This window comes from Electrophorus electricus, chromosome 18 (assembly GCF_041902795.1).
Source record: "Electrophorus electricus isolate QZ-2024a chromosome 18, ASM4190279v1, whole genome shotgun sequence".
NCBI classification, from domain to species: domain Eukaryota; kingdom Metazoa; phylum Chordata; class Actinopteri; order Gymnotiformes; family Gymnotidae; genus Electrophorus; species Electrophorus electricus.
In genome coordinates, this window is record NC_137514.1 from 3,541,818 (window position 1) to 3,747,269 (window position 205,452).

General features: G+C 38.9%; 8 protein-coding genes and 11 long non-coding RNA genes across 82 annotated transcripts; 7 read left to right on the forward strand and 12 right to left on the reverse strand.

The window, feature by feature from the left end:
* Positions 1–862: 862 nt before the first annotated feature.
* Positions 863–7,053, reverse strand: LOC145651930 (B-cell receptor CD22-like). 3 transcript variants are annotated; one of them, XM_081700741.1, is made up of 11 exons: positions 7,028–7,053; positions 5,853–5,922; positions 4,987–5,331; positions 4,374–4,616; positions 3,937–4,191; positions 3,578–3,826; positions 2,975–3,059; positions 2,783–2,876; positions 2,559–2,645; positions 2,278–2,340; positions 863–1,332 (listed from the first exon to the last, which is right to left on the reverse strand). In XM_081700741.1, the coding sequence occupies exons 2-11, from the start codon at positions 5,911–5,913 to the stop codon at positions 1,288–1,290; spliced, it is 1,527 nt and encodes a 508-aa protein (XP_081556867.1). In that variant the 5' UTR covers positions 5,914–5,922; positions 7,028–7,053; the 3' UTR covers positions 863–1,287. The 3 variants fall into 3 exon arrangements, with proteins under 3 accessions (XP_081556867.1, XP_081556866.1, XP_081556865.1); XM_081700740.1 differs by having other exon boundaries at positions 863–2,340; positions 2,975–3,056; XM_081700739.1 differs by having other exon boundaries at positions 863–2,340.
* Positions 7,054–10,027: 2,974 nt separating this feature from the next.
* Positions 10,028–22,659, reverse strand: LOC118242624 (uncharacterized). 36 transcript variants are annotated; one of them, XR_014118044.1, is made up of 9 exons: positions 18,025–19,715; positions 17,732–17,873; positions 17,434–17,537; positions 17,005–17,104; positions 16,845–16,893; positions 15,725–15,794; positions 15,281–15,420; positions 12,210–15,184; positions 10,028–11,830 (listed from the first exon to the last, which is right to left on the reverse strand). XR_014118044.1 is itself a non-coding variant. In XM_081700786.1 (6 exons), exons 1-6 carry the CDS (start codon positions 15,906–15,908, stop codon positions 11,363–11,365), a joined length of 588 nt encoding a protein of 195 aa, XP_081556912.1. In that variant the 5' UTR covers positions 15,909–16,833; the 3' UTR covers positions 10,028–11,362. The 36 variants fall into 36 exon arrangements, 5 of the variants coding, with proteins under 5 accessions (XP_081556912.1, XP_081556911.1, XP_081556909.1 ...); XR_014118045.1 differs by lacking the exon at positions 16,845–16,893 and having other exon boundaries at positions 12,210–12,611; positions 12,726–15,184; positions 18,025–19,714; XR_014118040.1 differs by lacking the exon at positions 16,845–16,893 and having other exon boundaries at positions 12,210–12,378; positions 12,486–15,184; positions 18,025–19,714.
* Positions 22,660–22,946: 287 nt separating this feature from the next.
* LOC145651940 (uncharacterized) lies at positions 22,947–34,732 on the forward strand. 3 transcript variants are annotated; one of them, XR_014118069.1, is made up of 6 exons: positions 22,947–23,246; positions 24,070–24,139; positions 25,081–33,839; positions 33,944–34,020; positions 34,231–34,385; positions 34,596–34,732. It is a non-coding gene; the product is annotated as an uncharacterized LOC145651940 (long non-coding RNA). The 3 variants fall into 3 exon arrangements; XR_014118068.1 differs by having other exon boundaries at positions 25,081–25,191; positions 25,454–34,020; XR_014118067.1 differs by having other exon boundaries at positions 25,081–34,020.
* Positions 32,398–52,019, reverse strand: LOC145651929 (B-cell receptor CD22-like). Of its 3 annotated transcripts, none has more exons than XM_081700737.1 (11): positions 51,747–52,019; positions 36,535–36,604; positions 35,762–36,106; positions 35,157–35,399; positions 34,453–34,707; positions 34,088–34,342; positions 33,717–33,977; positions 33,486–33,585; positions 33,239–33,281; positions 32,885–32,956; positions 32,398–32,536 (listed from the first exon to the last, which is right to left on the reverse strand). In XM_081700737.1, the coding sequence occupies exons 2-11, from the start codon at positions 36,593–36,595 to the stop codon at positions 32,516–32,518; spliced, it is 1,656 nt and encodes a 551-aa protein (XP_081556863.1). In that variant the 5' UTR covers positions 36,596–36,604; positions 51,747–52,019; the 3' UTR covers positions 32,398–32,515. The 3 variants fall into 3 exon arrangements, with proteins under 3 accessions (XP_081556863.1, XP_081556861.1, XP_081556862.1); XM_081700735.1 differs by having other exon boundaries at positions 33,486–33,588; XM_081700736.1 differs by lacking the exon at positions 51,747–52,019 and adding an exon at positions 39,296–39,364 and having other exon boundaries at positions 33,486–33,588.
* Positions 52,020–52,278: 259 nt separating this feature from the next.
* Positions 52,279–55,251, forward strand: LOC145651941 (uncharacterized). The gene is made up of 3 exons (XR_014118070.1): positions 52,279–52,542; positions 53,401–53,464; positions 54,721–55,251. It is a non-coding gene; the product is annotated as an uncharacterized LOC145651941 (long non-coding RNA).
* An 8,597-nt stretch (positions 55,252–63,848) lies between these two features.
* LOC118242618 (HEPACAM family member 2-like) lies at positions 63,849–67,620 on the forward strand. Its single transcript, XM_081701572.1, has 7 exons — positions 63,849–63,906; positions 64,476–64,814; positions 65,179–65,421; positions 65,904–66,164; positions 66,262–66,361; positions 66,579–66,621; positions 67,380–67,620. The coding sequence occupies exons 1-4, from the start codon at positions 63,849–63,851 to the stop codon at positions 66,098–66,100; spliced, it is 837 nt and encodes a 278-aa protein (XP_081557698.1). The 3' UTR covers positions 66,101–66,164; positions 66,262–66,361; positions 66,579–66,621; positions 67,380–67,620.
* Positions 67,621–83,762: 16,142 nt separating this feature from the next.
* LOC145652102 (B-cell receptor CD22-like) lies at positions 83,763–87,231 on the reverse strand. The gene is made up of 8 exons (XM_081701573.1): positions 87,190–87,231; positions 86,753–86,996; positions 86,394–86,642; positions 85,790–85,874; positions 85,553–85,691; positions 85,374–85,460; positions 85,093–85,155; positions 83,763–84,125 (listed from the first exon to the last, which is right to left on the reverse strand). Exons 1-8 carry the CDS (start codon positions 87,229–87,231, stop codon positions 84,081–84,083), a joined length of 954 nt encoding a protein of 317 aa, XP_081557699.1. The 3' UTR covers positions 83,763–84,080.
* A 5,818-nt stretch (positions 87,232–93,049) lies between these two features.
* Positions 93,050–105,717, reverse strand: LOC113568911 (uncharacterized). Of its 11 annotated transcripts, none has more exons than XR_014118087.1 (8): positions 105,446–105,717; positions 100,891–101,032; positions 100,591–100,696; positions 100,000–100,261; positions 98,866–98,933; positions 98,421–98,560; positions 98,240–98,324; positions 93,050–94,856 (listed from the first exon to the last, which is right to left on the reverse strand). It is a non-coding gene; the product is annotated as an uncharacterized LOC113568911 (long non-coding RNA). The 11 variants fall into 11 exon arrangements; XR_014118092.1 differs by lacking the exon at positions 105,446–105,717 and adding an exon at positions 101,383–102,009; XR_014118086.1 differs by lacking the exon at positions 105,446–105,717 and adding an exon at positions 101,184–101,371.
* Positions 105,718–105,972: 255 nt separating this feature from the next.
* On the forward strand, positions 105,973–124,779 carry LOC145651951 (uncharacterized). 2 transcript variants are annotated; one of them, XR_014118130.1, is made up of 3 exons: positions 105,973–106,238; positions 107,123–107,192; positions 124,249–124,779. It is a non-coding gene; the product is annotated as an uncharacterized LOC145651951 (long non-coding RNA). The 2 variants fall into 2 exon arrangements; XR_014118129.1 differs by lacking the exon at positions 124,249–124,779 and adding an exon at positions 107,768–107,901.
* LOC145651953 (uncharacterized) lies at positions 110,461–114,146 on the reverse strand. The gene is made up of 5 exons (XR_014118132.1): positions 114,019–114,146; positions 113,266–113,528; positions 112,654–112,885; positions 112,329–112,388; positions 110,461–110,848 (listed from the first exon to the last, which is right to left on the reverse strand). It is a non-coding gene; the product is annotated as an uncharacterized LOC145651953 (long non-coding RNA).
* Positions 117,025–120,235, reverse strand: LOC145652093 (B-cell receptor CD22-like). Its single transcript, XM_081701554.1, has 7 exons — positions 120,172–120,235; positions 119,259–119,603; positions 118,613–118,904; positions 118,100–118,329; positions 117,869–117,968; positions 117,621–117,663; positions 117,025–117,340 (listed from the first exon to the last, which is right to left on the reverse strand). The coding sequence occupies exons 1-7, from the start codon at positions 120,230–120,232 to the stop codon at positions 117,215–117,217; spliced, it is 1,197 nt and encodes a 398-aa protein (XP_081557680.1). The 5' UTR covers positions 120,233–120,235; the 3' UTR covers positions 117,025–117,214.
* Positions 124,780–134,171: 9,392 nt separating the features above from the next.
* LOC145651943 (uncharacterized) lies at positions 134,172–137,095 on the forward strand. Of its 2 annotated transcripts, none has more exons than XR_014118073.1 (6): positions 134,172–134,295; positions 134,660–134,902; positions 135,379–135,639; positions 135,734–135,836; positions 136,054–136,096; positions 136,855–137,095. It is a non-coding gene; the product is annotated as an uncharacterized LOC145651943 (long non-coding RNA). The 2 variants fall into 2 exon arrangements; XR_014118072.1 differs by having other exon boundaries at positions 135,737–135,836.
* Positions 137,096–153,251: 16,156 nt separating this feature from the next.
* Positions 153,252–158,222, reverse strand: LOC118242658 (B-cell receptor CD22). Its single transcript, XM_081701574.1, has 10 exons — positions 158,158–158,222; positions 157,292–157,636; positions 156,679–156,921; positions 156,242–156,496; positions 155,883–156,131; positions 155,279–155,363; positions 155,042–155,180; positions 154,863–154,949; positions 154,582–154,644; positions 153,252–153,614 (listed from the first exon to the last, which is right to left on the reverse strand). Exons 1-10 carry the CDS (start codon positions 158,216–158,218, stop codon positions 153,570–153,572), a joined length of 1,572 nt encoding a protein of 523 aa, XP_081557700.1. The 5' UTR covers positions 158,219–158,222; the 3' UTR covers positions 153,252–153,569.
* Positions 158,223–162,536: 4,314 nt separating this feature from the next.
* On the reverse strand, positions 162,537–171,498 carry LOC118242626 (uncharacterized). 10 transcript variants are annotated; one of them, XR_014118081.1, is made up of 9 exons: positions 171,144–171,498; positions 170,673–170,946; positions 170,380–170,521; positions 170,080–170,185; positions 169,489–169,750; positions 168,353–168,420; positions 167,908–168,047; positions 167,727–167,811; positions 162,537–164,343 (listed from the first exon to the last, which is right to left on the reverse strand). It is a non-coding gene; the product is annotated as an uncharacterized LOC118242626 (long non-coding RNA). The 10 variants fall into 10 exon arrangements; XR_014118079.1 differs by lacking the exon at positions 171,144–171,498 and having other exon boundaries at positions 169,489–169,537; positions 169,651–169,668; positions 170,673–171,135; XR_014118078.1 differs by lacking the exon at positions 171,144–171,498 and having other exon boundaries at positions 169,489–169,537; positions 169,651–169,750; positions 170,673–171,135.
* A 3,927-nt stretch (positions 171,499–175,425) lies between these two features.
* LOC145651950 (uncharacterized) lies at positions 175,426–194,507 on the forward strand. Of its 2 annotated transcripts, none has more exons than XR_014118128.1 (3): positions 175,426–175,691; positions 176,584–176,653; positions 193,718–194,507. It is a non-coding gene; the product is annotated as an uncharacterized LOC145651950 (long non-coding RNA). The 2 variants fall into 2 exon arrangements; XR_014118127.1 differs by lacking the exon at positions 193,718–194,507 and adding an exon at positions 177,229–177,362.
* Positions 180,012–183,637, reverse strand: LOC145651949 (uncharacterized). Its single transcript, XR_014118126.1, has 5 exons — positions 183,510–183,637; positions 182,757–183,019; positions 182,145–182,376; positions 181,820–181,879; positions 180,012–180,333 (listed from the first exon to the last, which is right to left on the reverse strand). It is a non-coding gene; the product is annotated as an uncharacterized LOC145651949 (long non-coding RNA).
* LOC145651956 (uncharacterized) lies at positions 183,752–187,460 on the reverse strand. Its single transcript, XR_014118135.1, has 4 exons — positions 187,360–187,460; positions 187,112–187,154; positions 186,760–186,831; positions 183,752–184,827 (listed from the first exon to the last, which is right to left on the reverse strand). It is a non-coding gene; the product is annotated as an uncharacterized LOC145651956 (long non-coding RNA).
* LOC113568559 (uncharacterized) lies at positions 188,090–202,808 on the reverse strand. The gene is made up of 4 exons (XM_081701555.1): positions 202,561–202,808; positions 189,659–189,728; positions 188,746–189,090; positions 188,090–188,391 (listed from the first exon to the last, which is right to left on the reverse strand). The coding sequence occupies exons 2-4, from the start codon at positions 189,717–189,719 to the stop codon at positions 188,090–188,092; spliced, it is 708 nt and encodes a 235-aa protein (XP_081557681.1). The 5' UTR covers positions 189,720–189,728; positions 202,561–202,808.
* A 510-nt stretch (positions 202,809–203,318) lies between these two features.
* On the forward strand, positions 203,319–204,949 carry LOC145651947 (uncharacterized). Its single transcript, XR_014118123.1, has 3 exons — positions 203,319–203,352; positions 204,229–204,298; positions 204,873–204,949. It is a non-coding gene; the product is annotated as an uncharacterized LOC145651947 (long non-coding RNA).
* The last annotated feature ends 503 nt before the right edge of the window (positions 204,950–205,452 follow it).

The window sequence follows — 205,452 nt, forward strand, 5'->3', positions numbered from 1 at the left end:
GAGCCTTTGGTGATGTCCTGGTGTCATCCAGGAAGAGGACAGATGAGTGACGAGGGGGTTAGCCAATAACATATTCAAGTCATAAAAAAAACATCATGATATATGAAGAATGTTATTATGTCTTCATTTAGTTTATAAATAATTGGCTTTGTGAAATACTGATCCCCAAATGAAGTCTCTAACCCTAGTGTGTTAAGAAGTTTTCTCTGTTATCTGTCCACAGTTTGAGGTGTCTGACTATGAGGGGGATCAATTTGGAAACCAGAACTCAGTGAGCCAGAATCAGACTCCAGAAGCTAACACTGAGCTAGACAATGAGAATATGCCCACTGGTACCACAGACTATGAGAATGTTCACACTGGTACCACAGACTATGAGAAACTTTTCACTGCTATGAGATTTTATGTACAAAATATATATACATTACAGTGATGACTGATTGACTGAAGCACAGCTTTATCTCAGGACCAGCTGTTATACATTATATATTATATCTGTTATACACATACACAAAAAAACCTTTAGCTGCAAATGAAGTAGCTGGCGTGCTCTTCATCATATCTTGGTGCGGATAGTTGTTTGTGTTGCACAGTTGTGTTTCTGCTGTGCACCAGATGGGCCTGATGTACGGCTGGACAATGTTGTGAGATCATTGTGGTGATTATAAGTGAAAGGACATCAGGTCGGGCCGCCGGAGAGATTCTACACCCAGAGATTCCACCTTCCTCTACAACTTCAGTCAACTTCAGTGAACACATGAGTGTGGTGAGACAATGAAACCCAAGTCAAAGTTCACTATAATACCAGGTTGCAAACCTGGTAAGACACATGCACACAAAAAAACACCCCCCCCCCCCCCAAAAAAAAAACAAAACAACAACAACAAAAAAAAAAAACAGATTACTTTCATAAAAGGTCAGGGCATCTTTCATTTATTCATGCAAATCTTAAAATAATCTTCAAATAATCATGTTTAATTACATCGGTATTAGGTAAGGAAATACATTTTTTTATTTCTACAACAGAAACAGCAATATGGCAAATCCTCAAAATTAGATATTTGTGTTATTAAAATTATATATTTGTGTTATTCAAAAGTCCTGACTGAAAAATGTGGAATTTTACATCTTGACCCAGATCCATGCAATAAAATATGGTAGTCATACCTTCAGCCATTTCACCCAACAATCTCTCTCTCTCTCACACACACACACACACACACACACACACACACACACACACACACACACATATATATATTTTTCATGTAGACTGTGTTTTATGGTTTATTGCTTTTTATTGCTATGGTCTCTGTATTGTTTTCTCAAAGTCTGCAAGAAGAATGAGAGTACAAATGAAAGTGTGCTAGAGCAGAATTTAAACACACACATACATACCAAACACTAATCCATACACAGACACACATGGACACACACACACACACACACACACACACACACACACACACACACACACACTGGCAGCCATGCATTTAAATAGTTCAATAATACTCCTCACTAATACACTTCATTCTAGCACCTAAGTAACTTAAGTAACTTCATACTGATATAGCACTTGTCAGTCATTCTGTTTGTCAGTTTTAATGGTATAATCATATAGTTACAGTTATGGTTTATAAACATATAGTTATAATAATGGAGAAACTCAGCAGGATCTAATTCTTAGTAATGTACACTGTCACTGCCAATGATTGTACCTGTCATGCACTATTTATCAGCCACGATCTAACTCAGCTCTTAACAGCTCAACCCTACACAGGATGGCTGCAGCACTGGGTATGGCCACTGGGGGGCAGCCTATTTTGATCACAGCGGTGATGCTCATATGGTAGTGGCATGTTCATATGCAAAACACAGCAGTATCAGTGTCACTGCTGGACTTTTAGTGGCCTGCCACCTAAAAGAATATCAAGTTCATTCATATAGTCAGTAAATGACCATAGATAGATGATGGTTAGACATTTGTGCTTGGCAACAGAAGAGCTGTTTTTGTATACCTATATTGTGTCTCTAATAAATAAGGTTTTTCGTAGAAGCATAAAGTGAGCTAATTCTTGACAGTGTTGTATGCAATGTGAGAAAGATCTGCATTATAGTAATCCCTCTCTTTAGTAACCAAACATGACATGTTCCAAATAAACCATCAATGTGTGGAATTAAATAGGTTCTGGGTGGTGTTATCCAGTTTACTCACTTCCTCAGTTTTCTCAAGTATAATAAAACCTTTTCAAGTGGAATGAAACAGCTTGAACTTACTGTGATGTTCTCATACACAGGACAGGTGGTTGTGTTCAAATCATCAGGACAGGGGTGAACAGTCTGTGTAAAGGTGGCAATAAAAAGCACATATGAAAGTAAAGCATTCACAGCAAACACTCTTGTCTAGAATTACATGTTTGTTGGAACCACACAACAAATGTTGCCTGGGAATCAAAACTACCACCTCAGTGTTTTTAACACCTCACACTACCTGTGCTACCAGGTGAGCTACAAGAGCCACAACAACCAAGACTAATTTTGTTTTTGAAGATACTTACAGCAAGTACATCATATAAATTATCAGAGGGTCTGACTTTCAACTCAAGAGCTGTGTATGCATCATCCGTAGAATCAGGGTCAGCATTCTGCAGAGAAGACGCAGGTAGGAAACAGGAAGCAGAAGCAGGCCTTGATGTAGGCATTACAGTGGCTTTATGAAGAGGCAGTGAAGATTTACAATGAAGATCTCCATTGGAGATCCCTCACTATGCAGAGTCAGAACCTTGGATAGCGCTCTCTCTCGACAACCTGGTGCTGTTCCACTCCCTCTCCTTTTAGAGGCACTGTGGTATTTCTTTCTCTTACTCCTATTCCTCCTGCTCATAGAACACAAACTATCAAATATTGCCAGCACAGACATAATTAATTGCTGAAACCTGTTCTACTCAAGGAAGTTGGTCACAAATTTCTTCACCTCATCCAGAATGCCAGCACAAGAAGAGCAGAGAGCCCACACACTGTTACTCCGACAGCTATATTAAGAATGATGGAAGAGCCTGCTGAGAGATCCAGACATGCACACACACACGTACACATGCACGTATGCATAACAGCAATAACAAAATATATTAACAAAAATCAAATCATTGAATCAAGTCTATGGAAATTTCATATCACAACTATCATATCATGTCTCTTGTATCATGACTATTGTGGCGAGGATAAGCAGGATGCGGGGACGAGGCACGATGAAACATGCTTTTTTTTAAAAACATGCAAAACATAAGACAAAGCTCTAAGGCTATGCACATCTCAAACACCAACACACATATTACGACACACGAGACATATATACATCGAAGACGATTACACATAGCACGGAACAGGTGAACAACATGAGAGGGCGTGGCAAGACAGAAGAACACACACACACCAAGAAACTTGGGGAGGGGGCGGGGCTATAATATGACAACTATCAGGTCTACCCTGTAAAGCAAATAAATATATATAAACTGTCCTACACACTTTCATTCATTAACTGCATTATTAGGACATTTCTGATTTCTCTGATTGCTACCTTTTATTAAGACAGACACAGTAGATGAATTCTGAGCTCCATGATGGTTCTGAGCTGCACAATAGTAGAATCCACTCTGTAGAACTCTGTAATTCTGTCCAGATCCTACAGGTGAGGTTCTTCCTTCTTTAAACCAGTTGAAGTTCTGCACAGATGGGTTGGCATCACTGTTGCAGATCAGAGTCACTGAACTACCCTCCACTATTTCACCAGAGGGACTGATGGACACTGATACATTCTTTGGAGGATCTAAAAACCAGGAAACAATGGCATGATTTAATCATCAGAGAATGTATTTTCTTTACTGTAACTTTACAAAACACAGAATTTCAAACTGTACAAAGTAAACATTAACTTACACATAACATTCAGTATTACAGATGAGTATTTTGATCCATGTTCATTACTGGACTTGCACTTGTATTCTCCACTGTCCTCAGAGCTGATATTAAGAATAATGTGTGTGCTTTCTTTTCCTAATAATGTTTTCTCTTTGAACCAGTTGTAGTTCTGCACAGGTGGGTTGGCATCACTGCTGCAGGTCAGAGTCACTGAACTGCCCTCCACTATTTCACCAGAGGGACTGATGGACACTGACACATTCTTTGGAGGATCTATTAGTAGACATTATTGCTTTAAATGTAATATTTATCTTTTATTATGCAGGTAATAAAATTATTTCACTGGCAGTGCAAGATCTTAGGATGTTTATTCAGTAATTCATTTGTTTCACATTTGATTTTATGTAAATATTGGAAGTATTGTATGAAAGCAAAATGAAACTATGTAAACTTACATCTGACCGTGAGAGTTTGAGCAGGAGAGGGGAGATGTACATATCCTCTTACAGCACACATATAACTGCCTGCATCCTCACTGCTGACTGGCTGCAGGTGGAGTGGGTTTGTACTGGAGGATAAACGACATCCATTTTTGTACCAGATGAATGTTGGACTGTCAGTCAAACTGCAGCTGGTTGTACACGTCAGAACTGCTGCTTCTCTCTCTATTACTTCAAGAAGAGTTTTAACAAGGAGCTCTAAGACAATGAGAGAATCATCAAACGAAACAACTGGAAGTCCATCACAATTTAAATCATACAGGGAAACTTCAAGCAATTAAGAAAATTATTCTGCTGTGATGAAACTGTCTTGGATTTTATTTAAAGAAAAGAGAGAAACAAAGTGTGTAGTACAAATTGAGTAGTACAGCTAATATATCAGAGTAACCCTTATTCAGTTTAACAACTCTCAATAATCAGCTTAATTAAACTCAAACGCCTTTGCATGAAGTGAGAATGTGCATCATAGTTAAAAATAGGCATTAATAAACTTCACTACTCATATTCCTCTGAGTAAAGGACACTATGCATCACAATTAGAAAATGGGGAATTCAATATGTAACCTACCTGTGACAGTGATCTTGACAAGATCTCCCAGCCATTTTTGTTTGGCTACATTTGTTTTGATTCTGAAGCGATAGTCATGTTCATCCTCCTTCGTTACATTAATCAGTTTGAGGGAGAAATGTTGCTGTTTATCTACATAACACTGCACTCTGCCTGAGTCCTTAGTGGGTCTGCAATATACAGGTGTGTCCTGTTCTCTATCGAATGGCTCTTTAACCCAAAATTCCTCTTTGACTTCCAGCCCTGCTGGGTATGTGTAACTGTCATTGATAAACACTGTGGACCCCTTTAAAGCACATATTTCAGTTTGTTTGTACTTCACACTCCATTCTGTTCCAAAAGCCACTGAAACATATAATGCATACAAGAGGTCAATAGAAGAGTCTGGGCCCCATAAGAGAGTGGGAGTTATCTTACAGCTTCACTTCTCTCCTCTCTAACTCCAGCAGCTACTGCAGAACTCTGAGCTGATTCTGAGCTAAACCACAAAGTGAGAAGAGCTTGTAGCAGGGTGGGGGAGGAGCTTGGGAGAAGTGGACACTAGTGACTCTGAACAACTTAACGCTCAGTCACATAATATATGAGGTTGAATAAAGAGAAAAACAAACAAAAATATATCTGCACTTTGTAGTTATAGTGGGGTTGTGAATTTTAATCTTACCACAGTGTGCTCTTAATCTAAGACTGCCCTAAACTTGAGAAAAACCACAAAGCACTCAGCAAGCTCTGTAGCAGTGGTGTGGGAGATGTGGGGGCTTTGGTAACCAATGTAAATTAACTAAATGGGAACACTGTGTCAGAAAATCTTTATATTTTAACTTATTAATCTTTATATAATAAACTTTTGATGAAGATTGCAGTCTTACCCAGAGACATGAACAAAGTGATGAGAGTGAGAGTTAGAAGAGGAGTTCTGAATGACATCATTAAACAAACCTGCACAGACACACAACAGCACACAACACAGCTGAGTGCATCACATTTCTGCTTCTATTTACACTGTTTCAAATATCAGTCAGACTGATCTGATGACAACTGTATTACTGAGGACATTTGGCTTTTGTCATCTTATTTCAATCGAGTTTTATTCCTTGAGGGCTATTTACTCTGGATTGAATCACAAAAGGATTTATAGGAATCCTTGTCCAGACTGTAAATGAAAAAGGTGAAAGCAATTGTGATAAGAATAAAAACACAAAATCATTCTACCAAGTTTAACAAAATAAAAACAACTTCAACTATTTTAACACCTCATCCCAGCATTACATACAAATGTATTTACACAGTAACAAATCAGATACATATTGTATTAATAACCGTTTTGTTATGTCCTAAGCAGTGTAGAAGACTGAAGTGGCCTATATGTAGGGAGAGCTTGTTGTTCAGGTCTGTTCTAGGAGCTCTATTCTCATATGGTGTCATGTTGGAGAGGAGACCTGCATCAGAAGAGCGGAGTGTATGGGTGGGGCTGTATGAGTGTAGGAGTTCAGCTAGGTAGGGAGGTGCAAGACCATGTAGAGCACTGAGTGTAAGTGGGTGGCATGATTGACAGCTGTCAATCAATCAAAAACAAGCTATAAATAATTTTGATGGACGGTGTATACAAAACCCCCTCCCCCCCACTATGTACTTTCATTGCATCAGAATGATAAATCACTTTATTAGCAAAGTAGGACTGGACACTAGAATTTATCTTGGTCTCAATGAATATTTTCACAACAGAATTAAGTAACAAGACCATGTGTTGTAACCACAAACTACTTTAGCCATCCTATTTGAAAATATTTTATAAAATGTAAAGAAACAATAGTCCATCACAGAATCATAGAACAACCATGCACGGTGCCAGATGATGGTAATGCCTGACATTAGAATAACAGAATTGTCAATGGTAATTTTCTACTGGTACTGCAAATTAGTTGATAATTAGACAATCATTTTCTAGGAAATTAAACCAAAATCTCTATTCTGTTAATCTACATTCTGTTAATCTTTATTGATGTTGCATTAATACTGTTGTGACCTAAAGAAAGAGTCTTACCGTTCTGTGACAAGACTGATCACCAGTCTTCAAATATCAAATGATAAGAACAGAGGCAGCACAAAGCTAAAAAGCTAGATGTGGTTAACACATTTATTTCCTTCCTCTTTTAGGGAGTGCTTGACCTTCCTGGCTAAAGCAGCTTTGTTGCATGCTCATGTGGTTTTTAAACAGGTGTTGAGAAAGAAGGCCATGGCAAACAGGCAGCAAAATATGTTCCAGTGAGTTTTTATTTATAGCTTGTGATAATGCAAAATAAGAAATATGCATATTTGTGAAAAGTGAATTTCAAAAATACTAAATGTAGTCACCTGCTGCCATCCTCCGTCAGCCTTGAGCTGTCATCAAAGTACAAATAAAGCTAAAGACAACCTCAGTCTATGACACTGCACCACCCCAGACCTCCAGAAAGAAGCACTGAGCCAAAGTGAGAATGTGAATAACACTTTAGACAAGCTCAAAGAAATAGCTCGTGTGTGTCACATTATATACAAGCAAAGGACTACATTTTACTTACAAAAAAAACAAAAAACAAAACTTCACTGTTATCCCTACTCTTCAATTCATGGGTCTGTTTTTCAGACCAAATGAGAGCAGGATGTAAATGGGCAGCCTGCATTATGAGGGAGATGATAATCAAACATTCTGCTCTAGAGGAATGCATCCTTGCACCCTCTGGTGGGAAAATAATTAATTGCTTAAACTTACTGGCAGAACAGTTTCACTGCTGTTTAAATGTGAGTACTGAGAGTTTAATTGAAATTTCTCATTATCTAACCCCCCGCCCCACCAATTTTCAGAAAATTAGGAGCAATTCAGAATATAAGGATCAGTAAGTCATGATCAGTCATGTTAGTTCCACTACTGTAATAAAATCAAATCAAATTACGCAACTGAAGCTTGCTGACACACTATGTTTCAAAATAGTTTTGAGCAGGCTGTCATTACAAGTGTCTCTAACAGTTGGATGGTTCTAATGGATGCATCCCAATTGCATACTTAGAAGCAGTCATTTCTGTGTATGGTTTGGATGGACAATATTGTCCCATAATGCAATGCAAAATGGAAAGGGAGGAGCTATTCAACTGAATCTAGTCACATCATTTGAAAAAAATGGTAGACACTGACAAGTTTAGTAGTGATGGTGGCTGATGAATGTTTAAATGTGACTTAGATTACTTTTACTTTACTAAAATTATGAATATATATAATAAATCCAATTACCTTTACAAACAAAGCAAATAACTTGATATTGATTGAAAATATAAAACTAAATACATGGTTGTTTTTGTAATCCAATTCATAATTGTAGCATCATAGTGGCTATAGTTTTGGCTTTTAAGCACAATTTAATGTGACTGCAAGTGTGTGTGTGTGTGTGTTTGTCTGTTTGTGTGTGTGAATCAGCTGCTTAGGGATGGAACCCACCCTGAATGGTTAACTGAAGGCCAGACACTCCTGATCCTGAAGAGCCCCCAGAAAGGGAACAATTCCATCCAAGTACCGACTGATAACATGCCAATAACATGAGTTACCATCAAGTGACTACTAAGGAGATGCCCTGTCTCTCATGCTGTTCTACATAGGACTCAGCCCCCTTAGCAAAATTATCAACAAGAGTCACCTCCTCTACATGGATGATATCAAGCTGTATGCCAGAAGTGAAAGAGACATTGACTCACTAATACATCTCAGGATATACAACAGCGACATCGGAATGTCATACAGATCTGATAAGTGTGGACGTATGAGTGAGGCCAGTCCTGAGAAGTCAGCTGAATAGGAGGAACAAGATCTGAGCTATGAACACCAATGATCTACCAGTCATCAGACACCCCGCTGGCATAATTAGCTGGCCTAATGAGGAGATAAAAGAAAAACCACGTATGTAAGTAATGTAGTGCAAGAAATAACAAGGGCAACAAAATGTTAACAACTTTCAGATTTATGTTCTATAAAGTCTTCGAACTGCCAAACCAGTTTTTGTCCAGCAGATGGCGAAATAAATCTGTGCTTATAAACCCCCTAAGGGTGAGTGTGTGTGTGTGTGTGTGTGTGTGTGTGTGTGTGTGTGTGTGTGTGTGTGTGTGTGTGTGTGTGTGTGTGTGTGTGTATGGGTGGGTTGATGGGTGTGGGTGTGGTTTTTATGATGTGTGGAGAGTTTGAAAACTGATAAGATGCTTCTCATCACATCTCATCATGTCTCATCATGTCTCACAATGGCTCTGCTTTCACACATTTCAGTCAGGAGCTGTAGCAGGTCTGCAGGAGGCTGTCAGAGCTCTGGGGACAAAGTTGTCAAATAAATATTATAGACAATGATGAAGATTATTCATCTTGGTATCTGTCTCTTTCTCTCAGGTAAGTTGTTCCTCCCCTTCAGAAGCTTACAGTGTTTGAAGCAAAGCAGTGACAAACACATTTAAGTGTATTCATAAGTGGGCTCAAGGTAATAGGAGGTCGTCGACTCAGATAAGCCATCCAATGGGAGATACAGCCTGATGGATGAAGGGACAGACTTCACTGTGACTATCACTCGACTGGAGAGGGCAGACTCTGGTAAATACTGGTGTGGGGTGGACATAATTTTTGTTAACACACAATGATGTCATCCTTAAAGTTTTAGATGGTAAGCTTTTAACATTATAGAGATCATTTAGTTTATAAAGATGAAACTACCATTTTAACAATGGCTGATGATACAAACCCTGATAAATAATTACAGAAGTGTCTTTTCATACTTCTCCTCTCTCTCTCTCTAGGACAGCACCACAAACCTTTGCTACTTCAACCTCTCAGTCTCCTTCTCCAACCACAATCAGTTTTGTGAGAAACATTTCAATATCTGTCACCACCAATGCTACAGGTACACACACACAAACATACACATGCTGTATTCTGTAAATAACCATTCAACTAGTAAATTTCTCTGGACTGACGTTTCATCTCTTAGTTTCTGTTCACATTAGTATATCAGGTATGTGATGACCAAAACTCTGGTAAGAATGTTCTACTATTTTATTTTCCCAGTTTAAGAACATTCAGAACCCCAGAACTCATATGCACAACCTCCCACACATGCACTTACAAACAGACACATAATGTAACGTAAAACAACAGGCCTCAGATGTGGTTTTTGTCACCATGGTTACAGAGTAAAAACAAAACAAAACAAACAAACAAAAAAAACATGTAGAATATGTCAGTCATTCTTTCAACTGCCTCAGAGGACAACCTGCCATGGTTTTGTTCAGGAAGCTGTGTGAAGAAAGAGGTAGCAGGCCAGTGTATTGTGTGCATGGAGGTTGCACTGCAAGACTCATTAACACATTCAGTTTCATTCTGTTGTGGAACAGAAAAAAAACACTGAAAACAGTGACTAAGGAAAAAAAGTAAAAGAAGACATATGTTTCTTTTGACAGTTTGGCAGCTTCATCTCATTGTCTCACTGTGTGTTGTTGATGACGTCTGTGGTTTGGATGCTTATGTTTTTGTCCTTACATTACAAGGGTAAGACTGTCAGTAAAATCACACACATTTGCTTGGACATCTAGGCTGCAGGCACATTTTTATAGATTTCTTATACCCTAAGTCTGTATGATCTTAATGACACATTCATTTATTACATTTTATTATGTAATGTGGTCTTCACATTTCTATACTTCATGTGTTTGTGTGAGCATTACTCTCTAGCCTTGACCCAAGAGACACAGTTTAGCTCTTCAGTTTGGTAATCCTGAGGTAACTTTCTTACACCCCATGTGTGGTCTAGACCTGTGTATTGTAAAGCTGATTTTAGACAATATATTTTGTTAAATTCACTGTATAAAATTAAAAAAAATGAATGAAAACAGAATATCTGAATCTTTTTCATTGGCCTGTTTTCTTTTATCCAATATGTACCCACCCCCTTTTAAAGCCTTTGGTGATGTCTTGGTGTCATCCAGGAAGAAGACAGGTGAGTGATGAGGGGATTAACAGATTCATGTCATAAAAAACATCATGATATATGAAGAATGTTATTATGTCTTCATTTAGTTTAGAAATAATTGGCTTTGAGAAATACTGATCCCCAAATGAAGTTTCTAACCCTAGTGTTTTAAAAAGTTCTCTGTTATCTGTCCACAGTTTGTTTGACTATAAGGGGGATCAATTTGGAAACCAGAACTCAGTGAGCCAGAATCAGACTCCAGAAGCTGACACTGAGCTAGATGATGAGAACATTCATACTGGTACCACAGGCTATGAGAAACAACTCTACAACTTCAGTCAACAGTGAACACATGAGAGTGGCGAGACAATGACACCCAAATCGAAGTTCAGTATAATCCCAGGTCATAAGCCTAAAAAAACTTACATAGACATACATGCACAAAAAAAAAAGAAAACAGATTACTTTCATAAAAGGTCAGGGCATCTTACATTTATTCATGCAAATCTAAAAATCTTCAAATAACCATGTTTAATTACATCGGTATGAGGTAAGGAAATACATTTTAAAATTTCTACAACCAAAACAGCAATATGGCAAATCCTCAAAATGAGATATTTGTGTTATTAAAATTAGATATTTGTGTTATTCCAAAGTCCTGACTGAAAAATGTGGAATTTTACATTTTGACCCAGATCCAGGCAATAAAATATGGTTGTCATACCTTCAGCCATTTCACCCAACAATCTCTCTCTCTCTCTCTCACACACACACACACAGGCACACAGACACATACATACGTTTCCTGTAGACATACGTTTCCTGTAGACTTTATTACTATGGCGATGGTCTCTGTATTGTTTTCTCAGTGTCTGCAAGAAGAATGAGAGTACAAAGGAAAGTGTGCTGCAGCAGAATTTGAACACACATACAAACCACATACTGATGCATACATAAACACATACAAATCACACAATGATGCATACATAGACACACATACAAACATGGACACGCATACACACACTAGCAGTCATGCATTTAAATAGATCAATAATCCTCCTCACTAATACACTACATTCTAGCACATTTTTTCCTAAGTAACTTCATACTAATATAGCAACTGCCAGTCATTCTGTTTGTCAGTTCTAATGGTATAACTATATATAGTTATGGTTTATAAACATATAGTTATAATAATGGAGAAACTAATGGATTCTTACTCATGTGTACTGTCACTGCCAGTGATTGTACCTGTCATGCATAATTTATCAGCCACCATCTAACTCGTCTCTTAACAGCTCATGACTCATCACAGGACGGCTGCAGCACTGGGTATGGCCACTGGGGGGAGCCTATTCTGAACACATCGGGGATGCTCATATGGTAGTGGCTTGATCATATGCAAATATTCCATATTGTCCTGTATGAATGTGACCAGTGTGTAAGTATATATAGATATGTATATGTGTATGAATGTGTGCATGTATGTCCAGTGACGGTTGTTGCTTTGTCTTGGTCTTAACCTACCCTACATAACGTGCAGTCGCACAGGTGGCTGCAGATTCTGATGAGAAAATGCTGTGTGCACATTGGCTGCTGCTTCTCATCTGTTTGCGAGTCATTGCAAAAGCTGGTATCTGTCTGTAAAGTGTCCTTGAGTTGGAGATAGGTGCTAGGTAAATAATAATAATAATAATAATAATAAATAATAATAATAATAATAATAAATTAACAGCATCATTAGCATATTTGACTTCTGTTCATTACCTTTTATTATGACAGACACAGTAGATTAATTCTCAGCTCCATGAGGATTCTGAGCTACACACTAGTAGAATCCATTCTGTAGAACTTTGTAATTCTGTCCAGATCCTACAGATAAAGTTCCTCCTTCTATAAACCAGGTGTGTAGTTCTGCACAGGTGGGTTGGCATCACTGCTGCAGGTCAGAGTCACTGAACTGTCCTCCACTATTTCATCAGTTACTTACACAAAACATTTAGTGTTACTGAATGAGGCCCATGTCTATGGTCATTACTGGATTGGCATGTGTATTCTCCACTGTCTTCAGCATAATACAGTCTGGCATAGCCAGTGACTCCTAGGAATAGGCTAGGTGACAACCAAGAATACGTTGGTGACTACTGGAAAGACAGTTGACGGCACGGAAAGATGGCACACAGGACAAGAAGGGTTAGCAACCCAGCCTGTATCTTTAGTGAGAAAGGACCCCACCAAGTTACGGAAAGCCCTGAAGAGAGATACCCCCAGGAGATCCTGAGATTGGGGGGGGAATGAGATCTCTAATCGAACTGATAAATGTTTAACAACTCATGCAAACGGACTGGCCACGAGTGTAACATGCATTTGCGGAAAGCTGTGCAAAGAACCAACATGGCCTCAGAATTCATCAGGCCAGAATGAAATGTTTGGTGCAGGAGACCAAGGTGCAACGCACAAGTCCTGAACCTGGTGAGACACAGGAAGAGCCCGGCCAGGAGTCACCCCACAGAGCCAAGTCCCTCCATGCTCCTGTGTCTCCTATTCCAAGCAGAGTAGTTCCACAGCAGCGGATAAAGATGCCCCCAGCCAGTAACCAGAGTGTGTGGCTGCAGTTTAACAAGGACGTGTCCAACATCATTCAAGCTATGGCCAAAGGAGATGCAGACAGTCGACTTCAAATAATGACTACCATACAACAAGCCCACCACCTATAGCATGAATCGCAGGGCCAGAAAACTACATCAACTGTGCCAGGAGCTTCGAACCCTCAAGAAACAGTACAAGAAATCTAATAAGAAGAAGCAGGCATTAGAAGAACTGCAAAATTTTCTGAGGAAGAAACTGATGACCATATGCAGAGCAGACTGGTATAGGAGGTGGGGAAGAGAGAGAGCCAGGAAGCAAGCCACTTTCATTGCCAATCCCTTTGAGAAGGTAAAAAATCTGCTTGGAGGCAAACACAGTGGCTACCTAGAGTATTCAAGAGAGGAAGTAAATTGTTTCCTCCTGAGCACCCTGAGAGATCTGTTGAGGGAGCAAGAGCTTGAGCCCAACAAAGCTCTCATCAGCCCTGCCCCCCAACAACAGAGTTCGAACTGAGGGAGCCGATTCTGAAGGAGGATCTTGAAGATGATAAGGCGAAGGGGGAGAGTCACTGACCAGTGGAGGTGTGCTGAGAGTTGGATCCCAAAAGAGGAGAACTCGAGAAACATCAACCCGTTTCATTCAATTTCATTATTTAGTGTGGAAGGGACGGCGTTTTTTAGTCTCACGAAGACTGACCAAGTTTCTCCTCAAGAACAACTTTATTGATACCTCAGTACACAAAGGTGGGATTCCTGGATGTTTGGAGCACACAGGGGTAGTTACACAGCTCATCAGAGAGGCTCAAGAGAGCAAAGGTGGCCTAGTTGTGTTGTGGTTGGACCTGACCAATGTTTATGGGTCCATACCACAAGCTGGTCGAGCTAGCACTTCACCGCCACCATGTTCCCAGTAAGATCAAGGATCTGATCCGAGATTACTACAATAATTTCAGGATGTGGGTCACTTCTGGGTCAGTAACATCAGACTGGCATCGTATTGGGAAAGGAATAATAATCTCTTTGCCCTTGCCATGAACATAAACTTTAGGTATAGTCCTAAAGGTAATTTGATTTAGCTTTTAATAAATAAATGACTTGCATCTGACCGTGAGAGTTTGAGCAGGAGAGGGGAGATGTTCATATCCTGTTACAGCAAACCTATAACTGCCTGCATCCTCACTGCTGACTGGCTGCAGGTGGAGTGGGTTTGTACTGGAGGATAAAGGATGTCCATTTTTGTACCAGATGAATGTTGGACTGTCAGACTGCAGGTGGTTGTACATATCAGAACAGTGGTGTGTCCCTCTATTACTGCTTGAGAGGTGTCTACATGGAGGTCTAAGTCAAAGAGATTATCAAATGTGTCAGAGTAGAGAAAACACCAGCAGTGCAGCTCTAGACCAGGACAGGAGCTGAAAACCCCTGATGTTGCAGTGGAATAAAACCTCTGATGGAGCTACATGAATGTCACTATAAATCACTATGATACCATGAAGATTAAAGTGACATGATAGCTTGTGTTGTTAGCAGGATAATGTGGTGATTAAATGTACCTGTAAATTTCAGCTGTATTCCAGGAATACCCACCCATTTCTCTGTGCGTGTTTGGATTCTGTAGCAGTACTGGTGTTCATCCTCCTTCAACACATTAGTCAATCAGAGGGAGAAGTGTTACTAGACCCTTCCTGAATACTCAGGAAGATCAAGCAGAGAAACTGGTTCTACATACTTAACTGGTTCTATATACCAAAAGGCTTCTGTCACTGTAAGATGGTCTGGGTGTGTATAAGAGCCATTCCTAAACACAGTGGAACCTTTTAAAGCACATATTGTCTCTTTGCTGTATTTCATAGTCCATTTGTTTCCAGAAGCCCCTGTAAAATATGATCCATATAAGAGATCACAGGTTAACTTAACTTACTGTTTATCTGTCCTTGCAGCCCTCTACTCCTAAAAGAACACTGACCTAAATGTGAGAAAAACCACGAACCACAAAGCACTCAGTGAGCACTGCAGTGGTGGAGAGGGGCATGTGGGGGGATTTGGCAACCAATGGAAATGGACTTCATTGAATGTGAACAATGCATTCAGTTATGAAAAGATGATGCATTAATGTAATCATGTTGAGGCATCATTGAGCAGTTTCTTTTTAAAAGGTGTGATTGGGTCCAGACTTACCGAGAGTGATGAACAGTGTGATGAGAGTAAGAGTTAGAGGAGGAGTTCTGTGTGACATCATTAAAAAACCCTGCGCAGACACACAATAGCACACAACACAGCTGAGTTCACCACATTTCTGCTTCTGTTTAACTGACTGGTGAACATTATTGTTACTAAAATATAAAACAATCTTGTCAGTCATGGATACAAAAATAGTATTTCATTTACCTGTTATCACATGTTTTAGCTCGGTGTAATTTTATTTTAGTTGTAGAGAAATATTTTTTAAACAATGTTGTTACAAATGTTTTTCAGAGATGCATGTACAAATACTAAATGAAAAAGATGCAGGTGTAAGGCCCGATTGTAAAAAAAATATATACATCATTTTTAAAAGTGATTCTTTAACATTTATAAAAACTTATAAATAGCTTTGATGACATTTATTTGATATATATATATATATATATCTCTAAATAAAATGATCAATATATTGGGTTGTATTACCATTTACTGTAAGTGTTATGCACGAGTTCTATCTGTGTCATATGTGTCTAATGTTAATAAACATCCTGCCCTGCGCCCTGTGGCACTCGGGCCAGCTACGTTACAGCATGTGTATGTATGCCACGCAGAGGAGGTTTTTTGGATTGTACTGTACATGGACATAACTGGACCCAATTCTTATTTTTGTCCTTATTTTTCATTTCTCTAGTAACACGTATACCAGCTTTGGATGTTTCTACAGTTCATGTATGAACTGTCTACAAGATTCCAAGAGCAAGCCTGTCACGTAATGAGTAAACCGGCAATATTACTGCAAAACTGAGTTGAGTCTGACTCGCGTCTCCTCCACATGCGTCACAGGCTTCTCGCTACCAGTTCCAAAACTTCCCGCTAATCAGGGTTGGAGTGTAACTTAAATAGGACTAACTCCAAAGCATTACACCACACACATCAGATCATGCTTCAAAGCCTGTAAAAGCATCAAAACATGCTTAAAGGATTGTAGCCATTATGATGTTACAATTATGAACTGGATTACAAAAACAACTTTGAGGTATATTGAATGTATATTTTCAGTAAATATCAAGTTATTTCCTTTGTCTGTAAAGGTAATTGGATTTATTGTGTGTACCTCACTGGTAGCGTGTTGTACTCAGGAGAGCTGGAATAAGAATCCAAAGCTGTGTACATGTCATCAGGAAGACAATTTTTAGGCAAGACAGACCATGTTAGTATCAGTACCTTGGGCAGCAGCCTCACTCCTGCCCCAAGCTTTTCTGCATCACACATACCATTTAATACACTGCCATCTAGAGGAAGATATTTGTAATTACAGGCAGACGATCAGGATCAACAGACTCTTTCCTGGTTTGTAAGATTCACATGGTTCATCTAAAAGAAACATATACAAATTATACAGCAAATTACAAAGTATTCTGGAAATTGGTAACAATGCAGGAATAGTGTCTTTCACGTAAATTATAATTAATGTAGCTCCTTCACTGGTATATTAGATTGAAGACAAGGTAGAAGTACATCAGTTATAAACGAAAGCAAACAATCAGCACTTACACAGGTAAAATTTTAAAGCAACATAAGGCAGCTCTTAATTTTAATTAAGACAAATGGTATAAATGATATGTGCATGTGCAACAACTACTGGAAAAAAAAATGTTTAAGAATGCCAGAATTCCCGCTGGGGTCACGATCTCCCTGCTTACCGATCTCATGTCTGTTTTTGTAGCTTCAGAGATGCTTCGAGTTTTATACAGACTGTGTTACTGACGATTCATGTTCAGTAATGTCCCTGTGGGGTGGAGAAGCGCTGTAAAAAGATTTGGAGAAGTAAAAGCTGAGATCATTGTATTCACTTCTTTCTACTGTGTCCATTTCTTTTTTCATTAAATATCAAGTTTATTAGGCGAACCCTGGTGAAGCTCAGTTGGTGACAGCGGTGTTTATTCACTTTCTTTGGGACAAATGAACGAAAGTGTGCGGGTTGAGAGTAGTTTAGCTTACTCGGTATAGTTAACTTGGCTCCAATGGGAAAGGAAACCAATGCGCCATCACATGTGGAAAAGAAGAGATCAGATTGTTCTCTGTAGTCCAACTTTAGTGGCAGGTACAGCGAGTGCGACCTCATGGACTCTGCTTTATATTTCTGGAAGGCGATAAAAACGCAGCATTTTATTATTCACCAAGTTTCATTATAGTAAAAACGTAATTCAGTGTGAGCGTGGTGATTAATAAATTTATGAACAAGATCAATGTGATTGTCACGGTTGGCCGGTCATACGCCAGAGAGAACTCACCTATTTTAGATAGGGGCCGTCCTACACCCCTACCTCGTTCTCATCAATTACACAAACTGTCTTCGCTATTAAATCTACAGCTCTACGGCTACCTGCTGACGTTGGGTACTGCAAGTAAAATACGGTTTGGCGGCTCTCTGCTCCGCTCTGGACTGCAGCCGACTACTCTGGTTGGCCACCAAGTCGAGACGCATGTTACCTCTAACAAGAATGTTGAATTGCGTGGAGTCCCAAGGAGGTTCGGACCGGCTCCAATAACTGAACTCATGTTACGCTTCCAACAGGAACAAGGCAAAAGGTAGAATGCAAAATGCAGGAGGCTGTTTATTTCATGAGGAAACACGAAAGGTAAAACAAACAGAGAAAAAGGGGTGCTAAGGGTAATCTAACACAGCTGAAGTACACAAAAAAAAAAGAAGGGAAAAAAAAAGCAATGACGACGACAGTAAAACAAGAATAAGGCAAACCTGACAGAAAGACGTCCCTTACCACAATTACCAACACTTAGAAGGCAAACCTAACAGAAAGACGTCCCTTACCACAATTACCAACACGTAGAAGGCAAACCTAACAGAAAGACGTCCCTTACCACAATTACCAACGCGTAGAAGACAAACCCACAGGGCTTAAATAACCAAGACAATCAGACACTAAACAGATAGAGGTGAACATGGGAACAGCGGAAACTAAAACAAGGAGTGGAATAGGGGAACAGACGGGGGCGGAGAAAACGAAACTAAGGCATGGAACCAGGCAGCGCAGGAAGACCGGGAAACGGTGACATCAGGGACGTGAGGAGGGTGGCCATTCGTGACAAACAAACGCTGCATAACCGCTGATGTATATTGTCACAGGACGTTTGAATCGTGATTATGATTTGTTCTTCCAAGCTCCCGAAAAACTGGATATTTGGATATAGTTCTTCATCTATACTTTCATGCTATACTTTCTCTTTCTCATCAGAAAACGTTTCAGTTTTATTTTATTTAAAAGCTTATTTCTGTGAGGGTAGCGACGTCACAGAGGAAGCGGGAGACAAGGTCGAGCTAAAGAGCTCTTTATTCTCCATGGTCACATGAAAACACTCACAAAATGGACAAAAACAAGTATACTTAATATAAGGACCTTGGAGAAGCGATGCACGGGATGAGTCTCCCGTCTAGTGCAGCGCCTTCTCCAAGAAAAATATGAAATGCGAATTAAAATTTCCAAGTGGTCCATTGTCGTCTCTGCTGTTGTATTATGGCTATTGTATTGTGTAACATTTAATTTTGCTTTTAGTGTTAATTCCGTCAAATATATTATATAAACCCATCTAAGTGTTATTGTTTTCCTCAGTGTTCAGAAATTGTGCAAGGCGAATCCAAATCGTCAAACGTGCTCTCATAGCACGTCTAGCCGACGTCGGCACGATGTGTACGGTTTGCTTCTGGGAAACGTAATACAGAGTTCGTTTGCTAATTGGGAAGACCTCTTATCAACGTCGTTTTTTTGGATCAAGTGACATGTCCAGCCAACCTTATACCAATACTCTTCCCACACTCTGAGCACTGATACGGCTTCTCTCTGTACGAATGCGATGGTGTCGCTGGAGATCATCCCGTCTACTAAAACTCTTTCCACACTCTTCTTTTCCGAGACTTTCTGCGATTGTCTGTGAGGTGTGTTGGTGTGGACAGTAACAGCGAACGTTTGTGGCGTATTGAAGATTTTTTTAGGAGCCAAATTCTCATGTTTAATTTCTCCTGATTTCAGCAATCTGACATAGTCCTCATGATGGCACGCACACACACACACACACACACACACACACACACACACACACACACACACAGACAGTGCAGTGATCAATAAACAGAAAGGTTTTCTCCATGAATGTGCAGCCATGGCACTTGCTGCATGTGAAGGTTGAGGCTCTCAGTGGCCTGAACTACAGGAATAACACTGTACTGTTTCATGACATGTCATGTGTGTGTGTGTGTGTGTGTGTGTGTGTGTGTGCACGCATTTGTGGAAAAAGGAGAGAACAGTGCAGTAAAACAGAATGCACTAAAATTAATACACTAAAAATAACATCATTAAATACACCAAAGACAGTTCCCAAGTTTAAAACCTCAAAGCTGTTTCTTCTGAGTTTATTTTTCTCTGTTAGATAAAGATAAAGAAACCAGGAACAAGAAAATAATGTGATGACAAAGAAAGACTTACAAAGGCCTAACAAGAAATTGGTGTGGAACATCACTGCTCCCTCTGTACAGAACACTCAACCAATGATGAACACCCTGTGTTAGCCACAGACTATGCTTTGAAACACCAGCCACTCTTACTCCAGCTACTATATATTTACACACACACACACACACACACACACACACACACACATATATAGATAGATAGATAGATAGATAGATAGATAGATAGATAGATAGATAGATAGATAGATAGATAGATAGATAGATAGATAAAGCGAGAGAGAGAGAGAGAGAGAGAGAGAGAGAGAGAGAGAGAGAGAGATAGAGAAAGTGAGAGAGAGAGGCCTCTGATAGAATATTTTCACTGATTCTAGCCTTGAGCTCTTCTGAAATGAGATTGATGGTTTTATTCCAGTTGGAGCCACACCTCCCAGCATTTGTGTCTCTGCCACAAGTGCCCCAGTCACCACTGGGACAACCTTTTTGATAACACACACAGATTTGAAGTTGTTCAGATTATATGTCTTGCATATGTTTCTATACATGGTCTCTGCCACTTGGTCAGGTCTCTTATTATTTGCTTTCCCTGCAGGCATCTTGTGTTAGTGTTACTCTCAGAGGCTCCTTTGTACAGTCTGCATCTTGTGTGGTGTAAGGCACCCCTGTTACAATTAACATAATGCTTAGTTCTTGTATTTTTACTACCATGATCAGTGACACAGTACTGTCTTTCAGTCCTACCTTTTCCAGACATTGGTAAGATTGTCTTGTCAGCCACTTCTGCTACCTGTCAGTGTTGAATTCCATGTAGGTAATCCTGCCATGACACCTCCACTATTTTCACGGTAACTATGTCCCCCTTCTGACTGGGACATGCCCTCATCAGCCCATCCTTGGGGTCCTGTGTTTGGATGTAGTCTTGGATATTTCGTGTCACATCCTGAACAGTGGTGTTGAGCCTTCTGTCTGGTGTACAGTCTTTGGTTGTTAGCTCTTGGGTGATGATGAAGAAGATTTTGGTGAGTGGTTTGGTAGACTATAGAGTCTACTCCCGCTTCACTTTCAAGTTCCTTGTCTAGTTAGATTGCCCTACAGTGATATGACCACTGGTGCTAAGAGGCCTGGGTCAAGTCAACTATTCCATTACAGTGCTATAACATTTCATGGAAAATAATCTGTAATAATTATATTACACTGAGTGTGGTTGGCCATTTACTATCAATGTGTTTCATCACCTTTAAGTTTTGAGATTTAGAATTTATATTAGAAATGAAGAGTTCTACTGGAATTCAACACATACTGCTTGTATGATACAACATTATTTTCCAAACCCTTTGTGAACTTTTGAGCAAAATAGTGAGGCATGAGTGAAAGGTAACTAATAGGCAAAACAGGAGTTAACTGAGGGGAACATGTTACATAAAGCAAAAAGATTTCAAAAGGGAAAAAGGATTAAGTAGTCCTTGTGGCTTGCTAGATTTTTAATTAGAATAGAGAATAGTCAGTGTGAAACATTGGAGATGGCTGTGGGCACACGCATTTTAAAGCTCATTTTTGAACGATTTGTACTTGTTCATTTTAACACTATGCATCTGAAATTGTACACATAGCACAATGATCATTCAGGATTCAAAGTGAAGTAGACAATTGGGAGAAGACATCCATTCACATGCAGGCGTATTTGTCCATCATTTACTTCCATTTGAGCTCATCTAATACAGAAGAACATGTCAAAAAAACATAACATGCCTTTGATTTTTTTGGGTGTATGATGTGTCTATTGATGCTGGAGATTCAGTTTCACTCATACTCTACATTTCCTGATTCACCAGGGTCTTGCATAATAAACTGAAGTTTTGAGCACATACATGAAATGACTAAACAGCTACATAATGTTTTACAGTAGGTGTCCTAGACTTCGCCTTAGTGTCCCAAAACCTCTCTAAATGCACACAAAGTCATCAATCACTATACATCAAGACTGCATGTTTCTTTTTGCTAAAACATCACAGTAAGTTACTTTAGTAAGTTCCACAACAATATGAGCTACATAGCTTCATTGTTGGCATCATTAGGGGAACATACTGTAGCTAATACTGTAAATGCTGGGGAAAATACTGTAAATGCTGTAATACTGTAAAGCAATAGTATACTTTCTCATTTATACTTACAATTTGTAGCAGGATTACGATTTTTCCAGCAGTGAATGGAAACATCCAGTGATTTGCTTTGCACACATCGAAGTTAGTCCATGCTAGCAGCACCCAAACAACTCCACATAAGCTTCAGCTAAAATAAGCATCTTCCTTTCGATGATGTCCAAAACTATTGGCGATCAAATTATTCTTATGGTTGTACGAGTTTCGCCAAACAGCTTCAAACCCATGCGCTATGCTATCTGCTAACAACACTGCAGCACCGACAGTACACAGTGCGCAGACCTTTAAACGTTAAACGGATGACTAAATAAGGCAAGAGAGGGGTCTTCGTTTTCGTCAAAGCGTCCTCTATTTGAGAAAACAACTGCCAATCACAACGCTTGCCCTGGAAACATTTGTGAAGTGCATGTTAGTCATGCCTTCTCTTTCCCCCTTCACACATAGGTGAGAATTGCTGTCACTCCAAGACAATGGCGCTGCAATGGGCCAATAGAAATCAATATAAAATAGAAAAGGGGGGGGGTTATTGATCTATTCAGGAACACTTTTACGTCAGTAACGTGCTTTTAGAGTTAAACAAAGGCTGAGTAGTTTGGGTTTGCTTACGAAGGAACTGAACGCGTGTTTTTACGAAAAGAAGTGAGCACGGAATTAAAGAACGTTACTAACACTCTGTATACCATTTAACCATTTAAACATCTCACGCAGTTGTTTTGATGGTAATTTAACTTTCTATGACAAAAGAGCTTATCTTAAAGCGGAAGAATGTTTTAAAAGGATAGGCACGTTGCTGTGGAAATTTACCCGAAAAACACGGTGTCTTCAGCGTGGGATTTGTGGCGATCTGATGCATGTAGACGGCTGAAAATCGGTAAGCAGGTACTTGTATTAGTCCTAATAAATGTTATGTTGATCAATGTACTGTACTTTAAGAATATTCGATGTTATCAATCATTTATTTGAGTATGCTAGTTTGGGCTTGCTAGGGAGCGTTAGCGCATAAGGGTTTTAAATAAAGAGAGTGAAACAATATATGTAATATGTGTGATGATCAGTAAGTGGGTGATTGGAAACGTGGAAGTGATTGGGTGGTACGATTGGTTGAAGGACAGGTGAGTGACGGACTGGAGGTGTCTGGGTGGGTGACAAAGAGTGTGCGCGCGTGTGTGTGCGCGTGTTTGGCTGGCTGAGTGTCAACATTCTTCATCTTTTAGGTGGGATCAGAATAGACCTCCTAGAACAGACAACAAGCTCTCACTACATACATATTAGCCACTTCAGTCTTCTACACTGCTTAGGACATAACAAAACTGTTATTAATACAATATTTATCTGATTTATGACTGTGTAAATATATTTGTATGTACTGCGGAGATGAGGTGTTAAAATAGTTGAATTTGTTTTTATTTTGTTAAAGTTGGTAGAATGGTTGTGTTTTTATTCTTATCACAATGGCTTTCAAATTGTACATTTACAGTCTGGACAAGGATTCCTATAAATCCTTTTTGTGAATCAATCTAGAGTAAATAGCCCTCAAGAAATAAAACTGAACTGAAATGAGATGACAAGAGCCAAACCTCCTCAGTAATACAGTTGTGTCATCAGATCAATCTGACTGATATTTGAAACAGTGTAAACAGAAGCAGAAATGTGATGAACTCAGCTGTGTTGTGTGCTGTTGTGTGTCTGTGCAGGTTTGTTTAATGATGTCACTCAGAACTCCTCTTCTAACTCTCACTCTCATCACTCTGTTCATGTCTCTGGGTAAGACTACAGTCTTCATCAAAACTGTATTTTTCTTTGTAAAATTTCCAAAACTGTTGAAACCTGCACAAATATTAGGAAAATTATGATATCTAGTATAAAGATTTTCTGACACACTGTTCCCATTTAATGAAGTTAATTTACATTGGTTACCAAAGCCCCCACATCCCCCACACCACTGCTACAGAGCTTGCTGAGTGCTTTGTGGTTTTTGTCAAGTTTAGGGCAGTCTTAGATTAAGAGCACACTGTGGTAAGATTAAAATTCACAACCCCACTATAACTACAAAGTGCAGATATATTTTTGTTTGTTTTTCTCTTGACTCAACCTCATATATTATGTGACTGAGCGTTAAGTTGTTCAGAGTCACTAGTCTCCACTTCTCCCCAAGCTCCTCCCCCACCCTGCTACAAGCTCTTGACTCAGGAAGGGTCCAGTGTTATATAGATAAACAGCAACACTTCTCCCTCAAACTGATTAATGTAATGAAGGAGGATGAACATGCCTATCACTTCAGAATCAAAACAAATGTAAGTGATCAAAAATGGCTGGGAGATCCTGTTAAGATCAGTGTCACAGGTGGGTTAAATCTTTATTTCCTCATTTTCTAACTATGATGCATAGTGTCCCTTTACTCAGAGGAATTTGAGTCTTGAAGTTCATTAATGCCTATTTTTATCTATGATTCACATTCTCACTTCATGTAAATGCATTTGAGTTTAAGATGATTACTGAGAGTTGTTAAATTGATTAAGGGTTACTCTGATATATTAGTTGTATTACACAATTTGTTTCTCTCTTATTTTTTAACAAATTCAAGACAGTTTCATGACAGCAGAATAATTTTCTTAATTGCTTGAAGTTTTTCTGGATGATTTAAAGGCTGCCTAATTGTGATGGACTTCCATTTGTTTCATTTGATGATTCTCTCATTGTCTTAGAGCTCCTTGTTGTAACCTGCAGCAGTGATGCCAACCCACCTTTCAAAGTTTTGATGGGAAGACCGTTTCCCATGTTTTGGGTAAAGGGCCAACCAGGCCCCATGGTAACTGGTAATTTACATACAATTATCTCTGATTATACTGCAGCACTCCTTGAAATTCTCACCAGATGGCAAAGTGCTAATCGAATGTTTGCTTCCTAGGAGATTTGTTGAGGCTCACTACACACAATCCACTACTGTTATTGTGATAATCCAAACAGCTGTACTAACTGATGCTCAGCCTCAGTTGATATATGCTAGTAGATTAAAGAGGCCCCCAGTTAGGGTGTACTATTGTCTCTATGTGTGTTTTGTTGTATGTCTGTATGCAGGTAATCCATGGTGAATCTTATTATGCTGATGTTCAGACTGAAGGGCCTCCTATGGTGCAAAGGGAACACTGTGTGTGCCTTGTCCCTGGAAATAGCTGTTAATGTGACACAGCACCAGTACTGTGTGGTGTGCCTCTCGCTGTCCAGCACATGAAAAAACACCCCAATCTACCTAACTGCTGTTAAATGGGTCATATCTGTATAGGGAGTCACCCTTCTGCTAGAACGCCATCCCCCATTCTGCTGTTCCTGGGAAAGTCACACTGTTACCCCACCATCAGTGTCATTTCACTTAACAACACGAGGACGTCATAGTTGTTCAATGTACAACTACGGGCATTTGGACTGACTCCTGTTTGGACTGGCTCCTGGCTCCTGTTAGATAGCTATGTACTCGATACCTCATGTTTGTAATTAACCCAGCTTGTTATTACTACTAATAGAAAATGATTGGGCGGTGGTTAAGGTACTTGACTTGTAATCGGAAGGTTTAAGCCCCACTGTTGGGGCCCCTGAGCAAGTTCTTAACATTCAATTGGTCAAGTTGTACTCAATCATAATTGTAAGTAGCTTTGGATAAAAGCGTCAGGTAAATGCTTTACGCAAAGGTGAGTTCATATTTTTGTAAATAATCTGCATATCACTTCCAGGAGAAATGAATATTTGCCACATGTAAAAGGTGTGGTCAGACCAAGAAATTTCTCCAGATAAACTGGCCTTGACTGGACTTTTTTGCCTTTTTATTCTCTGTTGTTATTCTGCTACAGTAAAAGACAGCAATGTAAGAATAATATGTATGTTTTCTCTCTATGCATGCTTGCAAGTATAAGAAATAATGCTGACCTAAGTTCACATATTCTGCTATCATGTAACTTCATTTGATGCCTGCTTTGCTTGCCAAAGTCCACATTTGCCTTTGTTATTGTTCTTCCTCTTTTTTCCCTATGCTTGCTCTTCTTGTCAAACACAGGCAGTCTATAAATTACACATGCTATCTAACTACAAACTGACTCTGTCTCACTGTTGCTCAGACGCTCTCTTCAGGTGCCTGAGGTTCACAATCTGGATGTAACCAGATTCCTCACTAAGAACTGACCCAACAAATACTTAACATCATATATACACTGTGCCAGTTAAAACACTCAGATGTAATTCCCCCTAAAAGGACGTGTTCTCAGAGATTCCCACTCTAGAACTAAATTAAATTTTGACAGTGTCATGTTACGTCAGGACTGACCAACCAATCTGATTGGACTTACACACATAAACAGGGATGTTAGAGTATGACAGAAAGAGGAGTGTGCAGAGCTACTCGTTTGCAGCTTTTTAATAAAATATTCAAAAACTGAGAAAATGCCCTTAGATTTCATTATGATGCTTTTGAGGAAACTGCATTAAAATAAATGGACTAAATGAATGAATGAATGAAGGGATGAGTGAATGAATGAATGAATATAGTATTAAAATAGTAGTAACTATTTTTTATTCGCATGAGGTTCATTTAATTATTTAGATTAGCAAAATAATAAGAAGGTTATTTTTCATCCTTGCAATAAAAATGCAAAGGATGCTTTTATTTTCTGAGTATTAATCATTAATGTAAATCACTGAAAAGCTTTTCTGCTGAAGGAAACTACATGTTAAATTTATTATTCCCCTCTCTATTTCTCACTCTTTTGACTGCACTGGTGTCACGTATGGGCCCCCTTCTGGCATCCCTGTTTACATGATTTCCCTGTCATGTCTTTGTTTTCCTTTACTTCCTGGTTGTTCCGTTCCTTAGTTTCGTTTTCTCCATGCCTGTCATTCCTTTTACCTGTTCCTCTTTCCCAGTGTTTGTTTTGGTTTAATCTGTTCCGCTCTCTGGTCTGTATCTCCACCTGTAATGATGTTCGCCTGTGTCTGGTTAGTTTATAAGTCTTGGTTATTTAAGCCCTGCCTTTGTTTTGTCTTCCAGTTTGTCGGTTATTTTGGCATGTTCGGTTAAGTTTCTAGTTGTTGTCACTGTCACTGACCTTGTCATTGTTTTGCTGTTTGCTTAGTTCGTGTGTTAATTTGTCTCAGTGTTTTCCCATGTCTCTGTTTGTTAGCCTCTCATGTTTTGTTTCCTTTGTTCATTAAAAGCCCCCTGCGTTGGCATTTTGCTTCTCGCCTAGTAAACGTTACTGCAGTAAACGTTACAATTGTGCCATAGCTGCAAGTTTGATATTTCTCAGGGATGATTATCTTAGTGGTGTTTCCTCAAAGCCTATAAAAGGACACACAGGAAAAAATATCAGAATACAAGGATATTTGGAATAACAATGGACACACACACACACATGCACGCTCATTCAAATGTCATAACAAAATGAAAATAAAATCACATTTTTGTGTTATCTAAAATTAATAATAATCTATTCCTGCAGATTCTATATAGTTATGACAATGTAAAGTAGCCTAGTACTAAGAAAGCTGTGTACTGTATATTTCCAGTATTCATTAACTTGTTTTTTGTACCTTTTTTCTAAATAAAATACAGCTCCTATTTAATGGTAAACACCCAAAATATGTAAAGAAAGGTTTGGAATACAAATGAATAACTTTTACTCACAATGTGTTGAATTCCAGTAGAATTTCCACCAGAAAAGTTAGACCTCATTTTGATCTGTAGCTTAAACCGCAAGGTTTTCTGAGAACTACAAATGTGGAACACAAAACTGATTGAAGAAACCTACATGGCCACACTGTTGGTTCAGCAGAAAGATGCTCGTGGGTTTTCTTTGTTTGAGTAGAAAATTGTGCTTATTACTTCAGTGATCCTATTGATAGATTACCTGCAGCATTATTTATAATAATCTAATAAACTCAAAAATTCACTTTTTACATTCTGTGAAGCAGAGAATTAACATACAAAACAGAAACAGTGTGTGTGTGAGAGAGAGAGAGAGAGAGAGAGAGAGAGAGTTTATGATAGTTGACCTGGTGTATGACCTTGCTTCCAGTTTTCACTTTACTCTTGTCTGCTCTAATAGTTAGTCTGCAGTTGTACATTCGTATATATTCAACTTTTTCCTTTTGTTGAGTGGTCACTGGTAAGTAGGGAGTGACTGCCATTTTGTTTTGGGATGTGGTTTGATCGGTTTTCCACTTAGGGAGTAAATGTAGTTTTGTGTGTATTTTCTTTTGTGTAGGTTTCGTGAGTGGCTTTTTTTTTTTTCTAGTGTGGATTTATTTGTTACTTTGGCCTGGGTCACTCCTGACGTTATAGTAGTGTCAGACTGTCTCCTGTACACTACACTGGCTGTCATTGAACTACTTTGGTCTCTTGCAGTCTGATTTCATTTCCACTACAGACATGTTTAGCCTTTTTTTTTATGGGTCACACTTCCTGTTATGGCCTGGAGCCTTGACGAGATCGTAACAAAGTGTAATTTAACATAATACATTTCACAGGAACTACAATCCCACAGAGGCCGACCATGAGGTTCATTTAATTATTTAGATTAGCAAAATAATAAGAAGGTTATTTTTCATCCTTGCAATAAAAATGCAAAGGACACATTTATTTTAACATTTTCTGAGTATTAATCATTAATGTAAAACACTGAAAAGCTTTTCTGCTGAAGGAAACTACATGTTAAATTTATTCTTCCCCTCTCTATTTCTCACTCTTTTGACTGCACTGGTGTCACGTATGGGCCCCCTTCTGGCATCCCTGTTTGCATGATTTCCCTGTCATGTCTTTGTTTTCCTTTACTTCCTGGTTGTTCCGTTCCTTAGTTTCGTTTTCTCCATGCCTGTCATTCCTTTTACCTGTTCCTCTTTTCCAGTCCTTGTTTTGGTTTCATTCTGTTCTGCTCACCTGTAATTATGCTATATAATATATATATATATATATATATATATATATATATATATATATATATATATATATATGGTGGTCTGCAAATCACAAATGCATAAGAATTTGAACAAGCCAAATCATTTGAAAAGTTATAATCAGTTACACAGCAAACGGTAAAAAAAAAAAAAAAAAAGGTAAAGCAGAGCAATAGAGGGCAGACAAATGCTGAGTAGACATTTATACTGAGTGTTAGAGATGTATGTCAGAATTACAGTCCAGAGACAAACAACTGAGTAGAACAGATCTGCAATACAATAACAAACACAACACAGAGATATAAGTGGTAAACACTGACCAGAGAATGCAGACCAAAATATTGTACAGGATGATTACAACAACCAGACAAGATATCATAGAGAAACTCAATGACCAGCGATGAAACATTGACAACACAGGCCTTAAATACACAGGCTAACAAGAGGATAATAAGAAACACCTGAAACTAATAAGGGGCGGAGAAAAACGAAACAAGAAACTAAACCTCGAAATAAAAACAAAGACATGAGGCAGGTTGCCAAGGGTATCGCTATGCTAGCATAGAGGAAGCATGACATGGGAGTATTACATTAGTGGAGCCTTCTAACTGGACAGAGAAATGCAGATTACATCAGATAAGATATAAGAGGAGGCATATCCTAGCAATTTCCCACACAACCTCCTGAAAGCATCAAAACTGGATTGTGAAGTTCAGGGGGTGCTGAGTGTCAAGCTGTATGCTGATCAGGTTCACAGCTTACATTTATGACAGACTACAATTCAAGCAATTGAGGATTAAGTGCCTTGCTCAGGGGCCTAACAGTGGCATCTTGGCGATGTTGGGGCTTGAACCAGCAAACCTTTTTTTCATTGTGGTATTAAGTAGATGCCAGTTATATTTGACGCAGCACTCTTGAACTCAAATAAGCTCCTGCACCCTAGAGCTGCTATTTTCAGAACCTTGGACAGTACTCCTACTTTATACATATGCAGTAAAATTACCCATGCTTATCTTACACTGCCATCTAGAGAAATGTTTTTGTAATTACCTGCTTTCTGTTTTACATTCTTTAACCCACATGGATGTAACCCATCTTTCATGCAAGTGACATCAACTTATATTTGCTGACTGAACTGAGGTCTGCATTTGATCTGATTCAGATGAGGTCTGTATGTTATGAGCTGTGTTTTGCCTCTGTCAAAGTGGGGATTAGCAATTACAGTGAATATATTTTCATTTTCTTTTTGTGTGGAAGGAAAGTATAATGTTCACAAATAATGACCAATGAAGTTGTAAATAATGAGAGGCTTATCCTTGAACAGATTACATATATGAATAAGAGCAAACCACTGTGTTCCTCTAGTATCCAAGCTGAATTCAGGAGAGATAGAGATTGATGCAGCATGAAGGCTGAAGAGCCCTGCAGAGAAGAGTGTTTAACAGTCAAACTACTAGTTCATGTCAAAATGTTTCACAGACGCTACACCTCTGAGCTGTCATGTTGCGTGGCTGATGTGTTCAACACCTTGGTGATCTGATGACTAGTATTTTCTCAGCAGCAGCAGCAGCAGCCACAGAGTGTGAGCACACAGGAAGACCTGGTGCCATAAGTTCCAATAGGATTCCCACAGGTCTGAAAACCCCATCAACCTAGTCCGAGTTAAGTGCAGGATAATTGTTTATTTCTGAATATAAAAGCAAAAAATGGGCTGTGTCTGCCTGCACAGGGATACTAAAGAAGGCAGAGCAAAGATCAACCGTGGTTTAGACTGTGTGTGTGTCTGAAATTATATTTTTTTATACTAGAGACATCCGTTACAATGGGTGATGTCTAATTTAGACATTATGTCGCAACCCAGAAGATTAAATTGTGAGTTGGGAATGATCTCAAATTGATGGTGAAAATGTATTCCACAGTCACTGACACATGTAACACACTGAGGGAAGGTTTTGTGGGAAGGAGATGTGCAGCCCATTAACTCCCACAGAACTAATGGATGCTGCAGACAAGACCCTCATATTTTGTCCCAGTGTTGAAAGACCTGAGCCAATGGAACCCTGTTTTTTTTGTTTGTTTGATTTTTTGCAAGGGTAAATATACAAGTCAGATTCTTTTCAGAGTGTCTTTCATTAAGAGTGTCTTTCATTAAGCCATCATATATTTTGGTGCCATGATGTTTAATAACAGCTATTAGCTAATAAGTCCATGATAAAGAGTTTAAAGTAATTGGTTTTTGTGTCAGTCTTACAGGTGCTGGTGGTGTGGATCTAGTCCCTACATTATGGAGTTTTTGTTGTTTTGTAACCTTATTTGTAAGGGTCGGTGCCAGGCCGAGGCCTCCTCTGACCACCAGAGGGAGGTCTCGAGTCAGGCACGCCACTAATTAGGCTTAACGCCCAAAAGCTGGGCTAGGTCTATATAAGCCCAGTGACCCAGTGCTGGGTTTTTGCCAAAGTTCTGAGCCAAGTTCTGGGTATTGAGGTCTGTGAGCCCTTGTGTGACACCTCACTTCTGTGCTCCAAGGGTGTCTGTGTTTTTACGTCTCCTCCCTTCTCCAGTTTTCCCCCTCAAATCTGTCTCTCTCCTAAGCCTCCCCTTAGCCATTACAGCTCCTGTTTTCTGGTTTTGTTTGGGAAGTTTTAGTTTGATTATCCCCAGGGCATCAGGGCTGCCATCCTTCCTGTGGTGTCCTTGGTTATCCCTTTTCCCACGCTCGGCGTGGTTGCTCACCCAGTAGGCTGTCGGTGTCATCACCTGGGTTCGAGCTCATCTTACATTATTTTGTTTTATTTTCATTGTAGTTCAGATTGCTAGAGTGAGAATCCCTGAGTACACATACTGAACAAGATATAAACATCATGATGCTTTTGAGGAAACTGCATTCAAGTATTTTAACTGGATTAAAATTAATGGATTAGATAAAAATTGAATTAACAAATATTAAATTACTTAGATTTATTAATGATTTATATTTTCAGAATAAGACCAAGGTTATTTTCCATCAGTACAAAAAAAAAAAAAAAAAAAAGAAAGGCTGCAACATTTTTTTGCAGTAATCACTAAAAAGCTTTTCTGTTGAAGGTAACTCTATTTGTGTACTCTACATGTGATCATGCATCTCTCTTCCCCTCTATATCTCGCACTCTTTTGACTGCATTGGGATACAGCTGCAAGTTTGATTTCTCAGTGATGATTCTCTTAGTGATGTTTCCTTAAGTCCTATAAAAGGAAACACAGGAAAGAATATCAGATCACAAGGACATTTGGAATAACAAAACACACACACACACACACACACACATCTTCATATGGCTTAACAAATTGAAAGAAAAGAAAGCAAAAAACCCTGCTTGTTTTGGCATATCTAAATTTAATAATTTATTCCTGTGGATTCTACATAGTTATGGTAATGTAAGAAAGTTGTGTATCGTAGTATTCATCCAGTATTCAGTAAAAATGACAAGAGCTTTACACATCCCATCTTAAAAAAGATTCTAGAGTGCTATCAAGATTCTAGAGTTGTAACCGAGTTCTATAACTGTGATGTAACTGATATGGTGAACTCACTGCAGTATTCTCATAAATAGGAGAGCTGGATGTGGAAGTGTCACAGGTATGACAGGGCTTGAGGCTGGCGTTCTGTGAAACACAGAGTTAATGATGTGCAGTTTAATGAGAAACACTGAATAGCTTTATGGTTAATGTTCCACTGGAGTTTTTCCACTAATGTTATTTTGTTGTTGACAGTCTGCATCTCAGATGGAGCTCTCACTCTGACATAAACAAATGCTAAAGATACAGAACTAAGACTGACACTGTCATTTAAAGGCTCTGATTTGTCATGACATGAATTCTATGAACTCTTTAGCAGGTTTAAGACTCCTTATTGACAAATATATCTGGATTTCTGTGATAGCTCACCCCATAATCAGATTCATCTGTATTTCTCTTTTGCCTCTTGCCTCTGAGCTCAAAAACCCCAAATGTCAGTGTTCATCCAAACAGAAAACAGAGAATAAACATTAATATTCATAATATTGCATTTATGATATTAGTCATATTTTCAAGATTTCCCATATTAATAAAGTGCTTTTGGAAAGGAACAGAAATAAGGTACTATAAAGTTATCATTTATACATGTAACTTATATTAACATCTTTCACTTTACCTTCTTAAACTTTCTCTCTTCATAAATAAAACTATTGAGAGAGGAAATACAATCCCACAGAGGCCGACTCCAAGAGCTACAGGCAAAATGTAGAAGTGACCTGCTGAGAGAAACAGACATATGCACACTATTGTTCCTACACACAATATAGGGCTTTCATAATGTGATTAGCAAATGAATACGTTAATGAACTTATGAATGAAAAATGAAACAACTGTCTGTCTGTCTCACCCTTTAAAGTGACATGTATTGAAGCTGATTTCAGCATCCCGTGTTCATTCTGAGCTACACAGTAGTACCAGGTGCTGCTATTGGAGCTGATGGTGATGTTGTAAGTCTCTCCAGATCCTACAGGTGAGGTTACTCCTTCTTTAAACCAGTTATAGTTCTGCACAGGTGGGTTGGCATCACTGCTGCAGCTCAGAGTCACAGAACTGTTCTCCACTATTTCACCCGAGGGACTGATGGACACTGATACATTCTTTGGAGGATCTAAAAACCAGGAAATAATGGAATGATTTAATCACCAGAGGAGGTATTTTCTTTATTGTACCTTTACAAAACACAGAATTTCAAATTGTACAAAGTAAACATTAACTTACACATAACATTCAGTATTACATATGAGTATTTTGATCCATGTTCATTACTGGACCTGCACTTGTATTCCCCACTGTCCTCAGAGCTGATTTTAGGAATAATGTGTGTGCTTTCTTTTCCTAATAATGTTTTCTCCTTAAACCAGGTGTAGTTCTGTACAGGTGGATTGGCATCACTGCTGCAGGTCAGAGTCATGGAACTGTCCTCCACTATTTCACCAGAGGGACTGATGGACACTGATACATTCTTTGGAGGATCTAAAAACCAGGAAATAATGGCATGATTTAATCACCAGAGGAGGTATTTTTTTTATTGTACCTCTACAAAACAAAACATTTCAAATTGGACGAAGTAAACATTAACTTACACATAACATTCAGTATTACAGATGAGTATATTGATCCATGTTCATTACTGGAACTGCACTTGTATTCCCCACTGTCCTCAGAGCTGATATTAGGAATAATGTATGTGCTTTCTTTTCCTAATAATGTTTTCTCCTTAAACCAGTTGTAGCTCTGCACAGGTGGGTTGGCATCACTGCTGCAGGTCAGAGTCACTGAACTGCCCTCCACTATTTCACCAGAGGGACTGATGGACACCAAGACATTCTTTGGAGGATCTAATACCCACAAAATGAGAGAATGTGAAGAAATGAATATGGCATCTTCTGTCTGAAAGGAGGAGCAAGGAGACTACAGGCATGATCTGCATCAACCAGTGGTGCAAAGACATGTAGAGTTACAACTGCGTAGTGTTTATATCCAGGTTCATTAATGTACTTGAATTCTCTACTGTTCTAAGAGCTGATTTTGGAGATGTTGTATAGTTGTCCCACCATTACTAATGTCTTCACCTTAAATCAGACAATAACACGATGAGGATAATGCATTTTATAGTAATGAAATGCCTCATGTACTCAAAGTAAAGAATATACATATATAATTCTAATAAGACTACTACCTCATTGTATTTTTTACATTTTAACTGAGAAATGAGTTGAAATTGGCAATGAAATGAACTTAGCAATAATCAGATAATCATATAATGAAACCAACATTGTAAACTCACATCTGACAGTGAGAGTTTGAGCAGGAGAGGGGAGATGTTCATATCCTCTTACAGCACACATATAACTGCCTGCATCCTCACTGCTGACTGGCCGCAGGTGGAGTGGGTTTGTATTGGAGGATAAACGACGTCCATTTTTGTACCAGATGAATGTTGGACTGTCAGTCAGACTGCAGGTGGTTGTACACGTCAGAACTGCTGCTTCTCTCTCTATTACTTCAAGAAGAGTGTTCACAAGCAGCTCTAAGACAATGAGAGAATCCTCAAACCAAACGAATGGAAGTCCTTCAGAATTAGACAGCCTTTAATTCATCCAGAAAACTTCAAACAATTAAGAAAATTATTCTGCTGTCATGAAACTGTCTTGAATTTGTTAAAAAATAAGAGAAACAATTTGTATAGTACGACTAATATATCAGAGTAACCCTTATTCAGTTTAACAACTCTCAATAATCAGCTTAATTAAACTCAAACGCCTTTGCATGAAGTGAGAATGTGCATCATAGTTAAAAATAGGCATTAATAAACTTCACTACTCATATTCCTCTGAGTAAAGGACACTATGCATCACAATTAGAAAATGGGGAATTCAATATGTAACCTACCTGTGACAGTGATCTTGACAAGATCTCCCAGCCATTTTTGTTTGGCTACATTTGTTTTGATTCTGAAGCGATAGTCATGTTCATCCTCCTTCGTTACATTAATCAGTTTGAGGGAGAAATGTTGCTGTTTATCTACATAACACTGCACTCTGCCTGAGTCCTTAGTGGGTCTGCAATATACAGGTGTGTCCTGTTCTCTATCGAATGGCTCTTTAACCCAAAATTCCTCTTTGACTTCCAGCCCTGCTGGGTATGTGTAACTGCCATTGATAAACACTGTGGACCCCTTTAAAGCACATATTTTAGTTGGGTTGTACTTCACACTCCATTCTGTTCCATCAACCCCTGAAACATATAATGCATGCAAGAGGTCATTAGAGGAGTCTGGGCCCCATAAGAGAGTGGGAGTTCTCTTACAGCTTCACTTCTCTCCTCTCTAACTCCAGCAGCTTCTGCAGAACTCTGAGCTGATTCTGAGCTAAACCACAAAGTGAGAAAAGCTTGTAGCAGGGTGGGGGAGGATCTTGGGAGAAGTGGACACTAGTGACTCTGAACAACTTAAAAACCACAAAACACTCAGCAAGCTCTGTAGCAGTGGTGTGGGGGATGTGGGGGCTTTGGTAACCATTGTAAATTAACTTCATTAAATGGGAACAGTGTGTCAGAAAATCTTTATACTAGATATCAGAATTTTCCTAATATTTGTGCAGGTTTCAACAGTTTTGGAAATTTTACAAAGAAAAATACAATTTTGATGAAAACTGTAGTCTTACCCAGAGACATGAACAGAGTGATGAGAGTGAGAGTTAGAAGAGGAGTTCTGAGTGACATCATTAAACAAACCTGCACAGACACACAAGAGCACACAACACAGCTGAGTGCATCACGTTTCTACTTCTGTTTACACTGTTTCAAATATCAGTCAGACTGATCTGATGACAACTGTATTACTGAGGAAGTTTGGCTCTTGTCATCTCATTTCAGTTCAGTTTTATTTCTTGAGGGCTATTTAGTCTAGATTGATTCACAAAAAGGATTTATAGGAATCCTTGTCCAGACTGTAAATGTACAATTTGAAAGCCATTGTGATAAGAATAAAAACACAACCATTCTACCAACTTTAACAAAATAAAAACAACTTCAACTATTTTAACACCTCATCTCAGCATTACATACAAATGTATTTAAACAGTCATAAATCAGATAGATATTGTATTAATAACAATTTTGTTATGTCCTAAGCAGTGTAGAAGACTGAAGTGGCCAATATGTATGTAGTGAGAGCTTGTTGTTCAGGTCTGTTCTAGGAGGTCTATTCTCATCCTACCCAAAAGATGAAGAATGTTGACACCCAGCCAGCCAAACACACACACACACACACACACACACACACACACACACACACACACACACACACACACACACACACACAATCACCCACTCATAACCACTCTTTGACACCCAGCCAATCAGACACCTCCAATCTGTCAATCACCTGTCCTTCAACCAACTGGACCACCAAATCACTTCCACGTTTCCAATCACTCACTGACTGGTCATCACACATATATGAACCTTGTTACATTCTCTTCATTTAAGGCATCACCAGTCAATGTTTCACACTGACCTCCTCTATTCCAATCCAATCACTCACTGACTGGTCATCACACATATATGAACCTTGTTTCATTCTCTTCATTTAAGGCATCTCCAGTCAATGTTTCACACTGACCTCCTCTATTCCAAATAAAAATCTAGCCAGCCACAACAAATACTTAATCCTTTTGCCCTTTTGAAATCTTTTAGATATTTGTTTCATGTTCCCCTCAGTTAACTCCTGCTTTGTCTATTAGTTACTTCATTAAATGTACATTTTGTTACCTTTCACTCATGCCTCACTACTTTCCTCAGAAGGTCACAAAGGGTTTGAAAAATAATGTTGGAACTTACAGGCACTATGTGTTGAATTCCAGTAGAAATCTTAATTCATAATATAGATTCTAAATCTCAAAACTTGAAGGTGATCAAACAAATTGATCGTAAATAGCTAAATCACACTCAGTGAAATAGAATTATTGCATATTTTTTCCCATGAAATGTTGCAGCACTTTAATGGAGGAGTTGACTTGACCCAGGAATCTTAGCACCAGAGGTCATATCACTGTAGAGCAATCTGACTAGACAAGGAACTTGAAAGAGTAGGGGGAGTAAACTCTATAGCCTACCAAACCATTCACCAAAATCTTCTTCATTATCACCCAAGATATATCAAACAAAGACTGCACACCAGACAGAAGGCTCAACACCACTGTTCAGGATGTGACATGAGATATCCATGACTACATCCAAACACGGGATCCCAAGGATGGGCTGATGAGGGCATGTCCCAGTCAGAAGGGGGACATAGTTACCGTGAAAACAGTGGAGGTGTCATGGCAGGATTACCTACATGGAATTTAACACTGACAGGTATCAGAAGTGGCTGACAAGACAATCTTACCAATGTCTGGAAAAGGCATGACTGAAGGACAGTACAGAGTCACTGATCATGGTAGTAAAAATACAAGAACTAAGCATTATGTTAATTGTAACAGGGGTGCATTACACCACACAAGATGCAGACTATACAAAGGAGCATCTGAGACTAACAGGAACACAAGACAGTTGCAGGGAAAGCAAATATTAAGAGACCTGACCAAGTGGCAGAGACCATGTATAGAAACATATGCAAGACAGATAATCTGAACAACTTCAAATCTGTGTGTGTTATCAAAAAGGTTTTCCCAGTGGTGACTGGGGCACTTGTGGCAGAGACACCAATGCTGGGAGTTGTAGCTCCAACAGGAATAAAAGCACCAATCTAATTTCAGAAGAGCTCAAGGCTAGAATCAGTAAAAATACTCTGTCACACTCCCAGGCCACTCTCTCTCTCTCTCTCTCTCTCTCTCTCTCTCTCTCTCTCTCTCTATATATATATATATATATATATATATATATATATATATATATATATATATATATAAATCATCATTGGTTGAGTGTTCTGTACAGAGGGAGCAGTGATATTCCACACCAATTTCTTGTTAGCCCTTTGTAAGTCTTTTTTTGTCACCACATTATTTTCTTGTTCCTGGTTTTTTTATCTTTGTTCCTAATGTAAATTTTTCATTTCTAATTCACAGATGGGTCTGACTGCTGGTTTCCTGAAAATGGACTATCATAATAACTCCTGGACTGTCCTAATTAAGACTCCTCTCTGTCACTCGCTCACATGCACTTCTCACATTCACACTCATTTTTTGCTTGCTTTTTTATTCCTTTGATTTACACAGTCTCTCCATCAGGAACACAAACACACCACATAAACATAACACCACTGAAATCCAAAACCAACTCCACGTCCTCTACAACTATATGTGGATGAGAGTTCATGAAGAGTGGTAATGTTCTCTTGACCTTTATGCTATTTACTAAAAGCACAGACTACGGGGAAATTTAACAAACAAATGTAAGTTAATAAAGAGCTCTTCTTACCTCACTGTGCAAAGTCTCATCAGCACTGTGGCAACAGAGGAAAATAAACTCAGAAGAAACAGCTTTGAGGTTTTAACCATGTGAACTGTCTGTGATGTATTTAATGATGTTATTTTTAGTATATTAAAATTCTCTTCCTCTTTTACTGCACTGTTCTCTCCTTTTTCAACAAATGCATGCGCACACCCACCCACACACACACACACACACACAACCACACACACACACAAACAAATGTATATACACCCACACAAACACACACAGACCATAGATTGCTCTGTGATTGTTATTTCCTTGGTACAGACTCAGACACACACACGCATGCACAAAGAAACACACACACATGCACAAAAGTTCAAGTTCGAGTTCAAGTTTGGTTTATTTGTCACATACATACACAGTATAACTCACAGTGAAATGGTTGAGGGTGCTCTGTCCAAACTGAGGAAAAAGAAAACGGGTGCATAGAGAAATATATATTCTATATATGTACAAAAATATATTAACAATGTATGTACAATATATGTATATTATGATTATATACGCAATGTACAATGTATATGGTTGTGTGTATATATATATGTACACAATGTACAGAATGTACAGATCCATTTTGTAAAATGGCATATTTACAGTTTTTATGTTACATGGTGGTAATATAATATATATATATATATATATATATATATATATATATATATATATATATATATATATATATATATATATATATATATATATATACAGTTATGATACATGGTGGTGGTGGTCCCCACAGTTTATCAGTTTCCCTGATTCAGGGCCCGAATGGCCTGTGGGAAGAAGCTCCTCTTCAGTCTCTCTGTCTTGGTCTTCAGGGAGCGAAAGCACCTCCCTGACCTCAACAGAGAGAACAGTCTATTGTTGGGATGGGTGGGGTCCTTCACAATCCTCCTGGCCTTGGTCTGGCACCGCTTGTAGTAGATGGTCTGCAGGTCAGGAAGTTCTGTGTGAGTGATGTGCTCTGCGGAACGCACTACCCTTTGGAGTGCTTGTCTGTCCTGCTTGGTGCTATTCTCAAACTAGACTGTGATGTTCCCCGTGAGGCTGCTCTCGATAGTGCAGGTGTACAAGTTCGCAGTACTTTGGAGGGCAGTCTGAAGTCTCTTAGGCGTCTGAGGTGGTAAAGACGCTGATGAGCCTTCTTTGCCAGGGAGTTGGTATGGCAGGACCAGGACAGGTCCTTTGAGATGTGAACACCAAGGTACCTGAAACTATCTACTCTCTCCACCATGGTTCCACTGATCCTCACAGGTTGGTAATGCCGCTCCTGCTTCTTGCTGCAATCCACGATCAGCTCCTTTGTCTTATTGACGTTTAGGAGGAGATTATTTTCCTGGCACCAATTTTCCAGGTGTTTAATCTCCTCCAGGTAGGCCCTCTCATCGTTGTCCGAGATCAGGCCCATGACAATGGTGTCATCAGCAAACTTGACAATGATGGTGGAGCTGGAAGTGGCTGTGCAGTCGTAAGTGTACAGTGAGTAGAGCAGGGGGCTTAGGACACAACCCTGAGGAGCTCCAGTGCTGAGTGTGAGGGTGGATGAGGCACAGTTGCCCACCCGTACCGATTGTGGTCTGTCTGTTAGGAAGTTGGACATCTAGTCGCACAGGGATGTATGCAGTCCTAGATCCTCCAACTTAGTAGTGAGTAGGGAGGGGATGATAGTGTTAAATGCTGAACTGTAGTCGACAAACAGCATTTTAACATAATTTCCTCTCCCTTCGTCCAGGTGGGTTAGTGTGGTGTGGAGCAGATGTGCAATTGCATCATCAGTGTAGCGGTTGTGGCGGTATGCAAACTGCAGTGGGTCCATGGAGGCTGGCAGTGAAGATGTGATGAATTCTCTGACTAGCTTTTCAAAGCACTTCATCACGACTGATGTGAGGGCAACAGGGCGGTAGTCATTGGGGTCGGAGGGTTGAGGTTTCTTCGGGACAGGGTCGATGTTGGATCGTCAGAGTATATTTGTCACATAGATAGTCATACACATTATAACTCGCAGTGAAATGGTTTGAGAGTGCTCTGTCTAAACTGAGGTGAAAAAAACACACACACACACACAGTACTCTGTGGGTGTCATTCCTGTGATTCAGGGCCTCAATCTTCACATGCAGCTACTGCCATGGCTGCACATTCATGGAGAAAACATTTCTGTTTATTGATTACTATCACTGCACTCTGTGTGTGTGTGTGTGTGTGTGTGTGTGTGTGTGTGTGTGTGTGTGTGTGTGTGTGTGTGTGTGTGTGTGTGTGTGTGTGTGTGTGTATGTATGTGATCAAACCAAACCAATAAACCGAGGATGAAAATAACAGTATGGCAAGAATTACAAACTTTTCTTTGCTCTTTTAGTTTTAAACTGTTTATCTACATAACACTGGTCCCTGTCTCAGTCATTAGTGCCTTTACATAGTTCAGGCTTCTCCACAATCTTAACTGTGTGATGTAGAATTCCTCTTTCAGTCAAAGACATGTTGGCTATGTGTACGTGCCGCTCATAAATTCCATGGATTCCTTTAAGGAACATGTTATCTGCTGGTTATAATTCACATTCAAATCACTCACAAAAGATTCTGAAACATATGATGCATGAAAGAGGTCATTAGCAGAGTTTGGGCCCCATAAGAGAGTGGGAGTTCTCTTACAGCTTCACTTCTCTCCTCTCTAACTCCAGCAGCTACTGCAGAACTCTGAGCTAATTCTGCGCTAAACCACAAAGTGAGAAGAGCTCTGTTAGACTTGTAGCAGTGTGGGGGAGGGGTTAGCAGAAATGAGTGACTGTGCACAGGAAACATGGGGCCTTTTCGTCAGAACGAAGTTCACATTTGTGCTAAAGTATATTACACCACCACTGATTAAATGAGTTTGTTCAAGAATACATATGAAGTTGTGTAGTTGCGGTGATGTAACTGTATGTGCTGGAATCATGTGCAGAAAGATCAGAGACAGAAAATTAATTATTAGTGACATCATTAGAGGAGCCTGTGTTTTTACAGAAGAACATAATAGTCATAATTTGCCTTTAGTTGGCAATATTTTTTGCAGTTCATATTATTTCAATGCACATAAAGATATTTATATTTGCTTTTCAATAAGGTGATGTCCACAACCATAAAATGAAGACTTTCATTATGAGAACAGTGTGGCAGACAACTGAATAGTGGAATAAAAGTAGATTTAGAGCTGTTTCTCTATACATCTTGTGTACATGTATCAGGTAACAGCAGTTGTAGACCAGTACTCACAATATGGGAAATCCACTGCATAAATGAAAAACAGACAAAAGTTAAAAACTAGTACAGAGCAAAAATTACTATACAGATGATTTCACAGAGAAAGCAGTTCAGGCAATGGTCAACACTGGAGAAGCAGACCAAAAGCAAATATACATCCAAGAGACAATATACAAAATACATACAGGGACGGTTACTCTAGAAAAAACTATCCAGATAGTTAATTTCATTTTTTCTTGCACCGGAAAGTGACATTTTCACATTAACTAACCTCACACTGGACATGGACATGTATATATGATATATACATGAATTAAGGATTCCCTGAACTGCATTGCTGGGTTGAACACATGTATCTGTTTTTAATTGCTTGAAGTGGATTGTTAAAGTACAGAGGTGGCAGGTAATGATAGTTTGAGTGAGGATTATCAGGGCTCTCTTGAAATGCAGTACACTTTGTTTAAGGAACAGTAAAGGTCAAATGAAGTACATGTTGATTAAGGAACAGTAAAGGTTCAGACCCAGGCTCACTGAGCTCTCACTGAATGTTTACTGCTCCTTCTGTAAAGTGTATTTGACTCTTCTTTGCCTTTTAGCGTCCACTTAGGAGACACAGAAGCAGCAGAACATCTGCAGCCTCAGTTCCTTTAACCCTCGTGTTGTCTTAATATTATGTATACACCTCGTGTCCTAAGGGTCAAAAATGACCCGCCTTTACTAAACCCCTAAAATAAAATAGCTGAACTGAGTTTTAAAGCCCCAATCTACTTTGCTTGAAGAAACAACCTTCATGCAAGTCTGTCTATGAATATTTGAGTTTTCTCTTTTCACATTGCAGAAAGACTGCATTTAATCAGTGGCCACCACTCGTTTTTATTACAGCACACCTGTTATATTATTTTTCGTACACTAAAGTAGAGATGTATTATCATCATTTTTGCTTAAGGTTCTGCATAGGTGTTAACATTAACATTTTATTAAGAGATGGCAATTCTATAGCTTCAGAAAGTAGCGGAAATGTGCAGAAAGTAGTTTTTAATGTCTTGTATTGAAAGGAAACAATTACAGTCATCAACATTTTTTGGCAACATAGTGATATTTTCTTATGCACCCTACAGTGAGAAATTCAACTACAACATATCAATCTCCCATTTTTCTCCTAGCATTCGTGAAACAGTGTGAAACACTTTCAGTGGCATTGTGGCACAAAAAATCACCCTTCTACTCTCTGCGTCCCAGAGACTAGATGTAGCCTCACCTCGTGAGCTAAAAACCACCTGCTAAAATTAGCAGCCCTATGTAAGCTCGCAGGTCAATAACATACATCATTTTCCAGATGTCCCCATATATAGAGAAACCTTCCAAATTTGTCATTTCCAGGCGGATTTTTTTCGATGACTGGTGTGATATACATGCAGAGAATGCTGAAGTGATGTCATGGCCATGAGCAACTGCATATCTTGTGGGCCCTGGGGTCATCCTTATGGCATTTTGAGTTGCCTCCCTGCCATGTATGTCATATGGTAACAGGGACCATGTTATTTTGCCATTTTTTAACAAAAATGTCTCTCTGTTAGCTTGGGGGATTTCTTCTTCATCTGAAGATGATTCATCGTGCTCCGGGTTGTATTCCTCCCCATCTCCTTCTTCAGATACCTCTTCTAAATCATTGATCTCTTGTTATTCCTGGACATCTGAAAAAATCAGATCTATGACCTGTTGGGCACTGAAGCGTGCACTCATGTCTTCAGCAAAGAGAGAACTGGGAGTACTGTTACCTGCCGCACCTTTTATAGCCTTTCACTGCATTCCCCTTTAGTAAACAATGCTTTCAAGAAATGTTTATTTTGTCTGAAATTTAGTTTATTTAATCTGAATTTGATTTTATTTAGTCTTTGAACTTGAGAGATTTGTGGGGTCATAGAGGGGACATGCACATGCATAAGAAAGTTGTAGTTTTTAGAGTTCTATCAGTAGCAGATAATTTCAATTTCTCATTGTGTGTGTGTGTGTGTGTGTGTGTGTGTGTGTGTGTGTGTGTGTGTGTGTGTGTGTGTGTGTGTGTGTGTGTGTGTGTGTGATTTTGTTGTTTTTGTGGAATATAAATGATTTTATAACTGGTGGGTCAAAAATGACCCTAAGACAATCTTTGTACCCTGGAGGTGTACAGCTTTCAAGGAAATTTAAATTTCATGTTGAAAAAAGATCATTAAGGGGGTTTTCTCTACAGTTAAATGTGGCGGTGGGTCATTTTTGACCCTTAAGACAACACAAGGGTTAAAGCAGAAACCACCTCTTTAAAGATTTTTACTGCTCAGCCACACAAGAGTAAAATATGAATGTAATAACATTTAAGAAAACATCCTTAAATATGTTTGTGTCTAATTAAATCTATCTTGTAACTCTGATTATGTTGCACAGTGACATGCAGACTTTGCAAAGTGTTTGGCAGCTGCTCACTGCTCACTGCTCACATGTGTGACATGAGCTGGTCTAATTTTAAAGTCATCATACTTATGTGCGAACAGAGGAAGTCATGTGATCAGTAATTAACCAGTTGTTTGGAAGCCTTTGCTTTGTAGTAGAATAAAGGTAGACAATGCATAGTAGACTGTGAATGATATTATTTGTAATTCTGTTGTAACATTCACAAATTATTTGTCCTTTATTATTTTCTGATCAGACCAAATCCAGCTATAAAGGTTTAACAGATTCATTTATTTGCTTTTACTCGTCCAGTGTCACTCATTCTGAGAAACATGCCCCAGGGCCATGAGGAAGGACAACCAGACCAGGCGAGGCAGACGGTGAGATCAGCAGGACAAGTTAAGGAAAATATGGATTTTTTCCTTACAATAGCACTGGAATACTGGAATTGACCTTGCTCTACATGCACTTTTACATAAAACAAGGATGAAGTAACAAGGTACAGCCATGTATTTTAACAAAAAAAAAAAAAAAACACTTTCACCATCCCATTTTAAAGATGAAAATGTTTAAATAAACAGCAGTTCACCATTGAGAAGTAAAGAACACCACTGTATGGGCCTAGATGAAGTTTATGCCTGAGACTAGAATACATAGAATTGTCAATGGTAATTTTATACTCCAAATTAGTTCATGATTAGACATAATCAAATTCTAAGAAATCACCTGTAAATCTCTATTCTTTTAATCTCTCTTCTGTTAATCTCTGTTCTGTTCATTTCTATTCTGTTAATCTCTAATCATGCTGCATTAAAACGTATCTGAACTAAAGAAAGAGTCTTACTGTTCTATAATGAGACTGATCACCATGTTCAAATATCAAATGAGAACAGAGGCAGCACAGAAGTGAAAAGCTAGATGTGGTTAACACATTTATCTGCAAGATCCCGCCGTTGTGAGGGTATGCATGCCCTTTCTGGCTAAAACTTACTTTAAACTAAAGACAAATATCTTTAGAAATATGTATTTACCACATCAGCAAGAAGGCGATGATAGAGAATTAACCTCTACAGACATAACTGTACACATAACTTAGCTCTGACCACTACAACATTTTTTTTTAATATATATTCGATTTTATTTCAACATTTTACACTGTGAAGACTGAACTTAGTTTTCAAGATTTAATGCATGATTTTAGGTTTTTGGAATCAACGCCCCCTTCTGTTCGTCTAGTTACACTGAGCATTGAGCCATACTGGTAGATAAGCAGTATAACACACTTGACAATCGCAAATAAATACAAATTATTTTTCACTTAAAAAATTAAAATAAATCTACCGTTATCCCTACTCTTCATCTGACTGGTCCGGTTTTAAGACTTAATATGAGCAGGGTGCAGTTGGGCAGCATGCGTAGTCAGGGCCATGGCAATGAAATATTCCCGTTCGAGAAAACACTCTATCACCCTCTAGCGGGATAATTAATGAATTGCTTAAGAAGAGATTCATTGCTGTTTAGACATGTCACGCGGATGCTAATTGTATTTTCTAAGACAAAATTTGAAATGATCTTATACCGGAAGCATGTTTTAAAAGGCCATTTAAAAAAGGACAAATGCTGTTGTGGAAATTTACCAACCCCCCCCCCCCCCACACACACACACACACACACACACACACACACAACACCGCGTACTCAGCGTGGGATTTCTGTTGAACGGTTGCACGTAGATGACTGAAAATCGGTAAGCATTTACCTGATGCTTTTATCCAAAACAACATACAATTATGACTTTACAACTGAGGGTCTTGCTCAGGGGCCTAACAGTACAAGATTGAACTGGCAAACGTCGGATTATTAGTCAAGTACATTAACCATTGAGCTACCACCATCCAGGCACACACACTCAGTATCATACTGGTTATCATTTCTTTCCTTTCTTGTCTCCTGTCCTTCCAGACACTGATGAGTGCAGTGTGAGGTTTACATTCCCCTCTCATTATCCCAGATACCCCTGTTTCTCTGGGGGTCAAAGATCAAACCAGACAAACAATTCCATCCGGTCTGAAGATTCAGAAGACCAGTATTCCTGATGCTGGCTTGGGAGAGTTTAAAAATGTCAAACTGTTCCAGTTGGAACATTCAAGTCATTCAGAAGCTCATTTGAAAAATATCATACATCAAAATCAATATATTTTACAGAAACAAAAATGAGCATTTTTATTGTTTGTTTTCAGTTCTTTGGTCCCATACAATACATATCATTTGTCAACAAAGCTCCTGTTTCTCAGCTTCCTTCAAGTGCCACAAGTGCTCTATTATATTTTTACAAACACATTTTATTAACTGTATTTCAGTACAGTTCTCTGGGGTAACAGACCTACAGTTTGCTTTAAATGTTGAGTCCTACTGTAGAACAGTATTCACACTGAACACAGTATGATTTCTTATATAGCCCCTTTAAATTTAATTTTGTTTTTGCAATCAGTGTAATAAGTACATAGATGCTAAGAGAGCGACTCACTCTAATTGGATGAGGTGGAGAATGCAGCACTGAATCTGCAGCTCATGGGTTGTTGGCCATATGTGATGAATAATGAATTTTATAGTCTATTATTTGATTAAAAAACTGCCAGTTATTCATCCTCTCTCTCTCTCTCCCTCTGTGTGTGTGTGTGTGTGTGTGTGTGTGTGTGTGTGTGTGCCTGTCTGTCTGTTTTTAGGTATATAAACTGTGCTCGTAATGATGAAGAGCAGAATTTGTTGGCCTTACAGTATCATGGGGGCATTCTCTACCATGGCTGTCTACCCATCAAAGCAGGACAGGAGCTCCTGATGTGGTACGGAGATGAGTACGCCAAAGATGTCGGCGTCATGTTTGGCTACATAAGGCTCAAAAAGTGCTCTGCACAAGGTTAAGTCCAAACACCTTTTTTAATTTCACTGAGTTAATCTTGAATCTTACTTGAGTTTTTAAACTAAAACGTACCAGGTCAGTGTTTGCCCTACAATGACACACCTGATTTAGCTCAACATTCCTCCTTGTTAAAATAACAAACGCTCGATGAAAGTTTGCGGTTTTTGATCCAGAAAAGCTGTGTAGTTCATGGGTCTCCCAGATTAGGTGCATTGAAAATATACTGAATTACAATATAAGTCAAATTTTGTTTAAGTATTTATTTTGTGATGATATTTTGCTTTAAGTATTAATATTGTTTTCATGATGTACAGTGTGATGGAAATTATTATTCGATCATGTATTATCATGTGATTCATATATAATCATGTTAATCCTTTCTCTATGTAATCCTATATGAATAGTTTAGTCTGCACATTCTGTCTTTGTATATTGTGTAAACAAAATGACTGCTGAATCAGTTGCTTCGTGATCTTGCATGTGTCGTGCGACTAATGCTGATAAAGAGGAACTAGCAAACTGTGTCTGTCCTGGTGGAACAGAGCATCCTGGTATGTGCAAAAGTGTTTAGCGCGATAAGGAGCAGGAAACGGGTAAACAGGATGACAGGACAGCCCTTCCGGGAATTGAAGTTTAGATTTAAGGAACAGAATCAGTCTACCCCTTTAGAGCTTTCGCTTTAGAGCATTTGCTCTCACACAGCTGTGTTTTTGTATGTCTTATTTTCTTTATTAAATTACTCTTTTAATCACGTCTGACTTGCTCTTTATTCAAAGTTCCACCACAACAGCCACCCGACAGTTGTTTACCATAATTATGTTGCATCTCACACCGAAATTATAATGCCTTTTTTCTCTCTAGGAATGAATGATATCCATTTGCAAGTCTTCTGCTGTGTGTGTCCACTTTCCCATACAGTTCAAATTTAACTCCACAAACACATCAGGAGATGCCATCATGAGGACTATGTCAGATTGCTGAAATCAGGAGAAATTAAATATGAGAATCTGGCACCTAAAAAAGCTTCAATACTCCACAAACGTCCGCTGTTACTGTCCACACCAACACACCTCACAGACAATCGCAGAAAGTCTCGGAAAAGAAGAGTGTGGAAAGAGTTTTAGTAGATGGGATGATTTCCAGATCTCCACTTGCTGCATGTGAAGATTGAGGCTCTCAGTGGCCTGAACTACAGGAATAACACTGTACTGTTTCATGACATGTCGTGTGTGTGTGTGTGTGCGCGTGCATTTGTTGAAAAAGGAGAGAACAGTGCAGTAAAACAGGAAGAGAATTTTAATACACTAAAATTAACATCATTAAAATACACCACAGACAGTTCACAAGTTTAAAACCTCAAAGCTGTTTCTTCTAAGTTTATTTTCCTCTGTTCCCACAGTGCTGATGAGACTTGGTACAGTGAGGTAAGAAGAGCTCTTTATTAACTGACATTTGTTTGTTAAATTTCCCTGTAGTCTGTGCTTTTAGTACATAGTGAAAAGTCAAGAAAACATTACCACTCTTCATGAACTCTCATCCACATGTAGTTGTAAAGGACTTAGAGTTGGTTCTGGATTTCACTGGTGTTATGTTTGTGTGGTGTGTTTGTGTTCCTGATGGAGAGAGTGTGTGAGTGAAAGGAATGAAAACACAAGCAAAAAATGTGTCAAGACTGTGTCAGGGAAAAATGAATGTGAGAAGAGTGTGTGAGTGAGTGACAGAGAGGAGTCTTAATTAGGACAGTCCAGGAGTTATTATGATAGACCAATTTCAGGGAACCAGCAGTCAGACCCATCTGTGAATTAGTAATGAAAAATTTACATTATGAACAAAGAAAAAGAAACCAGGAACAAGAAAATAATGTGATGACAAAGAAAAACTTACAAAGGGCTAACAACAAATTGGTGTGGAACATCATTGCTCCCTCTGTACAGAACACTCAACCAATGATGAACACCCTGCGTTAGCCACAGACTATGCTTTGAAACACCAGCCACTCTTACTCCAGCTACTACACACACACACAGATAGACAGATAGACAGATAGATAGATAGATAGAGAGGCCTCTGACAGAGTATTTTCACTGATTCTAGCCTTGAGCGCTTCTGAAATGAGATTGATGGTTTTATTCCAGTTGGAGCCACACCTTCCAGCATTGGTGTCTCTTCCACAAGAGCCCCAATCACCACTGGGACAACCTTTTTGTTAACACACACAGATTTGAAGTTGTTCAGATTATATGTCTTGCATATGTTTCTATACATGGTCTCTGCCACTTGGTCAGGTCTCTTAATACTTGCTTTCCCTGCAGGAATCTTGTATTAGTGTTACTTTCAGAGGCTCCTTTGTACAGTCTGCATCTTGTGTGGTGTAATGCACCCCTACTACAATTAACCTAGTGCTTAGTTCTTGTATTTTTACTACCATGATCAGTGACACAGTACTGTCCTTCAGTCCTACCTTTTCCAGACATTGGTAAGATTGTCTTGTCAGCCACTTCTGCTACCTGTGAGTCATAAATTCCATGTAGGTAATCCTGCCATGACAGCGCCACTGTTTTCACGGTAACTATGTCCCCCTTCTGACTGGAACATGCCCTCATCAGCCCATCAATCGGGGCCAGTGTTAGGATGTAATCATGGATATTTCATGTCACATCCTGAACAGTGGTGTTGAGCCTTCTGTCTGGTGTACAGTCTTTGTTTGTTAGCTCTTGGGTGATAATGAAGAAGATTTTGGTGAGTGGTTTGGTAGACTATAGAGTTTTCTCTTCCTTCTCTTTCAAGTTCCCTGTCTAGTCAGATTGTCCTACAGTGATATGACCTCTGGTGCTTAGAGTCCTGGGTCAAGCCAACTCCTCCATTATAGTGCTGCAACATTTCATGGAAAATAATGTGTGGTTTAGCTATTTACTATCAATGTGTTTCATCACCTTTAGGTTTTGAGATTTAGAATTTATATTAGGAATGAAGAGTTCTACTGGAATTCAACACAGTGCTTGTATGATCCAACATTATTTTCCAAACCCTTTGTGAACTTTTGAGCAAAATAGTGAGGCATGAGTGAAAGGTAACTAATAGACAAAACAGGAGTTAACTGAGGGGAACATGTTACATAAAGCAAAAAGATTTCAAAAGGGAAAAAGGATTAAGTAGTCCTTGTGACTTGCTAGATTTTTAATTAGAATAGAGAATAGTCAGTGTGAAACATTGGAGATGCCTGTGGGCACACGCATTTTAAAGCTCATTTTTGAACGATTTCTACTTGTTCATTTTAACACTATACATCTGAAATTGTACACATAGCACAATGATCATTCAGAATTCAAATTGAAGTAGACAATTGGGAGAAGACATCCATTCACATCTAAGCTTATTTGTCCATCATTTAGTTACATTTGAGCTCATCTAATACAGAAGAACACGTTAAAAAAAACATAAAACGCCATTTATTTTTTTGGTGTATAATGTGTCTATTGATGCTGGAGATTCAGTTTCACTCAAACTCTACATTTCCTGATTCACCAGGGTCTTGCGTAATAAACTGAAGTTTTGAGCACATACATGAAATGACTAAATAACTACATAATGTTTTACAGTAGGTGTCCTAGACTTCTCCTTAGTATCCCAAAACCTCTCTAAATGCACAAAAAGTCATCAATCACTATACATCAAGTCTGCATGTTTCTTTTTTGCTAAAACATCACAGTAAGTTACTTTAGTAAGTTCCACAGCAATATGAGCTACATAGCATAATTGTTGGCATCATTGCTAATGCTGTAAATGCTATAATACTGTAAAGCAATAGTATACTTTTTCATTTATACTTACAATTTGTAGCAGGATTACGATTTTTTCAAGCAGTGAATGGTAACATCCAGTGATTTGCTATGAAAACATCGAAGCTAGTTCATGCTAGCAGCAAGCAAACAACTCCACATAAACTTCAGCTAAAATAAGCATCTTCCTTTCCATGATGTCCAAACGTATTGGCGATCAAATCATTCTTATGGTTGTACGAGTTTCGCCAAACAGCCTCAAACCCATGCCCTATGCTATCTGCTAACAACACTGAAGCACTAACAGTACACAGTGCGCAGACCTTTAAACATTAAACGGATGACTAAATAAGGCAAGCGAGGGTCTACGTTTTCGTCTAAGCGTCCTCTATTTGATAAAACAACTGCCAATCACACCGCTTGCCCTGGAAACATTTGGTGAGAATTGCTGTCACTCCAAGACAATGGCGCTGCAATGGCCAATAGAAATCAATATAAAATGGAAAAAAAAAAGGGGGGGGGGTCTAATGCTCTATTCAGGAATACTTTTACGTCAGTAACGTGCAGTTAGAGTTAAACAAAGGCTGCGTAGTTTGGGTTTGCTTAAGAAGGAACTGAACGCGTGTTTTTACGCAAAGAAGTGAGCACGGAATTAAAGAACTTTACTAACACTATGTATACCATTTAACCATCTAAACATCTCACACAGTTGTTTTAATGGTAATTTAACTTTCTATGACAAAAGAACTTATCTTAAAGCGGAAGAATGTTTTAAAAGGCCACATTGTGGAAATTTACCCGAGCGCGGGATTTGTGGCGATCTGATGCATGTAGACGGCTGCAAATCGGTAAGCGGGTACTTGTATTAGTCCTAAGAAATGTTATGTTGATCAATGTACTGTACTTTAAGAATATTCGATGTTATCAATCATTTGAGTATGCCAGTTTGGGCTTGCTAGGGAGCGTTAGCGCATAAGGGGCTTAAATAAAGAGAGTAAAACAATATATGTAATATGTGTGATGATCAGTAAGTGGGTGATTGGAAACGTGATTGGGTGCTACGATTGGTTGAAGAACAGGTGAGTGACGGACTGGAGGTGTCTGATTGGCTGGGTGACAAAGAGTGTGTGTGTATGTGTGTGTGTGTGTGTGTGTGTGTGTGTGTGTGTGTGCGTGTGTGTGTGTTTGGCTGACTGGGTGTCAACATTCTTCATCTTTTGGGTGGGATGAGAATAGACCTCCTAGAACAGACCTGAACAACAAGCTCTCACTACATACAGTTTGGCCACTTCAGTCTTCTACACTGCTTAGGACATAACAAAACTGTTATTAATACAATGTGTACTTGATTTATAACTGTGTAAATACATTTGTATGTAATACTGAGATGAGGTGTTAAAATAGTTGAAGTTGTTTTTATTTTGTTAAAGTTGGTAGAATTATTTTGTGTTTTTATTCTTATCTCATCTGCTTTCACCTTTTTCATTTACAGTCTGGGCAAGGATTCCTCTAAATCCTTTTGTGATTCGATCCAGAATAAATAGCCCTCAAGGAATAAAACTGAATTGAAATGAGATGACGAGCCAAACCTCCTCAGTAATACAAATGTGTCATCAGATCAGTCTGACTGATATTTGAAACAGTGTAAACAGAAGAAGAAATGTAATGCACTCAGCTGTGTTGTGTGCTGTTGTGTGTCTGTGCAGGTTTGTTTAATGATGTCACTCAGAACTCCTCTTCCAACTCTCATCACTCTGTTCATGTCTCTGGGTAAGACTGCAGTCTTCATCAAAATTGTATTTTTCTTTGTAAAATTTCCAAAACTGTTGAAACCTGCACAAATTCTGATATCTAGTATAAAGATTTTCTGACACACTGTTCCCATTTAATGAAGTTAATTTACATTGGTTACCAAAGCCCCCACATCCCCCACACCACTGCTACAGAGCTTGCTGAGTGTTTTGTGGTTTTTCTCAAGTTTAGGGCAGTCTTAGATTAAGAGCACACTGTAGTAAGATTAAAATTCACAACCCCACTATAACTACAAAGTGCAGATATATTTTTGTTTGTTTTTCTCTTTACTCAACCTCATATATTATGTGACTGAGCGTTAAGTTGTTCAGAGTCACTAGTGTCCACTTCTCCCAAGCTCCTCCCCCACCCTGCTACAAGCTTTTCTCACTTTGTGGTTTAGCTCAGAATCAGCTCAGAGTTCTGCAGAAGCTGCTGGAGTTAGAGAGGAGAGAAGTGAAGCTGTAAGAGAACTCCCACTCTCTTATGGGGCCCAGACTCCTCTAATGACCTCTTTCATGCATCATATGTTTCAGGAGCTTTTGTGAGTGATTTAAATGTGAATTATAACCAGCACATAACTACCTTAAAGGAATCCATGGAATTTATGAGCGGCACGTACACATAGCCAACATGTCTTTGACTGAAAGAGGAATTCTGCATCACACAGTTAAGATTGTGGAGAAGCCTGAACAATGTAAAGGCACTAATGATTCAGGCAGGGACCAGTGTTATGTAGATAAACAGTTTAAAACTAAAGGAGCAAAGAAAAGTTTGTAATTCTTTCCATACTGTTATTTTCATCCTCCGTTTATTATATGTATATACACACACACACACACACACAAAATGAGAAATTGAAATCTGATACTGATAGAACTCTAAAAACTATAACTTTCTTGTGCATGTGTATATCCCCTCTATGACCTCACAAATTTATTGTGCATACACATTATTGTGCTGCTCACATGTGTGACATGAGCTGGTCTAATTTTAAAGTCATCATACTTATGTGTGAACAGAGGAAGTCATGTGATCAGAAATTAACCAGTTGTTTGGAAACCTTTGCTTTGTAATAGAATAAAAGTAAACAATGCATAGTAGACTGTGAATAATATTATTTGTATTTCTGTTGTAACATTGACAAATTATTTGTCCTTTATTATTTTCTGATCAGACCAAATCCAGCTATAAAGGTTTAACTAAGATTCATTTATTTGCTTTTACTCGTCCAGTGTCACTCATTCTGAGAAATGTGCCCCAGGGCCCTGAGCAACGACAACCAGACCAGGCGAGGCAGATGGTGAGATCAGCAGGACAAGTTAAGGAAAATATGGAATTTTTCCTTGCAGTAGCACAGGAATACTGGAATTGACCTTGGTCTATGTGCACTTTTACATAAAACAAGGATGAAGTAACAAGGTACAGCCATGTATTTTAACAAAAAAACAAACAAAAAAACACTTTCACCATCCTTTTTAAAGATGAAAATGTTTAAATAAACAGCAGTTCATCATTGCGAAGTAAAGAACACCACTGTATGGGCCTAGATGAAGTTTATGCCTGAGACTAGAATACACAGAATTGTCAATGGTAATTTTATACTGACACTCCAAATTAGTTCATGATTAGACATAATCAAATTCTAAGAAATCACCTGTAAATCTCTATTCTTTTAATCTCTCTTCTGTTAATCTCTGTTCTGTTCATTTCTATTCTGTTAATCTCTATTCATGCTGCATTAAAACTTATCTGAACTAAACAAAGAGTCTTACTGTTCTATAATGAGACTGATCACCATGTTCAAATATCAAATGATGAGAACAGAGGCAGCACAGAAGTAAAAAGCTAGATGTGGTTAACACATTTATCTGCAAGATCCCGCCGTTGAGAGGGTATGCATGCCCTTTCTGGCTAAAACTTACTTTAAACTAAAGACAAATATCTTTAAAAATATGTATTTACCACAGCAGCAAGAAGGCGATGATAGAGAATTAACTGTACACATAACTTAGCTCTGACCACTACATTTTTATTAATATTCAATTTTAGTTCAACATTTTACACTGTGAAGACTGAACTGCATGATTAAGATTCAATGCATGATTTTACGCTTTTGGAATCAGCGCCCCCTTCTGTTCGTCTAGTTACACCTGCACCACTACAGACCCCGAACTGAAAAAGCACTGAGCCATAATGGTAGATAAGCAGTATAACACACTTGACAATCGCAAATAAATACAAATTATTTTTCACTTACAAAAGAACAATAAATAACCCCACAAATCTCTCAAGTTCAAATAATGAATAAAATCAAATTCAGATGAAATAAACAAAATTTCAGAGCAAATAAACATTTCTTGAAAGCATTGTGTACTAAAGGGGAATGCAGTGAAAGACTATAAAAGGTGCAGCAGGTAACAGTACTCCCAGTTCTCTCTTTGCTGAAGACATGAGTGCACGCTTCAGTGCCCAACAGGTCATAGATCTGATTTTTTCAGACGTCCAGGAATAACAAGAGATCAATGATTTAGAAGAGGTATCTGAAGAAGAAGATGGGGAGGAATACGACCCGGAGCACGATGAATCATCTCCAGATGAAGAAGAAATCCCCCAAGCTAACAGAGAGACATTTTTGTTAAAAAATGGCAAAATAACATGTTCCCTGTTACCATATGACACACATGGCAGGGAGGCAACTCAAAATGTCATAAGGATGACCCCAGGGCCCACAAGATATGCAGTTGCTCATGGCCATGGCATCACTTCAGCATTCTCTGCATGTATATCACACCAGTCATCGAAGAAATCCTCCTGGAAAATGACAAATTTGGAAGGTTTCTCTATATATGGGGACATCTGGAAAATAATGTATGTTATTGACCTGCGAACTTACATAGGGCTGCTAATTTTAGCAGTTGGTTTATTGGTCACGAGGTGAGGCTACAGCTTGTCTCTGGGACGCAGAGAGTAGAAGGGCGATTTTTTGTGCCACAATGCCACTGAAAGTGTTTCACACTGTTTCACGAATGCTAGGAGAAAAATGGGAGATTGATATGTTGCAGTTGAATTTCTCACTGTAGGGTGCATAAGAAAATATCACTATGTTGCCAAAAAATGTTGATGACTGTAATTGTTTCCTTTCAATACAATATATTAAAAACTACTTTCTGCACATTTCTGCTACTTTCGGAAGCTATAGAATTGCCATCTCTTAATAAAATGTTAATGTTTACACCTATGCAGAACATTAAGCAAAAATGATGATAATACATCTCTACTTTAGTGTACGAAAAAGAATATAACTGGTGTGCTGTAATAAAAACGAGTGGTGGCCAATGATTAAATGTAGTCTTTCTGCAATGTGAAAAGAGAAAACTCAAATATTCATAGACAGACTTGCATGAAGGTTGTTTCTTCAATCAAAGTAGATTGGGGCTTTAAAACTCAATTCAGCTATTTTATTTTAGGGGTTTAGTGAAGGCAGATCATTTTTGACCCTTAGGACACGAGGTGTATACATAATATTAAGACAACATGAGGGTTAAAGGAACTGAGGCTGCAGATGTTCTGCTGCTTCTGTGTCTCCTAAGTGGACAGAGACTTGGTAGTGCTAAAAGCCACAGAAGAGTCAAATACACTTTACAGAAGGAGCAGTAAACATTCAGTGAGAGCTCAGTGACCCTGGGGCTGAACCTTTACTGTTCCTTAATCAACATGTACTTCATTTGACCTTTACTGTTCCTTAAACAAAGTGTACTGCATTTCAGCAGAGCCTTGATAATCGTCACTCAAACTATCATTACCTGCCACCTCTGTACTTTAACAATCCACTTCAGGCAGTTAAAAACAGACACATGTGTTCAACCCAGCAATGCAGTTCAGGGAATCCTTAATTCATGTATGTCTCATATATACATGTCCATGTCCAGTGTGAGGTGATTTAATGTGAAAATGTCACTTTCCGATGCAAGAAAAAATGAAATTAACTATCTGGATAGTTTTTCTAGAGTAACGATCCCAGTATGTATTTTGTATATTGTCTCTTGGATGTATATTTGCTTTTGGTCTGCTTCTCCAGTGTTGACCATTGCCTGAACTGCTTTCTCTGTGAAATCATCTGTATAGTAATTTTTGCTCTGTACTAGTTTTTAACTTTTGTCTGTTTTTCATTTATGCAGTGGATTTCCCATATTGTCAGTAAAACTATTTTTGTTAAACTCATCTGCACACATCTGATTAGTCATGTTGCCTTACATTGATCTTTATCCTAGTAATGGTTTCTACAATGTGATTTTAAACCATGGTGCTTTATATCTGGGCTGTTGAGTGCATTCTTTTAAAGTAAGACAAATGATCAACCTACTGGTCTACAACTGCTGTTACCTGATACATGTACACAAGATGTATAGAGAAACAGCTCTAAATCTACTTTTATTCCACTATTCAGTTGTCTGCCACACTGTTTTCATAATGAAAGTCTTCATTTTATGGTTGTGGACATCACCTTATTGAAAAGCAAATATAAATATCTTTATGTGCATTGAAATAATATGAACTGCAAAAAATATTGCCAACTAAAGGCAAATTATGACTATTATGTTCTTCTGTAAAAACACAGGCTCCTCTAATGATGTCACTAATAATTAATTTTCTGTCTCTGATCTTTCTGCACATGATTCCAGCACATACAGTTACATCACTGCAACTAAACAACTTCATATGTATTCTTGAACAAACTAATTTAATCAGTGGTGGTGTAATATACTTTAGCACAAATGTGAACTTTGTTCTGATGAAAAGGCCCCATGTTTCCTGTGCACAGTCACTCATTTCTGCTAACCCCTCCGCCACACTGCTACAAGTCTAACAGAGCTCTTCTCACTTTGTGGTTTAGCGCAGAATCAACTCAGTGTTCTGCAGTAGCTGCTGGAGTTAGAGAGGAGAGAAGTGAAGCTGTAAGATAACTCCCACTCTCTTATGGGGCCCAGACTCCTCTAATGACCTCTTTCATGCATCATTTGTTTCAGAATCTTTTGTGAGTGATTTAAATGTGAATTATAACCAGCAGATAGCTTGTTCCTTAAAGGAATCCATGGAATTTATGAGCGGCACGTACACATAGCCAACATGTCTTTGACTGAAAGAGGAATTCTATATCACACAGTTAAGATTGTGGAGAAGCCTGAACTATGTAAAGGCACTAATGACTCAGGCAGGGACCAGTGTTATGTAGATAAACAGTTTAAAACTAAAAGAGCAAAGAAAAGTTTGTAATCCTTGCCATACTGTTATTTTCATCCTCGGTTTATTGGTTTGGTTTGATCACATACATACATGCACACACACACACGCACACACACACACACACACACACACACACACACACACACACAGTGCAGTGATAATAATCAATAAACAGAAATGTTTTCTCCATGAATGTGCAGCCATGGCAATTGCTGCATGTGAAGATTGAGGCCCTGAATCACAGGAATAACACCCACAGAGTACTGTGTGTGTGTGTGTGTTTTTTTCACCTCAGTTTGGACAGAGCACTCTCAAACCATTTCACTGCGAGTTATAATGTGTATGACTATGTATGTGACAAATATACTCTGACGATCCACCATCGTCCCCGTCCCGAAGAAACCTCGACCCTCCGACCCCAATGACTACCGCCCTGTTGCCCTCACATCAGTCGTGATGAAGTACTTTGAAAAGCTAGTCAGAGACTTTATCACATCTTCACTGCCAGCCTCCATGGACCCACTGCAGTTTGCATACCGCCACAACCGCTCCACTGATGATGCAATTGCACATCTGCTCCACACCACACTGACCCACCTGGACGAAGGGAGAGAAAATTATGTTAAAATGCTGTTTGTCGACTACAGTTTAGCATTTAACACTATCATCCCCTCCCTACTCACTACTAAGTTGGAGGATCTAGGACTGCATACATCCCTGTACGGCTGGATCTCCAACTTCCTAACAGACAGACCACAATCGGTACGGGTGGGCAACTGTGCCTCATCCACCCTCACACTCAGCACTGGAGCTCCTCAGGGTTGTGTCCTAAGCCCCCTGCTCTACTCACTGTACACTTATGACTGCACAGCCACTTCCAGCTCCACCATCATTGTCAAGTTTGCTGATGACACCGTTGTCATGGGCCTGATCTCGGACAACGATGAGAGGGCCTACCTGGAGGAGATTAAACACCTGGAAAATTGGTGCCAGGAAAATAATCTCCTCCTAAACGTCAGTAAGACAAAGGAGCTGATCGTGGATTGCAGCAAGAAGCAGGAGCAGCACTACCAACCTGTGAGGATCAGTGGAACCACGGTGGAGAGAGTAGATAGTTTCAGGTACCTTGGTGTTCACATCTCACAGGACCTGTCCTGGTCCTGCCATACCAACTCCCTGGCAAAGAAGGCTCGTCAGCGTCTTTACCACCTCAGACGCCTAAGAGACTTCAGACTACCCTCCAAGGTACTGCGAACTTCTACACCTGCACTATCGAGAGAATCCTCATGGGGAACATCACGGTCTGGTTTGAGAATAGCACCAAGCAGGACAGACAAGCACTCCAAAGGGTAGTGCGTTCCGCAGAGCGCATCACTCACACGGAACTTCCTGACCTGCAGACCATCTACTACAAGCGGTGCCAGACCAAGGCCAGGAGGATTGTGAAGGACCCCACCCATCCCAATAATAGGCTCTTCTCTCTGTTGAGGTAAGGGAGCCACTTTTGCTCCCTGAAGACCAAGACAGAGAGACTGAAGAGGAGCTTCTTCCCACAGGCCATTCGGGCCCTGAATCAGGGAAACTGATAAACTGTGGGGACCACCACCACCATGTAGCATAACTGTATATATATATATATATATATATATATATATATATATATATATATATATATATATATATATATATATATATATATATATATATATACACATAGATATTCTATTACCACCATGTAACATAAAAACTGTAAATATGCCATTTTTCAAAATGGATCTGTACATTCTGTACATTGTGTACATATATATATATATATATACACACAACCATATACATTGTACATTGCGTATATAATCATAATATACATATATTGTACATACATTGTTAATATATTTTTGTACATATATAGAATATATATTTCTCTATGCGCCCGTTTTCTTTTTCCTCAGTTTGGACAGAGCACCCTCAACCATTTCACTGCGAGTTATACTGTGTATATATGTGACAAATAAACCAAACTTGAACTCGAACTTGAACTTGTGTGCATGTGTGTGTGTTTCTTTGTGCATGCGTGTGTGTGTCTGAGTCTGTACCAAGGAAATAACAATCACAGAGCAATCTATGGTCTGTGTGTGTTTGTGTGGGTGTATATACATTTGTTTGTGTGTGTGTGTGGTTGTGTGTGTGTGTGTGTGTGGGTGTGTGCGCGCATGCATTTGCTGAAAAAGGAGAGAACAGTGCAGTAAAAGAGGAAGAGAATTTAAATACACAAAAAATAACATAATTAAATACATCACAGACAGTTCACATGGTTAAAACCTCAAAGCTGTTTCTTCTGAGTTTATTTTCCTCTGTTCCCACAGTGCTGATGAGACTTTGCACAGTGAGGTAAGAAGAGCTCTTTATTAACTTACATTTGTTTGTTAAATTTCCCCGTAGTCTGTGCTTTTAGTAAATAGCATAAAGGTCAAGAGAACATTACCACTCTTCATGAACTCTCATCCACATATAGTTGTAGAGGACGTGGAGTTGGTTTTGGATTTCAGTGGTGTTATGTTTATGTGGTGTGTTTGTGTTCCTGATGGAGAGACTGTGTAAATCAAAGGAATAAAAAAGCAAGCAAAAAATGAGTGTGAATGTGAGAAGTGCATGTGAGCGAGTGACAGAGAGGACTCTTAATTAGGACAGTCCAGGAGTTATTATGATAGTCCATTTTCAGGAAACCAGCAGTCAGACCCATCTGTGAATTAGAAATGAAAAATTTACATTAGGAACAAAGATAAAAAAAACAGGAACAAGAAAATAATGTGATGACAAAGAAAGACTTACAAAGGGCTAACAAGAAATTGGTGTGGAACATCACTGCTCCCTCTGTACAGAACACTCAACCAATGATGATTTATATATATATATATATATATATATATATATATATATATATATAATATATATATATATATATATATATATATATATATATATATACAGAGAGAGAGAGAGAGAGAGAGAGAGAGAGAGAGAGAGAGAGAGAGAGAGAGAGAGAGAGTGGCCTGGGAGTGTGACAGAGTATTTTTACTGATTCTAGCCTTGAGCTCTTCTGAAATTAGATTGGTGCTTTTATTCCTGTTGGAGCTACAACTCCCAGCATTGGTGTCTCTGCCACAAGTGCCCCAGTCACCACTGGGAAAACCTTTTTGATAACACACACAGATTTGAAGTTGTTCAGATTATCTGTCTTGCATATGTTTCTATACATGGTCTCTGCCACTTGGTCAGGTCTCTTAATATTTGCTTTCCCTGCAACTGTCTTGTGTTCCTGTTAGTCTCAGATGCTCCTTTGTATAGTCTGCATCTTGTGTGGTGTAATGCACCCCTGTTACAATTAACATAATGCTTAGTTCTTGTATTTTTACTACCATGATCAGTGACTCTGTACTGTCCTTCAGTCATGCCTTTTCCAGACATTGGTAAGATTGTCTTGTCAGCCACTTCTGCTAACTGTCAGTGTTAAATTCCATGTAGGTAATCCTGCCATGACACCTCCACTGTTTTCACGGTAACTATGTCCCCCTTCTGACTGGGACATGCCCTCATCAGCCCATCCTTGGGATCCCGTGTTTGGATGTAGTCATGGATATCTCATGTCACATCCTGAACAGTGGTGTTGAGCCTTCTGTCTGGTGTGCAGTCTTTGTTTGTTATATCTTGGGTGATAATGAAGAAGATTTTGGTGAATGGTTTGGTAGGCTATAGAGTTTACTCCCCCTACTCTTTCAAGTTCCTTGTCTAGTCAGATTGCCCTGCAGTGATATGACCTCTGGTGCTAAGATTCCTGGGTCAAGTCAACTCCTCCATTAAAGTGCTGCAACATTTCATGGGAAAAAAATTGCAATAATTCTATTACACTGAGTGTGATTTAGCTATTTATGATCAATTTGTTTAATCACTTTCAAGTTTTGAGATTTAGAATCTATATTATGAATTAAGAGTTCTACTGGAATTCAACACATAGTGCCTGTAAGTTCCAACATTATTTTTCAAACCCTTTGTGACCTTCTGAGGAAAGTAGTGAGGCATGAGTGAAAGGTAACAAAATGTACATTTAATGAAGTAACTAATAGACAAAGCAGGAGTTAACTGAAGGGAACATGAAACAAAAATCAAAAATATTTCAAAAGGGCAAAAGGATTAAGTATTTGTTGTGGCTGGCTAGATTTTTATTTGGAATAGAGGAGGTCAGTGTGAAACATTGACTGGAGATGCCTTAAATGAAGAGAATGAAACAAGGTTCATATATGTGTGATGACCAGTCAGTGAGTGATTGGATTGGAATAGAGGAGGTCAGTGTGAAACATTGACTGGTGATGCCTTAAATGAAGAGAATGTAACAAGGTTCATATATGTGTGATGACCAGTCAGTGAGTGATTGGAAACGTGGAAGTGATTTGGTGGTCCAGTTGGTTGAAGGACAGGTGATTGACAGATTGGAGGTGTCTGATTGGCTGGGTGTCAAAGAGTGGTTATGAGTGGGTGATTGTGTGTGTGTGTGTGTGTGTGTGTGTGTGTGTGTGTGTGTGTGTGTGTGTGTGTGTGTGTGTGTGTGTGTGTGTTTGGCTGGCTGGGTGTCAACATTCTTCATCTTTTGGGTAGGATGAGAATAGACCTCCTAGAACAGACCTGAACAACAAGCTCTCACTACATACATATTGGCCACTTCAGTCTTCTACACTGCTTAGGACATAACAAAATTGTTATTAATACAATATCTATCTGATTTATGACTGTTTAAATACATTTGTATGTAATGCTGAGATGAGGTGTTAAAATAGTTGAAGTTGTTTTTATTTTGTTAAAGTTGGTAGAATGGTTGTGTTTTTATTCTTATCACAATGGCTTTCAAATTGTACATTTACAGTCTGGACAAGGATTCCTATAAATCCTTTTTGTGAATCAAAACTGAACTGAAATGAGATGACAAGAGCCAAACCTCCTCAGTAATACAGTTGTGTCATCAGATCAGTCTGACTGATATTTGAAACAGTGTAAACAGAAGCAGAAATGTGATGCACTCAGCTGTGTTGTGTGCTGTTGTGTGTCTGTGCAGGTTTGTTTAATGATGTCACTCAGAACTCCTCTTCTAACTCTCACTCTCATTACTCTGTTCATGTCTCTGGGTAAGACTGCAGTCTTCATCAAAATTGTATTTTTCTTTGTAAAATTTCCAAAACTGTTGAAACCTGCAAAAATATTAGGAAAATTCTGATATCTAGTATAAAGATTTTCTGACACACTGTTCCCATTTAATGAAGTTAATTTACATTGGTTACCAAAGCCCCCACATCCCCCACACCACTGCTACAGAGCTTGCTGAGTGCTTTGTGGTTTTTCTCAAGTTTAGGGCAGTCTTAGATTAAGAGCACACTGTGTTAAGATTAAAATTCACAACCCCACTATAACTACAAAGTGCAGATATATTTTTGTTTGTTTTTCTCTTGACTCAACCTCAAATATTATGTGACTGAGCGTTAAGTTGTTCAGAGTCACTAGTGTCCACTTCTCCCCAAGCTCCTCCCCCACCCTGCTACAAGCTCTTCTCACATTGTGGTTTAGCTCAGAATCAGCTCAGAGTTCTGCAGTACCTGCTGGAGTTAGAGAGGAGAGAAGTGAAGCTGTAAGAGAACTCCCACTCTCTTATGCGGCCCAGACTCTTCTAATGACCTCTTGCATGCATTATATGTTTTAGGGGTTTTTGGAACAGAATGGAGTGTGAAGTACAACCCAACTAAAATATGTGTTTTAAAGGGGTCCACAGTGTTTATCAATGGCAGTTACACATACCCAGCAGGGCTGGAAGTCAAAGAGGAATTTTGGGTTAAAGAGCCATTCGATAGAGAACAGGACACACCTGTATATTGCAAACCCACTAAGGACTCAGGCACAGTCCAGTGTTGTGTCGATAAACAGCAAAAGTTCTCCCTCAAACTGATTAATGTAACGAAGGAGGATGACTATTACTTCAGAATTAAAACAAATGTAATCGAACAAAAATGGCTGGGAGATCCTGTTAAGATCAGTGTCACAGGTGGTTTAAATCTTTAATTTCCTATTTTCTAACTGTGATGCATAATGTCCTTTACTCAGAGGAATTTGAGTCTTGAAGTTCATTAATGCCTATTTTTAACTATGATGCACATTCTCACTTCATGTAAAGGCGTTTGAGTTTAATAAAGCTGATTATTGAGACTTGTTAAACTGATTAAGGGTTACTCTGATATATTAGTTGTACTATGCAATTTGTTTCTCTCTTATTTTTTAACAAATTCAAGACAGTTTCATGACAGCAGAATTATTTTCTTAATTGCTTGAAGTTTTCTGGATGATTTAAAGGCTGTCTAATTGTGATGGACTTCCATTTGTTTGGTTTGAGGATTATCTAATTGTCTTAGAGCTCCTTGTGAACACTCTTCTTGAAGTAATAGAGAGAGAAGCAGCAGTTCTGACGTGTACGACCACCTGCAGTCTGACTGACAGTCCAACATTCATCTGGTACAAAAATGGACGTCGCTTATCCTCCAATACAAACCCACTCCACCTGCGGCCAGTCAGCAGTGAGGATGCAGGCAGTTATATGTGTGCTGTAAGAGGATATGAACATCTCCCCTCTCCTGCTCAAACTCTCACGGTCAGATGTGAGTTTACAATGTTGGTTTCATTTTATGATTATCTGATTATTGCTAAGTTCATTTCATTGCCAAGTTCAGTTCATTTCTCAGTTAAAATGCAAAAAATACAATGAATTAGTAAAGTCTTATTAGAATTATATATATATATATATATATATATATATATATATATATATATATATATATATATATATATATATATATATATATATATTCTTTACTTTGAGTACATGAGACATTTCATTACTATAAAATGCATTCTCCACATGGTGTTATTGCCTGATTTAAGGTGAAGACATTAGTAATGGTGGGACAACTATACAACATCTCCAGAATCAGCTCTTAGAACAGTAGAGGATACAAGTCCATTAATGAACCTGGATATATGCCTGGTTGATGCAGATCATGCCTGTAGTCTCCTTGCTCCTCCTTTCAGACAGAAGACGTCATATTCATTTCTTCACATTCTCTCATTTTGTGGGTGTTAGATCCTCCAAAGAATGTCTTGGTGTCCATCAGGCCCTCTAGTGAAATAGTGGGGGACAGTTCAGTGACTCTGACCTGCAGCAGTGATGCCAACCCACCTGTGCAGAACTACGCCTGGTTTAAAGAAGGAGGAACCTCATCTGTAGGATCTGGACAGACATACAACATCACCATCAGCTCTAATAGCAGTGGCTGGTAATACTGTGTAGCTCAGAATGAACAAGGGATGCTGAAATCAGCTTCCATAGATGCCACTTTAAAGGGTGAGACAGACAGACAGTTATGCATTTGCTATTCACATTATGAAAGCCCTATATTATGTGTATGAACAATAGTGTGCATGTCTGTTTCTCTCAGCAGGTCACTTCTACATTTTGCCTATAGCTGTTGGAGTCAGCCTCTTTGGGATTGTATTTCCTCTCTCAATAGTTTTATTTATGAAGAGAGAAAGTTTAAGAAGGTAAAGTGAAAGATGTTAATATAAGTTACATGTATAAATGATAACTTTATAGTACCTCATTTCTGTTCCTTTCCAAAAGCACTTTATTAATATGGGAAATCTTGAAAATATGATAAATGCTAATAATAATATCATAAATGCAATATTATGAATACTAATGTCTATTCTCTGTTTTCTGTTTGGACGAACACTGACATTTGGGGTTTTTTGAGCTCAGAGGCAAGAGGCAAAAGAGAAATACAGATGAATCTGATTATGGGGTGAGCTATCACAGAAATCCAGATATATTTGTCAATAAGGAGTCTTAACCCTGCTAAAGAGTTCATAAAATTCATGTAATGACAAATCAGAGCCTTTTAATGACAGCGTCAGTCTTAGTTCTGTATCTTTAGCATTTGTTTATGTCAGAGTGAGAGCTCCATCTGAGATGCAGACTGTCAACAACAAAATAACATTAGTGGAAAAACTCCAATGGAACCTTAACCATAAAGCTATTCAGTGTTTATCATTAAACTGCACATCATTAACTCTGTGCTTCACAGAACGCTGGCCTCAACCCCTGTCATACCTGTGACACTTCCACATCCAGCTCTCCTGTGTATGAGAATACTGCAGTGAGTTCATCATATCAGTTACATCACAGTTATAGAACTCTAGTTATAGAACTCAGTTAGAACTCTAGAATCTTGATAGCACTCTAGAATCTTTTTTGAGATGGGATGTGTAAAGCTTTTGTCATTTTTACTGAATACTGGAGGAATACTACGATACACAGCTTTCTTACATTACCATAATTATATAGAATCCACAGGAATAGATTATTAAATTTAGATATGCCAAAACATGCATTGTTTTGTTGTGTTTTTTCAATTTGTTAAGCAATATGAAGATGTTTGTGTGTGTGTGTGCTTGTGTGTTTGTGTATGTGTGTGTGTGTGTGTGTGTGTGTGTCTGTGTGTATTTTGTTATTCCAAATGTCCTTGTGATCTGATATTCTTTCCTGTGTTTCCTTTTATAGGACTTAAGGAAACATTACTAAGAGAATCATCACTGAGAAATTAAACTTGCAGCTGTATCCCAATGCAGTCAAAAGAGTGAGAGATAGAGGGGAAGATAGATGGATGATTACATGTAGACAAGAGTGTTCAGTTAATCAACAATAAAAAATGTAATCAACTGCAAAAAATGTTGCAGTCTTTCATTTTTTAATTTTTTTTTGTACTGATGGAAAATAACCTTGTTCTTATTCTGAAAATCGAATTAATTAATAAATCTAAATTAAAATCTAAATGTTTTGTTATTTGTTAATTCAATTTTTATCTAGTCCATTAATTTTAATCCAGTTAAAATATTTGAATGTGGTTTCCTCAAAAGCATCATGATGTTTATATCTTGTTCAGTACATGTACTCAGGGATTCTCACTCTAGCAATCTGAACTACAATGAAAATAGAACAAAATAATGTAAAGTGAGCTCGAACCCACGTCAGCTAGATGATGACACCGACAGCCTACTGGGTGAGCATCCACACTTTAATGGTGGGCCCTTGTGCAGAACAGTTAGATCGTGGAACAAGTAAACAAGAAAAGTAAATAACCAAAAGGTGAGGAGTGAACCTCAGCCATTTTGTTACGATGTGAACGAGCTCCTGCTAGACAGTTGTGGCCATAAAACAATCTGCGCGTATATTGCTCTTCAAAGGAATGGAGGACAACAACACTAGAGGGAAAGAAAAACTAAACACCATGCCGAGTGTGGGAAAAGGGAGAACCAAGGATGGCAGCCCCGATGCCCTGGGGAAAATCAAACTAAAACTTCCCAAACAAAACCAGAAAACAGGAACTGTAATGGCTAAGGGGAGGCTTAGGAGAGAGACAGATTTGAGGGGGAAAACTGCAGAAGGCAGGAGACATGTAAAAACACAGACACCCTCGCAGCACAGAAGTGAGGTGTCACACAAGGGCTCACAGACCTCAATACCCAGAACTTGGCTCAGAACTTTGGCAAAGACCCAGCACTGAGTGACTGGCTCACTGGGCTTATATAGACTTAGCCCAGCTCTTGGCCGTTAAGCCTGATTAGTGTTGTGCCTGACTCGAGACCTCCCACTGGTGGTTGGAAGGAGCCTCGGCCTGGCACCGACCCTTACAAATAAGGTTACAAAACAACAAAAGCTCCATCATGTAGGGATTAGATCCACACTACCAGCACCTATAAGACTGACAAAAAATAATTCCTTTAAACTCTTTATCATGGACTTATTAGCTAATAGCTGTTGTTAAACATCATGGCACCAAAATATATGACAGCTTAATGAAAGCTTTACATTGTTTGATTATATAATATAAACTATTACTAAATGAATTTCACAGTTAAAATGTAAAACACGCAATGAAACACGAAAGAGTCACTAAATCTTCAACATGTATAGATGTTAGACCCTCGCTGGTACACAGGCAGCCCTTACAAACTACATCCACCAATCACTGCACACATTCACTTCCCCAATCCAAATCACCTGTTTACTTGAATAATCACCTAGACCTAGACCTCATTTATCTCCAGCCTATTTAGACCCCACAAGTTAAAGGCTCTGCTTAGTAAGTTACTTTGAAAATGTATTTTCTGTCTTTGGTTGCATTTGGGAATTAAACAATTATGCTCCTCACTTGCACCTTGCTCTTGTTTCATGATGTCACAATAGAATATCTTTAATTTGAGACATTTTATTATCAAATTCGTTCTTTACATGGTGTTATTTATGCCTGATTTAAGGTGAAAACAGTAATGGTAGCACAACCATACATCATCTCCATCTCCAAAATCGGTTCTTAGAACAGTGGATAATGCAAGTTCAAATACAAGTCAGTTAATTAACGTTTATATAGACACTACACAGCTGTAACTACATGGTTTTGTATCATTGGTTGATGTTTACCATAACTATAGTCTCCCTGTTCCTCCTTTCAGGCAGAATATGCTATATTCATTTCTTCACATTCTCTCCTTTTGTGGGTATTAGATCCTCCAAATAATGTCTTTTTATACATCTGTGAAATAGTGAAGTGACTCTGACTTGCAACAATGCCACCCCACCTGTGCAGAACTACACCAGATATAAAGAAGGAGGAACCTCACCTGTAGGATCTGGACAGAGTTACATCATCAACAGCTCCAGGATCTGGTTCTGCTGTGTGGTTCAGTATGAACATAGGATACTGAAATCAGCTTCAGCACATGCCACTTTAAAGGGTGACACACACAGGCAGTTATGTTTTAATTGTTGACATTCATTCATCAGTCGACATTCATTTACTCACATTCATTCATATTTACAAACTATAATTGCTATACTGTATATGTGTCTGTGTTTCTCACCAGGCCACTTCAACATATTGCCTATAGTTGTTGGAGTCGGCCTCTGTGGGATTGTAGTTCCTCTTAATAGTTTTATTGAAGAAGCGGGAAAGTTTAAGAAGGTAAAATTAAGTGAAATGTATTATGTTAAATTACACTTTGTTACGATCTCGTCGAGGCTCCAGGCCATAATGGGAAGTGTGACCCAAATAAAAAAAAAAGTCTAAACAAGTCTGTAGTGGAAATGAAATCAGATTGCAACAGACCAAAGTAGTTCAATGACAGCCAATGTAGTGTACAGGAGACGGTCTGACACTAATATAACATCAGGAGTGACCCAGGCCAAAGTAACAAATAAATCCACACTAGAAAAAAAAAGCCACTCACTAAACCTACACAAAAGAAAATACACACAAAACTACATTTACTCCCTAAGTGGAAAACCGATCAAACCAAATCCCAAAACAAAATGGCAGTCACTCCCTACTTACCAGTGACCACTCAACAAAAGGAAAAAGTTGAATATATACAAATGTACAACTGCAGACTAACTATTAGAGAAGACAAGAGTAAAGTGAAAACTGGAAGCAAGGTCATACACCAGGTCAACTATCATGAACTCTCTCTCTCACACACACACACACACACACACACACACACACACACACACACACACACACACACACACACACACTGTTTCTGTTTTGTATGTTAATTCTCTGCTTCACAGAATGTAAAAAGTGAATTTTTGAATTTATTAGATTATTATAAATAATGCTGCACCTAATCTATCAATAGGATCACTGAAGTAATAAGTACACTTTTCTACTCAAACAAAGTCTACCCACGAGCATCTTTCTGCTGAACCATCAGTGTGGACATGTGGGTTTCTTCAATCAGTTTTGTGTTCCACATTTGTAGTTCTCAGAAAACCTTGCGGTTTAATGAATACTGGAAATATACAGTACACAGCTTTCTTAGTATTAGGCTACTTTACATTGTCATAACTATACAGAATCTGCAGGAATAGATTATTATTAATTTTAGATAACACAAAAATGTGATTTTATTTTCATTTTGTTATGACATTTGAATAAGCGTGCATGTGTGTGTGTGTCCATTGTTATTCCAAATATCCTTGTATTCTGATATTTTTTCCTGTGTGTCCTTTTATAGGCCTTGAGGAAACACCACTAAGAGAATCATCCCTGAGAAATATCAAACTTGCAGCTATGGCCCAATTGTAACGTTTACTGCAGTAACGTTTACTAGGCGAGAAGCAAAATGCCAACGCAGGAGGCTTTTAATGAAAAAAGGAAACAAAACATGAGAGGCTAACAAACAGAGACACGGGAAAACACTGAGACAAATTAACACACGAACTAAGCAAACAGCAAAACAATGACAAGGTCAGTGACAGTGACAACAATTAGAAACTTAACAGAACATGCCAAAATAACCGACAAACTGGAAGACAAAACAAAGCCAGGGCTTAAATAACCAAGACTTATAAACTAATCAGGTCACAGGCGAACATCATTACAGGTGGAGATACAGACCAGAGAGCGGAACAGATTAAAACAAGCACTGGGAAAGAGGAACAGGTAAAAGGAATGACAGGCATGGAGAAAACGAAACTAAGGAACGGAACAACCAGGAAGTAAAGGAAAACAAAGACACGACAGGGAAATCATGTAAACAGGGATGCCAGAAGGGGGCCCATACGTGACACCAGTGCAGTCAAAAGAGTGAGAAATAGAGAGGGAAAGAATAAATTTAACATGTAGTTTCCTTCAGAAGAAAAGCTTTTCAGTGTTTTACATTAATGATTGATACTCAGAAAATGTTAAAATAAAAGCGTCCTTTGCATTTTTATTGCAAGGATGAAAAATAACCTTCTTATAATTTTGCTAATCTATATAATTAAATGAACCTCATGCGAATAAAAAATAGTCACAACTATTTTAATACTATATTCATTCATTCATTCATTCATTCATTCACTCATCCCTTCATTCATTCATTCATTTAGTCCATTTATTTTAATGCAGTTTCCTCCAAAGCATCGTAATGAAATCTAAGGGCATTTTCTCAGTTTTTGAATATTTTATTAAAAAGCTGCAAACGAGTAGCTCTGCACACTCCTCTTTCTGTCATACTCTAACATCCCTGTTTATGTGTGTAAGTCCATTCAGATTGGTTGGTCAGTCCTGACGTAACATGACGCTGTCAAAATTTAATTTAGTTCTAGAGTGGGAATCTCTGAGAACACGTCCTTTTGGGGGGAACTACATCTGAGTGTTTTAACTGGCACAGTGTATATACGATGTTAAGTATTTGGTTGGTCAGTTCTTAGTGAGGAATCTGGTTGCATCCAGATTGTGAACCTCAGGCACCTGAAGAGAGCGTCTGAGCAGCAGTGAGACACAGAGTCAGTTTGTAGTTAGATAGCATGTGTAATTTATAGACTACCTGTGTTTGACAAGAAGAGCAAGCACAGGGAAAAAAGAGGAAGAACAATAACAAAGGCAAATGTGGTCTTTGGCAAGCAAAGCAGGCATCAAATGAAGAAGTTACATGGTAGCAGAATACGTGGACTTAGGTCAGCATTATTTCTTATACTTGCAAACATGCATAGAGAGAAAACAGAAACATTTTATTCTTACTTTGCTTTATTCTTACTCTTTTATTCTTATTCTTAATATTCTTTTATTCTTTATTCTTTATTTTTATTCTTACTTTGCTTTACATTTTACTTTTACTTTTAGAAAGAAAACAGATACATTTTATTCTTACTTTGCTGCCTTTTACTGTAGCAGAATAACAACAGTGAATAAAAAGGCAAAAAATTCCAGTCAAGGCCAGTTTATCTGGAGAAATTTCCTGGTCTGACCACACCTTTTACATGTGGCAAATATTCATTTCTCCTGGAAGTGATATGCAGATTATTTACAAAAATATGAAATCACCTTTGCCATTGGTTAAATCAGTTACATTTAGCTGACACTTTTATACAAAGTGACTTACAATTATGACTGAGTACAACTTGAGGGTTAAGAGATTTACTCAGGAGCCCCAGCCGTGGCAACTTGGCAGCGGTGGTAAACCAGCAACCTTCTGTTTACAAATGAAGTACCTGAACCACTGAGCTACCACTGCCCAATCATCCTTTGTTAGTAGTAATAACAAGCCAAGTTAATTAGAAACATGAGGTATTGAGTACACAGCTATCTAACAGGAGCCAGGATCCAGTCCAAACAGGAGCCAGTCCAAATGCCCGTAGTTTACATCGAACAACTCTGACATCCTCGTGTTGTTAAGTGAAATGACACTGATGGTGTGGTGACAGTGTGACTTTCCCAGGAACAGCAGAATGGGGGATGGAGTTCTAGCAGAAGGGTGACTCCATATGCGGATATGACCCATTTAACAACAGTTAGGTAGATTGGGGTGTTTTTCCATCTGCTGGACAGGGAGAGGCACACCACACAGTACTGGTGCTCTGTCACATTTACAGCTATTTCCAGGGACAAGGCACACACGATGTTCCCTTTGCACCATAGGAGGCCCTTCAGTCTGAACATCAGCATAATAAGATTCACCATGGATTACTTGCATACAGACATACAACAAAACACACATAGAGACAATAGTACACCCTAACTGGGGGCCTCTTTAATCTACTAGCATATATCAACTGAGGCTGAGCATCAGTTAGTACAGCTGTTTGGATTATCACAATAACAGTAGCGGATTGTGTGTAGCGAGCCTCAACAAATCTCCTAGGAAGCAAACATTCGATTAGCACTTTGCCATCTGGTGAGAATTTCAAGGAGTGCTACAGTACAATCAGAGATAATTGTGTGTAAATTACCAGCTAGCATAGGGCCTGGTTGGCCCTTTACCCACAACATGGGAAATGGTCTTCCCATCAAAACTTTGAAAGGAGACATTTTCATGACAGAGGGCAGTAGAGGATGTGAAACCTCCAGTCGATCATAGATATATACGCACAGATATTTGCAGAGCTGCTGAGTGACTCTTGATGTGAATGCTGGGCCTTTATCACTGTTGTTAGAATGCAGTATTCCATACATAGTTATTATATCTCTTGCCACAACTCTTACTATTGTTCTCACATTTTCCTTTGCACTCAGGAATACCTCAGGCCATTTAGAAAATTGATCAATCATCATAATAATATTTTTCTGCTGAATCAGCTAGTAACACTCTGCTTCATTGCTTATGGTTGGGGTGTCATATCCTGTTACTTTGATAACTGCTAAATGACTGGGAAGCTTGCAGTCAGGCTGCAATGAGAGTGGAATGTGATATGATCTTTCCCTCTACTGCCCTAAACCGGTTCTGTGGCCAAATCCATCAGAAATCATGGGAGACACCACATGCATGTCGACAGTGTGTGTACATAGTGAGGGGCTTATCCTTGAACAGATGAATAACATGCATGAATAAGAGCAAACCACTGTGTTCCTCCAGTGTCCAAGCTGAATTCAGGAGAGAAAGCGTTTGATGCAGCATGAAGGCTGAAGAGCCCTGCAGAGAAGAGTGTTTAACAGTCAAACTACGAGTTCATGTCAAAATGTTTCATAGCCACTACACCTCTTAGCTGTCATGTTGTGTGGCTGCTGTGTTTAACACCTTGGTGACCTGATGACTAGTATTTTCTCAGCAGCAGCAGCAGCAACCACAGAGTGTGAGCACACAGGAAGACCTGGTGCCATAAGTTCCAATAGGAATCCTCCAGGTCTGTAAGCCCCATCAACCTAGTCTGAGTCCATGCTAGTGCAAGACAATTTTTTTATTTCTAAATGTAAGTGCAAAAATGGGCTGTGTCTACATGCACAGGGATGCTAGTGAAAGCAGAACAAACATCAACCATGGTGGTGTATGTGTGTGTGTGTGTGTGTGTGTGTGTGTGTGTGTGTGTGTAATTATATTTATTATACAAGAGATGTCCAGTACAAGCGAGGAATGACAAGATCATTGACCTTTCTCAAATCTTGTGTGAAATGCCACCTCCTCCAATCTGGTTTGCAAACTGGATTGATTAGAGTGTTATAAGGGGGCACAATAGGTGTCAGAACTCCTCTGACAGCAGAAAGTCCATGATGTTGACACTGTTCTCCTTTTCAGGCAAGAGCAGGTATTGCCTACATGACATGGGGGGTGTAGGTGCCAGCTAGACCCTGTACCCACTTGACCTTGGTATTCAACTCACAGAGAAGGCAGAACTGAGTGCAGGTATAAGTAGAATCACAAATAGAAAGATCATTAACCAGAGAGGTCATTATATTATACCCCATGATTATCATGCTTAATTTAGACATTATGTCACAACCCAGAAGATTAAAATGTAAATTGGAAATGATCACAAATGGATGGTGAAAGCGTATTCCACTGACACATGTAACACACTGAGGGAAGGTTTTGTGGGCAGGAGATGGGCAGCCCATTAACTCCAACAGAACTAATGGATGCTCCACACAAGACCCTTGTATTTTGTTCTATTGTTGCAAGACCTGAGCCAATGGAACCCTGGGGGTTTTTTTTGCATGTTTTTGTTTTTTACAAGGGTAAATATGCAAGCCAGACTCCCTCCATTGCTGGAAATGCTCCTGTTTTTAATGTAACTAGCAGGTCAGAGTGTCTTTCAATAAGCCATCAGCTATTAGCTAATAAGTCCATGATAAAGAGATTAGAGCAATTGGTTTTTGTACCTGACTTAGAGGTGTCAGTCTTATATGTGCTGGTGGTGTGGATCTAATCCCTACATTATAGAGTTTTTGTTGTTTCGTAACCTTATTTGTAAGGATCGGTCCCAGGCTGAGGTCCCCTCCAACCACCAGTGGGAGGTCTCGAGTCAGGCACACCACTAATCAGGCTTAACACCCAACAGCTGGGCTAGGTCTATATAAGCCCAGTGAGCCAGTCACTCAGTGCTGGATCTTTGCCAAAGTTCTAAGCCAAGTGCCTAGCTGGTAACTTTGGGTATTGAGGTCTGTAAGCCCTTCTGTTGTGAGGGTGTTTGTGTTTTTACATGTTCTGTCCCTTCTCCAGTTTTCCTTCTCAAATCTGTCTCTCTTCCAAAGCTCCCCTTAGCCATTACAACTCCTTATTTCTGGTTTTGTTTAGGAAGTTTTTAGTTTGGTTTTCCCCAGGGCATTGGGGCTGCCATCCTTCCCATGGTGTGCTTGGTTCTGCATTTTCCAAAGCTCGATGTGGTGTTTAGTTTTTCTTTCCCTCTAGTTTTGTTGTCCTCCATTCCTTTGAAGAGCGATATACGACCAGGTTGTTTTATGGCCGCTGCAGTCTAGCGGGAGCTCGTTCAACTCGCAACAAAATGGCTGGGGTTCGACTCCCTGCCTTTTGGTTATTTACTTTTCTTGTTTACCTGTTCCACGAGCTAACTGTTCTGCACACGGGCCCATCATGAGAGTGTGGTTGCTCACCCAGCAGGCCGTTGGCATCATCACCTGAGTTCAAGATCACCTTACATTATTTTGTTCTATTTTCATTGTAGTCCAGATTGCTAGAGTGAGAATCCCTGAGTACACGTCCTGAACAAGGTATGAACATCCTGATGCTTTTGAGGAAACTGCATTCAAGTATTTTAACTAGATTAAAATTAATGGACAAGATAAAAATTGAATGAACAAATAAATTATTTAGATTTTTATTTAGGTGTATTAATTATTTAGATTGTCAAAATAAGAACAAGGTTATTTTCCAAAATTCCAAAAATAATGAAAGGCTGCAACATTTTTTGCATTAATTATTAATGTAAAACACTGAAAAGCTTTTCTTTTGAAAGAAACAATACTTGTGTACTATACATGTGATCATGCATCTCTCTTCCCCTCTATATCTCTCACTCTTTTGACTGCATTGGGATACAGCTGCAAGTTTGATTTCTCACTGATGATTCTCTTAGTGATGTTTCCTTAAGGCCTATAAAAGGAAACAAAGGAAAGAATATCAGATCACAAGGACATTTGGAATAACAAAATACACACACACACACATCTTCATATGGCTTAACAAACTGAAAGAAAAGCAAAAAAACCCTGCCTATTTTGCCATATCTAAACTTAATAATATATTCCTCTGGATTCTACAGTCATGGTAATGTAAGAAAGCTGTATTCATCCAGTATTCAGTAAAAATGACAAGAGCTTTACACAACCCATCTCAAAAAAGATTTTAGAGTGCTATCAAGATTCTAGAGTTCTAACAGAGTTCTATAACTGTGATGTAACTGATATGATGAACTCACTGCAGTATCTCATACACAGGAGAGCTGGATGTGGAAGTGTCACAGGTAGGACAGGGCTTGAGGCTGGCGTTCTGTGAAGCACAGAATTAATGATGTGCAGTTTAATGAGAAACACTGAATAGCTTAATAGTTAAGGTTCCACTGGAGTTTTTCCACTAATGTTATTTTGTTGTTGACAAAATGGAGCTCTCACTCTGACATAAAGAAGAGCTAAAGCTACTGAACTAAGACTGACACTGTCATTTCAAGGCTCTAATTTGTCATGACATGAATTCTATGAACTCTTTGGCAGGGTTAAGACTCCTTATTGACAAATATATCTGGTTTTCTGTGATAGCTCACCCCATAATCAGATTCATCTGTGTTTCTCTTTTGCCTCTTGCGTCTGAGCTCAAAAATCCCCAAATGTCAGTGTTCATCCAAACAGAAAACAGAGAATAAACATTATTTTTCATATAATTGTATTTATGATATTAACCATATTTTGAAGATTTTCCATATTAATAAAGTGCTTTTGGAAAGGAACTGAAATAAGGTACTATTAAGTTATCGTTTATTCATGTAATTTATATTAACATCTTTCACTTTTCCTTCTTAAACTTTCTCTCTTCACAAATAAAACTATTGACAGAGGAAGTACAATCTCACAGAGGCTGCCGCCAACAGTTACAGGCAAAATGTAGAAGTGACCTGCTGAGAGAAATAGACATACACACACTATTGTTCATAAGCACAATATAGGGCTTTTGTAATTTGATTACCAAAGGAATAAGTGAATGAACTGATGAATGAAAAATGAAACATAACTGTCTGTCTGTCTCACCCTTTAAAGTGACATCTATTGAAGCTGATTTCAGCATCCCATGTTCATTCTGAGCTACACAGTAGCACCAGCCGCTGCTATTAGAGCTGATGGAGAGGTTGTAAGTCTGTCCAGATCCTACAGGTGAGGTTCCTCCTTCTTTAAACCAGTTATAGTTCTGCACAGGTGGGTTGGCATCACTGCTGCAGGTCAGAGTCACTGAACTGTCCTCCACTATTTCACCAGAGGGACTGATGGACACCAACTACAGGCTACAGACTACAGACTACAGGCATGATCTGCATCAACCAGTGGTGCAAAGACATGTAGAGTTACAGCTGCGTAGTGTTTATATCCAGGTTCATTAATGGACTTGTATCCTCTACTGTTCTAAGAGCTGATTTTGGAGATGTTGTATAGTTGTCCCACCATTACTAATGTCTTCATCTTAAATCAGACAATAACACCATGAGGATAATGCATTTTATAGTAATGAAATGCCTCATGTACTCAAAGTAAAGAATATATATATAATTCTAATAAGACTACTACCTCATTGTATTTACATTTTAATTGAGAAATGAGCTGAAATTGGCAATGAAATGAACTTAGCAATAATCAGATAATCATATAATGAAACCAACATTGTAAACTCACCTCTGACCGTGAGAGTTTGAGCAGGAGAGGGGAGATGTTCATATCCTCTTACAGTGGGTTTGCATTGGAGGATAAAGGACGTCCATTTTTGTACCAGATGAATGTTGGACTGTCAGTCAGACTGCAGGTGGTTGTACACGTCAGAACTGCTGCTTCTCTCTCTATTACTTCAAGAAAAGTGTTCACAAGGAGCTCTAAGACAATGAGGGAATCATCAAACCAAACTAATGGAAGTATATCACAATTAGACAGCCTTTAAATCATCCAGAAAAACTTCAAGCAATTAAGAAAATTATTCTGCTCTCATGAAACTGTCTTGAATTTGTTAAAAAATAAAAGCAAAACAAATTGTATAGTACAACTAATACATCAAAGTAACCCTTAATCAGTTTAACCACTCTCAGTAATCAGCTTAATTAAACTCAAACTCCTTTACATGAAGTGAGAATGTGCATCATAGTTAAAAATAGGCATTAATGAACTTCAAGACTCAAATTTATCTGGGTAAAGGGACACTATGCATCTCAGTTAGAAAACTGGGACTTAAAGATTTAACCCACCTGTAACATTGATTTTGACAGGATCTCCCAGCCATTTTTGATCACTTACATTTGTTTTGATTCTGAAGTGATAGGCATGTTCATCCTCCTTCGTTACATTGATCAGTTTGAGGGAGAAGTGTTGCTGTTTATCTACATAACACTGGACCCTTCCTGAGTCATTAGTTGGTCTGCAATATACAGGCTTGTCCTCTTGTGGATTGAAATCCACTTTGACCCAAAATTCCTCGTTCACATCAAGCCCTGCTGGGTATGTGTAACTGTCATTGATGAACACCATGGACCCCTTTAAAACACATATATTAGTTGGGTTGTACGTCACACTCCATTCTGTTCCAAAAGCCCCTGAAACATATGATGCATGAAAGAGGTCATTAGAGGAGTCTGGGCCCCTTAAGAGAGTGGGAGTTCTCTTACAGCTTCACTTCTCTCCTCTCTAACTCCAGCAGATACTGCAGAACTCTGAGCTGATTCTGAGCTAAAGCACAAAGTGAAAAGAGCTTGTAGCAGGGTGGGGGAGGAGCTTGGGGAGAAGTGGACACTAGTGACTCTGAACAACTTAACGCTCAGTCACATAATATATGAGGATGAGTAAAGAGAAAAACAAACAAAAATATATCTGCACTTTGTAGTTATAGTGGGGTTGTGAATTTTAATCTTACCACAGTGTGCTCTTAATCTAAGACTGCCCTAAACTTGAGAAAAACCACAAAGCACTCAGCAAGCTCTGTAGCAGTGGTGTGGGAGATGTGGGGGGATTTGGTAACCAGTGTATCTCTACTCTTCAATTTATGGGTCTGTTTTTCAGACCAAATGAGAACAGGATGTAAATGGGCAGCCTGCATTATGAGGGAGATGATAATCAGACATTCTGCTCTAGAGGAATGCATCCTTGCACCCTCTGGTGGGAAAATAATTAATTGCTTAAACTTATTGGCAGAACAGTTTCACTGCTGTTTAAATGTGAGTACAGAGAGTTTAATTGAAATTTCTCATTATGTAACCCCCCGCCCCACCAATTTTCAGAAAATTAGGAGCAATTCAGAATATAAGGATCAGTAAGTCATGATCAGTCATGTCAGTTCCACTACTGTAATAAAATCAAATCAAATTACGCAACTGAAGCTGACTGACACAATATGTTTCAAAGTAGTTTTGAGCAGGCTGTCATTACAAGTGTCTCTAACAGTTGGATGGTTCTAATGGATGTATCCCAATTGCATAGAACCAGTCATTTTTGTGTATGGTTTGGAAGGACACTATTGTCCCATAATGCATTGCAAAATGGAAAGGGAGGAGCTATTCTAATAAATCTACTCACATCATTTTAAAAAATGGTAGACAATGACAAGTTTAGACGTGATGGAGGCTGATGTTATTGATGGTGGCTGATGTTTAAATTTGACTTAGATTACTTTTACTTTAGTAAAATTATTAATAAATATAATAAATCCAATTACTTTTACAAACAAAGCAAAGAACTTGATATTTACTGAAAATATATATTCGATATAACTAAAAACATGGTTGTTTCTGTAATCCAATTCATAATTGTAGCATCATAGTGGCTATAGTTTTGGCTTTTAAGCACAATTTAATGTGACTGCAAGTGTGTGTGTGTGTGTGTGTGTGTGTGTGTGTGTGTGTGTGTGTGTGTGTGTGTGTGTGTGTGTGTGTGTGTGTGTGTGTGTGTGAATCAGTTGCTTAGGGATGGAACCCACCCTGAATGATTAACTGAAGGCCAAACACTCCTGATCCTGAAGAGCCCCCAGAAAGGGGGCAATTCCATCCAAGTACCAGCTGATAAAACGCCAATAACATGAGGTACCATCAAGTGACTACTATAGAAAATTATTAGTAAATAATTATTAGTAAATAATTAGTAAAATTATCAACAAGAGCCACACCTCCACTACATGGATGATATCAAGCTGTATGCCAGAAGTGAAAGAGACATTGACTCACTAATACATCTCAGGATATACAGCAGTGACATCGGAATGTCATACAGATCTGATAAGTGTGGACGTATGAGTGAGGCCAGTCCTGAGAATTCAGCTGAATAGGAGGAACGAGATCTGAGCTATGAACACCGATGATCTACCAGTCATCAGACACCCCGCTGGCATAATTAGCTGGCCTAATGAGGAGATAAAAGCCACTGACATCAAAACAAGGAAACTCCTCACAATGCACAGAGGGTTTCAGTCCAAATCCATCACTCTGAGACTATACACTAAGGGGAAAGAGGCTGAGGACTAGTGAGTGTCAGAGTCACTATCCAAGATGAAACAATCAAGATCCAGTACACCAGGATGTTGGCCTCAAGTGAAGAAGTGCTTAGTGAGTACCTCAGACAGCAGAAACAGACATGTTGACATTTTACAAAGAAAAGCCACGTATGTAAGTAATGTAGTGCAAGAAATAACAAGGACAACAAAACTTTAACAACTTTCAGATTTATGTTCTATAAAGTCTTCCAACTGCCAAACCAGTTTTTGTCCAGCAGATGGCGAAATAACCCTGTGCTTATAAACCCCCTAAGGGTGAGCGTGTGTGTGCCTGTGTGTACATCTGTGTGTGCATGTGTATGTGTGTGTGTGTGTGTGTGTGTGTGTGTGTGTGTGTGTGTGTGTGTGTGTGTGTGTGTGTGTGTGTGTGTGTGTGTGTGTGTGTGTGTGTGTGTGTGTGTGTGTGTGTTTGGGTGTGTCTCACCACGTCTCTGCTTTCACACATTTCAGTCAGGAGCTGTAGCAGGACTGCAGGAGGCTGTCAATGATGACAATGATGAAGATTACTCATCTTGTTATCTGTCTCTTTCTCTCAGGTAAGTTGTTCCTCCCTTCTGAAGCTTACAGTGTTTGAAGGAAAGCAGTGGGTGACAAAATTAACAAATTTACATCCTTGTGCATTGTAACCTTGTTTGACAACAACAAGATACAAAACATCTGGGGTTACAATCATTGAATATTAAAGAGAGTCAATCACATTTAAGTGTACTCATAAGTGGGTTCAAGATAACAGGAAGTACTTCTGTAAGGATCCTTGTCAAAGAGCTGAGGACGTCCGTGTTGACTCAGATAAGCCATCCAATGTGAGATACAGCCTGATGGATGAAGGGACAGACTTCACTGTGAGTATCACTTGACTGGAGAGGGCAGACTCTGGTAAATACTGGTGTGAGGTGGACAGAATGTTTAGGGACACATTTAATGATGTCATCCTTAAAGTTTTGGATGGTAAGCTTTTAAAATTAAAAGAGTAAAAGAAGACGTGTGTTTCTTTTGACAGTTTGGCAGCTTCATCTCACTGTCTCACTGTGTGTCCTGTTGATGACGTCTGTGGTTTGGATTCTTATGTTTTTGTCCTTACATTACAAGGGTAAGACTTTCTGTAGAATCACACACATTTGCTTGGACATCTAGACTGCAGGCACATTTTTATAGATTTCAGTCTGTTTGATCTTAATGACACATTCATTCATCACATTTTATTATGTAATGTGGTCTTCACATTTCTATACTTCATGTGTTTGTGTGCGCATTACTCTCTAGCCTTGACCTAAGAGACACAGTTTAGCTCTTCAGTTTGGTAATCCCGAGGCTTCTTCCTTACACCCCATGTGTGGTCTAGACCTGTGTACTGTGAAGCTGATTTTAGACAATATATTTTGTTAAATTCACTGTATAAAACAAAAATGAATGAAAACAGAATATCTGAATCTTTTTCATTGACCTGTTTTCTTTTATCCAGTATGTACCCACCCCCTTTTAGAGCCTTTGGTGATGTCCTGGTGTCATCCAGGAAGAGGACAGATGAGTGACGAGGGGGTTAGCCAATAACATATTCAAGTCATAAAAAAAACATCATGATATATGAAGAATGTTATTATGTCTTCATTTAGTTTATAAATAATTGGCTTTGTGAAATACTGATCCCCAAATGAAGTCTCTAACCCTAGTGTGTTAAGAAGTTTTCTCTGTTATCTGTCCACAGTTTGAGGTGTCTGACTATGAGGGGGATCAATTTGGAAACCAGAACTCAGTGAGCCAGAATCAGACTCCAGAAGCTAACACTGAGCTAGACAATGAGAATATGCCCACTGGTACCACAGACTATGAGAATGTTCACACTGGTACCACAGACTATGAGAAACTTTTCACTGCTATGAGATTTTATGTACAAAATATATATACATTACAGTGATGACTGATTGACTGAAGCACAGCTTTATCTCAGGACCAGCTGTTATACATTATATATTATATCTGTTATACACATACACAAAAAAACCTTTAGCTGCAAATGAAGTAGCTGGCGTGCTCTTCATCATATCTTGGTGCGGATAGTTGTTTGTGTTGCACAGTTGTGTTTCTGCTGTGCACCAGATGGGCCTGATGTACGGCTGGACAATGTTGTGAGATCATTGTGGTGATTATAAGTGAAAGGACATCAGGTCGGGCCGCCGGAGAGATTCTACACCCAGAGATTCCACCTTCCTCTACAACTTCAGTCAACTTCAGTGAACACATGAGTGTGGTGAGACAATGAAACCCAAGTCAAAGTTCACTATAATACCAGGTTGCAAACCTGGTAAGACACATGCACACAAAAAAACACCCCCCCCCCAAAAAAAAAAAAAAAAAACAACAACAAAAAAAAAAAAAAACAGATTACTTTCATAAAAGGTCAGGGCATCTTTCATTTATTCATGCAAATCTTAACATAATCTTCAAATAATCATGTTTAATTACATCGGTATTAGGTAAGGAAATACATTTTTTTATTTCTACAACAGAAACAGCAATATGGCAAATCCTCAAAATTAGATATTTGTGTTATTAAAATTATATATTTGTGTTATTCAAAAGTCCTGACTGAAAAATGTGGAATTTTACATCTTGACCCAGATCCATGCAATAAAATATGGTAGTCATACCTTCAGCCATTTCACCCAACAATCTCTCTCTCTCTCACACACACACACACACACACACACACACACACACACACATATATATATTTTTCATGTAGACTGTGTTTTATGGTTTATTGCTTTTTATTGCTATGGTCTCTGTATTGTTTTCTCAAAGTCTGCAAGAAGAATGAGAGTACAAATGAAAGTGTGCTAGAGCAGAATTTAAACACACACATACATACCAAACACTAATCCATACACAGACACACATGGACACACACACACACACACACACACACACACACACACACACACACACACACACACACACACACACACACACACTGGCAGCCATGCATTTAAATAGTTCAGTAATACTCCTCACTAATACACTTCATTCTATCACCTAAGTAACTTAAGTAACTTCATACTGATATAGCACTTGTCAGTCATTCTGTTTGTCAGTTTTAATGGTATAATCATATAGTTACAGTTATGGTTTATAAACATATAGTTATAATAATGGAGAAACTCAGCAGGATCTAATTCTTAGTAATGTACACTGTCACTGCCAATGATTGTACCTGTCATGCACTATTTATCAGCCACGATCTAACTCAGCTCTTAACAGCTCAACACTACACAGGATGGCTGCAGCACTGGGTATGGCCACTGGGGGGCAGCCTATTTTGATCACAGCGGTGATGCTCATATGGTAGTGGCATGTTCATATGCAAAACACAGCAGTATCAGTGTCACTGCTGGACTTTTAGTGGCCTGCCACCTAAAAGAATATCAAGTTCATTCATATAGTCAGTAAATGACCATAGATAGATGATGGTTAGACATTTGTGCTTGGCAACAGAAGAGCTGTTTTTGTATACCTATATTGTGTCTCTAATAAATAAGGTTTTTCGTAGAAGCATAAAGTGAGCTAATTCTTGACAGTGTTGTATGCAATGTGAGAAAGATCTGCATTATAGTAATCCCTCTCTTTAGTAACCAAACATGACATGTTCCAAATAAACCATCAATGTGTGGAATTAAATAGGTTCTGGGTGGTGTTATCCAGTTTACTCACTTCCTCAGTTTTCTCAAGTATAATAAAACCTTTTCAAGTGGAATGAAACAGCTTGAACTTACTGTGATGTTCTCATACACAGGACAGGTGGTTGTGTTCAAATCATCAGGACAGGGGTGAACAGTCTGTGTAAAGGTGGCAATAAAAAGCACATATGAAAGTAAAGCATTCACAGCAAACACTCTTGTCTAGAATTACATGTTTGTTGGAACCACACAACAAATGTTGCCTGGGAATCAAAACTACCACCTCAGTGTTTTTAACACCTCACACTACCTGTGCTACCAGGTGAGCTACAAGAGCCACAACAACCAAGACTAATTTTGTTTTTGAAGATACTTACAGCAAGTACATCATATAAATTATCAGAGGGTCTGACTTTCAACTCAAGAGCTGTGTATGCATCATCCGTAGAATCAGGGTCAGCATTCTGCAGAGAAGACGCAGGTAGGAAACAGGAAGCAGAAGCAGGCCTTGATGTAGGCATTACAGTGGCTTTATGAAGAGGCAGTGAAGATTTACAATGTAGATATCCATTGGAGGTCCCTCACTATGCAGAGTCAGAACCTTGGATAGCGCTCTCTCTCGACAACCTGGCGCTGTTCCACTCCCTCTCCTTTTAGAGTCACTGTGGTATTTCTTTCTCTTACTCCTATTCCTCCTGCTCATAGAACACAAACTATCAAATATTGCCAGCACAGACATAATTAATTGCTGAAACCTGTTCTACTCAAGGAAGTTGGTCACAAATTTCTTCACCTCATCCAGAATGCCAGCACAAGAAGAGCAGAGAGCCCACACACTGTTACTCCGACAGCTATATTAAGAATGATGGAAGAGCCTGCTGAGAGATCCAGACATGCACACACACACGTACACATGCACGTATGCATAACAGCAATAACAAAATATATTAACAAAAATCAAATCATTGAATCAAGTCTATGGAAATTTCATATCACAACTATCATATCATGTCTCTTGTATCATGACTATTGTGGTGAGGGTAAGCAGAATGCGGGGACGAGGCACGATGAAACATGCTTTTATTTTAAAAACATGCAAAACATAAGACAAAGCTCTAAGGCTATGCACATCTCAAACACCAACACACATATTACGACACACGAGACATATATACATCGAAGACGATTACACATAGCACGGAACAGGTGGACAACATGAGAGGGCGTGGCAAGACAGAAGAACACACACACACCAAGAAACTTGGGGAGGGGGTGGGGCTATAACATGACAACTATCAGGTTTACCCTGTAAAGCAAATAAATATATATAAACTGTCCTACACACTTTCATTCATTAACTGCATTATTAGGACATTTCTGATTTCTCTGATTGTTACCTTTTATTAAGACAGACACAGTAGATGAATTCTGAGCTCCATGATGGTTCTGAGCTGCACAATAGTAGAATCCACTCTGTAGAACTCTGTAATTCTGTCCAGATCCTACAGGTGAGGTTCTTCCTTCTTTAAACCAGTTGAAGTTCTGCACAGATGGGTTGGCATCACTGTTGCAGATCAGAGTCACTGAACTACCCTCCACTATTTCACCCGAGGGACTGATGGACACTGATACATTCTTTGGAGGATCTAAAAACCAGGAAACAATGGCATGATTTAATCATCAGAGAATGTATTTTCTTTACTGTAACTTTACAAAACACAGAATTGCAAGCTGTACAAAGTAAACATTAACTTACACATAACATTCAGTATTAGAGATGAGTATTTTGATCCATGTTCATTAATGGACTTGCACTTGTATTCTCCACTGTCCTCAGAGCTGATATTAGGAATAATGTGTGTGCTTTCTTTTCCTAATAATGTTTTCTCTTTAAACCAGGTGTAGTTCTGCACAGGTGGGTTGGCATCACTGCTGCAGGTCAGAGTCACTGAACTGCCCTCCACTATTTCACCAGAGGGACTGATGGACACTGACACATTCTTTGGATTATCTATTAGTAGACATTATTGCTTTAAATGTAATATTTATCTTTTATTATGCAGGTAATAAAATTATTTCACTGGCAGTGCAAGATCTTAGGATGTTTATTCAGTAATTCATTTGTTTCACATTTGATTTTATGTAAATATTGGAAGTATTGTATGAAAGCAAAATTAAACTATGTAAACTTACATCTGACAGTGAGAGTTTGAGCAGGAGAGGGGAGATGTTCATATCCTCTTACAGCACACATATAACTGCCTGCATCCTCACTGCTGACTGGCTGCAGATGGAGTGGGTTTGTACTGGAGGATAAACAACGTCCATTTTTGTACCAGATGAATGTTGGACTGTCAGTCAAACTGCAGCTGGTTGTACACGTCAGAACTGCTGCTTCTCTCTCTATTACTTCAAGAAGAGTTTTAACAAGGAGCTCTAAGACAATGAGAGAATCATCAAACGAAACAACTGGAAGTCCATCACAATTTAAATCATACAGGGAAACTTCAAGCAATTAAGAAAATTATTCTGCTGTGATGAAACTGTCTTGGATTTTATTTAAAGAAAAGAGAGAAACAAAGTGTGTAGTACAAATTGAGTAGTACAGCTAATATATCAGAGTAACCCTTATTCAGTTTAACAACTCTCAATAATCAGCTTAATTAAACTCAAACGCCTTTGCATGAAGTGAGAATGTGCATCATAGTTAAAAATAGGCATTAATAAACTTCACTACTCATATTCCTCTGAGTAAAGGACACTATGCATCACAATTAGAAAATGGGGAATTCAATATGTAACCTACCTGTGACAGTGATCTCGACAAGATCTCCCAGCCATTTTTGTTTGGCTACATTTGTTTTGATTCTGAAGCGATAGTCATGTTCATCCTCCTTCGTTACATTAATCAGTTTGAGGGAGAAATGTTGCTGTTTATCTACATAACACTGCACTCTGCCTGAGTCCTTAGTGGGTCTGCAATATACAGGTGTGTCCTGTTCTCTATCGAATGGCTCTTTAACCCAAAATTCCTCTTTGACTTCCAGCCCTGCTGGGTATGTGTAACTGTCATTGATAAACACTGTGGACCCCTTTAAAGCACATATTTCAGTTTGTTTGTACTTCACACTCCATTCTGTTCCAAAAGCCACTGAAACATATAATGCATACAAGAGGTCAACAGAAGAGTCTGGGCCCCATAAGAGAGTGGGAGTTATCTTACAGCTTCACTTCTCTCCTCTCTAACTCCAGCAGCTACTGCAGAACTCTGAGCTGATTCTGAGCTAAATCACAAAGTGAGAAGAGCTTGTAGCAGGGTGGGGGAGGAGCTTGGGAGAAGTGGACACTAGTGACTCTGAACAACTTAACGCTCAGTCACATAATATATGAGGTTGAATAAAGAGAAAAACAAACAAAAATATATCTGCACTTTGTAGTTATAGTGGGGTTGTGAATTTTAATCTTACCACAGTGTGCTCTTAATCTAAGACTGCCCTAAACTTGAGAAAAACCACAAAGCACTCAACAAGCTCTGTAGCAGTGGTGTGGGAGATGTGGGGGCTTTGGTAACCAATGTAAATTAACTAAATGGGAACACTGTGTCAGAAAATCTTTATATTTTAACTTATTAATCTTTATATAATAAACTTTTGATGAAGATTGCAGTCTTACCCAGAGACATGAACAGAGTGATGAGAGTGAGAGTTAGAAGAGGAGTTCTGAGTGACATCATTAAACAAACCTGCACAGACACACAACAGCACACAACACAGCTGAGTGCATCACATTTCTGCTTCTATTTACACTGTTTCAAATATCAGTCAGACTGATCTGATGACAACTGTATTACTGAGGAAGTTTGGCTCTTGTCATCTCATTTCAATTGAGTTTTATTCCTTGAGGGCAATTTAGTCTAGATTGAATCACAAAAGGATTTATAGGAATCCTTGTCCAGACTGTAAATGAAAAAGGTGAAAGCAATTGTGATAAAAAATAAAAACACAAAACCATTCTACCAACTTTAACAAAAGAAAAACAACTTCAACTATTTTAACACCTCATCTCAGAATTACATACAAATGTATTTACACAGTCATAAATCAGATACATATTGTATTAATAATAAGTTTTGTTATGTCCTAATCAGTGTAGAAGACTGAAGTGGCCAAACTGTATGTAGTGAGAGCTTGTTGTTCAGGTCTGTACTAGGAGCTCTATTCTCATATGGTGTCATGCTGGAGAGGAGACCTGCATCAGAAGAGCGGAGTGGGTGGGGCAGTATGAGTTTAGGAGTTCAGCTAGGTAGGGAGGTGCAAGACCATGTAGAGCTCTGGGTGTAAGTGGGTGTCATGATTGACAGCTGTCAATCAATCAAAAACAAGCTATAAATCATTTTGATGGACGGTGTATACAATACCCCCTCCCCCCCACTATGTACTTTCATTGCACCAGAATGATAAATCACTTTATTAGCAAAGTAGGACTGGACACTAGAATGTATCTTGGTCTCAATGAATATTTTCACAACAGAATTAAGTAACAAGACCATGTGTTCTAACCACAAATTACTTTAGCCATCCTATTTGAAAATATTTTTTAAAATGTAAAGAAACAGCAGTCCATCACAGAATCATAGAACAACCATGCACGGTCCCAGATGATGGTAATGCCTGACATTAGAATAACAGAATTGTCAATGGTAATTTTCTACTGGTTCTGCAAATTAGTTGATAATTAGACAATCATTTTCTAGGAAATTAAACCAAAATCTCTATTCTGTTAATCTACATTCTGTTAATCTTTATTGATGTTGCATTAATACTGTTGTGACCTAAAGAAAGAGTCTTACCGTTCTGTGACAAGACTGATCACCAGTGTTCAAATATCAAATGATAAGAACAGAGGCAGCACAAAGCTAAAAAGCTAGATGTGGTTAACACATTTATTTCCTTCCTCTTTTAGGGAGTGCTTGACCTTCCTGGCTAAAGCAGCTTTGTTGCATGCTCATGTGGTTTTTAAACAGGTGTTGAGAAAGAAGGCCATGGCAAACAGGCAGCAAAATATGTTCCAGTGAGTTTTTATTTATAGCTTGTGATAATGCAAAATAAGAAATATGCATATTTGTGAAAAGTGAATTTCAAAAATATTAAATGTAGTCACCTGCTGCCATCCTCCGTCAGCCTTGAGCTGTCATCAAAGTACAAATAAAGCTAAAGACAACCTCAGTCTATGACACTGCACCACCCCAGACCTCCAGAAAGAAGCACTGAGCCAAAGTGAGAATGTGAATAACACTTTAGACAAGCTCAAAGAAATAGCTCGTGTGTGTCACATTATATACAAGCAAAGGACTACATTTTACTTACAAAAAAAACAAAAAACAAAACTTCACTGTTATCCCTACTCTTCAATTCATGGGTCTGTTTTTCAGACCAAATGAGAGCAGGATGTAAATGGGCAGCCTGCATTATGAGGGAGATGATAATCAGACATTCTGCTCTAGAGGAATGCATCCTTGCACCCTCTGGTGGGAAAATAATTAATTGCTTAAACTTACTGGCAGAACAGTTTCACTGCTGTTTAAATGTGAGTACTGAGAGTTTAATTGAAATTTCTCATTATCTAACCCCCCGCCCCACCAATTTTCAGAAAATTAGGAGCAATTCAGAATATAAGGATCAGTAAGTCATGATCAGTCATGTTAGTTCCACTACTGTAATAAAATCAAATCAAATTACGCAACTGAAGCTTGCTGACACACTATGTTTCAAAATAGTTTTGAGCAGGCTGTCATTACAAGTGTCTCTAACAGTTGGATGGTTCTAATGGATGCATCCCAATTGCATACTTAGAAGCAGTCATTTCTGTGTATGGTTTGGATGGACAATATTGTCCCATAATGCAATGCAAAATGGAAAGGGAGGAGCTATTCAACTGAATCTAGTCACATCATTTGAAAAAAATGGTAGACACTGACAAGTTTAGTAGTGATGGTGGCTGATGAATGTTTAAATGTGACTTAGATTACTTTTACTTTACTAAAATTATGAATATATATAATAAATCAAATTACCTTTACAAACAAAGCAAAGAACTTGATATTGATTGAAAATATATAACTAAATACATGGTTGTTTTTGTAATCCAATTCATAATTGTAGCATCATAGTGGCTATAGTTTTGGCTTTTAAGCACAATTTAATGTGACTGCAAGTGTGTGTGTGTGTGTTTGTCTGTTTGTGTGTGTGAATGAGCTGCTTAGGGATGGAACCCACCCTGAATGGTTAACTGAAGGCCAGACACTCCTGATCCTGAAGAGCCCCCAGAAAGGGAACAATTCCATCCAAGTACCGACTGATAACATGCCAATAACATGAGTTACCATCAAGTGACTACTAAGGAGATGCCCTGTCTCTCATGCTGTTCTACATAGGACTCAGCCCCCTTAGCAAAATTATCAACAAGAGCCACATCCTCTACATGGATGATATCAAGCTGTATGCCAGAAGTGAAAGAGACATTGACTCACTAATACATCTCAGGATATACAACAGCGACATCGGAATGTCATACAGATCTGATAAGTGTGGACGTATGAGTGAGGCCAGTCCTGAGAAGTCAGCTGAATAGGAGGAACAAGATCTGAGCTATGAACACCAATGATCTACCAGTCATCAGACACCCCGCTGGCATAATTAGCTGGCCTAATGAGGAGATAAAAGCCACTGACATCAAAACAAGGAAACTCCTCACAATGCACAGAGGGTTTCAGTCCAAATCCATCACTCTGAGACTATACACTAAGGGGAAAGAGGCTGAGGACTAGTGAGTGTCAGAGCCACTATGCAAGATGAAACAACCAAAATCCAGGACACCAGGATGTTGGTCCCAACTGAAGAAGTGCTTAGTGAGTACCTCAGACAGCAGAAACAGACATGTTGACATTTTACAAAGAAAAACCACGTATGTAAGTAATGTAGTGCAAGAAATAACAAGGACAACAAAATGTTAACAACTTTCAGATTTATGTTCTATAAAGTCTTCGAACTGCCAAACCAGTTTTTGTCCAGCAGATGGCGAAATAAACCTGTGCTTATAAACCCCCTAAGGGTGAGTGTGTGTGGGTGTGTGTGTGTCTATGTATGGGTGGGTTGATGGGTGTGGGTGTGGTTTTTATGATGTGTGGAGAGTTTGAAAACTAATAAGATGCTTCTCATCACATCTCATCATGTCTCATCATGTCTCACAATGGCTCTGCTTTCACACATTTCAGTCAGGAGCTGTAGCAGGTCTGCAGGAGGCTGTCAGAGCTCTGGGGACAAAGTTGTCAAATAAATATTATAGACAATGATGAAGATTATTCATCTTGGTATCTGTCTCTTTCTCTCAGGTAAGTTGTTCCTCCCCTTCAGAAGCTTACAGTGTTTGAAGCAAAGCAGTGACAAACACATTTAAGTGTATTCATAAGTGGGCTCAAGGTAATAGGAGGTCGTCGACTCAGATAAGCCATCCAATGGGAGATACAGCCTGATGGATGAAGGGACAGACTTCACTGTGACTATCACTCGACTGGAGAGGGCAGACTCTGGTAAATACTGGTGTGGGGTGGACATAATTTTTGTTAACACACAATGATGTCATCCTTAAAGTTTTAGATGGTAAGCTTTTAACATTATAGAGATCATTTAGTTTATAAAGATGAAACTACCATTTTAACAATGGCTGATGATACAAACCCTGATAAATAATTACAGAAGTGTCTTTTCATACTTCTCCTCTCTCTCTCTCTCTCTCTCTCTCTCTCTCTCTCTCTAGGACAGCACCACAAACCTTTGCTACTTCAACCTCTCAGTCTCCTTCTCCAACCACAATCAGTTTTGTGAGAAACATTTCAATATCTGTCACCACCAATGCTACAGGTACACACACACAAACATACACATGCTGTATTCTGTAAATAACCATTCAACTAGTAAATTTCTCTGGACTGACGTTTCATCTCTTAGTTTCTGTTCACATTAGTATATCAGGTATGCGATGACCAAAACTCTGGTAAGAATGTTCTACTATTTTATTTTCCCAGTTTAAGAACATTCAGAACCCCAGAACTCATATGCACAACCTCCCACACATGCACTTACAAACAGACACATAATGTAATGTAAAACAACAGGCCTCAGATGTGGTTTTTGTCACCATGGTTACAGAGTAAAAACAAAACAAAACAAAACAAACAAACAAAAAAAAACATGTAGAATATGTCAGTCATTCTTTCAACTGCCTCAGAGGACAACCTGCCATGGTTTTGTTCAGGAAGCTGTGTGAAGAAAGAGGTAGCAGGCCAGTGTATTGTGTGCATGGAGGTTGCACTGCAAGACTCATTAACACATTCAGTTTCATTCTGTTGTGGAACAGAAAAAACACTGAAAACAGTGACTAAGGAAAAAGAGTAAAAGAAGACATATGTTTCTTTTGACAGTTTGGCAGCTTCATCTCACTGTCTCACTGTGTGTTGTTGATGACGTCTGTGGTTTGGATGCTTATGTTTTTGTCCTTACATTACAAGGGTAAGACTGTCAGTAAAATCACACACATTTGCTTGGACATCTAGGCTGCAGGCACATTTTTATAGATTTCTTATACCCTAAGTCTGTATGATCTTAATGACACATTCATTTATTACATTTTATTATGTAATGTGGTCTTCACATTTCTATACTTCATGTGTTTGTGTGAGCATTACTCTCTAGCCTTGACCCAAGAGACACAGTTTAGCTCTTCAGTTTGGTAATCCTGAGGTAACTTTCTTACACCCCATGTGTGGTCTAGACCTGTGTACTGTAAAGCTGATTTTAGACAATATATTTTGTTAAATTCACTGTATAAAATCAAAAAAATGAATGAAAACAGAATATCTGAATCTTTTTCATTGGCCTGTTTTCTTTTATCCAATATGTACCCACCCCCTTTTAGAGCCTTTGGTGATGTCTTGGTGTCATCCAGGAATAAGACAGGTGAGTGATGAGGGGATTAACAGATTCATGTCATAAAAAATATCATGATATATGAAGAATGTTATTATGTCTTCATTTAGTTTAGAAATAATTGGCTTTGAGAAATACTGATCCCCAAATGAAGTTTCTAACCCTAGTGTTTTAAAAAGTTCTCGGTTATCAGTCCACAGTTTGTTTGACTATAAGGGGGATCAATTTGGAAACCAGAACTCAGTGAGCCAGAATCAGACTCCAGAAGCTGACACTGAGCTAGATGATGAGAACATTCATACTGGTACCACAGGCTATAAGAAACAACTCTACAACTTCAGTCAACAGTGAACATATGAGAGTGGCGAGACAATGACACCCAAATCGAAGTTCAGTATAATCCCAGGTCATAAGCCTAAAAAAACTTACATAGACATACATGCACAAAAAAAAAAAGAAAACAGATTACTTTCATAAAAGGTCAGGGCATCTTACATTTATTCATGCAAATCTAAAAATCTTCAAATAACCATGTTTAATTACATCAGTATGAGGTAAGGAAATACATTTTAAAATTTCTACAACCGAAACAGCAATATGGCAAATCCTCAAAATGAGATATTTGTGTTATTAAAATTAGATATTTGTGTTATTTCAAAGTCCTGACTGAAAAATGTGGAATTTTACATTTTGACCCAGATCCAGGCAATAAAATATGGTTGTCATACCTTCAGCCATTTCACCCAACAATCTCTCTCTCTCTCTCTCTCACACACACACACAGGCACACAGACACATACATACGTTTCCTGTAGACATACGTTTCCTGTAGACTTTATTACTATGGCGATGGTCTCTGTATTGTTTTCTCAGTGTCTGCAAGAAGAATGAGAGTACAAATGAAAGTGTGCTGCAGCAGAATTTGAACACACATACAAACCACATACTGATGCATACATAAACACATACAAATCACACAATGATGCATACATAGACACACATACAAACATGGACACGCATACACACACTGGCAGTCATGCATTTAAATAGATCAATAATCCTCCTCACTAATACACTACATTCTAGCACATTTTTTCCTAAGTAACTTCATACTAATATAGCAACTGCCAGTCATTCTGTTTGTCAGTTCTAATGGTATAACTATATAGTTATAGTTATGGTTTATAAACATATAGTTATAATAATGGAGAAACTAATGGATTCTTACTCATGTGTACCGTCACTGCCAGTGATTGTACCTGTCATGCATAATTTATCAGCCACCATCTAACTCGTCTCTTAACAGCTCATGACTCATCACAGGACGGCTGCAGCACTGGGTATGGCCACTGGGGGGAGCCTATTCTGAACACATCGGGATGCTCATATGGTAGTGGCTTGATCATATGCAAATATTCTATATTGTCCTGTATGAATGTGACCAGTGTGTAAGTATATATAGATATGTATATGTGTATGAATGTGTGCATGTATGTCCAGTGACGGTTGTTGCTCTGTCTTGGTCTTAACCTACCCTACATAACGTGCAGTCGCACAGGTGGCTGCAGATTCTGATGAGAATATGCTGTGTGCACATTGGCTGCTGCTTCTCATCTGTTTGCGAGTCATTGCAAAAGCTGATATCTGTCTGTAAAGTATCCTTGAGTTGGAGATAGGTGCTAGGTAAATAATAATAATAATAATAATAATAAAAAATTAACAGCATCATTAGCATATTTGACTTATCTGTTCATTACCTTTTATTATGACAGACACAGTAGATTAATTCTCAGCTCCATGAGGATTCTGAGCTACACACTAGTAGAATCCATTCTGTAGAACTTTGTAATTCTGTCCAGATCCTACAGATAAAGTTCCTCCTTCTATAAACCAGGTGTGTAGTTCTGCACAGGTGGGTTGGCATCACTGCTGCAGGTCAGAGTCACTGAACTGTCCTCCACTATTTCATCAGTTACTTACACAAAACATTTAGTGTTACTGAATGAGGCCCATGTCTATGGTCATTACTGGATTGGCATGTGTATTCTCCACTGTCTTCAGCATAATACAGTCTGGCATAGCCAGTGACTCCTAGGAATAGGCTAGGTGACAACCAAGAATACGTTGGTGACTACTGGAAAGACAGTTGACGGCACGGAAAGATGGCACAGGGGACAAGAAGGGTTAGCAACCCAGCCTGTATCTTTAGTGAGAAAGGACCCCACCAAGTTACGGAAAGCCCTGAAGAGAGATACCCCCAGGAGATCCTGAGATTGGGGGGGGGAATGAGATCTCTAATCGAACTGATAAATGGTTAACAACTCATGCAAACGGACTGGCCACGAGTGTAACATGCATTTGCGAAAAGCTGCGCAAGAACCAACATGGCCTCAGAATTCATCAGGCCAGAATGAAATGTTTGGTGCAGGAGACCAAGGTGCAACGCACAAGTCCTGAACCTGGTGAGACACAGGAAGAGCCCGGCCAGGAGTCACCCCACAGAGCCAAGTCCCTCCATGCTCCTGTGTCTCCTATTCCAAGCAGAGTAGTTCCACAGCAGCGGATAAAGTGGCCCCCAGCCAGTAACCAGAGTGTGTGGCTGCAGTTTAACAAGGACGTGTCCAACATCATTCAAGCTATGGCCAAAGGAGATGCAGACAGTCGACTTCAAATAATGACTACCATACAACAAGCCCACCACCTATAGCATGAATCGCAGGGCCAGAAAACTACATCAACTGTGCCAGGAGCTTCGAACCCTCAAGAAACAGTACAAGAAATCTAATAAGAAGAAGCAGGCATTAGAAGAACTGCAGAATTTTCTGAGGAAGAAACTGATGACCATATGCAGAGCAGACTGGCATAGGAGGTGGGGAAGAGAGAGAGCCAGGAAGCAAGCCACCTTCATTGCCAATCCCTTTGAGAAGATAAAAAATCTGCTTGGAGGCAAACACAGTGGCTACCTAGAGTATTCAAGAGAGGAAGTAAATTGTTTCCTCCTGAGCACCCTGAGAGATCTGTTGAGGGAGCAAGAGCTTGAGCCCAACAAAGCTCTCATCAGCCCTGCCCCCCAACAACAGAGTTCGAACTGAGGGAGCCGATTCTGAAGGAGGTGGAGGAAGTGATTAAGAGAGGTCACTCAGCATCCACTCCAGGCCCCAGCAGTGTACCCTACCTGGTCTATAAGTGTTGTCCTGAACTTCTCCGGCACTTATGGAGGATCTTGAAGATATGGCGAAGGGGGAGAGTCACTGACCAGTGGAGGTGTGCTAAGAGTTGGATCCCAAAAGAGGAGAACTCGAGAAACATCAACCCGTTTCATTCAATTTCATTATTTAGTGTGGAAGGGACGGCGTTTTTTAGTCTCACGAAGACTGACCAAGTTTCTCCTCAAGAACAACTTTATTGATACCTCAGTACACAAAGGTGGGATTCCTGGATGTTTGGAGCACACAGGGGTAGTTACACAGCTCATCAGAGAGGCTCAAGAGAGCAAAGGTGGCCTAGTTGTGTTGTGGTTGGACCTGACCAATGTTTATGGGTCCATACCACAAGCTGGTTGAGCTAGCACTTCACCGCCACCATGTTCCCAGTAAGATCAAGGATCTGATCCGAGATTACTACAATAATTTCAGGATGTGGGTCACTTCTGGGTCAGTAACATCAGACTGGCATCGTATTGGGAAAGGAATAATAATCTCTTTGCCCTTGCCATGAACATAAACTTTAGGTATAGTCCTAAAGGTAATTTGATTTAGCTTTTAATAAATAAATGACTTGCATCTGACCGTGAGAGTTTGAGCAAGAGAGGGGAGATGTTCATATCCTGTTACAGCAAACCTATAACTGCCTGCATCCAAACCTATAACTGCCTGCATCCTCACTGCTGACTGGCTGCAGGTGGAGTGGGTTTGTACTGGAGGATAAAGGATGTCCATTTTTGTACCAGATGAATGTTAGACTGTCAGACTGCAGGTGGTTGTACATATCAGAACAGTGGTGTGTCCCTCTATTACTGCTTGAGAGGTGTCTACATGGAGGTCCAATTCAAAGAGATCATCAGATGTGTCAAAGCAGAGAAAACACCAGCAGTGCAGCTCTAGACCAGGACAGGAGCTGAAAAACCCTGATGTTGCAGTGGAATAAAACCTCTGATGGAGCTACATGAATATGTCACTATAAATCACTATGATACCATGAAGATTAAAGTGACATGATAGCTTGTGTTGTTAGCAGGATAATGTGGTGATTAAACGTACCTGTAAATTTCAGCTGTATTCCAGGAATACCCACCCATTTCTCTGTGCGTGTTTGGATTCTGTAGCAGTAATGGTGTTCATCCTCCTTCAACACATTAGTCAATCAGAGGGAGAAGTGTTACTAGACCCTTCCTGAATACTCAGGAAGATCAAGCAGAGAAACTGGTTCCACATACTTAACTGGGTCTATATACCAAAAGGCTTCTGTCACTGTAAGATGGTCTGGGTGTGTATAAGAGCCATTCTTAAACACAGTGGACCCTTTTAAAGCACATATTGTCTCTTTGCTGTATTTCATAGTCCATTTGTTTCCAGAAGCCCCTGTAAAATATGATCCATATAAGAGATCACAGGTTAACGTAACTTACTAACTTACTGCTTCTCTGTCCTTGCAGCCCTCTACTCCTAAAAGAACACTGACCTAAATGTGAGAAAAACCACGAACCACTCAGTGAGCACTGCAGTGGTGGAGAGGGGCATGTGGGGGGATTTGGCAACCAATGGAAATGGACTTCATTGAATGTGAACAATGCATTCAGTTATGAAAAGATGATGCATTAATGTAATCATGTTGAGGCATCATTGAGCAGTTTCTTTTTAAAAGGTGTGATTGGGTCCAGACTTACCGAGAGTGATGAACAGAGTGATGAGAGTAAGAGTTAGAGGAGGAGTTGTGTGACATCATTAAAAAACCCTGCGCAGACACACAATAGCACACAACACAGCTGAGTTCACCACATTTCTGCTTCTGTTTAACTGACTGGTGAACATTATTGTTACTAAAATATAAAACAATCTTGTCAGTCATGGATACAAAAATAGTATTTCATTTACCTGTTATCACATGTTTTAGCTCAGTGTAATTTTATTTTAGTTGTAGAGAAATATTTTTTAAACAATGTTGTTACAAATGTTTTTCAGACATGCATGTACAAATACTAAATGAAAAAGATGCAGGTGTAAGGCCCGATTGTAAAAAAATATATACATTATTTTTAAAAGTGATTCTTTAACATTTATAAAAGCTTATAAATAGATTTGATGACATTTATTTGATATATATATATATATATATATATATATATCTCTAAATAAAATTATCAATATATATTGGGTTGTATTACCATTTACTGTAAGTGTTATGCGCGAGTTCCATCTGTGTCATATGTGTTTAATGTTAATAAACATCCGGCCCTGCGCCCTGTGGCACTCGGGCCAGCTACATTACAGCATGTGTATGTATGCCACGCAGAGGAGGTTTTTTGGATTGTACTGTGCATGGACATCACTGGACCAAATTCTTATTTTTGTCCTTATTTTTTACTTCTCTAGTAACACGTTTATCAGCTTTGGATGTTTCTACAGTTCATGTATGAACTGTCTACAAGATTCCAAGAGCAAGCCTGTCACGTAATGAATAAACCGGCAATATTACTGCAAAACCGAGTTGAGTCGAGTCTGACTCGCGTCTCCTCCACATGCGTCACAGGCTTCTCGCTACCAATTCCAAAACTTCCCGCTAATCGGGGTTGGAGTGTAACTTAAATAGGACTAACTCCAAAGCTTTACACCACACACATCAGATCATGCTTCAAAGCCTGTAAAAGCATCAAAACATGCTTAAAGGATTGTAGCCATTATGATGTTACAATTATGAACTGGATTACAAAAACAACTTTGAGGTATATTGAATGTATATTTTCAGTAAAGATCAAGTTATTTCCTTTGTCTGTAAAGGTAATTTGATTTATTGTGTGTACCTCACTGGTAGCGTGTTGTACTCAGGAGAGCTGGAATAAGAATCCAAGGCTGTGTACATGTCATCAGGAAGACACAATTTTGAGGCAAGACAGACCATGTTAGTATCAGTACCTTGGACAGCAGCCTCACTCCTGCGCTAAGCTTTTCTGCATCACACATACCATTTAATACACTGCCATCTAGAGGAAGAGATTTGTAATTACAGGCACATGATCAGGATCAACAGAATCTTTCCTGATTTGTAAGATTCACATGGTTCATCTAAAAGAAACATATACAAATTATACAGCAAATTACAAAGTATTCTGGAAATTGGTAACAATGCAGGAATAGTGTCTTTCACGTAAATTATAATTAATGTAGCTTCTTCACTGGTATATTAGATTGAAGACAAGGTAGAAGTACATCAGTTATAAACGAAAGCAAACAATCAGCACTTACACAGGTAAAATTTTAAAGCAACATAAGGCAGCTCTTAATTTTAATTAAGACAAATGGTATAAATGATATGTGCATGTGCAACAAGTACTGGAAAAAAAAATGTTTAAGAATGCCAGAATTCCCGCTGGGGTCACGATCTCCCTGCTTACCGATCTCATGTCTTTGTTTTTGTAGCTTCAGAGATGCTTCGAGTTTTATACAGACTGTGTTACTGACGATTCATGTTCAGTAATGTCCCTGTGGGGTGGAGAAGCGCTGTAAAAAGATTTGGAGAAGTAAAAGCTGAGTTCATTGTATTCACTTCTTTCTACTGTGTCCATTTCTTTTTTCATTAAATATCAAGTTTATTAGGCGAACCCTGGTGAAGCTCAGTTGGTGACAGCGGTGTTTATTCACTTTCTTTGGGACAAATGAACGAAAGTGTGCGGGTTGAGAGTAGTTTAGCTTACTCGGTATAGTTAACTTGGCTCCAATGGGAAAGGAAACCAATGCGCCATCACATGTGGAAAAGAAGAGATCAGATTGTTCTCTGTAGTCCAACTTTAGTGGCAGGTACAGCGAGTGCGACCTCATGGACTCTGCTTTATATTTCTGGAAGGCGATAAAAACGCAGCATTTTATTATTCACCAAGTTTCATTATAGTAAAAACGTAATTCAGTGTGAGCGTGGTGATTAATAAATTTATGAACAAGATCAATGTGATTGTCACGGTTGGCCGGTCATACGCCAGAGAGAACTCACCTATTTTAGATAGGGGCCGTCCTACACCCCTACCTCGTTCTCATCAATTACACAAACTGTCTTCGCTATTAAATCTACAGCTCTACGGCTACCTGCTGACGTTGGGTACTGCAAGTAAAATACGGTTTGGCGGCTCTCTGCTCCGCTCTCGACTGCAGCCGACTACTCTGGTTGGCCACCAAGTCGAGACGCATGTTACCTCTAACAAGAATGTTGAATTGCGTGGAGTCCCAAGGAGGTTCGGACCGGCTCCAATAACTGAACTCATGTTACGCTTCCAACAGGAACAAGGCAAAAGGTAGAATGCAAAATGCAGGAGGCGGTTTATTTCATGAGGAAACACGAAAGGTAAAACAAACAGAGAATAAGGGTTGCTAAGGGTAATCTAACACAGCTGAAGTACACAAAAAAAGCAATGACGACGACAGTAAAACAAGAATAAGGCAAACCTGACAGAAAGACGTCCCTTACCACAATTACCAACGCGTAGAAGACAAACCCACAGGGCTTAAATATCCAAGACAATCAGACACTAAACAGATAGAGGTGAACATGGGAACAGCGGAAAGTAAAACAAGGAGTGGAATAGGGGAACAGACGGGGGCGGAGAAAACGAAACTAAGGCATGGAACCAGGCAGCGCAGGAAGACCGGGAAACGGTGACATCAGGGACGTGAGGAGGGTGGCCATTCGTGACAAACAAACGCTGCATAACCGCTGATGTATATTGTCACAGGACGTTTGAATCGTGATTATGATTTGTTCTTCCAAGCTCCCGAAAAACTGGATATTTGGATATAGTTCTTCATCTATACTTTCATGCTATACTTTCTCTTTCTCATCAGAAAACGTTTCAGTTTTATTTTATTTAAAAGCGTATTTCTGTGAGGGTAGCGACGTCACAGAGGAAGTGGGAGGCAAGGTCGAGCTAAAGAGCTCTTTATTCTCCATGGTCACATGAAAACACTCACAAAATGGACAAAAAACAAGTATACTTCATATAAGGACCTTGGAGAAGCGATGCACGGGATGAGTCTCCCGTCTAGTGCAGCGCCTTCTCCAAGAAAAATATGAAATGCGAATTAAAATCTCCAAGTGGTCCATTGTCGTCTCTGCTGTTGTATTATGGCTATTGTATTGTGTAACATTTAATTTTGCTTTTAGTGTTAATTCCGTCAAATATATTATATAAACCCATCTAAGTGTTATTGTTTTCCTCAGTGTTCAGAAATTGTGCAAGGCGAATCCAAATCGTCAAAAGTGCTCTCATAGCACGTCTAGCCGACGTCGGCACGATGTGTACGGTTTGCTTCTGGGAAACGTAATACAGAGTTCGTTTGCTAATTGGGAAGACCTCTTATCAACGTCGTTTTTGGATCAAGTGACATGTCCAGCCAACCTTATACCAATACTCTTCCCACACTCTGAGCACTGATACGGCTTCTCTCTGTACGAATGCGATGGTGTCGCTGGAGATCATCCCGTCTACTAAAACTCTTTCCACACTCTTCTTTTCCGAGACTTTCTGCGATTGTCCGTGAGGTGTGTTGGTGTGGACAGTAACAGCGAACATTTGTGGCGTATTGAAGATTTTTTTAGGAGCCAAATTCTCATGTTTAATTTCTCCTGATTTCAGCAATCTGACATAGTCCTCATGATGGCACGCACGCACACACACACACACACACACACACACACACACACACACACACACACACACACACACACACACACACACACAGTGCAGTGATCAATAAACAGAAAGGTTTTCTCCATGAATGTGCAGCCATGGCACTTGCTGCATGTGAAGATTGAGGCTCTCAGTGGCTTGAACTACAGGAATAACACTGTACTGTTTCATGACATGTCATGTGTGTGTGTGTGTGTGTGTGTGTGTGTGTGTGCACGCATTTGTGGAAAAAGGAGAGAACAGTGCAGTAAAACAGAATGCACTAAAATTAATACACTAAAAATAACATCATTAAATACACCACAGACAGTTCCCAAGTTTAAAACCTCAAAGCTGTTTCTTCTGAGTTTATTTTTCTCTGTTAGATAAAGATAAAGAAACCAGGAACAAGAAAATAATGTGATGACAAAGAAAGACTTACAAAGGACTAACAAGAAATTGGTGTGGAACATCACTGCTCCCTCTGTACAGAACACTCAACCAATGATGAACACCCTGTGTTAGCCACAGACTATGCTTTGAAACACCAGCCACTCTTACTCCAGCTACTATATATTTACACACACACACACACACACACACACATATATAGATAGATAGATAGATAGATAGATAGATAGATAGATAGATAGATAGATAGATAGATAGATAGATAGATAGATAGATAGATAGATAGATAGATAGATAGATAGAGAAAGCGAAAGAGAGACAGAGAGAGAGAGAGAGAGAGAGAGAGAGAGAGAGAGAGAGAGAGAGAGAGAGAGAGAGAGAGAGAGAGCGGCCTCTGATAGAATATTTTCACTGATTCTAGCCTTGAGCGCTTCTGAAATGAGATTGATGGTTTTATTCCAGTTGGAGCCACACCTCCCAGCATTTGTGTCTCTGCCACAAGTGCCCCAGTCACCACTGGGACAACCTTTTTGATAACACACACAGATTTGAAGTTGTTCAGATTATATTTCTTACATATGTTTCTATACATGGTCTCTGCCACTTGGTCAGGTCTCTTAATATTTGCTTTCCCTGCAGGCATCTTGTGTTAGTGTTACTCTCAGAGACTCCTTTGTACAGTCTGCATCTTGTGTGGTGTAAGGCACCCCTGTTACAATTAACATAATGCTTAGTTCTTGTATTTTTACTACCATGATCAGTGACACAGTACTGTCTTTCAGTCCTACCTTTTCCAGACATTGGTCAGATTGTCTTGTCAGCCACTTCTGCTACCTGTCAGTGTTGAATTCCATGTAGGTAATCCTGCCATGACACCTCCACTATTTTCACGGTAACTATGTCCTCCTTCTGACTGGGACATGCCCTCATCAGCCCTTCCTTGGGGTCCTGTGTTTGGATGTAGTCTTGGATATTTCGTGTCACATTCTGAACAGTGGTGTTGAGCCTTCTGTCTGGTGTACAGACTTTGGTTGTTAGCTCTTGGGTGATGATGAAGAAGATTTTGGTGAGTGGTTTGGTAGACTATAGAGTCTACTCCCCCTTCACTTTCAAGTTCCTTGTCTAGTTAGATTGCTCTACAGTGATATGACCACTGGTGCTAAGAGGCCTGGGTCAAGTCGACTATTCCATTACAGTGCTATAACATTTCATGGAAAATAATCTGTAATAATTATATTACACTGAGTGTGGTTTGCCATTTACTATCAATGTGTTTCATCACCTTTAAGTTTTGAGATTTAGAATTTATATTAGAAATGAAGAGTTCTACTAGAATTCAACACATAGTGCTTGTATGATCCAACATTATTTTCCAAACCCTTTGTGAACTTTTGAGCAAAATAGTGAGGCATGAGTGAAAGGTAACTAATAGACAAAACAGGAGTTAACTGAGGGGAACATGTTACATAAAGCAAAAAGATTTCAAAAGGGAAAAAGGATTAAGTAGTCCTTGTGGCTTGCTAGATTTTTTATTAGAATAGAGAATAGTCAGTGTGAAACACTGGAGATGCCTGTGGGCACACGCATTTTAAAGCTCATTTTTGAATGATTTGTACTTCTTCATTTTAACACTATGCATCTTAAATTGTACACATAGCACAATGATCATTCAGGATTCAAAGTAAAGTAGACAATTGGGAAAAGACATCCATTCACATCTAAGCTTATTTGTCCATCATTTAGTTACATTTGAGCTCATCTAATACTGAAGAACATGTTAAAAAAACATAAAACGCCATTGATTTTTTTGGGTGTATAATGTGTCTATTGATGCTGGAGATCCAGTTTCACTCAAACTCTACATTTCCTGATTCACCAGGGTCTTGCGTAATAAACTGAAGTTTTGAGCACATACATGAAATGACTAAATGGCTACATAATGTTTTACAGTAGGTGTCCTAGACTTCTCCTTAGTGTCCCAAAACCTCTCTAAATGCACTCAAAGTCATCAATCACTATACATCAAGTCTGCATGTTTCTTTTTTGCTAAAACATCACAGTAAGTTACTTTAGTAAGTTCCACAACAATATGAGCTACATAGCATCATTGTTGGCATCATTGCTAATACTGTAAATGCTGTAATACTGTAAAGCAATAGTATACTTTCTCATTTATACTTACAATTTGTAGCAGGATTACGATTTTTTCAAGCAGTGAATGGTAACATCCAGTGATTTGCTATGAAAACATCGAAGCTACTTCATGCTAGCAGCACGCAAGCAACTCCACATAAACTTCAGCTAAAATAAGCATCTTCGTTTCCATGATGTCCAAAACTATTGGCGATCAAATCATTCTTACGGTTGTACGAGTTTCGCCAAACAGCCTCAAACCCATGCGCTATGCTATCTGCTAACAACACTGAAGCACTGACAGTACACAGTGCGCAGACCTTTAAACATTAAACGGATGACTAAATAAGGCAAGCGAGGGGTCTACGTTTTCGTCTAAGCGTCCTCTATTTGATAAAACAACTGCCAATCACACCGCTTGCCCTGGAAACATTTGGTGAGAATTGCTGTCACTCCAAGACAATGGCGCTGCAATGGCCAATAGAAATCAATATAAAATGGAAAAAGGGGGGGGGGGTCTAACGCTCTATTCATTAATAATTTTACGTAAGTAACGTGCAGTTAGAGTTAAACAAAGGCTGCGTAGTTTGGGTTTGCTTACGAAGGAACTGAACGCGTGTTTTTACGCAAAGAAGTGAGCACGGAATTAAATAACTTTATTAACACTCTGTATACCATTTAACCATCTAAACATCTCACACAGTTGTTTTGATGGTAATTTAACTTTCTATGACAAAAGAACTTATCTTAAAGCGGAAGAATGTTTTAAAAGGCCACATTGTGGAAATTTACCCGAGCGTGGGATTTGTGGCGATCTGATGCATGTAGACGGCTGCAAATCGGTAAGCAGGTACTTGTATTAGTCCTAAGAAATGTTATGTTGATCAATGTACTGTACTTTAAGAATATTCGATGTTATCAATAATTTATTTGAGTATGCCAGTTTGGGCTTGCTAGGGAGCGTTAGCGCATAAGGGGCTTAAATAAAGAGAGTGAAACAATATATGTAATATGTGTGATGATCAGTAAGTGGGTGATTGGAAACGTGATTGGGTGCTACGATTGGTTGAAGAACAGGTGAGTGACGGACTGGAGGTGTCTGATTGGCTGGGTGACAAAGAGTGTGTGTGTGTGCGCGTGCGCGTGTGTGCGTGTGCGCGCGTATGTGTGTGTGTGTGTGTGTGTGTGTGTGTGTGTGTGTGTTTGGCTGGCTTGGTATCAACATTCTTCATCTTTTGGGTGGGATGAGAATAGAGCTCCTAGAACAGACCTGAACAACAAGCTCTCACTACATACAGTTTGGCCACTTCAGTCTTCTACACTGCTTAGGACATAACAAAACTGTTATTAATACAATGTGTACTTGATTTATGACAGTGTAAATACATGTGTATGTAATACTGAGATGAGGTGTTAAAATAGTTGAAGTTGTTTTTATTTTGTTAAAGTTGGTAGAATTATTTTGTGTTTTTATTCTTATCTCATCTGCTTTCACCTTTTTCATTTACAGTCTGGACAAGGATTCCTCTAAATCCTTTTGTGATTCAATCCAGAATAAATAGCCCTCAAGGAATAAAACTGAATTGAAATGAGATGACAAGAGCCAAACCTCCTCAGTAATACAGTTGTGTCATCAGATCAGTCTGACTGATATTTGAAACAGTGTAAACAGAAGCAGAAATGTGATGCACTCAGCTGTGTTGTGTGCTGTTGTGTGTCTGTGCAGGTTTGTTTAATGATGACACTCAGAACTCCTCTTCTAACTCTCACTCTCATCACTCTGTTCATGTCTCTGGGTAAGACTGCAGTCTTCATCAAAATTGTATTTTTCTTTGTAAAATTTCCAAAACTGTTGAAACCCGCACAAATTCTGATAACAGAAAATTCTGATATCTAGTATAACGATTTTCTGACACAGTGTTCCCATTTAATGAAGTTAATTTACATTGGTTACCAAAGCCCCCACATCCCCCTCACCACTGCTACAGAGCTTGCTGAGTGCTTTGCGGTTTTTCTCAAGTTTAGGGCAGTCTTAGATTAAGAGCACACTGTGGTAAGATTAAAATTCACAACCCCACTATAACTACAAAGTGCAGATATATTTTTTGTTTGTTTTTCTCTTTACTCAACCTCATATATTATGTGACTGAGCGTTAAGTTGTTCAGAGTCACTAGTGTCCACTTCTCCCCAAGTTCCTCCCCCACCCTGCTACAAGCTCTTTTCACTTTGTGGTTTAGCTCAGAATCAGCTCAGAGTTCTGCAGTATCTGCTGGAGTTAGAGAGGAGAGAAGTGAAGCTGTAAGAGAACTCCCACTCTCTTATGGGGCCCAGACTCCTCTAATGACCTCTTTCATGCATCATATGTTTCAGGGATTTTTGGAACAGAATGGAGTGTGAAGTACAAACAAACTGAAATATGTGCTTTAAAGGGGTCCACAGTGTTTATCAATGGCACTTACACAAAGCCAGCAAAATTTAATGTGAAAGAGGAATTTTGGGTCACAGAGAATTTCAATGGACATGAGGACAAGCCTGTATATTGCAGACCCACTAATGCCTCAGGCAGAGTCCAGTGTTATGTAGATAAACAGCAACACTTCTCCCTCAAACTGATTAATATAACGAAGGAGGATGAACATGACTATCGCTTCAGAATCAAAACAAATGTAGCCAATGAAAAATGGCTGGGAGATCCTGTTAAGATCAGTGTCACAGGTGGGTTAAATCTTTAAGTCCCAGTTTTCTAACTGTGATGTCCCTTTACCCAGAGAAATTTGAGTCTTGAAGTTCATTAATGCCTATTTTTAACTATGATGCACATTCTCACTTCATGCAAAGGCATTTGAGTTTAATTAAGATGATTATTGAGAGTTGTGAAACTGATTAAGGGTTACTCTGATATATTAGTTGTACTACGCAATTTGTTTCTCTATTATTTTTTAACAAATTCAAGACAGTTTCATGACAGTTTCATAATCGAATGTTTGCTTCCTAGGAGATTTGTTGAGGCTCACTACACACAATCCACTACTGTTATTGTGATAATCCAAACAGCTGTACTAACTGATGCTCAGCCTCTGTTGATATATGCTAGTAGATTAAAGAGGCCCCCAGTTAGGGTGTACTATTGTCTCTATGTGTGTTTTGTTGTATGTCTGTATGCAGGTAATCCATGTTGAATCTTATTATGCTGATGTTCAGACTGAAGGGCCTCCTATGGTGCAAAGGGAACATCGTGTGTGCCTTGTCCCTGGAAATAGCTGTAAATGTGACAGAGCACCAGTACTGTGTGGTGTGCCTCTCCCTGTCCAGCAGATGGAAAAACACCCCAATGTACCTGTTGTTAAATGGGTCATATCCGCATAGGGAGTCACCCTTCTGCTAGAACTCCATCCCCCATTCTGCTGTTCCTGGGAAAGTCACACTGTCACCACACCATCAGTGTCATTTCACTTAACAACACGAGGATGTCAGAGTTGTTCGATGTAAACTACGCGCATTTGGACTGGCTCCTGTTTGGACTGGCTCCTGGCTCCTGTTAGATAGCTGTGTACTCAATACCTCATGTTTCTAATTAACTTGGCTTGTTATTACTACTAACAAAGGATGATTGGACAGTGGTAGCTCAGTGGTTCAGGTACTTCATTTGTAAACAGAAGGTTGCTGGTTTAAGCCCCACCGCTGCCAGGTTGACACTGCTGGGGCTCCTGAGTAAATCCCTTAACCCTCAAGTTGTACTCAGTCATAATTGTAAGTCACTTTGTATAAAAGTGTCAGCTAAATGTAACTGATTTAACCAATGGCAAAGGTGATTTCATATTTTTGTAAATAATCTGCATATCACTTCCAGGAGAAATGAATATTTGCCACATGTAAAAGGTGTGGTCAGACCAGGAAATTTCTCCAGATAAACTGGCCTTGACTGGAATTTTTTGCCTTTTTATTCTCTGTTGTTATTCTGCTACAGTAAAAGACAGCAAAGTAAGAATAAAATGTATCTGTTTTCTCTCTATGCATGCTTACAAGTATAAGAAATAATGCTGACCTAAGTCCACATATTCTGCTACCATGTAACTTCTTCATTTGATGCCTGCTTTGCTTGCCAAAGACCACATTTGCCTTTGTTATTGTTCTTCCTCTTTTTTCCCTGTGCTTGCTCTTCTTGTCAAACACAGGTAGTCTATAAATTACACATACTATCTAACTACAAACTGACTCTGTGTCTCACTGCAGCTCAGACGCTCTCTTCAGGTGCCTGAGGTTCACAATCTGGATGCAACCAGATTCCTCACTAAGAACTGACCAACCAAATACTTAACATCATATATACACTGTGCCAGTTAAAACACTCAGATGTAGTTCCCCCCAAAAGGACGTGTTCTCAGAGATTCCCACTCTAGAACTAAATTAAATTTTGACAGCGTCATGTTACGTCAGGACTGACCAACCAATCTGAATGGACTTACACACATAAACAGGGATGTTAGAGTATGACAGAAAGAGGAGTGTGCAGAGCTACTCGTTTGCAGCTTTTTATTAAAATATTCAAAAACTGAGAAAATGCCCTTAGATTTCATTACTATGCTTTGGAGGAAACTGCATTAAAATAAATGGACTAAATGAATGAATGAATGAAGGGATGAGTGAATGAATGAATGAATGAATATAGTATTAAAATAGTAGTGATGAGGTTAATTTAATTATTTAGATTAGCAAAATAATAAGAAGGTTATTTTTCATCCTTGCAATAAAAATGCAAAGGACGCTTTTATTTTAACATTTTCTGAGTATTAATCATTAATGTAAAACACTGAAAAGCTTTTCTGCTGAAGGAAACTACATGTTAAATTTATTATTCCCCTCTCTATTTCTCACTCTTTTGACTGCACTGGTGTCACGTATGGGCCCCCTTCTGGCATCCCTGTTTACATGATTTCCCTGTCGTGTCTTTGTTTTCCTTTACTTCCTGGTTGTTCCGTTCCTTAGTTTCGTTTTCTCTATGCCTGTCATTCCTTTTACCTGTTCCTCTTTCCCAGTGCTTGTTTTATTTTAATCTGTTCCGCTCTCTGGTCTGTATCTCCACCTGTAATGATGTTCGCCTGTGTCTGGTTAGTTTATAAGTCTTGGTTATTTAAGCCCTGGCTTTGTTTTGTCTTCCAGTTTGTCAGTTATTTTGGCATGTTCGGTTAAGTTTCTAGTTGTTGTCACTGTCACTGACCTTGTCATTGTTTTGCTGTTTGCTTAGTTCGTGTGTTAATTTGTCTCAGTGTTTTCCCGTGTCTCTGTTTGTTAGCCTCTCATGTTTTGTTTCCTTTGTTCATTAAAAGCCTCCTGCGTTGGCATTTTGCTTCTCGCCTAGTAAACGTTACTGCAGTAAACGTTACAATTGGACCATAGCTGCAAGTGTGATATTTCTCAGGGATGATTCTCTTAGTGGTGTTTCCTCAAGGCCTATAAAAGGACACACAGGAAAAAATATCAGAATACAAGGATATTTGGAATAACAATGGACACACACACACATGCACGCTCATTCAAATGTCATAACAAAATGAAAATAAAATCACATTTTTGTGTTATCTAAAATTAATAATAATCTATTCCTGCAGATTCTATATAGTTATGACAATGTAAAGTAGCCTAATGCCTAAGAAAGCTGTGTACTGTATATTTCCAGTATTCATTAACTTGTTTTTTGTACCTTTTTTCTAAATAAAATACAGCTCCTATTTAATGGTAAACACCCAAAATATGTAAAGAAAGATTTGGAATACAAATGAATAACTTTTAGTCACAATGTGTTGATTTCCAGTAGAATTTCCACCAGAAAAGTTAGACCTCATTTTGATCTGTAGCTTAAACCGCAAGGTTTTCTGAGAACTACAAATGTGGAACACAAAACTGATTGAAGAAACCTACATGTCCACACTGATGGTTCAGCAGAAAGATGCTCGTGGGTTTTCTTTGTTTGAGTAGAAAAGTGTGCTTATTACTTCAGTAATCCTATTGATAGATTAGGTGCAGCATTATTTATAATAATCTAATAAAATCAAAAATTCACTTTTTACATTCTGTGAAGCAGAGAATTAAAATACAAAACAGAAATAGTGTGTGTGAGAGAGAGAGAGAGAGAGAGAGAGAGAGAGAGAGAGAGAGAGAGAGAGTTCATGATAGTTGACCTGGTGTATGACCTTGCTTCCAGTTTTCACTTTACTCTTGTCTGCTCTAATAGTTAGTCTGCAGTTGTACATTTGTATATATTCAACTTTTTCCTTTTGTTGAGTGGTCACTGGTAAGTAGGGAGTGACTGCCATTTTGTTTTGGGATGTGGTTTGATCAGTTTTCCACTTAGGGAGTAAATTTAGTTTTGTGTGTATTTTCTTTTGTGTAGGTTGGTTCCTCCTTCTTTATATCTGGTGTAGTTCTGCACAGGTGGGGTGGCATTGTTGCAAGTCAGAGTCACTTCACTATTTCACAGATGGATAAAAAGACATTATTTGGAGGATCTAATACCCACAAAAGGAGAGAATGTGAAGAAATGAATATAGCATATTCTGCCTGAAAGGAGGAACAGGGAGACTACAGTTATGGTAAACATCAACCAGTGATACAAAACCATGTAGTTACAGCTGTGTAGTGTCTATATAAACGTTCATTAGCTGACTTGTATTTGAACTTGCATTATCCACTGTTCTAAGAACTGATTTTGGAGATGGAGATGATGTATGGTTGTGCTACCATTACTAATGTTTTCACCTTAAATCAGGCATAAATAACACCATGTAAAGAACGAATTTGATAATAAAATGTCTCAAATTAAAGATATTCTATTGTGACGTCATGAAACAAGAGCAAGGTGCAAGTGAGGAGCATAATTGTTTAATTCCCAAATGCAACCAAAGACAGAAAATACATTTTTAAAGTAACTTACTAAGCAGAGCCTTTAACTTGAGACAAGGGGCCATCATTGTAACGCACTGAACTCAGGCACCTGTGGGGTTTAAATAGGGTGCAGATAAATGAGGTCTTGGTCTAGGTGATTATTCAAGTAAACAGGTGATTTGGATTGGGGAAGTGAATGTGTGCAGTGATTGGTGGATGTGGTCTGTAAGGGCTGCCTGTGTACCAGCGAGGGTCTGACATCTATACATGTTGAAGATTTAGTGACTCTTTCGTGTTTCATTGTGTTTTACATTTTAACTGTGAAATTCATTTAGTAATAGTTTATATTATATAATCAAACAATGTAAACTCACATCTGACAGTGAGAGTTTGAGCAGGAGAGGGGAGATGTTCATATCCTCTTACAGCACACATATAACTGCCTGCATCCTCACTGCTGACTGGCTGCAGGTGGAGTGGGTTTGTATTAGAGGATAAAGGACGTCCATTTTTGTACCAGTTGAATGTTGTATGAATGTTCTCTCTCTGTCACTTCAGAAGGAGTGTTCACAAGGAGCTCTTGTACAATGAGATACTAATGGAGGGCTAGAAGAATTAGAAGATCCTTTAAATCATGCAGGAAAATATCAGGCAAAAAATAACATGATATTGCGGTCACCTTTCTTTTGTTTACTTTAATTTGAAACTGTTTTGGCATTTGCTAAAATCAAATTGTGTAGTACAAAGAATATATGAGCATAGCCCAAAATTAGCTTTAACAACTCATTAATCAGCTTAATTACCCTCAAACCCCTTTAGTGCAAATGTGCATCACAGTTAGAAAATGGTGATCATCTCACCTGTGACTTTGAGTATAATATTATGGCCCAACATAGTCATAAATGAGCTTCAACACTCAAATTCCTCTGGGCAAAGGGACACTGTGCATCACAGTGAGAAAATGGGGAATCCTGGATTTAACCCACCTATGACCTTGACAGGATCTCCCAGCCATTTTTCTTTGTGTACATTTGTCCTGAATCAGAAGTAGTAGTTACATTCATCCTCCTCTGTTACATTATTCAGTCTGAGATAAACAACACTTCTATCCTATCTCTGTGATCCCAAATTCCTCTTTCACTTCAAGGTGTTTTGGGTATGTATAAGTGCCATTCAAAGACACTATAGACCCTTGTAAAACATGTTTCAGTTTGGTTGTACTTCACACTCCATTTTGTTCCAAAGACTCCTGAAACATACATATGATGCATGAAAGAGGTCATTAGAGAAGTCTGGGCCCCATAATTGAGTGGGGGTTATCTTATAGCTTCACTTCTCTCCTCTCTTCTGAGTTAAACCCCAAAGTGGGAGGAGATCCATAAGCCTTGTAGCAGGGTGGGAGAAGGGCTTCAGAATTAGCAGAAATTAGTGACTCTTTACACAGGAAATGTGGTATGTGATAATCAGAAACAAGTTCAAGTTTGAGCTAGAAGTATGTTACATCACTATTTATTAAAGCAATTTATTCGAGAATTCATAATGATACTATTAAAGTTACTGTTAATTTGGCAAAGTTTTTTAGTACAGATCATTTCAATGGATGACATGGATGAAACCACTGCAAATCACAAATGCATAAGAATTTGAACAAGCCAAATCATTTGAAAAGTTATAAGCAGCTACACAGCAAACTTTATATTTTGATTTTAGAAAGAGGGATTTTAAGATGGAGTGCTCACCTTCACAGTGGAAACGGTAAAGCAGAGCAATAGAGGGCAGACACAAATGCTGAGTAGAGATTTATACTGAGTGTTAGAGATGTATGTCAGAATTACAGTCCAGAGATGAACAACTGAATAGAACAGATCTGGAATACAATAACAAACACAACACAGAGATATAAGTGGGAAACACTGACCAGAGAACGCAGACCAATATATTATACAGGATGATCACAACAACCAGACAAGATATCATAGAGGAACTCAATGACCAGTGATGAAACATGGCCAACACAGGCCTTAAATACACAGGCTAACAAGAGGATAATAAGAAACACCTGAAACTAATAAGGGGTAGAGAAAAATGAAACAAGAAACTAAACCTCGAAATCAAAACAAAGACATGAGGCAGGTTGCCAAGGGTATTGCTATGCTAGAATAGGGGAAGCATGACATGGGAGTATTACATTAGTGGAGCCTTCTAACTGTACAGAGAAATGCAGATTACATCAGCTAAGATATAAGAGGAGGCATATCCTAGCAATTTCCCACACAACCAATTTGCCACACAACCTTTGAAAGCATCAAAACTGGATTGTGAAGTGCAGGGGGTGCTGAGTGTCAAGCTGTATGCTGATCAGGTTCACATCTTACATTTGTGACAGACTACAATTCAAGCAATTGAGGATTACGTGCCTTTCTCAGGGGCCTAACAGTGGCAGCTTGGCAATGTTGGGGCTTGAACCAGCAAACCTTTTTTTCATTGTGGTATTAAGTGGATGCCAGTTATATTTGACGCAGCACTCTTGAACTCAAATAAGCTCCTGCACCCTAGAGCTGCTATTTTCAGAACCTTGGACAGTACTCCTACTTTATACATATGCAAAATTACCCATGCTTATCTTACACTGCCATCTAGAGAAATGTTTTTGTAATTACCTGCTTTCTGTTTTACATTCTTTAACCCACATGGATGTAACCCATCTTTCATGCAAGCGACATCAACTTATATTTGCTGACTGAACTGAGGTCTGCATTTGATCTGATTCAGCTGAGGTCTGCATTTGATCTCATTCAGATGAGGTTTGCATGTTATGAGCTGTGTTTTGCCTCTGTCAAAGGGGGGATTAGCAATTACAGTGAATATATTTTCATTTTCTCTTTGTGTGGAAGGAAAGTGTAATGTTCACAAATAATGACCAATGAAGTTGTAAATAATCAGAGGCTTATCTTTGAACAGATTACATGTATGAATAAGAGCAAACCACTGTGTTCCTCCAGTATCCAAGCTGAATTCAGGAGAGACAGATTGATGCAGCATGAAGGCTGAAGAGCCCTGCAGAGAAGAGTGTTTAACAGTCAAACTACTAGTTCATGTCAAAATGTTTCACAGACGCTACACCTCTGAGCTGTCATGTTGTGTGGCTGATGTGTTTAACACCTTGGAGATCTGATGACTAGTATTTTCTCAGCAGCAGCAGCAGCCACAGAGTGTGAACACACAGGAAGACCTGGTGCCATAAATTCCAATAGGAATCCCACAGGTCTGAAAGCCCCATCAACCTAGTCCGAGTTAAGCTAGTGCAGGATAATTGTTTATTTCTGAATATAAAAAGCAAAAAATGGGCTGTGTCGGCCTGCACAGGGATACTAAAGAAGGCAGAGCAAAGATCAACCACGGTGAAGAGTGTGTGTGTGTGTCGGAAATTATATTTTTTATACTAGAGACATCTGGTATAATGGGTGATATCTAATTTAGACATTATGTCATAACCCAGAAGATTAAATTGTGAGTTGGGAATATTCACAAATTGATGGTGAAAATGTATTCCACAGTCAGTGACAGGTGTAACACACTGAAGGAAGGTTTTGTGGGAAGGAGATGTGCAGCCCATTAACTCCCACAGAACTAATGGATGCTCCAGACGAGACCCTCATGTTTTGTCCCACTGTTGAAAGACTTGAGTCAATGGAACCCTGTTTTTTTGCTTGTTTGATTTTTTACAAGGGTAAATAGGCAAGCCAGACTCTTTTTCCATTGCCTCCTGTTTTTAATTTAACTAGCAGGTCAGAGTGTCTTTCATTAAGCTGTCATATATTTTGGTGCCATGATGTTTAACAACAGCTATTAGCTAATAAGTCCATGATAAAGAGTTTAAAGGAATTATTTTTTGTCAGTCTTATAGGTGCTGGTAGTGTGGATCTAATCCTTACATGATGGAGCTTTTGTTGTTTTGTAACCTTATTTGTAAGGGTCGGTGCCAGGCCGAGGCCTCCTCCGACCACCAGAGGGAGGTCTTGAGTCAGGCACGCCACTAATTAGGCTTAACGCCCAAAAGCTGGGCTAGGTCTATATAAGCCCAGTGACCCAGTGCTGGGTCTTTGCCAAAGTTCTGAGCCAAGTTCTGGGTATTGAGGTCTGTGAGTCCTTGTGTGACACCTCACTTCTGTGCTGCGAGGGTGTCTGTCTTTTTACGTCTCCTCCCTTCTCCAGTTTTCCCCCTCAAATCTGTCTCTCTCCTAAGCCTCCCCTTAGCCATTACAGCTGCTCCCTGTTTTCTGGTTTTGTTTGGGAAGTTTTAGTTTGATTATCCCCAGGGCATCAGGGCTGCCATCCTTCCTGTGGTGTCCTTGGTTATCCCTTTTCCCACGCTCGGCGTGGTTCCTCACCCAGTAGGCTGTCGGTGTCATCACCTGGGTTCGAGCTCATCTTACATTATTTTGTTCTATTTTCATTGTAGTTCAGATTGCTAGAGTGAGAATCCCTGAGTACACATACTGAACAAGATATAAACATCATGATGCTTTTGAGGAAACTGCATTCAAGTATTTTAACTGGATTAAAATTAATGGACTAGATAAAAATTGAATTAACAAATAATAAATTACTTAGATTTATTAATGATTTATATTTCCAGAATAAGACCATGGTTATTTTCCATCAGTACAAAAAAAAAAAAAAAAAAGAAAGGCTGCAACATTTTTTTGCAGTAATCACTGAAAATCTTCATATGGCTTAACAAATTGAAAGAAAAGAAAACAAAAAACCCTGCTTGTTTTGGCATATCTAAATTTAATAATTTATTCCTGTGGATTCTACATAGTTATGGTAATGTAAGAAAGCTGTGTATCGTAGTATTCGTCCAGTATTCAGTAAAAATGACGAGCTTTACACATCCCATCTTAAAAAAGATTCTAGAGTACTATCAAGATTCTAGAGTTGTAACCGAGTTCTATAACTGTGATGTAACTGATATGATGAACTCACTGCAGTATTCTCATAAACAGGAGAGCTGGATGTGGAAGTGTCACAGGTATGACATGGCTTGAGGCCGGCATTCTGTGAAGCACAGAGTTAATGATGTGCAGTTTAATGAGAAACACTGAATAGCTTAATAGCTAAGGTTTCACTGGAGTTTATCCACTAATGTTATTTTGTTGTTGACAGTCTGCATTTCAGATGGAGCTCTCACTCTGACATAAACAAATGCTAAAGATACAGAACTAAGACTGACACTGTCATTACAAGGCTCTGATTTGTCATGACATGAATTATATGAACTCTAGCAGGTTTAAGACTCCTTATTGACAAATATATCTGGATTTCTGTGATAGCTCACCCCATAATCAGATTCATCTGTATTTCTCTTTTGCCTCTTGCCTCTGAGCTCAAAAATCCCCAAATGTCAGTGTTCATCCAAACAGAAAACAGAGAATAAACATTAATATTCATAATATTGCATTTATGATATTAGTCATATTTTCAAGATTTCCCATATTAATAAAGTGCTTTTGGAAAGGAACAGAAATAAGGTACTATAAAGTTATCATTTATACATGTAACTTATATTAACATCTTTCACTTTACCTTCTTAAACTTTCTCTCTTCATAAATAAAACTATTGAGAGCGGAAATACAATCCCACAGAGGCCGACTCCAAGAGCTACAGGCAAAATGTAGAAGTGATCTGCTGAGAGAAACAGACATATGCACACTATTGTTCCTACACACAATATAGGGCTTTCATAATGTGATTAGCAAATGAATACGTTAATGAACTGATGAATGAAAAATGAAACAACTGTCTGTCTGTCTCACCCTTTAAAGTGACATGTATTGAAGCTGATTTCAGCATCCCGTGTTCATTCTGAGCTACACAGTAGTACCAGGTGCTGCTATTGGAGCTGATGGTGATGTTGTAAGTCTCTCCAGATCCTACAGGTGAGGTTACTCCTTCTTTAAACCAGGTGTAGTTCTGCACAGGTGGGTTGGCATCACTGCTGCAGCTAAGAGTCACAGAACTGTTCTCCACTATTTCACCAGAGGGACTGATGGACACTGATACATTCTTTGGAGGATCTAAAAACCAGGAAATAATGGAATTATTTAATCACCAGAGGAGGTATTTTCTTTATTGAACCTTTACAAAACACAGGATTTCAAATGTTTTATATATATATATATATATATATATATATATATATATATATATATATATATATATATATATATATATATATATATATATATAATTCTAATAAGACTTTACTACCTCATTGTATTTTTTAGATTTTAACTGAGAAATGAACTGAACTTGGCAATCAAATGAACTTAGCAATAATCAGATAATCATATAATGAAACCAACATTGTAAACTCACATCTGACAGTGAGAGTTTGAGCAGGAGAGGGGAGATGTTCATATCCTCTTACAGCACACATATAACTGCCTGCATCCTCACTGCTGACTGGTCGCAGGTGGAGTGGGTTTGTATTGGACGATAAAGGACGTCCATTTTTGTACCAGATGAATGTTGGACTGTCAGTCAGACTGCAGCTGGTTGCACACGTCAGAACTGCTGCTTCTCTCTCTATTACTTCAAGAAGAGTGTTCACAAGGAGCTCTAAGACAATGAGAGAATCATCAAACCAAACGAATGGAAATCGATCACAATTAGACTTTATAATCATCCAGAAAAACTTCAAGCAATTAAGAAAATTATTCTGCTGTCATGAAACTGTCTTGAATTTGTTAAAAAATAAGAGAAACAAATTGTGTAGTACAACTAGTATATCAGAGTAACCCTTAATCAGTTTAACAACTCTCAATAATCAGCTTAATTAAACTCAAACACCTTTACATGAAGTGAGAATGTGCATCATAGTTAAAAATAGGCATTAATGAACTTCAAGACTCAAATTTCTCTGGGTAAAGGGACATCACAGTTAGAAAACTGGGACTTAAAGATTTAACCCACCTGTGACACTGGTCTTAACAGGATCTCCCAGCCATTTTTCATTGGCTACATTTGTTTTGATTCTGAAGCGATAGTCATGTTCATCCTCCTTCGTTACATTAATCAGTTTGAGGGAGAAGTGTTGCTGTTTATCTACATAACACTGGACTCTGCCTGAGGCATTAGTGGGTCTGCAATATACAGGCTTGTCCTCATGTCCATTGAAATTCTCTGTGACCCAAAATTCCTCTTTCACATTAAACTTTGCTGGCTTTGTGTAAGTGCCATTGATAAACACTGTGGACCCCTTTAAAGCACATATTTCAGTTTCTTTGTACTTCACACTCCATTCTGTTCCATCAACCCCTGAAACATATGATGCATGAAAGAGGTCATTAGAGGAGTCTGGGACCCATAAGAGAGTGGGAGTTATCTTACAGCTTCACTTCTCTCCTCTCTAACTCCAGCAGCTAATGCACAACTCTGAGCTGATTCTGAGCTAAACCACAAAGTGAAAAGAGCTTGTTGCAGGGTGGGGGAGGAGCTTGGGAGAAGTGGACACTAGTGACTCTGAACAACTTAACGCTCAGTCACATAATATATGAGGTTGAGTAAAGAGAAAAACAAACAAAAATATATCTGCACTTTGTAGTTATAGTGGGGTTGTGAATTTTAATCTTACCACAGTGTGCTCTTAATCTAAGACTGCCCTAAACTTGACAAAAACCACAAAGCACTCAGTAAGCTCTGTAGCAGTGGTGTGGGGGATGTGGGGGCTTTGGTAAACAATGTAAATTAACTTCATTAAATGGGAACAGTGTGTCAGAAAATCTTTATACTAGATATGAGAATTTTCCTAATATTTGTGCAGGTTTCAACAGTTTTGGAAATTTTACAAAGAAAAATACAATTTTGATGAAGACTGCAGTCTTACCCAGAGACATGAACAGAGAGATGAGAGTGAGAGTTAGAAGAGGAGTTCTGAGTGACATCATTAAACAAACCTGCACAGACACACAACAGCACACAACACAGCTGAGTTCATCACATTTCTCCACCTGTTTACATTATTTCAAACAACTGTATTACTGAGGAGATTTGGCTCTTGTCATCTCATTTCAATTCAGTTTTATTTCTTGAGGGCTATTTAGTCTAGATTGAATCACAAAAGGATTTAGAGGAATCCTTGTCCAGACTGTAAATGAACAATTTGAAAGCAATTGTGATAAGAATAAAAACACAAAACCATTCTACCAACTTTAACAAAATAAAAACAAATTCAACTATTTTAACACCTCATCTCAGCAGTACATACAAATGTATTTAAACAGTCATAAATCAGATACATATTTTATTAATAAAAGTTTTGTTATGTCCTAAGCAGTGTAGAAGACTGAAGTGGCCAAACTGTAAGTAGTGAGAGCTTGTTGTTCAGGTCTGTTCTAGGAGGTCTATTCTCATCCCACCCAAAAGATGAAGAATGGTGTCACCCAGTCAAACATGTGCACACACACACACCCACACCCACACCCACACCCACACACACACACACACACACACACACACACACACACACACACACACACACACACACACACACACACACACACACAATCACCCACTCATAACCACTCTTTGACACCCAGCCAATCAGACAACTCCAATCTGTCAGTCACCTGTCCTTCAACCAATTGGACCACCCAATCACTTCCATCTTGTTTCCAATCACCCACTGACTGGTCATCACACATATATGTACTTTGTTTCAATCGCTTTATTTAAGCGCACAGGCATCTCCAGTCAATGTTTCACAGTGACCTTCTCTATTCCAAAAAAAATCTAGCAAACCACAATGAATATTTTATCCTTTTGCCCTTTTGAAATCTTTTTGATTTATGTTCCATGTTCCCTTCAGTTAACTCCTGCTTTGTCTATTAGTTACTTCATTAAATGTACATTTTATTACTTTTCAGTCATGCCTCACTACTTTCCTCAAAAGGTTACAAAGGGTTTGAAAAATAATGTTGGAACTTACAGGCACTATGTGTTGAATTCCAGTAGAACTCTTCATTCCTAATATAAATTCTAAATCTCAAAACTTAAAGGTGAGCAAACACATTGATCGTAAAAAGCTAAATCACACTCAGTGTATTGCAGATTTTTTCCCATGAAATGTTGCAGCACTGTAATGGAGGAGTTGACTTGACCCAGGACTCTTAGCACCAGAGGTCATATCACTGCAGGGCAATCTGACTAGACAAGGAACTTGAAAGAGAAGGGAGAGTAAACTCTATAGTCTACCAAACCACTCACCAAAATCTTCTTCATTATCACCCAAGATCTAACAACCAAAGACTGTACACCAGACAGAAGGCTCAACACCACTGTTCAGGATGTGACACAAAATATCCATGAATACATCTTAGCACCGGACCCCAAGGATGAGCTGATGAGGGTGTTACCCAGTCAGAAAGGGGACATGGTTACCATGGACACAGAAGAGGGGTCAGGTCAGGATTACCTACATGGAATTTAACACTGACAGGTAGCAGAAGTGGCTGACAAGACAATCTTACCAATGTCTGGAAAAGGCAGGACTGAAGGACAGTACAGAGTCACTGATCATGGTAGTAAGAATACAAGAACTAAGCACTAGGTTAATTGTAACAGGGGTGCATTACACCACACAAGATGCAGACTGTACAAAGGAGCCTCTGAGAGTAGCAGCAGCACAAGATGCCTACAGGGAAAGCAAATATTAAGAGACCTGACCAAGTGGCAGAGACCATGTATAGAAACATATGCAAGACATATAATCTGAACAACTTCAAATCTGTGTGTTAACAAAAAGGTTGTCCCAGTGGTGACTGGGGCTCTTGCGGCAGAGACACCAATGCTGGGGGGTGTGGCTCCAACAGGAATAAAACCATATATATATATATATATATATATATATATATATACACACATTTTTTGCTTGCTTTTTCATTCCTTTCACTCACACACTCTCTCCATCAGGAACACAAACACACCACATAAACATAACACCACTGAAATCCAAAACCAACTCCAAGTCCTCTAGTACTATATGTGGATGAGAGTTCATGAAGAGTGGTAATGTTCTCTTGACCTTTATGCTATTTACTAAAAGCACAGACTACAGGGAAATTTAACAAACAAATGTAAGTTAATAAAGAGCTCTTCTTACCTCACTGTGCAAACTCTCATCAGCAGTGTGGGAACAGAGGAAAATAAACTCAGAAGAAACAGCTTTGAGGTTTTAAACTTGTGAACTGTCTGTGGTGTATTTAATTCCTTGTTGCAGACTCAGACACACACACACACTCACTCACAGTACTCTGTGGGTGTTATTCCTGTGTTTCAGGGCCTCAATCTTCACGTGCAGCAACTGCCATGCCTGCACGTGGAGAAAACATTTATTTCATTGATTTATATCACTGCACTGTGTGTGTGTGTGTGTGTGTGTGTGTGTGTGTGTGTGTGTGTGTGTGTGTGTGTGTGTGTGTGTGTGTGTGTGTGTGTGATTTTGTGGTTTTTGTGGAATGTAAATGATTTTATAACTGGCAGGTCAAAAATGACATTTAGACAATCTTTGGACCCTGGAGGTGTACAGGTTTCATGGCAATTTAAATTTCATGTTGAAAAAGGATCATTAAGGGGGTTTTCTCGGCAGTTAAATGTGATGGTGGGTCATTTTTGACCCTTAAGACAACACAAGGGTTAAACCACAAACCACCTCTTTAAAGATTTTTACTGCTCAGCCACACAAGAGTAAAATATGAATGTAATAACATTTAAGAAAACATCCTTAAATATGTATGTGTCTAAATGTATCTTGTAACTCTGATTATGTTGCACAGTGACACACAGACTTTGCAAAATGTTTTGCAACTGCTGTCACTAATAATTAATTTTCTTTCTCTGATCTTTCTGCACACAATTCCAGCACATACAGTTACATCACTGCAACTACACAACTTCATATGTATTCTTGAACAAACTCATTTAATCAGTGGTGGTGTAATATACTTTAGCACAAATGTGAACTTCGTTCTGACGAAAAGGCCCCATGTTTCCTGTGCACAGTCACTCATGTCTGCTAGCCCCTCCGCCACACTGCTACAAGTCTAACAGAGCTCTTCTCACTTTGTGGTTTAGCTCAGAATCAGCTCAGTGTTCTGCAGTAGCTGCTGGAGTTAGAGAGGAGAGAAGTGAAGCTGTAAGAGAACTCCCACTCTCTTATGGGGCCCAGACTCCTCTAATGACCTCTTTCATGCATCATATGTTTCAGGAGCTTTTGTGAGTGATTTAAATGTGAATTATAACCAGCACATAACTACCTTAAAGGAATCCATGGAATTTATGAGCGGCACGTACACATAGCCAACATGTCTTTGACTGAAAGAGGAATTCTGCATCACACAGTTAAGATTGTGGAGAAGCCTGAACAATGTAAAGGCACTAATGATTCAGGCAGGGACCAGTGTTATGTAGATAAACAGTTTAAAACTAAAGGAGCAAAGAAAAGTTTGTAATTCTTTCCATACTGTTATTTTCATCCTCCGTTTATTATATGTATATACACACACACACACACACACAAAGTGAGAAATTGAAATCTGATACTGATAGAACTCTAAAAACTATAACTTTCTTGTGCATGTGTATATCCCCTCTATGACCTCACAAATTTATTGTGCATACACATTATTGTGCTGCTCACATGTGTGACATGAGCTGGTCTAATTTTAAAGTCATCATACTTATGTGTGAACAGAGGAAGTCATGTGATCAGAAATTAACCAGTTGTTTGGAAACCTTTGCTTTGTAATAGAATAAAAGTAGACAATGCATAGTAGACTGTGAATAATATTATTTGTATTTCTGTTGTAACATTGACAAATTATTTGTCCTTTATTATTTTCTGATCAGACCAAATCCAGCTATAAAGGTTTAACTAAGATTCATTTATTTGCTTTTACTCGTCCAGTGTCACTCATTCTGAGAAATGTGCCCCAGGGCCCTGAGCAAGGACAACCAGACCAGGCGAGGCAGATGGTGAGATCAGCAGGACAAGTTAAGGAAAATATGGAATTTTTCCTTACAGTAGCACAGGAATACTGGAATTGACCTTGGTCTATGTGCACTTTTACATAAAACAAGGATGAAGTAACAAGGTACAGCCATGTATTTTAACAAAAAAACAAACAAAAAAACACTTTCACCATCCTTTTTAAAGATGAAAATGTTTAAATAAACAGCAGTTCATCATTGCGAAGTAAAGAACACCACTGTATGGGCCTAGATGAAGTTTATGCCTGAGACTAGAATACACAGAATTGTCAATGGTAATTTTATACTGACACTCCAAATTAGTTCATGATTAGACATAATCAAATTCTAAGAAATCACCTGTAAATCTCTATTCTTTTAATCTCTCTTCTGTTAATCTCTGTTCTGTTCATTTCTATTCTGTTAATCTCTATTCATGCTGCATTAAAACTTATCTGAACTAAACAAAGAGTCTTACTGTTCTATAATGAGACTGATCACCATGTTCAAATATCAAATGATGAGAACAGAGGCAGCACAGAAGTGAAAAGCTAGATGTGGTTAACACATTTATCTGCAAGATCCCGCCGTTGAGAGGGTATGCATGCCCTTTCTGGCTAAAACTTACTTTAAACTAAAGACAAATATCTTTAAAAATATGTATTTACCACATCAGCAAGAAGGCGATGATAGAGAATTAACCTCTACAGACATAACTGTACACATAACTTAGCTCTGACCACTACATTTTTTTAATATTCAATTTTAGTTCAACATTTTACACTGTGAAGACTGAACTGCATGATTAAGATTCAATGCATGATTTTACGCTTTTGGAATCAGCGCCCCCTTCTGTTCGTCTAGTTACACCTGCACCACTACAGACCCCGAACTGAAAAAGCACTGAGCCATAATGGTAGATAAGCAGTATAACACACTTGACAATCGCAAATAAATACAAATTATTTTTCACTTACAAAAGAACAATAAATGACCCCACAAATCTCTCAAGTTCAAATAATGAATAAAATCAAATTCAGATGAAATAAACAAAATTTCAGAGCAAATAAACATTTCTTGAAAGCATTGTGTACTAAAGGGGAATGCAGTGAAAGACTATAAAAGGTGCAGCAGGTAACAGTACTCCCAGTTCTCTCTTTGCTGAAGACATGAGTGCACGCTTCAGTGCCCAACAGGTCATAGATCTGATTTTTTCAGACGTCCAGGAATAACAAGAGATCAATGATTTAGAAGAGGTATCTGAAGAAGAAGATGGGGAGGAATACGACCCGGAGCACGATGAATCATCTCCAGATGAAGAAGAAATCCCCCAAGCTAACAGAGAGACATTTTTGTTAAAAAATGGCAAAATAACATGTTCCCTGTTACCATATGACACACATGGCAGGGAGGCAACTCAAAATGTCATAAGGATGACCCCAGGGCCCACAAGATATGCAGTTGCTCATGGCCATGGCATCACTTCAGCATTCTCTGCATGTATATCACACCAGTCATCGAAGAAATCCTCCTGGAAAATGACAAATTTGGAAGGTTTCTCTATATATGGGGACATCTGGAAAATAATGTATGTTATTGACCTGCGAACTTACATAGGGCTGCTAATTTTAGCAGTTGGTTTATTGGTCACGAGGTGAGGCTACAGCTTGTCTCTGGGACGCAGAGAGTAGAAGGGCGATTTTTTGTGCCACAATGCCACTGAAAGTGTTTCACACTGTTTCACGAATGCTAGGAGAAAAATGGGAGATTGATATGTTGCAGTTGAATTTCTCACTGTAGGGTGCATAAGAAAATATCACTATGTTGCCAAAAAATGTTGATGACTGTAATTGTTTCCTTTCAATACAATATATTAAAAACTACTTTCTGCACATTTCTGCTACTTTCGGAAGCTATAGAATTGCCATCTCTTAATAAAATGTTAATGTTTACACCTATGCAGAACATTAAGCAAAAATGATGATAATACATCTCTACTTTAGTGTACGAAAAAGAATATAACTGGTGTGCTGTAATAAAAACGAGTGGTGGCCAATGATTAAATGTAGTCTTTCTGCAATGTGAAAAGAGAAAACTCAAATATTCATAGACAGACTTGCATGAAGGTTGTTTCTTCAATCAAAGTAGATTGGGGCTTTAAAACTCAATTCAGCTATTTTATTTTAGGGGTTTAGTGAAGGCAGATCATTTTTGACCCTTAGGACACGAGGTGTATACATAATATTAAGACAACACGAGGGTTAAAGGAACTGAGGCTGCAGATGTTCTGCTGCTTCTGTGTCTCCTAAGTGGACAGAGACTTGGTAGTGCTAAAAGCCACAGAAGAGTCAAATACACTTTACAGAAGGAGCAGTAAACATTCAGTGAGAGCTCAGTGACCCTGGGGCTGAACCTTTACTGTTCCTTAATCAACATGTACTTCATTTGACCTTTACTGTTCCTTAAACAAAGTGTACTGCATTTCAGCAGAGCCTTGATAATCGTCACTCAAACTATCATTACCTGCCACCTCTGTACTTTAACAATCCACTTCAGGCAGTTAAAAACAGACACATGTGTTCAACCCAGCAATGCAGTTCAGGGAATCCTTAATTCATGTATGTCTCATATATACATGTCCATGTCCAGTGTGAGGTGATTTAATGTGAAAATGTCACTTTCCGATGCAAGAAAAAATGAAATTAACTATCTGGATAGTTTTTCTAGAGTAACGATCCCAGTATGTATTTTGTATATTGTCTCTTGGATGTATATTTGCTTTTGGTCTGCTTCTCCAGTGTTGACCATTGCCTGAACTGCTTTCTCTGTGAAATCATCTGTATAGTAATTTTTGCTCTGTACTAGTTTTTAACTTTTGTCTGTTTTTCATTTATGCAGTGGATTTCCCATATTGTCAGTAAAACTATTTTTGTTAAACTCATCTGCACACATCTGATTAGTCATGTTGCCTTACATTGATCTTTATCCTAGTAATGGTTTCTACAATGTGATTTTAAACCATGGTGCTTTATATCTGGGCTGTTGAGTGCATTCTTTTAAAGTAAGACAAATGATCAACCTACTGGTCTACAACTGCTGTTACCTGATACATGTACACAAGATGTATAGAGAAACAGCTCTAAATCTACTTTTATTCCACTATTCAGTTGTCTGCCACACTGTTTTCATAATGAAAGTCTTCATTTTATGGTTGTGGACATCACCTTATTGAAAAGCAAATATAAATATCTTTATGTGCATTGAAATAATATGAACTGCAAAAAATATTGCCAACTAAAGGCAAATTATGACTATTATGTTCTTCTGTAAAAACACAGGCTCCTCTAATGATGTCACTAATAATTAATTTTCTGTCTCTGATCTTTCTGCACATGATTCCAGCACATACAGTTACATCACTGCAACTAAACAACTTCATATGTATTCTTGAACAAACTAATTTAATCAGTGGTGGTGTAATATACTTTAGCACAAATGTGAACTTTGTTCTGATGAAAAGGCCCCATGTTTCCTGTGCACAGTCACTCATTTCTGCTAACCCCTCCGCCACACTGCTACAAGTCTAACAGAGCTCTTCTCACTTTGTGGTTTAGCGCAGAATCAACTCAGTGTTCTGCAGTAGCTGCTGGAGTTAGAGAGGAGAGAAGTGAAGCTGTAAGATAACTCCCACTCTCTTATGGGGCCCAGACTCCTCTAATGACCTCTTTCATGCATCATTTGTTTCAGAATCTTTTGTGAGTGATTTAAATGTGAATTATAACCAGCAGATAGCTTGTTCCTTAAAGGAATCCATGGAATTTATGAGCGGCACGTACACATAGCCAACATGTCTTTGACTGAAAGAGGAATTCTATATCACACAGTTAAGATTGTGGAGAAGCCTGAACTATGTAAAGGCACTAATGACTCAGGCAGGGACCAGTGTTATGTAGATAAACAGTTTAAAACTAAAAGAGCAAAGAAAAGTTTGTAATCCTTGCCATACTGTTATTTTCATCCTCGGTTTATTGGTTTGGTTTGATCACATACATACATGCACACACACACACGCACACACACACACACACACACACACACACACACACACACACAGTGCAGTGATAATAATCAATAAACAGAAATGTTTTCTCCATGAATGTGCAGCCATGGCAATTGCTGCATGTGAAGATTGAGGCCCTGAATCACAGGAATAACACCCACAGAGTACTGTGTGTGTGTGTGTGTTTTTTTCACCTCAGTTTGGACAGAGCACTCTCAAACCATTTCACTGCGAGTTATAATGTGTATGACTATGTATGTGACAAATATACTCTGACGATCCACCATCGTCCCCGTCCCGAAGAAACCTCGACCCTCCGACCCCAATGACTACCGCCCTGTTGCCCTCACATCAGTCGTGATGAAGTACTTTGAAAAGCTAGTCAGAGACTTTATCACATCTTCACTGCCAGCCTCCATGGACCCACTGCAGTTTGCATACCGCCACAACCGCTCCACTGATGATGCAATTGCACATCTGCTCCACACCACACTGACCCACCTGGACGAAGGGAGAGAAAATTATGTTAAAATGCTGTTTGTCGACTACAGTTTAGCATTTAACACTATCATCCCCTCCCTACTCACTACTAAGTTGGAGGATCTAGGACTGCATACATCCCTGTACGGCTGGATCTCCAACTTCCTAACAGACAGACCACAATCGGTACGGGTGGGCAACTGTGCCTCATCCACCCTCACACTCAGCACTGGAGCTCCTCAGGGTTGTGTCCTAAGCCCCCTGCTCTACTCACTGTACACTTATGACTGCACAGCCACTTCCAGCTCCACCATCATTGTCAAGTTTGCTGATGACACCGTTGTCATGGGCCTGATCTCGGACAACGATGAGAGGGCCTACCTGGAGGAGATTAAACACCTGGAAAATTGGTGCCAGGAAAATAATCTCCTCCTAAACGTCAGTAAGACAAAGGAGCTGATCGTGGATTGCAGCAAGAAGCAGGAGCAGCACTACCAACCTGTGAGGATCAGTGGAACCACGGTGGAGAGAGTAGATAGTTTCAGGTACCTTGGTGTTCACATCTCACAGGACCTGTCCTGGTCCTGCCATACCAACTCCCTGGCAAAGAAGGCTCGTCAGCGTCTTTACCACCTCAGACGCCTAAGAGACTTCAGACTACCCTCCAAGGTACTGCGAACTTCTACACCTGCACTATCGAGAGAATCCTCATGGGGAACATCACGGTCTGGTTTGAGAATAGCACCAAGCAGGACAGACAAGCACTCCAAAGGGTAGTGCGTTCCGCAGAGCGCATCACTCACACGGAACTTCCTGACCTGCAGACCATCTACTACAAGCGGTGCCAGACCAAGGCCAGGAGGATTGTGAAGGACCCCACCCATCCCAATAATAGGCTCTTCTCTCTGTTGAGGTAAGGGAGCCACTTTTGCTCCCTGAAGACCAAGACAGAGAGACTGAAGAGGAGCTTCTTCCCACAGGCCATTCGGGCCCTGAATCAGGGAAACTGATAAACTGTGGGGACCACCACCACCATGTAGCATAACTGTATATATATATATATATATATATATATATATATATATATATATATATACACATAGATATTCTATTACCACCATGTAACATAAAAACTGTAAATATGCCATTTTTCAAAATGGATCTGTACATTCTGTACATTGTGTACATATATATATATATATATATACACACAACCATATACATTGTACATTGCGTATATAATCATAATATACATATATTGTACATACATTGTTAATATATTTTTGTACATATATAGAATATATATTTCTCTATGCGCCCGTTTTCTTTTTCCTCAGTTTGGACAGAGCACCCTCAACCATTTCACTGCGAGTTATACTGTGTATATATGTGACAAATAAACCAAACTTGAACTCGAACTTGAACTTGTGTGCATGTGTGTGTGTTTCTTTGTGCATGCGTGTGTGTGTCTGAGTCTGTACCAAGGAAATAACAATCACAGAGCAATCTATGGTCTGTGTGTGTTTGTGTGGGTGTATATACATTTGTTTGTGTGTGTGTGTGGTTGTGTGTGTGTGTGTGTGTGGGTGTGTGCGCGCATGCATTTGCTGAAAAAGGAGAGAACAGTGCAGTAAAAGAAGAAGAGAATTTAAATACACAAAAAATAACATAATTAAATACATCACAGACAGTTCACATGGTTAAAACCTCAAAGCTGTTTCTTCTGAGTTTATTTTCCTCTGTTCCCACAGTGCTGATGAGACTTTGCACAGTGAGGTAAGAAGAGCTCTTTATTAACTTACATTTGTTTGTTAAATTTCCCCGTAGTCTGTGCTTTTAGTAAATAGCATAAAGGTCAAGAGAACATTACCACTCTTCATGAACTCTCATCCACATATAGTTGTAGAGGACGTGGAGTTGGTTTTGGATTTCAGTGGTGTTATGTTTATGTGGTGTGTTTGTGTTCCTGATGGAGAGACTGTGTAAATCAAAGGAATAAAAAAGCAAGCAAAAAATGAGTGTGAATGTGAGAAGTGCATGTGAGCGAGTGACAGAGAGGACTCTTAATTAGGACAGTCCAGGAGTTATTATGATAGTCCATTTTCAGGAAACCAGCAGTCAGACCCATCTGTGAATTAGAAATGAAAAATTTACATTAGGAACAAAGATAAAAAAAACAGGAACAAGAAAATAATGTGATGACAAAGAAAGACTTACAAAGGGCTAACAAGAAATTGGTGTGGAACATCACTGCTCCCTCTGTACAGAACACTCAACCAATGATGATTTATATATATATATATATATATATATATATATATATATATATATATATATATATATATATATATATATATATATATACAGAGAGAGAGAGAGAGAGAGAGAGAGAGAGAGAGAGAGAGAGAGAGAGAGAGTGGCCTGGGAGTGTGACAGAGTATTTTTACTGATTCTAGCCTTGAGCTCTTCTGAAATTAGATTGGTGCTTTTATTCCTGTTGGAGCTACAACTCCCAGCATTGGTGTCTCTGCCACAAGTGCCCCAGTCACCACTGGGAAAACCTTTTTGATAACACACACAGATTTGAAGTTGTTCAGATTATCTGTCTTGCATATGTTTCTATACATGGTCTCTGCCACTTGGTCAGGTCTCTTAATATTTGCTTTCCCTGCAACTGTCTTGTGTTCCTGTTAGTCTCAGATGCTCCTTTGTATAGTCTGCATCTTGTGTGGTGTAATGCACCCCTGTTACAATTAACATAATGCTTAGTTCTTGTATTTTTACTACCATGATCAGTGACTCTGTACTGTCCTTCAGTCATGCCTTTTCCAGACATTGCTAAGATTGTCTTGTCAGCCACTTCTGCTAACTGTCAGTGTTAAATTCCATGTAGGTAATCCTGCCATGACACCTCCACTGTTTTCACGGTAACTATGTCCCCCTTCTGACTGGGACATGCCCTCATCAGCCCATCCTTGGGATCCCGTGTTTGGATGTAGTCATGGATATCTCATGTCACATCCTGAACAGTGGTGTTGAGCCTTCTGTCTGGTGTGCAGTCTTTGTTTGTTATATCTTGGGTGATAATGAAGAAGATTTTGGTGAATGGTTTGGTAGGCTATAGAGTTTACTCCCCCTACTCTTTCAAGTTCCTTGTCTAGTCAGATTGCCCTGCAGTGATATGACCTCTGGTGCTAAGATTCCTGGGTCAAGTCAACTCCTCCATTAAAGTGCTGCAACATTTCATGGGAAAAAAATTGCAATAATTCTATTACACTGAGTGTGATTTAGCTATTTATGATCAATTTGTTTAATCACTTTCAAGTTTTGAGATTTAGAATCTATATTATGAATTAAGAGTTCTACTGGAATTCAACACATAGTGCCTGTAAGTTCCAACATTATTTTTCAAACCCTTTGTGACCTTCTGAGGAAAGTAGTGAGGCATGAGTGAAAGGTAACAAAATGTACATTTAATGAAGTAACTAATAGACAAAGCAGGAGTTAACTGAAGGGAACATGAAACAAAAATCAAAAATATTTCAAAAGGGCAAAAGGATTAAGTATTTGTTGTGGCTGGCTAGATTTTTATTTGGAATAGAGGAGGTCAGTGTGAAACATTGACTGGAGATGCCTTAAATGAAGAGAATGAAACAAGGTTCATATATGTGTGATGACCAGTCAGTGAGTGATTGGATTGGAATAGAGGAGGTCAGTGTGAAACATTGACTGGTGATGCCTTAAATGAAGAGAATGTAACAAGGTTCATATATGTGTGATGACCAGTCAGTGAGTGATTGGAAACGTGGAAGTGATTTGGTGGTCCAGTTGGTTGAAGGACAGGTGATTGACAGATTGGAGGTGTCTGATTGGCTGGGTGTCAAAGAGTGGTTATGAGTGGGTGATTGTGTGTGTGTGTGTGTGTGTGTGTGTGTGTGTGTGTGTGTGTGTGTGTGTGTGTGTGTGTGTGTGTGTTTGGCTGGCTGGGTGTCAACATTCTTCATCTTTTGGGTAGGATGAGAATAGACCTCCTAGAACAGACCTGAACAACAAGCTCTCACTACATACATATTGGCCACTTCAGTCTTCTACACTGCTTAGGACATAACAAAATTGTTATTAATACAATATCTATCTGATTTATGACTGTTTAAATACATTTGTATGTAATGCTGAGATGAGGTGTTAAAATAGTTGAAGTTGTTTTTAATTTGTTAAAGTTGGTAGAATGGTTGTGTTTTTATTCTTATCACAATGGCTTTCAAATTGTACATTTACAGTCTGGACAAGGATTCCTATAAATCCTTTTTGTGAATCAAAACTGAACTGAAATGAGATGACAAGAGCCAAACCTCCTCAGTAATACAGTTGTGTCATCAGATCAGTCTGACTGATATTTGAAACAGTGTAAACAGAAGCAGAAATGTGATGCACTCAGCTGTGTTGTGTGCTGTTGTGTGTCTGTGCAGGTTTGTTTAATGATGTCACTCAGAACTCCTCTTCTAACTCTCACTCTCATTACTCTGTTCATGTCTCTGGGTAAGACTGCAGTCTTCATCAAAATTGTATTTTTCTTTGTAAAATTTCCAAAACTGTTGAAACCTGCAAAAATATTAGGAAAATTCTGATATCTAGTATAAAGATTTTCTGACACACTGTTCCCATTTAATGAAGTTAATTTACATTGGTTACCAAAGCCCCCACATCCCCCACACCACTGCTACAGAGCTTGCTGAGTGCTTTGTGGTTTTTCTCAAGTTTAGGGCAGTCTTAGATTAAGAGCACACTGTGTTAAGATTAAAATTCACAACCCCACTATAACTACAAAGTGCAGATATATTTTTGTTTGTTTTTCTCTTGACTCAACCTCAAATATTATGTGACTGAGCGTTAAGTTGTTCAGAGTCACTAGTGTCCACTTCTCCCCAAGCTCCTCCCCCACCCTGCTACAAGCTCTTCTCACATTGTGGTTTAGCTCAGAATCAGCTCAGAGTTCTGCAGTACCTGCTGGAGTTAGAGAGGAGAGAAGTGAAGCTGTAAGAGAACTCCCACTCTCTTATGCGGCCCAGACTCTTCTAATGACCTCTTGCATGCATTATATGTTTTAGGGGTTTTTGGAACAGAATGGAGTGTGAAGTACAACCCAACTAAAATATGTGTTTTAAAGGGGTCCACAGTGTTTATCAATGGCAGTTACACATACCCAGCAGGGCTGGAAGTCAAAGAGGAATTTTGGGTTAAAGAGCCATTCGATAGAGAACAGGACACACCTGTATATTGCAAACCCACTAAGGACTCAGGCACAACAGTGTTGTGTCGATAAACAGCAAAAGTTCTCCCTCAAACTGATTAATGTAACGAAGGAGGATGACTATTACTTCAGAATTAAAACAAATGTAATCGAACAAAAATGGCTGGGAGATCCTGTTAAGATCAGTGTCACAGGTGGTTTAAATCTTTAATTTCCTATTTTCTAACTGTGATGCATAATGTCCTTTACTCAGAGGAATTTGAGTCTTGAAGTTCATTAATGCCTATTTTTAACTATGATGCACATTCTCACTTCATGTAAAGGCGTTTGAGTTTAATAAAGCTGATTATTGAGACTTGTTAAACTGATTAAGGGTTACTCTGATATATTAGTTGTACTATGCAATTTGTTTCTCTCTTATTTTTTAACAAATTCAAGACAGTTTCATGACAGCAGAATTATTTTCTTAATTGCTTGAAGTTTTCTGGATGATTTAAAGGCTGTCTAATTGTGATGGACTTCCATTTGTTTGGTTTGAGGATTATCTAATTGTCTTAGAGCTCCTTGTGAACACTCTTCTTGAAGTAATAGAGAGAGAAGCAGCAGTTCTGACGTGTACGACCACCTGCAGTCTGACTGACAGTCCAACATTCATCTGGTACAAAAATGGACGTCGCTTATCCTCCAATACAAACCCACTCCACCTGCGGCCAGTCAGCAGTGAGGATGCAGGCAGTTATATGTGTGCTGTAAGAGGATATGAACATCTCCCCTCTCCTGCTCAAACTCTCACGGTCAGATGTGAGTTTACAATGTTGGTTTCATTTTATGATTATCTGATTATTGCTAAGTTCATTTCATTGCCAAGTTCAGTTCATTTCTCAGTTAAAATGCAAAAAATACAATGAATTAGTAAAGTCTTATTAGAATTATATATATATATATATATATATATATATATATATATATATATATATATATATATATATATATATATATATATTCTTTACTTTGAGTACATGAGACATTTCATTACTATAAAATGCATTCTCCACATGGTGTTATTGCCTGATTTAAGGTGAAGACATTAGTAATGGTGGGACAACTATACAACATCTCCAGAATCAGCTCTTAGAACAGTAGAGGATACAAGTCCATTAATGAACCTGGATATATGCCTGGTTGATGCAGATCATGCCTGTAGTCTCCTTGCTCCTCCTTTCAGACAGAAGACGTCATATTCATTTCTTCACATTCTCTCATTTTGTGGGTGTTAGATCCTCCAAAGAATGTCTTGGTGTCCATCAGGCCCTCTAGTGAAATAGTGGGGGACAGTTCAGTGACTCTGACCTGCAGCAGTGATGCCAACCCACCTGTGCAGAACTACGCCTGGTTTAAAGAAGGAGGAACCTCATCTGTAGGATCTGGACAGACATACAACATCACCATCAGCTCTAATAGCAGTGGCTGGTAATACTGTGTAGCTCAGAATGAACAAGGGATGCTGAAATCAGCTTCCATAGATGCCACTTTAAAGGGTGAGACAGACAGACAGTTATGCATTTGCTATTCACATTATGAAAGCCCTATATTATGTGTATGAACAATAGTGTGCATGTCTGTTTCTCTCAGCAGGTCACTTCTACATTTTGCCTATAGCTGTTGGAGTCAGCCTCTTTGGGATTGTATTTCCTCTCTCAATAGTTTTATTTATGAAGAGAGAAAGTTTAAGAAGGTAAAGTGAAAGATGTTAATATAAGTTACATGTATAAATGATAACTTTATAGTACCTCATTTCTGTTCCTTTCCAAAAGCACTTTATTAATATGGGAAATCTTGAAAATATGATAAATGCTAATAATAATATCATAAATGCAATATTATGAATACTAATGTCTATTCTCTGTTTTCTGTTTGGACGAACACTGACATTTGGGGTTTTTTGAGCTCAGAGGCAAGAGGCAAAAGAGAAATACAGATGAATCTGATTATGGGGTGAGCTATCACAGAAATCCAGATATATTTGTCAATAAGGAGTCTTAACCCTGCTAAAGAGTTCATAAAATTCATGTAATGACAAATCAGAGCCTTTTAATGACAGCGTCAGTCTTAGTTCTGTATCTTTAGCATTTGTTTATGTCAGAGTGAGAGCTCCATCTGAGATGCAGACTGTCAACAACAAAATAACATTAGTGGAAAAACTCCAATGGAACCTTAACCATAAAGCTATTCAGTGTTTATCATTAAACTGCACATCATTAACTCTGTGCTTCACAGAACGCTGGCCTCAACCCCTGTCATACCTGTGACACTTCCACATCCAGCTCTCCTGTGTATGAGAATACTGCAGTGAGTTCATCATATCAGTTACATCACAGTTATAGAACTCTAGTTATAGAACTCAGTTAGAACTCTAGAATCTTGATAGCACTCTAGAATCTTTTTTGAGATGGGATGTGTAAAGCTTTTGTCATTTTTACTGAATACTGGAGGAATACTACGATACACAGCTTTCTTACATTACCATAATTATATAGAATCCACAGGAATAGATTATTAAATTTAGATATGCCAAAACATGCATTGTTTTGTTGTGTTTTTTCAATTTGTTAAGCAATATGAAGATGTTTGTGTGTGTGTGTGCTTGTGTGTTTGTGTATGTGTGTGTGTGTGTGTGTGTGTGTGTCTGTGTGTATTTTGTTATTCCAAATGTCCTTGTGATCTGATATTCTTTCCTGTGTTTCCTTTTATAGGACTTAAGGAAACATTACTAAGAGAATCATCACTGAGAAATTAAACTTGCAGCTGTATCCCAATGCAGTCAAAAGAGTGAGAGATAGAGGGGAAGATAGATGGATGATTACATGTAGACAAGAGTGTTCAGTTAATCAACAATAAAAAATGTAATCAACTGCAAAAAATGTTGCAGTCTTTCATTTTTTAATTTTTTTTTGTACTGATGGAAAATAACCTTGTTCTTATTCTGAAAATCGAATTAATTAATAAATCTAAATTAAAATCTAAATGTTTTGTTATTTGTTAATTCAATTTTTATCTAGTCCATTAATTTTAATCCAGTTAAAATATTTGAATGTGGTTTCCTCAAAAGCATCATGATGTTTATATCTTGTTCAGTACATGTACTCAGGGATTCTCACTCTAGCAATCTGAACTACAATGAAAATAGAACAAAATAATGTAAAGTGAGCTCGAACCCACGTCAGCTAGATGATGACACCGACAGCCTACTGGGTGAGCATCCACACTTTAATGGTGGGCCCTTGTGCAGAACAGTTAGATCGTGGAACAAGTAAACAAGAAAAGTAAATAACCAAAAGGTGAGGAGTGAACCTCAGCCATTTTGTTACGATGTGAACGAGCTCCTGCTAGACAGTTGTGGCCATAAAACAATCTGCGCGTATATTGCTCTTCAAAGGAATGGAGGACAACAACACTAGAGGGAAAGAAAAACTAAACACCATGCCGAGTGTGGGAAAAGGGAGAACCAAGGATGGCAGCCCCGATGCCCTGGGGAAAATCAAACTAAAACTTCCCAAACAAAACCAGAAAACAGGAACTGTAATGGCTAAGGGGAGGCTTAGGAGAGAGACAGATTTGAGGGGGAAAACTGCAGAAGGCAGGAGACATGTAAAAACACAGCCACCCTCGCAGCACAGAAGTGAGGTGTCACACAAGGGCTCACAGACCTCAATACCCAGAACTTGGCTCAGAACTTTGGCAAAGACCCAGCACTGAGTGACTGGCTCACTGGGCTTATATAGACTTAGCCCAGCTCTTGGCCGTTAAGCCTGATTAGTGTTGTGCCTGACTCGAGACCTCCCACTGGTGGTTGGAAGGAGCCTCGGCCTGGCACCGACCCTTACAAATAAGGTTACAAAACAACAAAAACTCCATCATGTAGGGATTAGATCCACACTACCAGCACCTATAAGACTGACAAAAAATAATTCCTTTAAACTCTTTATCATGGACTTATTAGCTAATAGCTGTTGTTAAACATCATGGCACCAAAATATATGACAGCTTAATGAAAGCTTTACATTGTTTGATTATATAATATAAACTATTACTAAATGAATTTCACAGTTAAAATGTAAAACACGCAATGAAACACGAAAGAGTCACTAAATCTTCAACATGTATAGATGTTAGACCCTCGCTGGTACACAGGCAGCCCTTACAAACTACATCCACCAATCACTGCACACATTCACTTCCCCAATCCAAATCACCTGTTTACTTGAATAATCACCTAGACCTAGACCTCATTTATCTCCAGCCTATTTAGACCCCACAAGTTAAAGGCTCTGCTTAGTAAGTTACTTTGAAAATGTATTTTCTGTCTTTGGTTGCATTTGGGAATTAAACAATTATGCTCCTCACTTGCACCTTGCTCTTGTTTCATGATGTCACAATAGAATATCTTTAATTTGAGACATTTTATTATCAAATTCGTTCTTTACATGGTGTTATTTATGCCTGATTTAAGGTGAAAACAGTAATGGTAGCACAACCATACATCATCTCCATCTCCAAAATCGGTTCTTAGAACAGTGGATAATGCAAGTTCAAATACAAGTCAGTTAATTAACGTTTATATAGACACTACACAGCTGTAACTACATGGTTTTGTATCATTGGTTGATGTTTACCATAACTATAGTCTCCCTGTTCCTCCTTTCAGGCAGAATATGCTATATTCATTTCTTCACATTCTCTCCTTTTGTGGGTATTAGATCCTCCAAATAATGTCTTTTTATACATCTGTGAAATAGTGAAGTGACTCTGACTTGCAACAATGCCACCCCACCTGTGCAGAACTACACCAGATATAAAGAAGGAGGAACCTCACCTGTAGGATCTGGACAGAGTTACATCATCAACAGCTCCAGGATCTGGTTCTGCTGTGTGGTTCAGTATGAACATAGGATACTGAAATCAGCTTCAGCACATGCCACTTTAAAGGGTGACACACACAGGCAGTTATGTTTTAATTGTTGACATTCATTCATCAGTCGACATTCATTTACTCACATTCATTCATATTTACAAACTATAATTGCTATACTGTATATGTGTCTGTGTTTCTCACCAGGCCACTTCAACATATTGCCTATAGTTGTTGGAGTCGGCCTCTGTGGGATTGTAGTTCCTCTTAATAGTTTTAGTGAAGAAGCGGGAAAGTTTAAGAAGGTAAAATTAAGTGAAATGTATTATGTTAAATTACACTTTGTTACGATCTCGTCGAGGCTCCAGGCCATAATGGGAAGTGTGACCCAAATAAAAAAAAAAGTCTAAACAAGTCTGTAGTGGAAATGAAATCAGATTGCAACAGACCAAAGTAGTTCAATGACAGCCAATGTAGTGTACAGGAGACGGTCTGACACTAATATAACATCAGGAGTGACCCAGGCCAAAGTAACAAATAAATCCACACTAGAAAAAAAAAGCCACTCACTAAACCTACACAAAAGAAAATACACACAAAACTACATTTACTCCCTAAGTGGAAAACCGATCAAACCACATCCCAAAACAAAATGGCAGTCACTCCCTACTTACCAGTGACCACTCAACAAAAGGAAAAAGTTGAATATATACAAATGTACAACTGCAGACTAACTATTAGAGAAGACAAGAGTAAAGTGAAAACTGGAAGCAAGGTCATACACCAGGTCAACTATCATGAACTCTCTCTCTCACACACACACACACACACACACACACACACACACACACACACACACACACACACACACACACACTGTTTCTGTTTTGTATGTTAATTCTCTGCTTCACAGAATGTAAAAAGTGAATTTTTGAATTTATTAGATTATTATAAATAATGCTGCACCTAATCTATCAATAGGATCACTGAAGTAATAAGTACACTTTTCTACTCAAACAAAGTCTACCCACGAGCATCTTTCTGCTGAACCATCAGTGTGGACATGTGGGTTTCTTCAATCAGTTTTGTGTTCCACATTTGTAGTTCTCAGAAAACCTTGCGGTTTAATGAATACTGGAAATATACAGTACACAGCTTTCTTAGTATTAGGCTACTTTACATTGTCATAATTATACAGAATCTGCAGGAATAGATTATTATTAATTTTAGATAACACAAAAATGTGATTTTATTTTCATTTTGTTATGACATTTGAATAAGCGTGCATGTGTGTGTGTGTCCATTGTTATTCCAAATATCCTTGTATTCTGATATTTTTTCCTGTGTGTCCTTTTATAGGCCTTGAGGAAACACCACTAAGAGAATCATCCCTGAGAAATATCAAACTTGCAGCTATGGCCCAATTGTAACGTTTACTGCAGTAACGTTTACTAGGCGAGAAGCAAAATGCCAACGCAGGAGGCTTTTAATGAAAAAAGGAAACAAAACATGAGAGGCTAACAAACAGAGACACGGGAAAACACTGAGACAAATTAACACACGAACTAAGCAAACAGCAAAACAATGACAAGGTCAGTGACAGTGACAACAATTAGAAACTTAACAGAACATGCCAAAATAACCGACAAACTGGAAGACAAAACAAAGCCAGGGCTTAAATAACCAAGACTTATAAACTAATCAGGTCACAGGCGAACATCATTACAGGTGGAGATACAGACCAGAGAGCGGAACAGATTAAAACAAGCACTGGGAAAGAGGAACAGGTAAAAGGAATGACAGGCATGGAGAAAACGAAACTAAGGAACGGAACAACCAGGAAGTAAAGGAAAACAAAGACACGACAGGGAAATCATGTAAACAGGGATGCCAGAAGGGGGCCCATACGTGACACCAGTGCAGTCAAAAGAGTGAGAAATAGAGAGGGAAAGAATAAATTTAACATGTAGTTTCCTTCAGAAGAAAAGCTTTTCAGTGTTTTACATTAATGATTGATACTCAGAAAATGTTAAAATAAAAGCGTCCTTTGCATTTTTATTGCAAGGATGAAAAATAACCTTCTTATAATTTTGCTAATCTATATAATTAAATGAACCTCATGCGAATAAAAAATAGTCACAACTATTTTAATACTATATTCATTCATTCATTCATTCATTCATTCACTCATCCCTTCATTCATTCATTCATTTAGTCCATTTATTTTAATGCAGTTTCCTCCAAAGCATCGTAATGAAATCTAAGGGCATTTTCTCAGTTTTTGAATATTTTATTAAAAAGCTGCAAACGAGTAGCTCTGCACACTCCTCTTTCTGTCATACTCTAACATCCCTGTTTATGTGTGTAAGTCCATTCAGATTGGTTGGTCAGTCCTGACGTAACATGACGCTGTCAAAATTTAATTTAGTTCTAGAGTGGGAATCTCTGAGAACACGTCCTTTTGGGGGGAACTACATCTGAGTGTTTTAACTGGCACAGTGTATATACGATGTTAAGTATTTGGTTGGTCAGTTCTTAGTGAGGAATCTGGTTGCATCCAGATTGTGAACCTCAGGCACCTGAAGAGAGCGTCTGAGCAGCAGTGAGACACAGAGTCAGTTTGTAGTTAGATAGCATGTGTAATTTATAGACTACCTGTGTTTGACAAGAAGAGCAAGCACAGGGAAAAAAGAGGAAGAACAATAACAAAGGCAAATGTGGTCTTTGGCAAGCAAAGCAGGCATCAAATGAAGAAGTTACATGGTAGCAGAATACGTGGACTTAGGTCAGCATTATTTCTTATACTTGCAAACATGCATAGAGAGAAAACAGAAACATTTTATTCTTACTTTGCTTTATTCTTACTCTTTTATTCTTATTCTTAATATTCTTTTATTCTTTATTCTTTATTTTTATTCTTACTTTGCTTTACATTTTACTTTTACTTTTAGAAAGAAAACAGATACATTTTATTCTTACTTTGCTGCCTTTTACTGTAGCAGAATAACAACAGTGAATAAAAAGGCAAAAAATTCCAGTCAAGGCCAGTTTATCTGGAGAAATTTCCTGGTCTGACCACACCTTTTACATGTGGCAAATATTCATTTCTCCTGGAAGTGATATGCAGATTATTTACAAAAATATGAAATCACCTTTGCCATTGGTTAAATCAGTTACATTTAGCTGACACTTTTATACAAAGTGACTTACAATTATGACTGAGTACAACTTGAGGGTTAAGAGATTTACTCAGGAGCCCCAGCCGTGGCAACTTGGCAGCGGTGGTAAACCAGCAACCTTCTGTTTACAAATGAAGTACCTGAACCACTGAGCTACCACTGCCCAATCATCCTTTGTTAGTAGTAATAACAAGCCAAGTTAATTAGAAACATGAGGTATTGAGTACACAGCTATCTAACAGGAGCCAGGATCCAGTCCAAACAGGAGCCAGTCCAAATGCCCGTAGTTTACATCGAACAACTCTGACATCCTCGTGTTGTTAAGTGAAATGACACTGATGGTGTGGTGACAGTGTGACTTTCCCAGGAACAGCAGAATGGGGGATGGAGTTCTAGCAGAAGGGTGACTCCATATGCGGATATGACCCATTTAACAACAGTTAGGTAGATTGGGGTGTTTTTCCATCTGCTGGACAGGGAGAGGCACACCACACAGTACTGGTGCTCTGTCACATTTACAGCTATTTCCAGGGACAAGGCACACACGATGTTCCCTTTGCACCATAGGAGGCCCTTCAGTCTGAACATCAGCATAATAAGATTCACCATGGATTACTTGCATACAGACATACAACAAAACACACATAGAGACAATAGTACACCCTAACTGGGGGCCTCTTTAATCTACTAGCATATATCAACTGAGGCTGAGCATCAGTTAGTACAGCTGTTTGGATTATCACAATAACAGTAGCGGATTGTGTGTAGCGAGCCTCAACAAATCTCCTAGGAAGCAAACATTCGATTAGCACTTTGCCATCTGGTGAGAATTTCAAGGAGTGCTACAGTACAATCAGAGATAATTGTGTGTAAATTACCAGCTAGCATAGGGCCTGGTTGGCCCTTTACCCACAACATGGGAAATGGTCTTCCCATCAAAACTTTGAAAGGAGACATTTTCATGACAGAGGGCAGTAGAGGATGTGAAACCTCCAGTCGATCATAGATATATACGCACAGATATTTGCAGAGCTGCTGAGTGACTCTTGATGTGAATGCTGGGCCTTTATCACTGTTGTTAGAATGCAGTATTCCATACATAGTTATTATATCTCTTGCCACAACTCTTACTATTGTTCTCACATTTTCCTTTGCACTCAGGAATACCTCAGGCCATTTAGAAAATTGATCAATCATCATAATAATATTTTTCTGCTGAATCAGCTAGTAACACTCTGCTTCATTGCTTATGGTTGGGGTGTCATATCCTGTTACTTTGATAACTGCTAAATGACTGGGAAGCTTGCAGTCAGGCTGCAATGAGAGTGGAATGTGATATGATCTTTCCCTCTACTGCCCTAAACCGGTTCTGTGGCCAAATCCATCAGAAATCATGGGAGACACCACATGCATGTCGACAGTGTGTGTACATAGTGAGGGGCTTATCCTTGAACAGATGAATAACATGCATGAATAAGAGCAAACCACTGTGTTCCTCCAGTGTCCAAGCTGAATTCAGGAGAGAAAGCGTTTGATGCAGCATGAAGGCTGAAGAGCCCTGCAGAGAAGAGTGTTTAACAGTCAAACTACGAGTTCATGTCAAAATGTTTCATAGCCACTACACCTCTTAGCTGTCATGTTGTGTGGCTGCTGTGTTTAACACCTTGGTGACCTGATGACTAGTATTTTCTCAGCAGCAGCAGCAGCAACCACAGAGTGTGAGCACACAGGAAGACCTGGTGCCATAAGTTCCAATAGGAATCCTCCAGGTCTGTAAGCCCCATCAACCTAGTCTGAGTCCATGCTAGTGCAAGACAATTTTTTTATTTCTAAATGTAAGTGCAAAAATGGGCTGTGTCTACATGCACAGGGATGCTAGTGAAAGCAGAACAAACATCAACCATGGTGGTGTATGTGTGTGTGTGTGTGTGTGTGTGTGTGTGTGTGTAATTATATTTATTATACAAGAGATGTCCAGTACAAGCGAGGAATGACAAGATCATTGACCTTTCTCAAATCTTGTGTGAAATGCCACCTCCTCCAATCTGGTTTGCAAACTGGATTGATTAGAGTGTTATAAGGGGGCACAATAGGTGTCAGAACTCCTCTGACAGCAGAAAGTCCATGATGTTGACACTGTTCTCCTTTTCAGGCAAGAGCAGGTATTGCCTACATGACATGGGGGGTGTAGGTGCCAGCTAGACCCTGTACCCACTTGACCTTGGTATTCAACTCACAGAGAAGGCAGAACTGAGTGCAGGTATAAGTAGAATCACAAATAGAAAGATCATTAACCAGAGAGGTCATTATATTATACCCCATGATTATCATGCTTAATTTAGACATTATGTCACAACCCAGAAGATTAAAATGTAAATTGGAAATGATCACAAATGGATGGTGAAAGCGTATTCCACTGACACATGTAACACACTGAGGGAAGGTTTTGTGGGCAGGAGATGGGCAGCCCATTAACTCCAACAGAACTAATGGATGCTCCACACAAGACCCTTGTATTTTGTTCTATTGTTGCAAGACCTGAGCCAATGGAACCCTGGGGGTTTTTTTTGCATGTTTTTGTTTTTTACAAGGGTAAATATGCAAGCCAGACTCCCTCCATTGCTGGAAATGCTCCTGTTTTTAATGTAACTAGCAGGTCAGAGTGTCTTTCAATAAGCCATCAGCTATTAGCTAATAAGTCCATGATAAAGAGATTAGAGCAATTGGTTTTTGTACCTGACTTAGAGGTGTCAGTCTTATATGTGCTGGTGGTGTGGATCTAATCCCTACATTATAGAGTTTTTGTTGTTTCGTAACCTTATTTGTAAGGTTCGGTCCCAGGCTGAGGTCCCCTCCAACCACCAGTGGGAGGTCTCGAGTCAGGCACACCACTAATCAGGCTTAACACCCAACAGCTGGGCTAGGTCTATATAAGCCCAGTGAGCCAGTCACTCAGTGCTGGATCTTTGCCAAAGTTCTAAGCCAAGTGCCCAGCTGGTAACTTTGGGTATTGAGGTCTGTAAGCCCTTCTGTTGTGAGGGTGTTTGTGTTTTTACATGTTCTGTCCCTTCTCCAGTTTTCCTTCTCAAATCTGTCTCTCTTCCAAAGCTCCCCTTAGCCATTACAACTCCTTATTTCTGGTTTTGTTTAGGAAGTTTTTAGTTTGGTTTTCCCCAGGGCATTGGGGCTGCCATCCTTCCCATGGTGTGCTTGGTTCTGCATTTTCCAAAGCTCGATGTGGTGTTTAGTTTTTCTTTCCCTCTAGTTTTGTTGTCCTCCATTCCTTTGAAGAGCGATATACGACCAGGTTGTTTTATGGCCGCTGCAGTCTAGCGGGAGCTCGTTCAACTCGCAACAAAATGGCTGGGGTTCGACTCCCTGCCTTTTGGTTATTTACTTTTCTTGTTTACCTGTTCCACGAGCTAACTGTTCTGCACACGGGCCCATCATGAGAGTGTGGTTGCTCACCCAGCAGGCCGTTGGCATCATCACCTGAGTTCAAGATCACCTTACATTATTTTGTTCTATTTTCATTGTAGTCCAGATTGCTAGAGTGAGAATCCCTGAGTACACGTCCTGAACAAGGTATGAACATCCTGATGCTTTTGAGGAAACTGCATTCAAGTATTTTAACTAGATTAAAATTAATGGACAAGATAAAAATTGAATGAACAAATAAATTATTTAGATTTTTATTTAGGTGTATTAATTATTTAGATTGTCAAAATAAGAACAAGGTTATTTTCCAAAATTCCAAAAATAATGAAAGGCTGCAACATTTTTTGCATTAATTATTAATGTAAAACACTGAAAAGCTTTTCTTTTGAAAGAAACAATACTTGTGTACTATACATGTGATCATGCATCTCTCTTCCCCTCTATATCTCTCACTCTTTTGACTGCATTGGGATACAGCTGCAAGTTTGATTTCTCACTGATGATTCTCTTAGTGATGTTTCCTTAAGGCCTATAAAAGGAAACAAAGGAAAGAATATCAGATCACAAGGACATTTGGAATAACAAAATACACACACACACACATCTTCATATGGCTTAACAAACTGAAAGAAAAGCAAAAAAACCCTGCCTATTTTGCCATATCTAAACTTAATAATATATTCCTCTGGATTCTACAGTCATGGTAATGTAAGAAAGCTGTATTCATCCAGTATTCAGTAAAAATGACAAGAGCTTTACACAACCCATCTCAAAAAAGATTTTAGAGTGCTATCAAGATTCTAGAGTTCTAACAGAGTTCTATAACTGTGATGTAACTGATATGATGAACTCACTGCAGTATCTCATACACAGGAGAGCTGGATGTGGAAGTGTCACAGGTAGGACAGGGCTTGAGGCTGGCGTTCTGTGAAGCACAGAATTAATGATGTGCAGTTTAATGAGAAACACTGAATAGCTTAATAGTTAAGGTTCCACTGGAGTTTTTCCACTAATGTTATTTTGTTGTTGACAAAATGGAGCTCTCACTCTGACATAAAGAAGAGCTAAAGCTACTGAACTAAGACTGACACTGTCATTTCAAGGCTCTAATTTGTCATGACATGAATTCTATGAACTCTTTGGCAGGGTTAAGACTCCTTATTGACAAATATATCTGGTTTTCTGTGATAGCTCACCCCATAATCAGATTCATCTGTGTTTCTCTTTTGCCTCTTGCGTCTGAGCTCAAAAATCCCCAAATGTCAGTGTTCATCCAAACAGAAAACAGAGAATAAACATTATTTTTCATATAATTGTATTTATGATATTAACCATATTTTGAAGATTTTCCATATTAATAAAGTGCTTTTGGAAAGGAACTGAAATAAGGTACTATTAAGTTATCGTTTATTCATGTAATTTATATTAACATCTTTCACTTTTCCTTCTTAAACTTTCTCTCTTCACAAATAAAACTATTGACAGAGGAAGTACAATCTCACAGAGGCTGACGCCAACAGTTACAGGCAAAATGTAGAAGTGACCTGCTGAGAGAAATAGACATACACACACTATTGTTCATAAGCACAATATAGGGCTTTTGTAATTTGATTACCAAAGGAATAAGTGAATGAACTGATGAATGAAAAATGAAACATAACTGTCTGTCTGTCTCACCCTTTAAAGTGACATCTATTGAAGCTGATTTCAGCATCCCATGTTCATTCTGAGCTACACAGTAGCACCAGCCGCTGCTATTAGAGCTGATGGAGAGGTTGTAAGTCTGTCCAGATCCTACAGGTGAGGTTCCTCCTTCTTTAAACCAGTTATAGTTCTGCACAGGTGGGTTGGCATCACTGCTGCAGGTCAGAGTCACTGAACTGTCCTCCACTATTTCACCAGAGGGACTGATGGACACCAACTACAGGCTACAGACTACAGACTACAGGCATGATCTGCATCAACCAGTGGTGCAAAGACATGTAGAGTTACAGCTGCGTAGTGTTTATATCCAGGTTCATTAATGGACTTGTATCCTCTACTGTTCTAAGAGCTGATTTTGGAGATGTTGTATAGTTGTCCCACCATTACTAATGTCTTCATCTTAAATCAGACAATAACACCATGAGGATAATGCATTTTATAGTAATGAAATGCCTCATGTACTCAAAGTAAAGAATATATATATAATTCTAATAAGACTACTACCTCATTGTATTTACATTTTAATTGAGAAATGAGCTGAAATTGGCAATGAAATGAACTTAGCAATAATCAGATAATCATATAATGAAACCAACATTGTAAACTCACCTCTGACCGTGAGAGTTTGAGCAGGAGAGGGGAGATGTTCATATCCTCTTACAGTGGGTTTGCATTGGAGGATAAAGGACGTCCATTTTTGTACCAGATGAATGTTGGACTGTCAGTCAGACTGCAGGTGGTTGTACACGTCAGAACTGCTGCTTCTCTCTCTATTACTTCAAGAAAAGTGTTCACAAGGAGCTCTAAGACAATGAGGGAATCATCAAACCAAACTAATGGAAGTATATCACAATTAGACAGCCTTTAAATCATCCAGAAAAACTTCAAGCAATTAAGAAAATTATTCTGCTCTCATGAAACTGTCTTGAATTTGTTAAAAAATAAAAGCAAAACAAATTGTATAGTACAACTAATACATCAAAGTAACCCTTAATCAGTTTAACCACTCTCAGTAATCAGCTTAATTAAACTCAAACTCCTTTACATGAAGTGAGAATGTGCATCATAGTTAAAAATAGGCATTAATGAACTTCAAGACTCAAATTTATCTGGGTAAAGGGACACTATGCATCTCAGTTAGAAAACTGGGACTTAAAGATTTAACCCACCTGTAACATTGATTTTGACAGGATCTCCCAGCCATTTTTGATCACTTACATTTGTTTTGATTCTGAAGTGATAGGCATGTTCATCCTCCTTCGTTACATTGATCAGTTTGAGGGAGAAGTGTTGCTGTTTATCTACATAACACTGGACCCTTCCTGAGTCATTAGTTGGTCTGCAATATACAGGCTTGTCCTCTTGTGGATTGAAATCCACTTTGACCCAAAATTCCTCGTTCACATCAAGCCCTGCTGGGTATGTGTAACTGTCATTGATGAACACCATGGACCCCTTTAAAACACATATATTAGTTGGGTTGTACGTCACACTCCATTCTGTTCCAAAAGCCCCTGAAACATATGATGCATGAAAGAGGTCATTAGAGGAGTCTGGGCCCCTTAAGAGAGTGGGAGTTCTCTTACAGCTTCACTTCTCTCCTCTCTAACTCCAGCAGATACTGCAGAACTCTGAGCTGATTCTGAGCTAAAGCACAAAGTGAAAAGAGCTTGTAGCAGGGTGGGGGAGGAGCTTGGGGAGAAGTGGACACTAGTGACTCTGAACAACTTAACGCTCAGTCACATAATATATGAGGATGAGTAAAGAGAAAAACAAACAAAAATATATCTGCACTTTGTAGTTATAGTGGGGTTGTGAATTTTAATCTTACCACAGTGTGCTCTTAATCTAAGACTGCCCTAAACTTGAGAAAAACCACAAAGCACTCAGCAAGCTCTGTAGCAGTGGTGTGGGAGATGTGGGGGGATTTGGTAACCAGTGTATCTCTACTCTTCAATTTATGGGTCTGTTTTTCAGACCAAATGAGAACAGGATGTAAATGGGCAGCCTGCATTATGAGGGAGATGATAATCAGACATTCTGCTCTAGAGGAATGCATCCTTGCACCCTCTGGTGGGAAAATAATTAATTGCTTAAACTTATTGGCAGAACAGTTTCACTGCTGTTTAAATGTGAGTACAGAGAGTTTAATTGAAATTTCTCATTATGTAACCCCCCGCCCCACCAATTTTCAGAAAATTAGGAGCAATTCAGAATATAAGGATCAGTAAGTCATGATCAGTCATGTCAGTTCCACTACTGTAATAAAATCAAATCAAATTACGCAACTGAAGCTGACTGACACAATATGTTTCAAAGTAGTTTTGAGCAGGCTGTCATTACAAGTGTCTCTAACAGTTGGATGGTTCTAATGGATGTATCCCAATTGCATAGAACCAGTCATTTTTGTGTATGGTTTGGAAGGACACTATTGTCCCATAATGCATTGCAAAATGGAAAGGGAGGAGCTATTCTAATAAATCTACTCACATCATTTTAAAAAATGGTAGACAATGACAAGTTTAGACGTGATGGAGGCTGATGTTATTGATGGTGGCTGATGTTTAAATTTGACTTAGATTACTTTTACTTTAGTAAAATTATTAATAAATATAATAAATCCAATTACTTTTACAAACAAAGCAAAGAACTTGATATTTACTGAAAATATATATTCGATATAACTAAAAACATGGTTGTTTCTGTAATCCAATTCATAATTGTAGCATCATAGTGGCTATAGTTTTGGCTTTTAAGCACAATTTAATGTGACTGCAAGTGTGTGTGTGTGTGTGTGTGTGTGTGTGTGTGTGTGTGTGTGTGTGTGTGTGTGTGTGTGTGTGTGTGTGTGTGTGTGTGTGTGTGTGTGTGTGTGTGAATCAGTTGCTTAGGGATGGAACCCACCCTGAATGATTAACTGAAGGCCAAACACTCCTGATCCTGAAGAGCCCCCAGAAAGGGGGCAATTCCATCCAAGTACCAGCTGATAAAACGCCAATAACATGAGGTACCATCAAGTGACTACTATAGAAAATTATTAGTAAATAATTATTAGTAAATAATTAGTAAAATTATCAACAAGAGCCACACCTCCACTACATGGATGATATCAAGCTGTATGCCAGAAGTGAAAGAGACATTGACTCACTAATACATCTCAGGATATACAGCAGTGACATCGGAATGTCATACAGATCTGATAAGTGTGGACGTATGAGTGAGGCCAGTCCTGAGAATTCAGCTGAATAGGAGGAACGAGATCTGAGCTATGAACACCGATGATCTACCAGTCATCAGACACCCCGCTGGCATAATTAGCTGGCCTAATGAGGAGATAAAAGCCACTGACATCAAAACAAGGAAACTCCTCACAATGCACAGAGGGTTTCAGTCCAAATCCATCACTCTGAGACTATACACTAAGGGGAAAGAGGCTGAGGACTAGTGAGTGTCAGAGTCACTATCCAAGATGAAACAATCAAGATCCAGTACACCAGGATGTTGGCCTCAAGTGAAGAAGTGCTTAGTGAGTACCTCAGACAGCAGAAACAGACATGTTGACATTTTACAAAGAAAAGCCACGTATGTAAGTAATGTAGTGCAAGAAATAACAAGGACAACAAAACTTTAACAACTTTCAGATTTATGTTCTATAAAGTCTTCCAACTGCCAAACCAGTTTTTGTCCAGCAGATGGCGAAATAACCCTGTGCTTATAAACCCCCTAAGGGTGAGCGTGTGTGTGCCTGTGTGTACATCTGTGTGTGCATGTGTGTGTGTGTGTGTGTGTGTGTGTGTGTGTGTGTGTGTGTGTGTGTGTGTGTGTACATCTGTGTGTGTGTGTGTGTGTGTGTGTGTGTGTGTGTGTGTGTGTGTGTGTGTGTGTGTGTTTGGGTGTGTCTCACCACGTCTCTGCTTTCACACATTTCAGTCAGGAGCTGTAGCAGGACTGCAGGAGGCTGTCAATGATGACAATGATGAAGATTACTCATCTTGTTATCTGTCTCTTTCTCTCAGGTAAGTTGTTCCTCCCTTCTGAAGCTTACAGTGTTTGAAGGAAAGCAGTGGGTGACAAAATTAACAAATTTACATCCTTGTGCATTGTAACCTTGTTTGACAACAACAAGATACAAAACATCTGGGGTTACAATCATTGAATATTAAAGAGAGTCAATCACATTTAAGTGTACTCATAAGTGGGTTCAAGATAACAGGAAGTACTTCTGTAAGGATCCTTGTCAAAGAGCTGAGGACGTCCGTGTTGACTCAGATAAGCCATCCAATGTGAGATACAGCCTGATGGATGAAGGGACAGACTTCACTGTGAGTATCACTTGACTGGAGAGGGCAGACTCTGGTAAATACTGGTGTGAGGTGGACAGAATGTTTAGGGACACATTTAATGATGTCATCCTTAAAGTTTTGGATGGTAAGCTTTTAAAATTAAAAGAGTAAAAGAAGACGTGTGTTTCTTTTGACAGTTTGGCAGCTTCATCTCACTGTCTCACTGTGTGTCCTGTTGATGACGTCTGTGGTTTGGATTCTTATGTTTTTGTCCTTACATTACAAGGGTAAGACTTTCTGTAGAATCACACACATTTGCTTGGACATCTAGACTGCAGGCACATTTTTATAGATTTCAGTCTGTTTGATCTTAATGACACATTCATTCATCACATTTTATTATGTAATGTGGTCTTCACATTTCTATACTTCATGTGTTTGTGTGCGCATTACTCTCTAGCCTTGACCTAAGAGACACAGTTTAGCTCTTCAGTTTGGTAATCCCGAGGCTTCTTCCTTACACCCCATGTGTGGTCTAGACCTGTGTACTGTGAAGCTGATTTTAGACAATATATTTTGTTAAATTCACTGTATAAAACAAAAATGAATGAAAACAGAATATCTGAATCTTTTTCATTGACCTGTTTTCTTTTATCCAGTATGTACCCACCCCCTTTTAGAGCCTTTGGTGATGTCCTGGTGTCATCCAGGAAGAGGACAGATGAGTGACGAGGGGGTTAGCCAATAACATATTCAAGTCATAAAAAAAACATCATGATATATGAAGAATGTTATTATGTCTTCATTTAGTTTATAAATAATTGGCTTTGTGAAATACTGATCCCCAAATGAAGTCTCTAACCCTAGTGTGTTAAGAAGTTTTCTCTGTTATCTGTCCACAGTTTGAGGTGTCTGACTATGAGGGGGATCAATTTGGAAACCAGAACTCAGTGAGCCAGAATCAGACTCCAGAAGCTAACACTGAGCTAGACAATGAGAATATGCCCACTGGTACCACAGACTATGAGAATGTTCACACTGGTACCACAGACTATGAGAAACTTTTCACTGCTATGAGATTTTATGTACAAAATATATATACATTACAGTGATGACTGATTGACTGAAGCACAGCTTTATCTCAGGACCAGCTGTTATACATTATATATTATATCTGTTATACACATACACAAAAAAACCTTTAGCTGCAAATGAAGTAGCTGGCGTGCTCTTCATCATATCTTGGTGCGGATAGTTGTTTGTGTTGCACAGTTGTGTTTCTGCTGTGCACCAGATGGGCCTGATGTACGGCTGGACAATGTTGTGAGATCATTGTGGTGATTATAAGTGAAAGGACATCAGGTCGGGCCGCCGGAGAGATTCTACACCCAGAGATTCCACCTTCCTCTACAACTTCAGTCAACTTCAGTGAACACATGAGTGTGGTGAGACAATGAAACCCAAGTCAAAGTTCACTATAATACCAGGTTGCAAACCTGGTAAGACACATGCACACAAAAAAACACCCCCCCCCCAAAAAAAAAAAAAAAAAACAACAACAAAAAAAAAAAAAAACAGATTACTTTCATAAAAGGTCAGGGCATCTTTCATTTATTCATGCAAATCTTAACATAATCTTCAAATAATCATGTTTAATTACATCGGTATTAGGTAAGGAAATACATTTTTTTATTTCTACAACAGAAACAGCAATATGGCAAATCCTCAAAATTAGATATTTGTGTTATTAAAATTATATATTTGTGTTATTCAAAAGTCCTGACTGAAAAATGTGGAATTTTACATCTTGACCCAGATCCATGCAATAAAATATGGTAGTCATACCTTCAGCCATTTCACCCAACAATCTCTCTCTCTCTCACACACACACACACACACACACACACACACACACACACATATATATATTTTTCATGTAGACTGTGTTTTATGGTTTATTGCTTTTTATTGCTATGGTCTCTGTATTGTTTTCTCAAAGTCTGCAAGAAGAATGAGAGTACAAATGAAAGTGTGCTAGAGCAGAATTTAAACACACACATACATACCAAACACTAATCCATACACAGACACACATGGACACACACACACACACACACACACACACACACACACACACACACACACACACACACACACACACACACACACTGGCAGCCATGCATTTAAATAGTTCAGTAATACTCCTCACTAATACACTTCATTCTAGCACCTAAGTAACTTAAGTAACTTCATACTGATATAGCACTTGTCAGTCATTCTGTTTGTCAGTTTTAATGGTATAATCATATAGTTACAGTTATGGTTTATAAACATATAGTTATAATAATGGAGAAACTCAGCAGGATCTAATTCTTAGTAATGTACACTGTCACTGCCAATGATTGTACCTGTCATGCACTATTTATCAGCCACGATCTAACTCAGCTCTTAACAGCTCAACACTACACAGGATGGCTGCAGCACTGGGTATGGCCACTGGGGGGCAGCCTATTTTGATCACAGCGGTGATGCTCATATGGTAGTGGCATGTTCATATGCAAAACACAGCAGTATCAGTGTCACTGCTGGACTTTTAGTGGCCTGCCACCTAAAAGAATATCAAGTTCATTCATATAGTCAGTAAATGACCATAGATAGATGATGGTTAGACATTTGTGCTTGGCAACAGAAGAGCTGTTTTTGTATACCTATATTGTGTCTCTAATAAATAAGGTTTTTCGTAGAAGCATAAAGTGAGCTAATTCTTGACAGTGTTGTATGCAATGTGAGAAAGATCTGCATTATAGTAATCCCTCTCTTTAGTAACCAAACATGACATGTTCCAAATAAACCATCAATGTGTGGAATTAAATAGGTTCTGGGTGGTGTTATCCAGTTTACTCACTTCCTCAGTTTTCTCAAGTATAATAAAACCTTTTCAAGTGGAATGAAACAGCTTGAACTTACTGTGATGTTCTCATACACAGGACAGGTGGTTGTGTTCAAATCATCAGGACAGGGGTGAACAGTCTGTGTAAAGGTGGCAATAAAAAGCACATATGAAAGTAAAGCATTCACAGCAAACACTCTTGTCTAGAATTACATGTTTGTTGGAACCACACAACAAATGTTGCCTGGGAATCAAAACTACCACCTCAGTGTTTTTAACACCTCACACTACCTGTGCTACCAGGTGAGCTACAAGAGCCACAACAACCAAGACTAATTTTGTTTTTGAAGATACTTACAGCAAGTACATCATATAAATTATCAGAGGGTCTGACTTTCAACTCAAGAGCTGTGTATGCATCATCCGTAGAATCAGGGTCAGCATTCTGCAGAGAAGACGCAGGTAGGAAACAGGAAGCAGAAGCAGGCCTTGATGTAGGCATTACAGTGGCTTTATGAAGAGGCAGTGAAGATTTACAATGTAGATATCCATTGGAGGTCCCTCACTATGCAGAGTCAGAACCTTGGATAGCGCTCTCTCTCGACAACCTGGCGCTGTTCCACTCCCTCTCCTTTTAGAGTCACTGTGGTATTTCTTTCTCTTACTCCTATTCCTCCTGCTCATAGAACACAAACTATCAAATATTGCCAGCACAGACATAATTAATTGCTGAAACCTGTTCTACTCAAGGAAGTTGGTCACAAATTTCTTCACCTCATCCAGAATGCCAGCACAAGAAGAGCAGAGAGCCCACACACTGTTACTCCGACAGCTATATTAAGAATGATGGAAGAGCCTGCTGAGAGATCCAGACATGCACACACACACGTACACATGCACGTATGCATAACAGCAATAACAAAATATATTAACAAAAATCAAATCATTGAATCAAGTCTATGGAAATTTCATATCACAACTATCATATCATGTCTCTTGTATCATGACTATTGTGGTGAGGGTAAGCAGAATGCGGGGACGAGGCACGATGAAACATGCTTTTATTTTAAAAACATGCAAAACATAAGACAAAGCTCTAAGGCTATGCACATCTCAAACACCAACACACATATTACGACACACGAGACATATATACATCGAAGACGATTACACATAGCACGGAACAGGTGGACAACATGAGAGGGCGTGGCAAGACAGAAGAACACACACACACCAAGAAACTTGGGGAGGGGGTGGGGCTATAACATGACAACTATCAGGTTTACCCTGTAAAGCAAATAAATATATATAAACTGTCCTACACACTTTCATTCATTAACTGCATTATTAGGACATTTCTGATTTCTCTGATTGTTACCTTTTATTAAGACAGACACAGTAGATGAATTCTGAGCTCCATGATGGTTCTGAGCTGCACAATAGTAGAATCCACTCTGTAGAACTCTGTAATTCTGTCCAGATCCTACAGGTGAGGTTCTTCCTTCTTTAAACCAGTTGAAGTTCTGCACAGATGGGTTGGCATCACTGTTGCAGATCAGAGTCACTGAACTACCCTCCACTATTTCACCCGAGGGACTGATGGACACTGATACATTCTTTGGAGGATCTAAAAACCAGGAAACAATGGCATGATTTAATCATCAGAGAATGTATTTTCTTTACTGTAACTTTACAAAACACAGAATTGCAAGCTGTACAAAGTAAACATTAACTTACACATAACATTCAGTATTAGAGATGAGTATTTTGATCCATGTTCATTAATGGACTTGCACTTGTATTCTCCACTGTCCTCAGAGCTGATATTAGGAATAATGTGTGTGCTTTCTTTTCCTAATAATGTTTTCTCTTTGAACCAGTTGTAGTTCTGCACAGGTGGGTTGGCATCACTGCTGCAGGTCAGAGTCACTGAACTGCCCTCCACTATTTCACCAGAGGGACTGATGGACACTGACACATTCTTTGGATTATCTATTAGTAGACATTATTGCTTTAAATGTAATATTTATCTTTTATTATGCAGGTAATAAAATTATTTCACTGGCAGTGCAAGATCTTAGGATGTTTATTCAGTAATTCATTTGTTTCACATTTGATTTTATGTAAATATTGGAAGTATTGTATGAAAGCAAAATTAAACTATGTAAACTTACATCTGACAGTGAGAGTTTGAGCAGGAGAGGGGAGATGTTCATATCCTCTTACAGCACACATATAACTGCCTGCATCCTCACTGCTGACTGGCTGCAGATGGAGTGGGTTTGTACTGGAGGATAAACAACGTCCATTTTTGTACCAGATGAATGTTGGACTGTCAGTCAAACTGCAGCTGGTTGTACACGTCAGAACTGCTGCTTCTCTCTCTATTACTTCAAGAAGAGTTTTAACAAGGAGCTCTAAGACAATGAGAGAATCATCAAACGAAACAACTGGAAGTCCATCACAATTTAAATCATACAGGGAAACTTCAAGCAATTAAGAAAATTATTCTGCTGTGATGAAACTGTCTTGGATTTTATTTAAAGAAAAGAGAGAAACAAAGTGTGTAGTACAAATTGAGTAGTACAGCTAATATATCAGAGTAACCCTTATTCAGTTTAACAACTCTCAATAATCAGCTTAATTAAACTCAAACGCCTTTGCATGAAGTGAGAATGTGCATCATAGTTAAAAATAGGCATTAATAAACTTCACTACTCATATTCCTCTGAGTAAAGGACACTATGCATCACAATTAGAAAATGGGGAATTCAATATGTAACCTACCTGTGACAGTGATCTTGACAAGATCTCCCAGCCATTTTTGTTTGGCTACATTTGTTTTGATTCTGAAGCGATAGTCATGTTCATCCTCCTTCGTTACATTAATCAGTTTGAGGGAGAAATGTTGCTGTTTATCTACATAACACTGCACTCTGCCTGAGTCCTTAGTGGGTCTGCAATATACAGGTGTGTCCTGTTCTCTATCGAATGGCTCTTTAACCCAAAATTCCTCTTTGACTTCCAGCCCTGCTGGGTATGTGTAACTGTCATTGATAAACACTGTGGACCCCTTTAAAGCACATATTTCAGTTTGTTTGTACTTCACACTCCATTCTGTTCCAAAAGCCACTGAAACATATAATGCATACAAGAGGTCAACAGAAGAGTCTGGGCCCCATAAGAGAGTGGGAGTTATCTTACAGCTTCACTTCTCTCCTCTCTAACTCCAGCAGCTACTGCAGAACTCTGAGCTGATTCTGAGCTAAACCACAAAGTGAGAAGAGCTTGTAGCAGGGTGGGGGAGGAGCTTGGGAGAAGTGGACACTAGTGACTCTGAACAACTTAACGCTCAGTCACATAATATATGAGGTTGAATAAAGAGAAAAACAAACAAAAATATATCTGCACTTTGTAGTTATAGTGGGGTTGTGAATTTTAATCTTACCACAGTGTGCTCTTAATCTAAGACTGCCCTAAACTTGAGAAAAACCACAAAGCACTCAACAAGCTCTGTAGCAGTGGTGTGGGAGATGTGGGGGCTTTGGTAACCAATGTAAATTAACTAAATGGGAACACTGTGTCAGAAAATCTTTATATTTTAACTTATTAATCTTTATATAATAAACTTTTGATGAAGATTGCAGTCTTACCCAGAGACATGAACAGAGTGATGAGAGTGAGAGTTAGAAGAGGAGTTCTGAGTGACATCATTAAACAAACCTGCACAGACACACAACAGCACACAACACAGCTGAGTGCATCACATTTCTGCTTCTATTTACACTGTTTCAAATATCAGTCAGACTGATCTGATGACAACTGTATTACTGAGGAAGTTTGGCTCTTGTCATCTCATTTCAATTGAGTTTTATTCCTTGAGGGCAATTTAGTCTAGATTGAATCACAAAAGGATTTATAGGAATCCTTGTCCAGACTGTAAATGAAAAAGGTGAAAGCAATTGTGATAAAAAATAAAAACACAAAACCATTCTACCAACTTTAACAAAAGAAAAACAACTTCAACTATTTTAACACCTCATCTCAGAATTACATACAAATGTATTTACACAGTCATAAATCAGATACATATTGTATTAATAATAAGTTTTGTTATGTCCTAATCAGTGTAGAAGACTGAAGTGGCCAAACTGTATGTAGTGAGAGCTTGTTGTTCAGGTCTGTACTAGGAGCTCTATTCTCATATGGTGTCATGCTGGAGAGGAGACCTGCATCAGAAGAGCGGAGTGGGTGGGGCAGTATGAGTTTAGGAGTTCAGCTAGGTAGGGAGGTGCAAGACCATGTAGAGCTCTGGGTGTAAGTGGGTGTCATGATTGACAGCTGTCAATCAATCAAAAACAAGCTATAAATCATTTTGATGGACGGTGTATACAATACCCCCTCCCCCCCACTATGTACTTTCATTGCACCAGAATGATAAATCACTTTATTAGCAAAGTAGGACTGGACACTAGAATGTATCTTGGTCTCAATGAATATTTTCACAACAGAATTAAGTAACAAGACCATGTGTTCTAACCACAAATTACTTTAGCCATCCTATTTGAAAATATTTTTTAAAATGTAAAGAAACAGCAGTCCATCACAGAATCATAGAACAACCATGCACGGTCCCAGATGATGGTAATGCCTGACATTAGAATAACAGAATTGTCAATGGTAATTTTCTACTGGTTCTGCAAATTAGTTGATAATTAGACAATCATTTTCTAGGAAATTAAACCAAAATCTCTATTCTGTTAATCTACATTCTGTTAATCTTTATTGATGTTGCATTAATACTGTTGTGACCTAAAGAAAGAGTCTTACCGTTCTGTGACAAGACTGATCACCAGTGTTCAAATATCAAATGATAAGAACAGAGGCAGCACAAAGCTAAAAAGCTAGATGTGGTTAACACATTTATTTCCTTCCTCTTTTAGGGAGTGCTTGACCTTCCTGGCTAAAGCAGCTTTGTTGCATGCTCATGTGGTTTTTAAACAGGTGTTGAGAAAGAAGGCCATGGCAAACAGGCAGCAAAATATGTTCCAGTGAGTTTTTATTTATAGCTTGTGATAATGCAAAATAAGAAATATGCATATTTGTGAAAAGTGAATTTCAAAAATATTAAATGTAGTCACCTGCTGCCATCCTCCGTCAGCCTTGAGCTGTCATCAAAGTACAAATAAAGCTAAAGACAACCTCAGTCTATGACACTGCACCACCCCAGACCTCCAGAAAGAAGCACTGAGCCAAAGTGAGAATGTGAATAACACTTTAGACAAGCTCAAAGAAATAGCTCGTGTGTGTCACATTATATACAAGCAAAGGACTACATTTTACTTACAAAAAAAACAAAAAACAAAACTTCACTGTTATCCCTACTCTTCAATTCATGGGTCTGTTTTTCAGACCAAATGAGAGCAGGATGTAAATGGGCAGCCTGCATTATGAGGGAGATGATAATCAGACATTCTGCTCTAGAGGAATGCATCCTTGCACCCTCTGGTGGGAAAATAATTAATTGCTTAAACTTACTGGCAGAACAGTTTCACTGCTGTTTAAATGTGAGTACTGAGAGTTTAATTGAAATTTCTCATTATCTAACCCCCCGCCCCACCAATTTTCAGAAAATTAGGAGCAATTCAGAATATAAGGATCAGTAAGTCATGATCAGTCATGTTAGTTCCACTACTGTAATAAAATCAAATCAAATTACGCAACTGAAGCTTGCTGACACACTATGTTTCAAAATAGTTTTGAGCAGGCTGTCATTACAAGTGTCTCTAACAGTTGGATGGTTCTAATGGATGCATCCCAATTGCATACTTAGAAGCAGTCATTTCTGTGTATGGTTTGGATGGACAATATTGTCCCATAATGCAATGCAAAATGGAAAGGGAGGAGCTATTCAACTGAATCTAGTCACATCATTTGAAAAAAATGGTAGACACTGACAAGTTTAGTAGTGATGGTGGCTGATGAATGTTTAAATGTGACTTAGATTACTTTTACTTTACTAAAATTATGAATATATATAATAAATCAAATTACCTTTACAAACAAAGCAAAGAACTTGATATTGATTGAAAATATATAACTAAATACATGGTTGTTTTTGTAATCCAATTCATAATTGTAGCATCATAGTGGCTATAGTTTTGGCTTTTAAGCACAATTTAATGTGACTGCAAGTGTGTGTGTGTGTGTTTGTCTGTTTGTGTGTGTGAATGAGCTGCTTAGGGATGGAACCCACCCTGAATGGTTAACTGAAGGCCAGACACTCCTGATCCTGAAGAGCCCCCAGAAAGGGAACAATTCCATCCAAGTACCGACTGATAACATGCCAATAACATGAGTTACCATCAAGTGACTACTAAGGAGATGCCCTGTCTCTCATGCTGTTCTACATAGGACTCAGCCCCCTTAGCAAAATTATCAACAAGAGCCACATCCTCTACATGGATGATATCAAGCTGTATGCCAGAAGTGAAAGAGACATTGACTCACTAATACATCTCAGGATATACAACAGCGACATCGGAATGTCATACAGATCTGATAAGTGTGGACGTATGAGTGAGGCCAGTCCTGAGAAGTCAGCTGAATAGGAGGAACAAGATCTGAGCTATGAACACCAATGATCTACCAGTCATCAGACACCCCGCTGGCATAATTAGCTGGCCTAATGAGGAGATAAAAGCCACTGACATCAAAACAAGGAAACTCCTCACAATGCACAGAGGGTTTCAGTCCAAATCCATCACTCTGAGACTATACACTAAGGGGAAAGAGGCTGAGGACTAGTGAGTGTCAGAGCCACTATGCAAGATGAAACAACCAAAATCCAGGACACCAGGATGTTGGTCCCAACTGAAGAAGTGCTTAGTGAGTACCTCAGACAGCAGAAACAGACATGTTGACATTTTACAAAGAAAAACCACGTATGTAAGTAATGTAGTGCAAGAAATAACAAGGACAACAAAATGTTAACAACTTTCAGATTTATGTTCTATAAAGTCTTCGAACTGCCAAACCAGTTTTTGTCCAGCAGATGGCGAAATAAACCTGTGCTTATAAACCCCCTAAGGGTGAGTGTGTGTGGGTGTGTGTGTGTCTATGTATGGGTGGGTTGATGGGTGTGGGTGTGGTTTTTATGATGTGTGGAGAGTTTGAAAACTAATAAGATGCTTCTCATCACATCTCATCATGTCTCATCATGTCTCACAATGGCTCTGCTTTCACACATTTCAGTCAGGAGCTGTAGCAGGTCTGCAGGAGGCTGTCAGAGCTCTGGGGACAAAGTTGTCAAATAAATATTATAGACAATGATGAAGATTATTCATCTTGGTATCTGTCTCTTTCTCTCAGGTAAGTTGTTCCTCCCCTTCAGAAGCTTACAGTGTTTGAAGCAAAGCAGTGACAAACACATTTAAGTGTATTCATAAGTGGGCTCAAGGTAATAGGAGGTCGTCGACTCAGATAAGCCATCCAATGGGAGATACAGCCTGATGGATGAAGGGACAGACTTCACTGTGACTATCACTCGACTGGAGAGGGCAGACTCTGGTAAATACTGGTGTGGGGTGGACATAATTTTTGTTAACACACAATGATGTCATCCTTAAAGTTTTAGATGGTAAGCTTTTAACATTATAGAGATCATTTAGTTTATAAAGATGAAACTACCATTTTAACAATGGCTGATGATACAAACCCTGATAAATAATTACAGAAGTGTCTTTTCATACTTCTCCTCTCTCTCTCTCTCTCTCTCTCTCTCTCTCTCTCTAGGACAGCACCACAAACCTTTGCTACTTCAACCTCTCAGTCTCCTTCTCCAACCACAATCAGTTTTGTGAGAAACATTTCAATATCTGTCACCACCAATGCTACAGGTACACACACACAAACATACACATGCTGTATTCTGTAAATAACCATTCAACTAGTAAATTTCTCTGGACTGACGTTTCATCTCTTAGTTTCTGTTCACATTAGTATATCAGGTATGCGATGACCAAAACTCTGGTAAGAATGTTCTACTATTTTATTTTCCCAGTTTAAGAACATTCAGAACCCCAGAACTCATATGCACAACCTCCCACACATGCACTTACAAACAGACACATAATGTAATGTAAAACAACAGGCCTCAGATGTGGTTTTTGTCACCATGGTTACAGAGTAAAAACAAAACAAAACAAAACAAACAAACAAAAAAAAACATGTAGAATATGTCAGTCATTCTTTCAACTGCCTCAGAGGACAACCTGCCATGGTTTTGTTCAGGAAGCTGTGTGAAGAAAGAGGTAGCAGGCCAGTGTATTGTGTGCATGGAGGTTGCACTGCAAGACTCATTAACACATTCAGTTTCATTCTGTTGTGGAACAGAAAAAACACTGAAAACAGTGACTAAGGAAAAAGAGTAAAAGAAGACATATGTTTCTTTTGACAGTTTGGCAGCTTCATCTCACTGTCTCACTGTGTGTTGTTGATGACGTCTGTGGTTTGGATGCTTATGTTTTTGTCCTTACATTACAAGGGTAAGACTGTCAGTAAAATCACACACATTTGCTTGGACATCTAGGCTGCAGGCACATTTTTATAGATTTCTTATACCCTAAGTCTGTATGATCTTAATGACACATTCATTTATTACATTTTATTATGTAATGTGGTCTTCACATTTCTATACTTCATGTGTTTGTGTGAGCATTACTCTCTAGCCTTGACCCAAGAGACACAGTTTAGCTCTTCAGTTTGGTAATCCTGAGGTAACTTTCTTACACCCCATGTGTGGTCTAGACCTGTGTACTGTAAAGCTGATTTTAGACAATATATTTTGTTAAATTCACTGTATAAAATCAAAAAAATGAATGAAAACAGAATATCTGAATCTTTTTCATTGGCCTGTTTTCTTTTATCCAATATGTACCCACCCCCTTTTAGAGCCTTTGGTGATGTCTTGGTGTCATCCAGGAATAAGACAGGTGAGTGATGAGGGGATTAACAGATTCATGTCATAAAAAATATCATGATATATGAAGAATGTTATTATGTCTTCATTTAGTTTAGAAATAATTGGCTTTGAGAAATACTGATCCCCAAATGAAGTTTCTAACCCTAGTGTTTTAAAAAGTTCTCGGTTATCAGTCCACAGTTTGTTTGACTATAAGGGGGATCAATTTGGAAACCAGAACTCAGTGAGCCAGAATCAGACTCCAGAAGCTGACACTGAGCTAGATGATGAGAACATTCATACTGGTACCACAGGCTATAAGAAACAACTCTACAACTTCAGTCAACAGTGAACATATGAGAGTGGCGAGACAATGACACCCAAATCGAAGTTCAGTATAATCCCAGGTCATAAGCCTAAAAAAACTTACATAGACATACATGCACAAAAAAAAAAAGAAAACAGATTACTTTCATAAAAGGTCAGGGCATCTTACATTTATTCATGCAAATCTAAAAATCTTCAAATAACCATGTTTAATTACATCAGTATGAGGTAAGGAAATACATTTTAAAATTTCTACAACCGAAACAGCAATATGGCAAATCCTCAAAATGAGATATTTGTGTTATTAAAATTAGATATTTGTGTTATTTCAAAGTCCTGACTGAAAAATGTGGAATTTTACATTTTGACCCAGATCCAGGCAATAAAATATGGTTGTCATACCTTCAGCCATTTCACCCAACAATCTCTCTCTCTCTCTCTCTCACACACACACACAGGCACACAGACACATACATACGTTTCCTGTAGACATACGTTTCCTGTAGACTTTATTACTATGGCGATGGTCTCTGTATTGTTTTCTCAGTGTCTGCAAGAAGAATGAGAGTACAAATGAAAGTGTGCTGCAGCAGAATTTGAACACACATACAAACCACATACTGATGCATACATAAACACATACAAATCACACAATGATGCATACATAGACACACATACAAACATGGACACGCATACACACACTGGCAGTCATGCATTTAAATAGATCAATAATCCTCCTCACTAATACACTACATTCTAGCACATTTTTTCCTAAGTAACTTCATACTAATATAGCAACTGCCAGTCATTCTGTTTGTCAGTTCTAATGGTATAACTATATAGTTATAGTTATGGTTTATAAACATATAGTTATAATAATGGAGAAACTAATGGATTCTTACTCATGTGTACCGTCACTGCCAGTGATTGTACCTGTCATGCATAATTTATCAGCCACCATCTAACTCGTCTCTTAACAGCTCATGACTCATCACAGGACGGCTGCAGCACTGGGTATGGCCACTGGGGGGAGCCTATTCTGAACACATCGGGATGCTCATATGGTAGTGGCTTGATCATATGCAAATATTCTATATTGTCCTGTATGAATGTGACCAGTGTGTAAGTATATATAGATATGTATATGTGTATGAATGTGTGCATGTATGTCCAGTGACGGTTGTTGCTCTGTCTTGGTCTTAACCTACCCTACATAACGTGCAGTCGCACAGGTGGCTGCAGATTCTGATGAGAATATGCTGTGTGCACATTGGCTGCTGCTTCTCATCTGTTTGCGAGTCATTGCAAAAGCTGATATCTGTCTGTAAAGTATCCTTGAGTTGGAGATAGGTGCTAGGTAAATAATAATAATAATAATAATAATAAAAAATTAACAGCATCATTAGCATATTTGACTTATCTGTTCATTACCTTTTATTATGACAGACACAGTAGATTAATTCTCAGCTCCATGAGGATTCTGAGCTACACACTAGTAGAATCCATTCTGTAGAACTTTGTAATTCTGTCCAGATCCTACAGATAAAGTTCCTCCTTCTATAAACCAGGTGTGTAGTTCTGCACAGGTGGGTTGGCATCACTGCTGCAGGTCAGAGTCACTGAACTGTCCTCCACTATTTCATCAGTTACTTACACAAAACATTTAGTGTTACTGAATGAGGCCCATGTCTATGGTCATTACTGGATTGGCATGTGTATTCTCCACTGTCTTCAGCATAATACAGTCTGGCATAGCCAGTGACTCCTAGGAATAGGCTAGGTGACAACCAAGAATACGTTGGTGACTACTGGAAAGACAGTTGACGGCACGGAAAGATGGCACAGGGGACAAGAAGGGTTAGCAACCCAGCCTGTATATTTAGTGAGAAAGGACCCCACCAAGTTACGGAAAGCCCTGAAGAGAGATACCCCCAGGAGATCCTGAGATTGGGGGGGGGAATGAGATCTCTAATCGAACTGATAAATGGTTAACAACTCATGCAAACGGACTGGCCACGAGTGTAACATGCATTTGCGAAAAGCTGCGCAAGAACCAACATGGCCTCAGAATTCATCAGGCCAGAATGAAATGTTTGGTGCAGGAGACCAAGGTGCAACGCACAAGTCCTGAACCTGGTGAGACACAGGAAGAGCCCGGCCAGGAGTCACCCCACAGAGCCAAGTCCCTCCATGCTCCTGTGTCTCCTATTCCAAGCAGAGTAGTTCCACAGCAGCGGATAAAGTGGCCCCCAGCCAGTAACCAGAGTGTGTGGCTGCAGTTTAACAAGGACGTGTCCAACATCATTCAAGCTATGGCCAAAGGAGATGCAGACAGTCGACTTCAAATAATGACTACCATACAACAAGCCCACCACCTATAGCATGAATCGCAGGGCCAGAAAACTACATCAACTGTGCCAGGAGCTTCGAACCCTCAAGAAACAGTACAAGAAATCTAATAAGAAGAAGCAGGCATTAGAAGAACTGCAGAATTTTCTGAGGAAGAAACTGATGACCATATGCAGAGCAGACTGGCATAGGAGGTGGGGAAGAGAGAGAGCCAGGAAGCAAGCCACCTTCATTGCCAATCCCTTTGAGAAGATAAAAAATCTGCTTGGAGGCAAACACAGTGGCTACCTAGAGTATTCAAGAGAGGAAGTAAATTGTTTCCTCCTGAGCACCCTGAGAGATCTGTTGAGGGAGCAAGAGCTTGAGCCCAACAAAGCTCTCATCAGCCCTGCCCCCCAACAACAGAGTTCGAACTGAGGGAGCCGATTCTGAAGGAGGTGGAGGAAGTGATTAAGAGAGGTCACTCAGCATCCACTCCAGGCCCCAGCAGTGTACCCTACCTGGTCTATAAGTGTTGTCCTGAACTTCTCCGGCACTTATGGAGGATCTTGAAGATATGGCGAAGGGGGAGAGTCACTGACCAGTGGAGGTGTGCTAAGAGTTGGATCCCAAAAGAGGAGAACTCGAGAAACATCAACCCGTTTCATTCAATTTCATTATTTAGTGTGGAAGGGACGGCGTTTTTTAGTCTCACGAAGACTGACCAAGTTTCTCCTCAAGAACAACTTTATTGATACCTCAGTACACAAAGGTGGGATTCCTGGATGTTTGGAGCACACAGGGGTAGTTACACAGCTCATCAGAGAGGCTCAAGAGAGCAAAGGTGGCCTAGTTGTGTTGTGGTTGGACCTGACCAATGTTTATGGGTCCATACCACAAGCTGGTTGAGCTAGCACTTCACCGCCACCATGTTCCCAGTAAGATCAAGGATCTGATCCGAGATTACTACAATAATTTCAGGATGTGGGTCACTTCTGGGTCAGTAACATCAGACTGGCATCGTATTGGGAAAGGAATAATAATCTCTTTGCCCTTGCCATGAACATAAACTTTAGGTATAGTCCTAAAGGTAATTTGATTTAGCTTTTAATAAATAAATGACTTGCATCTGACCGTGAGAGTTTGAGCAGGAGAGGGGAGATGTTCATATCCTGTTACAGCAAACCTATAACTGCCTGCATCCAAACCTATAACTGCCTGCATCCTCACTGCTGACTGGCTGCAGGTGGAGTGGGTTTGTACTGGAGGATAAAGGATGTCCATTTTTGTACCAGATGAATGTTAGACTGTCAGACTGCAGGTGGTTGTACATATCAGAACAGTGGTGTGTCCCTCTATTACTGCTTGAGAGGTGTCTACATGGAGGTCCAATTCAAAGAGATCATCAGATGTGTCAAAGCAGAGAAAACACCAGCAGTGCAGCTCTAGACCAGGACAGGAGCTGAAAAACCCTGATGTTGCAGTGGAATAAAACCTCTGATGGAGCTACATGAATATGTCACTATAAATCACTATGATACCATGAAGATTAAAGTGACATGATAGCTTGTGTTGTTAGCAGGATAATGTGGTGATTAAACGTACCTGTAAATTTCAGCTGTATTCCAGGAATACCCACCCATTTCTCTGTGCGTGTTTGGATTCTGTAGCAGTAATGGTGTTCATCCTCCTTCAACACATTAGTCAATCAGAGGGAGAAGTGTTACTAGACCCTTCCTGAATACTCAGGAAGATCAAGCAGAGAAACTGGTTCCACATACTTAACTGGGTCTATATACCAAAAGGCTTCTGTCACTGTAAGATGGTCTGGGTGTGTATAAGAGCCATTCTTAAACACAGTGGACCCTTTTAAAGCACATATTGTCTCTTTGCTGTATTTCATAGTCCATTTGTTTCCAGAAGCCCCTGTAAAATATGATCCATATAAGAGATCACAGGTTAACGTAACTTACTAACTTACTGCTTCTCTGTCCTTGCAGCCCTCTACTCCTAAAAGAACACTGACCTAAATGTGAGAAAAACCACGAACCACTCAGTGAGCACTGCAGTGGTGGAGAGGGGCATGTGGGGGGATTTGGCAACCAATGGAAATGGACTTCATTGAATGTGAACAATGCATTCAGTTATGAAAAGATGATGCATTAATGTAATCATGTTGAGGCATCATTGAGCAGTTTCTTTTTAAAAGGTGTGATTGGGTCCAGACTTACCGAGAGTGATGAACAGAGTGATGAGAGTAAGAGTTAGAGGAGGAGTTGTGTGACATCATTAAAAAACCCTGCGCAGACACACAATAGCACACAACACAGCTGAGTTCACCACATTTCTGCTTCTGTTTAACTGACTGGTGAACATTATTGTTACTAAAATATAAAACAATCTTGTCAGTCATGGATACAAAAATAGTATTTCATTTACCTGTTATCACATGTTTTAGCTCAGTGTAATTTTATTTTAGTTGTAGAGAAATATTTTTTAAACAATGTTGTTACAAATGTTTTTCAGACATGCATGTACAAATACTAAATGAAAAAGATGCAGGTGTAAGGCCCGATTGTAAAAAAATATATACATTATTTTTAAAAGTGATTCTTTAACATTTATAAAAGCTTATAAATAGCTTTGATGACATTTATTTGATATATATATATATATATATATATATATATATCTCTAAATAAAATTATCAATATATATTGGGTTGTATTACCATTTACTGTAAGTGTTATGCGCGAGTTCCATCTGTGTCATATGTGTTTAATGTTAATAAACATCCGGCCCTGCGCCCTGTGGCACTCGGGCCAGCTACATTACAGCATGTGTATGTATGCCACGCAGAGGAGGTTTTTTGGATTGTACTGTGCATGGACATCACTGGACCAAATTCTTATTTTTGTCCTTATTTTTTACTTCTCTAGTAACACGTTTATCAGCTTTGGATGTTTCTACAGTTCATGTATGAACTGTCTACAAGATTCCAAGAGCAAGCCTGTCACGTAATGAATAAACCGGCAATATTACTGCAAAACCGAGTTGAGTCGAGTCTGACTCGCGTCTCCTCCACATGCGTCACAGGCTTCTCGCTACCAATTCCAAAACTTCCCGCTAATCGGGGTTGGAGTGTAACTTAAATAGGACTAACTCCAAAGCTTTACACCACACACATCAGATCATGCTTCAAAGCCTGTAAAAGCATCAAAACATGCTTAAAGGATTGTAGCCATTATGATGTTACAATTATGAACTGGATTACAAAAACAACTTTGAGGTATATTGAATGTATATTTTCAGTAAAGATCAAGTTATTTCCTTTGTCTGTAAAGGTAATTTGATTTATTGTGTGTACCTCACTGGTAGCGTGTTGTACTCAGGAGAGCTGGAATAAGAATCCAAGGCTGTGTACATGTCATCAGGAAGACACAATTTTGAGGCAAGACAGACCATGTTAGTATCAGTACCTTGGACAGCAGCCTCACTCCTGCGCTAAGCTTTTCTGCATCACACATACCATTTAATACACTGCCATCTAGAGGAAGAGATTTGTAATTACAGGCACATGATCAGGATCAACAGAATCTTTCCTGATTTGTAAGATTCACATGGTTCATCTAAAAGAAACATATACAAATTATACAGCAAATTACAAAGTATTCTGGAAATTGGTAACAATGCAGGAATAGTGTCTTTCACGTAAATTATAATTAATGTAGCTTCTTCACTGGTATATTAGATTGAAGACAAGGTAGAAGTACATCAGTTATAAACGAAAGCAAACAATCAGCACTTACACAGGTAAAATTTTAAAGCAACATAAGGCAGCTCTTAATTTTAATTAAGACAAATGGTATAAATGATATGTGCATGTGCAACAAGTACTGGAAAAAAAAATGTTTAAGAATGCCAGAATTCCCGCTGGGGTCACGATCTCCCTGCTTACCGATCTCATGTCTTTGTTTTTGTAGCTTCAGAGATGCTTCGAGTTTTATACAGACTGTGTTACTGACGATTCATGTTCAGTAATGTCCCTGTGGGGTGGAGAAGCGCTGTAAAAAGATTTGGAGAAGTAAAAGCTGAGTTCATTGTATTCACTTCTTTCTACTGTGTCCATTTCTTTTTTCATTAAATATCAAGTTTATTAGGCGAACCCTGGTGAAGCTCAGTTGGTGACAGCGGTGTTTATTCACTTTCTTTGGGACAAATGAACGAAAGTGTGCGGGTTGAGAGTAGTTTAGCTTACTCGGTATAGTTAACTTGGCTCCAATGGGAAAGGAAACCAATGCGCCATCACATGTGGAAAAGAAGAGATCAGATTGTTCTCTGTAGTCCAACTTTAGTGGCAGGTACAGCGAGTGCGACCTCATGGACTCTGCTTTATATTTCTGGAAGGCGATAAAAACGCAGCATTTTATTATTCACCAAGTTTCATTATAGTAAAAACGTAATTCAGTGTGAGCGTGGTGATTAATAAATTTATGAACAAGATCAATGTGATTGTCACGGTTGGCCGGTCATACGCCAGAGAGAACTCACCTATTTTAGATAGGGGCCGTCCTACACCCCTACCTCGTTCTCATCAATTACACAAACTGTCTTCGCTATTAAATCTACAGCTCTACGGCTACCTGCTGACGTTGGGTACTGCAAGTAAAATACGGTTTGGCGGCTCTCTGCTCCGCTCTGGACTGCAGCCGACTACTCTGGTTGGCCACCAAGTCGAGACGCATGTTACCTCTAACAAGAATGTTGAATTGCGTGGAGTCCCAAGGAGGTTCGGACCGGCTCCAATAACTGAACTCATGTTACGCTTCCAACAGGAACAAGGCAAAAGGTAGAATGCAAAATGCAGGAGGCGGTTTATTTCATGAGGAAACACGAAAGGTAAAACAAACAGAGAATAAGGGTTGCTAAGGGTAATCTAACACAGCTGAAGTACACAAAAAAAGCAATGACGACGACAGTAAAACAAGAATAAGGCAAACCTGACAGAAAGACGTCCCTTACCACAATTACCAACGCGTAGAAGACAAACCCACAGGGCTTAAATATCCAAGACAATCAGACACTAAACAGATAGAGGTGAACATGGGAACAGCGGAAAGTAAAACAAGGAGTGGAATAGGGGAACAGACGGGGGCGGAGAAAACGAAACTAAGGCATGGAACCAGGCAGCGCAGGAAGACCGGGAAACGGTGACATCAGGGACGTGAGGAGGGTGGCCATTCGTGACAAACAAACGCTGCATAACCGCTGATGTATATTGTCACAGGACGTTTGAATCGTGATTATGATTTGTTCTTCCAAGCTCCCGAAAAACTGGATATTTGGATATAGTTCTTCATCTATACTTTCATGCTATACTTTCTCTTTCTCATCAGAAAACGTTTCAGTTTTATTTTATTTAAAAGCGTATTTCTGTGAGGGTAGCGACGTCACAGAGGAAGTGGGAGGCAAGGTCGAGCTAAAGAGCTCTTTATTCTCCATGGTCACATGAAAACACTCACAAAATGGACAAAAAACAAGTATACTTCATATAAGGACCTTGGAGAAGCGATGCACGGGATGAGTCTCCCGTCTAGTGCAGCGCCTTCTCCAAGAAAAATATGAAATGCGAATTAAAATCTCCAAGTGGTCCATTGTCGTCTCTGCTGTTGTATTATGGCTATTGTATTGTGTAACATTTAATTTTGCTTTTAGTGTTAATTCCGTCAAATATATTATATAAACCCATCTAAGTGTTATTGTTTTCCTCAGTGTTCAGAAATTGTGCAAGGCGAATCCAAATCGTCAAAAGTGCTCTCATAGCACGTCTAGCCGACGTCGGCACGATGTGTACGGTTTGCTTCTGGGAAACGTAATACAGAGTTCGTTTGCTAATTGGGAAGACCTCTTATCAACGTCGTTTTTGGATCAAGTGACATGTCCAGCCAACCTTATACCAATACTCTTCCCACACTCTGAGCACTGATACGGCTTCTCTCTGTACGAATGCGATGGTGTCGCTGGAGATCATCCCGTCTACTAAAACTCTTTCCACACTCTTCTTTTCCGAGACTTTCTGCGATTGTCCGTGAGGTGTGTTGGTGTGGACAGTAACAGCGAACATTTGTGGCGTATTGAAGATTTTTTTAGGAGCCAAATTCTCATGTTTAATTTCTCCTGATTTCAGCAATCTGACATAGTCCTCATGATGGCACGCACGCACACACACACACACACACACACACACACACACACACACACACACACACACACACACACACACACACAGTGCAGTGATCAATAAACAGAAAGGTTTTCTCCATGAATGTGCAGCCATGGCACTTGCTGCATGTGAAGATTGAGGCTCTCAGTGGCTTGAACTACAGGAATAACACTGTACTGTTTCATGACATGTCATGTGTGTGTGTGTGTGTGTGTGTGTGTGTGTGCACGCATTTGTGGAAAAAGGAGAGAACAGTGCAGTAAAACAGAATGCACTAAAATTAATACACTAAAAATAACATCATTAAATACACCACAGACAGTTCCCAAGTTTAAAACCTCAAAGCTGTTTCTTCTGAGTTTATTTTTCTCTGTTAGATAAAGATAAAGAAACCAGGAACAAGAAAATAATGTGATGACAAAGAAAGACTTACAAAGGACTAACAAGAAATTGGTGTGGAACATCACTGCTCCCTCTGTACAGAACACTCAACCAATGATGAACACCCTGTGTTAGCCACAGACTATGCTTTGAAACACCAGCCACTCTTACTCCAGCTACTATATATTTACACACACACACACACACACACACACATATATAGATAGATAGATAGATAGATAGATAGATAGATAGATAGATAGATAGATAGATAGATAGATAGATAGATAGAGAAAGCGAAAGAGAGACAGAGAGAGAGAGAGAGAGAGAGAGAGAGAGAGAGAGAGAGAGAGAGAGAGAGAGAGAGAGAGAGAGCGGCCTCTGATAGAATATTTTCACTGATTCTAGCCTTGAGCGCTTCTGAAATGAGATTGATGGTTTTATTCCAGTTGGAGCCACACCTCCCAGCATTTGTGTCTCTGCCACAAGTGCCCCAGTCACCACTGGGACAACCTTTTTGATAACACACACAGATTTGAAGTTGTTCAGATTATATTTCTTACATATGTTTCTATACATGGTCTCTGCCACTTGGTCAGGTCTCTTAATATTTGCTTTCCCTGCAGGCATCTTGTGTTAGTGTTACTCTCAGAGACTCCTTTGTACAGTCTGCATCTTGTGTGGTGTAAGGCACCCCTGTTACAATTAACATAATGCTTAGTTCTTGTATTTTTACTACCATGATCAGTGACACAGTACTGTCTTTCAGTCCTACCTTTTCCAGACATTGGTCAGATTGTCTTGTCAGCCACTTCTGCTACCTGTCAGTGTTGAATTCCATGTAGGTAATCCTGCCATGACACCTCCACTATTTTCACGGTAACTATGTCCTCCTTCTGACTGGGACATGCCCTCATCAGCCCTTCCTTGGGGTCCTGTGTTTGGATGTAGTCTTGGATATTTCGTGTCACATTCTGAACAGTGGTGTTGAGCCTTCTGTCTGGTGTACAGTCTTTGGTTGTTAGCTCTTGGGTGATGATGAAGAAGATTTTGGTGAGTGGTTTGGTAGACTATAGAGTCTACTCCCCCTTCACTTTCAAGTTCCTTGTCTAGTTAGATTGCTCTACAGTGATATGACCACTGGTGCTAAGAGGCCTGGGTCAAGTCAACTATTCCATTACAGTGCTATAACATTTCATGGAAAATAATCTGTAATAATTATATTACACTGAGTGTGGTTTGCCATTTACTATCAATGTGTTTCATCACCTTTAAGTTTTGAGATTTAGAATTTATATTAGAAATGAAGAGTTCTACTAGAATTCAACACATAGTGCTTGTATGATCCAACATTATTTTCCAAACCCTTTGTGAACTTTTGAGCAAAATAGTGAGGCATGAGTGAAAGGTAACTAATAGACAAAACAGGAGTTAACTGAGGGGAACATGTTACATAAAGCAAAAAGATTTCAAAAGGGAAAAAGGATTAAGTAGTCCTTGTGGCTTGCTAGATTTTTTATTAGAATAGAGAATAGTCAGTGTGAAACACTGGAGATGCCTGTGGGCACACGCATTTTAAAGCTCATTTTTGAATGATTTGTACTTCTTCATTTTAACACTATGCATCTTAAATTGTACACATAGCACAATGATCATTCAGGATTCAAAGTAAAGTAGACAATTGGGAAAAGACATCCATTCACATCTAAGCTTATTTGTCCATCATTTAGTTACATTTGAGCTCATCTAATACTGAAGAACATGTTAAAAAAACATAAAACGCCATTGATTTTTTTGGGTGTATAATGTGTCTATTGATGCTGGAGATCCAGTTTCACTCAAACTCTACATTTCCTGATTCACCAGGGTCTTGCGTAATAAACTGAAGTTTTGAGCACATACATGAAATGACTAAATGGCTACATAATGTTTTACAGTAGGTGTCCTAGACTTCTCCTTAGTGTCCCAAAACCTCTCTAAATGCACTCAAAGTCATCAATCACTATACATCAAGTCTGCATGTTTCTTTTTTGCTAAAACATCACAGTAAGTTACTTTAGTAAGTTCCACAACAATATGAGCTACATAGCATCATTGTTGGCATCATTGCTAATACTGTAAATGCTGTAATACTGTAAAGCAATAGTATACTTTCTCATTTATACTTACAATTTGTAGCAGGATTACGATTTTTTCAAGCAGTGAATGGTAACATCCAGTGATTTGCTATGAAAACATCGAAGCTACTTCATGCTAGCAGCACGCAAGCAACTCCACATAAACTTCAGCTAAAATAAGCATCTTCGTTTCCATGATGTCCAAAACTATTGGCGATCAAATCATTCTTACGGTTGTACGAGTTTCGCCAAACAGCCTCAAACCCATGCGCTATGCTATCTGCTAACAACACTGAAGCACTGACAGTACACAGTGCGCAGACCTTTAAACATTAAACGGATGACTAAATAAGGCAAGCGAGGGGTCTACGTTTTCGTCTAAGCGTCCTCTATTTGATAAAACAACTGCCAATCACACCGCTTGCCCTGGAAACATTTGGTGAGAATTGCTGTCACTCCAAGACAATGGCGCTGCAATGGCCAATAGAAATCAATATAAAATGGAAAAGGGGGGGGGGGGGGGGTCTAATGCTCTATCCATTAATACTTTTACGTCAGTAACGTGCAGTTAGAGTTAAACAAAGGCTGCGTAGTTTGGGTTTGCTTACGAAGGAACTGAACGCGTGTTTTTACGCAAAGAAGTGAGCACGGAATTAAATAACTTTATTAACACTCTGTATACCATTTAACCATCTAAACATCTCACACAGTTGTTTTGATGGTAATTTAACTTTCTATGACAAAAGAACTTATCTTAAAGCGGAAGAATGTTTTAAAAGGCCACATTGTGGAAATTTACCCGAGCGTGGGATTTGTGGCGATCTGATGCATGTAGACGGCTGCAAATCGGTAAGCAGGTACTTGTATTAGTCCTAAGAAATGTTATGTTGATCAATGTACTGTACTTTAAGAATATTCGATGTTATCAATAATTTATTTGAGTATGCCAGTTTGGGCTTGCTAGGGAGCGTTAGCGCATAAGGGGCTTAAATAAAGAGAGTGAAACAATATATGTAATATGTGTGATGATCAGTAAGTGGGTGATTGGAAACGTGATTGGGTGCTACGATTGGTTGAAGAACAGGTGAGTGACGGACTGGAGGTGTCTGATTGGCTGGGTGACAAAGAGTGTGTGTGTGTGTGTGTGTGTATGTGTGTGTGTGTGTGTGTGTGTGTGTGTGTGTGTGTGTATGTGTGTGTGTGTGTGTGTGTGTGTGTTTGGCTGGCTTGGTATCAACATTCTTCATCTTTTGGGTGGGATGAGAATAGAGCTCCTAGAACAGACCTGAACAACAAGCTCTCACTACATACAGTTTGGCCACTTCAGTCTTCTACACTGCTTAGGACATAACAAAACTGTTATTAATACAATGTGTACTTGATTTATGACAGTGTAAATACATGTGTATGTAATACTGAGATGAGGTGTTAAAATAGTTGAAGTTGTTTTTATTTTGTTAAAGTTGGTAGAATTATTTTGTGTTTTTATTCTTATCTCATCTGCTTTCACCTTTTTCATTTACAGTCTGGACAAGGATTCCTCTAAATCCTTTTGTGATTCAATCCAGAATAAATAGCCCTCAAGGAATAAAACTGAATTGAAATGAGATGACAAGAGCCAAACCTCCTCAGTAATACAGTTGTGTCATCAGATCAGTCTGACTGATATTTGAAACAGTGTAAACAGAAGCAGAAATGTGATGCACTCAGCTGTGTTGTGTGCTGTTGTGTGTCTGTGCAGGTTTGTTTAATGATGACACTCAGAACTCCTCTTCTAACTCTCACTCTCATCACTCTGTTCATGTCTCTGGGTAAGACTGCAGTCTTCATCAAAATTGTATTTTTCTTTGTAAAATTTCCAAAACTGTTGAAACCCGCACAAATTCTGATAACAGAAAATTCTGATATCTAGTATAACGATTTTCTGACACAGTGTTCCCATTTAATGAAGTTAATTTACATTGGTTACCAAAGCCCCCACATCCCCCTCACCACTGCTACAGAGCTTGCTGAGTGCTTTGCGGTTTTTCTCAAGTTTAGGGCAGTCTTAGATTAAGAGCACACTGTGGTAAGATTAAAATTCACAACCCCACTATAACTACAAAGTGCAGATATATTTTTTGTTTGTTTTTCTCTTTACTCAACCTCATATATTATGTGACTGAGCGTTAAGTTGTTCAGAGTCACTAGTGTCCACTTCTCCCCAAGCTCCTCCCCCACCCTGCTACAAGCTCTTTTCACTTTGTGGTTTAGCTCAGAATCAGCTCAGAGTTCTGCAGTATCTGCTGGAGTTAGAGAGGAGAGAAGTGAAGCTGTAAGAGAACTCCCACTCTCTTATGGGGCCCAGACTCCTCTAATGACCTCTTTCATGCATCATATGTTTCAGGGATTTTTGGAACAGAATGGAGTGTGAAGTACAAACAAACTGAAATATGTGCTTTAAAGGGGTCCACAGTGTTTATCAATGGCACTTACACAAAGCCAGCAAAATTTAATGTGAAAGAGGAATTTTGGGTCACAGAGAATTTCAATGGACATGAGGACAAGCCTGTATATTGCAGACCCACTAATGCCTCAGGCAGAGTCCAGTGTTATGTAGATAAACAGCAACACTTCTCCCTCAAACTGATTAATATAACGAAGGAGGATGAACATGACTATCGCTTCAGAATCAAAACAAATGTAGCCAATGAAAAATGGCTGGGAGATCCTGTTAAGATCAGTGTCACAGGTGGGTTAAATCTTTAAGTCCCAGTTTTCTAACTGTGATGTCCCTTTACCCAGAGAAATTTGAGTCTTGAAGTTCATTAATGCCTATTTTTAACTATGATGCACATTCTCACTTCATGCAAAGGCATTTGAGTTTAATTAAGATGATTATTGAGAGTTGTGAAACTGATTAAGGGTTACTCTGATATATTAGTTGTACTACGCAATTTGTTTCTCTATTATTTTTTAACAAATTCAAGACAGTTTCATGACAGTTTCATAATCGAATGTTTGCTTCCTAGGAGATTTGTTGAGGCTCACTACACACAATCCACTACTGTTATTGTGATAATCCAAACAGCTGTACTAACTGATGCTCAGCCTCTGTTGATATATGCTAGTAGATTAAAGAGGCCCCCAGTTAGGGTGTACTATTGTCTCTATGTGTGTTTTGTTGTATGTCTGTATGCAGGTAATCCATGTTGAATCTTATTATGCTGATGTTCAGACTGAAGGGCCTCCTATGGTGCAAAGGGAACATCGTGTGTGCCTTGTCCCTGGAAATAGCTGTAAATGTGACAGAGCACCAGTACTGTGTGGTGTGCCTCTCCCTGTCCAGCAGATGGAAAAACACCCCAATGTACCTGTTGTTAAATGGGTCATATCCGCATAGGGAGTCACCCTTCTGCTAGAACTCCATCCCCCATTCTGCTGTTCCTGGGAAAGTCACACTGTCACCACACCATCAGTGTCATTTCACTTAACAACACGAGGATGTCAGAGTTGTTCGATGTAAACTACGCGCATTTGGACTGGCTCCTGTTTGGACTGGCTCCTGGCTCCTGTTAGATAGCTGTGTACTCAATACCTCATGTTTCTAATTAACTTGGCTTGTTATTACTACTAACAAAGGATGATTGGACAGTGGTAGCTCAGTGGTTCAGGTACTTCATTTGTAAACAGAAGGTTGCTGGTTTAAGCCCCACCGCTGCCAGGTTGACACTGCTGGGGCTCCTGAGTAAATCCCTTAACCCTCAAGTTGTACTCAGTCATAATTGTAAGTCACTTTGTATAAAAGTGTCAGCTAAATGTAACTGATTTAACCAATGGCAAAGGTGATTTCATATTTTTGTAAATAATCTGCATATCACTTCCAGGAGAAATGAATATTTGCCACATGTAAAAGGTGTGGTCAGACCAGGAAATTTCTCCAGATAAACTGGCCTTGACTGGAATTTTTTGCCTTTTTATTCTCTGTTGTTATTCTGCTACAGTAAAAGACAGCAAAGTAAGAATAAAATGTATCTGTTTTCTCTCTATGCATGCTTACAAGTATAAGAAATAATGCTGACCTAAGTCCACGTATTCTGCTACCATGTAACTTCTTCATTTGATGCCTGCTTTGCTTGCCAAAGACCACATTTGCCTTTGTTATTGTTCTTCCTCTTTTTTCCCTGTGCTTGCTCTTCTTGTCAAACACAGGTAGTCTATAAATTACACATACTATCTAACTACAAACTGACTCTGTGTCTCACTGCAGCTCAGACGCTCTCTTCAGGTGCCTGAGGTTCACAATCTGGATGCAACCAGATTCCTCACTAAGAACTGACCAACCAAATACTTAACATCATATATACACTGTGCCAGTTAAAACACTCAGATGTAGTTCCCCCCAAAAGGACGTGTTCTCAGAGATTCCCACTCTAGAACTAAATTAAATTTTGACAGCGTCATGTTACGTCAGGACTGACCAACCAATCTGAATGGACTTACACACATAAACAGGGATGTTAGAGTATGACAGAAAGAGGAGTGTGCAGAGCTACTCGTTTGTAGCTTTTTAATAAAATATTCAAAAACTGAGAAAATGCCCTTAGATTTCATTACGATGCTTTGGAGGAAACTGCATTAAAATAAATGGACTAAATGAATGAATGAATGAAGGGATGAGTGAATGAATGAATGAATGAATGAATGAATATAGTATTAAAATAGTTGTGACTATTTTTTATTCGCATGAGGTTCATTTAATTATATAGATTAGCAAAATTATAAGAAGGTTATTTTTCATCCTTGCAATAAAAATGCAAAGGACGCTTTTATTTTAACATTTTCTGAGTATCAATCATTAATGTAAAACACTGAAAAGCTTTTCTTCTGAAGGAAACTACATGTTAAATTTATTCTTTCCCTCTCTATTTCTCACTCTTTTGACTGCACTGGTGTCACGTATGGGCCCCCTTCTGGCATCCCTGTTTACATGATTTCCCTGTCGTGTCTTTGTTTTCCTTTACTTCCTGGTTGTTCCGTTCCTTAGTTTCGTTTTCTCCATGCCTGTCATTCCTTTTACCTGTTCCTCTTTCCCAGTGCTTGTTTTGGTTTAATCTGTTCCGCTCTCTGGTCTGTATCTCCACCTGTAATGATGTTCGCCTGTGTCTGGTTAGTTTATAAGTCTTGGTTATTTAAGCCCTGGCTTTGTTTTGTCTTCCAGTTTGTCAGTTATTTTGGCATGTTCGGTTAAGTTTCTAGTTGTTGTCACTGTCACTGACCTTGTCATTGTTTTGCTGTTTGCTTAGTTCGTGTGTTAATTTGTCTCAGTGTTTTCCCGTGTCTCTGTTTGTTAGCCTCTCATGTTTTGTTTCCTTTGTTCATTAAAAGCCTCCTGCGTTGGCATTTTGCTTCTCGCCTAGTAAACGTTACTGCAGTAAACGTTACAATTGGGCCATAGCTGCAAGTGTGATATTTCTCAGGGATGATTCTCTTAGTGGTGTTTCCTCAAGGCCTATAAAAGGACACACAGGAAAAAATATCAGAATACAAGGATATTTGGAATAACAATGGACACACACACACATGCACGCTCATTCAAATGTCATAACAAAATGAAAATAAAATCACATTTTTGTGTTATCTAAAATTAATAATAATCTATTCCTGCAGATTCTATATAGTTATGACAATGTAAAGTAGCCTAATGCCTAAGAAAGCTGTGTACTGTATATTTCCAGTATTCATTAACTTGTTTTTTGTACCTTTTTTCTAAATAAAATACAGCTCCTATTTAATGGTAAACACCCAAAATATGTAAAGAAAGATTTGGAATACAAATGAATAACTTTTAGTCACAATGTGTTGATTTCCAGTAGAATTTCCACCAGAAAAGTTAGACCTCATTTTGATCTGTAGCTTAAACCGCAAGGTTTTCTGAGAACTACAAATGTGGAACACAAAACTGATTGAAGAAACCTACATGTCCACACTGATGGTTCAGCAGAAAGATGCTCGTGGGTTTTCTTTGTTTGAGTAGAAAAGTGTGCTTATTACTTCAGTAATCCTATTGATAGATTAGGTGCAGCATTATTTATAATAATCTAATAAAATCAAAAATTCACTTTTTACATTCTGTGAAGCAGAGAATTAAAATACAAAACAGAAATAGTGTGTGTGAGAGAGAGAGAGAGAGAGAGAGAGAGAGAGAGAGAGAGAGAGAGAGAGAGAGAGTTCATGATAGTTGACCTGGTGTATGACCTTGCTTCCAGTTTTCACTTTACTCTTGTCTGCTCTAATAGTTAGTCTGCAGTTGTACATTTGTATATATTCAACTTTTTCCTTTTGTTGAGTGGTCACTGGTAAGTAGGGAGTGACTGCCATTTTGTTTTGGGATGTGGTTTGATCAGTTTTCCACTTAGGGAGTAAATTTAGTTTTGTGTGTATTTTCTTTTGTGTAGGTTGGTTCCTCCTTCTTTATATCTGGTGTAGTTCTGCACAGGTGGGGTGGCATTGTTGCAAGTCAGAGTCACTTCACTATTTCACAGATGGATAAAAAGACATTATTTGGAGGATCTAATACCCACAAAAGGAGAGAATGTGAAGAAATGAATATAGCATATTCTGCCTGAAAGGAGGAACAGGGAGACTACAGTTATGGTAAACATCAACCAGTGATACAAAACCATGTAGTTACAGCTGTGTAGTGTCTATATAAACGTTCATTAGCTGACTTGTATTTGAACTTGCATTATCCACTGTTCTAAGAACTGATTTTGGAGATGGAGATGATGTATGGTTGTGCTACCATTACTAATGTTTTCACCTTAAATCAGGCATAAATAACACCATGTAAAGAACGAATTTGATAATAAAATGTCTCAAATTAAAGATATTCTATTGTGACGTCATGAAACAAGAGCAAGGTGCAAGTGAGGAGCATAATTGTTTAATTCCCAAATGCAACCAAAGACAGAAAATACATTTTTAAAGTAACTTACTAAGCAGAGCCTTTAACTTGAGACAAGGGGCCATCATTGTAACGCACTGAACTCAGGCACCTGTGGGGTTTAAATAGGGTGCAGATAAATGAGGTCTTGGTCTAGGTGATTATTCAAGTAAACAGGTGATTTGGATTGGGGAAGTGAATGTGTGCAGTGATTGGTGGATGTGGTCTGTAAGGGCTGCCTGTGTACCAGCGAGGGTCTGACATCTATACATGTTGAAGATTTAGTGACTCTTTCGTGTTTCATTGTGTTTTACATTTTAACTGTGAAATTCATTTAGTAATAGTTTATATTATATAATCAAACAATGTAAACTCACATCTGACAGTGAGAGTTTGAGCAGGAGAGGGGAGATGTTCATATCCTCTTACAGCACACATATAACTGCCTGCATCCTCACTGCTGACTGGCTGCAGGTGGAGTGGGTTTGTATTAGAGGATAAAGGACGTCCATTTTTGTACCAGTTGAATGTTGTATGAATGTTCTCTCTCTGTCACTTCAGAAGGAGTGTTCACAAGGAGCTCTTGTACAATGAGATACTAATGGAGGGCTAGAAGAATTAGAAGATCCTTTAAATCATGCAGGAAAATATCAGGCAAAAAATAACATGATATTGCGGTCACCTTTCTTTTGTTTACTTTAATTTGAAACTGTTTTGGCATTTGCTAAAATCAAATTGTGTAGTACAAAGAATATATGAGCATAGCCCAAAATTAGCTTTAACAACTCATTAATCAGCTTAATTACCCTCAAACCCCTTTAGTGCAAATGTGCATCACAGTTAGAAAATGGTGATCATCTCACCTGTGACTTTGAGTATAATATTATGGCCCAACATAGTCATAAATGAGCTTCAACACTCAAATTCCTCTGGGCAAAGGGACACTGTGCATCACAGTGAGAAAATGGGGAATCCTGGATTTAACCCACCTATGACCTTGACAGGATCTCCCAGCCATTTTTCTTTGTGTACATTTGTCCTGAATCAGAAGTAGTAGTTACATTCATCCTCCTCTGTTACATTATTCAGTCTGAGATAAACAACACTTCTATCCTATCTCTGTGATCCCAAATTCCTCTTTCACTTCAAGGTGTTTTGGGTATGTATAAGTGCCATTCAAAGACACTATAGACCCTTGTAAAACATGTTTCAGTTTGGTTGTACTTCACACTCCATTTTGTTCCAAAGACTCCTGAAACATACATATGATGCATGAAAGAGGTCATTAGAGAAGTCTGGGCCCCATAATTGAGTGGGGGTTATCTTATAGCTTCACTTCTCTCCTCTCTTCTGAGTTAAACCCCAAAGTGGGAGGAGATCCATAAGCCTTGTAGCAGGGTGGGAGAAGGGCTTCAGAATTAGCAGAAATTAGTGACTCTTTACACAGGAAATGTGGTATGTGATAATCAGAAACAAGTTCAAGTTTGAGCTAGAAGTATGTTACATCACTATTTATTAAAGCAATTTATTCGAGAATTCATAATGATACTATTAAAGTTACTGTTAATTTGGCAAAGTTTTTTAGTACAGATCATTTCAATGGATGACATGGATGAAACCACTGCAAATCACAAATGCATAAGAATTTGAACAAGCCAAATCATTTGAAAAGTTATAAGCAGCTACACAGCAAACTTTATATTTTGATTTTAGAAAGAGGGATTTTAAGATGGAGTGCTCACCTTCACAGTGGAAACGGTAAAGCAGAGCAATAGAGGGCAGACACAAATGCTGAGTAGAGATTTATACTGAGTGTTAGAGATGTATGTCAGAATTACAGTCCAGAGATGAACAACTGAATAGAACAGATCTGGAATACAATAACAAACACAACACAGAGATATAAGTGGGAAACACTGACCAGAGAACGCAGACCAATATATTATACAGGATGATCACAACAACCAGACAAGATATCATAGAGGAACTCAATGACCAGTGATGAAACATGGCCAACACAGGCCTTAAATACACAGGCTAACAAGAGGATAATAAGAAACACCTGAAACTAATAAGGGGTAGAGAAAAATGAAACAAGAAACTAAACCTCGAAATCAAAACAAAGACATGAGGCAGGTTGCCAAGGGTATTGCTATGCTAGAATAGGGGAAGCATGACATGGGAGTATTACATTAGTGGAGCCTTCTAACTGTACAGAGAAATGCAGATTACATCAGCTAAGATATAAGAGGAGGCATATCCTAGCAATTTCCCACACAACCAATTTGCCACACAACCTTTGAAAGCATCAAAACTGGATTGTGAAGTGCAGGGGGTGCTGAGTGTCAAGCTGTATGCTGATCAGGTTCACATCTTACATTTGTGACAGACTACAATTCAAGCAATTGAGGATTACGTGCCTTTCTCAGGGGCCTAACAGTGGCAGCTTGGCAATGTTGGGGCTTGAACCAGCAAACCTTTTTTTCATTGTGGTATTAAGTGGATGCCAGTTATATTTGACGCAGCACTCTTGAACTCAAATAAGCTCCTGCACCCTAGAGCTGCTATTTTCAGAACCTTGGACAGTACTCCTACTTTATACATATGCAAAATTACCCATGCTTATCTTACACTGCCATCTAGAGAAATGTTTTTGTAATTACCTGCTTTCTGTTTTACATTCTTTAACCCACATGGATGTAACCCATCTTTCATGCAAGCGACATCAACTTATATTTGCTGACTGAACTGAGGTCTGCATTTGATCTGATTCAGCTGAGGTCTGCATTTGATCTCATTCAGATGAGGTTTGCATGTTATGAGCTGTGTTTTGCCTCTGTCAAAGGGGGGATTAGCAATTACAGTGAATATATTTTCATTTTCTCTTTGTGTGGAAGGAAAGTGTAATGTTCACAAATAATGACCAATGAAGTTGTAAATAATCAGAGGCTTATCTTTGAACAGATTACATGTATGAATAAGAGCAAACCACTGTGTTCCTCCAGTATCCAAGCTGAATTCAGGAGAGACAGATTGATGCAGCATGAAGGCTGAAGAGCCCTGCAGAGAAGAGTGTTTAACAGTCAAACTACTAGTTCATGTCAAAATGTTTCACAGACGCTACACCTCTGAGCTGTCATGTTGTGTGGCTGATGTGTTTAACACCTTGGAGATCTGATGACTAGTATTTTCTCAGCAGCAGCAGCAGCCACAGAGTGTGAACACACAGGAAGACCTGGTGCCATAAATTCCAATAGGAATCCCACAGGTCTGAAAGCCCCATCAACCTAGTCCGAGTTAAGCTAGTGCAGGATAATTGTTTATTTCTGAATATAAAAAGCAAAAAATGGGCTGTGTCGGCCTGCACAGGGATACTAAAGAAGGCAGAGCAAAGATCAACCACGGTGAAGAGTGTGTGTGTGTGTCGGAAATTATATTTTTTATACTAGAGACATCTGGTATAATGGGTGATATCTAATTTAGACATTATGTCATAACCCAGAAGATTAAATTGTGAGTTGGGAATATTCACAAATTGATGGTGAAAATGTATTCCACAGTCAGTGACAGGTGTAACACACTGAAGGAAGGTTTTGTGGGAAGGAGATGTGCAGCCCATTAACTCCCACAGAACTAATGGATGCTCCAGACGAGACCCTCATGTTTTGTCCCACTGTTGAAAGACTTGAGTCAATGGAACCCTGTTTTTTTGCTTGTTTGATTTTTTACAAGGGTAAATAGGCAAGCCAGACTCTTTTTCCATTGCCTCCTGTTTTTAATTTAACTAGCAGGTCAGAGTGTCTTTCATTAAGCTGTCATATATTTTGGTGCCATGATGTTTAACAACAGCTATTAGCTAATAAGTCCATGATAAAGAGTTTAAAGGAATTATTTTTTGTCAGTCTTATAGGTGCTGGTAGTGTGGATCTAATCCTTACATGATGGAGCTTTTGTTGTTTTGTAACCTTATTTGTAAGGGTCGGTGCCAGGCCGAGGCCTCCTCCGACCACCAGAGGGAGGTCTTGAGTCAGGCACGCTACTAATTAGGCTTAACGCCCAAAAGCTGGGCTAGGTCTATATAAGCCCAGTGACCCAGTGCTGGGTCTTTGCCAAAGTTCTGAGCCAAGTTCTGGGTATTGAGGTCTGTGAGTCCTTGTGTGACACCTCACTTCTGTGCTGCGAGGGTGTCTGTCTTTTTACGTCTCCTCCCTTCTCCAGTTTTCCCCCTCAAATCTGTCTCTCTCCTAAGCCTCCCCTTAGCCATTACAGCTGCTCCCTGTTTTCTGGTTTTGTTTGGGAAGTTTTAGTTTGATTATCCCCAGGGCATCAGGGCTGCCATCCTTCCTGTGGTGTCCTTGGTTATCCCTTTTCCCACGCTCGGCGTGGTTGCTCACCCAGTAGGCTGTCGGTGTCATCACCTGGGTTCGAGCTCATCTTACATTATTTTGTTCTATTTTCATTGTAGTTCAGATTGCTAGAGTGAGAATCCCTGAGTACACATACTGAACAAGATATAAACATCATGATGCTTTTGAGGAAACTGCATTCAAGTATTTTAACTGGATTAAAATTAATGGACTAGATAAAAATTGAATTAACAAATAATAAATTACTTAGATTTATTAATGATTTATATTTCCAGAATAAGACCATGGTTATTTTCCATCAGTACAAAAAAAAAAAAAAAAAAGAAAGGCTGCAACATTTTTTTGCAGTAATCACTGAAAATCTTCATATGGCTTAACAAATTGAAAGAAAAGAAAACAAAAAACCCTGCTTGTTTTGGCATATCTAAATTTAATAATTTATTCCTGTGGATTCTACATAGTTATGGTAATGTAAGAAAGCTGTGTATCGTAGTATTCGTCCAGTATTCAGTAAAAATGACGAGCTTTACACATCCCATCTTAAAAAAGATTCTAGAGTACTATCAAGATTCTAGAGTTGTAACCGAGTTCTATAACTGTGATGTAACTGATATGATGAACTCACTGCAGTATTCTCATAAACAGGAGAGCTGGATGTGGAAGTGTCACAGGTATGACAGGGCTTGAGGCCGGCATTCTGTGAAGCACAGAGTTAATGATGTGCAGTTTAATGAGAAACACTGAATAGCTTAATAGCTAAGGTTTCACTGGAGTTTATCCACTAATGTTATTTTGTTGTTGACAGTCTGCATTTCAGATGGAGCTCTCACTCTGACATAAACAAATGCTAAAGATACAGAACTAAGACTGACACTGTCATTACAAGGCTCTGATTTGTCATGACATGAATTATATGAACTCTAGCAGGTTTAAGACTCCTTATTGACAAATATATCTGGATTTCTGTGATAGCTCACCCCATAATCAGATTCATCTGTATTTCTCTTTTGCCTCTTGCCTCTGAGCTCAAAAATCCCCAAATGTCAGTGTTCATCCAAACAGAAAACAGAGAATAAACATTAATATTCATAATATTGCATTTATGATATTAGTCATATTTTCAAGATTTCCCATATTAATAAAGTGCTTTTGGAAAGGAACAGAAATAAGGTACTATAAAGTTATCATTTATACATGTAACTTATATTAACATCTTTCACTTTACCTTCTTAAACTTTCTCTCTTCATAAATAAAACTATTGAGAGCGGAAATACAATCCCACAGAGGCCGACTCCAAGAGCTACAGGCAAAATGTAGAAGTGATCTGCTGAGAGAAACAGACATATGCACACTATTGTTCCTACACACAATATAGGGCTTTCATAATGTGATTAGCAAATGAATACGTTAATGAACTGATGAATGAAAAATGAAACAACTGTCTGTCTGTCTCACCCTTTAAAGTGACATGTATTGAAGCTGATTTCAGCATCCCGTGTTCATTCTGAGCTACACAGTAGTACCAGGTGCTGCTATTGGAGCTGATGGTGATGTTGTAAGTCTCTCCAGATCCTACAGGTGAGGTTACTCCTTCTTTAAACCAGGTGTAGTTCTGCACAGGTGGGTTGGCATCACTGCTGCAGCTAAGAGTCACAGAACTGTTCTCCACTATTTCACCAGAGGGACTGATGGACACTGATACATTCTTTGGAGGATCTAAAAACCAGGAAATAATGGAATTATTTAATCACCAGAGGAGGTATTTTCTTTATTGAACCTTTACAAAACACAGGATTTCAAATGTTTTATATATATATATATATATATATATATATATATATATATATATATATATATATATATATATATATATATATATATATAATTCTAATAAGACTTTACTACCTCATTGTATTTTTTAGATTTTAACTGAGAAATGAACTGAACTTGGCAATCAAATGAACTTAGCAATAATCAGATAATCATATAATGAAACCAACATTGTAAACTCACATCTGACAGTGAGAGTTTGAGCAGGAGAGGGGAGATGTTCATATCCTCTTACAGCACACATATAACTGCCTGCATCCTCACTGCTGACTGGTCGCAGGTGGAGTGGGTTTGTATTGGACGATAAAGGACGTCCATTTTTGTACCAGATGAATGTTGGACTGTCAGTCAGACTGCAGCTGGTTGCACACGTCAGAACTGCTGCTTCTCTCTCTATTACTTCAAGAAGAGTGTTCACAAGGAGCTCTAAGACAATGAGAGAATCATCAAACCAAACGAATGGAAATCGATCACAATTAGACTTTATAATCATCCAGAAAAACTTCAAGCAATTAAGAAAATTATTCTGCTGTCATGAAACTGTCTTGAATTTGTTAAAAAATAAGAGAAACAAATTGTGTAGTACAACTAGTATATCAGAGTAACCCTTAATCAGTTTAACAACTCTCAATAATCAGCTTAATTAAACTCAAACACCTTTACATGAAGTGAGAATGTGCATCATAGTTAAAAATAGGCATTAATGAACTTCAAGACTCAAATTTCTCTGGGTAAAGGGACATCACAGTTAGAAAACTGGGACTTAAAGATTTAACCCACCTGTGACACTGGTCTTAACAGGATCTCCCAGCCATTTTTCATTGGCTACATTTGTTTTGATTCTGAAGCGATAGTCATGTTCATCCTCCTTCGTTACATTAATCAGTTTGAGGGAGAAGTGTTGCTGTTTATCTACATAACACTGGACTCTGCCTGAGGCATTAGTGGGTCTGCAATATACAGGCTTGTCCTCATGTCCATTGAAATTCTCTGTGACCCAAAATTCCTCTTTCACATTAAACTTTGCTGGCTTTGTGTAAGTGCCATTGATAAACACTGTGGACCCCTTTAAAGCACATATTTCAGTTTCTTTGTACTTCACACTCCATTCTGTTCCATCAACCCCTGAAACATATGATGCATGAAAGAGGTCATTAGAGGAGTCTGGGACCCATAAGAGAGTGGGAGTTATCTTACAGCTTCACTTCTCTCCTCTCTAACTCCAGCAGCTAATGCACAACTCTGAGCTGATTCTGAGCTAAACCACAAAGTGAAAAGAGCTTGTTGCAGGGTGGGGGAGGAGCTTGGGAGAAGTGGACACTAGTGACTCTGAACAACTTAACGCTCAGTCACATAATATATGAGGTTGAGTAAAGAGAAAAACAAACAAAAATATATCTGCACTTTGTAGTTATAGTGGGGTTGTGAATTTTAATCTTACCACAGTGTGCTCTTAATCTAAGACTGCCCTAAACTTGACAAAAACCACAAAGCACTCAGTAAGCTCTGTAGCAGTGGTGTGGGGGATGTGGGGGCTTTGGTAAACAATGTAAATTAACTTCATTAAATGGGAACAGTGTGTCAGAAAATCTTTATACTAGATATGAGAATTTTCCTAATATTTGTGCAGGTTTCAACAGTTTTGGAAATTTTACAAAGAAAAATACAATTTTGATGAAGACTGCAGTCTTACCCAGAGACATGAACAGAGAGATGAGAGTGAGAGTTAGAAGAGGAGTTCTGAGTGACATCATTAAACAAACCTGCACAGACACACAACAGCACACAACACAGCTGAGTTCATCACATTTCTCCACCTGTTTACATTATTTCAAACAACTGTATTACTGAGGAGATTTGGCTCTTGTCATCTCATTTCAATTCAGTTTTATTTCTTGAGGGCTATTTAGTCTAGATTGAATCACAAAAGGATTTAGAGGAATCCTTGTCCAGACTGTAAATGAACAATTTGAAAGCAATTGTGATAAGAATAAAAACACAAAACCATTCTACCAACTTTAACAAAATAAAAACAAATTCAACTATTTTAACACCTCATCTCAGCAGTACATACAAATGTATTTAAACAGTCATAAATCAGATACATATTTTATTAATAAAAGTTTTGTTATGTCCTAAGCAGTGTAGAAGACTGAAGTGGCCAAACTGTAAGTAGTGAGAGCTTGTTGTTCAGGTCTGTTCTAGGAGGTCTATTCTCATCCCACCCAAAAGATGAAGAATGGTGTCACCCAGTCAAACATGTGCACACACACACACCCACACCCACACCCACACCCACACACACACACACACACACACACACACACACACACACACACACACACACACACACACACACACACACACACAATCACCCACTCATAACCACTCTTTGACACCCAGCCAATCAGACAACTCCAATCTGTCAGTCACCTGTCCTTCAACCAATTGGACCACCCAATCACTTCCATCTTGTTTCCAATCACCCACTGACTGGTCATCACACATATATGTACTTTGTTTCAATCGCTTTATTTAAGCGCACAGGCATCTCCAGTCAATGTTTCACAGTGACCTTCTCTATTCCAAAAAAAATCTAGCAAACCACAATGAATATTTTATCCTTTTGCCCTTTTGAAATCTTTTTGATTTATGTTCCATGTTCCCTTCAGTTAACTCCTGCTTTGTCTATTAGTTACTTCATTAAATGTACATTTTATTACTTTTCAGTCATGCCTCACTACTTTCCTCAAAAGGTTACAAAGGGTTTGAAAAATAATGTTGGAACTTACAGGCACTATGTGTTGAATTCCAGTAGAACTCTTCATTCCTAATATAAATTCTAAATCTCAAAACTTAAAGGTGAGCAAACACATTGATCGTAAAAAGCTAAATCACACTCAGTGTATTGCAGATTTTTTCCCATGAAATGTTGCAGCACTGTAATGGAGGAGTTGACTTGACCCAGGACTCTTAGCACCAGAGGTCATATCACTGCAGGGCAATCTGACTAGACAAGGAACTTGAAAGAGAAGGGAGAGTAAACTCTATAGTCTACCAAACCACTCACCAAAATCTTCTTCATTATCACCCAAGATCTAACAACCAAAGACTGTACACCAGACAGAAGGCTCAACACCACTGTTCAGGATGTGACACAAAATATCCATGAATACATCTTAGCACCGGACCCCAAGGATGAGCTGATGAGGGTGTTACCCAGTCAGAAAGGGGACATGGTTACCATGGACACAGAAGAGGGGTCAGGTCAGGATTACCTACATGGAATTTAACACTGACAGGTAGCAGAAGTGGCTGACAAGACAATCTTACCAATGTCTGGAAAAGGCAGGACTGAAGGACAGTACAGAGTCACTGATCATGGTAGTAAGAATACAAGAACTAAGCACTAGGTTAATTGTAACAGGGGTGCATTACACCACACAAGATGCAGACTGTACAAAGGAGCCTCTGAGAGTAGCAGCAGCACAAGATGCCTGCAGGGAAAGCAAATATTAAGAGACCTGACCAAGTGGCAGAGACCATGTATAGAAACATATGCAAGACATATAATCTGAACAACTTCAAATCTGTGTGTTAACAAAAAGGTTGTCCCAGTGGTGACTGGGGCTCTTGCGGCAGAGACACCAATGCTGGGGGGTGTGGCTCCAACAGGAATAAAACCATATATATATATATATATATATATATATATATACACACATTTTTTGCTTGCTTTTTCATTCCTTTCACTCACACACTCTCTCCATCAGGAACACAAACACACCACATAAACATAACACCACTGAAATCCAAAACCAACTCCAAGTCCTCTAGTACTATATGTGGATGAGAGTTCATGAAGAGTGGTAATGTTCTCTTGACCTTTATGCTATTTACTAAAAGCACAGACTACAGGGAAATTTAACAAACAAATGTAAGTTAATAAAGAGCTCTTCTTACCTCACTGTGCAAACTCTCATCAGCAGTGTGGGAACAGAGGAAAATAAACTCAGAAGAAACAGCTTTGAGGTTTTAAACTTGTGAACTGTCTGTGGTGTATTTAATTCCTTGTTGCAGACTCAGACACACACACACACTCACTCACAGTACTCTGTGGGTGTTATTCCTGTGTTTCAGGGCCTCAATCTTCACGTGCAGCAACTGCCATGCCTGCACGTGGAGAAAACATTTATTTCATTGATTTATATCACTGCACTGTGTGTGTGTGTGTGTGTGTGTGTGTGTGTGTGTGTGTGTGTGTGTGTGTGTGTGTGTGTGTGTGATTTTGTGGTTTTTGTGGAATGTAAATGATTTTATAACTGGCAGGTCAAAAATGACATTTAGACAATCTTTGGACCCTGGAGGTGTACAGGTTTCATGGCAATTTAAATTTCATGTTGAAAAAGGATCATTAAGGGGGTTTTCTCGGCAGTTAAATGTGATGGTGGGTCATTTTTGACCCTTAAGACAACACAAGGGTTAAACCACAAACCACCTCTTTAAAGATTTTTACTGCTCAGCCACACAAGAGTAAAATATGAATGTAATAACATTTAAGAAAACATCCTTAAATATGTATGTGTCTAAATGTATCTTGTAACTCTGATTATGTTGCACAGTGACACACAGACTTTGCAAAATGTTTTGCAACTGCTGTCACTAATAATTAATTTTCTTTCTCTGATCTTTCTGCACACAATTCCAGCACATACAGTTACATCACTGCAACTACACAACTTCATATGTATTCTTGAACAAACTCATTTAATCAGTGGTGGTGTAATATACTTTAGCACAAATGTGAACTTCGTTCTGACGAAAAGGCCCCATGTTTCCTGTGCACAGTCACTCATGTCTGCTAGCCCCTCCGCCACACTGCTACAAGTCTAACAGAGCTCTTCTCACTTTGTGGTTTAGCTCAGAATCAGCTCAGTGTTCTGCAGTAGCTGCTGGAGTTAGAGAGGAGAGAAGTGAAGCTGTAAGAGAACTCCCACTCTCTTATGGGGCCCAGACTCCTCTAATGACCTCTTTCATGCATCATATGTTTCAGGAGCTTTTGTGAGTGATTTAAATGTGAATTATAACCAGCACATAACTACCTTAAAGGAATCCATGGAATTTATGAGCGGCACGTACACATAGCCAACATGTCTTTGACTGAAAGAGGAATTCTGCATCACACAGTTAAGATTGTGGAGAAGCCTGAACAATGTAAAGGCACTAATGATTCAGGCAGGGACCAGTGTTATGTAGATAAACAGTTTAAAACTAAAGGAGCAAAGAAAAGTTTGTAATTCTTTCCATACTGTTATTTTCATCCTCCGTTTATTATATGTATATACACACACACACACACACACAAAGTGAGAAATTGAAATCTGATACTGATAGAACTCTAAAAACTATAACTTTCTTGTGCATGTGTATATCCCCTCTATGACCTCACAAATTTATTGTGCATACACATTATTGTGCTGCTCACATGTGTGACATGAGCTGGTCTAATTTTAAAGTCATCATACTTATGTGTGAACAGAGGAAGTCATGTGATCAGAAATTAACCAGTTGTTTGGAAACCTTTGCTTTGTAATAGAATAAAAGTAGACAATGCATAGTAGACTGTGAATAATATTATTTGTATTTCTGTTGTAACATTGACAAATTATTTGTCCTTTATTATTTTCTGATCAGACCAAATCCAGCTATAAAGGTTTAACTAAGATTCATTTATTTGCTTTTACTCGTCCAGTGTCACTCATTCTGAGAAATGTGCCCCAGGGCCCTGAGCAAGGACAACCAGACCAGGCGAGGCAGATGGTGAGATCAGCAGGACAAGTTAAGGAAAATATGGAATTTTTCCTTACAGTAGCACAGGAATACTGGAATTGACCTTGGTCTATGTGCACTTTTACATAAAACAAGGATGAAGTAACAAGGTACAGCCATGTATTTTAACAAAAAAACAAACAAAAAAACACTTTCACCATCCTTTTTAAAGATGAAAATGTTTAAATAAACAGCAGTTCATCATTGCGAAGTAAAGAACACCACTGTATGGGCCTAGATGAAGTTTATGCCTGAGACTAGAATACACAGAATTGTCAATGGTAATTTTATACTGACACTCCAAATTAGTTCATGATTAGACATAATCAAATTCTAAGAAATCACCTGTAAATCTCTATTCTTTTAATCTCTCTTCTGTTAATCTCTGTTCTGTTCATTTCTATTCTGTTAATCTCTATTCATGCTGCATTAAAACTTATCTGAACTAAACAAAGAGTCTTACTGTTCTATAATGAGACTGATCACCATGTTCAAATATCAAATGATGAGAACAGAGGCAGCACAGAAGTGAAAAGCTAGATGTGGTTAACACATTTATCTGCAAGATCCCGCCGTTGAGAGGGTATGCATGCCCTTTCTGGCTAAAACTTACTTTAAACTAAAGACAAATATCTTTAAAAATATGTATTTACCACATCAGCAAGAAGGCGATGATAGAGAATTAACCTCTACAGACATAACTGTACACATAACTTAGCTCTGACCACTACATTTTTTTAATATTCAATTTTAGTTCAACATTTTACACTGTGAAGACTGAACTGCATGATTAAGATTCAATGCATGATTTTACGCTTTTGGAATCAGCGCCCCCTTCTGTTCGTCTAGTTACACCTGCACCACTACAGACCCCGAACTGAAAAAGCACTGAGCCATAATGGTAGATAAGCAGTATAACATACTTGACAATCGCAAATAAATACAAATTATTTTTCACTTACAAAAGAACAATAAATGACCCCACAAATCTCTCAAGTTCAAATAATGAATAAAATCAAATTCAGATGAAATAAACAAAATTTCAGAGCAAATAAACATTTCTTGAAAGCATTGTGTACTAAAGGGGAATGCAGTGAAAGACTATAAAAGGTGCAGCAGGTAACAGTACTCCCAGTTCTCTCTTTGCTGAAGACATGAGTGCACGCTTCAGTGCCCAACAGGTCATAGATCTGATTTTTTCAGACGTCCAGGAATAACAAGAGATCAATGATTTAGAAGAGGTATCTGAAGAAGAAGATGGGGAGGAATACGACCCGGAGCACGATGAATCATCTCCAGATGAAGAAGAAATCCCCCAAGCTAACAGAGAGACATTTTTGTTAAAAAATGGCAAAATAACATGTTCCCTGTTACCATATGACACACATGGCAGGGAGGCAACTCAAAATGTCATAAGGATGACCCCAGGGCCCACAAGATATGCAGTTGCTCATGGCCATGGCATCACTTCAGCATTCTCTGCATGTATATCACACCAGTCATCGAAGAAATCCTCCTGGAAAATGACAAATTTGGAAGGTTTCTCTATATATGGGGACATCTGGAAAATAATGTATGTTATTGACCTGCGAACTTACATAGGGCTGCTAATTTTAGCAGTTGGTTTATTGGTCACGAGGTGAGGCTACAGCTTGTCTCTGGGACGCAGAGAGTAGAAGGGCGATTTTTTGTGCCACAATGCCACTGAAAGTGTTTCACACTGTTTCACGAATGCTAGGAGAAAAATGGGAGATTGATATGTTGCAGTTGAATTTCTCACTGTAGGGTGCATAAGAAAATATCACTATGTTGCCAAAAAATGTTGATGACTGTAATTGTTTCCTTTCAATACAATATATTAAAAACTACTTTCTGCACATTTCTGCTACTTTCGGAAGCTATAGAATTGCCATCTCTTAATAAAATGTTAATGTTTACACCTATGCAGAACATTAAGCAAAAATGATGATAATACATCTCTACTTTAGTGTACGAAAAAGAATATAACTGGTGTGCTGTAATAAAAACGAGTGGTGGCCAATGATTAAATGTAGTCTTTCTGCAATGTGAAAAGAGAAAACTCAAATATTCATAGACAGACTTGCATGAAGGTTGTTTCTTCAATCAAAGTAGATTGGGGCTTTAAAACTCAATTCAGCTATTTTATTTTAGGGGTTTAGTGAAGGCAGATCATTTTTGACCCTTAGGACACGAGGTGTATACATAATATTAAGACAACACGAGGGTTAAAGGAACTGAGGCTGCAGATGTTCTGCTGCTTCTGTGTCTCCTAAGTGGACAGAGACTTGGTAGTGCTAAAAGCCACAGAAGAGTCAAATACACTTTACAGAAGGAGCAGTAAACATTCAGTGAGAGCTCAGTGACCCTGGGGCTGAACCTTTACTGTTCCTTAATCAACATGTACTTCATTTGACCTTTACTGTTCCTTAAACAAAGTGTACTGCATTTCAGCAGAGCCTTGATAATCGTCACTCAAACTATCATTACCTGCCACCTCTGTACTTTAACAATCCACTTCAGGCAGTTAAAAACAGACACATGTGTTCAACCCAGCAATGCAGTTCAGGGAATCCTTAATTCATGTATGTCTCATATATACATGTCCATGTCCAGTGTGAGGTGATTTAATGTGAAAATGTCACTTTCCGATGCAAGAAAAAATGAAATTAACTATCTGGATAGTTTTTCTAGAGTAACGATCCCAGTATGTATTTTGTATATTGTCTCTTGGATGTATATTTGCTTTTGGTCTGCTTCTCCAGTGTTGACCATTGCCTGAACTGCTTTCTCTGTGAAATCATCTGTATAGTAATTTTTGCTCTGTACTAGTTTTTAACTTTTGTCTGTTTTTCATTTATGCAGTGGATTTCCCATATTGTCAGTAAAACTATTTTTGTTAAACTCATCTGCACACATCTGATTAGTCATGTTGCCTTACATTGATCTTTATCCTAGTAATGGTTTCTACAATGTGATTTTAAACCATGGTGCTTTATATCTGGGCTGTTGAGTGCATTCTTTTAAAGTAAGACAAATGATCAACCTACTGGTCTACAACTGCTGTTACCTGATACATGTACACAAGATGTATAGAGAAACAGCTCTAAATCTACTTTTATTCCACTATTCAGTTGTCTGCCACACTGTTTTCATAATGAAAGTCTTCATTTTATGGTTGTGGACATCACCTTATTGAAAAGCAAATATAAATATCTTTATGTGCATTGAAATAATATGAACTGCAAAAAATATTGCCAACTAAAGGCAAATTATGACTATTATGTTCTTCTGTAAAAACACAGGCTCCTCTAATGATGTCACTAATAATTAATTTTCTGTCTCTGATCTTTCTGCACATGATTCCAGCACATACAGTTACATCACTGCAACTAAACAACTTCATATGTATTCTTGAACAAACTAATTTAATCAGTGGTGGTGTAATATACTTTAGCACAAATGTGAACTTTGTTCTGATGAAAAGGCCCCATGTTTCCTGTGCACAGTCACTCATTTCTGCTAACCCCTCCGCCACACTGCTACAAGTCTAACAGAGCTCTTCTCACTTTGTGGTTTAGCGCAGAATCAACTCAGTGTTCTGCAGTAGCTGCTGGAGTTAGAGAGGAGAGAAGTGAAGCTGTAAGATAACTCCCACTCTCTTATGGGGCCCAGACTCCTCTAATGACCTCTTTCATGCATCATTTGTTTCAGAATCTTTTGTGAGTGATTTAAATGTGAATTATAACCAGCAGATAGCTTGTTCCTTAAAGGAATCCATGGAATTTATGAGCGGCACGTACACATAGCCAACATGTCTTTGACTGAAAGAGGAATTCTATATCACACAGTTAAGATTGTGGAGAAGCCTGAACTATGTAAAGGCACTAATGACTCAGGCAGGGACCAGTGTTATGTAGATAAACAGTTTAAAACTAAAAGAGCAAAGAAAAGTTTGTAATCCTTGCCATACTGTTATTTTCATCCTCGGTTTATTGGTTTGGTTTGATCACATACATACATGCACACACACACACGCACACACACACACACACACACACACACACACACAGTGCAGTGATAATAATCAATAAACAGAAATGTTTTCTCCATGAATGTGCAGCCATGGCAATTGCTGCATGTGAAGATTGAGGCCCTGAATCACAGGAATAACACCCACAGAGTACTGTGTGTGTGTGTGTGTTTTTTTCACCTCAGTTTGGACAGAGCACTCTCAAACCATTTCACTGCGAGTTATAATGTGTATGACTATGTATGTGACAAATATACTCTGACGATCCACCATCGTCCCCGTCCCGAAGAAACCTCGACCCTCCGACCCCAATGACTACCGCCCTGTTGCCCTCACATCAGTCGTGATGAAGTACTTTGAAAAGCTAGTCAGAGACTTTATCACATCTTCACTGCCAGCCTCCATGGACCCACTGCAGTTTGCATACCGCCACAACCGCTCCACTGATGATGCAATTGCACATCTGCTCCACACCACACTGACCCACCTGGACGAAGGGAGAGAAAATTATGTTAAAATGCTGTTTGTCGACTACAGTTTAGCATTTAACACTATCATCCCCTCCCTACTCACTACTAAGTTGGAGGATCTAGGACTGCATACATCCCTGTACGGCTGGATCTCCAACTTCCTAACAGACAGACCACAATCGGTACGGGTGGGCAACTGTGCCTCATCCACCCTCACACTCAGCACTGGAGCTCCTCAGGGTTGTGTCCTAAGCCCCCTGCTCTACTCACTGTACACTTATGACTGCACAGCCACTTCCAGCTCCACCATCATTGTCAAGTTTGCTGATGACACCGTTGTCATGGGCCTGATCTCGGACAACGATGAGAGGGCCTACCTGGAGGAGATTAAACACCTGGAAAATTGGTGCCAGGAAAATAATCTCCTCCTAAACGTCAGTAAGACAAAGGAGCTGATCGTGGATTGCAGCAAGAAGCAGGAGCAGCACTACCAACCTGTGAGGATCAGTGGAACCACGGTGGGGAGAGTAGATAGTTTCAGGTACCTTGGTGTTCACATCTCACAGGACCTGTCCTGGTCCTGCCATACCAACTCCCTGGCAAAGAAGGCTCGTCAGCGTCTTTACCACCTCAGACGCCTAAGAGACTTCAGACTACCCTCCAAGGTACTGCGAACTTCTACACCTGCACTATCGAGAGAATCCTCATGGGGAACATCACGGTCTGGTTTGAGAATAGCACCAAGCAGGACAGACAAGCACTCCAAAGGGTAGTGCGTTCCGCAGAGCGCATCACTCACACGGAACTTCCTGACCTGCAGACCATCTACTACAAGCGGTGCCAGACCAAGGCCAGGAGGATTGTGAAGGACCCCACCCATCCCAATAATAGGCTCTTCTCTCTGTTGAGGTAAGGGAGCCACTTTTGCTCCCTGAAGACCAAGACAGAGAGACTGAAGAGGAGCTTCTTCCCACAGGCCATTCGGGCCCTGAATCAGGGAAACTGATAAACTGTGGGGACCACCACCACCATGTAGCATAACTGTATATATATATATATATATATATATATATACACATAGATATTCTATTACCACCATGTAACATAAAAACTGTAAATATGCCATTTTTCAAAATGGATCTGTACATTCTGTACATTGTGTACATATATATATATATATACACACAACCATATACATTGTACATTGCGTATATAATCATAATATACATATATTGTACATACATTGTTAATATATTTTTGTACATATATAGAATATATATTTCTCTATGCGCCCGTTTTCTTTTTCCTCAGTTTGGACAGAGCACCCTCAACCATTTCACTGCGAGTTATACTGTGTATATATGTGACAAATAAACCAAACTTGAACTCGAACTTGAACTTGTGTGCATGTGTGTGTGTTTCTTTGTGCATGCGTGTGTGTGTCTGAGTCTGTACCAAGGAAATAACAATCACAGAGCAATCTATGGTCTGTGTGTGTTTGTGTGGGTGTATATACATTTGTTTGTGTGTGTGTGTGGTTGTGTGTGTGTGTGTGTGTGTGTGTGGGTGTGTGTGCGCATGCATTTGTTGAAAAAGGAGAGAACAGTGCAGTAAAACAGGAAGAGAATTTTAATACACTAAAATTAACATCATTAAATACACCACAGACAGTTCACAAGTTTAAAACCTCAAAGCTGTTTCTTCTAAGTTTATTTTCCTCTGTTCCCACAGTGCTGATGAGACTTGGTACAGTGAGGTAAGAAGAGCTCTTTATTAACTGACATTTGTTTGTTAAATTTCCCTGTAGTCTGTGCTTTTAGTACATAGTGAAAAGTCAAGAAAACATTACCACTCTTCATGAACTCTCATCCACATGTAGTTGTAAAGGACTTAGAGTTGGTTCTGGATTTCACTGGTGTTATGTTTGTGTGGTGTGTTTGTGTTCCTGATGGAGAGAGTGTGTGAGTGAAAGGAATGAAAACACAAGCAAAAAATGTGTCAAGACTGTGTCAGGGAAAAATGAATGTGAGAAGAGTGTGTGAGTGAGTGACAGAGAGGAGTCTTAATTAGGACAGTCCAGGAGTTATTATGATAGACCAATTTCTGGGAACCAGCAGTCAGACCCATCTGTGAATTAGTAATGAAAAATTTACATTAGGAACAAAGAAAAAGAAACCAGGAACAAGAAAATAATGTGATGACAAAGAAAAACTTACAAAGGGCTAACAAGAAATTGGTGTGGAACATCATTGCTCCCTCTGTACAGAACACTCAACCAATGATGAAGACCCTGCGTTAGCCACAGACTATGCTTTGAAACACCAGCCACTCTTACTCCAGCTACTACACACACAGACAGACAGACAGACAGACAGACAGACAGACAGACAGACAGACAGACAGACAGATAGATAGATAGATAGATAGATAGATAGATAGATAGATAGATAGATAGAGAAAGTGAGAGAGAGAGGCCTCTGACAGAGTATTTTCACTGATTATAGCCTTGAGCGCTTCTGAAATGAGATTGATGGTTTTATTCCAGTTGGAGCCACACCTTCCAGCATTGGTGTCTCTTCCACAAGAGCCCCAATCACCACTGGGACAACCTTTTTGTTAACACACACAGATTTGAAGTTGTTCAGATTATATGTCTTGCATATGTTTCTATACATGGTCTCTGCCACTTGGTCAGGTCTCTTAATACTTGCTTTCCCTGCAGGAATCTTGTATTAGTGTTACTTTCAGAGGCTCCTTTGTACAGTCTGCATCTTGTGTGGTGTAATGCACCCCTATTACAATTAACCTAGTGCTTAGTTCTTGTATTTTTACTACCATGATCAGTGACACAGTACTGTCCTTCAGTCCTACCTTTTCCAGACATTGGTCAGATTGTCTTGTCAGCCACTTCTGCTACCTGTCAGTGTTGAATTCCATGTAGGTAATCCTGCCATGACAGCGCCACTGTTTTCACGGTAACTATGTCCCGCTTCTGACTGGGACATGCCCTCATCAACCCATCAATCGGGGCCAGTGTTAGGATGTAATAATGGATATTTCATGTCACATCCTGAACAGTGGTGTTGAGCCTTCTGTCTGGTGTACAGTCTTTGTTTGTTAGCTCTTGGGTGATGATGAAGAAGATTTTGGTGAGTGGTTTGGTAGACTATAGAGTTTTCTCTTCCTTCTCTTTCAAGTTCCCTGTCTAGTCAGATTGTCCTACAGTGATATGACCTCTGGTGCTTAGAGTCCTGGGTCAAGCCAACTCCTCCATTATAGTGCTGCAACATTTCATGGAAAATAATGTGTGGTTTAGCTATTTACTATCAATGTGTTTCATCACCTTTAGGTTTTGAGATTTAGAATTTATATTAGGAATGAAGAGTTCTACTGGAATTCAACACAGTGCTTGTATGATCCAACAGTATTTTCCAAACCCTTTGTGAACTTTTGAGCAAAATAGTGAGGCATGAGTGAAAGGTAACTAATAGGCAAAACAGGAGTTAACTGAGGGGAACATGTTACATAAAGCAAAAAGATTTCAAAAGGGAAAAAAGATTAAGTAGTCCTTGTGGCTTGCTAGTTTTTAATTAGAATAGAGAATAGTCAGTGTGAAACATTGACTGGAGCTGCCTGTGCGCACAAGCATTTTAAAGCTCATTTTTGAACGATTTGTACTTGTTCATTTTAACACTATGCGTCTGAAATTGTACACATAGCACAATGATCATTCAGGATTCAAAGTGAAGTAGACAATTGGGAGAAGACATCCATTCACATGCAGGCGTATTTGTCCATCATTTAGTTACATTTGAGCTCATCTAATACAGAAGAACATGTTAAAAAAACATAACATGCCTTTGATTTTTTTGGGTGTATAATGTGTCTATTGATGCTGGAGATCCAGTTTCACTCAAACTCTACATTTCCTGATTCACCAGGGTCTTGCGTAATAAACTGAAGTTTTGAGCACATACATGAAATGACTAAATAGCTACATAACGTTTTACAGTAGGTGTCCTAGACTTCTCCTTAGTGTCCCAAAATCTCTCTAAATGCACACAAAGTCATCAATCACTATACATCAAGTCTGCATGTTTCTTTTTTTGCTAAAACATCACAGTAAGTTACTTTAGTAAGTTCCACAACAATATGAGCTACATAGCATCATTGTTGGCATCATTGCTAATACTGTAAATACTGTAATACTGTAAAGCAATAGTATACTTTCTCATTTATACTTACAATTTGTAGCAGGATTACGATTTTTTCAAGCAGTGAATGGTAACATCCAGTGATTTGCTATGAAAACATCGAAGCTAGTTCATGCTAGCAGCACGCAAACAACTCCACATAAACTTCAGCTAAAATAAACATCTTCCTTTCCATGATGTCCAAACGTATTGGCGATCAAATCATTCTTATGGTTGTACGAGTTTCGCCAAACAGCCTCAAACCCATGCGCTATGCTATCTGCTAACAACACTGAAGCATTGACAGTACACAGTGCGCAGACCTTTAAACATTAAACGGATGACTAAATAAGGCAAGCGAGGGGTCTACGTTTTCGTCTAAGCGTCCTCTATTTGATAAAACAACTGCCAATCACACCGCTTGCCCTGGAAACATTTGGTGAGAATTGCTGTCACTCCAAGACAATGGCGCTGCAATGCCCAATAGAAATCAATATAAAATGGAAAAAAAAAAGGGGGGGGGGTCTAATGCTCTATTCAGTAATACTTTTACGTCAGTAACGTGCAGTTAGAGTTAAACAAAGGCTGCGTAGTTTGGGTTTGCTTACGAAGGAACTGAACGTGTGTTTTTACGCAAAGAAGTGAGCATGGAATTAAAGAACTTTACTAACACTCTGTATACCATTTAACCATCTAAACACCTCACACAGTTGTTTTGATGGTAATTTAACTTTCTATGACAAAAGAACTTATCTTAAAGCGGAAGAATGTTTTAAAAGGCCACATTGTGGAAATTTACCCGAGCGTGGGATTTGTGGCGATGCATGTAGACGGCTGCAAATCGGTAAGCAGGTACTTGTATTAGTCCTAAAAAATGTTATGTTGATCAATGTACTGTACTTTAAGAATATTCGATGCTATCAATCATTTATTTGAGTATGCTAGTTTGGGCTTGCTAGGGAGCGTTAGCGCATAAGGGGCTTAAATAAAGAGAGTGAAACAATATATGTAATATGTGTGATGATCAGTAAGTGGGTGATTGGAAACGTGATTGGGTGCTACGATTGGTTGAAGAACAGGTGAGTGACGGACTGGAGGTGTCTGATTGGCTGGGTGACAAAGAGTGTGTGTGTGTGTGCGCGTGCGCGTGTGCGTGTGTGTGTGTGTGTGTGTGTGTGTGTGTGTGCGCGTGTGTGTTTGGCTGGCTGGGTGTCAACATTCTTCATCTTTTGTGTGGGATGAGAATAGACCTCCTAGAACAGACCTGAACAACAAGCTCTCACTACATACAGTTTGGCCACTTCAGTCTTCTACACTGCTTAGGACATAACAAAACTGTTATTAATACAATGTGTACTTGATTTATGACAGTGTAAATACATTTGTATGTAATACTGAGAAGAGGTGTTAAAATAGTTGAAGTTGTTTTTATTTTGTTAAAGTTGGTAGAATTATTTTGTGTTTTTATTCTTATCTCATCTGCTTTCACCTTTTTCATTTACAGTCTGGACAAGGATTCCTCTAAATCCTTTTGTGATTCGATCCAGAATAAATAGCCCTCAAGGAATAAAACTGAATTGAAATGAGATGACAAGAGCCAAACCTCCTCAGTAATACAGTTGTGTCATCAGATCAGTCTGACTGATATTTGAAACAATGTAAACAGAAGCAGAAATGTGATGAACTCAGCTGTGTTGTGTGCTGTTGTTTGTCTGTGCAGGTTTGTTTAATGATGTCACTCAGAACTCCTCTTCTAACTCTCACTCTCATCACTCTGTTCATGTCTCTGGGTAAGACTGCAGTCTTCATCAAAATTGTATTTTTCTTTGTAAAATTTCCAAAACTGTTGAAACCCGCACAGATTCTGATAACAGAAAATTCTGATATCTAGTATAAAGATTTTCTGACACAGTGTTCCCATTTAATGAAGTTAATTTACATTGGTTACCAAAGCCCCCACATCCCCCACACCACTGCTACAGAGCTTGCTGAGTGCTTTGCGGTTTTTCTCAAGTTTAGGGCAGTCTTAGATTAAGAGCACACTGTGGTAAGATTAAAATTCACAACCCCACTATAACTACAAAGTGGAGATATATTTTTGTTTGTTTTTCTCTTTACTCAACCTCATATATTATGTGACTGAGCGTTAAGTTGTTCAGAGTCACTAGTGTCCACTTCTCCCCAAGCTCCTCCCCCACCCTGCTACAAGCTCTTCTCACTTTGTGGTTTAGCTCAGAATCAGCTCAGAGTTCTGCAGTACCTGCTGGAGTTAGAGAGAAGAGAAGTGAAGCTGTAAGAGAACTCCCATTCTCTTATGGGTCCCAGACTCCTCTAATGACCTCTTGCATGCATCATATGTTTCAGGGGTTGATGGAACAGAATGGAGTGTGAAGTACAAATAAACTGAAATATGTGCTTTAAAGGGGTTCACAGTGTTTATCAATGGCACTTACACAAAGCCAGCAGAGCTGGGAGTGAAAGAGGAATTTTGGGTCACAGAGGATTTCAACGCAAATGAGAACAAGGCTGTATATTGCAGACCAACTAATGACTCAGGAGGGGTGCAGTGTTATGTAGATAAACAGCAAAAGTTCTCCCTCAAACTGATTAATGTAACGAAGGATGATGAACATGACTATCGCTTCAGAATCATAACAAATGTAGCCAAACAAAAATGGCTGGGAGATCCTGTTAAGATCAGTGTCACAGGTGGGTTAAATCTTTAATTCCCCATTTTCTAACTATGAGGCATAGTGTCCTTTACCCAGAGAAATTTGAATCTTGAAGTTCATTAATGCCTATTTTTAACTATGATGCACATTCTCACTTCATGCAAAGGCATTTGAGTTTAATTAACTTGATTATTGAGAGTTGTTAAACTGATTAAGGGTTACTCTGATATATTAGTTGTACTATGCAATTTGTTTCTCTCTTATTTTTTAAC

Bases quoted from the DNA above. Each gene is read 5' to 3' on its own strand.
- LOC145652093 (XM_081701554.1), bottom strand. From the start codon at position 120,232: ATGATGTCACTCAGAACTCCTCTTCTAACTCTCACTCTCATCTCTCTG. The intron at 119,604-120,171 runs GTAAGACTGCAG...CATATGTTTCAG, and splicing joins CTCTCTGTTCATGTCTCTGG to GGGTTGATGGAACAGAATGG. The intron at 117,664-117,868 runs GTAAAGTGAAAG...TTTTGAGCTCAG, and splicing joins AAGAGAGAAAGTTTAAGAAG to AGGCAAGAGGCAAAAGAGAA.
- LOC145651929 (XM_081700735.1), bottom strand. From the start codon at position 36,595: ATGATGTCACTCAGAACTCCTCTTCTAACTCTCACTCTCATCACTCTG. The intron at 34,343-34,452 runs GTAAGTTAATGT...CCTGGTTTTTAG, and splicing joins TGTAATACTGAATGTTATGT to ATCCTCCAAAGAATGTATCA. The intron at 33,978-34,087 runs GTAAGTTAATGT...CCTGGTTTTTAG, and splicing joins TGTAATACTGAATGTTATGT to ATCCTCCAAAGAATGTATCA.
- LOC118242658 (XM_081701574.1), bottom strand. From the start codon at position 158,218: ATGATGTCACTCAGAACTCCTCTTCTAACTCTCACTCTCATCACTCTG. The intron at 155,181-155,278 runs GTGAAGAAATTT...TTCTATGAGCAG, and splicing joins GTGCTGGCATTCTGGATGAG to GAGGAATAGGAGTAAGAGAA. The intron at 153,615-154,581 runs GTAAGTTCAAGC...TTCTTCTTGCAG, and splicing joins CTGTGTATGAGAACATCACA to ACTTTGAGAAAACAATACAG.
- LOC145651930 (XM_081700739.1), bottom strand. From the start codon at position 5,913: ATGATGTCATTCAGAACTCCTCTTCTAACTCTCACTCTCATCACTTTG. The intron at 4,617-4,986 runs GTAGGTTACATA...TCATTGTCTTAG, and splicing joins TGTCAAGATCACTGTCACAG to AGCTCCTTGTTAAAACTCTT. The intron at 4,192-4,373 runs GTAAGTTTACAT...GTCTACTAATAG, and splicing joins TCAAACTCTCACGGTCAGAT to ATCCTCCAAAGAATGTGTCA.
- LOC113568559 (XM_081701555.1), bottom strand. From the start codon at position 189,719: ATGATGTCACTCAGAACTCCTCTTCTAACTCTCACTCTCATCTCTCTG. The intron at 189,091-189,658 runs GTAAGACTGCAG...CATATGTTTCAG, and splicing joins CTCTCTGTTCATGTCTCTGG to GGGTTGATGGAACAGAATGG. The intron at 188,392-188,745 runs GTGGGTTAAATC...TCATTGTCTTAG, and splicing joins TGTTAAGACCAGTGTCACAG to AGCTCCTTGTGAACACTCTT.
- LOC118242618 (XM_081701572.1), top strand. From the start codon at position 63,849: ATGTCACTCAGAACTCCTCTTCTAACTCTCACTCTCATTACTCTGTTC. The intron at 63,907-64,475 runs GTAAGACTGCAG...TATATGTTTTAG, and splicing joins TACTCTGTTCATGTCTCTGG to GGGTTTTTGGAACAGAATGG. The intron at 65,422-65,903 runs GTGAGTTTACAA...TGTGGGTGTTAG, and splicing joins TCAAACTCTCACGGTCAGAT to ATCCTCCAAAGAATGTCTTG.
- LOC118242624 (XM_081700783.1), bottom strand. From the start codon at position 15,908: ATGACTGACAAGATTGTTTTATATTTTAGTAACAATAATGTTCACCAG. The intron at 15,421-15,724 runs GTAAGTCTGGAC...CATATTTTACAG, and splicing joins CACACTGTTCATCACTCTCG to GGGCTTCTGGAAACAAATGG. The intron at 11,831-12,485 runs GTAGGTTAAGAC...TTCTTCTTGCAG, and splicing joins GCGACTGCACGTTATGTAGG to ACACTGAGAAAACAATACAG.
- LOC145652102 (XM_081701573.1), bottom strand. From the start codon at position 87,231: ATGAACATCTCCCCTCTCCTGCTCAAACTCTCACTGTCAGAT. The intron at 86,643-86,752 runs GTAAGTTAATGT...CCTGGTTTTTAG, and splicing joins TCTAATACTGAATGTTATGT to ATCCTCCAAAGAATGTATCA. The intron at 84,126-85,092 runs GTAAGTTCAAGC...TTCTTCTTGCAG, and splicing joins CTGTGTATGAGAACATCACA to ACTTTGAGAAAACAATACAG.